This window comes from Dendropsophus ebraccatus, chromosome 6 (assembly GCF_027789765.1).
Source record: "Dendropsophus ebraccatus isolate aDenEbr1 chromosome 6, aDenEbr1.pat, whole genome shotgun sequence".
NCBI lineage: Eukaryota > Metazoa > Chordata > Amphibia > Anura > Hylidae > Dendropsophus > Dendropsophus ebraccatus.
This window is the reverse complement of record NC_091459.1, coordinates 41,763,985-42,047,639: the sequence shown is the minus strand read 5'-3', so window position 1 is coordinate 42,047,639 and position 283,655 is coordinate 41,763,985. Positions and strand designations below refer to the sequence as shown.

Sequence of the window (283,655 nt, the reverse complement as noted above, 5' to 3'; positions counted from 1 at the left end):
GTAGGCAAAAAAAGCAATGAGGTGAAGTTTTCATCATTTAAAATCCATCGGATTCTTTTTCTTCTCTAGAACACAGTAATGACTTCTGAAAACTATAGTTTGTAGTACACATCTGCTTTTTCACCTCTGCAGTCCTCCCCAGCATTTATAGCAAATAGAGATAAGCAAACTTTTCAAAATTTTGGTTTGGCGGGTTGGCGAAAGTTTGGAACACATTTTTGGTTTGGCCACATTAAAACAGCTAACCCATTGCAGCTACAAGAGTGGGACTATTGGGGCTCTCCTGCAAAAAAAAAAACCCACCTACAAAATGCAAATCAGGCAGATATCTCGCCCTGTAAGAGAACCAGTGATCAGCTGATTCCAACAAAAGAAAGTCACAGCGCCTGCACAGATGCACTATAGTGAAGTGGGAGTGTGGAGTATAGACAGGACTGGCGTGGTGGATCAGGGGGTCGTGGGGCTGCTCACAGTAGCCATAGACGTCTGATAGAAGCGCCAGCTAGGCGCGAAGCAGCTGTCACGTCTTCAGTGATTTGAGTGTTCTGGCGTTCCTACCACCCGATGTACACATGGATGGCTTTTAATCTTTGATGCAAGAATAAAGAAGTATTCGATTTTACGGGGTGAGTGCGCTCCTTTTCTTCTTACTATGGTAGTGATCAGCTGATGAATGAGCAAACACTTACTGATTACTGACTTTAAACATGTCAAAAGATAATCTGTCATCAGCCACACATTTCTCTGCATAATAGGAGATGCTTGGCAGACTGGATATTACTAGCGGTGTTCATGCATCCATGGTCACATGATTATTGAGCCATTTAATAGGCTGTGTAAGGCTATGTTTACACAACATCAAAAACAGAGAAAAGGTGGCCGTTTCTGAAATAAATAAAAAATGTCCGTTAATGCGATTTAACTGAATGCAATGCATTGCAGTCAATGGGAAGAAGGACGTCCAATGCACACAATGTACTCAGTGTCGGACTGGCCCACCAGAGGATCGGAGAATCCTCCAGTGGGCCCCCAGCTTTAGAACCTGCACAAACAATGACTGACAGTTTGTTTCTCACTGGTTCTTTATTGGTGGGCCCCAGGATCATTTCCTCTGATCGGCCCCAGACACCCCTTTACGACACTGAATGTACTGAATAACGGATGTTATTTCCGCAGACGTCAAAATAATGATCATGACAAATTTTTTTGGACGTCTTTTGCAAACAGCGGACTTTTTTATTAGTTGTTTACACACTTTTTTTTTTGCACCGTTCTTTCTGTTTTTACTAGTAAATTCAATGGACTTTTCAATTAAGCCACACCCAAAGGCCAATTAGTAACCCAAACTAGAATAATGTACCAGCAGCCGACAATGCACTAAGGGGAGGCCAGACAGATAAATGATGGACATCATTTTAAATGGAGCTTAAAAAACGTTGTGTGAACATAGCCTAAGCCGATCTAGCAGATCAGTGCTCGCTTACATGGTAGGTCTACAATGGCCTTTAAAGCCATCTGAACTTAAGGCCTCCTTTCAATATCCTGTTCTGACCTGGAATTTAGCAGTCGTTCTAAAGCTGACCTAAAACTGCCCTCCTCGTAGCTAGCTTCAGACGCTAACTTTCTGAGCGTTTAGACCCATACCGATCGTCAGAATGAGTGGGGAGAGGACAGCACTGCATTGCGTCCGCTCCCCATCCCGTGTCAGCATAATCAGTTGGGTTCCATAGACTTACATCATGAGCCCAACTGATTATGTGACATGGTCTTCTCCAGATCAGTACGGGTCTAAACACGCGGGGGGGGTGTCTTATATAGGGCCCCGCCCGAATCTGTGCTCAGCACACCAAATCTGCACCTGCATCCAGCAGGTGTAGATTTGCGTCATGATTTGCGCCTGGAGATGTATGCCAGGGAGGTGTATGCCAGGGAGAAGGGGCGAATCTGCACCTTCTACCTGGCATACGCCAATAGCGTAGTCTTCATAAATCCCTGACTCAGACTAATCAGACCGTTTAAGACTTTTGACATGTCTGTGTGACATGTCAAAAATGTTCTATGATGACCAGTGATGACTGGTGTCACAACATTAACACCACTGGCTGAGCTGACACCTGGGATATATATATATATATATATATATATATATATATATATATATATATATATATATATACTGTATATATCCAGCCTGCCACAGAATTGGTGTCACGAACAGGATTCCAACCTTGCTGCTGCCTTTTTTTGAGAATTGTGTGTGGTGCATTTTTACGTGCTTTTGGTGCGTTTTTCACAACAGTGAACTTTTTCCCGCCAAAGCAGATATGCAACTTTCTGACCACCCAAGCTATTATTGCCCTGAAGATAATTGCCCCAAACATAACTGCCCTAGCAAGGGATCTAAAAGTGGGGGAACACCCCTTTATTGTAACAGGGGATTGTGTTTTTGCTGCGTAACCATTTTAAAAAAGCCTGCCCACAGAAGTGTGGTAAAGCCAGTAAAAGCCAGCCAAAGTTACAGCACTGCCCTCAGACGGAACCAAAAGTGTGCACTAGTGTTTCCGGCCGGAAGGGAAGTTCCGGCTCCGCCATCTTACTACTCCATTCCACCGCTTCCCAGCCACACAGCGATGCAACACAAGTCCCATACAGCTCAGAATTCTTACATTCTCCACCAGAGCTTCTCCTCAGCATCTTCCAACAGCAGCATAGGACTCAACGGATACCATGTCCACCCTGGACAGCAACAGCCAGCAAGCCGTTGGCGCTTCCGCTTCAGCACCATTGTCTCCGGATCCACTGGCATTCTGTGATGCAGCTTCATCATCAGCTCCGTCCAAAGCAGCTCACCCCGCTTCCATCTTCCTACACCCGGCTAACCTGAGATATATATCTAGCCTACCACAGATGTCATTATGTAAAACTGGGATAATTTATAAAAAGTTTGAATCTTGGACTAGGAGCATCGTAAACAAATGGGAAAGGTGTCAAACATTCAGTGGGGGGAGTGGTAAATGCACCTATATGCTTTTTTAAATTTTTTTATGGGATCGTTGGAGTTCCTCCTTAATAATTAATACATGACCAATTGAATTCTGTCCTATAGGGTTGGTGCTTTGTGATTTCCCTTTTTATGATTGTCCTTTATTACTCATAAACTTTTTAAAAGCACAATAAACTGTCCCTAAAATTGCCCCTGGGCACACCTTACATAGCTATAGGTGGTTCAGTGGTTGTGATTATGTTCATGTCCTGGCACCTGAATGGGTTAACTTTAAGAGGTTCTGAAATTATAAATGATGTTTTTATAAGTACACTAGTTGTTGTTATACCTCATCTGAAAGGTGGAAGACTGTGGTAAATGTCCAATAGTCCATTTCAGTTCAAAGGTGATTAATAATTAATAGATTTCTCCTCAACGAACCTGCAAATTTATATGAAAAGAACAAAACACCATGAGATTGTTCCAAGATCTGCAAGTTTAAAGGTTAAATCAGTTTCATATAAACGCACATGATCTGAACTTTTCTGCTTATTATTACCACTTCATCTAATCAGAGACACTGCGGTATCTCTAAAAGGTAATACAAATAATGTTTTTATTCCTCTTGTTACCACATTTACTAGCAAATATATACAATTTATGCTTTTTTAGGTTTGAAGAAGCAATAATGGAAGAGGATACATTTGAGAAAGCCCTGGATGCTATATCTTTCAAACATAAAGGCATATACTTTGAGGTTGGTTTAACATCACCTGAAATCATAGACGCTATAGAACACATGGAAATTAGGGACAGTGATGTGTTTCTTGTCACCTACCCAAAATCTGGTAAGTTCATAGGTTAACATTTTTTATTAAATAGCTGTATATTCATAAAAGAAGATTAAAAGAAAAAAGAGTATTAAAAGAAAATTATAATGTTGACATCAGTACTAATGTGTTCATTATTATATAAACCAGTGCTTCTCAAACTGTTCTCAAACCAGTGAGGCGCCCCCTAGTTGTTGGAGAGGCCCAGCTGGGGAGACAGTTTTCACAGAATTGACTATGATCTGCACAGTCCTTTTGCTGCTTGCAAAAATCTCCATTTTAGCAACATTATTAATTTATTTTATACTTGCTTTATTAGTATATAGAGCTTGGGAGTCAAGTGGAAGGTAGCCCTAGCAGTATTTTCAGCTTTTAAATGGACTTTCACCACAGATGGTGAGGCCCAGGAACCCTCTTGGTCAGTCTGGTGAGGCCCAGGCATTGCCTTGGACTGTTGGGTGAGGCTCCAGTAGAAAAAGTTTGAGAAGCACTGATATAAACCGATGTAATTTTTGCTCTAAACCAATTTAATGATTGGTAAAAAAATAAAATTAAATAAATATTATTAAAAGTGATTGGTTGGCCATAAACTGGCAGATGTGATATGTGGCTAAGTACTGTATTTTTCCCTTTATAAGATGCACCTAGGTTTTAGAGGGGGAAAATAGGAAAAAGCTGTTCAGTGCCGTACCACAAAGTAAACAGAGTTTGTCTCCATTCATTGTGTAGCGGTGGCTGGTGAGTGAGTAGTAGCAGAGCTGCAGTTACAGGTTGCCATCTCAACACAATAAATAGACACAAACTATGCAGTGTAAAACCGAAAAACTGATTGGCGCAGGTGGCGGTAGGTGGCAGTTTATCAGTGACTGATAACATTTCCTATAGATAGCTCATCAGTGGGTTTTGCCTGGAAGAACACTTTTATAGTGATATTGTCACCCCCCTTACTGCATATGTGGTGAGCCCCCGTGAGGTGTTATATCGGAGGACGGCCGGTCACTTTCCTAGGTGTTGTAGTGCGACACCACTCCAATGGTGGATGGCCGAGATACAGCCGGACCTTATTATGTTGTCACGTGACGCTAGTGCCAGGTGAGCACACAGGTGTGATGGCAAGCCTGCTTTTAAGGTGTGAGGGTGCGTTCACACGTACAGGATCCGCAGCAGATCTGCAGAAAATCCGCTGCAGATCCTGTACGTGTGAACGCACCTTAAGGCCTTGTTGTACCCTTTTCCCCTGTGGTCAGTGTCCCGCCAGGTTGCTACCGGGTCCCTTGGATAAATGTCACAGATGATGTAGTCAGGAATGGCCAGAGCGGTGTAATGACCCTCACTGATAGTAGGACCCGCCACCCACAGAAAGTGGAAGTGTCCCAAAGATGTATATGTATGTGGTGTATATGCTGTGTAGGTGGTGATGAATGATCACAGACTCTGAGATAATGTTGAGATGGTTTACTGCTTGTAAATGTGCAGCAGATAATACAGAAGAGCTTTTGACAAAGTTCCAATACAGACTTGAACATAAGACAACCAGATCTGTGCGATAAGTGCTGAGTAGGAGATAGTTGTGTTGACAGAGTTGTGATGAGGTAGAGTAGCAGAGAGGAGGATGCTGTGAGAGTCTCAACCCATATGTGATCTGCTGGGATGTTGGAGGACATAGAAGAATACTTATAGAAGAAGAAGAACACCTGTGCCTGTGTATTGACCTTGACTTTAGTCTTGACACCGCCTTATGCACACTAGCGTTGGCCAAACCGTACCAATGGGTGACACAGGTCCCTGGGCTGAGCGGAGTGTTGAGGGTTCCCTGCTGACACCCGCGCTGCGAGATGGAGTTCATAGGCTTACTGCAACTTTGCTCTACTCGGATCAGTTCCTGGCTCTGTGGCTCTTTAGTGGATACTGTCCTGCACTTCTCCTAATTCATGGCGTGGGTTGAGGTTATCTGTTGGCTAGTCCTCTCCTAAAAGGTTTAACACTGCATAGTGCTTTGTGTGGGTACTTGAGAGAAAGTTGGTCACAGTGTGCTGTCTTGCATCCGACTCATGAGGGGCACTGGCTAAGACTGAACTTCGGGGACCTGGCAGAGGGCCAGGGCCCGGACAAGACTGCTGTGGAGAGCTATCTAGCTTGCGTCCTTTCTGCACACCGTCCCGAACAGAAAGCTCCTCCTCCACCCAAGGGACTAACTTTCTCTACAGCGTGTAGGGTGCGCTGTGATTGGGTGAAAAGAGTGCAATAGAAGAATAGAGAGAAGAGGTGATAGAAAAGAAGAAAGCATATTCTGGTACACATAAACACAATAACCCTTTGTGATCCTTCAGCTGTGCAGCTTCCAAACATCAATACATAATACAGCGACATCTAGTGGTTAACTCTTAATACTATTTTTACCATTGGGGTGTCTTCACACGTACCGGATCCGCAGCGGATCTTCACGCTGCGAGTTTGCAGCGAAATCCGCTGCGGATCCTGTAGTGTGAAGTTCTATGGGTCCCATACACGCAGCGGGTCCATGGATGCATGGGACCCGGCCCCTTTAACCCCTGCGCCACCACCGGCCGCCCGCAGCTTACAGCCCCGGCCCCCTCAACCACCCCCCGCACCGCCCGCACGCCCGATCGCAGCCTCGCCCCCCCCCCCCCCCCCGGCAGGCCCGATTGCAGCCTCGGCCCCCCGCACGCCTGATCACAGCCTCGGCCCCCCCGCACGTCCGATCAGGGGGGCTTCAATCGGGTGTGCGGGGGGGCTGGGGCGGCGATCGGGCCGGTCGGGGTGGTGGTTAATGGGGCCGGGGCTGTAAGCTGCGGGCAGCCAGCGGCGGTGCAGGGGTTAAAGGGGCCGGGTCCCCTGCAGGCAGCGGATGTATGGGACCTATTGAGCTTCACAGTACAGGATCTGCAGCTGATTTCGCTGCAAACTTGCAGCGTGACAATCCGCTGCGGATCCGGTACGTGTGAAGGCACTCTTAAAAGACCACAAGACCTCTGTATCGGGTTGTTCTGGGAGCAGTGGTGCCAGGGAGTTAACTCTCAAGGAGCTGTAGGAGTGTATATGTGAAGAATTAATTCTTCCAAATACCCTTCTACAGTTCATTGAGGGTTGACTTGTAGCTTGGTGGGAATTTATGTTATAAGTGATGAGCAGCAGGCATTTTCAGTCTGCGAGAGAAGAGAGAGCTGTATTCACAATCATGAGAAAAGATAAGTGACAGGCACTGAAGCAATAGCCGCCAACAGATCTCCGCAACTGCTGCAGGAGTTTGTGTGTAGATGTCCTGCAGCAGCTGCAGAGGTCTCTTGTCAGTCACTGCTTCAGTGCCTGTCACTTCTCTTCTCTCATATCTATGCACACAGCAATCTCTCCTCTCCCAGACCAGAAGACCAGAAGTGCCTGCTGCTCAGCCCGAGAATGGGCCATTGGAAAAGGGAGAAAACTGGAAGGAAAAGACTCATTGAGTTTTTCCTCCCACTTTGGGTGAAAAAAAAGGTCTTCAAGACGGTATCTGTTTATTTTTTTAAACTTTATATACTTTATAAAGAAAATCTGCTGAGCAATCAGCAAATTTTACTGTGTCAGCGTTGCCCTAGTAATATATCCCGTATGGATATGTCTGTGATTGGTCAGGCAGGACATGTGACCTTGCTGCATAATAACGGTGGTCACATTTCCTGCCACCATTTTGATGCTGAATGGAGTAGGGGCAGGGAAATATTGGCCGGGAAAAGTAACTGCCCTTTTCAGGACACAACAGTGTGATTGTCTGTGCTGAGTAGGTGGGGGTTTCCTGAATGTCCATGAGACAAAAGGAGGACGGCAAAAATGTCCATAAATTAGGAGTGCTTTGGGGGCCACAGCATCCTTGGATCAGTAGCTGGGGTCCCAGAACGTTTGTAGCTTAGGGGCTTGGGGACCAGTAACCTCAGAGTTAGCCACTAGCCACTCTGGCTGGGCCTGTAAAAAAACACTTTATGGCTTAAGTAGGTCTTGGCTCAGTTAGTCTTTAGGTTAGCCAATAACTTGTGTGGCTCAATGCCTGGGTAAACTGATAAAAGTTTGTGGCCTGTTATGCAATCTTTACCAGTTCAGGACAAAAAAAAAGTCTTTACTGCATTAACCCTGTAACCCATTTTGATGTCCGGGGACGTCATCGTGTGTTAAGGGATGTACAGAGAAGGCTCACAACGCAAAACATGCTATTAGCAGCCAGGGACGGCAGCTATTAGTGAGTGCAGCCTGATCGCTGCGCTGGCCAATACTGACAGTATTATTTATATTGAAGCTACTACCACTGGTAAGGTGATCTAGATGCAACCATCGGCGTAACTCACTAACATCACTATACACTAATTCCACTGTAGTGAAAAAGTATAGTATGTATATGGAATGTATCACAGTAATACAACAGTGGCCTACACAGGGTAGATTAGAAGGTCCGTGTACTGCAATCACGCTAATCCGTCTACCTGTGGTATCACAAGTCTCAGCTCGCCCTCTCCAGCATAGAGTTACAGTTCAGTGCTTATACCTGGGTGTTTGGTCAATTGCCGATATGGTAGATCCAGCAGAGACGATCCACAGCGATCGATGACAGCAAATGGTTCCTCAGTTCCATCTGCTGTCATCGATCGCTGTGGACCATCTCTGCTGGATCTACCATATCGGCAATTGCTCCAAACACCCAGGTATGAGCACTGAACTGTAACTCTATGCTGGAGAGGGCGAGCTGAGACTTGTGATACCACACTTTGCACTTTATCACACTTATTTTTGCTTATACGCACTTTTTATACCTGTCACATGAAGCCCTTCACATTATTCCCCATTATATCTAGTTTTTACACATGAAATTGTATTTACATATATATTTTTATAATACACTTAGGCACACAATAAGAGAACGTATCCATATAGTGATATGAATTAATATTTTTAGATACACATATATTTTGGATTCAATTTGCACATCTATTAATTAATTCACTATTTATTACATATTTTTGTTAATAATCAATATATATTTTTTGTTCACATCAGCACATAATGCACTTTATGATCGCTACCCAGTTCTCCTTTTTTTGATTGTATTATACTTTATATATGCTTTACGAGGGGTACTGTACATCCTATCTGCACGTTTTGCTCCAATAGATGATCCGTGGCAAGTGCGCATGCCCGAAGGACTACTCTACCTGCGGTGCGCGGCGGCCCATGTGACTGGCGGCGACGTCATGACGCCAAATAATCATGTGACCGGCAATGTACTGTATGAGATTTTAGATTTTATCCCCCTGGTTTGTGATGCAAGTTGTAGGTCAAGGGATCCCAGCACATGTGATGTGGTTACAATAGAAACACCTCCAGGATAGCCGCCGTTCTCTTTTTTAATGTTTGGTTATCTCTCTTTTTTATACATATATATGAATTGTTTTAAATGTGTATTTAATAAAGATATTTTTTTGCTACGTGAAATCAGCATTTGTTTTCTTTTTTGGTCATAGTTTGTGATACCACAGGTAGACGGATTAGCGTCATTGCAGTACACGGACTTTCTAATGTACCCTGTGTAGGGGTTGTTTCCAGTGACGTGTTAAGGTCAATTTCAAAGCATTAACAAAATTCTATGAGAGCCTTAAACTTGTAGTAGTGATAGAATAACCATCCCTTACTCTAAACACATCCCTTACTCTATGTGCGCCCCGGCCCCACAGATGCCACTGTCCATCAATGAAATGCAGCAATTTTACAGCCAAAGACACAGACAAGTTTTATAAAGGTACCGTATATAATGAATGTGCAGCATCTAAGCTTGTGGTTGGTGCAAAGAACCACACATAGAGTAAGGGGGAGGGGGTGTTGACAGTATTAAAAATCTTGAAAAATCTGGTGCAGACACCCCCTAATTATTTTTTGGAAAACAAAAGTAGCTGCTGCAGTCATCCCCGCGCTAGATATCCCTTTACTGTTGCAGACAGGATTTACAATCGGGATTCACTGAGATAGGGTATATTGAAATAAGATCTAAAATCTAACTTTTAATAATCTTAATATAAAATGAATAACCAAAATTGAAAACCAGACATAAACAAAAGTGCCAAAACTAGAAAAATGTTTATCTTACCGCTCAACGGTGACTGCTGAGTCGGAAGCTGCCCCAAGACGTTCCACTGACTAGAGGAAACTCTGTCCCTGGTCAGCCCATGCTCAAGTGTAAAGACTTCTTAGCAGGATCCTATTGGGGTAGAGGGACACAAGTTAGCAGGGATCTCTGTGCTGAAAGCAGGGGATAGAAGACTGAAAATTAGCAGAAGTGAGAGGCAGGGGCTCTTTTGGAAAGGGGACACGCAATGTGAAGGTGCTGGTACATAGAACAGGAACACTAAAGCTGGGTTCATCAAACAGTCGTAGGCTATGTTCACACTACGTAAAAGTACGGCCGTTGTTGCCATCGGCAACAATGACCGTACTTTTTGCGGAGCGCAACATAACCTTATCTGATATGGGATCCTGGCCGGAGTGTATACACATCGTGTACGCTCCGGCCAGGATCCCATACGGGGCCGCAAATAACTGACATGTCAGTTTTCTGCGGCTGGAATTAAGTGAATTCCGGCCGCAGAAAGACCTGTCAGTTCACACAGTGAAGAGAGCGGCTCCGGCCGCTTGCTTCACTGTGTGCTATGGGAAGCTCTGATGCGGCCGCGTGCTGAGGCGCCCGCATCAGAGCTCTACGGCCGGAAAGATCATCTGGACGGTACTTAAGTCACGGAACGGCCGGCCTCAATACGTTGTGTGAACATAGCCTTACAGTAGAGATGTTCTTTGTTGTCTATAGCAACCAATCACAGCTCAGCTTTCACTTTACCAGAGCTTGTGAAATATTTAAAAGCTGAGCTATGATTGGTTGCTATAGGCAACAAAGAACAACTTTATTTTAAGACTGATGAATCTCCTCCAATATTTTTGTTTCTCCATAAAAAGCAATCAGAGCTCAGCTTTCATTTGACCAAAATGTATTAATGGGAAAAAATTTATATATTGCTGCAGTTATTGGGGAAATAAAAAAAGAAGCCTATTCACACATCACTGCGCTCTCCCAGTGTCCTCCTGTGGTGACTTTGGGTTCTCCTGCTGACCAATAGGCCATCATTTTCCTTTGCAGTGACAGCCCGCCTGGCCACTCAGTGTTGTTTTTTTTTTTTACTGATGTAGCTTGTTTTGTGCACGACAAATTTCCATTTTTTAGTCATGTAACTTCATGTAACTTTTTGAACTTTTATTAACACTTTTTTGTAGGGATAATAGAAAAAAGTGACATTTTCCTTTTATATTAAACTTAAACAATAAACAATAAAAAGAAATAATGCAAGAAAACTCAGTAAAAACAAAAAAAATCCTAATACTGATCTAAGTAGTGTAAGTACAATAGACTTTTAAGCACCTTTATTCAGGGGGTTAATGAGGTCTATATACACTGCTCAAAAAAATAAAGGGTAGCAGTCAAATAACACCTCCTAGATCTGAATGAATTAAATATTCCCATTGAATACTTTGTTCTGTAAAAAGTTGAATGTGCTGACAACAAAACCACACAAAATCAATAGAAATCAAATTTATTAACCAATGGAGGCCTGGATTTGGAGTCAAACACTCCAAACAAAATTAAAGTGGAAAAACACTACAGGCTGATCCAACTCTGATGTAATGTGCTTAATACAAGTCAAAATGAGGCTCAGTCAGGCCCGCATCTGCCATGAGGCGAAGCGAAGTCTTCGCCTCAGGCAGCAGGTCTTAGGACCCTGCAGGGGGCAGCACTGTCCGCCCCTGCACAGTGAGCTTTTATGCATATATTATATGCATGACCGCTCACTGACTACAGGAGCAGAGAGATCAGCCATAGACTGATGTCTCTGCTCCTCTATGCGTATTCCGGGGCGTGCTACGCTAATAGCTTACCGCCCACGGAATTTACGTGCAGAAGCAGGGACTCCCTGCTCCTGCACTATAGGAGGCCCCCTGCTGTCAGCTGTGTCTGTGTCCTTATTAGGAGGCACACACAGCTGACAGAAGGCTCAGAGCAGGGAACTAAGAGTTCTCTGCTCTGTGCCATTCACTTCTAGATCGCAGGCTGTGTTAGTGCTGCGATCTAGAAGTGATCTGGAGCAGCCAGTGATGTCTTCCTGGTCAGGCTGCTCCATGAGATCTGTGATCAGCCTGACCAGGAAGCATCCAGGAGGCCACAGGGACTGCATGGGAACCAGTGGTGAGGTGAGTAGCTGCTGGCCTGTTTTTTGTTTTACTTTTTGCTGAGATGGGGGGACACAGGAGATGGATGATACAGGGGGTGATTGTGGGGAGACACAGGAGATGGATCATACAGGGGGTAATTGTGGGGAGATGGGGGGGACACAGGAGATCAATGATACAGGGGGTGATTGTGGGGAGATGGGGGGGGACACAGGAGATGGATGATACAGGGGGTGATTGTGGGGAGATGGGGGGACACAGGAGATGGATGATACAGGGGGTGATTGTGGGGAGATGGGGGGACACAGGAGATGGATGATACAGGGGGTGATTGTAGGGAGATGGGGGACACAGGAGATGGATGATACAGGGGGTGATTGTGGGGAGATTGGGGGACACAGGAGATGGATGATACAGGGGGTGATTGTGGGGAGATGGGGGGACACAGGAGATGGATGATACAGGGGGTGATTGTAGGGAGATGGGGGACACAGGAGATGGATGATACAGGGGGTAATTGTGGGGAGACACAGGAGATAGATGATACAGGGGGTGATTGTGGGGAGACACAGGAGATGGATGATACAGGGGGTAATTGTGGGGAGATGGGGGGACACAGGAGATGGATGATACAGGGGGTAATTGTGGGGAGATGGGGGGACACAGGAGATGGATCATACAGGGGGTGATTGTGGGGAGATGGGGGGACACAGGAGATGGATGATACAGGGGGTGATTGTAGGGAGATGGGGGACACAGGAGATGGATGATACAGGGGGTAATTGTGGGGAGACACAGGAGATAGATGATACAGGGGGTGATTGTGGGGAGACACAGGAGATGGATGATACAGGGGGTTATTGTGGGGAGATGGGGGGACACAGGAGATGGATCATACAGGGGGTAATTGTGGGGAGATGGGGGACACAGGAGATGGATCATACAGGGGGTGATTGTGGGGAGATGGGGGGACACAGGAGATGGATGATACAGGGGGTGATTGTGGGGAGATGGGGGGGACACAGGAGATGGATGATACAGGGGGTGATTGTGGGGAGATGGGGGGACACAGGAGATGGATGATACAGGGGGTGATTGTGGGGAGATGGGGAGACACAGGAGATGGATGATAATGGGGGTGATTGTGGGGAGACACAGGAGATGGATGATACAGGGGGTGATTGTGGGGAGATGGGGGGACACAGGAGATGGATGATAAAGGGGGTAATTGTGGGGAGATGGGGGGACACAGGAGATGGATCATACAGGGGGTGATTGTAGGGAGATGGGGGGACACAGGAGATGGATGATACAGGGGGTGATTGTGGGGGGACACAGGAGATGGATGATACAGGGGGTGATTGTGGGGAGATGGGGGGACACAGGAGATTGATGATACAGGGGGTAATTGTGGGGAGATGGGGGGACACAGGAGATGGATGATACAGGGGGTAATTGTGGGGAGACACAGGAGATGGATGATACAGGGGGTGATTGTGGGGAGACACAGGAGATGGATGATACAGGGGGTAATTGTGGGGAGATGGGGGGACACAGGAGATGGATGATACAGGGGGTGATTGTAGGGAGATGGGGGGACACAGGAGATGGATGATACAGGGGGTGATTGTGGGGGGATGGGGGGACACAGGAGATGGATGATACAGGGGGTGATTGTAGGGAGATGGGGGGACACAGGAGATGGATGATACAGGGGGTGATTGTAGGGAGATGGGGGACACAGGAGATGGATGATACAGGGGGTGATTGTGGGGGGACACAGGAGATGGATGATACAGGGGGTGATTGTGGGGAGATGGGGGGACACAGGAGATGGATGATACAGGGGGTAATTGTGGGGAGATGGGGGGACACAGGAGATGGATGATACAGGGGGTAATTGTGGGGAGACACAGGAGATGGATGATACAGGGGGTGATTGTGGGGAGACACAGGAGATGGATGATACAGGGGGTAATTGTGGGGAGATGGGGGGGACACAGGAGATGGATCATACAGGGGGTAATTGTGGGGAGATGGGGGACACAGGAGATGGATGATACAGGGGGTGATTGTGGGGAGATGGGGGGGACACAGGAGATGGATGATACAGGGGGTGATTGTGGGGAGATGGGGGACACAGGAGATGGATGATACAGGGGGTAATTGTGGGGAGATGGGGAGACACAGGAGATGGATGATACAGGGGGTGATTGTGGGGAGATGGGGAAGACACAGGAGATGGATGATACAGGGGGTAATTGTGGGGAGATGGGGGGACATAGGAGATGGATGATACAGGGGGTGATTGTAGGGAGATGGGGGGACACAGGAGATGGATGATACAGGGGGTGATTGTAGGGAGATGGGGGGACACAGGAGATGGATGATACAGGGGGTGATTGTGGGGGGACACAGGAGATGGATGATACAGGGGGTGATTGTGGGGAGATGGGGGGACACAGGAGATGGATGATACAGGGGGTGATTGTGGGGAGATGGGGGGACACAGGAGATGGATGATACAGGGGGTAATTGTGGGGAGACACAGGAGATGGATGATACAGGGGGTGATTGTGGGGAGATACAGGAGATGGATGATACAGGGGCTAATTGTGGGGAGACACAGGAGATGGATGATACAGGGGGTGATTGTGGGGAGATGGGGGGACACAGGAGATGGATGATATAGGGGGAGATGGGGGGACACAGGAGATGGATGATACAGGGGGTGATTGTGGGGAGATGGGGGGACACAGGAGATGGATGATACAGTGGGTGATTGTGGGGAGACACAGGAGATGGATGATACAGGGGGTGATTGTGGGGAGATGGGGGGACACAGGAGATGGATGATACAGGGGGTGATTGTGGGGAGATGGGGGGACACAGGCGATGGATGATATAGGGGGAAATTGTGGGAAGACACAGGAGATGGATGATACACAGGGTAATTGTGGGGAGATGGGGGGACACAGGAGATGGATGATACAGGGGGTGATTGTGGGGAGATGGGGGGGACACAGGAGATGGATGATACAGGGGGTGATTGTGGGGAGATGGGGGGACACAGGAGATGGATGATACAGGGGGTGATTGTGGGGAGATGGGGGGGACACAGGAGATGGATGATACAGGGGGTGATTGTGGGAAGATGGGGGGACACAGGAGATGGATGATACAGGGGGTAATTGTGGGGAGATGGGGGGACACAGGAGATGGATGATACAGGGGGTAATTGTGGGAAGACACAGGAGATGGATGATACAGGGGGTAATTGTGGGGAGATGGGGGGACACAGGAGATGGATGATACAGGGGTAACTGTGGAGAGATGGGGGGACACAGGAGATGGATGATAAAGGGGGTAATTGGGAGATGGGGGGACACAGGAGATGGATGATACAGGGGGTAATTGTGGGGAGACACAGGAGATGGATGATACCCTGTTCACTATACTGTCACTGTGTGGGGGTAATGCTGGACTCTATACAGTGTTTTTTATTCAGTTGCAGTACTGGTGGTATTGATCAGTCATTAAGCAGGGGTAGTGAGTTCAGGATGTGGCGGAATTTTTCCCTTGGAGTGGTGATACACAGTCATTATGTGGTGGGATTATTTGGTGTTTATATAATGTTGATCTCAGTTGGGGGGGGCGCTATTTCAGTTCTCGCCTCAGGCAGCAGAAGAGCTAGAATCGGCCCTGGGCTCAGTATTGTGTGTGGCCTCTATGTGCCTGTATGACCTCCCTACAATGCCTGGGCATGCTCCTGATGAGGTGGCAGATGGTCTCCTGAGGGATCTCCTCCCAGACCTGGGCTAAAGCATCCGCCAACTGTCTGTGGTGTCTGTGGTGCAACTGTCTGTGGTGCAACATGACGTTGGTGAATGGAGCGAAACATGATGTCCCAGAAGTGCTCAATTGGATTCAGGTCTGGGAAACGGGCCAGTCCATAGCTTCAATGCCTTCATCTTGCAGGAACTGCTGACACACTCCAGCCACATAAGGTCTAGCATTGTCCTGCATTAGGAGGAACCCAGGGTCACCAGCATATGGTCTCACAAGGGGTCTGAGGATATACCTAATGGCAGTCAGGCTACCTCTGGTGAGCACATGGAGGGCTGTGCGGCCCTCCAAAGAAATACCACCCAATGCCAATCCTGGTGTTCTCTGGCAAATGCCAAGCATCCTGCACGGTGTTAAGCTGTGAGCACAACCCCCATCTATGGACGTTGGGCCCTCATATAATCCTCATGGAGTCGGTTTCTAACCGTTTGGGCAGACACATGCACATTTGTGGCCTGCTGGAGATTATTCTGCAGTGCTTCTCCTGTTCCTCCTTGCACAAAGGCGGAGGCAGCGGTCCTGCTGCTGGGTTGTTGCCCTTCTACCGCCTCCTCCATGTCTCCTGGTTTACTGGCCTGTCTCCTGGTAGCGTCTCCAGCCTCTGGATACTACGGTGGCAGACACAGCAAATCTTCTTGCCACAGCTCATATGAGTCAAGTCTCATGCTACCACAAGTGTGAACGCACCACCAACATTCAAGTGACCAAAACATCAGCCAGAAAGCATAGGTACTGTGAAGTGATCAGTCTGTAGTGTGTTTTCCCTCTTTAATTTTGTGTGTGTGACTCCAAATCCAGAATAACACACACCCCTCTTACAGGTGAGGTCAGGAGTTACTAAAGACGCATAAATTACCAAACCCACAGACTCAAGGACAACTCCGTCCAAAACTATTTTTTAATATGTTATTACTAATGGAAAGTTAGACAAATTTCTAATGTACATTAATTGTGGGAAATGCACATATAGGGCTATTTCCCTTAATTTAGTAGATCAGGGAGACTTCAGATTCTCTAAAAAAAAAGGTGACGTCACGAACTGGGGGTGTAATTAAAATGGAGTGTCCAGCAGGGGCGCACTATATATAGAAGTCAATGAGTACCATTGACTTCTATATATAGTGCGCCCCTGCTGGACACTCCATTGGAATTACAATGGATGTGTATGTAAGTGTAATATACAGTATGTTTCTGATTGAATACATTTATGGAATACATTGGGTAGCAAGTAATTCTTTGGAATATTTTCAAGCTATTGTATTTTTTATTTATATTATATTTTATTATAAGTTGTATTTTTTTTGAAAGTGATATTTTTTTCCTTTATTCCTATATATATGTTACAACATTTATGCAGATTATATATATATATATATATATGTTAAACATCTTAGTAAATATTTATTAATTCATTTATTACTCATTATTATCTATACAACTCACCGTAAGGAGTTTGCTAGAGAGCCTACTATTTTTACATACAAATTTCTGGTATAGAGGGGCTAACCAAGTAGTGCACTCGCAAGACACCTACACATCCCCATCTGTACTATCAGGTCGAGATCTTACTATACCCACTTAATGTTGTTATGAACTGATTAAGGCCATATTGAGACAGCATATTAACACCGGCCTTTCTGTGACCCGGTCAAGTCACAGAACAGCTGGTGTTACTGAAGATCATCCCGGCCAGTACTGCAGTACCAACCGGATGATCTTCTTTTCATTTCACAATTCACCACTGCACACAAAGGAGCGTGTGGCTGGATGGAATCCGAAATGGAATCCAATGTCAGTTTTTCGTGCGGCTGGATGGAATCGTGTGTATACGCTGTGGCCGGGATTCCATTTATTCAAATACACTGTATGTTTAGCATAAATCACGGTCGTTGTCAAGTTGCAACAACAGACGTGATTTATGATAAACATACTTTGTGTGAACATGGCCTAAGGTTGCACAGTCCCTATGTAGTGAGAATTTTACTGCCAGTAGTGTTTTTTTAATTTTTGGATTCCACTTTAGGGTAGTTTCAAAGTACCGTATCGCAGCGGATTTAACACTGCGAGTTTCACAGTGAAATCAGCTGCAATACTGGGTATGCTTTACATACTCACAGAGGATTTTTTATTCCACTGTGAGAATTTAAAGTTTCTTTCCACTTAACCTATTGCTGCTGGGCAATGTTACCTGCAGGTACTCCAGCTTGCTTTTCTGGCTCCCGACTCCCTGGTGTCCTGCTGAGAAGCAAGCAAGACCGGGGGCAGGTAACATATTAGCCCGGCAGCGGTGGGTTAAGAGGGAAAGGGATTTTACATACTTGCAGCAGATTTTTCATTCTGCTGTGAGAAAATGACAGTATTCAGTATCACAGCGGATTTTGCTGTGGAATTCACGGTGTGAAATCCACTGTGATACGGTGGGTACGTGTGAAGGCACCTTGTGTCACACGGTCGAAGTCATTGCTGGATTCTTTAGATGTCAGTGGTGTCTGTAGGTTTTCTTTTAATGGGCTTACAGAAGGTCAGTTGGCCTCTTGTGAACACGACCCAGGAGAAGATGAATTGGAGTTGGATTCATTTATAGAGTAGAGTCTAAACAGTTGCATGTCAAATTCATCTTCTTAAAATGAATTAATTAAAAACATGTTGTACAACTTCTCAATAAGAATATATAGATAATAAAACCTATAAACTCTTTTGCAGGCACAATTTGGACACAACAAATTCTAAGCCTAATATTTAATGAAGGCCATCGAAATGGAACGGAACAAATAGAGAATATAAATAGGGTGCCTTGGATTGAATATAACATTAACAATATCAACTTTAAAAGCCGCCCATCTCCTCGTCTCTTCACAACTCACCTCCCTTATTATCTAATGCCGAGAGATCTGAGGTTCAGGACGGGAAAAGTAAGTATTTTCTTACACTGTTTCTTGTTTTGTTTCTTGTTTTTTTATGTCTGCGTGGCTTTTCTTTCACAGTGCCTAATATTTGTGTAGTTTTTGAGAAACAGAAAAAGAAATATACAATACATTTGGAAAGTCACTTTTTACGCATTTTGTTATATTTAAAAGATTCTCCGGGCAAACTTAAAAAAACAGGGAGGGCAGGAGGTGGTAAGAACATAACAATAAAACTTAGGATCCTATTTGACAAAGCAATATTTAACAATAAAAGATCGCAAGTGAGAGCTACTCAGCCAATCACTGGCTGCGGCGCTGTCCTGTCTCATGCAGTCATTGATTGGCTGAATGAGCTGTCACTCTCACCTCTGAACTGACTGCCCGCTCAGCCAAACAGTGAATGACAGACGGGACAGCGCCACAGCCAATAATTGGCTGAGAAGACTGTCCCTCTTCTCCGGAGACTGACAGCCCGCTCATCCAATCACTAGCCACGGCACTGTCCTGTCTCAGTCAGTAATTTGCTGAGCGGGCTGGAGGCACTTGGACATAGAAGAGGACATCAGGGGAGCACAGACAGGTAAGTAGTGCACAAGAACTGCACCAAAACAGCTAAATAATTGCTTAGCCGTTTTATTACAGATCATTAGGTTCGGTTCGCAAGTTCACAAATTATACATCAAAAGTTTGTGAACCTGGTAAACCAAATTTTGTAAAACTTCGCTCATCTCTACCAGTGACATCATGGCCCCACTCAGAAATCCCCACTTAGCAGGACAGGGTGGGTCCTGTGGTGTCTCAATGACACAAGAAGCAAAGATTCTGTATGCAAAACATAATACTTTTTATTTATATAGCACCAACAGATTATGCAGCACTTTGCAATTCTGGGGGTACATATCCCTATGAGGCATATGACAATTGCCCCAATCACAGGGAAAAAATTCCTTCCCAACTCCAATGGCAATTAGAATAATCCCTGGATCAACGTATCACCATAAATCTAATGCCCATAACTTGTAATATTATATTTTTTAAGAAAAGCATCCAGGCCTCCCTTGAACTTATTTAACCCCTTAAAGACAGAGCCAATTTCGATTTTTGCGTTTTCGTTTTTTCCTCCTTGTGCTTAAAAGGCCATAGCAGTTGCATTTTTCCACCTAGAGACCCACATGAGCCCTTATTTTTTGCGTCACTAATTGTACTTTGCAATGACAGGCTGAATTTTCACATAAAGTACACTGCGAAACCAGAAAAAAATTGTGGTGAAATTGAAAAAAAACAAAAACGCATTTTGTTTATTTGGGGGAAATGTGTTTTTACTCCATTCGCCCTGGGGTAAAACTGACTTGTTATATATGTTCCTCAAGTCGTTACGATTACAACAATATGTAACATGTATAACTTATATTGTATCTGATGGCCTGTAATTCAAACCATTGTTAACAAATATACGTTCCTTAAAATCGCTCCATTCCCAGGCTTATAGCGCTTTTATCCTTTGGTCTATGGGGCTGTGTGAGGTGTCATTTTTTGTGCCATGATGTGTTCTTTCTATCGGTACCTTGATTGCGCATATACGACTTTTTGATCGCTTTTTATTACAATTTTCTGGGTTTGATGCGACCAAAAATGCGCAATTTAGCACTTTCGGATTTTTTTGCGCTGACGCAGTTTACCGTGCGAGATCAGGAATGTGATTAATTAATAGTTCAGGTGATTACGCACTCGGCGATACCAAACATGTTTATTTATTTATTTATTTACTTTTATTTATAACCTGGGAAAAGGGGGGTGATTCAGACTTTTATTAGGGGAGGGGGCTTTTTATTAATAATGACACTTTTTTTTTAACTTTTACACTTATACTAGAAGCCCCCCTAGGGGACTTCTAGTATAAGTGCATTGATGCATTGATCTCTCATAGAGATCTCTGCAGCATAGATATGCTGCAGAGATCCATGAGATAGGCACTCGTTTACTTTCGGCTGCTGCAGCCGGAAGTAAACGTGTGCCGAGCCGGGGACGGCGCCATCTTGGAGCGGTCCCTGGCCGGCTTCAAAAACGGAGATCGCTCCTCCGGGATAACATCCCGGGGGAGCGATCTCCTCCACTAGACACCAGGGAACGGCTGAATCCGGTAATCGGATGCAGCTGTCATGTTTGACAGCTGCATCTGATTACTGTATTAGCGGGCACGGCGATCGGACCGTGCCCGCTAATACCTGCGGTCCCGGGCTACAAGCGGCACCCGGGACCGTGGCGGTTCAGAGCGGGGTCGCCGCGCGGCCCCGCTCTGAACGTCCTTAACGGCAACAGGGCGTAAATATACGCCCTTTGTCGTTAAGGGGTTAATGAATTAGCCATGACAACATCATGTGGCAGAGAGTTCCAAAGTCTTACTGCTTGTACAGTAAAGAATCCGCGTCTACGCTGATGGTAAAAACTTCTTTCCTCTAGACGTAGAGGATGCCCCCTTGTCATGGTTACAGACCTAGGAGTAAAAAGATCACTACAAAGATCTCTGTACTGTCCATTCATATATTTGTACATTGTATTCAGATCACCCCTAAGACGTCTTTTTTCTAAACTAAAAAGCCCCAATTCTGGTACTGTAACCCACCCATTCCCTTAATGACCTTGGTCGCCCTCCTCTGCACCCGCTACAGTTCAGCCGTGTCCTTGTTTTATACTGGTGTCCAAAACTGTAGTATTCCATGTGTGGTTTGACCAGTGATTTATAAAGAGGCAAAACTATATTCTCATCTTTAGCATCTATACCTCTTCTGTTGCATCCCATGATTTTACTAGCTTTGGCAGCTGTTGACACTGATCGCTAAAGTTAAGTTTACTGTCCACCAATACCGCCAGGTCCTTTTTAGAAGCAGTTTTACCCAGTGTTTTATTGTTTAGCACATAACTATACTTATTATTTCTACATCCCAAATACATAACCTTACATTTATCCACATTAAACTCCATTTGCCATTTATCTGCCCAAGCCTACAGCTTCTCCAAATCCCTCTGTAATATGATATTATCATCCTCTGTGGTGATTACTTTACCCAGTTTACTATCATCTGCAAAAATGGAGATTCTACTCTGTAGCCCCTCTACAAGGTCATTAATAAACATGTTAAAAAGAAGTGGACCCAAGACTGAGCCCTGCGGCATCCTCATTTTATAGACCAACCTTTCATGCGGCACAGTATAAAATCCCTTTGAAAAGTCCAGATACACAACGTCCACACAATGTACCTGTCATTAAAAACATCTTTGCATATTTTACCAGAAACATCAATATCTAACAAAACATAAGTTTTGAGAATGACACAAATATTATATTTTCACATGATCTGCTGCCCCCTTGTTTTTATGTGCGTTTGTCAGATGTTTTTATCACATACAGAAATATAATTGCAATCATATTATGAGTAACAAAAGCTTATATTGACAGTTAGAATGAGTTAATGCAGCAAGTCAATATTTACAGTGTTGACCTTCAGGACCTCTGCAATTCTCCCTGGCATGCTCTCAATAAACTTCTGGACCAAATCCTGACTGATAGCAGTCCATTCTTGCACAATCAATGCTTGCATTTTGTCAGAATTTGTTGGTTTTTGTTTGTCCGCCCGTCTCTTGATGATTGACCACAAGTTCTCAATGGGATTAAGATCTGGGGAGTTTTCAGGCCATGGACCCAAAATCTCTATGTTTTGTTCCCTGAGCCATTTAGTTATTACCTTTGCTTTATGGCAAGGTGCTCCATCATACTGGAAAAGGCATTGTTGATCGCCAAACTGCTCTTGGACGGTTGGGAGAACTTGCTCTTGGAGGACATTCTGGTACCATTCTTTATTCATGGCAAGACTGTGAGAGAGCCAATTCCCTTGGCTGAGAAGCAACCCCACACATGAATGGTTTCAGGATGCTTTACAGTTGGCATGAGACAAGACTGGTGGTAGCGCTCACCTCGTCTTCTCCAAATAATCTGTGTTTCAGATGTCCCAAACAATCGGAAAGGGGATTCATCAGAGAAGATGACTTTACCCCAGTCCTCAGCAGTCCACTCCCTATGCCTTTTGCAGAATATAAGTCTGTCCTTGATGTTTTTTCTGGAGAGAAGTGGCTTCTTTGCTGCACTCCTTGAGACCAGGCCTTGCTCCAAGAGTCTCCGCCTCACAGATGCACTCATACCTGCCTGCTGCTATTCCTGAGCAAGCTCTGCACTGCTGGTAGCCCGATCCCGGTAGCCCGAAACACTTTTAAGAGACGGTCCTGTTGCTTGCTGGTCTTTCTTGGGCGCCCTGGAGCCTTTTTGGCAACAATGGAACCTCTCTCCTTGAAGTTCTTGATGATGCGATAGATTGTTGACTGAGGTGCAATCTTTCTAGCTGCGATACTCTTCCCTGTTAGGCCATTTTTGTGCAGTGCAATGATGACTACACGTGTTTCTTTAGAGATAACCATGGTTAACAGAAGACAAACAATTATGCCAAGAACCAGCCTCCTTTTAAAGTGTCCAGTGGTGTCATTCTTACTTAATCATGACAGATTAATCTCCAGCCCTGTCCTCATCAACACCCACACCTGTGTTAATGGAGCAATCACTGAAACAATGTTAGCTGGTCCTTTTAAGGCAGGGCTGCAATGATGTTGAAATGTGTTTTGGGGGATAAAGTTCATTTTCTAGTGCACCCATGACAGAGCACATAATAGAGCACCTTGTGTCCTGAGCAGAACACACTGTTTCCTGAATGTTGTTACTTTTTGTATGTTGACTGTACCTTATTTCCTCTACGCCCTCTTTCCCTCCGGTTTCCCCTCCCCTCCCTCTCCCCCCATTCTTCTCCGCCCATGTCGTCCTACCCTTTTTCTTTCTAAAGTAGGTGACATTGCAGTATTGTTAATATGGCGTATGTATTGTTGAACATATGCGCCTTCTTTGTACATATTGTATACTTGGAAAAATTATAAATAAAGTGTTCATTTTCTAGGCAAATATTGACTTTGCAAGTAATTGCTGTTAAGCTGATCACTCTTTATAACATTCTGGAGTATATGCAAATTGCCATTATAAAAACTGAAGCAGTAGACTTTGTAAAAATGTATATTTGTATCATTCTCAAAACTTTTGGCCATGACTGTACAGTAAAGTAAGCTTTGTGTGTCAAATTCAAAAGTATAACATCGGCCACTAGGTGTCACTATTTTTAGCTTCACAGACAGTCAGGGCCGCTTTAACCTGGGTATATATGGTGCACATGCACCGGGCCCCCTGATCCAGATCACATGACAGGGGCCCCCCGGCTGAGTCACCACAAATTTTCATCCCCCAACCACCTAATGAGCCGGGACGCCTGACTGCGCGTGATGTCACCCGGCCCGGCACCTGATTGGATGCGCAGCAGCGCACGGCCGGCCGCAGCGGCACCACTCTACTTTCCCGCCTCCCCTGCAATTCTGTCTGCGCAGTCAGTGAGGAGAAGGGGGAGCTGGTGGTGGTCGGGAAGGAGGAGGAGCCTGTGTGCTGTGGTGCCCGGGCTGTAGCTACTTCCTGTGAGTCCGGGTCACCCTGCACTACATGCTCTGCTGGCCCTGTTTGCGGGGGAGCCCAGGAGGCACTGCAGAAGCATCCAGCCTCTCCCCAGGCAGAGTGTGTGGAGGCGGGGGAGCAGCACCTGCACTATGAATGTAAGTAGCAGCGAGGTGGGGGTGTATGGAGAAGGGGAGGGAAGAATAGAAGCTGGGGGCCCACTGACAGAGGATTTGCCCACCGGACCTGTCCGGGGTATGTCCAGATAAGCCCCGCCCCCTGATTTTAGGCCCCGCCCCCGGAACGGACCGTGGGTAGTATTCTGACTGACTGCCATTCAGAAGTCACCCAGCTTTCCTGCATCTTATATTGTTGTGAGTATGACTGAGGCCACCCAGCTTTCCCAGGATCTTAGTATGAGGGGGGTCACTGGGAACACAAGACCTTACAGACTAGGAGGACTGAGTCAGTCCTCCTAGTCTGTAAGCTCCTGTGTCCCCCCAGTCCTCCTAGTCTGTAAAATGCTTATTAGTTCACCAATCCCTACAGTGGGAACCTGTCAAAGCTAGAAACTGTTCCAGTGGTGATATTAGGTTTGTACATGCCCCCACTAGCTTAACTCTCCATTATTCATAAAGATTTAGGGGTATTGTACCTGACATAGGAATGCTCCCCGACCATACTCCCTTTTTATAACTTGTGATAAAACCTAATGCACTAAGTATAATGCACCAGTGATAATACCTGATAAATATAATTCAGTTAACCTTTATAAGGAGAGGGGGCCCACTCTTGAGGTCTGTGCACTGGGCCCACCAGTGTATTAAAACGGCCCTGCTGACAGTTGTCAATGAATGCACGTGAACAATAACAGCGATTTTGATGGTGACAAGGAAGTGAAGGCAGGAGATTCAAAGCTCTGCTGCCATGCTGTCGATCACAGTGCTTACAGCCAACAACAGACACTGGAGCGACAGAGGGCATCAATTGAACATTAAGTAAACTCCTGAACTAATGATATATTCTTTGTTTATATGATTATGACATAAATAATTTCATTTTATTTTTACACTATAAATCAGTTTTATGCTTATATTAAAATATAGCTTTTTGTATGTTTTTTTTAATGTAATTTTTCTGTGAGTTCACTAAAATCATGGTGGAAATTATGCATTTTTTTCCTTGATTGGCACAATTCTTGCAAAAATGTGGACAGATCAGTGCAAAAGGCGCTTACGTTTAACCCCTTGCCTCTATAGCCTGTTTTGGCCTTAATGACCAGGCTCATTTTTCAAAATCTGACCTGTCTCACTTTATGCGCTTATAGCTCAGTGATGCTTTAACGTATGCTAGCGATTCTGAGATTGTTTTTTCGTCACATATGGCACTTTATATTAGTAGCAAAATTTGGTCACTACTTTGTGTATTTTTTGTGAAAAACATCAAAATATCAAGAAAAATTTGAAAATTTAGCATTTTATGAACTTCTGAAATTCTCTGCTTCTAAAAAAGGAAGTCATAGCACATAAATTAGTTACTAAATCACATTACCAATATGTCCTCTTTATTCTGGCATAATTTGGGAAACATATTTTCCTTTTTTCGGGTGTTACGGGGCTTAGAAATTTATGAGCAAATTATCACATTTTGTGAAAATTTCCAAAACTGATTTTTTTTAGGGACCAGTTCTTTTTTTAAATGGATTTAGAAGGCTTGTATACTGAAAACCCCCATAAGTGACCCCATTTTGGAAACTAGACACCTTAAAGAATTAATCTAGTGGTATAATGAGCATTTTAACCCTACAGGGGCTGGAGGAAAGTATTTACAATTAGGCCGTAAAAAAATCGAAAATTTAAATTTTCAAATAATATATACGTTTAGATTAAAGTTTCTCATTTTCAAAAGGAACATGAGAAAAAAAGCATGCCAAAATTTGTAACGCAGGTTCTCCTGAATACAACGGTACCCCAGATGTGGGCGTAAACCACTGTATGGGCACACAGCCGGGCTCAGAAGTAAAGGAGCGCCAATTAGCTTTTTTAATGCAGATTTTGCTGAAGAAGTTTCTGAGCGCCAGGTGCATTTGCAGCGCCCCTGTAGTGTCCGCAGAATAGAATCCCCCCAAAAGTCACCCCATTTTCGAAAGTACACCCCTCAAAGAAATCATCTTGGGGTAGGATGAGCATTTTGACCCCACATGTATTAGAGGAAAGTATTCAAAATTAGACAGTAAAAATGAAAAACACGAATTTTTCCAATAATATGTTTGTTTAGTTTGAAATTTCTCAATTTCACGAAAAACAAGAGAAAAAAAGTACCCCAAAATTTGTAAAGAAGGTTCTCCTGAATACAACGGTACCCCATATGTGGGTGTAAACCACTCTATGGGCACACAGCCGGGCTCAGAAGAAAAGGAGCGCCAATTAGCTTTTTCAATGCAGATTTTGCTGAAGAAGTTTCTGAGCGCCAGGTGCATTTGCAGCGCCCCTGTAGTGTCCGCAGAAGAGAAACCCCCCAAAAGTCACCCCATTTTGGAAAGTACACCCCTCAAAGAATTCATCTTGGGGTGTGGTGACCATTTTGACCCCACAGGTATTAGAGGAAAGTATTTAAAATTAGATAGTAAAAATGAAAAACTTGAATTTTTCCTATAATATGTTTGTTTAGTTTGAAATTTCTCAATTTCACGAGGAACAAGAGAAAAAAAGTACCCCCAAATTTGTAAAGAAGGTTCTCCTGAATACAACGGTACCCCATATTTGGGCATAAACCACTGCATGGCCACACAGGAGGGCTCAGAAAGAAGGGAGCGCCAATTAGCATTTTCAGTTCAGATTTTGCTGAAGAAATTTCTGAGCGCCAGGTGCGTTTGCAGCGCCCCTGTAGTGTCCGCAGAAGAGAACCCCCCCAAAAGTCCCCCCATTTTGGAAAGTACACCCCTCAAAGAATTCATCTTGGGGTGTGGTGACCATTTTGACCCCAAAGGTATTAGAGGAAAGTATTCAAAATAAGACAGTAAAATTGAAAAACTAGAATTTTTCCAATAATATGTTCGTTTAGTTTGAAATTTCTCAATTTCACTAGGAACAGGGGAGAGGCTGCATGCCCAAATCTGTAACGCAGGTTCCCCTGAGTAGAACGGTACCCCATATGTGGGCATAAACCACTGTATGGGCACACAGCCGGGCTCAGAAGGGAAGGAGCGCCAATTAGCATTTTCAGTGCAGATTTTTCCGAAGAAGTTTCTGAGTGCCAGGTGCGTTTGCAGTGCCCCTGTAGTGTCAGAAGAATAGAACCCCAGCAAAAGTCACCCCATTTAGGAAAGTACACCCCTGAAAGAATTCATCTTGGGGTGCAGTGAGCGGTTTGACCCCACAGGTATTAGAGGAAAGTATTCAAAATAAGACAGTAAAAATGAAAAACTCAAATTTTTCCAATAATATGTTCGTTTAGTTTAAAATTTCTTAATTTCACGAGGAACAGGAGAGAAAACGTACCCCAAAATCTGTAACGCAGCTTCTTCTGAGTAAAACGGTACCCCATATGTGGGCATAAACCACAGTATGGGCACACAGCCGGGCTCAGAAGGAAGGGAGCGCCAATTTGCTGGAGCAAAACCGCAGCTAGTAATAGTTATTAGAATAGCGCAGTTACTAAAATACAATAAAAAATTAGATTACAGGTAATGTGGGGTGGTCACGGGCAACCTGGGGTGGTCACAGGCAACCTGGGGTGGTCACGGGCAACCTGGGGTGGTCACAGGCAACCTGGGGTGGTCACGGGCAACCTGGGGTGGTTATGGGCAACCTGGGGTGGTTACAGAGAATCTGGGGTGGTTACAGGCAACGCGGGGTGGTTACGGGCAACGTGGGGTGGTAACGGGCAACGTGGGGTGGTTACGGATAAACTGAAGTGCTTATAGGTAATCTGGGATGGATACCTGTAATCTGGCGTGGTTATGGGCAATCTGGAGAGGGTCACTGGCAATTTGGGGTGGTTAGAGGCAACGTGCGGTGGTTAGAGGCAACGTGCGGTGGTCAGGGGCAACGTGCGGTGGTCAGGGGCAACCTGCGGTGGTCAGGGGCAACCTGCGGTGGTCAGGGGCAACGTGCGGTGGTCAGGGGCAACGTGCGGTGGTCAGGGGCAACCTGCGGTGGTCAGAGGCAACGTGCGGTGATTAGAGGCAACGTGCGGTGGTCAGAGGCAACCTGCGGTGGTCAGAGGCAACGTGCGGTGGTCAGGGGCAACGTGCGGTGGTTAGAGGCAACGTGCGGTGGTCAGAGGCAACGTGCGGTGGTCAGAGGCAGCGTGCGGTGGTTAGAGGCAACGTGCGGTGGTCAGGGGCAACGTGCGGTGGTCAGGGGCAACCTGCGGTGGTCAGAGGCAACGTGCGGTGATTAGAGGCAACGTGCGGTGGTTAGGGGCAACGTGCGATGGTTAAGGGCAACGTGCGGTGGTTAGAGGCAAAGTGCGGTGGTGAGAGGCAACCTGCGGTGGTCAGGGGCAACGTGCGGTGGTCAGGGGCAACGTGCGGTGGTCAGGGGCAACGTGCGGTGGTTAGGGGCAACGTGCGGTGGTCAGGGGCAACCTGGGGTGGTCAGGGGCAACCTGCGGTGGTCAGCTGCAACGTGCGGTGGTCAGGGGCAACGTGCCGTGGTCAGAGGCAACGTGCGGTGGTCAGCGGCAGCGTGCGGTAGTTACGGGCAATCTGGAGGGGGTCACTGGCAATTTGGGGTGGTTACGGTCAAGATGTGGTGGTTATGGGCAACGTGCGGTGGTTACATGTAATCTGGCGTGTTTACGGGCAACCTGCGGCGGTTACGGGCAAACTGGGGCGGATACGGGCAACCTGCGGTGGTTACGGGCAAACTGGGGCGGATACGGGCAACCTGCGGTGGTTATGGGTAATCTGGGAGTAAAACGCAATTATTACTATAATAAAAAGTGTGTTTTATTTTGTTTGTATGTTTTTCACATTTACACTTTTTCACTTGTACTTTTTTCACTTTCATTTTCACTGTATTACTATGATTACTGTGATATTTTCTATCACAGTAATCATAGTTTAGTGACAGAGACCAAATTGGTCTCTGTCACTTTAAATTTTCAGAGCTAACTGCTTCTGACGCGCATGCGCACATCAGAAGCAGTCAGGACGTCGAGGAGGACGGAGCTCCAGGATCAGGTAACGTATGTGGGGAAGGGGGGGTGACTGGGGGACGGGGGTGACTTGGGGGGGGCACGGTGACACTTTTTATCCCCTGTCACCAATGATTTATTGTGACAGGGGATAAAAAGTGCCGGGCAGCACTGGGAACAGGCGATCGGCGGTATATAGTATATACCGCCGATCGCCTGTTCCGGGACCCCACAGGGGGGGTCCCCGATCACTGCCCCATGCTCTCCGCTACCTCCGGTGGCGGAGAGCATGGGGTTTTCATTCATTTTTTATTTCCATCGCTGCGAACAAACATCGTTTATTCGCAGCGATGGGGGCGGCCATCTTGGATTTGATGGCCGCCCGGGGAGGGGGGGGGTAGAGATCGGCCACAAGGGGGCTGATCTGAGGTCTGATTAATACTTATTTCATCTCCCCCCACCGTGAATCCACGGTGGGGGGAGATGAAATGCAGCGGCGGCGCCAGTACTGGTGGATCGCCGCTATAACGGTAATAGCGGCGATCCGCCAGTACCGGGGGGGGGAAAGGGAACTGCTGGGGGAGGATCTGTAGTGGCGGCGGGAGGAGGCAACATGCAACAGCCCCCTCCCGCCGCCCGATCGCCTCCCAATGCAAACATATCCCCATAGACGCTGCGGTCGCATTGACCGCGGCGTCTATGGGGTTAACTGCCCGGGGGGAGCGCGGCTCCCCTCCGAGCAGAGGCAGCGGGAGGAGGCTATGTGACATAGCCTCCTCCCGCTGCCCGATCTCACCTCGGGACAGCGGGGGGAGGCAGGGAAGACATGACGTTTGGGAAACGTCATGTTGCGGGAACTACCTGCTTTACATGACGTTTCCCAAACGTCATTTTGCGGCAAGGGGTTAAAGACCCCTAATTTCCCATAGAAAATAATGGCCCATTGCAAATAATGGCCACACTCTAACCGCTAACAGCCAATCACAGCATGTATGCAAATAGCTGAAATATAGCAGCCAATAGGAACTCTAAGGTCTTGTCAGGCATGTATCACAACATCCACAGTCACATGTCCACTATTGGCCAATAGAAGATGTAATATATGGAAGGTCCTTAACGATTTTGTCTCACTGACATGAGTAAGATTGTCATGGTAACCGAGCAATGATCTTTACCATTATAAGTAGCAGAGGTCAGTCAGTAAAAAAGCAGAGCTGAGGCAGCCATGTAGCAGGGACGGTACCCAAGCTGCTCTTAAAGGGACGGTACCCAAGCCACCCGTAAAGGGACGGTACCCAAGCCGCTCTAAAAGGGACGGTACCCAAGCCGCTCTTAAAGGGACAGTACCCAAGCCGCACTTAAAGGGACGGTACACAAGCCGCTCTTAAAGGGACGGTACACAAGCCGCTCTTTAAGGGACGGTACACAAGCCGCTCTTTAAGGGACGGTACCCAAGCCGCTCTTAAAGGGACGGTATCCAAGCCGCTCTTAAAGGGATGGTACCCAAGCAGCTCTTAAAGGGACGGTAACCAAGTCGCTGTGTAAGGGGAATTACATAAGTAGCTCTTAAAGGGACCCAAGTTGCTCTAAATGGGTCCCTTTAAGAGCGAAATAGGTCCCTTTAAGAGCAGAATGGATCCCTTTAAGAGCGACATGGGTCCCTTTAAGAGCAAAATTGTTCCATTTAAGAGCGGCCTTGGTCCCTTTAAGAGCTAAATATGTCCCTTTAAGAGCAAAATGCGTCCCTTTAAGAGCAAAATGGGTTCCTTTAACCCCTTAAGGACAGAGCCTGAAATGGCCTTAATGACAGAGACAAATTTTATGAATATGACCTGTGTCACTTTATTCATTAATAACTTCGGGATGCTTTTACCTATCCGTCTGATTCTAAGATTGTTTTCTCGTGACATATTGTTCTTTACATTTCTGGAAAATTGGAGTCGATACTCATAACGAATCTTTATGAAAAAACCCCAAATAATGTGAAAAAATTTGAAAAAATGCATTTTTCCAACTTTGAAACTTTTTTGCTTATACAGAAAGTAGTTATACCACATAAATTATATATTAAATAGCATTAGCAAAATGTCTACTTTATGTTGGCGGCATTTATTAAACGATCTTTCATTTGTTTTAGACAATAGGAAGCTTTAAACATTAGCAGCAAATTTCCAAATTTTCAGTAAAATTTCAAAATCAGATATTTTTAGGGACTTGTTCAGATTTAGGCTGGGTTCACACGCTGTAACTGTGCGGCTGTATTTTTTATGCGGCTGTAAATGTGCGGGTGAAACTACTGCCGTGGGAAAAAATAGACATGCGGCTCAAAACATACGGTCATTTACTTGGAAATCTGGTTCAACTAAAAATAACAAATAAAATCTTAAGAAAGTGATGCAAACACCTCTGGATGCATCTGGGAAAGCAGGGAAACAGTTTACATGAATCGCTATTACCGGGGTTTGCGATCCTCTGCACTATAGCCGATGTCTCTCATGGTTAATATATTGAATTAATAAAACACATTTTCTTTGTAATAAAGTCCCTTTTATTGTTCAATAATTAAATGTAAACGATTCCATCATTTTGCAATTAAATATACTGTTAAAATAAATATATATATAAATAAATGTATATTTATATATATATTAATTTTTTGACAGTATATTTAATTGCACAATGATGGATTCGTTAGAATTAAATTATTGACCAACGAAACTGAATTTATTTAAACGAAAATGTGTTTTCTTAATTAAATATTAATTAGTACAGGAAACTCCATAAGCCGGTAATTCATATGCCGGCAATAGAGCATTCTGTACTAATCATCACTTAACTTTAATGAAAACATCAAATGTTTCTTCTAATTATGTTATGACAATAGCATTATTAGAAGAAACATTTAGAATTATATGTGCGCTCAGCTGATTGGCTGTTCGGCTGAGCGCACATATAATGAGCCGGTCCGCAGCACAGTGACTTCATTGTGCTGCGGACCAGCGAAGAGGACACATCGGGGTAAGTATAGAGCTCTCCCCACCCCCTCCCCGGCACTGCACCCCTCCCAGCAAGGAAGGGGGGTCACTTAACCCCTTCCTTGCTGGGATGGGTGCAGTCTGACATCAGTCTGGCCCCCAGGGGGTTAAGGGGGATGCAATACATCCTCCCTTAACCCCTTGGGGGTCAGACTGTAAGCAGCGATCTGTAAAGATGCTGCATATTGTAAGGAGCACAACACCGCTCACAATGATGGGTGTTGTGCTCCTGTTTGTGTGTTTTTTGTGTGTTTCTCCCTTTTTGTTTTTCAGATATCGGTATCCTGTGGATTACGTCGGATTCCATGGACTACGTCGATGACCAGCGTTTTTTTTATTTTTTTTTTAATAAAATGGTCAATGAGGGGTGTGGGGGTGTTTTTATTTGAATAAAAAAATTTGTAAACTTGTGTCTTGTCTTTATTTCTTTACTTTATAGACTTAGTAGTGGAAGCCGTCTAATAGACGGAATCCATTACTAAGTTGGGGCCTAGTGTTAGCCGGTATAAAATGGCTAACACTAACCCCCTATTATTACCCCAGTACCCAATGCCACCAGGGGTACTGGGAAGAGCCGGGTGCCAGTGGTCCCGGAGCGTCAAAATTGGCGCTCCTGGACCGGGCGGCAGCAGGCTGGTAAGATTTAGGCTGGGGAGGGCCTAAAACAATGGCTCTTCCCACCCTGGTGTTACCAGGCTGCTGTCGTTTGGTTTTTAACACGGCTGGTTATAAAAATAGGGGGGACCCTATGCGTTTTTTTTTTTTTAAATAAATAAATAATTTAAAAAAAACGCATAGGGTCCCCCCTATTTTTATAACCAGCCGGGTTAAAAACCAAACGACAGCAGCCTGGTAACACCAGGGTGGGAAGAGCCATTGGTTTAGGCCCTCCCCAGCCTAAATCTTACCAGCCTGCTGCCGCCCGGTCCAGGAGCGCCAATTTTGACGCTCCGGGACCACTGGCACCCGGCTCTTCCCAGTACCCCTGGTGGCATTGGGTACTGGGGTAATAATGGGGGGTTAGTGTTAGCCATTTTATACCGGCTAACACTAGGCCCCGACTTAGTAATGGATTCCGTCTATTAGACGGCTTCCACTACTAAGTCTATAAAGTAAAGAAATAAAGACAAGACACAAGTTTACAAATTTTTTTATTCAAATAAAAACACCCCCACACCCCTCATTGACCATTTTATTAAAAAAAACATTAAAAAAACGCTGGTCATCGACGTAGTCCATGGAATCCGACGTAATCCACAGGATACCGATATCTGAAAAACAAAAAGGGAGAAACACACAAAAAACACACAAACAGGAGCACAACACCCATCATTGTGAGCGGTGTTGTGCTCCTTACAGTATGCAGCATCTTTACAGATCGCTGCTTACAGTCTGACCCCCAAGGGGTTAAGGGAGGATGTATTGCATCCCCCTTAACCCCCTGAGGGCCAGACTGATGTCAGACTGCACCCATCCCAGCAAGGAAGGGGTTAAGTGACCCCCCTTCCTTGCTGGGAGGGGTGCAGTGCCGGGGAGGGGGTGGGGAGAGCTCTATACTTACCCCGATGTGTCCTCTTCGCTGGTCCGCAGCACAATGAAGTCACTGTACTGCGGACCGGCTCATTATATGTGCGCTCAGCCGAACAGCCAATCAGCTGAGCGCACATATAATTCTAAATGTTTCTTCTAATAATGCTATTGTCATAACATAATTAGAAGAAACATTTGATGTTTTCATTAAAGTAAAGTGATGATTAGTACAGAATGCTCTATTGCCGGCATATGAATTACCGGCTTATAGAGCTTCCTGTACTAATTAATATTTAATTAAGAAAACACATTTTCGTTGAAATAAATTCAGTTTCGTTGGTCAATAATTTATTTCTAACGAATCCATCATTGTGCAATTCAATATACTGTCAAAAAATAAATATATAGATAAATATACATTTATTTATATATCTATTTTTTTTAACAGTATATTTAATTGCAAAATGATGGATTCGTTAGAAATAAATTATTGATCAACGAAGGTGTCTTGATTACAAAGAAAATGTGTTTGATTAATTTAATATATTAACTATTAGAGGCATCGGCATTCGGCATCATTGCCGGCTATTTTTGAAGTACTCCGTACGGACCGCCTGTCAATCCTCAGCCGCAAACAATGGTCTTGTTCATTTTTTACGGGTCCGTTTACGATAGGGCCGTAGATTCATACATAGTGTGCACTGTGCAGCCGCATATCCTATACTTCCAAGCATACACACGAACCACCAAAAATACCGCCGCACAATTACAGCCGCAAATACAGCCGCACTCTTACAACGTGTGAACCGAGCCTTAAAGTGTATTTGAGGGGCCTGTATGTTAGAAAGCCCCACAAAGCACCCCATTTCAAAAAACTACACCCCCAAAACTCTGCAAAAGCACATGCAGAAAGTTTTTTAACCCTTTAGGGGAGTCACAGAAATAAAAGCTAAGTGTGTAAGAAATTAGAAAATTTTAAATTTCTGTGCAGAGATTTTATTGTAATCCAATATTTTTCATAATTATAAATCTATTACCAGAGAAATGCACCCCAATATTGATTTCTCCGTTTCTGCAGTTTATAGAAATACCCCATATGTGGCCCTATTGCGCTATTTGACGCAACCACAAGCCTCAGATATAAAGGAGCGCCTAGTGAATTTCAACGCCTCCATTATATTTGGTCATTTTTGACCATACCACTTCAGGTTGGCAGAGGCTCTGGGGTACCAAAACCTAAAAAACACCCCTAAAGGGACACCATTTAGAAAACTACACCCCTCAAGGAATGTAACAAGGGGTGCGGTGAGCATCTGGACCCCACAGGTGCTTCACAGATTTTCCGAACAATATGGCGTGAAAAAAGAAAAATATATTTTTTACACTAAAACGTTGTTCTAGCCTTCAATTTTTCATTTTCTTAAAGGGATAAGAGGAAAAAAAAAAGACACAAAATGTGTAGCGCAGTTTCTCCCGAGTACGGAAATACCCCACATGTGGACATAAAGTGCCAAGCGGGCGCAGGACGAGCCTCCAAAGGGAAGAAGAGCCAATTGGCTTTTGGAAGCTGAATTTCACTGGAAAGGATTTCAAGGGCCATGTCGCATTTACAGAGCCCTCGTGCTGCCAAGACACTGGAAACCCCCCACAAGTGACCCCATTCTGCAAACTACACCCCTCAAAGAATTTAACAAGAGGGGCAGTGAGCATATGGACCCCACTGGTGACGGGCACGAATGTGGAACAATGTGACGTGAAAGTGAAAATTTTCATTTTTTCACTTTCACTGTACAAATGTGGCCGTCATCAAGGGGTCCATATCCTCACTTCACCCCTTGTTAGATTCCTTAAGGGGTGTAGTTCCCAGAATGGGGTCATTTGTGGTGGGTTTCCACTGTCTTGGCAGCACGAGGGCTCTGTAAATGCGACATGGCGTTCATCATCCATTCTAGCCAAATCCAACCTCCAAAATCCAATTGGCGCTCCTTCCATTCGGAGGCTTGCCCTGCTCCCACATGGCGCTTTATGTCCACATGTGGGGTATTTACGGACTCAGGGGAAATTTCTCTAAACATTTTGGTTTTTTTTTTTTTCCTTTTAACCCCTTTTGAAAATGATAAATTGAAGGCTAGACCAACATTATAGTGTAAAAAATGTAATATTTCATTTTCACGCCACATTGTTCCACATTTGTGCCCGTCACCAGTGGGGTCCATATGCTCACTACACCCCTTGTTACATTCCTTGAGGGGTGTAGTTTCCATAATGGGGTCACTTGTCAGGGGTTTCAACTGTCTTGGAAACACAGAGGCCTTTTGAATGCAACATGGCCCCTCGAAATCCATTCCATCCAAATCCAGCCTTCAAAAACCAAATGGCACTCCTTCCCTTCGGAGGCTTACCCTGCACCCGCATGGCGCTTTATGTCCACATGTGGGGTATTTCCATACTCAGGTGAAATTGCGCTACACATTTAGTGTTTTTTTTAATCTTTTAGCCCCTTGTGAAAATGAAAAAATCATGACAAGATTAATGATTTAGAGTAAAAATTTTACAAAAAATGTTGGTCTAGCCTTGATTTTTTCCATTTCTACAAGGGGTTAAAAAAGAAAATGAACACAAAACGTGTAGGGTAGTTTCCCCTGAGTACGAAAATACCCCACATGTGGGCATAATGTGCCATAAGGGCACAGGGCAAGCCACCAAAGGGACAGAGCGCCATTTAGAGGCTGGAATGGAGGATGGAGGCCATGTCGCAATTACAAAGCTCCTGTGCTGCCAGAACAGTAGAAACCCCAACAAGTGACCCCATTCTGGAAACTACACCCCATAAGGAATCTAACAAGGGGTGCAGTGAGCATATGGACCCCACTGGTGACGGGCACTTACGTAGAACATGTGCCGAGAAAATAAAAAATAAATTTTTTTTCATTTTCACGTCCCAAATGTGGCCGTCACCAGGGGGCCATATCCCCGCTGCCCCCCTTGTTAGATTCCTTATGGGGTGTAGTTTCCAGAATGGGGTCACTTGTGGGGGGGTTTTACTGTCCTGGCCGCACAGAGGCTTTGTAATTGCATCATGGCAAGTCTCTAATGGGAATGGCGGCCATAGCTATTTAGCTGGGGAAAAGGGACAATTCTAATTTATTTGGGGTATTAGGCCAATTATTGGTTTATAAGGTTGAAAATGACAGGTGTCCATCAAACTCAATCTGTGTTGATCCAGAGGAAGGCAAAAAACCCTCGTGAGGCAGACGACAGTAGCTTTATCACATGGAAAAATTTCTTTCCGACTCCATAATGGCGATCAGAATAATCCCTGGATCAACGTGAACCCTGAAATAGGAATAAGGGACGGAATTTAGAAAATGTAGAACCCCAATGACGTGTGGTACGCCTTGAAGCGATCCAGTATGCAGAGGCCGGGGGGATCAGGACAGGTGGCACACTGGAAAATGGTGTTCTCCCTGATCTCCCTGTTACGCCACACTCTGCACTTCTTCTGGGGTCTCCTTTTCTCCAGTGTGGGGGACGTCACCTGGAAAATGTTGTCCTGGTGCGATACGGGGTCCTTCATATCCAGAAGCGCTGGGTCCGCTCCATGGCTGCTAAATATTAGGACGCTATTACTGCTTCTGATATTTTCGGATCGTGCTGCAAGCTACAGTAGCTCGGGCAGCGAGGGACCGGAAGAGGGGGTGCTGGTATAAAAGTTATCCCCGTACGGGTGGTAACCTTTATCCAGCAGTGGGAAGATCAGTTTCCGGACAATCTTCCCACTTGTTCTGGGGGCTGGATTCGGGTGTCCCTTCCTACATACACTCTAAGGGTACGTGCACACTGCGGAATGGCGAAGGATAACCCTTCGTGCATTCCACAGCTGGCACCCACCGGCGGACGGATGCAGGTGCACGTCTCCATCCGTGTCATAGACTCCATTCTATGCACGGGCGGATTCCGCTCTCCGTCCAATTCTTTGGATGGATGATGGAATCCGCCCATGCATAGATTGGAGTCTATGACACGGGTGGAGACACGCGCCCGCATTAGTCCGCCGGCGGGTGCCAGCTGCGGAATGCACAAAGGGTTATCCTTCGCCATTCTGCAATGTGCATGTACCCTAAATCTGTAAGTGTACCCTGAGGTACTCTCACAGAGTTTGTAGAATTTCACGCCATACCGCCATCTCTTATTGGGACGGTACTGGCGGAAAAGACGTGTCTGGGGGGGAGCGTACGCTACGCTACCCCCAGACACGTCACTGGATGATGATGATGAGGATGAATGGAGGAAAGAAGGATCCCCCCATTCATCCTCACTGGCTGTTTCGGTGTCGGAGGCAATAATAACGTATGCGTTTGACGCCGAAAACACCCTGGGGGCCATCTTTATACGGGGATTGGTATATGGGGTATGTAGTGGTGTAGTGTCAAACTTTATTCAATGTAGTGTGGTGTAATGTAGTGTTTTTTACGGGGTTTTTTACAGTAAGTATAAAAAAAAAACCTACGCCAACAAAGGAGTTGCTGATAAATGCCGCACTTATGAGCAGACTGTGGCAGTGGGATATAGAAAAAAAACACCCTACGCCAAAAAGGATGAGTTGCTAATTAGCAGCGCACTTTCGTGCAATGCTGATCAACACTCAGCGGCGACAGGGTGCGGAAAATAGAAAAAAATATTTGGGAAAAAAAAAAAAAAACTTTTTCTACATTCTGAACATCCCTATAGCGGCTGATAAGTGTATTACACATATCAGCCGCTAGAGGGCAGCAGAGCGCAAAATTCGGAAAAAGACGAGGCCGATGGGGACCGCCGGAAATAGCCGAAGACCCGATGGAAAGACGGAGGACACCGCGAACCCGGAAGACGCCGATCAGGACCCCGGGACAGGTGAGTAATGTACAAATACCTGCTCTTTATATAGCACTCAGGAAACACGTCTTGAAACAGGACAAAATTACCCTGTTCAAACCTTGGTTACAATGGACTCAGGATCAAAATATAACCGAGGTTATTCTGTCAGGTTGGAAGAGAGTCCGGAGCTGTGTAATAAATAAACGCTGGAGGGAAACATACTTCAGACTGGCCCATTGTGCCATCTATGGTTTCAACATTCTCCCTACTCCAACCTTCCCTGACAGAATTACCTCTTGCCCCAAATGCCAGACCCCTTTAACTAATCTGTGGCACGGGGTATGGACCTGTCCGTATACTGCGCGGTATTGGCAAGCGGTGGCTACCTATATAAACACACACTGGAAAGTTAATTTGAACTTGACCCCTCAGACAATACTGTTCCATCAGCTACGGCCCCCGGAAAGTGAGGAAGAGTCGCGCATGCCTCCACAGCTAGTCAGTGTAGTTCTATTGGTAGCGCTTAGATGCCTTCTATTTAATTGGTTGTCCTCCTCTCCCCCGGATCTTACAATGGTAGTAGTGCAATTAAAAATATTCTTTGGGGTCGACAGGTTGGATGCTGAACGTCACAAAAACAAAGCGACCAAAAAATTTTTTCAAAAATGGAAGACTTTTATTGTAACACACTACAACACACAAGAAATAGCTGACATTATGCGGCCCTTCCTGATGACAGAGTGGTATTGCAAGGCGGATTTGGCTCATTCCCTGGGACGGTTGAAAGTGACATAATCCACCTTATAACATACATTGTCTCTGTCATAGAGATTCCCGAGTATAGTATTATGTTATTACCACAGTTAGAAAAGGACAGAAGGGGATGAGCATCATCTGACTGGATTAAACCTTTGATAGATATATTTATATGATACTACTGTGATTTGTTAAACTGTGCTGTAGTAGATTCCTTCTGTTTCCTTTTGGTTAGGCTGTGATCATTTTGACATTTTGACTTTTCTTTACTTTTCCTTTTTGTATTATTGCGTTGGAAAATCAAATAAAGTATATTAAAAAAAAAACAAGGTGTTATCATCATTACTTTCTACTTTAAATTTAGTTTTCCCCCTAGTCATGGCATGAGACATCTCTGCTCAATGTAACCCCCTTGCTTATAAAGGGCCATGTTACACGGCCCAATCAGCAATGTATACAATATGCTAGATCAGTGCTCATTTACTGAGCCCAGGGCCGGACTGGGACTTAAAATCAGCCCTGGCAGTCAGACCCCAGCAGCCCACACACCATATCATGGATAGCCATGTAAAATACGAGCTGTAGCAAATTCTGCTTCATTTTGCCGTGTCCCCACTACTCCCTTAAACATGTGAACCCCACCATCAGCACCTAAAAATAATGATATAACATAATCTGCTGTGGATTTGATGCAGCATATTTATGCATTCATTTCAACTGATTAAATCAGAAGCATCAAATCCGCATTGGATTAGGTATGAACGTTCCCTTAAAGGGAACCTGTGGGGTCTATACCAGGTACACAGCTGTAGATCCCAGCGTACAGATCAGGGACTGGACCTTTAGTCCATTGTAAACCTCTATAATCATTCTTTCCATTACCAGCTGAAGTGTCACAGAGGTGGAGCCACAGCAGCACCTTCTGCCCCGCCCCTTCCTGCTCTGACTAATGGACATATAGGGTGGTGCTGCTGCGGCTGCTGTTGTGAAACTTTAGTTGGAAATGATAACGACAATTATATAAGTTTACACTGGACTAAAGTTCCTGTCAGTGATATCTCCCTCACACCTGTCTGCTGAGATCTACAGCCCTAGACCTAGATTCCCTTTAAAGGAGAAAAACATGGCCACCTTTTTCCAGAAACAGCGCCACACTCTTCTTCAGTTTGTGTGAGGTATTGCAGCTCAGTTTCATTGAAGTGAATGAAGCCAAGTTGTAATAACCATACACAGTCTGAGGACAGGGTGGTGCTGTTTTTGGAGAAAAGTTACTATATTTTTAAAATCCCTTTTATCCTGACTATGTCTGCACATCATATAATGGCGGTATAAGTAGTAAGGTTTTATTTATTAAAACGTGTCTGGTTGTAATCTCATGTGTAATCAAAGCTACATAATAAGCTGGTAGATAGACATTTCCTACTGGATATCTATCTATCTATTTATCTATCGTATAAGTAGGGCCCCAGGACAAATTTTAGGATATATAATGGTAATATAGGTAAGAATTTTCTGTGCATGATAACACTGTCATAGTTAATAACACCAGGAAGCAAATATTATCACCGCACTATACACGTTACTGCCATACTCTTACCAAGCAAACCCACCAATATTGCCAATACTACCAGTAGGTATAGCTAGGTAGCTGAGGGGTCCAGAGCAGGTATTTACTATTTTTGTGGACTCTGATCGCCGTGCCACCGGCCCGATCGCCGTGAACGGCCGGCCGTTCACGGCGATCAGGCCGGTGGCAACGTGACCACCATTACTTTTTACAGTAATGGCGGTTGGTGCCGTCCTCGGACAGCACCGACCGCCATTTTTTCCGAACGCCGCTATTGGCTGATCTGAATTGATCAGCCAATAGCGGCGATCGTAAGCACGGGGGTGTTAACCACCCCCCGTGCCGAGAAGCTAAGATGGCCTGCTATGATTTATAGCAGGCCATCTTCCCCGATCGCTGTGTGCGAACACACAGTAATCGGGGAAACATCGGGAGTAAATTTACGCCCTGATGCGTTAAGTACCAGGGCGCGAGGGCGTAAATTTACGCCCGATGTCGTTAAGGGGTTAAGAGCGACCTGGGTCCCTTTTAGATCAAAATGGGTCCCTTTAAGAGTGACCTGGGTCCCTCTAAGAGCGACATGGGGCTCTTTAAGAGCGAAATATGTACCTTTAAGAGCGAAATATGTACCTTTAAGAGCGAAATGGGTCCCTTTAAAAGCGACCTGGGTCCCTTTAAGAGCGAAATGGGGCCCTTTAAGAGCAACCTGGGGAACTTTAAGAGCGACCTGGGTCCCTCTAAGAGCGACCTGGGTCCCTCTAAGAGCGACCTGGGGCTCTTTAAGAGCGAAATATGTCCCTTTAAGAGTGGCCTGGGTCCCTCAAAGAGTGACCTGGGGCTCTTTAAGAGCGAAATATGTACCTTTAAGAGCGAAATATGTACCTTTAAGAGCAAAATGGGTCCCTTTAAGTGCGACCTGGGTCCCTTTCAGAGCCACCTGGGTCCCTTTAAATGCAACGGGGGCCCTTTAAGAGCGACCTGGGTCCCTTTAAGAGTGAAATTGGTCCCTTTAAGAGTGATCTGGGCCCCTTTAAGAGCGAAATGGGTCCCATTAAGAGCGACCTGGGTCCCTTTAAGAGCGACCTGGGCCCCTTTAAGAGCGACCTGGGCCCCTTTAAGTGCGAAATGAGTCCCTTTATGAGCGAAATGGGTCTCTTTAAGAGCGACTTGGGTCCCTTAAAGAGCGACCTGGGTTCCGTTAAGAGTGACCTGGGTCCCTTTAAGAGCGAAGGGACCCACGTCGCTCTTAAAGCGACCCAGGTCGCTCCTAAAGGGATGGGACCCAAGTCACTCTTAAAGGGACGGCACCCAGTATTAAAGTTAAATGGAAGTCACTGGTAAAGGGGCGCTCTTTTCAAGCACTATGTATTTCCCTGGAAATGCAAATCTAGTTTCATTTGTTTTACATGTTGATCAGAATAAAAAATGATTATTTTGGGACCAATTGTCTGCATTTCAATGATTTCTTATGGGAAATTTTTCTTTTGTTTAAGAGTAGATTTGGATTACAAACATGGTCCCAGAACGAATGATGCTCGTAATCCAAGGCACCACTATATAAATATATATTAGCCAATTGAGGAATGTTTGATTTTAAGTATAAAATGTATTCTAATAAAGTGCTAATTGTCCAATTGTCCTTTTTACCCCTTTAGATTATATATGTGTGTCGAAACCCAAAAGATGTCATGGTGTCCTTTTACCACTTCTATCTATTGAAGCCAAATATAAAATGTACAATACATTGGGAAACGTTTATAGACGTCTACATATCAGGGAAAGGTACCATAGTAATAAGCATACAATTGTTGTTTGACCTGATTATAACCAATGCAGCTATGGTTTTTAAGTTTTTAAGGCTCACTGTGATTTCAAGTAACATCCCTCCATGTGATCTGCCATTCCTAACATAAACAGTGGTACCTCAGTTTAAGAGTAACTTGGATTGAGAGCACTTTGTGAGAAGAGATCACAGTTTTTCAAAATTGTGACTTGGTTTAAGAGCTTACTGTACAGGGTGGTAGAGGAGCTGGAGAGGGGCATGGTATGAATAGTGGGGTCTACAGCACTTTACTCTGACCCAGGAAGTCTCCCTCCCCTTTCAAATCATGGCAAATGCATCAGGGGGCATGTCTGTGGAGGTAATTTCTTCATAGCTGTAACCCCTCTCTCCCCAGACAGAGAGTGCTGCATGTATGTGTCCACTTGTGTCCTTCTCGTTCCTTCATGCTCCCTGCAGTCTCTGTCAACCCTTGTGTTTCTCATCCTCTCCTTTCCTGCTATAATGTGCCTGCACTTACACTCAGCCATTGACACTGCCGTATAGAAAAGTTTCTGTCACTGCCCTCCTGCATAGCTCTGTGATTCTCACTTCCTGATTGGTCCATGGTAAACACACACCCCTTCTCCATTGTGGTCATGTGGCCACACAGACCTCTGACAGCAGCCCTGCTTCTCTATTCTAGCTCATTGTACACTACACTACTGCATTATGGGGATCTGTCCTGTATCTACAAAAGGCTGCTGTTTTTTTCCTTCTTATGCACATAGCATACATTATACTCCACATGGTGATTGCTAAACTGTACAGTAACTTATGACATACTCAGCTTTCTAAATGTTTTTTTTATTTGTTTTACATGTTATTCAGAATTTTTTAAAATCATTATTTTTGGGGTGTAAAACCAGTTTTCTGCATTTCAATGATTTCTTATGGAAAAATTTGCTTTGGTTTAAGAGGGATTACAAGCACAGATTACAAAATGAATTATGCTCGTAATCCGAGGCACCTCTGTACTTCTTACCTTAGAAAAACAAATCAAAAGTCTTGGCCACCAGGTGTCTCTCTCACATGCAATAAGCTGCCCCTTGTTAGAGGAAATTTGTATCCAGTAAAAACTTCAGCAAGATGAGGACGAGGGACATTCATGTGTCTGGGTCAGGAGAAGGGGAGCATAAGAGAGAGAAAACTTAAGAGCCTTGGCTGTGTACCTTCAACCTGTGAGCATCCAGGCAATTTGCACTGTCCATACAAGAAAAAAGGTCTACGTGACATCCCAGCAGCAACAGGGATGATATTAAATATTTGCTTGCTTGGCTGCTTCTGCGAGTTTGATTTCTGCCCTTCTTCTCCATATTCCATCTACAGTAGTGCGCTGTATAAATAATCCCCAAGCACAAGTCACCCCTTTCCCCTCACACACCATCTATTGTAGTGTATTTTAACTTAATTTTTAGAATATTTCTATAATAGGATAGTTCCTATAATAATTGATGTGAGTAGGCCATTCCCCCACACCAAATGCGCCGCCCTCTAACATATTAAACAGCTGCTCCCATCTGAGAACCCAGCAAAGCTCTAAGTTTTGCCAGTTGAGCACCCATAAAATACATTCTAAAGTGGTCAATGCGACTCTCCCCCCCCCCCCCCCCTTCCGATGGCAGGCAGAAATAATGTTGTTTCAATCTAACTTTTCCTGCCTCATGTAGGTTGGTTAATAATTCTCTCTATTTCCTTGAAGAATTTATCCTCAATTTAAATAAGAGAGGCTCTCATATAGTATAGGAGATGGGGGAGAACCACCATTTTGGTAGTGCAATGAAAAGAGGAAGTCTACTGCATAGCTTAGTCTTTTTCCTAATCTTTTCCATTGCAGATTCGAGATTTAGCTTAGTATATTCCTTAACCACACCTAATACTTTAATCCCTAGATATCCCATATTTTCCTTACTGTTGGAATGATTAGACTGGGGAGGGCCACAATAAATAGTCCTTCCCACCCGGGTACTACTAGGCTGCTGCTGTTTGTTTTTTTAACCTGGCTGTTTATAGAAATAGGGGGAACCATGTAGGGTTTCCCCCATTTTCACAACCAGCTATTTATTTTGGCCCTCCCCAGCCTTATAATACCAGCCTGCTACTGCCCAGTCCAGGAGCGCCAATTGTGACACTCCAGAACTACTGGTACCTGGCTCTTCCCAGTATCCCTGGTGTGGTACTGGGGTAATAATGTGGTGGTGGTGGGGGGGGCAGTGTTAGCCATTTTATACCATCTAACACTGAGCCCCGACTTAGTAATGGGTGGCGTCCACAAGACACAATTGATAAGAGTCCTTTATTAAAGCAAAAATAAAAGGGAAGAGAGATAGAAAAAAGGCAGAAGAACATCCATCATCCATCAATGTAGCATCTTGCCAGGTGCTGTCTACAGTCTGGCACACAAGGGGTTAAGTGAGTATGCATTGCATGTCTGATTCCTGCCTTAGAGCATAGATGGAGAGGGCAGGTGGTGTCATTGTGGAAAGGCTGCAGTGCAGTGTCAGAGCCAGAAATGTGTCTTTGGGGTCATGAGGAGGGCAATGGATAGAGACTGTCCACCATCCAGCCTGAACCTCTCTACCTTAACTCCTTCACTGCTGAATTAAATGTTTACAAACAACACATTAACCCTACTCTGCAGTCCACTTTTCACCTCCCCAGTAAATACACAAATAAGGAGCAGTGTAACTTCTGAAGTTAACCTCTAATCTCACTAATATTTTCCAGAGAGTTCATACAAGTCTGGTCTTATGTCCTTAGCAACCAAATGTTACAATTGCTGTAATAATATATTACCCTTACCATGTGGCTCTGCAGCCTCTGCCGTGAGTATGAGTTATGCACAAGATTGGAAACACTGACTCAATTAATCTGAAGCAACTTTGCAAGAAGCCCTCATAAGATTTTCCTTACTGTATTGTGTATGCATCACCAATGTGTCTCCATGGTAACCGCCTGATGCTGTCTGCATAGACAGTCTACCTGTTTTTTCTGGGTCTGGGTTTTCTGCTGTAAAAAATACTGTCACGACAGGGGTAGTGGATCCTCTGCACCGTCACCAGCGATGGCATAAACCGCACCAGGGAGCGGAGTCTAAGGGGCCACTGGTTTTCAACAGAGCCCGCCGCAAGGCGGGATGGGCTTGCTGCGGCAGGCAACCCCCAGGTCGCTACCCCTGGCTTGGTTTGCAAGGTGAGCAGGAGCAGTAGGCAGGTGGTAGTGCAGATGGTGGTCTTAGGCGTAACCGCAGGTGGCAGAAGCAATGGACAGGAACAGCGGGCAGGGACAACGGACACGGGCAGCGAACAGGAACAACAGGGAGCTGGACCAAAACATTAAGGGAAGCATGTAGAGGCTCCAACACAAGGGACAGGGCATGCTGGGATTTATAGGGAATGATTGTGTGCATACACCAATTAGGAGCGTGCTGGCCCTTTAAATCTGAGACAGACGGAGACAGGAGCAGGGCGAGGTGAGACGCCCCCGGGGGCCGAACTAGCAGCAGCATCGGGTCCCTGCAGCGGGACACCGGCGGCTGCATAGGACAGAGAGGGTGTGCGGTGGCGGCCCGGAGCACAGGACGCCGCTGCAGCCCTGACAGTACCCCCCCCCCCTTTGGCCTCCCCCTCTTTCTTGCCTGCAAGAATCTCTTGATAAGATCTTGGTCCAGGATGTTAGACTCGAGTTCCCAGGATCTTTCCTCAGGAACAAAACCTCTCCAGTCCACCAGAAAGAATTGTCTTCCTCTGACAGTCTTCATTGCCAGTATATCTTTAACAATATAAACATTGTCTGAGATGGCTTGTGGAGAAGTGAACGGAGACTTACTGGAGAATCGGTTGAGGACCACCGGCTTTAAGAGGGAGACATGGAAGGAGTTCGGGATCCACATAGTAGGGGGTAGACGACCGGTAGGTGACCGGGTTAATGCGTCTTAGCACTGTAAAAGGCCCAAGGAATCGGGGTCCCAACTTGTAGCTGGGAATCTTGAGTTGAACATATTTGGCTGAGAGCCAAACTTTGTCACCAGGAGAAAAGTTTATGGCAGGTCTTCTCCTCTTATCCGCCTGGACCTTCATGCGGCCGGAAGCATTGAGCAAGGACTGTCGAGTCTGTTCCCAGAAAGACTGAAGATCTGATACCAGTTCTTGGACGGCTAGCATCTCGGAAGATGAAGAGAGAGGCAGAGGAGGACGAGGGTGACGACCATAGACAATATAGAAAGGTGACTTGCCTGTGGAACTTGAGTCCAGATGGTTGTATGAGAACTCCGCCCACGGAAGAAGACTGGACCAGTTGTCCTGGTGTGCAGAGACAAAGTGCCGTAGATAATTTCCCAGGATCTGATTGACCCTTTCTACTTGTCCGTTGGTCTGGGGATGGTAGGCCGAAGAGAAATCCAGCTTCACTTGGAGTTGAGAACATAGAGCACCCCAGAACTTGGAAACGAATTGCGATCCTCTATCAGAGACGATATATAGACGAAGTCCATGTAAACGGAAGATGTGTTGAAAAAACAACTGGGCCAGGCGTGGAGCAGATGGCAGTCCAGAAAGCGCCACAAAATGAGACATCTTCGAAAATCGGTCTGTGACCACCCAAACGACTGTGTTACCCGCAGAAGGAGGCAGGTCTGTGACAAAGTCCATGCCAATGTGGGATCAGGGACGGTCTCGAACTGGCAAAGGTTGTAAGAAGCCAGCTGGTCTGAGACGAGAGGACTTTGTGGTACAGGAAGCCACAAAGTCCTTGATGTCTTGGGGTAGGCTTGGCCACCAGTAGTGGCGGGAGATCAGTTGCCCGGTCTTGTGGATGCCTGGGTGCCCGGCAATCAAGGAAGAATGTCCCCATTTCAAAATTCTTCTCCGGAGTGCAGGGCGTACATAAGTTTTCCCAGGAGGAACCTTTTGAAGGACCAAAGTGGCGACTGGCATTAAGCAATTAGGAAGGATGATGTGGCGAGGAGATTCTTTTTGTCCCAGGACATAAGACGCTCGAGAGAGCGCATCGGCTTTCACGTTCTTCTCAGCCGGGCGAAAATGGAAGATAAAGTTGAAGCGAGAGAAGAAGAGCGACCACCTGGCCTGCCTGGGATTGCGGCGCTGAGGCGGCTGGAGGTAGAGGAGATTTTTGGGGTCCGTATAGATATTAACCGGATCCCTAGCTCCCTCTAGGAGATGACGCCACTCCTCCAGAGCCAACTTAATCGCCAGAAGTTCTCTGTCTCCTATGGTATAGTTTCTCTCCGCAGGGGAGAAGTCTTTGAGTAAAACCCACAGGTTCGGGTCTTACCAGAAGCATCTTTCTGTGAGAGCACAGCCCCAGCGCCAACCGAAGATGCATCGACCTCTACTTAAAATGACCTGGTGGGGTCTGGACGGGCTAGGACGGGTGCTGAAGTGATGGCTGACTTCAATCTGGAGAAGGCTTGCTAAGCTTTGGATGGCCACTGCTTGGGATCCGCCTTTTTCTTGGTGAGTGCCATGATCGGCGCAACCAGGGTGGAGAAGTGCGGGATGAACTGCCGATAGTAGTTGGCAAATCCCAGAAAGCGTTGGATAGCCCTGAGTCCAACGGGACGTGGCCACTGAAGGACAGCAGAGAGCTTCGCTGGATCAATCTGTAGACCTTGATTGGAGACTATATACCCAAAGAAGGGAAGGCTAGATTGATGGAAGACACACTTCTCTAGCTTGGCGTACAGACGGTTGGCCCGCAGTAGTCGTAGGACCTGGCGCACTTGGGTCATGTGAGTCTGCAAATCAGAGGAGAAGACCAGACCAGAATATCATCCAGATAGACGATGACGCAGGTGTAGAGAAGGTCACGAAATATATTGTTGACGAATTCCTGGAAGACCGCTGGGACATTGCATAGGCCGAATGGCATGACCAGAAATTCAAAGTGCCCATCTCTGGTGTTAAGGGCGGTCTTCCATTCGTCACCTTCACGGATTCTGATCACATTGTATGCTCCTCTGAGATCCAACTTGGTGAAAACACGGGCTCCGCGGAGACGATTGAACGATTCGAAGATGAGCGGGAGAGGAGATCGGTTCTTTACCGTCACCTTATTTAGGCCCCGATAATCGATGCATGGTCAGAGAGAACCGTCCTTCTTCTGCACGAAAAAGAATCCCGTGCCGGCAGGAGACGTGGACTTGCGGATGAAGCACTTCAGCAAATTCTCCTTGATGTAGGAGGACATAGCCTCAGTCTCGGGACTGGAGAGAGGGTACACTCGAACACGAGGGGGAGAAGTCCCGGGAAGGAGATCAATGGGACAATCATATGGCCGGTGACGAGGTAACGAGTCAGCTTCTTTGGCAGAAAACACGTCAGCCAGGTCTTGGTATTCTGCCAGTAAGCCGGGTAGAGACTTGACGGGGTCAGGTGACGCCATAGAACACCTGAGTAAGGGGGACTTCAGACACTGGTTAGAACAGTCCGGACCCCAACTTAGAACCTCCCCGGTTCTCCAGTCCAGCTTAGGGGAATGTAATTGCAGCCAAGGGAGTCCCAGCAGGATGGCGGAAGAGGAATGGGGTAAGACGTAGAAGGAGATCTTCTCCTGATGCAAAGCGCCCACCTGGAGGATAAGTGGTGCACAACCTCAGTAAGAGTCTTGCCAGTGACCGAGGAGATGGTCAAGGATCTAGCAAGCCGGGTCACGGGTAGCCGCCATCTTTGGACCAGCGTTGCTGCAATGAAACTGCCTGCAGATCCCGAGTCGAGAAAAGCAGTGGTCTGGTGACTCTGTCCAAAGGGTGTCAAGATGGAGACAGGCATAACCAACCTTGGAGAGGAGGTATTAACACCTAGGGAGGCCTCTCCTACCGAACCTAGGTGCGAGCGTTTCCAGGATGCTGTGGACGTTGGGGACAGTTCAATCGGAAGTGATCAGAGCCACCGCAGTAGAGACAGAGATTCAGCTCCCGACAGCGTGTTCTCTCATCGGGGGTCAGGCGAGCTTGTTCCACCTGCATGGGCACCTCAGCAGTCGGCTGGGACGAAGGGGTAACCGGATTCTGGAAGACCAGTGCCAGCCGGTGATGGCGACGGGGAAGGCTTAGTCGCCGTTCTTTCCGAACCTCCTCCTCTCTCTCGGAGAACCGGATATCGACCCTAGTAGCCAGTAGAATGAGCTCGTTCAAGGAGGTCGGAAGATCTCGGGCGGAGAGTACATCTTTCACCCGACTGGACAGGCCCTTCTTGAAGGTGGCTACCAGAGCGGCCTCATTCCAGTCTAGTTCCGCTGCCAGCGTGCGGAATTGGATGGCGTACTCGCCTACGGAGGTGGTCCCCTGGAAGAGGTTAAGGATAGCATTCTCTGCCGATAAAGCACGGGCTGGTTCCTCTAAGACTGAGCGAAATTCAGCCAGGAAGGTCTGAAGATTGGCAGCAACCGGGTCATCTTGGTCCCACAGTGGCGTGGCCCAGGCCAGGGCCTTACCCTCCAAGAGGCTGATGATTTAGAGCGCTCGGTAGTGAACTGGTTGCTTAGGAGTTCAATCTGCATAGTGCACTGGGTGAGCAATCCTCTGCACATCTTGGGCTCTCCACCATATTTATTCGGAAGTGCAAGCCGTAGGTTCGGACCAAGAGGAGACGGACCAGGCGCAGGAGGTGGTGCTGCCGGAGGCGACTGTTGTACTGCAGTATGCTGCTGTCAGGCGGCAGTCAGTTGTTGGATCTGCAGGGACTGCTGCTGGATCTGCTGAGCCTGCTGGGCGACCACTCTGGCGATGTCATGGATATTGGGCACCTTGCCGGGATCCATGTTTGGAGCCTACTGTCACGACTGGGGTAGTGGATCCTCTGTACAGTCACCAGCGATGGCATGAACCGTACCAGGGAGCGGAGTCTAAAGGGCCGCTGGTTTTCACCAGGGACGGGCTTGCTGCGGCAGGCGACCCCCAGGTCGCTACCCCTGGCTTGGATTGCTGGTGATGGCGGGCAAGGTGAGCAGGAGCAGTAGGCAGGTGGTAGTGCAGATGGTGGTCTTAGGCGTAACTGCAGGTGGCAGAGGCAATGGACAGGAACAACGGACAAGGGCAGCGGACAGGGACGACGGACACGGGCAGCGAACAGGAACAACAGGAAGCTGGGCCAAAACACTAAGGGAAGCATGTAGAGGCTCCAACATGAGGAACAGGGCATGCTGGGATTTATAGGGAGTGATTGTGTGCATACACCAATTAGGAGCGTGCTAGGCCTTTAAACCTGAGACAGCCAGCGTGCGCGCGCCCTAGGAGGCGGGGACGGCGCGCCGGCCGAGGCAGACGGAGACAGGAGCGGGGCGAGGTGAGACACCCCCGGGGGCCGAACTAGCAGCAGCGCCGGGTCCCTGCAGCAGGACACTGGCAGCTGCATAGGACAGAGAGGGGGTGCAGCGGCGGCCCGGAGCACTGGACGCCGCTGCAGCCCTGACAAATACATGGAGAAAAAAATCTGAAAATTCGAGCATTTTTTATGCCATTTAGTCTCCTGCAAGTGTTTTTTTTCCCCTTAGATGTTTGCAATTTGCAGGCCAGCTACCTTTATAGACTTGTGAGCAGCTGTGAAAGTGTGAACAAACAGTAAAACAAAATAAGGGCCAAAATAATCACCAATCACAGTACAGTCACCATCCTATGCCTGCAGTGTTATCATTCCTGCACCATCACTCCCCCACCCCGACCTCATCAGCAGGAGGGATGGCACATTTGTTTTAGATTTTAGTGACAGCTAGAGAGAGCGAGGGACCACTGACTGCATTGGTTCACGGGGGGAGCGTGGAGAGTTAAGCATTACATCTTTGTGATATTGTGAAGTTATGATTTTTTGAATGTGAGGAGTTACAAATTTGCCAAAAATCTTATACAGGGTAAGAGGTTAAACTACAAATTTCACAAAAATGCAGCTGATGATCAAGGTTAAAAAAAATAAAAAATGAACCTTCATCTTCAGGGCCCCATGCACTATAGGGACATATTAGCATGTTAGATGCTTCTAACTTGCTGTTAGTTTCCCTTTAAAACCATGCAGTCAGTATCGGACTGGGCCACCGGGCCAGAGGAGAAATCTCAGTCTTTCCTTTATTACCTGTTCGCTGTGTATAGTCCATTCCTGGCTTTGGCTCCAAAAAATCTGTCAGATAATCTGTTGATGTAATAGGGCCCTAACAGTATGGTGATAATATGTATGGTGATAATATTTATTTCCTATATACTGGTATTATTGGTAATATCGGTCTTGCTATATATCAATAGCATCGCTTGGTCATTAGTAACTGCACTGTTATCACTTACATAGTGTGCAGAGCATGTGTACCATTGGTGTCTAAATGGTTCAGTGTATGGCAGTCCTGTGGTCACTTCAGTACACTAGTGCCATCATAATTGTAACGACTGGAGTCATGGATCCACTGAACCGTCACCAGCGATGACGTAAGCCGCACCAGGGAGCGGAGTCTAAGGGGCTGCTGGTCTTCACCAGAGCCCACCGCAAGCCGGGATGGACTTGCTGCGGCAGGCGACCCCCAGGTCGCTACACCTGGCTTGGCTTGCTAGTGACGGCGGACGAGGTGTAGCAGGAACAGTAGGCAAGCAGGCAGGCAGGTGGTCACACGGAAACCAGAGGAGACAGAGACTACGGGCAGGAACAAGGGCTGGAACAATGGACAGGAACAATAGAGAGCTGGGCCACACACTAATGGGAAGCATGCAGAGGCTTCAACACCTGTGGTGGGGCAGGGCTGCAATTTATAGGAGAGCCTCAGAGCAGCAGCCAATTAAAGGCACAGTGACCCTTTAAATTACAGCAGAGCCAGCGCGCGCGCTCCCTAGGAGACAGGGACGCGCCCGGCGAGCTGACAGGGAGCTGGAGGAGGAGGAGCCCCGGCACAGAGCAGAAGATGGGGCAGCAGCAGCGCGGAGAGAGGTATGTGCTGCGGATGTGACAGTACCCCCCCCCCTTTGGCCTCCCCCTCTTTCTTGTCTGCAAGAATTTCTTTATGAGGTCCCAATCCAGAATGTTGGCTTCGGCTCCCAAGATCTCTCTTCTAGACCAAAACCCTTCCAGTGAACCAGGAAGAACCGCCTCCCCCTGACCATCTTCATATCCAGGATGTCCTTGACAGCATAAATGTTGGAGGATGCTGCTTGCTGTGGAGGAGAGAGATTGCCTTCCTAGAGAAACGGTTGAGGACCACAGTTTTCAGGAGAGACACATGGAAGGAGTTGGGAATTCTCATGGTGGCAGGTAGGCGAAGCTTGTAGGTTACCGGATTGATGCGCTTCAGCACCATGAATGGTCCAAGGAACCGTGGGCCCAACTTGTAACTTGGGATCTTAAGGCTGCATTCCCACGTTCCGTGATCCTGACGGATCACGGACGTGGAATGCATGTACCAGAATCCCCCTCGCCCGGACAGCATCTGTAATTAGATGCTGGGAGCGGGGGAGATTGTATTCATAAGCGCCGCGCTGTAGTAACAGCACTGTGCGGCGCGGCGCTTATGAATACAGTCTCCCCCGCTCCCAGCATCTAATTACAGATGCTGTCCGGGCGCAGGGGGACTCCAGAACATGCATTTCACGTCCGTGATCCGTTAGGATCACGGAACGTGGGAATGCAGCCTAAGGCTGGGTTCACACTACGTATATTTGAGGCTGTATTTTTGAGGCTGTATAGCAACCAAAACCAGGAGTGGATTGAAAACACAGAAAGGCTCTGTTCACACAATGTTGAAATTGAGTGGATCGCCGCCATTTAATGGCAAATATTTGCTGTTATTTTAAAACAACGGCTGTTATACTGAAATAATGGACGTTATTTACTGTTTTATGGCGGCCATCCACTCAATTTCAACATTGTGTGAACAGATCCTTTCTGGGTTTTCAATCCACTCCTGGTTTTGGTTGCTATGAGGACCTGACATGAGGACCAAATACAGCCTGAAATATACATAGTGTGAACCCAGCCTTAAGACGTATAGATTTGGCGGAAAGCCAAGCCTTGTCGCCAGGAGCATAGGCTATGGCAGGTCTCCTCTTCTTGTCTGCCTGGACCTTCATCCGACCTGTTGCACGAATCAGAGATTGCCTTGTCTGCTCCCAGATGGACTTAAAGTCAGTCACCAGTTCGTCCACAGCTGGTACCTCAGAGGATGCAGATACCGGTAAAGGAGGACGTGGGTGTCAACCATAGACAATGAAAAATGGTGAGTTGCCAGTGGAACTGAAGTCCTGATGATTATAAGCAAACTCTACCCAGGGAAGTAGGTCTGACCAGTTATCCTGACGAGCTGAGACAAAATGCTGGAGATAGTTTCCCAAAATCTGGTTAACTCTTTTGACCTGCCCATTGGACTCCAGATGGTAGGCAGAAGAGAAGTCCAACTTCACCTGGAGCCGGGAACAGAGGGCTCGCCAGAATCTAGAAACAAACTGAGGTCCTCTGTCCGAGACGATTGAGGAAGACCATGCAGTCTGAAGACATGCTGTAAGAAAAAGCTTGCCAAACAAGGAGAAGAAGGCAGCTTGGGAAGTGGTACAAAATGGGACATCTTGGAGAACTGGTCTGTGACCATCCACACAACTGTGTTACCAGTAGAAGGAGGTAGATCAGTAACAAAGTCCATTGCGATATGTGTCCATGGCTGCTCAGGGATAGGCAAATGCTGGAGAAGACCGGCTGGCCTTTGATGAAGGATCTTGTTCTGGGCACAGGTAGAACAAGACGCCACAAAGTCCTTGACATCTTGAGGATAACTGGGCCACCAATAGTAACGAGATATTAATTTTCTGGTTTTGTGGATACCAGGGTGGCAAGCAACCAAGGAGGAATGACCCCAGTTCAGGATTTTCTTCCTGAGAGAAGCTCTAACAAAAGTTTTGCCAGGGGGAAGACTCTGTAGGACAGAAGTAGCCACAGGAACCAGGCGTTCGGGAGGAATAATGTGACGAGGTACATCTTCTTGTCCCAGGACATCGGATGCTCGTGAGAGAGCGTCAGTTCTTTTGTTCTTGTCTGCTGGACGAAAATGAATGAGGAAGTCAAACCTGTAGAAAAAGAGCGACCACCTGGCCTGTCAAAGGTTAACGCGTTGAGCAGTCTGAAGGTACAGAAGATTTTTATGGTCCGTGTAGATGGTAACCGGCTCCCTCCAGGAGATGGCGCCACTCCTCTAGAGCCAACTTAATGGCCAGAAGTTCTCGATCCCCGATAGTATAATTACGCTCTGCAGGGGAGAAGGTCTTGGAGAAGAACCCGCAGGTCCTCGTCTTTCCTGAGGCATTCTTCTGAGTGAGTACAGCCCCTGCACCCACCGAGGAAGCATCCACTTCCAAGAAGAACTGTTTAGCAGAATCTGGGTGCAGCTAAATGGGAGCGGAAGTGAAAGCAGACTTCAACCGAGAAAAGGCTTGCTCAGCTTCAGCTTACCATAGTCTGGGATCAGCTCCCTTTTTGGTAAGGGCCACAATTGGTGCCACCAGGGTGGAAAAATGGGGTATAAATTGCCGATAGTAATTTGTGAACCCCAGAAACCTTTGTATAGCTTTAAGTCCAACGTGGCGTGGCCATTGTAGTACTGCTGACATTTTGGCTGGATCCATTTGTAAACCGTGGCCAGAAACTATGTACCCCAAGAACGCAAGACTGGATTGGTGGAACAGGCACTTCTCCAACTTGGCATATAGGTGGTTGGCCCTTAACCGTCGCAGTACTTGGCGAACTTGTCTCATGTGGGTCCGTGAATCAGGGGAGTAGATCAGGATGTTGTCTAGGTATACGACGACACAGACATAAAGCAGGTCCCGGAATATGTCGTTAACAAACTCCTGGAAAACTGCCGGGGCATTGCACAGACCAAAAGGCATGACTAAATACTCGAAGTGCCCGTCCCTGGTGTTGAAGGCGATTTTCCATTCGTCCCCCTCACGAATCCTGATCAGATTATAAACTCCCCTGCAATTCAGCTTGGTGAAGATCCAGGCTCCGCGGAGACGGTCAAACAATTCTGGGATTAGTGGAAGAGGGTACCGATTCTTCACTGTCACCTTATTAAGGCCCCGATAGTCAATACATGGACGGAGGGAACCGTCCTTTTTCTGGACGAAGAACAAGCCTGCACCCGCTGGAGATGTGGACTTGCGGATAAAGCCCTTCTGGAGATTCTCCTTGATGTATGTCGACATGGCCTCTGTCTCCGGAACTGAAAGTGGGTACACTTGGCTACGAGGAGGCGTCGCACCCGGGAGGAGGCCAATGGGGCAATCGTAAGGTCGATGAGGTAGGGTGTCAGCCTCCTTTGCGGAAAATACATCCGCCAGGTCCTTGTATTCAGCCGGGAGGCCAGGCAGTGATCTGAGCAAGTCTGGTGATAACGCCGGAGGCTGGATCGTAAGGATCTTCAGGCAGCGGTTGGGGCAGTCAGGACCCCAACGCAAGGTCTCCCCGGTTTTCCAATCTATGCTGGGGACATGGAGCTGCAACCAGGGGAGCCCCAGCAGGATGTCTGATGAGGAGCTGGACAAGACAAAGGAGACAATCTTCTCAGAGTGCAACGCCCCTGGTGCAACGGTCTGGTATCGGATGACCACGTTGAGCGACTCTCCGGTTACCGAGGAGATGGAAAGTGGCTTAGAAAGTTGACGCACTGGGAGTTGCTGAAGCTGCCAGCAGAACCCGAGTCAAGGAACGCAGAGGACTGGTAACTCTGTCCCGAAGGTGCCAAGATAGTAACTGGCACAGACAATCTTGGAGAGGAAGCATTCACACCTAGGGAGGCCTCTCCAACCGGACCTAGGTGCGGGTGTTTCCCTGACACCGCGGATGCTGGGGACAGTTCAAATGGAAATGGCCGGAACTACCGCAGTAAAAACAGAGGTTCAACTCCCGACGGCGAGTTCTCTCCTCGGGAGTCAGGCGAACTCGTTCCACCTGCATGGGTTCTTCAGATGCAGACTGGGGTGCAGGAGTAACTGGGTTCTGGAAGGCTGGTGCCAACCGGAAAGCGCGACGGGGACGGCATTGTTCATGCTCTTGCCAGACCTCCTCCTCTCTTTCGGAGAATCGGACATCGATCCGGGTAGACAGGTGGATGAGGTCAGAAGGTCTCGGGCAGAGAGCACATCCTTCACCCGACTGGACAGACCCTTCTTGAAGGTGGCAACCAGGGCAGCCTCATTCCAGTCAAGTTCAGCAGCCAAAGTACGGAACTGGATGGCGTACTCGCCCATGGAGGAGTTCCCCTGTCGCAGCGAAACTCTGCCAGAAAGGCCCGGAGATAAGCAGTCACTGGGTCGTCACGGTCCCACAATGGTGTAGCCCAGGCCATAGCCCTTCCCTCCAAGAGGCTGATAACAAATGCCAGTTTGGACCGCTCGGTGGTGAACTGGTTAGAGAGCAGTTCAATTTGCATAGCGCGCTGGGTAACGAATCCTCTGCACTGCTTGGGATCTCCACCATATTTAGACGGGAGTGCAAGCCGTAGATTAGGACCAAGAGGAGATGGCCCAGGCGCAGAAGGCGGTGATGCTGGGGTGACCGCTGAACTGCGGTACACTGCTGAAAGGCAGCAGTCAGCTGTTGGATTTGCTGAGACTGCTGCTGGATTTGCTGAGCCTGCTGGGCGACCACTCTGGTGATGTCACGGATGTCAGGCACCTCGCCGGGATCCATGGTTGGAGCCTACTGTAAAGACTGGAGTCATGGATCCGCTGGACCGTCACCAGCGATGACGTAAGCCACACCAGGGAGCGGCGTCTAAGGGGCCGCTGGTCTTCACCAGAGCCCACCGCAAGGCGGGATGGACTTGCTGCGGCGGACGAGGTGTAGCAGGAACAGTAGGCAAGCAGGCAGGCAGGCGGTCACATGGATAGCAGGCACGAGTGAAACCGAAGGAGACAGAGACTACGGGCAGGAACAAGGGCTGGAACAATGGACAGGAACAATAGAGAGCTGGGCCACACACTAATGGGAAGCATGCAGAGGCTCCAACACCTGTGGTGGGGCAGGGCTGCAATTTATAGGAGAGCCTCAGAGCATCATCCAATTAAAGGCACAGTGACCCTTTAAATTGTAGCAGAGGCGGCACGCGCTCCCTAGGAGACAGGGACGCGCCCGGCGAGCTGACAGGGAGCTGGAGGAGGAGGAGCCCCGGCACAGAGCAGAAGATGGGGCAGCAGCGGCGCGGCGAGAGGTATGTGCCGCGGATGTGACAATAATTAATCCTGATGCTGGGAACTCCCAGGTCCAGTCCGCAGAACAGTGTGACAGTATGGTCAATATGGTAACAGTGTGACAGTATGGTGACAATATGGTAACAGCAGTAGCAGATTATAATATGGGCGTTTCGGGCGGCAGCCCGGGGCCCTGAACTCCTGGGGGGCCCATGACCACCCAAAAAGACTTATACTTTTAATGGTGTACTGTCTCCTGGCTACACTTCTGCCATGATTTGCAAAAAATCACTGTTTTTTTATGGCAACTTTGCACAATTCAGGACATCATGACATTATCTATCCTGTACTATGAACGCCAGGCTAGTGCTGCCATAGTTACAGTGGGGTGGGGGGGCCCAGGCTTGGTGAACAGCCCGGGGCCCATGGTAAAGTTAATCCGCCCCTGGGTAACAGTGTGACAGTATGGTGACAATATGGTAGGGGTAGATGTTTTTGTTCCATCCCCTATTAGTGATGTTCTGGGGTCACTTCCCTACACTGAGCCCCCAGATCTACTGTATATATTCTGATCTTCCACAAAGCATCCAGTGTATAATGCACCTAGGACCCAACTACAACAGCTGCAGGCACTACAACTCCCAGCATTTACTGATAGTCTACAGCCCTCAGGATATGCTGGGAGTTGTAGTACAGTGTAGAGAGATGTATTGCTGGACCTTCAGAGCTGATGATTGTCCCCCAGAGATTGCAGCCACCAGAAGACTCTGCACACAGTGATTTATTAAAGGGTTGTCCACTCAGAAACTACAACTCCCAGGGTTCTGAGATTTGTTACAGATACAGATGAATCCAGGAAAGGACAGTGTCAGCCTGTCGTGTCTCACTGGTTCTATATTGGTGGGCTCCAAGGATCATTTCCTCTGGTGCACACTGCATGCAGTACTATAAAGCGATAGCTATTTACCATGTTTTCAACTTTCTATATATTTAAAAATTGTAAGATAAACGTAATTTTATTTTACAGTTGAAAGCAGCTCGTGGTTTGATCATGTGAGGGGCTGGTACACGCACAAAGAAGATTTCAACATACTTTTTGTGACATATGAGGAAATGATAAAGGTAATAAATGTTTTATTTGATGATAAAAGAGATGTGCATAATGTAATAGTAGCTGACATGTATGGAACCCAGTTGTACTTTACATCTGTGTACAGATTTTATGGCCAAAAGAATTATTGGGTTGAATTTGCTAAGTTCAGTGTTTATACACCAGTGTTCAGTAAAATTTTAAAGCCATTGGATTCGACTGATTCATTAAACAGGTTATCCGTTATTACACATCTTTGTAATTTGACTTTGCAAACTGTTAGTTTTCTGTATGCTAGCTTTGCATAGATGTGATCCCTGTGTATGCTAATTGCTTTCTAACTCCCCCCCCCCACACACACACACACTTGTTTTGTATATATTTACTTATCACAGCATGTTTTCTTTCCACTATTGCTGTCATTAGTAAATATTCACAAAACAAGCAGACAGTGTAGAAAGCAATCAGCATACACAGGGATCACATTTATTGGTTTCTACCCTGCCAGCTTGTTTTGAGTATATTTACTTATCACAGCATGTTTTCATTTTAGTGTTGCCGTTTTTTTAATCCAACAACAACACTGGAATGAAAAAATGCTGTGATAAGTAAATATATATAAATAAAAAAAAAAACAGCAGGGGACACTGGAGACCTGTAGAAGGACATGAGGGGACCGCAGACAGGTAAGCATAGGCTCTTTTCTATTTTTTAAGTGTATTAAATTGTGCAGCCGTCATTTTTAGAAACTAGTCTCAAACTTTTCACAAATTTCTGTTCAGTAACAAACCAAATTTTTTGCAAAGTTCATAGCGAATCTCAGTTTGTGAAGTTGGGTTCACTCATCTCTAATATCCACCCTTGAACCTAGTCTACAACTGAAATATAGATTTAATCAATACTTTTATTAATGTCTTCATAAATTAAATTTTTTAGATTTATCGTAGTGTTCTAGCACAGAGCTGCTTTCACAATTATGCAGTTGGCAAGCTAAAATATTAGTTGGTCTTCTATAGCACAGTACCGTCAAGGTGCCCATACACCTGCATTAACTGATAGCTGAACAATCATCTGTCAGCTATCTCTCCCGCCTGCCACCTGTCCTCTCCCCATACATAAGAGCGTTCAGCATGGCCGAGTGATCCTGTTTCCATTATGGGGAAGGGAGGGGTGAGCCGCAGGGAAAGCAACACTTCTTATCTCTCTGAACACAGGGCCATGATTGTTGGCCTTACCCAGCCTGTGAGTGGCTGAATCAGTTGACAATAATCTAAAGTCTGAGACCTTAAAGGACAAGTGCCATGAAAAACTTTTTCCCAGTAATTGAAGCACATTACAAAGTTATATAACTCTGTAATGTGCTTCAATCACCTATCTGCCTCCCTTCCCTGTCTTTTCCCCCCTCCACCCCCCACCAGGAAGTGTCCTGACTCACACAGACCTGATTACTGTCGTCACCGTCACCAGGCAGCTCCTTCTTGTGAGGATGAGTCATCAGCAGGAGGGCTGCTCTAGGTCCTGTTACACCAGCCTCCCCCTCCCCAGTTCAAGTGATGGCTTGCAGTTGTTCAGCCAATGGGAGCTGAGTAAGCTGAGTCACCTGACAAGGCAGGGGAGGGGGGAGGGGGGAGGCTGGTGTAACAGGAGAAGGAGCTGAGAGAAGAGCTTGGTGACGGTGACGACAGTAATCAGGTCTGTGTGAGTCAGGACACTTCCTGGTGGGGGGTGGAGGGGGGAAAAGACAGGGAAGGGAGGCAGATAGGTGATTGTAATGTGCTTCAATTACTGGGAGAAAGTTTTTCATGGCACTTGTCCTTTCACTTTTACCTTTATCAAATTACTCTACACAGTGGTGTAAATACTTCAACTCCGAGAATGCAAATCACTGTGTGGGCATTAAAGGGGTTGTCTGAGGCTCAGAACATGTCTTACCCTTTCTGCTCCCCGGCGAGCTCTTGTACCCTGTATATCTGGAAGTATATCTGCCAAGATAAAAGGGATGGGTGTCAGTTGCGATCACTACGTGCAGGCAAAACCATGTCATCACAACATTGTGCATACATATTGGGCATGGCTCTTCACAATAATCACGACTTCAACTCACCCCTCTCATCTCAGAAGATGGGAGTGTGGTGTGTCACTTGCTAGATGTGTGACGCCACTTTTGTGGTGGTTGGTCGGAGTTGTTAGTTTGTCGTGACGCCAGTGCCGGTTGGGCACACACGTATGGGGGCACACCTGTTTTTAGTTTAGAGTGGCTAGCTATACCCTTTCCCCTGTGGTCAGTGACCTGCCGGGCTGTGAGGGGGTCCCTTGGGCGCTTATCACGGTGGTCCGGAGTGGAGTTGTGACCCACCCGGACTATCGGTACAGCCACTCACAAAAAAGGGAGATGACTCAAGGAAGGTGCAATTGCTGTATAGAGGTGTATAGGTGAGTAATAATCACTGAGTCCTGTTACCATAAATAAGCTCATCTTTACTTCAGGAATGCTTATTACAATAGTAGACAATAGACTTCTCACTTGATAATATACTTTGGACTTGACTGACAAAACTTGTGCTGAGAGCTTGAAAGGTAGTATAACTGTGCTGGCTTAGTTGCGTGCTGAGAAGTAGAGTAAGTTCAGAGAAGTGGAGAGGAGGATGTCATGAGAGTCCCAACTCAAGTAGTAATGTGCTCTGCCAGAACTTTTAGAGATAGGAGAAGTAGAATACTTGAGAATAGAGAGAATACTTGTGCCCGTGTTTTGACGTTTGTCTTTGCATCACCTATTGCCCTACAGTGTCGGGTGACCCATCCTCCTAGGATGACACAAGCCTCAGACCCTGTTACCTGGGTTGAGCAGAGTGGTCAGAATTTTCTGGTTACACCCGCACTGCGTGTAGTTCGTAGGCTTCTAGCAACTTTGCTCTATCTGGACCAGTTAATCTTGCTTTAGGATACTGTCCTGAACCTTAAGATATGTTCACGGCACCCCCGGGCGTATCATGCGTACTCTTCCACGAAGAGAGCGGGTGTAGCCGTTTTGCTGGGGAGCTCTTGTCCCTTTCAAATCACTAAAGACTTTATAGACCCTCAGGGTCGGTATGTTGTCCTGCATGGCTCCTTCTCGGGGGTTACTCTCACCCTCTGCAACATCTATGCCCCCAATGTTAAGCAGGTCGCCTTTCTGCGTAAAGTGTGTAAACTCCTTGAGCCATTTCGAAATTCTACTCTGATTATAGGTGGTGATTTTAACCTTGTGTTTTCTCCCACTGCAGATAGAGATGCTCCCTTCTCCTCCACCCTCCCTCCTCGGCTCTCCCAACAGTCCCGAAGCTTCCGTCAGATAGTTCGCACCTTCCAACTCTTTGATCTTTGGCGCATTCACAACCCTTCTGCTCGCCAATACACTTTCTACTCCCATCCTCACCAGACGCACACCCGGCTGGACCACGTGTTTGGTAACGTACTATCCTTGCGCACCCTCACATCTGCCCACATTGAACCCATCACGTAGTCGGACCACGCACCTTGCTCCTGGACTTTGCTTTGTCCCGATGTGCACCTCGTAGATGCCATTGGCGACTTAATGAAAAACTCCTTAAGATCCCGGAGCACAGGGACGTCCTGAAACAACACTTGTCCTCCTACTTTTCCCTCAATGCTCCCTCGGTTTCCTCTATCGCATCGCTCTGGGAGGCCCATAAGGCCGTGATGCGTGGTCATTGCATATCACTAGCGTCCCACTTGAAAAAGAATAGGCTAGAACAAATATCGCAGTGGAAGACTCGTCTTGCGGCTCTTGAATCTCGTATGCTTCAGCGCCCTACGGTCCCCACGTTGCGTAAGATTGTGGAAGCTCGGGCTAAGCTTAAAGACCTAGCCATGGCGTAGGTTGAGAAACTTATGCATTATTCTAGACGCCTGTATTATGAGCGGAGTAATAAAGCCCACACTCTCCTTGAGAAACAACTGCGGGACCATCAGGCTCAGACAACGCCTTTCTGTATTCGCTCCCTGGCTGGAGCCCCTGTGTATGACCCAGAGGGGATAGCGAATATGTTCCGTGACTACTACACATCCCTCTATTCCCTGTCTTCATCCCTGCCTGATGACCCAACTGCCCGCCAATCCCTCATCTCTTCTTTCCTTTCCACCCTACCCCTTCCCAAGCTCCTTCCGGAGGCCCTGGATCATTTAAACGCCCCTATCACTTCAGAGGAGCTGGAGGAGGTCATTAAAGCTCTACCGAACTCCCGGGGGCGGACGGTTTCCCATACTTGTACTATAAGACATTTGGGGATGTCCTTAATCCGCATCTCCTAACGCTCTTTGCCTCTTTTCTTCATGGGGACCCCATCCCGAGCACCATGTTGTATTCACACATTGTAGTGATTCCCAAACCGGGAAAAGACGGCTCGGTATGTGCAAACTATAGACCCATCACTCTCCTCAAATCCGACCTGAAAATTTTTGCTAAAACGCTGGCTAACCGCCTTAATACTTGGCTCCCCCAACTGATACACCATGATCAGGTCGGTTTTGTCCCATTCCGACAAGCGGGGGATAACACCCGTCGGACAATTGACCTGATTGATGCGGTCCATAAACAACACTCCTCCATGCTCCTCCTGAGTCTCGACGCTGAGAAGGCGTTTGATCGCCTTCTATGGCCTTTCCTGTTTGCTACCTTAGAACACCTGGGCTTTCGGGGGGAATTTATCACAGCCCTTCATGCTATGTATTCCACACCAATGTCCGCAGTCCGGCTCCCTCACGCCACCTCCTCTTCCTTCCCTGTGTGTAATGGCACGCGCCAGGGATGTCCGTTATCACCTTTAATCTTTGCCCTATGCATTGAGCCTTTAGCAGCTGCTATTCGGGCCCATCCGGACATCCATGACGTACGCCTGCACGACAGGGAATTTAAAATTGCCCTATACGCGGACGACGTCCTTCTCACTCTCACTCAACCTTTACTTTCCCTGCCCACATTACATGACCTTATTCTCTCCTTCGGTAAATTATCCGGTTATAAAATAAACACTTCTAAGACGGAGGCTCTCCCTATAAACATCCCGAGCTCCCTTCTGGTCTCCCTGCAGAACTCTTACGCATACACGTGGCAGCCCTCCTCCCTTGTATATCTCGGAATCAAACTCACTACATCTTATGCCCATCTTTATCAAGCCAATTTCTCCCCACTGATCGCTGAGGTCTCTAAATTGTTGAACTCCTGGACTCACTTACCTATCTCCCTCATAGGTCGCATTAACACGATCAAAATGGCGATCCTCCCTAAATTCTTTTACCTCTTCGAGACTCTTCCTGTAGCGGTCCCCCGGCCCACCCTCTGGAGCATCCAGGCACTCTTCCTCAGGTTTCTTTGGAGACAGGGACGCCACAGGATTCCCCTTTCTGTCCTCACCTCACCCCTCCATAGAGGTGGACTGGCGTTTCCGGAGATCCCCAGATATTATCTGGCGGCGCATCTCCGTACAATCCCTTCCTGGGTGTCCCTACGCTCCTTTAAGAAATTTGTGGAGATTGAAAAGCTTTGGATTGCCCCTATTCACCCCTGCGCCCTTCTCTGGGCACCTAAACGCGCCGTCTCAGACTCTGAACTGTTAGCCCCAATGGCGTTCATAGCAAACATATGGTCCCAATGTCGCGCCAAATTCAGCCTTTCTGCCTCCTCTTCCCCCCTGGAACCCTTCCTATTTACACCTGACTTCCTGGTTAGCATATCTCCGGCTGTGACCCAGCCCTGGTCGGCGGCGGGATTGTTCAGGTTTTATGACCTGGTCAATCCGGTCACTAGACTCTTCCCAGATTTCTCTGCCCTCCGTGAGAAATATGGTTTTTCCCAGCCTATTTTTTTTTCATACCTGCAGATTCGTGACCTCTTCCGTTCCCGGTTGGGCTCGTTGACCTGTCCTCGTCCAAACCCGTTTGAGCTTTGCTGCCTAAGGGGTGCGTCCTCTAAAGGACTAATTTCTGACATCTATCGCCTGCTTTTTCCAGCAGACCCCCCCAGACATGATTACATGCACAAGTGGGAACGGGACCTGGGTATCGCGATCTCGGGCCCTATGTGGCAGATAATATGGAGCAAGGCGGCCAAATTCTTTATGTACCCAATACAAAGAAACCCAGTATAAATTACTTATGCGCTGGTATCATACTCCTTCCCTCCTCCACAAGTTTAACCCGGCCTGTTCTAACGCCTGCTGGAGATGCCAGTCTGCTCCGGGTACTCTCTTCCACATTTTCCTGACATGTCCTCTGATCAACACATTCTGGGTGGTGGTCCAATCCACCATACAGGAAGTATTGGATATACAACTCCCTATGACTCCCTTACACTTCCTTTTCAATGTCCCCCTTAAGTCCGTCGGGAGTCGCGCTGCCAAGATGCTCCTCCATATCCTTACGGCTGCCAAATGCCTTATCACCCTTCATTGGAAGAGCACCTCCCCTCCATCTTCGATGGACTTATTGACACGAATCAGGGACGTACGTAGCATGGAATCGCTTACGGCGACTCTGAACAACACGGTTGACAAATTTTATTCGATTTGGGAGCCATGGGATATGTTCTGGGACAGGCGTCCGAGATAACCTCCCCCCCTCTTCTCCCCCCCTCTTCTCCCCCCCCTTCAGTACCCCTCCCACACCCTTCTTTCTTCTCACTCTCTTGTGATTTCTCTTCTTCTCTTCTTTTCTGGAAACAGAGGCGAATCTATGTTACCATTATACTAGGTTACCTCTCTGGGCTTGAGTGACTTGTCTGTTTTCCTATGTTGCTTCTCCATTCCGGGCCCGGAACGATATTTCTGACCTGGGATTCATACTCGCCCTCCCCTTGGCTATGTTTGGCTCCTATCTCCCCCTATCCCGATTCGTACAGATCTTCTTCGCAATATCTCCTTCTTTTACGAACGGGCATTTGTGCTCTTGTCATGTGGCAGTTTGCTACTTGTGGATACGCATATCCTCTGTTTCCTTTATATATTTCTGTTTTCTTTTGTTTATATTGAAAACTTTAATAAAAAGACAATTTATGAAAAAAAAAAGATATGTTCACGGCTTGGGCTGGGATGATCCCTGACTTTGTCCTCTCTGTAAGCGTTTAGCACTGCATAGTGTGTACAAGTACTGCTTTCAAGAAACAGGTGCCTGTTCTTTCCGTGTGTGTCTGTCCACTACCTCGCTTCAGACTACACTGGACTTGTCCTCTCTCAGGGGACCTGGCATAAACCAACTTGACTGCTGTAGGGGACCGTTCTGGCTTGTGTCCTCTCTGTACGAGAACCAGACTAAGACTGACTAAATAAGTGTCTACACTTCCTCTCCCCATGTGACAACTTCCTACAGGGTATGTAATACCTGCTGTGAGTGGGTGAGAAGAGAGTGCAAAAGGAGAAAGAGAACAGAGATAGGTTAGGAAGAGAAAAGAGCTCTCATTGGTGCACAAATAACAAAGAACAATAACCCCTTGAGTACTACAGCCGTGCAACACTTGAGTACAAGATATACATACTAGCAACATTTAGTGGCAAAACTTAGGTACAACTTCATTACCACTTTGACTTTGCGTACAGGCTTTTGCTAGGGGTGTAAAAGCTTGTAACACCCGTGGTGGGACACCACAGGAGCTAGTGTTGGGCAGCATACCAGGTAAGACCTTTTCAGCTTCCCAGACAATCTCTTTAAGCTCTGTGGAATCGCAGAGAGTTCAGTTGAAGACGAGGGGAGACAATTATAAACCACATTTCCTATTCCCATCCTTGTGGGTTTTGTATTTATTGTTTTATTCCTGTCTCAGGACCTTCGATCTGCTGTGAAGAAGATATGCAAATTTGTGGGCATAAACCTGGATGAGAAAGCAATAGACACCGTGGTGGAAAAAGCAACTTTTACAAACATGAAACACGATCCTGTTGCTAATTATAAATTTATTCCAAGCGACCTTTTAGATCATAGTAAAGGAGATTTCCTACGTAAAGGTAAGGTAAAATTAAAGGGCTCGTCTGAAGGTTAGTAGAATTAAAAACATATACTTTAAAAAAATTTCAAGGGTTTACCCCTTCAATCCTCTACATCTATACCCCTTATGGTGCGTTTACACAGAGAGATTTATCTGACAGATTTTTATAGCCAAAGTTAGTGTTTGCCAGTCACTCATGGTAGGTGCCAGCTGCAGCTCGTGCCACTCCACTCCATACATACACACTTGATATGTTATATACCTATACATCATTAAATTAAATAATAGCATATTGTAATAACATTTATTGGGAACAACTAGAAATAGAGGTAAATGCACAATGGAAACAATCTCATGAAATGTTGACAATGATGCATACTCTGATTTTCTTTCTGTATTCTTAACAGCACTGTTCACTGAACATAAATACAATGGCTCAGCTTTTCTCTATATTCTTTACCAGGGACTGTTGGTGACTGGAAAAACCACATGACAGTAGCACAAAATGAGATGTTTGATAAAGTTTACAAAGAGAAGATGGGAGATCTGCCAATCAAGTTTTTATGGGACCTTAATGAAGAAAATGCATCCTAGAGTTCTGTTGGGCTGTCTAGGGTTGGGCTGACTCTGATAAAAAAGGGCCCCTGTACAGGAAATGCACCTACGCCCTCCTTGCCTGCAATAGCAACAAAGCTACAGAAAGATATACAGTATATATAGATATATACATGTGTTAATAAAAGGAAAAATTCCTGAATTCCTCCTTTGTATATATCTTTATCATGGTCACACAGCATTCAAACATCTGATTAGTGATGATCCATCTATTACAAGAAGGGGGTCCTGTGTCTACCTGTTTGAATGGAACTGCTAGACATAGCTGAGCACTGTAGTCACCTATCCTTGCCAGTCCATAGACTATGAATAAATAGAGATGAGTGAACGTGCTCATGCGAGCTTGGTACTCGATCGAGTATTAGGGTACTCGTTGGTACTCGTTACGCGGACGAGCATCTCGCGATACTCGAGGAAATCTCATCATCCGTTTCCTGTAAGTTTGTGCGCTTTTTCGCAGCCAATAAACATGCAGGAGACTCTTTGGTACATCCTGCGATCACGTGGGACCCATACATGTCGATAGCAGCGATTGGTTGGCCAGATCAGATGACCCTGCCATATAAAACTTGGCGCCGGCAGTGCTCGCTTCAGACGCATGCTGTGAGAGATCAGGGACAGAGCTGCTGCTGGTCAGGGAGAGTGTCAGTGTAGGATTTAGCGTTCCAGTAGGCAGGGTATATACTAGCAATATAAACAAACAGCCCTTTTCAGGGCTTAAAAGCTTTTATTAATACTATTACTACAGACTGCTGGCTGGGAGTTGCAGTGCTGCTACCGTGATTTAACCAGCACACTGTGGTGACCGGCTGCTGGCAGAAAGGGGGCATTAGGTGTTGCATACACACCCCTAAGACGTGCTCAGTGTACTCCTTTTTGATTTTGGGGCTGGTGGTCCTGGTGTACTGCACTGTATAGCTGGTATTTGTAGTGCATCCTGCATAGAACTTACTTCACCGCTCATTGTATTGGGGTGACAAAGTCTGTACAGTTGGTGCCCATACCAGATAGCACCGTCAAGCCCTCCTAAACTAGTGTGTACTGCACTGTATAGCTGGTATTTGTAGTGCATCCTGCATAGAACTTACTTCACTGCTCATTGTATTGGGGTGACAAAGTGTGTACAGTTGGTGCCCATACCAGATAGCACCGTCAAGCCCCCCCTAAACTAGTATGTAGTGCACTGTATCGCTGGGATTTGTAGTGCATCCTGCATAGAACTTACTTCACTGCTCATTGTATTGGGGGGACAAAGTGTGTACAGTTGTTGCCCATACCAGATAGCACCGTAGAGCCCCACCAAACCATTGGTTACTACAAGTATTTTTCAAGATATCTGTATTTCATACGCAAGGCCTATCTCAGTTCCATACTGTGCAGTGTCCATAAAATGGTGAACCCCAGGGGTAAGGGTCGAGGGCGTGGGCGTGGGGTTCCAAGTGATGTGGTTGCTTGAGGGCATGTTTCAGGGCAGGGTGACACAGCAGCACCTATTGAGGAGGTAGCAGTGGCACACCGCAGACGTCCACTCCCTAGCTTCTTTGACCAACTTACGGGGTCTCAAGGTAGACCATTATTGAAACCTCAGCAGTGTGAACAGGTGATCACGTTGATAGCGGATAATGTGTCCAGTAACTTATCCACCACCCAGTCTTCAACGCAGTCTGCCCACGCTACCCAAGGGAGTGGAACCCTTCCTCATTAGCTCAGCCTCCTTCCCCACAGCCTGGCCCCTCCAGGGAAAGAAGGGATTCAGATCCACCACCATGCTCCCAGGAACTGTTTTCTGGACCCTTCCCTGAGTCAGAGCAACCGGAGCAGTCGATCTGTCCTGATGCCCAAACTATGCAGCTCACGCAGTCAGTGGGTGATGAGAGTGGGGACTTGCAAGTGGGGTTGGAAGAGGTGTCTTATGACGATGAGACCCGGTTGTCAGACAGTGAGGTTGTTGTCATGGATGTAACTCAAAGTGAGGAGGAGAGTGAGGAGCTGGTGGATGAGGACGAGGTGACTGACCCGAGCTGGGTGGATAAGCCTAGTGAAGACCGTGCTTCTGAGGGGGAGGCAAGTTCACCCGCAGGACCGGTTGGAAGAGGAAGAGGGGTGGGCAGAGGGAGAGGCAGGGGCAGAGCGAGTAGATCAGCAACTGTTTCACTGAGTCAAACTCCCGAGGCCAGGGCTAGATGTTCTGAAGTCTGGAGGTTTTATAAAGAAACTGCGGATGACCGAAGGACTGTAGTGTGTAACATGTGCCATGCCAGGATCAGCAGTGCAGCCACCACTACTAGCATGCGCAGGCATATGAGTGCTAAACACCCCACTCATTGGAACCAAGGCCGTTCAGTGACTGCAAGTCGCACCCCTGCTCCTTCCCCTGTGTCACATTCTGGCTCTGTCAGTCCCCCCGCTCAGGCCCCAGGCACGAGCGCCTCCCACCCTACACGCACCCCTTCACCTCCACTATGCTCCACACCCTCCAGCAAGGTGTCCAAGCGCAGCGTTCAACTGTCCCTGCAGCAGACCTTTGCACAGAAGCGCAAGTACACTGCCACTCACTCGCATGCACAAGCCCTAAATGTGCACATAGTCAAACTGCTGAACTTGGAGTTGCTGCCCTATCGGCTGGTAGAGACAGAGGCTTTTAGGAACCTCATGGCGGTGGCTTTCCCTCGGTACTCTATCCCTAGCTGCCACTACTTTTCACGGTGTGCCGTCCCAGCCCTACACCAGCACGTGTCGGAAAACATCATCCGTGCCCTGACCAACGCGGTCAGCGACAAGGTCCACCTAACCACGGACACATGGATAAGTGCTGGCGGGCAGGGACACTATATCTCCCTGACGGCACATTGGGCGAACTCTTCTTCTTCCTCCTCTCTATTACCCTCCACGAGCACATCGCCTCCATCTCGTAGCATCAGCAGTGTGGTGGGTAAGCGCCAACAGGTGGTGTTGAAACTGCTGAGCTTAGGCGACAAGAGGCACACGGCCCAGGAGCTGTTGCAGGGCATCACGGCACAGTCAGATTTTTGGCTGGCTCCACGGAGCCTCAAACCAGGCATGGTTGTGTGTGACAACGGGCAAAACCTGGTGGCGGCTTTGCAACTCGGTAGCCTCACACATGTACCATGCCTGGCCCACGTGTTCAACCTAGTGGCGCAGCGGTTTCTTAAGACCTACTCCAATTTGGCTGACTTGCTCACCAAGGTGCGGCGCATCTATGCGCATTTCCGCAAGTCAACCACGGATGCTGCCACCCTTAGGGCAGTGAAAAGGCGCTTGAAACTGCCGGCTCACAGACTGCTGTGCGACGTGCCCACGAGGTGGAATTCCACCTTCCAGATGGTAGCCAGGGTTTACCAGCAATGCAGAGCCATTGTGGAATGCCAGATGTCAACCTCGGTGCGAAGCGGTAGTCAGGTCAGTCAGCTTCCTCAAACCTACAATGAGGAGTGGACGTGGATATCTGCTATCTGTCAGGTACTGGGCCCCTTTGAGGAGTCAACACAGATGGTCAGCGGAGATGACGCCATCATCAGCCTCACTATCCCGCTGCTGTGTCTGCTTAAAACCTCCCTGCTCAGCCTGAAGTCTGACACTTTGCCTTCGTCTCAGGAGATGGGTTAAGAACAGCCACGGCTAGATAGCCAGACCACCCTGACGGCAGTTTCTCAACACCGAGTAGAGGATGAGGAGGATGAAGAAGAGGAGGAAGAGGAGCAGACTGGTGCCGCCACTGAAGAGGGTACCCATGCTCAATCCTTACTTGTTGAGAGTGTATGGCCTGAAGAGGGTGAATTGGTGGAGGAGGAGGAAATTGAGGCTAGTCAGGAGAGGGAGTTCTTGCGTGATGGGACCTTGGCGCACATGGCTGACTTTGTTAGGCTGTCTTTCACGTGACCCTCGGGTTAAAAATTTTTTTAACAACACAGATTACTGGGTGTTTACCCTCCTGGACCCTCAGTACAAACAGAACTTTCCCACTGTCATTCCTGCCGAGGAACGCAGTATGAGAGTGAATCAATATCAACAGGCCCTGGTGCAGAAGCTGAAAATATACTTCCCATCTGACACCACTAGTGCCAGAGGACGTAGTTCTGTGGGCCAAAGAGCGGGGGAGAGGAGCGGTGGAGCAGGCAGCTTGTCAAGGGGCAGGGGAACACTCTCCAAGGCCTTTGACAGTTTCATGGCACCCAAGCAAGACTATGTCAACCGTCCCCAGTCTAGACAGAGTAGGGGGGAAGCCTTCAGGAAGATGGTGAGGGAGTACCTTGCTGACCATACCACCCCCCTTCCCGATCACTCTGCTAAATACAACTACTGGGTTTCAAAGCTGGATACGTGGCCCCAACTGGCGCTTTACGCCTTCAAGGTGCTGGCCTGCCCTGCCGCTAGCGTGTTGTCAGAGCGGGTCTTCAGTGCAGCTGGTGCCATCATCACTGATAAGCGCACCCGCCTGTCCGCTGACAGGCTGACGTTTATAAAAATGAACAAAGCCTGGATTTCACCTGAATTCAACTGTCCACCCGGGGAAAGCTGCTGAACATAAAGATTCTTGGTATCTCCTCTCCTCCTCCTCTTCCTGCAATTCTCAGCCAACTGCCAAGTCTTCTTCCTCCAAGCAGGGTCTGGCCTAATTATTGGGAGGCTCAATTGCTTCCTCACTCCTAATGGTTCTCTGTGTCCTCACTGCCATGCTCTGACGTCACACTACGTCTGCGGAGGAGCTGGACTGGTTGCCGGGGGCCCGCCGATCGCGCCCCCGCCAACCAGCCTGCCGTTTTATTTTATTTTTTTTGTGTAGCCGTGGCCGGGGCCTCACCACCCCCGGTCGAGAGGCATCAAGTGTACCCTTGATAGTGAGTGCTGACTGACAACTGGCCCAGCCAGTTAGCTGTCAGCACCCGGGTTCATGTTCACTACATATCCCAGCCCCTGGACTCACTCCAATTTTTGGGAGGCTCACTTGCTTCCTCACTGACTTGTAATGGTTATCTGGGTGCTCAATGCCATGCTGCTTGTGGCCTAATTTTTGGGAGGCTCACTTGCTTCCTCACTGACTTGTTATGGTTATCTGTGTGTTAAAGGCCCTGCTGTGTCTGGCCTAACTTTTGGGAGGCTCACTTGCTTCCTCACTGACTTGTAATGGTTATCTGTGTGTTCAAGGCCCTGCTGTATCTGGCCTAATTTTTGGGAGGCTCACTTGCTTCCTCATTGACTTGTAATGGTTCTCTGGGTGCTCAATGCCATGCTGCTTCTGGCCTAATTTTTGGGAGGCTCACTTGCTGCCTCACTGACTTGAAATGGTTCTCTGGGTGCTCAATGCCATGCTGCTTCTGGCCTAATTTTTGTGAGGCTCACTTGCTTCCTCACTGACTTGTAATGGTTATCTCTATGTTCAAGGCCCTGCTGTGTCTGGCCTAATTTTTGGGAGGATCACTTGCTTCCTCCCTGACTTGTAATGGTTATCTGTGTGTTCAAGGCCCTGCTGTGTCTGGCCTAATTTTTGGGAGGCTCACTTGCTTCCTCACTGACTTGTAATGGTTATCTGGGTGCTCAATGCCATGCTGCTTCTGCCCTAAATTTTGGGAGGCTCACGTGCTTCCTCACTCACTCTCTGTGTGCTCAATGCCATGCTAGGTCTGGTATAATTTTTGGAAAGCGAACTGGCAACCACTTCTACCTTGTTCGCTCTGTTCTCACCGCCATGTTGTGACAGGCTGAATTTTTGGGTGGTTCATGATATGCTACCTCTGTTTTAATGGTTCCCCGTGTTCTCAAATTCCAGGGCATCTTAAGAAGACTGTATTGTTCTATGTGTCCTCACTGCCTGACATCACACTACATCTGCAGAGGAGCGGGACTGGTTGCCGGGGGCCCGCCGATCGCGCCCCTGCCAACCAGCCAGCTGTTTTTTCTTTTGTCTAGCCATGGCTGGGGCCTCACCCCTGGTCGAGAGGCATCAAGTGTACTCTTGATGGTGAGTAAAAGCAGGCCTAGCCGGTTAGCTGTCAGCACCCGGGTTCATGTCCACTACATATCCCAGCCCCTGGACTCACTCCAATTTTTGGGTCGGCTCACTTGATTCCTCACTCACTTGTAATGGCTCTCTGTGTACTGAATGCCATGCAGTGTCTGGCCTAATTTTTGGGAGGCTCACTAGCTTCCTCACTCACTTGTAATGGCTCTCTGTGTGTTTAAGGCCCTGCAGTGTCTGGCCTAGTTTTGGGGAGCCTCACTAGGTGTGCTTGCCCTTGCCTCCTTTTTGCTGGCCCTTAACTGGCATCAATGTTGACTACTGCTGGGCCTTTACTGGCATCCATGTTGGCTACTGCTGGGCCTTTACTGGCATCCATGTTGACTACTGCTGGGCCTTTACTTGCATCCATGTTGACTACTGCTGGGCCTTTACTGGCATCCATGTAGACTACTGCTGGGCCTTTACTGGCATCCATGTTGACTACTGCTGGGCCTTTACTGGCATCCATGTTGACTACTGCTGGGCCTGCCCTTGCCTCCTTTTTGCTGGGCCTTAACTGGCATCCATGTTAACTATTGCTGGGCCTTTACTGGCATCCATGTTGACTACTGCTGGGCCTTTACTGGCATCCATGTTGACTACTGCTGGGCCTTAACTGGCATCCATGTTGACTACTGCTCTGCCTGCCCTTTTTTATTATTATTATTATTATTATTATTATTTGTATAGAGCACACAGATTCCGCAGCGCTTCACCTATCTGTATGTTTTTGGTTGTGGGAGGAAACTGGAGTACACGGAGGAAACCCACGCAAACATGGAGAGAACATACAAACTTTTTGCAGATGTTGTCCTTGGTCATCTTTGAACCCAGGACTCCAGCGCTGCAAGGCTACAGTGCTAACCACTGAGCCACCATGCTGCCCTTGCCTCCATGTTGGCTACTGCTGGGCCTTTACTGGCATCCATGTTGACTACTGTTGTGCCTGCCCTTGCCTCCATGTTGGCTACTGCTGGGCCTTAACTGGCACCCATGTTGACTACTGCTGACTACTGGTGTGCCTGCCCTTGCCTCCATGTTGGCTACTGCTGGACCTTAACTGGCATCCATGTAGACTACTGCTAGGCCTTTACTGGCATCCATGTTGACTACTGCTGACTACTGTGGTGCCTGCCCTTGCCTCCATGTTGGCTACTGCTGGGCCTTAACTGGCATCCATGTTGACTACTGCTGATCCTGCCTGGCCTCCATGTTAACTACTGTTGCTCCTGCCTGGCCTCCATGTTGGTTACTGTTGCTCCTGCCTGGCCTCCATGTTGGTTACTGTTGCTCCTGCCTGGCCTCCATGTTGGCTATTGCTGATCCCGGCAGTTCTCTGTGTGCTCAATGCCATGCAATGTTTGGCCTTATTTCGGGGAGGCTCACTTTCTTCCTCACTCACTTACAATGGTTCTCTGTGAGCTCACTGCCATGCTAGGTCTGGTATAATTTATGGAAGGCTGACTGGCTACCGCTTCTACCTTGTTCACTCTGTCCTCACCGCTATGCTGTGTCAGGCTGAATTTTTGGGTGGTTCATGATAAGCTACCTCTGTTTTAATGGTTCCCTGTGTTCTCAATGCCATGCAGTGTCAGGCTGAGTTTTTGGGTGGTCCCTATGCCTACCTCTGTTCTAACCAGGCTGTTGCACAGAATTAGGCATAATGGTGCCATTAGGCAGCCTCAGAGGCATGCATACATGCTGCCCCTGCTTTTTCCTGTCCATTTACGTTGTGTTTCCATCAATTTCTGAGGTTGACAGGTTTTCACACAACCTTCCCTCTACCGAACTTGGGTCCCCTCAAAAAATGCTCGAGTCTCCCATTGACTTCAATGGGGTTCGTTACTCGAAACGAGCACTCGAGTATTGGGAAATACTTGGCTCGAGTAACGAGCACCCGAGCATTTTAGTACTCGCTCATCACTATGAATAAAGCTGCAGTGTGCATACTTGAAATCCGCTTCATAAAAATGGAAGAAGACAGGACCCTTATTTATGTGACCCCACCGATTAGAAGTATCTAACTAAGTATCTAACTAACTAAGTATCTAACTATATCTAAGTATCTAACTAAGTATCTGGTAGACTAAAAGGATACATGCCATAAGCGCACACTGCCAATATATCACACAACACGCTGTTTATACATAATTGTACACTACCACCAATATAACCAGAAATACGGTCATGGCCAAAAGTTTTGAGAATAATACAAATATTAATTTTTACAAAGTCTACTGCTTCAGTTTTTAAAATGGCAATTTGCATATGCTCCAGAATGTTATAAAGAGTGATCAGCTTAACAGCAATTACTTGCAGTCAATATTTGCCTAGAAAATGAACTTTATCCCCCAAAACACATTTCAACATCATTGCAGCCCTGCCTTAAAGTGACTCGCAATCTGACCCCCCAAACCACTTGTACCTTCGGATAGCTGCTTTTAATCCAAGATCTGTCCTGCGGTCCGTTTGGCAGATGATGCAGCTATTGTCCAAAAAACAACTTTTAAACTTACAACCCCGTGCCCTACGGGCATATCTGTGCCCTAACTTTGCACCACCCCTCTGTCCCTCCTCCCCACCCTCCTCATCATTAGGAATGCCACTGGAACATTCTCTCCATGATGAACATTGCACGGGTCCTTAACGATCCAGCCCATGTGCCGTGCTAACACAGGTGAGGAATAGGAGGCAATCTGCCTGGAGCATTCCTAATGAGGAGGAGGGCGGGGAGGAGGGATAGAGAGGTTGTGCCAGCCTAATGCATACACAATCTAGGCCACACCCGTAGGGCACAGGGCTGCCAGTTTAAAAGTACATTTTTAGCACAATAACTGCATCACCTGCCAATCGGACCGCAGGACAGATCTTGGATTAAACAGAAAAAGAAATATCAACTGCACACATTTAGATTGCCATCATTTTTTTTGGGGGGGGGGGGGGGGGGGGGGTTATTTTTGCATTTAAAGTTTTAGACAGTTATCAACACAGGTAGTATAGCGCTCAAAGCATGTTTTCAGTATACCATAATATTGCTGGACGTTTCGGTCAACATGACCTTTGTCAACAAGGTATACAAGTTCTATGTACAGAGAATAAACCGTGTTGTAACGTGAGTATGAGTGAGGATGGCAACTCTCTGGCAGCCATCCTCACTCATACTCAACACGGTTTATTCTTTGTACATAGAACTTGTATACCTTGTTGACAAAGGTCATGTTGACCGAAATGTCCAGCAATATTATGGTATACTGAAAACATGCTTTGAGCACTATACTATCTGTGTTGATGTCTAAAGCTTTAAATGCAAAAATAAAACCCCCAAAAATGATGGCAATCTAAATGTGTGCAGTTGATATTTCTTTTTCTATGACAATTTTGGTCAACTGGCACCACCCTTAAGAGTGTGAGCAGACATATTGGTACCTTGGAGATCTTGGATTAAAAACAGCTATCTGAAGGTACAAGCGGTTTGGGGGGGGGGGGGGGGGGGGGGGGGGTCAGATTGCGGGTACAGAGTCGCTTTAAAAGGACCAGCTAACATCGTTTCAGTAATTGCTCCATTAACACAGGTGTGGGTGTTTATGAGGACAGGGCTGGAGATCAATCTGTCATGATTAAGTAAGAATGACACCACTGGACACTTTAAAAGGAGGCTGGTGCTTGGCATCATTGTTTCTCTTCTGTTAACCATGGTTATCTCTAAAGAAACACGTGCAGTCATCATTGCACTGCACAAAAATGGCCTAACAGGGAAGAGTATCGCAGCTAGAAAGATTGCACCTCAGGCAACAATCTATCGCATCATCAAGAAGGAGAGAGGTTCCATTGTTGCCGAAAAGGCTCCAGGGCGCCCAAGAAAGATAAGCAAGCGCCAGGACTGTCTCTTTAAAGTGTTTTAGAGCACCTTGCCATAAAGCAAAGGTGATAACTAAATGGCTCAGGGAACAAAACATAGAGATTTTGGGTCCATGGCCTTGAAATTCCCCAGATCTTAATCCCATTGAGAACTTGTGGTCAATCACCAAGAGACGCGTGGACAAACAAAAACCAACAAATTCTGACAAAATGCAAGCATTGATTGTGCAAGAATAGACTGCTAACAGTCAGGATTTGGTCCAGAAGTTGATTAAGAGCATGCCAGGGAGAATTGCAGAGGTCCTGAAAAAGAAGGGGCAACACTGCAAATATTGACTTGCTGCATTAACTCATTCTAACTGTCAATATAAGCTTTTGTTACTCATATGATTGCAATTATGTTTCTGTATGTGATAAAAACATCTGACAAACACACATGAAATCCAGAGGGCAGCAGATCATGTGAAAATATAATATTTGTGTCATTCTCAAAACTTTTGGCCATGACTGTACTTCCATACAGCGACTAAGTAGTAGGTCTGCAGAGTGCTAATGCAGTCTATTCAAAAAGATGCAGTCTCATGCTACGTTTACACGGAACGATTATCATTCAAACTTTCACAATAATAATCGCATTTGAGCGATAATCTTTCCGTGTAAACACAAACGATCAAGCGACGAGCGAGAAATCATTCATTTTGATCTTTCAACATGTTCTCAAATTGTCGTTTGTCTTTCACTAAAAATTCGCAGATCGCTTCGTGTAAACAGTCTTTCAAAGTTTCACCCTATGTGAAAGATGGGCTTAAGGGATCTTAAAAACGATCGCAATAACGATTTTTCTTACGAATTTTCTAACGATTTATTCATCTAAACGCTGATTATTATAAAAACCAAATTGTTGATTCAAAATAATTAAATGATCGATTGGGCGAATTATCGCTTTGTGTAAACACAGCATCAGAGTACACAATAAAAACCAATGATAGGTGTCATTTTCTTCATTTAAAGTCCTTCTAATTCTTTCTCTTCTCTAGAACACCTTAATGACTTCTAAAAACTATAGTTTTAGTACACATCTGCTTTTTCACCTCTGCAGTTATCCCCAGCATTTATCCCCTTAAGGACAGAGCCTGAAATGGCCTTAATGACAGAGACAAATGTTATGAATATGACCTGTGTCATTTTAGTCATTAATAACTTCGGGATGCTTTTACCTATCCGGCTGATTCTGAGATTGTTTTCTCGTGAGATATTGTACTTTACATTTCTGGTAAATTGGAGTCGATACTCATAACAAATCTTTATGAAAAAATCCCAAATAATGTGAAAAAATGTGAAAAAATGCATTTTTCCAACTTTGAAACTTTTTTGCGTATACAGAAAGTGGTTATACCACATAAATTATATATTAAATAGCATTAGCAACATGTCTACTTTATGTTGGCGGCATTTATTAAACTATCTTTCATTTTTTTTAGACAATAGGGAGCTTAAAACATTAGCAGCAAATTTCCACATTTTCAGTAAAATTTCAAAATCAGATATTTTTAGGGACCTGTTCAGGTATAAAGTGTATTTGAGGGGCCTGTATGTTAGAAAGCCCCACAAAGCACCCCATTTCAGAAACTGCACCCCCCAAACTCTGCAAAAGCATATCCAGAAAGTGTTTTAACCCTTTAGGGGAGTCACAGAAATAAAAGCTAAGTGTGTAAGGAATTTGAAAATTTTAATTTTCTGTGCAGAGGTTTTATTGTAATCCAATATTTTTCATAATTATAAACCTATTACCAGAGAAATGCACCCCAATAATTATTGTCCCGTTTCTGCAGTTTATAGAAATACCCCATATGTGACCCTATTGCGCTATTTGATGCAACCACAAGCCTCAGATATAAGGGAGCGCCTAGTGATTTTCAATGCCTCCGTTATATTTGGTCATTTCTGACTACCACTTCAGGTTGGCAGAGGCTCTGGGGTACCAAAACCTAAAAAAACACCCCTAAAGGGACACCATTTAGAAAACTACACCCCTCAAGGAATGTAACAAGGGGTGCAGTGAGCATCTGGACCCCATAGGTGCTTCACAGATTTTCCGAACAATATGGCGTGAAAAAAGAAAAATTTATTTTTTACACTAAAACATTGTTCTAGCCTTCAATTTTTCATTTTCTTAAAGGGATAAGAGGCAAAAAAAGACACAAAATGTGTAGCGCAGTTTCTCCCGAGTACGGAAATACCCCACATGTGGCGATAAAGTGCCAAGGGGGCTCAGGACGAGCCTCCAAAGGGAAGGAGCGCCAATTGGCTTTTGGAAGCTGAATTTCACTGAAAAGGATTTCAAGCGCCATGTCGCATTTACAGAGCCCTCGTGCTGCCAAGACACTGGAAACCCCCCACAAGTGACCCCATTCTGGAAACTACACCCCTCAAGGAATCTAACAAGGGGGGCAGTGAGCATATGGACCCCACTGGTGACGGGCACAAATGTGGAACAATGTGACGTAAAAGTAAAAAATTTCATTTTTTCACTTTCATGGCACAAATGTGCCCTTCATCAAGGGGTCCATATCCTCACTGCACCCCTTGTTAGATTCCCTGAGGGGTGCAGTTTCCAGAATGGGGTCACTTGTGGGGGGTTTCCAGTGTTTTGGCAGCATGAGGGCTCTGTAAATGCGACATGGCTTTCATCATCCATTCTAGCCAAATCCAACCTCCAAAATCCAAATGGCGCTCCTTCCCTTGGGAGGCTTGCCCTGCGCCCACATGGCGCTTTATGTCCACATGTGGGGTATTTACGGACTCGGGGGAAATTGCTCTACACATTTTGTTTTTTTTCCCTCTTTTAACCCCTTGTGAAAATGATAAATTCAAGGCTAAACCAACATTATAGTGTAAAAAATGTAATATTTCATTTTCACGCCACATTGTTCCACATTTGTGCCCGTCACCAGTGGGGTCCATATGCTCACTACCCCCCTTGTTACATTCCCTGAGGGGTGCAGTTTCCATAATGGGGTCACTTGTGGGGGGTTTCAACTGTCTTGGCAACACAGGGGCCTTTTGAATGCAACATGGCCCCTCGAAATCCATTCCATCCAAATCCAGCCTTCAAAAACCAAATGGCGCTCCGTCCCTTCAGAGGCTTACCCTGCACCCGAATGGCGCTTTATGTACACATGTGGGGTATTTCCGTACTCAGGGGAAATTGCGCTACACATTAAATGTTTTTTTTTATCTTTCAACCCCTTGTGAAAATGAAAAAATCATGACAAGATTAATGATTTAGAGTAAAAATTTTACAAAAATTACACTAAATGTTGGTCTAGCCTTGATTTTTTTCCATTTCCACAAGGGGTTAAAAAAGAAAATGAACACAAAACGTGTAGGGTAGTTTCCCCTGAGTACGAAAATACCCCACATGTGGGCATAATGTGCCATATGGGCACAGGGCAAGCCACCAAAGGGACAGAGCGCCATTTAGAGGCTGGAATGGAGGATAGAGGCCATGTCGCAATTACAAAGCTCCTGTGCTGCCAGGACAGTAGAAACCCCCGACAAGTGACTCCATTCTGGGAACTACACCCCATAAGGAATCTAACAAGGGGTGCAGTGAGGATATGGACCCCACTGGTGACGGGCACTTACGTAGAACATGTGCTGAGAAAATAAAAAATACAATTTTTTTCATTTTCACGTCCCAAATATGGCCGTCACCAGGGGGCCATATCCCCGCTGCCCCCCTTTTTAGATTCCTTATCGGGTGTAGTTTCCAGAATGGGGTCACTTGTGGGGGGTTTCTACTGTCCTGGCCGCACAGAGGCTTTGTAATTGCATCATGGCATCCTCTAATGGGAATTGCGGCCATACCTACTTAGCTGGGGAAAAGGGACAATTATAATTTATTTGGGGGTATTAGGCCAATTATTAGTTTATAAGGTTGGAAATGACAGGTGTCCATCAAATTCAACCTGTGTTGATCCAGAGGAAGGCAAAAACCCCTCGTGAGGCAGACGACAGTAGCCTCATCACTGGGAAAAAAATTCCTTCCCGACTCCATATTGGCGATCAGAATAACCCTGGATCAACGTGACCCCTAAAATAGAAATAAGGGACAGAATTTAGATAATGTAGAACCCCAGTGACGTGTGGTGCGCCTTGGAGCGATCCAGTATGCAGAGGCCGGGGTGATCAGGACAGGTGTCACACGGGAAAATGGTGTCCTTCCTGATCCCCCTGTTACACCACACTCTGCACTTCTTCTAGGGTCTCCTGTTTTCCAGTGTGGGGGACGTCACCTGGAAAATATTGTCCTGGTGCGATACGGGGTCCTTCATATCCAGAAGCGCTGGGTCCGCTCCATGGCTGCTAAATATTAGGGCACTATTACGGCTTCTGATATTTTCGTATTGTGCCGCAAGCTACAGTAGCTCAGGCAGCGAGGGACCAGAAGAGGGGGTGCTGGTATAAAAGTTATCCCTGTACAGGTGGTGACCTTTATCCAGCAGTGGGAAGATCAGTTCCGGGACGATCTTCCCACTTGTTCCGAGGATGGGGGGGGAGGGGGCATCTGGGGCTGGATTCGGGTGTCCCTTCCTACATACACTCTAAGGGTACGTGCACACTGCGGAATCGCGACAGATAACCCTTCGTGCATTCCGCAGTTGGCACCCGCCGGCAGACTGATGCAGGCGCACGTCTCCGTCCGTGTCATAGACTCCATTCTATGCACGGGCGGATTCCGCTCTTCGTCCAACGTGTTCATTCTTTGGACGGACGATGGAATCCGCCCATGCATAACATGGAGTCTATGACACGGGTAGAGACATGCGCCCACATCAGTCCGCCGGCGGGTGCCAGCTGCGGAATGCACGAAGGGTTATCCTTTGCCATTCCGCAGTGTGCACGTACCCTAAATCTGTAAGACTACCCAGAGGTACTCTCACAGAGTTTGTAGAATTTCACACCATACCGTGATCTCTTATTGGGACGGTACTGGCAGAAAAGACGTGTCTGGGGGGCAGCGTACGCTACGCTACCCCCAGACACGTCACTGGATGATGAGGATGAATGGAGGAAAGAAGGATCCCCCCATTCATCCTCACTGGCTGTTTCGGTGTCGGAGGCAATAATAACGTATGCGTCCGACAACGAAAACACCCTGGGGGCCATCTTTATATGGGGACTAGTATATGGGGTATGTAGTGGTGTAGTGTCAAACTTTATTCAATGTAGTGTGGTGTAATGTAGTGTTTTTTACGTGTTTTTTTACAGTAAGTATAAAAAAAAAACCTACGCCAACAAAGGAGTTGCTGATAAATGCCGCACTTATGTGCGGCACTTATAAGCAGACCGTGGCAGTAGAATATAGAAAAAAAACACCCTACGCCAAAAAGGAGGAGTTGCTGATTAGCAGCGCACTTTCGTGCGATGCTGATCAACACTCAGCGGCGATAGGGTGCGGAAAATAGAAAAAAAAAAATTTGAAAAAAAAAACAAAAAAAAAATTTTTCTACATTCTGAACATCCCTGTAGCTGCTGATAAGTGTATTACACATATCAGCTGCTAGAGGGCAGCAGAGCGCAAAATACGGAAAAAGCCGACGCTGGAGCCGAAAATAGCCGAGAGAAGCCGAACGTGACGTCACGGAAGAAGCCGAAGACCTGAACGAAGACGAGGACGCCGCGAACCCGGAAGACGCCGATCAGGAGCCCGGGACAGGTGAGTAATGTACAAATACCTGCTCTGGACCCCTCGGCTACCTAGCTGAGGGGTCCAGGGCAGGTATTTACTATATTGTGGGACTCTGATCGCCGTGCCACCGGCCCGATCGCCGTGAACGGCCGGCCGGCCGTTCACGGCGATCGGGCCGGTGGCACGGTGACCACCATTACTTTTTACAGTAATGGCGGTCGGTGCCGTCCTCGGACAGCACCGACCGCCATTTTTTTCCGGGTCATCGGGTCACCGATGACCCGGAAAGGTTCCGATCGCCGCTATTGGCTGATCTGAATTGATCAGCCTATAGCGGCGATCGTAAGCACGGGGGGTGTTAACCACCCCCGTGCCGTGAAGCTAAGATGGCCTGCTATGATTTATAGCAGGCCATCTTCCCCGACCGCTGTGTGTGAACACACAGCAATCGGGGAAACATCGGGCGTACCTATACGCCCGTTTGCGTTAAAGCCCACCCTGCGGGGGCGTATGGGTACGCCCGATGTCGTTAAGGGGTTATAGCAAATAGACATTCGGGTTTGGCCACATTAAAACAGCAACCCCATTGCATCCAACCCCATTTATGTCAATAAGAGAAGAGGCAAAACGCAACTTTTAAAATTGCGCTTAAAATAAAGTGACATGTTACCTATTAGTAGTGTTTCTGTATGTTCCAGGCATTAGAAAAAAATTTTATAATAAACTGTGCTTTTTTAAATAATCATGTGGACAAACCTTTAGAGTATTACTATGGGAGGCAGTCAGTAGTGGTAACAGCAATCTCAGTGACCTCACAGGGCCAAAACCAGACAGGCATTAGATTTATTTAGCCCTTACTTGCCCGATTAGAGATTTGGCCGCAGTAGCCACAGTGTAAGTGACTAGAGATGAGCGAACTGGTTCGCCCGGTATGGGATCCGGTTTGGATTTTTCCAAAAGTCTGAGTCCGGTCAGATTCGGATTTTTGGAAGTCTGCTCCGAATTTTGTTTTCTTGCTTTCTAAAATGGCAGCCACCATTTTAGAAAGCAGGAAGTGTTGCGGGCGGGAAAAATGCTTTCCCTTGATGCCCGGAATACATCCAATCAGCATGGATCTTGCACTAGCCCACCCTCTGTGTGACGTCGGTATTGCTTTAAGAGGAGTGGTCACATGACCGCACAGCGCAGTCTGCACAGAGAGAGGAAGGAGACTGTTAGCAGTGCACAGAGCTCGTCAGTGACAAAACGCTGCTGCTGCTGTGCACTGCTGTACTGACTACTGAGAAGATATTGTACAAAAGCAAAGACCAAAAGATTATTAGGAAAGCGGAGAGGAGAAACATATAGTGATTGAGAGAGAAAAATAGAGAGGGCGAAAGATAGATAGATTAGGCATAGGAGATCAAAGGGTGCACAGAACAAAAACGTGTTATACAGATATATAAGTACTATACTGTCACCCTTGCGAGAGTGTATATGACATAGGTGTTTTCCTGAGACACAAATATACCTCGTGCATGTATGTAGAATAAAACTCTAAAAAAAAGTGCTATACAGATATCCATTCCAAGTACAATAGTTGGATCCTTGTGAGAGTGTATATGACATACGTGTTATCCTAAGACACAAATATACCTTGTGCATGTGTGTAGTATAAAACTCTACATAAAAGTGCTAAACAGATATACAAGTACTATAGTTGGATAGTTGCATAGACCCTGTAATGGTGAATTTCCTGCATAGACCCTGTAATGGTGAATTTCCTGCATAGACCCTGTAATGATGAATATTGAAGTGTAAAAAAAATTGATTTATTAAACTATCTTTCATTTTTTTTAAACAATAGAAAGCTTAAAACATTAGCAGCAAATTTCCAAATTTTTGGTAAAATTTCAAAATCAGATATTTTTAGGGACCTGTTCAGGTTTAAGCTGGGTTCACACTACGTATATTTCAGTCAGTATATGTATATTTCAGTCAGTATATTTCAGTCAGTATTGCAACCAAAACCAGGAGTGGATTAAAAACACAGAAAGGATCTGGTCACACAATGTTGAAATTGAGTGGATGGCCGCCATTTAATGGCAAATATTTGCTGTTATTTTAAAACAATGGCTGTTATATTGAAATAATGGCAGTTATTTACTGTTATATGGCGGCCATCCACTCAATTTCACCATTGTGTGAACAGATCCTTTCTGTGTTTTCCATCCACTCCTGGTTTTGGTTTCAATATGAGGACCACAATACTGACTGAAATATATGTAGTGTGAACACAGCCTTAAAGTGTATTTGAGGGGACTGTGTGTTAGAAAGCCCCACAAAGCACCCCATTTCAGAAACTGCACCCCTCAAACTCTGCAAAAGCACATCCAGAAAGTTTTTTAACCCTTTAGGGGAGTCACAGAAATAAAAGCTAAGTGTGTAAGAAATTTGAAAATTTTAATTTTCTGTGCAGAGATTTTATTGTAATCCAATATTTTTCATAATTATGACCCTATTACCAGAGAAATGCGCCCCAATAATTATTGCCCCGTTTCTGCAGTTTATAGAAATACCCCATATGTGGCCCTATTGCGCTATTTGACGCAACCACAAGCCTCAGATACAAAGGAGCGCCTAGTGAATTTTAATGGCTCCATTATATTTGGTCATTTCTGACTGTACCACTTCAGGTTGGCAGAGGCTCTGGGGTGCCAAAACATAAGAAACACCCCTAAAGGGACACCATTTAAAAAATTAAACCCCTCAAGGAATGTAACAAGGGGTGCGGTGAGCATTTGCACCCCACAGGTGCTTCACAGATTTTCCGAACAATGTGGCGTGAAAAAAGACAAAAGTATTTTTTACACTAAAACGTTGTTCTAGCCTTCATTTTTTCATTTTCACAAAGGGATAAAAAGAAAAAAAAGACACAAAAAGTGTAGCGCAGTTTCTCCCGAGTACAGAAATACCCCACATGTGGCCATAAACTGCCAAGGGGGCGCAGGACGAGCCTCCAAAGGGAAGGAGCGTTTGGAAGCTGGATTTCACTGGAATGGATTTCAAGGGCCACATCGCATTTACAGAGCCCTCGTGCTGCCAAAACACTGGAAACCCCCCACAAGTGACCCCATTCTGGAAACTTCACCCCTCAAGGAATCTAACAAGGGGGGCAGTGAGCATATGGACCCCACTGGTGACGGGCACAAATGTGGAACAATGTGACGTGAAAGTGAAAAATTTCATTTTTTCACTTTCACGGCACAAATGTGCCCGTCATCAAGGGTCCATTTGCTCACTACACCCCTTGTTAGATTCCTTGAGGGGTGTAGTTTCCAGAATGGGGTCACTTGTGGGGGGTTTCCACTGTCTTGGCAGCACAAGGGCTCTGTAAATGCAACATGGCGTTCATAATCCATTCTAGCCAAATCTAACCTCCGAAATCCAAATGGCGCTTCTTCCCTTCGGAGGCTTGCCCTGCGCCCACATGGCGCTTTATGTCCACATGTGGGGTATTTACGGACTCGGGGGAAATTGCTCTACACATTTTGTGTTTTTTTTTCTCTTTTAACCCCTTGTGAAAATGATAAATTCAAGGCTAGACCAACATTATAGTGTAAAAAATGTAATATTTCATTTTCACGCCACATTGTTCCACATTTGTGCCCGTCACCAGTGGGGTCCATATGCTCACTACACCCCTTGTTACATTCCTTGAGGGGTGTAGTTTCCATAATGGGGTCACTTGTGGGGGGTTTCAACTGTCTTGGCAACACAATGGCCTTTTAAATGCAACATGGCCCCTCGAAATCCAATCCAGCCAAATCCAGCCTCAAAAAACCAAATGGCGCTCCTTCCCTTTGGAGGCTTACCCTGCACCCGCATGGCGCTTTATGTCCACATGTGGGGTATTTCCGTACTCAGGAGAAATTGCGCTACACATTTAGTGTTTTTTTTTACCTTTTAGCCCCTTGTGAAAATGAAAAAATCATGACAAGATTAATGATTTAGAGTAAAAATTTTAAAAAAATTACACTAAATGTTGGTCTAGCCTTGATTTTTTTTCCATTTCCACAAGGGGTTAAAAAAGAAAATGAACACAAAACGTGTAGGGTAATTTCCCCTGAGTACGAAAATACCCCACATGTGGACATAATGTGCCATATGGGCACAGGGCAAGCCACCAAAGGGACAGAGCGCCATTTAGAGGCTTGAATGGAGGATGGAGGCCATGTCGCAATTACAAAGCTCCTGTGCTGCCAGGACAGTAGAAACCCCCGACAAGTGACCCCATTCTGGAAATTACACCCAATAAGGAATCTAACGAGGGGTGCAGTGAGCATATGGACCCCACTGGTGACGGGCACATGTGTAGAACATGTGCCGTGAAAATAAAAAATACCATTTTTTTCATTTTCACGTCCCAAATGTGGCCGTCACCAGGGGGCCATATACCCGCTGCCCCCCTTGTTAGATTCCATATGGGGTGTAATTTCCAGAATGGGGTCACTTGTGGGGGGTTTCTACTGCCCTGGCAGCACAGAGGGTTTATAATTGCATCATGGCCTCCTCTAATGGGAATGGCGGCCATACCTACTTAGCTGGGGAAAAGGGACAATTCTAATTTATTTGGGGGTATTAGGCCAATTATTAGTTTATAAGGTTGGAAATGACAGGTGTCCATCAAACTCAACCTGTGTTGATCCAGAGGAAGGCAAAAAACCCTCGTGAGGCACACGACAGTAGCCTCATCACAGGGAAAAAATTCCTTCCAGACTCCATATTGGCGAACAGAATAATCCCTGGATCAACGTGACCCCTGAAATAGGAATAAGGGACAGAATTTAGATAATGTAGAACCCCAATGACGTGTAGTACGCCTTGAAGCGATCCATTATGCAGAGGCCGGGGTGATCAGGACAGGTGTCACACTGGAAAATGGTGTCCTTCCTGATCCCCCTGTTACACCACACTCTGCACTTCTTCTGGGGTCTCCCGTTCGCCAGTGTGCGGGACGTCATTTGGAAAACGTTGCCCTGGTGCGATCTGGGGTCCTTCATATCCAGAAGCGCTGGGTCCGCTCCATGGCTGCTAAATATTAGGGCCCTATTACTACTTCTGATATGTTCGGATCGTGCCGCAAGCTACAGTAGCTCAGGCAGCGAGGGAGCGGAAGAAGGGGGTGCTGGTATAAAAGTTATCCCCGTACAGGTGGTAACCTTTATCCAGCAGTGGGAAGATCAGTTCCCGGACGATCTTCCCACTTGTTCCGAGGATGGGGGGGGGGCATCTGGGGGCTGGATTCGGGTGTCCCTTCCTTCATACACTCTAAGGGTACGTGCACACTGCGGAATGGCGAAGGATAACCCTTCGTGCATTCCGCAGTTGGCACCCACCGGCGGACTGATGCGGGCGCGCGTCTCCGTCCGTGTCATAGACTCCATTCTATGCACCGGCGGATTCCGCTCTCTGTCCAACGTATTCATTCTTTGGACGGACGATGGAATCCACCTGTGCATAACATGGAGTCTATGACACGGGTGGAGACGCGCGCCTGCATCAGTCCACCGGTGGGTGCCAGCTGCGGAATGCACAAAATGCACTAAATCTGTAAGAGTACCCTGAGGTACGCTCACAGAGTTAGTAGAATTTAACACCATACCGTCATCTCTTATTGGGACGGTACTGGCGGAAAAGACGTGTCTGGGAGGCAGCATACACTACGCTATCCCCCAGACACGTCATTGGAGGATGAGGATGAATGGAGGAACGAAGGATCCCCCCATTTATCCTCACTGGCTGTTTCGGTGTCGGAGGCAAGAACGTATCCCTCTGACGCCGAAAACACCCTGGGGGTCATCTTTATACGGGGACTAGTATATGGGGTATGTAGTGGTGTAGTGTCAAACTTTATTCAATGTAGTGTAGTGTGGTGTAATGTAGTGTTTTTTTACAGTAAGTATAAAAAAAAAAAAACTACGCCAAAAATGGTGTTGCTGATAAATGCCGCACTTATGTGCGGCACTTATCAGCAGACCGTGGCAGTAGGATAGAGAAAAAAAACACCCTCCGCCAAAAAGGAGTTGCTGATTAGCAGCGCACTTTCGTGCGATGCTGATCAACACTCAGCGGCGATAGGGTGCGGAAAATAGAGAAAAAAAAAATTGGAAAAAAAAAAAAAACTTTATTACATACTGAACATCCCTGTAGCTTCTGATAAGTGTATTACACATATCAGCCGCTAGAGGGCAGCAGAGCGGAAAATCCCGAAAACCCGACGCTGGAGCCGAAAATAGCCGAACGTGACGTCACGGAAGAAGCCGAAGACCCGAACAAGACCACGAGGACGCCGCGAACCCGGAAGACGCCGATCAGGACCCCGGGACAGGTGAGTAATGTACGAATACCTGCTCTGGACCCCTCAGCTACCTAGCTGAGGGGTCCAGAGCAGGTATTTATAACTTTTGGGGACTTTGATCGCCGTGAACGGCCGGCCGGTAGCTGCCGGCCGTTCACGGCGATCGGGCCGGTGGCACCTGGCCACCATTACTTTTTACAGTAATGGCGATCGGTGCCGTCCTCGGACAGCACCGACCGCCATTTTTTCCCGGTCATCGGGTCACCGATGACCCGGAAAGGTTCCGATCGCCGCTATTGGCTGATCTGAACTGATCAGCCAATAGCGGCGATCGTCGGCATGGGGGGGGGTTAACAACCCCCCATGCCGACAGGGAGAGATGGCCTGCAGTGTATTTCTGCAGGCCATCTCTCCCGATCGCATGCGGCTGGTCCGCGGCGCCCTCTTAAAGGACCCGCGTACCGGTACATCATGGGTCCTTAAGTGACAGTGATCCATGACGTCCCGGTACGACATGGGTCCTTAAGAGGTTAAAGCGTAACTGTCATGTTTTTTTTTTTTATTGAAGAAATCAGTAGTATAAGCGATTTTAAGAAACTCTGTAATAGGTTTTATCAGCCAAAAAAGCCTCCTTCTGTACTCAAGAAGCAATCTCCCAGCCTCCCCCCCTGACTTCTTATCTGTGCATTATCAGGCAAACACATCTTCATTACAGAGAAGCCAGTGAAGACGGGTTCTGCTCTCTCCATTGTAAGCCTATGAAGGGGGGAGGGGCTGAGGGAGATGAGGGAGCAGGAAGAGGTGACATGAAGGTCAGCTGTTTGTAGACTATCTGGGCACCTAAACCGCAGGATTCAGGTGTCAGAAAGGTCAGTGCTTATCTATGAACTTATCTATGAAATCTTCTTATGAAGATTTCAGGGTGTTGTGCTGTGCAGGACTGCTCCGTGCTCAGTCACTCCTCTCAGCCCCTCCCCTCTCCATAGCCACATAATGGACACAGAAATCCTGCTGCTTCTGTAGTGAGGGGGGAGGCTGAGAGATTGCTTTTTCAGTACAGAAGGAAACTCTTTTGGTTTATAAAACCTATTACAGAGTTTCTTAAAATCGCTTGTACTGTTGATATTTAATGTTTTCAGAAAAATGACCCTGAAATGACAGTTACGCTTTAAGCTATGAAATCCGAAGAAATCCGAAATTCGGTCTAACCGAACTTTTAAAAAAAAAATCCGGAAGTCCGGTCGGAACGAACTTTTGAAAAGTTCGCTCATCTCTATAAGTGACCCAACAGGGCCTAGGACAGCACTTTTTTCAGCACTCTTTTTGACCCAATAGGGTCAAGAATAGCCAGTTGAAGGTGGACGCATTAGCAGCACTTTCCCTTTGCACCATCTTAAAAAAGCAAAGCCACAAAGAAAAAAAGCTGAGCTGAGATGAAGGGGACAGTAAACTAAAAAAATAAAGAAAAAAAGAAAAAGTGACACGTAATCAAGTAGGATACGGATAAATACACAGGCAACCTCACCCACAAAAGATCCTTGAGGTGTTAAGGAAACTGGAAAATGCCCAGATATAAGAAGGCCTAATGCCTGTTTTCTGATCTAAAAAAGTGGCAGTTTTAGAGAAGAATTTTCTACTTTACTGACACTTGGCTTAAAAATTGTCAGAAGTATTTAGGTGTGATTCTTCTGCAGCAGGTGATTTATTAAACAATGATGGCAGATTACAAACAACAGACAGCAGACCGGAAGTATCTAGAAAACTCTAGAAACTCCCTGCAATGCAAGCAGCACCCCCTATACCATGGGTCTCCAAACTGCGGCCCTCCAGCTGTTGCAAAACTACAACTCCCATCATGCCTGGACAGCTAAAGCTTTGGATTTGGCTGTCCAGGCATGATGGGAAATGTAGTTTTGCAACAGCTGGAGGGCCGCAGTTTGGAGATTCATGCCCTCTACAGTCCTGTGAAGACAGCTCCAGTATTACAGCTCAGGCTGCTCAGCCTGGTAGGTCCACTCACAGCTGCTCCAGTCTGTCCTCCCCCCAGTCTCCCAGGATGGTCTCCTCCTCTCCAGGCACAGACATGTAAGGGGGGGAGGGGCACGGATCCTGCACTGTGTACTGAGGACTGCTGAGCTGTGGCTACCGTGCAAGCGCATGAGCACTCAGGTAACCTTCTCACTTCTATTAACCTTCTCACTGCACCATTGCTGCTTAGCTGTCATGAACCTGAAAAGTTGGTTGACAATGAGAGCTGCACTTTGCATCATAACAAGTGTAACCCAGCTTTCTCAGGATCCTGTATGGCAGCAAGCAGTATGCAACCTATTGCTCCCCAGCTGTGATGAGATTACAACTCCTGCAGCTCTCAGGGCATCCTGGGAGTTTCACCACAACTCTGGGGTCAAAAGTTGTAGACTTCAACTTTATAGTTCTAATAGTTATTAGATAAGAGGCACACAGCTTTCCCAGACTCCTGAACACTATATTTGCTTGGTTGTGCAGTGGTAAAAACCCCTTACTCCAATGAACTTGTCATAAACTACCATTCAGGAGTCTGGAAAGTTTGGCGAGACACTAGATCAAAGCTATACTGTGATCATTACAGGTGGGATACAGCTTTACCAGAGTCCTGAACAATATATTTGGTTAGGTATGCAATAGGAAACCCCTCACCCCCTGCCACCCCTGGTGTATACTGTATGTTATGTGGAGTCTACAAGGTGTTAAAGTATAGTAAGGTACATATTGATTTGTTACATACAGTACAGTCATGGCTAAACGTTTTGAGAATGACAGAAATATTATATTTTCACATGATCTGCTGCCCTCTGGTTTTTATGTGTGTTTGTCAGATGTTTTTATCACATACAGAAATATAATTGCAATCATATTATGAGTAACAAAAGCTTATATTGACAGTTAGAATGAGTTAAAGGGGTTATCCAGTGCTACAAAAACATGGCCACTTTTCCCCCTACTATTGTCTCCAGTTCAGGTGTGGTTTGCAATTAATTGCTCTCACAAGAGGAAGAAAATCGGCGCTACTGCTCTCGTGTAACCCACTATCGTTGCTTACACTAGACACATATAAAACATCCTGTACGGGGGTGCTCTATTATGAAAACATCCAAGTCCAACTCAGTCTATGAGAGATAAAGGAATAGGCACTCACCCCATGTAAGCTCTTCTTTATTGCAGATAATCTTCATTAAAAACCACAAGGAGAGGGAGCATGGCAATCAGGTCACAGTGACGCATGTTTCGTGTTCAACTGAACACTTCCTCTAGCTGGTGATTGACCTGGTCAACTGATCAAAATGGAGGCACACAAACGCTTCCTTTTTTTTCATCCATTTTGCAAAAAACAGGGGGAAAAAACAGACTGCAAAAACGCAGTGTGAACCCAGCCTAAACCAGCTTGGCTAAACAGCTACGCTAAAGGAGGATTTTGCGCAAAAAAACGAAAATTTGCACATGATAAATCTAATTAATAAAAAGCAGCGGCGCCGCCACAAACAGTCTCCACCTGCCGGTATCTCCTCCTGGACGCTGCGGTAAGAGCCCCAGCCCCGATCCAGCGTGCACCCGCCTCGCCAACCTCCGGTGGACGCGCCGGCACAGACGCAGCACAGCCCTCCAATCAGTGCCTGAATAGGCCTCCAGCTGTTGTTACGGAACTGGACCCCACCGGTTCCCGCCTCCGCCATACGGCATCCCCCGGTCCCCCTCCCAGGGCAATGGTGCCCCCCGGCCTCCACCTCGGGGCGGCAGTGTCTCCCAGCCCCCACCTGGGGTAAAAGGGCTCCTCTGGTCCTCACCTCTTGGGAGCAATGTCCCCTTGCCCCCATCCTGGTGTGGCAGTGTTCCCAGACCTCAGCCCCAGCACAGCATCATCCCCTAGCCTCAGTCAGAGGGAAGCTGTGGGACTCCCATATCTTGCTCCCTGCAGAGACGAAGCCTGTTCCCCTGCCACAAGCTCAGCATTGACAGGCAATATGTCTTCCCTATCCCCTGCTGCACCTCCTTTCTCCACCACTAGGGGCAGTGATGTGCAACACACCAGCTCTGCTGCATCTGTTAACCCTATGCAGGATGGTGCAGAGTGGGACTGGAGAGAATATATGGAACTGCTGCCTACGCGCTCAGACATGGAAAAGCTTGTGGAGCGCTTGGAAACTTCATACAAACAAGAATTAAGTTCCCTCAAATCTGATGTGCATACTTTGGAGGCGAAAGTTTCTGATATTGCCGCGGAACATGACTCTCTAGTTACCACGGTGGATGATGTCCAGGCTACACTTGCTACTCAAGAGAGGCAAATTCGTCATCTTTACAGGCTTCATGATGACGCAGAGAACCGCAGTAGACGGAACAACATCCGTTTTAGAGGGCTTCCTGAGGCGACCAGAGCTGCTGATCTCATTTCGTCTCTCCAGGACTTGTTCGCTACTATTCTACGTCGACCGCCGGGGGCTGAGTTTGAGATTAACACAGCCCATCGTACCCTGGGAGCAGTCTCTGATGATGTGAACTGGCTCGAGATGTCATCTGTAGGCTGCACCACTACCGAATAAAAGACAAAATCATGAAGGCGGTGCGCGGCATGGAGTTTGTCGATTTTGATGGAGCTCAGCTGATCTTTCTTCAGGACCTTTCCAGAGCTACCCTTTCTCAACGACGGGCTCTTAAACCCCTGTTGGAACTGCTAAGAGAGCGTGAAATCCAGTACTCCTGGGGCTTCCTGTTTCAGTTGGTGGTTCGTAAGGGTGGCAAACGATTGGAGCTGCATACACCGGAGGATTTGCCTGCCTTTCTATCCTCACTGGATCTGCCTCAGCTGACTTTACCGGATTGGGATCCAGTTCCGCCGATAACCCTGGGCAGATCTTCCCGCCCCTCTGGTCTGGCGGCATCGGGTGACTGAGGACGCTCCGAGGGGCGGGTTCCATGCTGCTTTAAAGGGCCTTAATCTAATAGGCTGTATCTTTTTCAGTTTTTGATTGTTTTCTTATGCCTTTTGCTGCTTGTTGGGCATATCCCCGGGTTCATATTGCTGTAGTGTTCTGGATAAGTGATTGTAATAGTTTATGTGTTTCAGGATGTGGGAGAGGGGGGCGTTGGGACCTTTTGTATGCCTACTTAGCTAGTTTTTTAAGGGGTGCCTAATTTAGAATGTTGCATCTACGTATAGAGTGTGCTCAAGTTACATATTTAGCTCTCATTTCTGGTGTCCTGTCACAGATTTGCAGACCTTCATCTGTTAGTCCGTCCTTCTATTGTTTAGACCCCTAGAGCGTTGCTGTACCCGTTTGGGTCATTCCTGGTGGTATTGTACTGCCCGGTTACAGGGGTTACCTCTCTTGGTAATCCTCCTTTTTCTGACTGCAGGTTCAGTCTTTTTTTCTCCTTGTACTCTTTATTTTTCCTTCTTTCCCATCTTCCTTTTTCTTTCTCCCTCTACTCCCTCCCTTTTTTCCTGCCCCCCTTTCTTTCCTTTCTTTTTCCTACGTGGCGGGTGGAAGGGGAGACATGGCAGGGGCGGCCATCAAGCTTGCCTCTATCAATGTTAGGGGGCTGAATGTCCCACAAAAACGGTCTCAGGTCCTATACTCCATGCATAGACAAAGAGTGCATATCTTACTCTTACAGGAAACACTTTCAGACTGCTCATGCCCCTTGTATGCGGCTTAACTATTATAGTGTATGGACACATAGCACTAACCCTGATGCCAAATCTAACGGGGTCTCCATAGCGCTGCATAAGTTGCTGTCACACACAATGCTCGATACCCTAATCTGCCCTAAGGGGCGATAGGCCTTCATCAAGATAGATATTCAGGCCTGGATTTATACCATTGGTAACATCTATCTTCCTAATTCCCGTCAAGGCAGTACCCTGAAGACCATACTCAGAGCGGCCTCTACATTTATAGAGGGCGTGCTGATTCTGGGGGGGGGGGGGATTTCAATTTGGTCATGGACCCTTCCCTGGATACCTCCTCCGGCAAAACTGCTGTGCCACGCTCCGAATATGCTATGGCGTGGTCGATCCTTGGTCTCCATGGCCTGGTAGATGTTTGGCGCATCATTCATCCTGGGGACAGGGACTTTACCCACTATTCAGATGCACATCGCACCTATGGTAGGCTGGACATGTTTTTTATTGCTCAGTATGCTCTAACGTTTACTCCCATGGCCACGATAGGTAATGCTCTGTGGTCTGATCATTCCCCTGCCTTCTTGTCATTGACTTTGCCGGAGGCGGTACCCAGGGAATGGACGTGGAGGCTGAACGAGTCGTTCCTTAAAGATACAGCATGTAAGGCGGCTGTTACCCAGACAATCACTAACTTCATCAGTGACCACAACGATGATGTTACTTCTCTGCCTCTGCAATGGGAGGCGTTGAAGTCTTTTGTTAGGGGGACCCTGATTCAGCAAGGAGCTAGGATTAAGAAGGACAGGAGTGCCAAAATTGTCCAACTAGCAGGTACAGTTGATGCTCTTTCCAAAGCACACATGCAAAATGCCACTGATGAGGCTCTGGCCGCATTGACGCTAGCTAGGGAACAGCTAAAAGACCTCCTTAATAAGGCGTCATCCTCCCAGCAAGAGCGGTACCGCGGCTATGTGTGGCAGAACGTTAGCTAGACTGATTCATCCGAGGACACAGGTTACGCACATTCCTAGCCTCCTTGACCGAACTGGAAACGCTATACACAATCCTAGGGAGATCTCAGATCTGTTCCGATCTTACTTCTCGTCTTTGTATAACATCCCATCTCACTTATTAACTGTGAACTCTATTCCAAAATGCTGGCCACTCGTTTGAATGGTTATATCCCTCACCTCATTCATACCGACCAGGTGGGATTGGTCCCTGGCAGGGAGGCAAGGGACAACACGCTGAGGGCTGATTTCATGGGCTGGCCGCTCGGGATCCCCTTTGTGGCTGCTTTCCATTGATGCGGAGAAAGCCTTCGATCGAGTGCATTGGGGATTCTTGCGGCTGGTCCTGCGAGGAGTGAGACTTGGTCCGCTTATAGTGGACAGAATAATGGCGCTGTATTCTTGTCCTTCAGCGCGTGTACGTGCTAATGGCTTGCTGTCCAGCTCTTTTGACATTCACAATGGTACGCGCCAAGGCTGTCCCTTGTCCCCCATGCTTTACATCTTAACAATGGAACACCTGGCGGTTGCCCTTAGACGAAATACTGCAATCCAGGGCGTCGTGATTGGACAGGACCACCACAGGCTTGCATTGTATGCAGATGATCTCCTGCTCTATCTCTCATCCCACAACACGTCGCTTCCTTCTATACTGCAGGAGTTTTAACGGTTTGGGGACCTTAGTAATTTTAAGGTCAACTTGACAAAAACCAAGGGGCTTAACGTTTTAGTTCCACAGGCTGTGTTTAATGCGGTCAGAGCTTCCTTTCCATTCCAGTGGCATACGGATTTCATTGTCTACCTGGGAATTAAACTCCCGCCTGCTCTTAGCTCTCTTTTTGTTCTGAACTATACCCCTATGCTGAACAGGGTCCTCACAGACATGACCTCTTACTCTCTGAAACCGACTTCATGGTTTGGCAGGATGGCCATTATAAAGATGGACATCCTCCCTAAACTATTGTACATCTTTCAAACTGTTCCCATAGTAGTCCCCGTTGCCTTCTTCAGGACTCTGCGCAGGGCTATCTCAAAATTCATCTGGGGAAATGGTAAACCCAGGACTGCATACTCTACCCTGACCCAATTTAATTCCATGGGAGGTATGGGGTTACCTGACCACCGTCTCTATCATGAGGCAGCTGTCCTGCACAGGGTTTTGGACTGGGTACATTTGTCGGGGCTCTAAGAGGTGGGTGGATTTGGAATTTTCGCTTTGTCCGACTGCACCCTCTCTCTTGCCCTGGATTCCCCCCGGGATCCGCCAATCATTTTCTGGTCTCCCCTTCTTTGTCCCACACACGTTATGCGTTTGGGACAAGTGGGTTGCTAAACACGGACTGTCTGTGGTACCGGGTCTGCTTTCTCCGATACTCCAGACTCCATCATTCCAGCCTGGCCTGCAGACGCGCAGATTCCTCCTGTGGGAAAGATCTGATTGCCCTAGAGTCAGGGACTGCATGAATGGCGACGCTGTTTCTTCTATGTTGTCGCTCCAGGCCCAGTCCCCAGACCGTCGGTTGTCCTGGCTGGAGTATGGGCAACTAACCTCGTTCCTGCGGGCCCTTTTTCCTAGGGGCACGGACGCCTGGTTGTTTCCACCTCTGCTGTCCCACATTGTATATCTGTATTGTACCAGATTCTGGTTGGTCTCACAAACCCTGACAGAGCTCCCTTCCTTGATAAGTGGGAACGCGACCTGGATGTGTCTTTTAATGGTCAGTCCTTCCAGAAGATCTGCGAACTCACCCACGGTATCTCCATGGCTGCTAAGGCAAAGGAGAAAAATTACAAGATTCTTTCACGATGTTATTATTGCCCAGTTTCTTGCATAAAATGTTTCCTGAGGTCTCCGACCGCTGTTGGCGGTGCCTCACGGAGCCTGGGGATATGTTACATATTTGGTGGGCATGTCCGGGCATCCGAGAGTTCTGGGACAAAATTTTAACCATCTATACCGCGTATTCTGGAAGGACCGTCGTCAACTCCCCACAACTGACCCTGTTGTCGCAGATTCCAGGTTCCCTTGCCACCATCAAGAAGGGGATGTTGAGACACTTTCTAACTGCGGCACGTATGGTTATCTCCCGACACTGGAAAACGCCCGCAGTACCTACAATGGCAGAGTGGCTTAGTGAACTCAGGGTCTTGGGTAGAATGGAAGAACTGGTGGCTGAGGCTCACGATCAGTCTACTAAATATGAAAAAGTGTGGTTTTCTTGGCGTCTGTTTATGGACTCAGAGGCCTTCCCTGCTCTCATTCGTTAGGTATGGGACCTTCATTATCCCAAAACACTATAACCAGTGCAGTGTTTGATTTCAGGGTCTGCTCCCTGCTTGCCTCCTCTCCCCTTGTCCTCCTGCTCTCAACTCTAGTCTTTCCTTTTCTTCTTTTCTTATTCTCTTTCTTATAACCTGCATGACATTTATTATGCCTTCTGTTTTGAATTGTATGTCACTGCCACGATGGTGGTGTGGCTGTTTGGAACTGTTGACTTTATACTGTTCTTTTTCCTGTTTTCTATGCTATATATTTAAAAAGTGACGCCTTGCGACTTGCAGGTCGCTATTTACCACTGCCTTACTGTTGAGGTATTTTCTGTTTTGCGCTTGGTTGTCAATAAAATCAGAATACACAAAAACACACATGATCTGAACTCTTCTGCTTATTATTACCACTTCATCCAATCAGAGACACTGCGTTATCTCTAAAAGGTAATAAAAAAACTATGTTTTTATCTCTGTTGTTATGACCTTTATTAACAAATATATACAATTTATGCTTTTTTAGGTTTGAAGAAGCAATAATGGAAGAGGACACATTTGAGAAAGCCCTGGATGCTATATCTTTCAAACATAAAGGCATATACTTTGAAGTTGGTTTAACATCACCTGAAATCATAGATGCTATAGAACACATGGAAATTAGGGACAGTGATGTGTTTCTTGTCACCTACCCAAAATCTGGTAAGTTTTTATTTTAATTTTTTTTATTATTAAATAGCTGAATATTCATAAAAGAAAAGAGTAATAGAAGAAAATTATATTTTTGACATCAATATTAATGTATATATTAATACCAAATACCCTTCTACAGTTCATTGAGGGTTGACTTGTAGCTTGGGTGGAAGGGAGGGTAGGAGGGATTCCCCAGACCAGTAGATGTTATGAGTGATCAACAGCAGGCATTTTCTGTCTGTGAGAGGAAAGAGAGCTGTGTGCACAGATATGAGAGAAGATGTGGTGGTAGCCTCCGGTGTAGAGTTGCGGCCGGTCACTTGCCAGATGGTTAGGTGTGACATCACTCCGGGGGTGGTTGGCCAAGGTATAGCCCTGCCCGGTTGTAATTTGTTGTGACGCCAGTGCCGGATGGGCACACAGGTATGCTGGCACAACTGCTTTTATTTTAGTGGGCTGGCTATACCTTTTTCTCCTATGGACAGTAGCCTGCCCGGCTGTTTGGGGGTCCCTTGGGCAATTGTCATGATGGTCCGGAGTGTAGGGACCCACCCGGACTATAGGCACTGCCACCCACAGAAGGGGGAGATGACCCAAGAAATGTTTATTCACTGTGTAGGTGCTCTGAAGAACCACAGAGTACCGTTATAATAAATAAAATCTGTTTACATGATGTAGGAAGCAGGTAATACAGCTTTGCCTTGATATGGTACTTTATACTTGATATCTAGATCTGTACTGAGAGGAGGATGTCGAGAGAGTCCCAACCCAAGTAGTACTGTGCTCTGCCGCAACTTCAGAGGTAGAAGAAGTAGAACACTTAAAAGTAGAGAGACTACTTGTGCCTGTGTTTTGAATCTTTGGTCTTTTCACCACCTATTGCCCACCAGTGTTGGGTGACACAAGCCCCAGACCTTGTTACCTGGGATTACTTTTTATGAAGACTTCCTGCCCTGTGTTCCTCTTGTCTACGGCGTGGGTTGAGATGATCCCAGACTTGTCCTCTCTAGTAGCGACTTAACATTGCATAGTGTTTAGTAGTGTTGCTTGAGGGAAACTGTGTCTGGGTCTAGCATGTGCATGTGCTCTGCCCAACGTCTGGACCCCAATTCCCTTGAGTGGGGGACCTGGCAGGAGCCAGGGCTCAACTTAGCTGCTGTAGGGAGCGTTCTGGCTTGCGTCCTTCCTCTACAGAATCCAAAGTAGAAAGACCCTTCACTTCCTCTACCCATGTGACTTCCTTCCTACAGCGCATGTAAGGTGTGCTGTGAGTGGGTGAGGAGTGCATGTAAAAGATGCAAAGAGAAAGGTGATAGGAAAGAAGAAGAAAGAACTCTCATTGCTGTACAGATCCATGTGACACAAAAAACAATAACCCTTTAACTTCTACAGCTGTGCAATATCTAGGCATACATACTTGCGATAACGACATCTAGTGGTAAAACTTTGGCACTGCTACATTACCACTTACACACATGAGTAAAGACTTTTGCGAAGGGTGTAACCAATTGCAACACCCAACAAGACAAGTGACAGGCACTGAAGCAGTAGCCACCAACAGATCTCCACAACTGCTACAGAAGTTTGTGTGTAGATGTCCTGCAGCAGCTGCGGAGATCTGCCTGCTCAGTCTGAGAACGGTCCATAGTAAAAGGGAGGAAAACGTAGAGGAAAAGACTCATTGAGTTTTTCCTCCCACTTTGGGGGGGTGGGGGAACATGTCTTATAAAGCAAAAAAGACGGTATCTGTTTGTTTTTTAAAACTTTATAGGCCTCCAGTAAGAGTTGCAGTTACTGATAAGTGGAAAATTTGGGTCCGTGCCCAAATCCACATGTTCGTTGTCAAAATCCTAATTATAGACAGTGACGAGACTGTCCGTGAACGGGTTCGTAGTTCGAATAATAGAGTTTGTAGAAGGGCTGCTGACACTTTACTGTGTCAGCGTTGTCTTAGTAATATGTCCCGTAGGGACGTGGCTGTGACTGGTCAGGCGGGATATTTATAATAGCAATGGTCACATTTCCTGCCTCCATTCTGCTGCTGAAAAGGGAGTAGGGGAAGGTTTCTGCTGCAGGCAGGGAAATATAGGCAGGACACAATAGTGCAATCATCTGTGCTGAGAAGCTGGGGGGTCCTTAATGTCTGTGAGATGAGGCGAGTGGCAAAAACGCTTGTAAATTAGTAGTGCTTTGGGGGCCATAACGTCTGTGGACCAGCAGCTGGGGGGCCCAGAATGTTTGTGGATTAGGGGCTTGGGGACCAGTAGCCTGTGAGTTAGCCATTAGGTGGTATGGATGGGCCTGCAAAAAAACACTTTATGGCTACAGTGGGTATCGGTCTAGTTAGTCCTAAGTAAGGCAATAACTGGTGTGGCTCAGTGTGTGGGTAAACTGGTAAAAGTACTGGGCCTGTTGCACAATCTTTCTCTATTCAGGACAGAAAAAAAAGTCTTTACTGCATTGACTCCTTAAGGACTGAGCCAGTTTTCATTTTTGCGCTTTCGTTTTTCTCCTCCACTGCGCTTGCATATTTCCCCCTACAGACCCACATGAGCCCTTTCTGCAACACCAATTATACTTTGCAAATACAGACTTAATTTTTCTATAAAATATGATGGAAAAAACTGAAAAAAATTATATGTGCAGTGAAATTTAAAAAAAAAGGTGCAATTCCTTTTATTTCGAGGGTTTTCGAATTTACGCTGTTCGCCCTATGGTAAAACTGACATGTTATCTATGTTCCTTAAGTCAGTATGATTACAACGATATGCAACTTGTATAACTTTTATATTATCTGATTTAAACCTTTTAAAAAAACGAAATGTGTTTAAATTCCCATCCTTATAACGCTTTTATCCTTTGGTCATTTTTTGCGCCACGATCTGTTATTTCTTCTGGTACCTTGTTTGCGTATATGCAACTTTTTGATCACTTTTTATTACATTTTTCTGGATTTAATGTAAACGAAAATGCGCAATTTCGCATTTTGGCGGGTTTTTGCGCTTACGCCGTTTACCGTGCGAGATTAGGAATGTAATAATTTAATAGTTCAGACGATTACGCATGCGGCAATACCAAATATGTTTGTTTATTTATTTATTAGGGGAGGGGATTTTTTTTATTAATAAAAACACTTTTTTTTTTATTTTCACATACAGTAATTAGAAGTCCCCTAGGGAACTTCTATATACACAGCACTGATCTCTTGAGATGAGCGAACGTGCTCGTCCGAACTTGATACTCGATCGGGTATTAGGGTACTCGTTACTCGGACGAGCATCTCACGATATTCAAGGAAATCTCATCATCCGTTTCCTGTAAGTTTGCGCGCTTTTTCGCAGCCAATAAACATGCAGGAGACTCTTTGGTACATCCTGCGATCACGTGGGACCCATACATGTCGATAGCAGCGATTGGTTGGCCAGATCAGATGACCCTGCCATATAAAACTCGGCGCCGGCAGTGCTCGCTTCAGACGCATGCTGTGAGAGATCAGGGACAGAGCTGCTGCTGGTCAGGGAGAGTGTCAGTGTAGGATTTAGCGTTCCAGTAGGCAGGGAATATACTAGCAATACAAACAAACAGCCCTTTTCAGGGCTTAAAAGCTTTTATTAATACTATTACTACAGACTGCTGGCTGGGAGTTGCAGTGCTGCTACCATGATTTCACCAGCACACTGTGGTTACCGGCTGCTGGCAGAAAGGTGACATTAGTTGTTGCATATACACCCCTAAGAAGTGCTCAGTGTACTCCTTTTTGATTTTGGGGCTGGTGGTCCTGGTGTACTGCACTGTATAGCTGGGATTTGTAGTGCATTCTGCATAGAACTTACTTCACTGCTCATTGTATTGGGGTGACAAAATGTGTACATTTTTGGCCCATACCAGATAGCACCGTCAAGCCCCCCCCCTAAACTAGTGTGTACTGCACTGTTTAGCTGGGATATGTAGTGCATCCTGCATAGAACTTACTTCACTGCTCATTGTATTGGGGTGACAAAATGTGTACAGTTGTTGCCCATACCAGATAGCACCGTCAAGCCCCCCCTAAACGTGTGTACTGCACTGTATAGCTGGGATATGTAGTGCATCCTGCATAGAACTTACTTCACTGCTCATTGTATTGGGGTGACAAAATGTGTACAGTTGTTGCCCATACCAGATAGCACCGTCAAGCCCTCCCGAAACTAGTGGGCACTACAATGTATTACTTCTGTATCACTTCTAATGGTTCTGTGTCCTCACTGCCATGCTCTGACGTCACACTACGTCTGCGGAGGAGTGGGACTGGTAGCCGGGGGCCCGCCGATTGCGCCCCCGCCAACCAGGCAGCTGTTTTATTTTATTTTTTTGGTCTAACCGTGGCCTCACCACCCCCGATCGACAGGCATGAAGTGTACTCTTGATGGTGAGTGGTGAGTGAAAGCAGGCCTAGCCAGTTAGCTGTCAGCACCCGGGTTCATGTCCACTACATATCCCAGCCCCTGGACTCACTCCAATTTTTGGGTGGGCTTACTTGCTTCCTCACTCACTTGTAATGTCTCTCTGTGTACTGAGGGCCATGCAGTGTCTGGCCTAGTTTTGGGAGCCTAACTTGCTTCCTCACTCACTTGTAATGGTGAGACAATTGCCAGATTCTCAAGGATCAAAGTCAATTTCAAAATAAAAAAAAAGCGGTGGGGGGAGAGGTGGTGAGTCGCATTATGCAGGGAAAATTACCCCAACTGCTACATTCAAATTGAAAATCGAAAGGGTGGTGGGGGTAGGAGTGGGGAGTCACGTGATACAGGGTATGTTACCCCAACTGCTACAGGAGCGGGACTGGTTGCCGGGGGGCCCGCCGATTGCGCCCCCGCCAACCAGCCAGCTGTTTTATTTTATTTTTTCTTGTCTAGCCATGGCCGGGCCTCACCACCCCCGGTCAAGAGGCATCAAGTGTACCCTTGATGGTGACTGACAGCTGGCCTAGCCGGATTGTACCGTACAGCCCCCCCAAAACTAGTGGGTACTACACTGTATTGCTAGTACATCCTGCATAGAACTTCACTGCTGGCTCACAAGTTCAACCTAGTGTTGCAGCTGTTTCTTAAGACCTACCCCAATTTGGCTGACTTGCTCACCAAGGTGCGGCGCATCTGTGCGCATTTCCGCAAGTCAACCACGGATGCTGCCACCCTTAGGGCACTGCAAAGGCGCTTGCAACTGCCGGCTCACAGACTGCTGTGCGAGGTGCCCATGAGGTGGAATTCCACCTTCCAGATGGTAGCCAGGGTTTACCAGCAACGCAGAGCCATTGTGGAATGCCAGACGTCAACCTCGGTTTTGTCCATTTTGTACTAAATGATTTGTGGTCCATAAGCCTACCTCTGGCATCCATGTAGACTACTGGTGTGCCTGCCCTTGCCTCGTTGTTGCTGGGCCTTAACTGGCATCCGTGTAGACTACTGGTGTGCCTGCCCTTGCCTCGTTGTTTATTTTCTAACCTTCAATTTAAATTTTAAAATCAAATCGACTTCAATTCAAGTGCAATTTTGCAGGGCTGTCTGTATCTCCAAGATACACGCCACTGTTCAAAGGAACAGACCGTGATAATGGTGGATCTTAATTTAGCATCCTTGTGTTATCTATTTCAAACCATATAATCTGTGGATGTCAACTTGCAGGGGTTCTGCCGTTCTTTCATTTTTTAGCTCAGGGCCTCTTAAGAAGACTGTATTGTTATTCTTCGTCCCTACCTCCAAAGAGATGCCTTTCAAGCACAACTGCATGAGGGTGTGAGGCTAAATCTAGCCATAATCCGACTTTTTTAGTTTTAGGCGCAGCAGCACTGCCGTGGGTAAGCGCCAACAGGCGGTGCTCAAACTGCTGAACAGCCCCTTCTACCTTCCTTGGATGTTTTAGCTGTTTTGAAGGCAGGATTGACCAGGCCTTTTACCAGTAGCTTCTTTCCTTCCTTGGATGTTGTAGTAGCCTTTTTGAAGGCAGGATTGACCAGGTCTTTTTAATACACAGGCTACCGCACTTGCCGTCTCTTAGAAACTCTTTAAAGGATTGAAAGTGTATTTGCGGAGGAGCAGGACTGGTTGACAGGGGCCCGCTGATCGCGCCCGCCAACCAGCCAGCTGTTTTATTTTAGTTTTTTTGGTCTAGCCGTCGTCGGGGCCTCACCACCCCCGGTCGAGAGGCATCAGGTGTACCCTTGATGGTAACTGACAGCTGGCCTAGCCAGTTAGCTGTCAGCACCCGGGTTCGTGTGTGATTAGCAGTGAGCTTGGTTGTGTGTGACAAGGGGCGGAACCTGGTGGCGGCTCTGCAACTCGGCAGCCTCACACATGTACCATGCCTGGCTCACGTCTTCAACCTAATATTGCTGCGGTTCCTTAAAACTTACCCCAATGTGGCTGACTTGCTCAACAAGGTGCACCGCATCTGTGCCCATTTCCACAAGTCAACTGGCATCCATTTTGACTACTGCTGACTACTGTTGTGCCTGCCCTTGCCTCCATGTTGGCCACTGCTTGGCCTTAACTGGCATCCCTGTTGACTACTGCTGGGCCTTAACTGGCATCCATGTTGACTACTGCTGGGCTTTTAACTGGCATCCATGTTGACTACTGCTGGGCCTTAACTGACATCCATGTTGGCTACTGCTGGGCCTTAACTGGCATCCATGTTGACTACTGCTGGGCCTTAACTGACATCCATGTTGGCTACTGCTAAGCCTTAACTGGCATCCATGTTGACTACTGCTGTGCCTTAACTGGCATCCATGTTGACTACTGCTGGGCCTTAACTGACATCCATGTTGGCTACTGCTGGGCCTTAACTGACATCCATGTTGGCTACTGCTGGGCCTTAACTGACAGCCATGTTGGCTACTGCTGGGCCTTAACTGACATCCATGTTGGCTACTGCTGGGCCTTAACTGGCATCCATGTTGACTACTGCTGGGCCTTAACTGACATCCATGTTGGCTACTGCTGGGCCTTAACTGGCATCCATGTTGGCTACCGCTGGGCCTTAACAGGCATCCATGTTGACTACTAGTTTTGGACAACACAGATTACTGGGTGTTCACTCTCCTGGACCCTTGGTAGAAACCGAACTTTTCAACTGTCATTCCTGCCGAGGAACGCAGTATGAGAGTGAATCAATATCAACAGGCCCTGGTACAGAAGCTGAAAATGTACTTCCCATCTGACACCACTAGCGCCAGAGGACTTAGTTCTGTGGGCCAAAGAGCGGGGGAGAGGAGTGGTAGAGCGGGGGAGAGGAGCGGTGGAGCAGGCAGCTTGTAAAGGGGCAGGGGAACACTCTCCAAGGCCTTTGACAGTTTCATGGCACCCCAGCAAGACTATGTCAGCCGTCCCCAGTCTAGACAGAGTAGGGGGGAAGCCTTCAGGAAGATGGTGAGGGAGTACCTTGCTGACCATACCACCATCCTTCCCGATCACTCTGCTACCTACAACTACTGGGTTTCAAAGCTGGATACGTGGCCCCAACTGGCGCTTTACGCCCTGGAGGTGCTGGCCTGCTCTGCCGCTAGCGTGTTTTCAGAGCGGGTCTTCAGTGCAGCTGGTACTATCATCACTGATAAGTGCACTCACCTGTCCACTGACAGCGCTGACAGGCTGATGTTTATAAAAATGAACAAAGCCTGGATTTCACCTGAATTCAACTGTCCACCCGGGGAAAGCTGCTGAACATGAAGATTCTTGGTATCTCCTCTCCTCCTCCTCCTCCTACAATTCTCAGCCAACTGCCAAGTCTTCTTCCGCCATGCAGGGTCTGGCCTAGTTATTGGAAGGCTCAATTGCTTCCTCACTCCTAATGGTTCTCTGTGTCCTCACTGCCATGCTCTGACGTCACACTACGTCTGCGGAGGAGCTGGACTGGTTGCCGGGGGCCCACCGATCGCGCCCCCGACAACCAGCCTGCTGTTGTTGTGGGGTTTTTTTGTGTAGCCGTGGCCGGGGCCTCACCACCCCCGGTCGAGAGGCATCAAGTGTACCCTTGATGGTGAGTGCTGACTGACAACTGGCCTAGCCAGTTAGCTGTCAGCACCCGGGTTCATGTCCACTACATATCCCAGCCCCTGGACTCACTCCCATTTTTGGGAGGCTCACTTGCTTCCTCACTGACTTGTAATGGTTATCTGTGTGTTCAAAGCCCTGCTGTGTCTGGCCTAATTTTTGGGAGGCTCTCTTACTTCCTCACTCACTTGTAATTGTTCTCTGTGTGCTCAATGCCATGCTGCTTGTGCCCTAATTTTTGGGAGGCTCACATGCTTCCTCACTCACTTTTAAGGATTCTCTGTGTGCTCAATGCCATGCTAGGTCTGGTATAATTTTTGGAAGGCTAACTGGCTACCGCTTCTACCTTGTTCGCTCTGTTCTCACCGCCATGCTGTGTCAGGCTGAATTTTTGAGTGGTTCATGATATGCTACCTCTGTTTTAATGGTTCTCTGTGTTCTCACTGCAATGCTGTGTCAGGCTGAGTTTTTGGGTATGCCTACCTCTGTTTTAACCAGGCTGTTGCACAGAATTAGGCATAATGGTGTCATTAGGCAGCCTCAGAGGCATGCATACATGCTGCCCCTGCTGTTTCCTGTACATTTCTGTTGTGTTTCCATCAATTTCTGAGGTTGACAGGTTTTCACACGACCTTCCCTCTACCGAACTTGGGTCCCCTCAAAAAATGCTCGAGTCTCCCATTGACTTCAATGGGGTTCGTTACTCGAAACGAGCACTCGAGTATCGGGAAATACTCTGCTTGAGTAACGAGCACCCGAGCATTTTAGTACTCGCTCATCACTACTGATCTCTCATTGAGATCAATGCTGTGAATATAATAGAGTAATGATCCATCAGATCGGTGCTTTATTATAATGGTCTGCTGCAGACCAGCTACATGGATTGCAGAGCTGGGATCAGTGTCATTCCAACGCTGAACCCCGGCCGGCTCAGTACAAGGGATCTCCATCGCGGGGGGTGGGGGGGGGGCATAAAAACTAGAGATCATGGCGCAAAAAATGACAGCCCATACAACCTCATAGGGGAAAAACTAGGAGTCACAATAGAGCCATTTTATTAATAATTAATTGCAAAAAAAATTGAAAAGAAAAAAATTGAAAATCAGTGTAAACCTTCATATGGTTGTGTTTGGACTGACCTATAGAATAATGGTATCATGTCACTTTTTATAGTGCATTGTGTAGACACGGGAACCCCCCAAAGGTTACCATTTTGCTTTCTTTTTACCAATTTCATCAATTTATATTTTCAGTAGTAATATTTTTGGATTTCCATCATACATGTTATGGTAAAATGAAAGTGCTAGAGCTAATAGAAGGGGAAGAGGAAAAAATGAAAGCGCAAAAATGAAAATTGACGCAGTCTACGGGGTCATTTTGGGCTTGATCCTGAAAGGGTTAAAAACATGTTGTACAACCTTTCAATAAGAATATATAGATAATAAAAGCTATAAACTCTTTTGCAGGCACAATTTGGACACAACAAATTCTAAGCCTAATATTCAATGAAGGCCATCGAAATGGAACAGAACAAGTAAAGAATATAGATAGAATGCCATGGATTGAATATAACCTTGAGGAAATTGACTTTAACAGCCGTCCATCTCCTCGTCTCTTCACAACTCACCTGCCTTATTATCTAATGCCGAGAGATCTGAGGTTCAGGACGGGAAAAGTAAATCAATCATAGAAGTATTTTCTTATAACAATGAAACTTTAGGTCCTATTAGACAAAGCAATTTTTAACTATTAACGATAAAAGATCGCAAACAAGAGCTACTTGAATTCGATCACCATATTATGCAGAAAGATGCTAGTTAGGGTCCATTTACACAGAAAGATTATCTGACAGATTATCTGCCAAAGCCAGAAACAGATTATAAACAGAGATCAGGTCATAAAGGAAAGACTAAGATTTCTCCTCTTTTTAAATCCATTCCTGGCTTTGGCTTCAAATCTTTGGCAGATAATTTTTCTGTGTAAATGGACCCTTACACTGAACGATTAACGAACAACTAGTAAACGGCTAGCGATGATTTTGATGTCAGTACAAAGTCAACAATCGACAACACTGGAACGATTTCTCATTGGTCATTTGATTGTCGCATAATAATCGTTCCCTGTAGTAGGGTCCTTACCCATCTCATTGCCCCGGCAGTGCAGCACCACTGCTCAGGGTCAGCTACTGATCTCCTATATTTCCTAGTCCTGTGACTAAGGACTTTGCTGTGAACGTTGAAAAATTTGCACAGTTGATAAGCAAATGTTCGCATTTTTAATTTAAAAAATTGTTAAAAAAAAAAGATATGCCCATCTGTCCATGCTCCCCTGGTGTCGTCTTCTGTGTCCCCACGTGCTCAGCCAATTACTGACTGAGACGGGACAGTGCCCCAGCCAATGTTTGGCTGAGCGGGTTGTCATTCTCCAGACATGAGTGACAGCCTGCTCAGCCAATCACTGGCTACGGCGCTGTCCCGTCTCAGGCAGTCATTGATTGGCTGAGCAGGTTGTCACTCTCACCTCTGGATCGAGTGCCCTCTCAGCCAACCAGTGACTGACTGAGGTGGGACAGAGCCGCAGACAATAATTGGCCGAGCAGCCTGTCTCTCTTATCTGGAGAGTGACAGCCCATTCAACCAGTCACTGGCCACGGTGCTGTCCTGTCTCAGTCAGTAATTGGCTTTGTGGGCTGGAGACATGTGGACACAGGAGAGGATATCGGGGGGGGGGGGGGGGGTTGGGGAGGGACAGACAAGTTAGTAGTGCACAAGAACTGCACCAAAAGTAATTAATTGTAAATAATTGTTTAGCTGTTTTTGTGCCAATCAAAAGGTTCATAAAGTGCTAATTTTCCTTTTTTTTTCAGATTATATATGTGTTTCGAAACCCAAAAGATGTCCTGGTTTCCTTATACCACTTCTATCAATTGAGGCCAAATATAAAAAGTACAATAAACTGGGAAACATTCATAGACCTCTACATATCAGGGAAAGGTACTATAGTAATAAGCATACAATTGTTGTTTGACCTAATTATAATTTCTGCTCAGACAGCACTGTACAAAGCCCTGCCTGAGTGTGCCATAGCTTGTGTATGGGAGAGTACGCGCTCCTCTACAGCCGTCGCTCTCCGATCCGCTAAAATCAGCAGCCCAGCTCATTGTAATGCCCCTATTCCACGGGCCGTTTTAGAGGAGCAATCGAGCGCTATTAGCGCTCGTTTGCTCCTCGTTCGCCGCTCGCTGCCGCCGCTATTCAACGCGGCTGCAGCGAGCGGGTGAGTGCGGGAGGGGCGGCGGGGAGCTGCGGGGGGGCTGCTCGGAGGATCGCTGATCGTCCGGGCAGCCCATAGGATATAGCAGCGCCTGCTGCCGATGCTCCTATTCAGCGGAGCGACGGCAGCAGATCGCTGCTATATCAGTCGCTTGTTTTTCAACATGTTGAAAAACAAGCGACTGCAACGATCAGCCGACATGAACGATGTCGGCTGATCGTTGCACTCTATTCCACGGAACGATTATCGTCCGTAGCGGTCGATATCGTCCGAAAATGAACGATAATCGTTCCGTGGAATAGGGCCATAAGCCTGTTCAGTGTTCACCAGCACTACATCATGGAAGAATATGCAATGTTTTCAGACTTGGACACGCCCACGGGAACCGATGAAACCCTCAGTGGACCCCCCTCCGAAGAAACACAAGCAGAGTCTGAGTATGTGCTGTCAGCACAGGGTGTGGCAGGCCAGGGCCCTCCTGCTCCTGGGGAAGGGGGGAGTTGGCTACTGGATGCTGCACCAAACCCCTTTGTTTTTTAGTTTTCAAAATTTTATTAACTTTTTCTTTACATGTATATAAAAAGAAAAAATTAACAAAATGGAACACCACAGTAATCTTTTGCATTAAATTGTTGTGCTATGTTAGAGCTGGTCACCAGCTGCAACGGGGTCCCACCTTGGCCACTGGCTGACTGAGCAGTCCTGACACATCATAACCTGGTAAAACCAAATGGTGCCAAAAATGACAAAAAAATGACCTGGAGATTGCGCTCACCACCAAACAACGTAGTAGAAACCGATGTTCACATAAAACACGATTTATTCAGTCCAGGACTGAATAAATCGTGTTTTATGTGAACATCGGTTTCTACTACGTTGTTTGGTGGTGAGCGCAATCTCCAGGTCACTTTTTTGTCATTTTTGGAACCATTTGGTTTTACCTGACTCCACGGGTCCTTGCATAAGGATCCCGGTTTATACCTGTTGTGAAGACTGCTGCTACCCCAATCCCTGGGAGGTGTGTTGGACACACCATTACATGTGCTGCTGGGTGTTGTGGCTCTGTTTCCACAACCCCAAAAGGTGAGCAGTGATTTTTTACATGTGTTAGATCATTATTTCAATCCTGAGGTACTACTCTATGAGGCGCTCTGCCTTTCTTTTTGTTCTTTGTTTCTACATCATAACCTGGGTCCCCTCTCTAACCAGGAAGTGGTCAGCGACCCTGGGGACCGGAATGATGGTACGTGGTATCATTGCTGGAACCGTGGATTTGAGAGAGAGTTATTTCTTTCAGCCTCCCGCTCCCCTCTACTTTTAGAAAAAATCACCCTGTCCAGAGTTGTCCTTTAACCCCTTAATGACTGCGGGCATACATTTACATTTATAATGTATAGCAGGCCACCCTAGCTTGTCCGCAAGGGGCGTGTTAATTCAGATCAGCCAATAGCGGCGATCTGCAGCTTTCCGGGTCATCGGTGACCCAAAAAAATGGTGGTCGGTGCTGTCCGAGGACGTCGTCTTCCTGGTCTGCAGCGTCCTCTTCTCGCGTCGTCCTCTTCGGCTATTTCCGACGGTCCCCTTCGGCTTTTTTCAGGTCCCTTGTCTAACTTCGTCTTTTTCCGGAATACTGCCCCCTAGCGGCTGATGAGTGTATATTATACACTTATCAGTAGCTACAGGGATGCTCAGCATGTAGAAAATGTTTTGTTTTTCCCACAATTTTTTTTTTCTTTAATTTTCCGCACCCTTTCGCCGCTGGGTGCTGATTAGCATCGCACGTAAGTGCGCTGCTAATCAGCGACTCCTCCTTTTTGGCGTAGGGTGTTTTTTTTTCTATATCCTACCGCCACGGTCTGCTGATAAGTACCGCACATATGTGCGGCATTTATCAGCAACGCCTTTTTTGGCGTAGGTTTTTTTTATACATAATGTTAAAAAAAAAAAACTTGTAAAAAAACACTACATTACACAAAATAAAGTTTTACACTACACCACTACACATTTACATACCCCATACACCAATCCCCATTTAAAAATGGCCCCCAGGGTGTTTTCGGCGTCCACGCATACGTTAATATTGCCTCCAACACCGAAACAGCCAGTGAGGATGAATGGGGGATCCTTTTTTCCTCCATTCATCCTCATCATCCTGATCATCCAGTGACATGTCTGGGGGTAGCGTAGCGTACGCTGCCCCCCAGACACGTCTTTTCCGCCAGTACCGTCCCAATAAGAAATGACGGTATGGCGTGAAATTCTACAAACTCTGTGAGAGTACCTCAGGGTACACTTACAGATTTAGAGTATGTGCACACTGCGGAATGGAGAAGGATAACCCTTTGTGCATTCCTCAGCTGGCACCTGCCGGCGGACTGATGCGGATGCGTGTGTCTCCGCCCGTGTCATAGACTCCATTCTATGCACGGGCGGGTTCCGTCGTCCGTCCAAAGAATGAACACGTTCATTCTTTGGACAGAGGGCGGAATCCGCCCGTGCATAGAATGGAGTGTGACACGAGTGGAGACGCGCGCCTGCATCAGTCCGCCGGCGGGTGTCAACTGTGGAATGCACAAAGGGTTATCCTTCTCCATTCCACAGTGTGCACGTACCCTTAGAGTGTATGAAGAAAGGGACACCCGAATCCAGCCCCCAGATGCCCCCCTATCCTCGGAATTAGTGGGAAGATCGTTTGGGAACTAATCTTCCCACTGCTGGATAAAGGTTACCACCTGTACAGGGATAACTTTTATACCAGCACCCCCTCTTCCGCTCCCTCGCTGCCCGAGCTACTGTACCGAAAATATCAGAAGTAGTAATTAGGGCCCTAATATTTAGCAGCCACCATGGAGCGGACGCAGCGCTTCTGGATATGAAAGACATTTTCCAGGTGACGTCCCCAACACTGGAAAACAGGAGACCCCAGAAGAAGTGCAGAATGTGGCATAACGGGGATCAGGAAGGAAACCATTTTCCAGTGTGACACCTGTCCTGATCACCCCGGCCTCTGCATACTGGATCGCTTCAAGGCGTACCACACGTCATTGGAGTTCTACATTCTCTAAATTCTGTCCCTCTTATCTATTTCAGGGGTCACGTTGATCCAGGGATTCTTCTGATTGCCATTACGGAGTCGGAAAGGAATTTTTTCCCTGTGATGAGGCTACTGTTGTCTGCCACGCAAGGGTTTTTTTGCCTTCCTCTGGATCAACACAGGTTGAATTTGATGGACACATGTCATTTTCAACCTTATAAACTAATAATTGGCCTAATACCCCCAAATAAATTAAAATTGTCCCTTTTCCCCAGCTAAATAGGTATGGCCGCCATTCCATTAGAGGATGCCATGATGCAATTACAAAACCTCTGTGCGGCCAGGACAGTAGAAACCCCCCACAAGTGACCCCATTCTGGAAACTACATCCCTTAAGGAATCTAACAAGGGGGGCAGCGGGGATATGGCCCCCTGGTGACGTAAATATAAAAAAATGGTATTTTTTATTTTCACGGCACATGTTCCACATATGTGCCCGTCACCAGTCGGGTCCATATGCTCACTCCACCTCTTGTTAGATTCCTTATGGGGTATAGTTTCCAGAATGGGGTCACTTGTGGGGGGTTCCCAGTGTCCTGGCAGCACAGGAGCTTTGTAATTGCGAAATGGCCTCCATCCTCCATTCCAGCCTCTAAATGGCCCTCTGTCCCTTTGGTGGCTTGCCCTGTGCCCATATGGCACATTATGTCCACATGTAGGGTATTTTCGTACTCATGGGAAATTACTCTACTCGTTTTGCATTCATTTTCTTTTTAACCCCTTGTGGAAATGGAAAAAATCAAGGCTAAACCAACATTTAGTGTAATTTTTTTTTTATTTTTAAATTAATTTTTACACTAAATCATTGCTCTTGTCTTGATTTTTTCATTTTCACAAGGGGTTAAAAGTAAAAAAAAAAAACACAAAATGTGTAGAGCAATTTCCCCTGAGTACGGAAATACCCCACATGTGGACATAAAGCGTCATGCGGGTGCAGGGTAAACCTCCGCATTTGGCTTTTGGAGGTTGGATTTGGCTGGAATGGATTTCAAGGGCCATGTTGCATTTAAAAGGCCTCTGTGTTGCCAAGACAGTTGAAACCCCCCACAAGTGACCCCATTATGGAAACTACACCCCTCAGGGAATGTAACAAGGGGTGTAGTGAGCAGACGGACTCCACTGGTGACGGGCACAAATGTGGAACAATGTGGTGTGAAAATAAAATATTAAATTTTTTACACTTTAATGACTAGCCTTGAATTTTTCATTTTCACAAGGGGTTAAAAGATAAAAAAAACACAGGGATGTACATCCCTGCTGCGAGTTTCTCTGCTAATGAAAAACGCAGCAAGGAGACTCGCTGCAGATCCGGCAAGTGGGTTTGTACCCTTATAGACTTAGTAGTGGAAGCCGTCTAATAGACGGAATCCATTACTAAGTCGGGGCCTAGTGTTAGCCGGTATAAAATGGCTAACACTAACCCCCCATTATTACCCCAGTACCCAATGCCACCAGGGGTACTGGGAAGAGCCGGGTGCCAGTGGTCCCGGAGCGTAAAAATTGGCGCTCTTGGACTGGGCGGCAGCAGGCTGGTAAGATTTAGTCTGGGGAGGGCCTAAACCAATGGCTCTTCCCACCCTGGTGTTACCAGGCTGCTGTCGTTTGGTTTTTAACCCGGCTGGTTATGAAAATAGGGGGGACCTTATGCGTTTTTTTAAATTATTTATTTCTTTAAAAAATAAAAAAAAACGCATAGGGTCCCCCCTATTTTCATAACCAGCCGGATTAAAAACCAAGCGACAGCAGCCTGGTAACACCAGGGTGGGAAGAGCCATTGGTTTAGGCCCTCCCCAGCCTAAATCTTACCAGCCTGCTGCCGCCCCAGTCCAGGAGCGCCAATTTTGACGCTCTGGGACCACTGGCACCCGGCTCTTCCCAGTACCCCTGGTGGCATTGGGTACTGGGGTAATAATGGGGGGTTAGTGTTAGCCATTTTATACCGGCTAACACTAGGCCCCGACTTAGTAATGGATTCCGTCTATTAGACGGCTTCCACTATTAAGTTTATAAAGTAAAGAAATAAAGACAAGACATTTTTTTTTTTTCAAATAAAAACACCCCCACACCCCTCATTGACCATTTTATAAAAAAAAAAACACCAAACAACCGCTGGTCATCGTCGTAGTCCATGGAATCCGACGTAATCCACAGGATACCGATATCTGAAAAACAAAAAGGGAGAAACACATAAAAAACACACAAACAGGAGCACAACACCCATCATTGTGAGCGGTGTTGTGCACCTTACAGTATGCAGCATCTTTACAGATCGCTGCTTACAGTCTGGCCCCCAAGGGTTTAAGGGAGGATGCATTGCATCCCCCTTAACCACTTGGGGGCCAGACTGCTGTCAGACTGCACCCATCCCAGCAAGGAAGGGGTTAAGTGACCCCCCTTCCTTACTGGGATTGGTGCAGTGCTGGGGAGGGGGTGGGGAGAGCTGTATACTCACCCCGATGTGTCCTCTTCGCTGGTCCGCAGCACAATGAAGTCACTGTACTGCGGACCGGCTCTTTATTTGTGCGCTCAGCTGAGCGCACATATAATTCTAAATGTTTCTTCTAATAATGCTATCGTGATAACATAATTAGAAGAAACATTTGATGTTTTAATTAAAGTAAAGTGTTAATTAGTACAGAATGCTCTATTGCCGGCAATATGAATTAACGGCTTAATGGAGCTTCCTGTACTAATTAATATTTAATTAATAAAACACATTTTTGTTGTAATAAAATCAGTTTCGTTGTTCAATAATTTAATTCTAACGAATCCATCATTGTGCAATTAAATATACTGTCAAAAAATAAATATATATATATATATATAAATATACATTTATTTATATATATATTTATTTTAACAGTATATTTAATTGCGCAATGATGGATTCGTTAGAAATAAATTATTGAACAACGAAAGGGACTTTATTACAAAGAAAATGTTTTATTAATTTAATATATTAACTATTAGAGGCATCGACATTCGGCATTATTGCCGGCTATTTTTTAAGTACTCCGTACGGACCGCCTGTCAATCCACGGCCGTGAATTTGCACAGTTCCAGCCGCAAACAAAGGTCTTGTTCATTTTTTACGGGTACGTTTACGATCGGGCCGTAGGCTCATACATAGTGTGCACTGTGCAGCCGTATATCGTATACTATCCAGCGTACGCATGAACCGCAAAAATACGGCCGATGATTTACAGCCCGCAATACAGCCGCACAGATACATAGTGGGAACATAGCCTAAGGCTGCGTTCACACTACGTATATTTCAGTCAGTATTGCAACCAAAACCAGGAGTGGATTAAAAACACAGAAAGGCTCTGTTCACACAATGATGAAATTGAGTGGATGGCCGCCATATAACAGTAAATAACGGCCATTATTTCAATATAACAGCCGTTGTTCTAAAATAACAGCAAATATTTGCCATTAAATGGCGGCCATCCACTCAATGTCAACATTGTGTGAACAGATCCTTTCTGTGTTTTTAATCCACTGTGGGTTTTGGTTGCAATACTGACTGAAATATACTGACTGAAATATACATATACTGACTGAAATATACATACGCTGACAAATACGTTGTGTGAATGCAGCCTTAGGCTGGGGGGGGGGGGGTGCTCACGGAAAATGATCCCCCGTCTCACTTAACACCAGAAGGGAAGGCTCAGGCGTCCTTTGAGGTGGTCCGGTTAGACTGTGACTGCAGGGAAGAGGAAAGGGCAGCGTAGCAGAGACTTCAACTCTGCTAATCATTTTCGCTTCTGCATAAACAGGCAGACGCACCGGATTAAGAGCATCTCCTTCCCTCAACCCAGCCTGGACACAGTGCAAAAGACAGATTTCCTGAACCCCCCCCAAAAAAAAAAAAAAACAAAAGACAAAAAAAAACACCAGAAATGAAGACCCAAATCCCCTTGCTCCAGAAAGGAAGGGGATTAAGGATCCCTTCCTTGCTGGAATGGGCACCAGACCTGGCACACTGTTTTTTGTGTGCCAGGTCGTTTGGAGGGGGTTATGAATGCTATAGGCTGGTCCCCAGGGGGTTGACTGAACCCCCTGAAGCCCAGACTGGGCTCCTTTTGGGGGGGGGGGGGGGGAGCTGACTTACCCTTCGGTCTTCTCCCGATTCTCTTTTACTCAGCTTCTGAGCCAGAACCCTGCTTTAGCCGCTAAATGGCTGTGCTGACACTTGTGCAGTGTCAGATCAGCAAAACAGTGTCTGAAGCAATGTCCAGGCACAGCCACTGTTTGATAGTTATGATATTTTGAACGTGAGAAATTAAAAATTTGCCAAATAATCTTATACAGCGGAAGGGGTTAAACTACAAATATCAAAAAAATGCAGCTGATGATCAAGGTGGAAAAAAAAATAACCCTTATTCTCAGTGCCACGTGCACTATAGAGACATATCAGCAGGTTAGATGCTTCTAACCTGCTGTTAGTTTCCCTTTAAAACCATGCAGTGCTATAAAGCGATAGCCATTCACAATGTTTTGAACTTTCTATATATTTAAAAATTGTAAAAAGATCAAATTCATTTTATTTTACAGTTGGCAGCTGTTCGTGGTTTGATCATGTGAGGGGCTGGTATACGCATAAAGAAGATTTCAACATACTTTTTGTGACTTATGAGGAAATGAAAAAGGTAATAATTGTTTTGGTTGATGATAAAAGAGATGTAGATAATGTAGTAGTAGATTACATGTATGGAACCCAGTTGTATTTTACATTTGTGTACAGATTTTATGGCCAAAAGAGATATTTGGTTGAATTTGTTGAGACCAAATGGTGTTTACTGGTGTCCAGTAAAACTTTACAGCCATTGGATTTGGCTGATTGCATACGGTTAGTTTTCTGAATGCTAGCTTTCCATAAATGCGATCCCCATATATGCCGATTGCTTTTTACCCCGCCTGCTTGTTTTGTGTATATTTACTTATGACAGCATGTTTTCTTTTCACTGTTGCTGTAGCAACATTGGCACAAAAATATGCTGTCATAAGTAAATATACACAAAACAAGCAGGCGGGGTAGAAAGCAATCTGCATACACCTGCAATAACTGACGGCTAAACAATCGTCTGTCAGTTATCTCTCTTGCCTGCCACCTGTCCTACACACACACACACACACACACACACACACACACACACACATACACACACACACACACACACAAGAGCCTTCAGCATGGCCAAGTGATGCTGTGTTCACTATGGGAAGGGGTAAGCCGCAGGGAGAGCAGTACTTCTTCTTATCTCTCTGAACACAGGGTCATGATGGCAAATCATCTGTAAGTGGTTGTTTGGCATGACCCTATACACATTAGATTGATGGCCTAACCCACCCTGTGAGTTGCTTATTCAGCTGACAATAGTCTAAAGTGTATAGAGACCTTTACTTTTACGCAGTGGTGTAAAGACTTCAAATCCCAGAATGCAAACCACTAAGGCGCACACTGTATGGGAATTCTACTCTGCATGTCTGAAAGTAGACTGTATCTGCCAAGATAAGAGGAGGGGATTTCAGTTACGATCCCTAGGTGCAGGTAAAACCATGTCCAATAGCTGCAAAATGTCATCACAACATTGTGCATACATAATGGAAATGGCTTTGCACAAAAATCATGACTTACACTCACCCCTCTCATCTCAGGAGAAGGAAGCTAGTGTTGGGCAGCATACCAGGTAAGACCTCTTCTGCTCCCCAGACAACCCCTTTAAGCTCTGTTGAATCCCATTCTTGTGGGTTGTGTAGTTATTGTTTTATTCCTGTCTCAGGACCTTCGATCTGCTGTGAAGAAAATATGCAAATTTGTGGCCATCAACCTGGATGAGGAAGCAATAGACACCGTGGTGGAAAGAGCAACTTTTACAAACATGAAACACGATCCTGTTGCTAATTATAAATTTCTTTCAAATGACGTTTTAGATCAAAGTAAAGGAGATTTCCTACGTAAAGGTAAGGTAAAATTAAAGGAATTGTCTGAAGGTTAGCAGAATTAAAGGGGAACTCCAGATAAGGAAAACTTGTTTTCTATTAAAAGTACATTAAAAGTTATATAGATGTGTCTTTACAATGTATTACCATATCTGTGCGGTTCTGCCACACTGGTAGCTGATCGACATCCAGGAAGTGAAGAAAAATGGCCTCTGTGCCAATCCACATTGTCTCCAGCTCCCACTGCTCTCCCACCTTAGGAGACAAATTTTCCATGCCTCTGTCTCACATTTTGTCTTGAGATGAGCGAACCTTGAGCATGCTCGAGTCCATCCGAAACCGAACGTTCGGCAAGTTGGATAAAGCCCTAAGGCTATGTGGAAAACATGGATATACATTAGTCAATGGCTGTATCCATGTTTTCCAGACAACCTTAGAGCTTTATCCAAGTTCAGCAGCCCCAGCTATTCAAATGCAGAACGTTCTGGTTCGGATGGACTCGTACCCGAACCCGGTTCGCTTATCTCTAATTGTGTCTGTATGCTAGGCACAGGCTGATGATGCAGAGAGGGGGCAGGGCGTCATTCACCATCTCTGACCGGCCAGAAGCAGGTGTTTGAACTTCGCTGTGCAAAAGTCTACAGAGAAATTAGGGCTGTGTTCACACACGTTGGAGTGTCAATGCAGTAGTGCAGTATCTGCACAAAAATGATGCAGTAACACAATTAGATAATGCTAAACAGCGGATAAGACCCGGCACTGCCAATCCCACCTGGACAAAAAACAAGGCATAAACAGTATATCCCATGGAAGATAGGATCGAATAAAGTCCTTTTTGTGGGAATCAACTTCAAAGATAAAAGATGCTTGATCATAATATGTGTGTGGAAAGGAAAAGAAAAAAAAAAGTAATTTAAAAAGTTCTTTGCTTTATTCCAATATCAGCATTACAGGTAGAGAATACTGCGCTGTGCAAGTGGGACCACAATGAAATAATAAAGTACTGCAAATAATTCAGTAAAACAATGAAACTGCAATGTGTGAACACAGCCTAGATGCAGGGCCGTATTTACCACTAGGCACCCGTGGTCCGGTGCCTAGGGCAGCACCTTTCAGGGGGGCAACACCAGGGAGCAGGAGAAAGAAAACAAACTTTTTTTTTGTTTTTATTTTTTGAATCTACCACCTCCAGTTCAGACTTGCCAGTAAATCTGGTGTCTTTTTGAGGGGGGAGGGGGGTTATGGTGGTATTGGTCAGGTCTGGTGTGGCCGTGTTACTTAGTCACAGTATGGAGGTATTGTTTAGGTCTGGTGTGGCAGTGTTAAATGTGACGTCTGGAGCTATTACCTACCTATTTACCAATCCTGTGGTGAGAATTCCCTCAAACAATATGCAGATGGCTCTAATCATTGATTCAATGTGGGAATTTGTATATGTTTCAAGCAGTTAAAAACCATGAAAAATGTGTTTCCGAAACCACTCCCCCCCCCCCCCCCCCCACGGTCCCTAAGATGGGGCGTCTTCAGGTTTAGTGCCTAGGGCAGCAGCAGCTGGTAATACGGCCCGGCCTAGATGTTCTGCAACAGCTTTGGGCGGGGAATAGGCAGGGTGGAGGACTGTGATGGAACAGCTGAGGGACAGCAATGCATTCTGGAACCTGTACTACTGAGTACATCTGCTCAACCAGGAAATACAGAAACACAGAACAAAACCCCCCAAAACAAATGGATTTTTGGTAGTTTCAAAACTGGGATAGATAGGTAAGTATTGTTATATGCTTCTGCAGAAGTTTTATTTTTTTTTACCTCTACCCGGAGTTCCCCTTTAACAGCGCTTACCCCTTTAATCCTCTACATCTATGCCCTGTAGTTCCTTATTGGTCCTTGTTTATAGGTAGAAGGTGATAACGTGTGTTAGCGTTTGCCAGCTCGTGCCACTCCACTCTATACTTTCACATTTGATATCTTATATACCTATTAGAGATGAGCGAACCTTGAGCATGCTCGTGTCGATCCGAACCCGAACTTTCGGCATTTGATTAGCCGTGGCTGCTAAACTTGGATAAAGCACTAAGGTTATGTGGAAAACATGGATATAGTGATTGGCTGTATCCATGTTTTCCAGACAACCTTAGAGCTTTATCCAAGTTCAGCAGCCACCGCTAATCAAATGCCGAACGATCAGGTTCGGATGGACTCGAACCCGAACCCGGTTCGCTCATCTCTAACACCTATATATTATTCAATTAAATAATAGAATTTTGTAATAACTTTTATTGGAAACAACTAGAAATAGATGTACATACACAATGATGCATACTCAGATTTTTTTTTACATATTCTTAACCACACTGTTCAGTGAACCTAAATACAATGGCTCAGCTTTTCTCTATATTCTTTACCAGGGATTGTTGGTGACTGGAAAAACCACATGACAGTGGCACAAAGTGAGATGCTTGATAAAGTTTACAAAGAGAAGATGGGAGATCTGCCAATCAAGTTTTTGTGGGACCTAAATGAAGAAAATGCATCATAGAGTTTTTTTTTTCCTCTTTATAATAACCTTGAAGTAAATGTCCAAGGTTGGACAGACAAAAATGGGCAATGTGCCTAAGCCCTTCTTATCTGCAATAACAACAAAGCTACAGAAAAATATACAGTATATATACAGATATATACACACGCTAATAAAAGGGGGGGGGGGAAACTAAATGCCTCCTCTGTATATATCTTTATCATGCTCACACAACATCTGATTAGTGGTGATTTATCTACTATTACAAGAAGGGGGGTCCTGTGTGAAAAGCCAATAAATGCTATATAAGTTACACATATTTTTATGGTTTTGTTATACAGTATATTCCCAAAAGAGTTATGCCGTAAGTACCAGGCTTATATAGGCTTTTTTAAAAAGGTATATCAGTGAGTATAACCAGGGGTTAATCAAGCCACTTTTGTGTGTGTATTTTATAAAGTGTAAATCCTGAAATCCTATACTACACGCAGGCAGTGTCCCCCTATACATTGACCATATATTGGATAGTAGTGGTATGCTACACATTCTTTGCAGTCAGTATAAATAATGACAGTGACTGATGTCCAGCAGGGCCGGCCTTTGGGGTGTGCAACCTGTACGGTTGCACAGGGCGCATCACTCCTGGCTAGCTGGGGGGGGGCGCTCTGGCAGACAGCTGCACATCTAATTGCTCTGGCAGATAGACGTTCTATCTGTCTGCCAGAGCGCCCCCCTAGCTATCCGCTTACCCTCCGAGTGGTTGTTTTGGGGTGATAAGCTCCACCTCCCAACGATAAGCCCCGCCCCTGGCGCCCACCACAGATACGGACTCTCTCCTTGCAGAGTGGTCAGAGTGCACTCTCCTTGAAGTGTGGCCATGGCATTATCTGGGTCCCCCTCACCATGTCATCCTCTGTGCCTCCTCCTGTCTCCTTCCAGACCCCCATCAGTATCTCCACCTTACCGACCTCCATAGTGTTATGCGGACACTGATGTGGTTGGGGATCTCAGACATTAGGAGGATTGTACAGCATTAGAGAAACATGGCTGCTTTCCTTCAGCACACAGCATGCACCCCCCTGTGCACAGGTGACACCCGATATTGCAGCTCCCTCTAGTCTCTTCTCTGGGGCTGAGCTGCAATACCACCTGGAGTGATGCTGTTTTATTTTTAAGCAAATTAAATGAAATCCTTTGATGTTTCTCACAGCTGAGGGTTTGCTATGAGTACGTGTACTCTATTCCCTGACAGACAGCAGAGATACTGGAAAGAGCTGCAACTATGAGAGAGTTCCAGAACTTTTCATACAATAATCCCTTTAATTCCCCTCTGATAGTTAATAATCGGCTCCTGTAAACACAGCAAACGACCAAGCGACGAGCGAGAAATCGTTCATCTTGGTTTTTCAACATGTTCTCAAATCATCGTTGGTCGTTTGCAGAAAATTCACAGATCGCTTCGTCCAGTTTTTTACAGATTAACTCTATGTGTGAGAGGGGCTGAAGCGATCTTAAAACAATCGCAAAAACTATTTTTTCAACGATTTTTCGCTTCATATAAACGCTGATCGTTATACAAATCAAATTGTCGCTTCAAAATCGTCAAACAATTAATTGGGCGAATAATCGCTCCGTGTAAACTGACCATTACACTGGCATAATATCCGGTAAGGGTGCCTTCACACCTACCGTATCGCAGTAGAAAATCCGCTGCAGATCCGCAGCAGATTTAACTAAATGAATGAACACAGCATTAAATATGCACTGTCAAATCCGCTGCGGATCTGCAGCGGATTTTCTACTGCGATACGATAGGTGTGAAGGCACCCTTAAGGAAGATTTATTGATGATAATCGGCCTGTGTAATCGGCTTACTATAAATCCATCACCTGCATTAAGGAGAGAGCTGCAAGAAGTGTGCTTAGCTGAGTGCTCTCTGCGCTCATTCTAGCGATTGTTGAGGATTTGAGCACACAAACCCTGACCAATCAAAACTTTTAATGTCTATATCACATGTTAAAAAATGACAGTGATTCTTTAACCTCTTCATAACCAAAAATTGATTCTTTATTCTTATTGGTATCATAGTGGTGTAAAATAAATTTTTTGATGACTTTTTATTAATGACATAATTTAAAAAAATCAGCTATCTTGCACCTTTTCTCCCCAACTTTTGTTTACACATTCACCGTGGGGACTTATATATGCAATCATTAGATTGCATATACTTTTGAATGCTATGCCATTGCATAACATTGATCAGTATTATTGGCACTCTACGCTGTGATCGCTATAGATCATGGTGTTTTAAGGTGCGTTTACATGTAACTATTATCGTGCGAATTTGCGCGATAACGATCGAATTCGAACGATAATCGTACGTGTAAACGCAGCGAACGATCAAACGACGAACGAGAAATCGTTTATTTTGATCTTTCAACATGTTATCAAATCGTCGTTCACAAAAATTCGCAGATCGTTCCGTGTGAACAGTCGTTCGCCGATTTAACCAATGTGTAAGATCGTTAATCGTTCGATCGGGCCAATTATCGTTTCGTGTAATCGCACCATTAGGGGTAAATAGCAGGCAGCTGTGTAATCACTGTTGTCTGCCATTATCACCAGCTCCTGGCACATTAATGGGTATGGGGTTGATCACACTAAATCCGCCCCTCACACAATAAAACTCCATGTCAGAAACATTTATACATTCTTTTTGCACTGGGCATTGACAGTAGGAATGTATATACATGTATAGCTGATGTAAAGGGGTTAAAGGAGCTGTCAAAGTGCAAGCGTCTCTCCTGTTGCTTGCCTGGCAACAGAAGAGACAAAAATCATGTAACCTCTGTCTGTCTCTGGGAGGGGGAGGACAGAGGATGGGACACCAGGAAGTGAGGGTTTTCTGCAGCTTCAGGGTGAGTCAGGATGTGCTGCAGACAAATGTCCTATTTCATGTAATAGAAACCTACTACAAACAAGCTTAGATTTTAGGTGGGGATTGAACAGGGTTAAATCTTTCTTAACCGGAGTTCCCTTTTAATCACACAACCATGAAAATAGACAAACAAGTACAACACACGGTGTTACTTTTGACATGTCATGGACACATAGGGGGAGATTTATCAAAGGGTGTAAAATTTAGACTAGTGCAAACTGCCCACAGCAACCAATCACAGCTCAGTTTTAGGCAGTGCTGAAAGGAAAGCTGAGCTGTGATTGGTTGCTGTGGGCAGTTTGCACCAGTCTAAATTTTACACCCTTTGATAAATCTCCCCCATAATTTACAACAACACCAAAAAATGCAACAACTCACCGCTAATGGCAAGATACAGACCCAAAACAGATATGAAAATTGCTAAAAGCAGGCCCCCAGCTGCTAAAAAAATCTCCATAAACATAATGAAGGCCATAGCATGCTGGGAGATGTTGTTTCCCAGGTGGATGTAAAACTGGGATCGTTTATAAAAAGTTAGAATCTGGGGCTAAGAGCAGCATTAAGGGTCTATTCACACGTCAGTATATTTTCCAATCCGCAATTTTGAATCCGTAAGCAATCCGCAAATTTTCATCCGTATTGCATCCGTAAAATACGGACCCCATAGAGTTGTATTGGGTGTGTCAGTTACTGTCCGTACTAGGGCCTGTCCTTTTTTTTTTGCTGAACGGATTGCAGCCCAGTACACAACACGGATGTGTGTATGGGTCCATTGAAATACATTGGTCCTATTTTTCTGCGGATCCGCAATTGCGGACAGGAACAGGATGTGTGAATAGGGCCTAACAAATGGAAGAGGTGTCAATCGATGGTTGTGTTTGTACTCATGTCCCGGTGTAGCAGGCCAGATTAACCCCCATCCAGAGTATACCCGGGTATAGTTTGACCTAGGCTGGAGTATATCACGGGGTATAAAATAGCCTAGGGCAGAGTATACCCTGGGGTATATTCTGGCCCAGAGGGGTATAGTTTGGCCGAGGCTATTTCATACCCTGGGGTATAAAATGGCCTAGGCCAGAGTATACCTCGGAGTATAAAATAGCCTAACTATAAACAATAAACTATACAAACTATACTCCCGGGTATAAAATAGCTTAGGCCATTACTCCAGAGGATAAACTTTATACCTGGGGTGTAAAACAGCCTAGGCCATACTATAGCCCTCCGGGCCATAATATTATTACTTTGCTTGTTTTCTCACCCCTGTCCCAGGCCCCAGTATACCCCAGGGGATATATTTTCATACCCAGTGGTGAAAACTAGTCTAGGCCATACTATAAACCTGGGTATGGTCTAGCCCAGGCCACAGTATACCCCGGGGGATAGACTCTATATTTGGGGGTGTAAACCAGTCTAGGCCAGACTATAACCCTCCATGTGACAGTTTTTCTCAGTTCTGGGATATATTCTATTACAGGGGGGAAAAATAGCCTAGGCCAGAATATATCTCTCCAGGTCATAATGTTATCACTTTACTGTTTTCTCACTTTATCTCTAATTTGTTGAAAAGTGCGCAGATCTTTTTTTTTTCCCCCGGATACACAGCTGTTTCCTGTTGTTGGGAAATACAGTACAGTACAGTGCTTACATTGAACTGACAGTAGATGGCACTGTCCCATCAGTGCATCATCTGCACTATTTTTTTAGCCGGAGCTGCTTTTTATGGGCTACGCAAACGTCATCATTAGACACAGGTGCCTTGATACATCTTGCATAGTTTATTGCACAATTTATGCCTAAGGCTCAGTTTACGCTGGGTTTTTTGCAGTCCGTTTTTTTTTCCATCATTTTTGTCAAACAAAAAAAAAAGGATTGAAAAACGAATCCAAACGCATCTTTTTTTAGCATAAACAAAAACGGGATCAACTAAGTTTTTTTGTGTATGCAAAAAAAAACGGATTTATTTTGATCCTTTTTTTTTATTCTTTTTTTATTATGGGGGTTAAAATGACACTGTCATCCCCTTTCTGTATGAGGACTTCTCTACACAGCCTAAATTCTGCAGTTTTCATACCTTACTAATCCGAAGAGCCACTTAGCCCCGCCCAGGTGGCACAATCTGCAGATAATAAAAGATCACTTGTTACTTGAACAAGCACCATAATGTATGATATAAAAAAAAGGTAGGAAAACTGCAAAATTTACCCTTTACACCTGTGTAGAGAAGTCATAATGCAAAAAGGGGTGACAGTGTCACTTTAATGGAAAAACTGATCAAAACAGAGGCACACAAACGCTTGTGTACAAACGCTTGTGTACAAATGCTTTTGCAAAAAATGGATAGGAAAAAAAAAACAGACTGAAAAACGCAGTGTGAACCAAACCTAAAACAGCTTGGCCAAACAGCTACGCTAAAGGAGGATTTTGCACAAAAAACTAAAATTTGCACATGATAAATCTATTGAAAAAACTATGTAGTAGAAAACAACACCCCCTTCCAGTGCAAACATTGAAAATAGGCGCAGGCGGCGGAAACTGATCTAAAATAGCGCAAAACCCTTAATAAATCCTGTACAGATATTTATGAAGTGCACAAAATCTCCTTAGTAGCCAAAAAAATGTGCCATCCTTATCAGCCACAAAAAGGATGTGTTTAGATTTTTAAGATTTACATCAGCCATTTTCTCACTTAGCTCAACAGACAAATATACCCCGGGTATAATCTAGCCTAGGCAATTTTACCCCGGGTATAGTCTGGGCTGAGGGTATACTCTGGCCTGTTACACCGACACCTGAATGGGCTAACGTCTTCTCTGCCACCTCAAAAGGTTCTGAAATTATTAATGGTGTACAGTAGTAAGTACAGTAGTTGTTGTTCTACCTCACCTGCAGTGTGTGTAAATTTCAGTTTCAGTTCAAAAGTGATTATTAATTAATAGATTTCTCCTCAACGAACCTGCACATTTATATGAAAAGAACAGAACACCATCACATTGTTCCAAGAACTGCAAGTTTAAAGGTTTAATCAGTTTCATATAAACACACACGATCTGAATTTTTCTGCTCATTATTACCACTTCATCCAATCAGAGACACTGCGGTATCTCTAACAGGTAATACAAAACAATGTTTTTATCTCTGTTGTTTATGACCTTTACTAGCAAATATATACAATTTATGCATTTTTAGGTTTGAAGAAGCAATAATGGAAGCGGATACATTACAGAAAGCCCTGGATGCCTTGTCTTTCAAACATAAAGGCATATACCTTGAGGTTGGTTTAACATCACCTGAAATCATAGATGCTATAGAACACATGGAAATTAGGGACAGCGATGTGTTTCTTGTCACCTACCCAAAATCTGGGAAGTTCATAAATTAACATTTTTTTTTATTAAATAGCTGTATATTCATAAAAGAAAAGATTAATAGAAGAAAATTATATTTTTGACATCAATATTAATGTATTTTTTTTTTATTACATTACAAATGAACAAACAATACACCAATTACAAAACCCCAAAGTACAATCATCACTTTCCCCCCATTACTCCCATAGACCTTAAGCTTCCCCGCAAGGCTCATTCCACATCTCACTCTTACGTACTCAAACCAACCCTTATGCCCTACATTAAATTCATACTGCAATCTCTCCCAACTTTTAATCCCATTCATACCCCAAATATCCCTCACACATACTATCCCAGCTTCCTTCAGAGTTTTCTGCGTCCCTATTTTTTTAACTTCACTAAGGTTGTTATTATCCCACAGGGGTGCAAACTCCAACAAACCCTCCATTCCAAACAAACTTTTCATGTTCTTCCAAACTTTTACCAACAAAACCACCATACTACATCCTTTCCATTCATTCTCTTCCAACAACCCAGATTCCAGTACGCAAAAAATATCCCTCTCCCCCTATTGTTATACCTCCCCAACCTGCTAAAAAAACACTACTCTCCCATCTTAACAACCAAAAAAATTGCGACGCATGGAAGTACAGACTGACATCCGGTACATTCAATTCCCTTCTTTCAACTGGGAGACACATCCTTTCCAACTTCATGCGGATCCTCTTCCGTCCCCAAATTAAAGAGTTAAACAATGCCCTAATCCTTTTAAAAAGCTCATTTTCTAACCAAAGCGGGGAAGCACAAAAGATATATAAAAGTTTAGGAAGAAAGACCGATCTCAGCAGAACTATTCTGTCAGCTCTGGAGATGGGGAGATTTTGCCATATATTCACCTTACTCTCTAACTCTTTAACACAACCCATTGTATTGAGGTCATGGAAATCTTCAATTCTCCTGGAAACATTTATCCCCAAATAAGAAAAACTTTCCCCCTCACCCAAAACCCGTAGTGCTGGAAAGAATAAATTACTTCCCTGTTCCAAAGGCATCAACACCGACTTTGTCCAGTTGATTTTCAACCCTGAGAATCCACCCATCTCTTGCACCAAGCTCATCACCACTGGTATGGAATTGTCCGGCTCTTTAAGGAACAGCAACAAATCATCAGTGTATAGAGAGATCTTATCTGCCCCTCCTTTTACGCCAAACCCCTCAATCCGTGAATATGCTCTGATTTTTATAGCTAGGGGCTCCACTCCCAGAGCGAAGAGGAGGGGGGACAGGGGACAACCCTTCCTCGTCCCTCTACTAAGCCCAAAAGAGGCAGACAGAACCCCGTTAACAAACACTGAGGCCCTTACCCAGACGCATGGCCAAAACCTTAGCATATAATTTAGCATCTATATTAAGCAGTAAGATCGGCCTATACGACCCAACCTCTAACCTATCCTTACCAGCTTTTGGTAGCAACACAATAGTGGCTTCCCCCATAGATCTGGGCATGCTGCCTCCCTCCTCTGCCTCCCTTTAAAACCTGCTGCAGTCCCGACAGCAATACTTCTCTATGAACCCTATATACACTCACCGGCCACTTTATTAGGTACACCATGCTAGTAACGGGTGGTCTTCTGCTGCTGTAGCCCATCTACCTCAAAGTTCGACGTACTGTGCGTTCATAGATGCTCTTCTGCCTACCTTGGTTGTAACGGTTGGCTATTTGAGTCACTGTTGCCTTTCTATCAGCTCAAACCAGTCTGCCCATTCTCCTCTGACCTCTGGCATCAACAAGGCATTTCCGCCCACAGAACTGCCGCTCACTGGATGTTTTTTCTTTTTCGGACCATTCTCTGTAAACCCTAGAGATGGTTGTGCGTGAAAGTCCCAGTAGATCAGCAGTTTCTGAAATACTCAGACCAGCCCTTCTGGCACCAACAACCATGCCAGGTTCAAAAGCACTCAAATCACCTTTCTTCCCCATACTGATGCTCGGTTTGAACTGCAGGAGATTGTCTTGACCATGTCTACATGCCTAAATGCACTGAGTTGCCGCCATGTGATTGGCTGATTAGAAATTAAGTGGTAACGTGCCGTTGGACAGGTGTACCTAATAAAGTGGCCGGTGAGTGTATTTCGTAAGGCAGACCGTCTCCCCTCGGGGCAGAATTCCCTGTAGTGGCATCCAATGCCTAACTCAACCTTCGTGATGGGAGCATCCAACTCAGCCCTCTGTGTATCATTAATTCTGGGAAAACTAATATTATCCAGGTAAATTCTCAAATCTTCAGTTGAGTGTGTAGATTCTGTTGTGTATAAATTAGCATAGTAAACCCAAAATCCTCCAAAATTAAATCCGTCTGATTGGTAACCCTTCCATCCCTACACCTAATAGCAGCTATGTCTCTCTTCTCCTGTTGATTCTTAATAGTTATTAGTCAATAATACTTAATTCTTATTAGTCAATTCTCTTTCTAATTTGCAGAACCCTCTCTTCATCCCACAAATTATCCCAAAGTACCTCCCCCTTATAACAGCTTTTATCGTGTCCCAAACTACCCTTTTTGATGAAGTGCCACAATTGATTTCCCAAATAAACTTAATGTCCTCTTTAACTTTATCTTTCTCGTGAATTAAACTAACCCAATGTGCATTAATACGTGTTATATTCCCTTTTTTCCCTCTAGGGGCGTGCATTTCTAACAAAACCGGTGCGTGATCTGACAAACATCTCTTCAGATACTTAATGTCTTTAACCAACAGAACCATTAGATTGTTCATCAACGCCATGTCAATTCCAATAGGAGAAGGATCTCTTATCTGAATACATTTCCCTGCACAAATCCCTCAACCCCAATTCCCTAAAAACTCCGGAAGGGGGGAACCCCCATGGGGTCCCCCACCTCCGGAAGCCCTCAGCCTGTCCCTACTCTCATCCATTACCGCATTAAGATCTCCCATCACTAGTAGAGGACACTCCGCTTTATCTTGACTATAAGCAAAAAGTAACTTAAGAACATCCGTGTTGAAACGGGGGGAATATATATAAATGCCAGAATACACTTAGTAAATCCCAGTCTACCATAAAGAAACACAAAACGCCCCTCACTGTCAATTTTCTGCTCAAAAGGTTCCCATTCCACACTCTTATGTATTAATACTGAAACCCCACGTGCATAACCTGAAAAAACAGAATGGTATTGACTAGACTACCAACTCTTGCTCAGAAAATTGACCGTGTCTTTAACTAAGTGAGTTTCCACCAAACACACCAAACAAGGGAGGTGTTTTTTAAAAATATTCATCACTGCCAACCTTTTCACTTTATCAGCTACTCCTCGGACATTCCACACCAGTAGTTTTACCTGCATTAAGGGGGGGGGGGAATTACATGCCACCCATAGTAATTTAAGCTTTGGAACAGGGAAGAAAAAAGAAAATACTCAAAAAGAACAAAAACCCTCGGATCCCCTACCCTCCACCTCCTATCCCTCCCGCCCCTCCCCCCATTCTCCCCCCCCCCCCCCCCTCACTATTACATTTGTTAATCCCTGCTAGGATATCACCCAACCAGGCCGGTGGTTCCTGGCCATCTTTCTCAGTAACCATAGATTTCTCTACTCCCTCTAACCCGCTTTCATTTCCACTTTTTCCACACGCTTTGCCCTTGGTGCCAGCCACCGGTGACCCAAACATTTTTTCCATTCGGGCTGCCGTTTCTTTGTTCACTTTTTCTGGCATTTTTATTGCTAATAAGTCAGCAACCTTACAAACTTGCCACAGTAAATTACAAGTTAATGTAGCCCTTTACCAATAAACGGTGTACTTCAGAACACACACAAGGTATTAGTCAATTCATAAACAAAAAGCCTTAAGCAAACATGAAAGTAGCTTGCAAGTTAATGCAGCGAGTCACTGATAAACTTTAGAATCCGGATCACACCATGTGTTAGTCAATGAAAAAGAAAAAAAGTGTTGTGTTGTGTTTGGTGCACATTTTTTTTTTTCCCTTTTTTTTACTTTTACACTAGTGTACATTACTGTACACTAGTGTAAAATACTTAGATCACTGATACAATACATTGTAGTACCTGATGTACTGCAATGTATTGTATCATGCCTCATGCTGACAGGCAATAGCCACAGCCACCCCTGTCAGCAGGAGGCATCTCCATGGTGACCCCGGGGACCTTCATTAGGACCCCGGGATCACCATGGAGACATCGGAGGACCGGACGGCGCCGCGGGACATCGCGATCTTGTAAGTGACCCACACGCCGACCGGAACCCGTTAGATGCCGCTGTCATGGTTTGACAGCGGCATTTAACGGGTTAAACTGCCCGGAGCGGAGAATCCTCAGCTCCGGGCAGTTTCAGGGGGGGGTCAGGGGTCACTCAGATACACAGCTGTTTCCTCTTGTTGGGAAATACAGTACGGCGCTTACATTAAACTGACAGTAGATGGCGCTGTCCCATCAGTGCATTCTGCACTATTTTTTGGGGGCAGGAAGAGCTTTTTATGGCATACACAAAAATCATCATTAGACACAGGTGCCTTGATACATCTTGCATAATTTATTGCACAATTTATGCCTAAGGCTCGGTTCACATTGGGTTTTTTGCAGTCCGTTTTTCTTTTTCATCATTTTCAAAAAAATGGATTGAAAAACAAATCAAAACGCATCTTTTTTCAGCGTACACAAAAAAACGATCAACTAAGTTTTTTTGTGTATGCTAAAAAAAAAACGGATTTATTTTGATCCGTTTTTTGATTCTTTTTTGATTAAAGAGTTAAAATGACAATGTCATCCCCTTTCTGTATGAGGACTTCCCTACACAGCTGTAAAGCATAAATTCTGCAGTTTTCATACCTTACTTTATTATAAATTTTTTGGTACTTGGTCCAGTAAAAACTGCTTTTTATCACTGAATGATGGTGCCACCTGGGTGAAGCTTCAAGACCACAACGCCACTTAGCCCCGCCCACATCGCCACCACTGGCCTCGCTCCTCCACGACTTAATCGGTGCATAGGCCCCATCCCCTCGGCAGTCATTTGTATGAGCCCACCTAGAGGTGGTGGGGCCTAGACCTCTGGGCTGGCCCATTGCCATGGCCATCGAGGGGGTGGGGCCTAGACAGCAATGACGTCACAGGGGCGGTGCCTACGGTGCCATTCTCATCCGAAGAGCCACTTAGCTCCGCCCAGGTGGCACAATCTGCAGATAATAAAAGATCACTTGTTACTTGAACAAGCACCATAATGTATGATATAAAAAAAAGGTAAGAAAACTGAAAAATTTACCCTTTACACCTGTGTAGAGATGTCATAATGCAAAAAGGGGGTGACAGTGTCACTTTAATGGAAAAACTGATCAAAATGGAGGCGCACAAACACTTGTGTACAAACGCTTTTGCACAAAATGGATAGGAAAAAAAAAACAGACTGAAAAACGCAGTGTGAACCAAACCTAAAACAGCTTGGCCAAAAAGCTACGCTAAAGGAGGATTTTGCACAAAAAACTAAAATTTGCACATGATAAATCTATTGAAAAAAGTATTTAATAGAAAACCACATCCCCTTCCAGTGCAAACATTGAAAATAGGCGCAGGCGGCGGAAACTGATGTAAAATAGCGCAAAACCCTTAATAAATCCTGTACAGATATTTATGAAGTGCACAAAATCTCCTTATTAGCCAAAAAAATGTGCCATCCTTATCAGCCACAAAAAGGATGTGTTTAGATTTTTAAGATTTACATCAGCCATTTTCTCACTTAGCTCAACAGACAAATATACCCCGGGTATAATCTAGCCTAGGCAATTTTAACCCCGGGTATAGTCTGGGCTGGGGGTATACTCTGGCCTGTTACACCGGCACCTGAATGGGCTAACGTCTTCTCTGCCACCTCAAAAGGTTCTGAAATTATTATGGTGTACAGTAGTAAGTACGGTAGTTTTTGTTCTACCTCACCTGCAATGATGGAGATTTTCAGTTCAAAAGTGATTATTAATTAATAGATTTCTCCTCAACGAACCTGCACATTTATATGAAAAGAACAGAACACCATCACATTGTTCCAAGAACTGCAAGTTTAAAGGTTAAATCTGTTTCATATAAACACACATGATCTGAATTTTTCTGCTCATTATTACCACTTCATCCAATCAGAGACACTGCGTTATCTCTAACAGGTAATACAAAAAATGTTTTTATCTCTGTTGTTTATGACCTTTACTAACAAATATATACAATTTATGCATTTTTAGGTTTGAAGAAGCAATAATGGAAGCGGATACATTACAGAAAGCCCTGGATGCCTTGTCTTTTAAACATAAAGGCATATACCTTGAGGTTGGTTTAACATCACCTGAAATCATAGATGCTATAGAACACATGGAAATTAGGGACAGCGATGTGTTTCTTGTCACCTACCCAAAATCTGGTAAGTACATAGGTTAACATTTTTTTTTATTAAATAGCTGTATATTCATAAAAGAAAGGATTAATAGAAGAAAATTATATTTTTGACATCAATATTAATGTATTTATTAATACCAAATACCCTTCTACAGTTCATTTTTTTTCACTCTTTATTTTCCATTTTTAAACCATATAAAAGAATCCTTCTACAGTTCATTGAGGGAGGGGAGGAGGGATTCCACAGACCAGTAGATGTTATGAGTAATGAGCAGCAGGCATTTTCAGTCTGCGAGAGGAAAGAGAGCTGTTTGCACAGATACGAGAGAAGAGAGAAGACAAGTGACAGGCACTGAAACAGTAGCCACCAACAGATCTCCACAACTGCTGCAGGAGTTTGTGTGTAGATGTCCTGCAGCAGCTGCGGAGATCTGTCGGCGGCCACTGCTTTAGTGCCCGTCACTTGTCTTCTGTCATACAATCTCTCCTCTCCCAGACCAGAAGTGCCTGCTGCTCAATCTGAGAACAGACCGTAGTAAAAGGGAGGAAAACTTGGAGAAAAAGAATCATTGAGTTTTTCCACCCACTTTTGGGGGAAAAATATGTCTTATTGTGGTGTCCTACTATGGGTGTTACAGTTAGATACACCCTTCGCAAAAGTCTGTACTTATTGTACTTGTGTGGTCATGAAAGTATTACTAAAGTTCACCACTAGATGTTGTATGTGTGTATTTGGAAGCCACACAGCTGAAAGATGTAAAGGGCTATTGTTTCTTCATGTGTCACCTGAATATGTAGACCAGTAGGGTTCTTGTTTTCTTCTGTCCTATTATCTCTCCCCTTATTTCTTCTGTTGCACTCTTCACCCACTCACAGCGGACCTTACATGCTGGAAGGTAGTAAGTCACATGGGTGGAGAAGAAGGGTCTTTTCCATGTTGGGCATTGTGGAGGAAGGACACAAGCTAGATAGCTCTCCACAGTGGTCCTATCTGGGCTTTGTCCCTCTACCAGGTCCCTGTACCTTAAGTCAGTCTTAGTCAGAACCTCGTATGCGAAGGACGCAAGAAAGTACACTGCTAACAACTTTCTTACAAGTAACGCTATACAGCTATAAGGAGAGTACAAGCCAGAGACAACCTCAGCCCACGCCGTAGACAAGGAGACGTAACAGAGCAAGACAGTACCCACCACAAAAGCCAAAGATCTAGGAACTGATCCAGATAGAGCAAAGTTGCAGTAAGCCTAGGAACTCTTATCTCACAGCGCGGGTGTCAGCAGGGAACCCTCAGCATTCCACTCATCACAGGGAACAAGGTCCGGGGCCTGTGTAACCCTCTTGGAAGGTTCAGCCAAGTCTAGTGGGCATAAGGTGGTGTGAATACTAACTCAAAGCCAATACACGGGCACAGGTGTTCTTCTTCTTCTTCTTCTAAGTATTCTACCTCAGCCTCCAACATCCCGGCAGAGCACAGTACTACATGGGTTGGGACTCTCACAGCATTCTTCTCTCTGCTAATCTGTTTTCTTCGTATTACTCAGCACTACTCAGTCAACACAACTATATCCTACCTTGCACCTTTACTACGGACCAGGTTGCTGTATTGTCAAGTATTTATTCAGAACTATTGTTAGTGTGTGATCCAGTGCTTTATCCAGAGAAACCTCATATAACTGACTCTGTATTACCTGATGCACATTTGCAATTAGTTAACCAGCCTTCCTTACGTGAAAGAGACTCTGTGATTTTTCCCGTTAAACACCGACACAGCACACACCGCAGCCTTGGGACACTTCCCCTTTCTGTGGGAGGCGGTTCCTATAATCTGGGAGGGTCACTACACCACTCTGGCCATCCGTGAACACTTTAACCCAAGGGACCCAGTAGCAACCTGGCAGGACACTGACCACAGGAGAAAAGGGTACAACCTGCCTTCACTGGCACTGGCTGTGTGCCTCACTGGCACTGGCATCACGAGAGAACACTCCAAGGTCCAGCTCTATGTCAGCCAACCACCTCCGGCGTGGCGTCAAACCTAAACACCTAGCAAGTGACCGGCCGCTCCTCCGACATAACATAACACCGGGGGTTACCATACACCACATTATAAAGCGAAAAAGATGGTATCTGTTTTTTTTTGGAAACTTCATAGGTCTCCAGTCAAAGTTGCATTTACCGATGAGTGGAAAATTTGGGTCCGTGCCCAAATCCACAAGTTTGCTGTCATAATTCTAATTATAGACAGTGACGAGACTGTCCGTGAACGGGTTAGTAGTTCAAACAATAGAGTTTGTAGAAGGGCTGCTGAGCAGTCAGCAAACTTTACTGTGTCAGCGTTGCCCTAGTAATATATCCGTAGGGACGTGGCTGTGATTGGTCAGGCGGGATATTTATAATAGCAATGGCCACATTTCCCGCCTCCATTCTGCTGGGAAGTAGGGGACGTTTGCTGCTGCAGGCAGGGAAATATAGGCAGGAAACAATAGTGCAATCATCTGTGCTGAGAATCTGGGGGGGTCCTGAATGTCTGTGAGATGAGGCGAGTGGCAAAAACGCTTGTAAATTAAGAGTGCTTTGTGGGCCATAATGTCTGTGGACCAGCAGCTGGGGGGCCCAGCAGCTGGGGGGCCCAGAATGTTTGTGGATTAGGGGCTTGGGGACCAGTAGCCTGTGAGTTAGCCATTAGGCGGTATGGATGGGCCTGCATAAAAACACTTTATGGCTTAGTCCTAAGTAAGGCAATAACTAGTGTGGCTCAGTGTGTGGGTAAACTGGTAAAAGTACTGAGCCTGTTACGCAATCTTTCCCTATTCAGGACAAAAAAAAAAGTATTTACCGCATTAAGGAAACCAGATCAGACGTGGGAGATCTGTCCCTGCTACGCTAGAAAATAGAACACCTTCTTCTATTCAAAGCTGTCTCTATAATCTTGAGATCAAAGCTTTGCTGGGGCCATATTATCACTTCCAGGACTCTTTTTCATACTGAAAATATCTTTTTTTATCACTTTTTTTTTTTTTTACTTTATTTTTCAGTGTATTGTAAGTTTGTGTTTATTTTCCAAAAAAGAACAGACAGACATATACATTTGGCTATACCAATGTCACATGTCTGGTACAGTAACATAACTAACAGTATACACAAATGAAAAGTCCTAATATTATATCTAAAAGAATCAATGAGGCAGATCGTCACACTGGGGGGCGGCGGTGGCCAGTCCTTTATGCCCGGCTGGTGCTCAGTAATAGACCAGGGAGAATTGTGTGGCAGCTCAAAAAAAGGACTGCGGCGCATTCACTTTAAAAACATTGCAGATCCTTTATTGTATGGATGGTACCTCTATGGTAAATCAGGATTTTATTTGGAAGTCCCCAGCGGTAAGGAGTCCCAAACTTGCGTAGAAGTTGAGTAACAAGGCTCAGTTCCCATCCTGCTTGAATGGCAGCAGTGGAGAGTTTATTTTGTGTGTAAGGTGCTGGCAAGGGTTGTACCTGTCTAGATATTTGTATCAGTTGATCTTTGATGTGAAAGAAGGTAATTTGGAAAGTATGTCTCACAGAAGTTTGTTAGGAAGGTTTAGACACTCTTAAGACTTTAGCCGTAACATCAATTAATTAACCCATAGACGACCTAGGACGTACCTGTACCTGTACCTGTCACCAGACGACCCTGGGTGTACGGTACATCCTGTGTTATGAAGCGTGCTCTGGAGCGGAGTGCGCGTCATAGCAGGTGGGGGCCGGGTGCAGTCAGCAGCCCGGCCCCCACAGTTAATGACAGGCTGTCCGATCACACTGCAGCCTGTCATTAACCCCCTTTAACGCATAGATCACAGCAGCTCCTGTCACTTACCGATCGGAACCCCCGCAGTGTCGCTGTGTCAGACTGCTGGAGGTCTGTTGCGGTGCGGTCCGTGTGGTCCGATCGCATAGTACACTGGCATAGCAATTATCAGTGTATGCAATTTATTGATTGCATGTAAAAGTCTCCCAAGGGACTGTAAAAAAATAATAATAATAATACCCCAAAGCCCCTCCCCCAATAAAAGTAAAAATCACCCCTCTTTCCCATAATTTAAATAAAACATATAAAAATAATTAAATAAACATAAAAAATACTGTAGAGTCCGTAATTTTCAGATTTTTTAAAATATAACAATCGCCATCCTGTATGGTGAATGGCTAAAACAAAAAGAGGGGAAAAAGCGCCAGAATTACCGATTTTTTTTGTAACATTATATATATATAAAAAAAAAATTAATAAAAAGCGCTCAAAACGTCCAAGCTACACAAATATGGTATTAATAAAAACTAGAGATCATGGCTCAAAAATTGACAGCCCATACAGCCCCGTAGGTGAAAAACTAAAACAGTTATAGGAGTCACAGTATAGCCAGTATAGACAGTATAGCAAAAAAAAAAAAAAAAAAAAAAAAGGATTTCATAAAAAAAAATAAAACATAAAATCTGTGCAAACCTGCATATGGTTGTATTTGGACTGAACTATAGAATAATGGTATCATGTCACTTTTCCCGTATAGTGCATTGCGTAGACACAGGAACCCCCCAAAGGTTACCATATTGCATTCTTTTTCCCAATTTCACCAATTTATATGTTCATAAATAATATTTTTAGGGTTCCATCATACATGTTTATGGTAAAATGAAAGTGCTAGAGCTTTTAGATGAGGAGGAGGGAAAACTGAAAGCGCAAAAATGAAAATTGGTGCTGTCCACTGGGTCATTTTGGGCCTGGTCCTCAAAGGGTTAAAAACATGTTATACAACTTCTCAATATGAATATATAGATAACTAGAAATGTACCCGGCGCTTCCCGGGTATAAAGTGTCAGTGTGTTAATTAGATTTGTTCTAAGGTGCCCAGGAGGCCAAGCTAAAGGTATTGTTTCATCTGAGTTAATCAGTGGAATTAGTGTATACCTGTAGTGCATAGTTGGAGGGGTTCTGTATACCCACAATGTATAGTTTTTAGGGGTCTCGCATATCTGTAGTGCATAGTTGGGGGGGCTGTATACCTATAGTGTATAGTTGAGGGAGGTCCTGTATACCTGCAGTGTACAGTTGGTGAAGGTCCTGTATACCTATACTGTATAGTTCGGGGGTCCTGTATACCTGTAGTATATAGTTGGTGCTGTATACCTGTAATGTATAGTTGGTGGAGGTCTTGTATACCTGTAGTTTATAGTTTGAGGGTCCTGGATACCTGTAGTGTATAATTGGTGGAGGTCTTGTATACCTGTAGTATATAGTTCAGGGGTCCTGTATACCTGTAGTAAATAGTTTGAGGGTCCTGTATAACTATAGTATAGATTGGTGGAGGTCCTGTATACCTGTAGTGTATAGTTTGGGGTCCGATATACCTGTAGTATATAGCTGGTGGAGTTCCTGTATACCTATAGTATATTTGGGGTCCTGTATACTTGTAGTATAGAGTTGGTGAAGGTGCTGTATACCTGTATTATAGAGTTGGTGTAGGTCCTGTATACCTGTAGTGTATGGTTTTGAGGTCCTGTATACCTGTAGTGTATAGTTTGGGGTCCTATATACCTGTAGTATATAGTTGGTGGAGTTCCTGTATACCTGAAGTGTATAGTTTTGGGGTCCTGTATACCTGTAGTGTATAGTTTGGGGTCCTGTATACCTGTAGTATATAGTTGGTGGAGGTCCTGTATACCTGAAGAATATAGTTGGTGGAGGTCCTGTATACCTGTAGTATATAGTTTTGGGGTCCTGTATACCTGTAGTGTAAAGTTTGGGGTCCTGTATACCTGTAGTATATAGTTTTGTGGCGGTCCCGTGCACTTGTAGTGTATAGTTTTGGGGTCCTGTATACCTGTAGTGTCCTGTGTACCTGCAGGGTTGTATTTACCCGTATGGCGGTGTTATTCAGTCACAGAGTGTCGGTATTGGTCATGTCTGGTATGGGGGTGTTATCCAGTCACAGTATGGCGGTATTGGTCAGGTCTAGTGTGGCGGTGTTATCCAGTCACGGTATGGTGGTATTGGTCAGGTCTGGTATAGCAGTGTTATCCAGTCACAGTATGGCAGTATCGGTCAGGTCTGATATGATGGTGTTATCCAGTCACAGTATGGTGGTATTGGTCAGGACTGGTGTGGCGGTGTTACCCAGTCACAGTTTGCCGGTATTGGTCAGGTCTGGTATGGCAGTGTTATCCAGTCACAGTATGGCGGTATTGGTCAGGTCTGGTATGACAGTGTTATCCAGCACAGTATGGCGGTATTGGTCAGGTCTGGTATGGCAGTGTTATCCAGTCACAGTATGGCGGTATTGGTCAGGTCTTATATGACAGTGTTATCCAGTCACAGTATGGCGGTATTGGTCAGGTCTGGTATGACAGTGTTATCCAGTCACAGTATGGCGGTATTGGTCAGTCCAATGTACAGGTATCCCACAACACCATATAGTGTTCTGCAGTGAGTGTGCGATATAAAGAAAAAGTACACTCACATAGTATATAGTTTTGTGGAGGTCCCGTGCACTTGTAGTGTATAGTTTTGGGGTCCTGTATACCTGTAGTGTCCTGTGTACCTGCAGGGTTGTATTTACCCGTATGGCAGTGTTATTCAGTCACAGAGTGTCGGTATTGGTCATGTCTGGTATGGGGGTGTTATCCAGTCACAGTATGGCGGTATTGGTCAGGTCTGGTGTGGCAGTGTTATCCAGTCACAGTATGGCGGTATTGGTCAGGTCTGGTGTGGCAGTGTTATCCAGTCACAGTATGGCGGTATTGGTCAGGTCTGGTGTGGCAGTGTTATCCAGTCACAGTATGGCGGTATTGGTCAGGTCTGGTGTGGCGGTGTAATCCAGTCACAGTATGGCGGTATTGGTCAGGTCTGGCAGTGTTATCCAGTCACAGTATGGCGGTATTGGTCAGGTCTGGTATGACAGTGTTATCCAGCACAGTATGGCGGTATTGGTCAGGTCTGGTGTAGCAGTGTTACCCAGTCACAGTTTGGTATATCTGTTGTGCCCTGTATATACATGTACTGTATGGATGGAGTAGGGGGTCCTGTATATACATGTTCTGTATAGATGGAGTAGGGGGTCCTGTATATTCATGTACTGTATAGATGGAGTAGGGGGCCCTGTATATACATGTCCTGTATAGATGGAGTAGGGGGTCCTGTATATACATGTCCTGTATAGATGGAGTAGGGGGTCCTGTATATACATGTACTGTATGGATGGAGTAGGGGGTCCTGTATATACATGTACTGTATAGATGGAGTAGGGGGTCCTGTATATACATGTACTGTATAGATGGAGTAGGGGGCCCTGTATATACATGTACTGTATAGATGGAGTAGGGGGTCCTGTATATACATGTACTGTATAGATGGAGTAGGGGGTCCTGTATATACATGTACTGTATAGATGGAGTAGGGGGTCTTGTATACATGTACTGTATAGATGGAGTAGGGGGTCTACCAGTTATTACTGTGGATGTTGTGAGGCAGCTTCCCTAGCAACCATTGCTCCCTGTGAAAATGAAAGCAGTAATCCTATTGGTTGCTAAGGCTCCAACTGCCGTGTCTGCTGCAGCTAATTATATCACCTGTGTTTGCAGTGAGGAGATTTTCCCATTCATCTCTATGAGGCGCCTCTCTTTCCCCTCCCCCTCCCCTCCTGTACATCTGGCGAGGACGGGACCTTCGCAATAACCTTCCCGGGCACCCAATGTATCTGTGTGCCAAATTTGGGGTCAAACGGTTCAGGCGTTTGGAAGTCTATAGAGGACAGACAGACAGACAGACAGAAGGACAGACAGACAGACTTTGATTTTTATGATATAGATAAAAGCTGTAAACTCTCTTGCAGGCACAATTTGGACACAACAAATTCTAAGCCTAATATTCCATGAAGGCCATCGAAATGGAACAGAACAAGTAAAGAATATAAATAGAATGCCATGGATTGAATATCACCTTGAGAAAATTGACTTTAACATCCGTCCATCTCCTCGTCTCTTCACAACTCACCTGCCTTATTATCTAATGCCGAGAGATCTGAGGTTCAGGACGGGAAAAGTAAATCATATATATAGTATTATCATATATATATATATATATATATATATATATATATATAGTATTTTCTTACAACAATGAAATTTAGGTCCAATTAGACAAAGCAATTTTTAATGATTAACGATAAAAGATCGCAAACGAGAGCCACCTGAATTCGATCACCATATTAAGCAGAACAATATTAGTTAATTACGATCATTACTATGATTGTTACTACGATTATTTACTCCATCTGATCCTAGCAAAAGAGTGAACGATGTGGAACTACATTGAACGATTAGCGAACGATTAGCAAACGGCTAGCGATCATTTTGATGTCAGCACAAAGTCAACGATCAACAACACAGGAACGATTTCTCAGTGGTCGTTTGATTGTCGCATGATAATCGTTAAAACTGGCAGTGTAGTATCACTGCTCAGGGTCACCTGCTAATCTCCTGTGTCTCCTAGTCCTGTGACTAGGGACTTTGGTGTGAACGTTGCAAAAATTTGCATAGTTAATAAGCAAATTTTTGCATTTTTCATTTGAAAAATTTGTTAAAACAAGATATGCCCATCTTTCCGCGCTCCCATGGTGTCCTCTTCTGTGTCCCCATGCGCTCAGCCAATTACTGTATGAGACAGGACAGTGCCCCAGCCAGCAATTGGCTGAGCGAGTTGTCACTCTCCAGACATGAGTGACAGCCTGCTCAGCCAATCACTGGCTGGGGCGCTGTTCTGTCTCAGGCAGTCATTAATGGGCTGAGTGGGCTGTCACTCTCGCCTCGGGACTGACTGCCCTCTCAGCCAATCAGTGACTGACTGAGGCAGGAGAGAGCCACAGCCAATAATTGGCTGAGCAGGCTGTCACTCTTATCTGGAGAGTGACAGCCCACTCCTCCTGTCACTTGCCGCGGTGCTGTCCTGTCAGTAATTGGCTGAGTGGGCTGGACACAGAAGAGGACAATAAGGGAGCACAGACAGGTAAGGTTCATATAGTGCTAATTTTCCTTTTTTTTTTCCAGATTATATATGTGTGTCGAAACCCAAAAGATGTCCTGGTGTCCCTTTACCTCTTTTGTAAATTGAGGCCAAATATAAAAAGTACAATAAATTGGGAAACATTCACAGACCTCTACATATCTGGGAAAGGTACAATAGTAATAAGCATACAATTGTTGTTTGACCTAATTATAGTTTCTGCTCAGACAGCACTGTACAAAGCCCTGTCTCAGTGTGCCATAGCCTGTCTATGGGAGAGCACGTGCTCCTCTGCTGCCGATGCTCTCCGCTCCGCTAAAATCATCAGCCCAGCTCATTGCAAGCCTGTTCATTGCACTTTCACGAGCACTACGTCATGGAAGAATATGCAATGTTTTCAGACTTGGACACGCCCACTGGAACCGATGAAACCCTCAATGGACCCCACCCCCCAGAAGAAACACAAGCAGAGTCTGAATATGGGCCATCAGTTCTGCAAATCAGTAGAACTTATACACTATATACAGCAGACACTTATACTGTCTATTTTTGCGGAACAATGGCTCCAAATGGTTCATTTTAAACAGACAATATATTGATGCACCATCCGTGTACCCTTAATTTTTAATGAAGCATTGCCTGGTAAACCCTAGGCAGGCTTTTCCCACTGGCCATTTATTACTCTCCTAACTGTTTTTACAGATCTGCAATAGCTGGTGAAAACAAATACATCACTGATTAGAGTTCAGCGAGAAGTAAAATACTTTAGTCCTCATTACACAAGTCATTTATCAATGCTCGACTCAATAGGAGACGTGAGCATTTTACCAGGTTCCTGCTACTACAGAGCGGTCAGTGACTGGTTAACATAAGAAATTTTAACTCAAGGCTATAGATCATTCAGAGTTTAATTTCCCTTTTTTGCTATAATTTTTGTATATTTTGTTACTATAGGGGATATTTAAATGAAATATATAAAAATGAAAACAAAAAATGGAATAGCTAAACAACATTGCAAAGGAGGCGGGAATTGGATTCTGTTAAAATCTCTGTCTATTTCAACAATGTAACATCATGATCGGAAATAGTTGTGGGGAGCAGCAATTAATTTTGCCACATTGCTTTGCTAATGTGATGTTATTGTCAAGATCACAAGTGGTTTTTTTTTTTGTTTTTCTTTTTTATTAACCAGATACCCTGTTTCTTAGGTTTTGACTACTTAATCACAGTAATTGATTTTGCCTCAGCAGGGTCATTTTTAGCACCATGTGGGCAAACAACCACACAGGGCACTGACAGCTGGGGGGGAGGGGTGCTCACAGAAAATGACCCCCGTCATACTTAACACCAGATATGCAAAAGAACACTACAGAGACACCATCACATGTCTCGACGTCAGTGAACTAGCCAGACCTTCCTCCGGGAAGGAACAACCAAGCCAAGGAATGTCTCAAATTAAGGAAACCACCTAAGCAAGGTATCCATCCACAGACAGCTGTTTTGGGGGTTTTACCCCTCATCAGTGTGGAGTAGGTTTCTGGCTAGTGGGAGCAATGACTAGTTAAGTGCATGCAAAAGGACGCTGGTTGACCTCAGGGAGATCAACCAAAACACCGCAGAGACACCATCACGTGTCTCAACGTCAGTGTATTCTAGAACATTGCCCTCTGGGAAATCAAATATGCAAAAGAACACTGCAGAGACATCATCACATGTCTCGACATCCGTGAACTAGCCAGACCTTCCTCCGGGAAGGAACAACCAGGCCAAGGAATGTCTCCACTTAAGGAAACCACCTAAGCAAGGTATCCATCCACAGACAGCTGTTTCGGGGTTTTTGCCCCTCATCAGTTGAGACATGTGATAGTGTCTCTGCAGTGTTCTTTTGCATATTTGATTTCCCAGGGGGCAATGTTCTAGAATACACTGACGTTGAGACACGTGATGGTCAACCAGCGTCCTTTTGCATGCACTTACTAGTCATTGCTCCCACTAGCCAGAAACCTACTCCACACTGATGAGGGGCAAAAACCCTGAAACAGCTGTCTGTGGATGGATACCTTGCTTAGGTGGTTTCCTTAATTGGAGACATTCCTTGGCTTGGTTGTTCCTTCCCGGAGGAAGGTCTGGCTAGTTCACTGACGTCGAGACATGTGATGGTGTCTCTGCAGTGTTCTTTTGCATATCTGGTGTTAAGTATGACGGGGGTCATTTTCTGTGAGCACCCCTCCCCCCCAGTGTTCTTTTGCATATTTGATTTCCCAGGGGGCAATGTTCTAGAATACACTGACGTTGAGACACGTGATGGTGTCTCTGCAGTGTTTTGGTTGATCTCCCTGAGGTCAACCAGCGTCCTTTTGCATACTTAACACCAGAACAGCAGGCTCAGACATCCTTTGAGGTGGTCAGGTTAGCCTGTGACTGCAGGGAAGAGGAGAGGGCAGCGTAGCAGAGACTTCTACTCTGCTTATCATCTTCGGTCCTGCATAAACAGGCAGACGCACCGGATAAAGAGCATCTCCTCCCCCAACCCGGCCTGGACACAGTGGAAAAGAGCATCTGTTCCTCCTCTCTTTTATCTCATAAGGGTGCCCTCACACACACTTTGTTTGGCAGATTTTCTGCCCCCCCCCCCCTCCCCCCAAAAGAAATAAATAAAAATAAGTTAAAAAAAACACCAGAAATGCAGACCCAAATGCCCGCGCTCCAGAAAGGAAGGGGATTAATGAACCCCTCCTTGCTGGAATGGGCGCCAGACCTGGCACACAGTGTTTTCTGTGTGCCAGGTCATTAGGGCGGAAGGGTTTTGAATGCTATAGGCTGGTCCCCAGGGGGTTGTCTGAACCCTCTGAAGGCCATACTGGGCTCCTTTTGGGGGGGGGGGGGGAGTTGACTTACCCTCCAGTCTTCTCCCGATTTTCTCTCACTTAGCTTCTGAGCCAGAACCCTGCTTTAGCCGCTGAATGGCTGTGCTGACACTTGTGCAGTATCAGATCAGCCAAATAGTGGCTGCAACAATGTCCAGGCACAGCCACTATTTGGTAGATGTCAGCTTTGAAGTTCAGTGTGCTAGGCTCTGGTGAAGAAGAAAAATGTCAAAGGGGGCATTTAAATCCCTTCCTTACTGGTATGGGTACAGTGGGAGATCAATCAGGCCCCCAAGGGGTTAAGTGTGGATACAATGCATCCTCGCTTAACCCCCTGAAGGTCACATTGTTCAGTATGGCACCCAAAGGTGTATTTAGATGTAAATGTGATGCATCCTCACTTAACCCCTTGCGTGCCAGACTGTGCACAGCATCTGGCAAGAGGCTGCATACTGTAAAGAGCAAAACACCCGTCAAAATGATGGGTGTTTTGCTCCTGCCTTTTTTTTTCCGTCTTCTCTTTTGTTTTACAGATATTGGTATCCAGAGGATTGCATCGGATTCTGTTGACTACGTCGATGATAAGCATTTTTTTTTTAAGAAAATGGCCAAGGGGGGGGGGATTTTTTTTATTTTTATAAAACACCTAAATCAACTGTGTCTTGTGTTTATTTCTTTAACTTACAGGCTTAGTAGTAGAAGCCGTATGATAGACAGCATCCATTATTTAGTCGAGGCTTAGTGTTGGCACTGCAGTGCAGTGTCAGAGCCAGAAATGCGTGTTTGGGGTCTGGAGGGGGCAATGGGCAACTCTGAAGCAACTAAAGCATCTGAAGCAACTTTGCAAGAAGTCGTGATAAGATTTGCCTTACCAGTTTATGTATGCAGCACCAATGTGTCTCCATGGTAACCGTCTGATGCTGTCTGGATAGACAGGCTGTATGTTATTTATGGGTCTAGGCTTTCAGCTGTAAAAAATATAAGGAGAAAAAAATCTGAACAATCGAGCATTTTTTATGCCATTTGGTCTCCTGTGTTTTTTCCTTCAGAAGTTTGCAATTTGCAGGCCAGCTACCTTTATAAAGATGTGAGCTGCTGTGAAAGTGTGCACAAACAGTAAAACAAAAAGAGTCAGTATAATGTACATTCACCATAAGTATTCCTGCAGTGTCATCATTCCTGCACCATCGCTCCCCCACCCGACCTTATCAGCGTGGGGGGGGGCTTGTTGTTTTTTATATTCACCCTGTTGTCAGAATAAGTCTGCTCCTTAGCAAGAAACTTTAAATTGTCCCCACATTAGTAGTATAATTTAATGATACAGTGGGTAGGGTTACTTATCATGTAAGAATTGTCAATAGTGAATATGCACCTGAATCAAGCTTGGATCGGGGTAAGAGCCCACTCAGCTAATCCCAAGCTTGTCTCAAAAGTAATGGCGGCTACAGACAGCGGGGGACCAGCGACTGCATCGGGACACTAGCTAACATCAGGCTAGAAGCTTTTATGTCCCTAGAGTGCACGGTACCAGAAGTAGAGAGAAAAATTACAGCTATTACAGCTCCTGGTGCTGCCCAAAAATTCTCTGGAGTGAAGAGATCATTACAAAGCAGAGGATGGCTTTATTTTGTCCCGTGAAAAATAAGCCCTCATATGGAAAAATATACAAGTTATGATATTTTATTTTGAACGTGGGAAACTACAAATTTGCCAAATAATGTTATACAGGGGAAGGGGTTAAACTACAAATATCACAAAAATGCAGCTGATGATTAAGGTGAAAAAAAATATTAACCCTTATTCTCAGGGCCACGTGCACTATAGAGACATATCAGCAGGTTAGATGCTTCTAACCTGCTGTTAGTTTCCCTTTAAAACCATGCAGTACCATAAAGCGATAGCCATTCTCAATGTTTTGAACTTTCTTTCTAAAAATTGTAAAAAGATCAAATTCATTTTATTTTACAGTTGGCAGCTGTTCGTGGTTCGATCATGTGAGGGGCTGGTATACGCATAAAGAAGATTTCAACATCCTTTTTGTGACTTATGAGGAAATGAAAAAGGTAATAATTGTTTTAGTTGATGATAAAAGAGATGTAAATAATGTAGTAGTAGATGACATGTATAGCATCCAGTTGTACTTTACATCTGTGTACAGATTTTATGGCCAAAAGAGATATTGGGTTGAATTTGTTGAGACCAAATGGTGTTCACTGGTGTCCAGTAAAACTTTACAGCCATTGGATTTGGCTGATTGCATATGGTTAGTTTTCTGAATGCTAGCTTTCCATAAATGCGATCGCCATATATGCCGATTGCTTTCTACCCCGCCTGCTTGTTTCGTGTATATTTACTTATGACGGCATGTTTTCTTTCCACTGTTGCTGTAGCAACATTAGCACAAAAACATGCTGTCATAAGTAAATATACACAAAACAAGCAGGCGGGGTAGAAAGCAATCTGCATACACCTGCAATAACTGACGGCTAAACAATCGTCTGTCAGTTATCTCACTTGCCTGCCACCTGTCTTCCGCACACACACAAGAGCATTCAGCATGGCCAAGTGATGCTGTGTTTCCTATGGGAAGGGGTAAGCCGCAGGGAGAGCAGTACTTCTTCTTATCTCTCTGAACACAGGGTCATGATGGCAAATCATCTGTCAGTGGTTGTTTGGCATGACCCTATACACATTAGATTAATGGCCTAACCCACCCTGTGAGTGGTGTAAAGACTTCAAATCCCAAAATGCAAATCACTAAGGCACACACTGTATGGGAATTCTACTCTGCATGTCTGAAACTAGACTGTTTCTGCCAAAATAAGAGGAGTGGATTTCAGTTGCGATCCCTACGTGCAGGTAAAACCATGTCCAATAGCTGCAAAATGTCATCACAACATTGTGCATATATATTGGGCATGGCTTTGCACAATAATCATGACTTACACTCTCATCTCAGGAGAAGGAAGCTAGTGTTGGGCAGCATACCAGGTAAGACCTCTTCTGCTCCCCAGACAACCCCTTTAAGCTCTGTCGAATCCCATTCTTGTGGGTTTTGTAGTTATTGTTTTATTCCTGTCTCAGGACCTTCGATCTGCTGTGAAGAAAATATGCAAATTTGTGGCCATAAACCTGGATGAGGAAGCAATAGACACCGTGGTGGAAAGAGCAACTTTTACGAACATGAAACCCGATCCTGTTGCTAATTATAAATTTCTTTCAAATGACGTTTTAGATCAAACTAAAGGAGATTTCCTACGTAAAGGTAAGGTAAAATTAAAGGAATTGTCTGAAGGTTAGCAGAATTAACAGCGCTTACCCCTTCAATCCTCTACATCTATACCCTGTAGTTCCTTACACTTGATATGTTAAATACCTATATATGATTCAATTAAATAATAGCATTTTGTAATAACTTTTATTGGGAACAACTAGAAATAGATGTACATACACAATGATGCATACTCAGATTTTTTTTTTTACATATTCTTAACCACACTGTTCAGTGAACCTAAATACAATGGCTCAGCTTTTCTCTATATTCTTTACCAGGGACTGTTGGTGACTGGAAAAACCACATGACAGTGGCACAAAGTGAGATGCTTGATAAAGTTTACAAAGAGAAGATGGGAGATCTGCCAATCAAGTTTTTGTGGGACCTCAATAAAGAAAATGCATCCTAGAGGTTTTTTTTCCTCTTTATAATAACCTTGAAGTAAATGGCCAAGGTTGGGCAGACTCTGACAAAAACGGACAATGTGCCTAAGCCCTCCTTGCCTGCAATAGCAACAAAGCTACAGAAAAATATACAGTATATATACACACGCTAATAAAAGGGGGGAAAAAAACTAAATTCCTCCTCTGTATATATCTTTATCATGCTCACACAACATCTGATAAGTGGTGATTTATCTACTATTACAAGAAGGGGGGTCCTGTGTGAAAAGCCAATAAATGCTAAACACATTACACATATTTTTATGGTTTTGTTATATATTCCCAAAAGAGTTACGCCGTAAGTACCAGGCTTATATATGCTTTTTTACAAAGGTATATCAGTGAGTATAACCAGGGGTGAATCAAGCCACTTTTGTGTGTGTATTTTATAAAGCCTAAATCCTGAAATCCTATACTACACACAGGCAGTGTCCCCCTATATTGGTGGATAGTAGTGCTATGCTACACATTCTTTGCAGTCAGTATAAATAATGACAGTGACTGATGTCCAGTGACTCTCAGGTTCTTTGATCACAGTCGCTCTCATCTGGCCCAAGCCACAACTCATCAGAATCAGAGAAACAGTTTTGGTTCCATAGTTGGCAACATTTGAATTCTTTTTCCAGGGACACTTTAGCTTTGACAAGAAGAGGTGTGGCTTATTGTGGGTGTGGTCTCTGTGGGGTGTGGCCTACCATGGGTGTGGTTTGCGAAGTGTGGCTTGTTAGCAGTTTTTCCACCTAGAATTTTCTAGTTAGAATTTTACAGTCAGAACAACACAAAAGGAGCATTACATACCCCAGTATTAGGTCTCCAGTATATTACGCACCCCCTATTAGGTCCCTAGTATATTACACACCCCAGTGTCAGGTCCCTAGTATATTACACACCCCACCTCAGAGCAGCATGCAGGCTGTGGCCCAGAGCTAACACTCGACATTACCTTTCTTGTTACCATAGACAAATAGAGGATTATAACAGGTCCTTTTTGGGCGGTAGCCAAAAAGACTTATACTTTCAGTGGTGTATTGTCTCCTAGCTACAGTTCTGCTATGATTTGCAAAAAATCGCAGTTTTTTTTACCGCAATTTTGCACAAAATCTGGCATCATGACATTATCTATCCTGTACTATGGACACTACGCTAGTACTGTCAAAGTTACAGTGGAGTGGGGGGGGCCCAGCTTGGTCAACAGCTTGGGGCCTATGGTAAAGTTAATCCGCCCCTGCCATAGACGCAGGGTTTTTAGTTACTGGCATGTGTGACAAGGAATAGTAGCATTCATGTTCCATTTTTATGGACACGCATTGTGACTGATAAATGTTCTTGGAGATTTTACAATATCACCATGATAATTAGATGTGTCCACAATGGCTCAACAAAGGGTACTTATTGTGTGAGTTTCTTAAGTGATATAAGGCTATAGAATTGTTTTGTCATGGGGTATATATCTCGGATGATGATGTCCTTTAACTGTGATAGAATAACTTTCTAGAGCTACTACCAGCCGCAATTTGAGGGGGCTAAATAAATTAAGAGGGAGCCAAATAAGTTATTTATATGGCCCATTGGTGCCTCAAAAGATGGGACAGGCCACGGATGTAACCTAATTGGGGGGGAGGCGCTGGGAATAGAAGGGGTTGAATACTTCATTGTACAGAGGTTTGATGGGGATTTGAATGTGTTTATTTAGTATTTTTTTCATGTGTGTTTTTAAAGACAGTACAGAAAAGATTTACATAAACTGACTATCCAGTAATCCAACTAAGCAGGAACTCCACTGAGCAGGAACACTGGGTTAACTTCAAGCACCACACCCCCGATTAATAATGGACACTAGCTTCACAATACCCACTGACTGATAACAGGAAATGTTTCACAGCAACCACTGATTAATAATACAACATATTTTTTACAAGACCCAGTGGCTTGATATAATGGACCCTGTCTTCACAGCACCCAGTGACTTGGTATTGTGTACACACAGCGACTTAGTATAATGCAAGAACAACACTCAGTCACTTTGTATACTGGACAGTGGCTGCACAGCTATGAGTTTAATGCGCCCACTGAGTCAATTATATGGATTTGGTCTTCACTGGTCCCAGTGACTTTGTTTAATGTGCAACTGGCACCCAGTTACTTGGTAAACTTGCTACTGACTTAACAGCTTCCATAGAAAATCACCCACAATCTACCCACAATCCACCCTCCTTTCCTCAGTTATTCTCTCCTGCTCTGCTCTAACTGCCTGCTGCTATGCTGCTCTCCACTACACACACAGCCAACTGCCTGCCTTCTGGAAGCGAATCAACTTATATTGAGGGTGAGGCTGACATCACAGAGGGGCCTGCAGCTGATTGGACGGGCGCAAGAGATTATGGTTATGGTTCTCCTATCACAGTACTGTAAGCTAACAGTTGGAGCCGCCATTGCGGCCACAATGTTTTGCAAAGTGGTTAACAAATCCCGTGAATCCACTTCACTGAACAAAGCAAATTGACAGCGCGATTCTTATATACAATGCGATTCACTTTGCTGATCTCTAGTCCTCACAGTTATCTGACACTGGCATGAATCAACTTCTATTATGTGACTATTATGTGAAAAGGGGAGGGAGGGGGGGGGGGGGGGAGTCTGAAGCAATATTAACCTTTTTTTCTTTTTTTTTAATGTCAATTCAAATTTAAATTTTGCTATAGTATTTAAAATTGGTTTAGCCTAGTAACTTTTGGTATTGTAATGGATGATGCTTCCACAGTTCCTCTGCACTTCCAACAAGCTTTGTATACATTTTTAGTATGAGCAGACTTGAACAGGCCCATAAAGTAACTACTTCAGTGGGGATCTGAGCTACAGTAACTCCTGTGTCTAGTTATAACAAATACACGTTCTCTCTGCCTCTGCGGCTGTGACAATGTCAAGTTTCTAAAAATATGACTTCCCCATTCCAAAAAATTCAAATATCCACTTATACCATTTTGAACATGAAAAAGTAAAAGCAGACACCAAAAAAGACATTCGGTACTGCCACTTGCAGAAATTTTTGTTATCATCAAAAACGATGTAAATTAAAGTTTCGTAAGAGTAAGCAGAAGTAGGCGGCACTACTAATAGCAGTTCGTGATATATGGCTGGCTCCCAGTATAACGAGAGGCAAGAGACTGGTGGCGCTAACTTGGAAAAACAGTCATATGAATCATATCATGGAGAAAAGAAGGAAAAAGTTGCACTCATCATCTCAGTCTCTACTGCGCTTCTACAGACCTCAGTCGAGACAGAGCTCGACTGCTGTAAAAGAGTCGAGATTTCCTGATAATGAGCAGTGAATGAGAGAGAGGAGGGGGGGGTACCTGGGAAAAGTCATTTTGAATGCAGATAATGGCATATTTGCCTAATAAACCCTATTACAAAGTTTCCTAAAATCGCCTGGACTACTGATTTCTGCAAAAATAAATAAATGACTGACACTTTAAGGCTGGCTTCCCACTTTTTTTGCAATCTATTTTGCCATTGACTTACATTATTTAAAAAACGGATCAAAATGGATCTATTTTTTTTTTACATACACAAAAACGTAGTATACCTCACTTTTTGTGTCTGTTAAAAAAAACAGATCCTTTTTTTTATAATGGAAGTCAATAGAAAAACGGATCAAAACGAATGCATCGAATGCATCGGATTAAAAAACAGGTTGCAAAAACGTAGTGTGAACCCAACCTAAAAGAAATATACCCACTTAGAGGTCTTAGAGGCTCACAGGCTGCAGGTATGAACTGCATGCAGCCTGTGAGAGTAAATGGTGGAGCAGCTCTGTATTTGCATCCTAGGGATGTAGTTGCGTTGAAGGGAGGCAGCAGTCACCCAGAGATCTGGGCACCATACTAAAAGTAGACGGTTTGTACGTGACACCCATGTCAGAGGCTTCGCTGCGCACAGGCTCCATATGGCAGCCTGAGGAGCCGCATGTTTAAAATCCCTGAACTAAAGCAAGCCATTTATAAATACAGAGCATACATGTTAATAGGGTTAGAAAAGGTAATATAAGGCTACCTATTGTGTACTGCCCTCTCATACATAAGACAAGATGTTCTGTACATGTTGATTTGTGAGGCATAAGACAAGATGCACATAATAATGTAAATATCAGCCTGCATGGTTCTGTTAATAGAATATCCCCTGGCACTTTGTATCAATATAAAAGTAAGAAGTTCCCCTGTCTCTGTTTTATAAACTCTTTTCGATTCCTCTTACACCTGGAAATAACGCTATTTTGGAAAAGTGTAAGTACAAGTTTTTGATCTATATTTCTTACTGTGTATTATAGAAACTTTTTTTCACATATATTTTGATGGTATTGTTATATAGTTTAAAAATAGGGTTCATACGCAAACAGTTGGTTCAGGGATATTACGTTCAATGGAGGAGAAACATAACACGCTTGGCCTCTCTGTGTATAATTGTTATGGTGTTCTTGCAGATCTAGATAGGGATGTTGTTACTGATAAAGACATGGCTGCTCAGGCGCATGATGGTGGGATTCCCAATGGGGAACGTTTTAGATGGAGCATTGAGTGGTAGCAAAACGTTAGGGGCAGAAGATAGAATTGGTAAGAGAGAAGACAACTTCTTGGGGGTAATTAAACTCTTAGAGGTGTTGTTTTAGGGTAGAATGAGGATGTCTTGAAGGTGGTGGTGAGCAAGGATAGTGACATTGATCTGGTCGTTCATCTTGGAACAAATGACTTGTCCCAGAAAGATGCAATAAGAGTAATATAAAGCATAGTAATGCTCTTCGTATAATTTGTACAAGTGTTCACAACTTAGGAAACAAGATCTGTGCACTGACGGCCATTATGTCTAGGGATGATTCGGACCTAGTTGCGGTAACAGACCTGGTTCAAAGGCTTGAAGGATTGAGAAATAGCCACACTGGGGTATGTTTTGTACAGGAAAGACAGATTAGAGAGTAGGGGAGGCGGGAAGCCATTTGTGTTAGGGATAGTGTAAAATCAGCAGTCATCCAAAATACATATAAAGATCTGGAGATTCTCTGGGTTTGCATGCAGTCTAAAGAGGGATGTGTTATTAGGACAGGGGTTATCTGTAGGCCCCTAGGGAAAACTGAGGACTATGATAACATGTTGATGGTCAAAATTATCAAAATGTCATTAAAGGGGATCATTCTAGTTCAACTTCAACAAGCGGGATGTGGATTGGAAAATCTCTTGTGCACTTGTAAAAGCAAGAATGTAATAGAGGCCCTTACTGTGGCATCTCTAAAACAGTATGTAAGGTCACCAACCAGAGGAGAGAACATTCTAGATTTAGGATTTACTAATAGGGATCGGGTATCTCAAGCTAAAGTGGAAGAAAATTTAGGTTCCTGTGACCACCAGTGTTTATGGTCTGACATACAAACGGACCAAATTTTAGGGAAATGGGTGAGTATCGATATCATGAGTTAAAAAGTAGAGATGAGAAAACTAAGAGCATGCTCGAGTCGATCCGAACCCGAACGTTTGGCATTTGATAAGCGGGGGCTGCTGAACTTTGATAAAGCTCTAAGGTTGTCTGGAAAACATGGATACAGCCAATGACTATATCCATGTTTTCCACATAGCCTTAGGGCTTTATCCAAGTTCAGCAGCCACCGCTAATCAAATGCCGAAAGTTCGGGTTCGGATGGACTCGAGCATGCTCCAGGTTCGCTCATCTCTAGTTAAAAGGGTTCAGTCGGCAGTACTTAAAAATGCCATATTAAGGACAACAAGACTATGGGGGAGATTTATTAAACTAGTGTAAAGTAGAATTGTCTTAGTTGCCCCTAGCTACCAATCAGATTACTCCTTTCATTTTTTAAAGGATCTGTGAGGAATGGAGAGTGGAATCTGATTGGTTGCTAGGGGCAACTAAGACATTTCTACTTTACAACAGTTTGATAAATCTCCCCCTATATATACAAGAAATTATTAAACTAAAAAAGAAGAAGAAACCATTATAGTTTACTAGAGATGTTAAGGCTATAGTGAAGAAAAGAGTGTGCATGCACTTCAGGGTTTTCCCCCTGCACAGAGGATCCTGGGCACGTACAGCAGTTGTGCAGGTAATTTCAGCAGAAGCCCATGTAACTAGAATTTGCAGCTATGTATCACCTCATTGTTAATTTCTATATCCACCTATATGAAAAACATGACCAACATGTCCAGTGCTAAGGCTGGGTTCACACTGCATTTTTGCAATCCGTGTAACATATACGTTTTATGAAAATGGACGCAAAAAACGAATGCAATTCTGTCTCATCCGTTTGCATCCATTTTTCTCTTGACTTCCCTTATTAAAAAAAAAGGATCAAAACGGATGCGTTTTTTTTTTTTAAACGGACACAAAAGTTAACTACATTTTTCTGTCCATTAAAAGTAAACAATTAAAAACGGATATGTTGAATGCATTGCAAAAATGCAGTGTGAACCCAGCCTTAGCTGGTCTAAATCTTTCAATAAAATCCTTTGTTTAATACATCTTTTAGCAAAAGTTTAAATTTTTATCTTTTTAGGTTTTGGGAAGCAGAAATGGCCAAAGATGTATCTGAAGAAGTGATAAATAATATACTGTTTAATTATAAAGGCACCTACTTTGCATCTTGGGTTACATCACTTCAAGTTGTCAAAGATTTAGAGCATATGGAAGTTAGAGAGAGTGATGTGTTTCTTGTCACCTACCCAAAATCTGGTGAGTTGTACAAATATGTGACTAAAATAGCCATGAATGCAGGAGTAAAATCACACCTAACCTCCAAATCTGCTAGGATTTTCACTTTATGGCTATGTTCTAAAAGAAAAGAAAAAGTCATGTCATAAACACATGGGTGGCACGTCCAAAAATCAATCCACTGTATCCTCAGATAATAAATAATCTTTTTTTTTTTTCTTTTTTTTTGTTAAATTTTTTTTAAATTAACATAACTATCCATAGTCAATAGCAATAACCCCGCCCCCCCATCCCTCCCAGCCCCCGATGCATATATAACTAAAAGAGAGAAAAAAAAAATACAAAGTTGCCTTCCCTTTTTTTTATCCCCCTACTCCCCCCCCCCCCCCCCTCCCAATCGTTGACCCATTGGCCATTTCCCCCAAATCTTCTTAAACATTGGAATGTTGTTATTTTTTTTTTTGCTTTTATATAATCCATTGCTATTACATTGTTTACATCTTTTTTCCACATATAAATTTCTGGGGCCGACATCTTAATCCATAACCTCAGAATACAACTCCTGGCAGCGAAAAGGGTTCTAGCAAGCATTATCTTTGTATAAGACGAACACTTTAGATCTACAAAAATACCCAGTATAAAGAGTAATGGATCAGGATGTATTGTAAGCTTTGTGATTTTTTCTATCTCTTACCTCTTCCCAATATCTGAAGAGTTTTGGGCATCTCCATAGCATGTGAATTAGATCTCCTTTCGCCTTTTGACATCTAATACACCTATCTGAGTTATCGCTTCTTATCTTAGCTAATTTGGAGGGAGTATAATATGCTCTATATAGTATAAACAATTGTGACACATTATGATTAGGGCGGGGACTAGTCATATTTACAGCCTCAAAAGCTCTAGACGAATCTATGTTATCCCTCCCAAGATCATCTTCCCACTTTTTTTTATAGTGTGCTTTATCTATATGTTTAACTTTCAGTGACAGTAATTTATATATTTTCCCTATGAAACCTCTTTTAGCATTAGTTATTTGTGACTGAAAAAGTATGTGCTCCTGTACCCCAAATATTTTTTTATCCTGTGTCGCCCCAAAGGCGTGACAAATTTGCATATAACAAGTGCTCCCTAATACTCAATCCAAACTCCTGTATCAATAGATCAAAAGTTTTGATAATTCCCCCCACCTCAACTAAGTGCTCAACTTTATATATCCCTTATCTCACCCAAAATCTTGGATCATCTATTTTAGTGAACTCAATAATTTGTGGATTATCCCAAAGGGGAGTAAATTGATTTGAACCCTCAATGTGTAATATTTTTTTTGTCTTGACCCATACCTTTTTCAACATATAATCTATGGGAGTCTTTTTACTAACCAACATATCGGCCTCAAGCATAGAAGGCATATCAGGATGGTATTGATTACAATAATTCGTCCATCTGCCTGTAAAATCATACTGTATCCACTTAACTATATATACCATCTGAGCAGCTAGGTAATATAACTCGTAATCTGGAAGCTTATACCCGCCTTTATTTTTGCTTTGAGTGAGCGTATCATAGCTGATCCTAACGTTTTTATTTTTCCAAATGAGCTCATTGCATATAGATGTAATCTGTCGGAAGGTCTTCTTTGCAAACCATATGGGGCTATTAGCAAGAATATATAGGATTTGCGGCAATATGACCATTTTAATAATACTCATACGCTCCGCACCCAGATATCTTATGGTTTCTCTGGGGCTACATATTCTCAGTTGTCCAAAATCACACCGATCTTCTTCGTGGAACAACAACAGAGATGACTTAACCCAGTTTACTGCAAACCCTGAGTAGTGGCTAAATTCGTTTATAAGCTGGAATAACCTGGGAACCGATACTTTCATATCAGAGAGAAATAGCATAAGGTCATCGGCAAAGAGTGATATTTTCTCAACCCTGTCAGAATACACAAAGCCCCTTATATCCTCATCACTTCTAATCATACATGCCAGAGGCTCTATTGCTAAGTTGAACAGAAGAGGAGACAGGGGACAACCCTGCCTCGTTCCTCTTGATAGGGGAAAGGCCTCAGACAAAGCAGAGCTAACCAGTATACGAGCCTTTGGAGCAGAGTATAGAATCTGTAGCCAACGCATAAAGTTAGGTCCAAAGCCCATCCGCTCCAGCACCACCCACAAATAGTTCCACTCGATGCGGTCAAAAGCTTTGACCGCATCTAGTGAAACCAACGCCCTGCCTCTGGTGTCACCCCCAGTCTCCTGAATATTTGAATATACTCTTCTGATATTGATATATGCCCCCCTACCCTGCATAAATCCAGACTGGTCTCTATGAACCAATGACTCCATAACTGAGGCTAGCTGTTTTGCAAGAATTGATTATAAGATCTTTATATCTGAATTAATTAATGATATAGGCCTATAAGAATCTGGCCTCAGGGGGTCTTTACCCTCTTTAAGTATTACGACTATTACCGCCTCATTCATGGAGTCAGGCAATATTTTATCAGAATGAGAGGAGTTTAGTAGATCCAGAAACTCAATACAAAAGGGCTCCCCCATTTGTTTATATATCTACAGGTAATCCATCAGAGCCTGCAGCCTTGCCCTCCCGCATCCTCACTAAGGCTGTTCTTAACTCAGATAGAGAAATGGGCTCCTCTAAGTATTGTGCCTGGGCATCTGTAAGTCTAGGAGTAGAAACATTCTTTAAAAATTCAACTATACTATTGTGCCCAAGGCACAATTCCGACGTATACAACCCCCTATAATAATCATGGAAGACTTCCAATATTCCCTTTGTAGATGTAATTATCTTATCCCCTTTTTTAATAGCCACTATGCCATTTCTACTCTGTTGGTAATTAATTAACCGAGATAGATATTTTCCCGATCCCTCTCCCTCTATTCCCACTCTAGACTTCAGGAATTGTTCTCTAATCTCTGCTCTAGCTTTTCTCTTTCTTGCATCCATAAATTCCAGTTCTCCTCTGAAGCTGCATTTTTATAACTTGTTTCACAGCTATTTACACTCTCATACAGTTTTTCCTCCTTTTTCTTTGCCTCTTTTCTACACCAAGAGATTTTATAGTGAAGTATCCCTCTCAAGGTAGCCTTGAAAGCATCCCAAGTAGTCCTTATATTTGCAGTTCCTTTATTTATTTAAAAAAAATCCCTTTGCCTCCCCCTCTAAGTCTATCTGAATCAAACTCAGCCAGAAAGGGCTGATTCTAATAATAAATAGTCTTTATTATTACAAAAAACTACAAGTGCAAAACATACACATTAAAAAAAACACACAAAACATAGACATTTAAAATCACACAAAAAAATCCATGTGGGACCATGTCTGATAAGCAAGGTGCCACAACATACCGACAAGTAATAGTATATTGACCAGTATATAGTAATAGTATATAGCCCAAAATAAATATAAATAATAAGTTACTACGTGGGTGTATAATTGTGTATGCAAACCTAGATACAAATGTGCACAAAACAAGAAGTAACAGAGGCAAATGAGGCCAAAAATAAGGGCCAAAGAAAGAAAATGATATCACCATAGGAGGGAGTCCATGTCGGGGTCCAGAAAACCAGAGTTCCGTCTCTGTCACAAGACTTTCTCAAGGGTGCTAATATGATAGCATGTTCAACATATAAAGCACTTGTAATCAAGGTAAATGATCTCCATACCTACAATTTATCTCCCATTGGTTAGATCCCAGTCTGTACTCCGGAGCATGGCCATGCCTTCCACATAAACCAGTGCGTATGCGCACCCCCCGGACTGCCTCCAGAGTAATGTAGTAGATCACATGTGCAACCAACTTTATTGATACTGTGTTGGCACTATCAGATTAACCCTACAGGGGCCGGACTGGATTGTAATTGACATTCCAGCGTGAGTTCCCATAGCTCATTTAATTAGATCATCCTGCCTACATCACCTGGACTTCACCACATCATTCAACATCACAATGTGAATATGGTACCAAGCTTTCATCGGTATAACTAGTTGGTATATTGAAAGCGCTGTTATAAACCAGGTGCTACAAAGCCGTACAAATAGCGGACAGTATGTCTATATAAACTAACAGAAAACAACAAAGAACACGTAACAAAACATATAAGGTGATATAAGGTAATATAAGGTAACGTATATTCCCAGATACAGATCTACAAATTAGAAGGTGATATATAACAAACACCATTAAATATTTTTGTTATAAATGTAATAAAATGATCAATATAGAAATATATAAGATTAGACGCCTAAAGGAAAAGCATATTTTGAGATATATATATATATATACACACACACACACTCACAAATAATCTCATATGGTGAGTCCCAGGCAATAGTCACACGTTGAACTGTGTTTGATATAAACATACATATACACATGCATACATGCACACATACATACACATACAGGCACACCTACACACGCATACATCTATACATATATACATACAAGGAGATATCTTTTCTTATTACTGTGCTCATACTCACTCAAAGTACAGACCGAGATCAGAGGGAGATATATCAGTACAATACCTGTATGGAGATCCTAAATAACACATAACTGAGAAATACAGAATACACATAAAGATCCAAATATAAGTATCAAAAGATGTCTACTTATTAATTGAAGGTCAGTACTAAGGACAACTGTGCGCAGCAGTCAGTACAATGTACCGGGTGCTGACCTAATCTTAGGTCAAATAACGAAAAAAATCACAAAATATCAAAAGATATTTATCAAAGATGTGTCTGTTCATAGACTCTCAAAAAAAGAGTTTGCACATCCATCCTCCCAAAAGACAACACTGGTCCAATGGGAGATAGATTGCTCTAAAATTGTAGGTATGGAGATCATTTACCTTGATTACAAGTGCTATATATGGTGAACATGCTATCATATTAGCACCCTTGAGAAAGTCTCGTGACAGAGACGGAACGAGTGGGCTTTTCTGGACCCCGACATGGACTCCCTCCTATGGTGATATCATTTTCTTTCTTTGGCCCTTATTTTTGGCCTCATTTGCCTCTGTTACTTCTTGTTTTGTGTACATTTGTATCTAGGTTTGCATACACATTTATACAGCCACGTAGGAACTTATTATTTATATTTATTTTGGGCTATATACTATTACTATATACTGGTCAATATACTATTTTCACTTTTTCTTGTTTTTCTGCTACACACAGCTTAATAAATGTCATTAGACCTGATGAAGAGGGAGATTCCTTAAATCGCGTTGTCTGGTAAAAAAACATTTTTTAAACTTCACTGCCGGCTTAATGATCCTTTTGATGCTGCAGTTACTTTTGATGCCGATCAGCGCCCGATTTTTCCATCTTACTGTCGTATTTTGCTTTATTTGTCACAATGTGTGAACATAGCCTTACTAAGGACACTATTTTGTGGGACTTTGATGAGGATTGGTGTATATTTTGGTCCAATATGTTGTGACCGATTAATTAAAATGTAGCACTGCTATAGTGAATGTATCTAAGTAAAAAGGCACAAAAAAGGTGCAATAATGCAAAAATTGTGCAAACATATTCACCTGGTACTGACCAGACGTAGGCTTGCACCTGTTTTTGCGACTTTTAAAAAAGCCGCAAATGATAAATTGGGTGCTAATCCCGAATTATCCGAACTTTTGGGTGAATACTAAAAACAGGCAGATTTTTTAAAAAGCGCAACTAAAACCTATTCACCCATCAAATACTGGTTCATAAATAGAACTTATGGTGCGTTTACACGAAACGATAATTGGCCCGATCGTACGATTAACGATGTCGGAGTAACAAATTTTTTTCATAACGATCAGCATTTAGACGGTACGATATATTGTACGGAAAAATCGTTTTGCGATCGCGCGCCCGCAGCCCGGCCCCCGCTCGCAGCCCGGCCCTCCGCTCGCAGCCCGGTCCCCCGCTCATCCGCAGCCCGGCCCCACGGTCAACCGCAGCCCCCTGCGCCGCCCTGATCGCCACCTCCGTCGCCACTCTGATCGTCACCCCCGCCACCCCGGGGTCGCGATCGGGGCGGCGGGGGTGGTGATCAGAGCGGCGGCGGGGGTTGCGATTGAGCCGATGCAGGGCGCTGCGGATGAGCGGGGGGCCGGGATGCGAGCGGGGAGGCGGGCGGCCGGACTTTCGCGCGACGACTGTTTACAGGGAACGATCGGCAAAGTTTTTTGCAAACGACGAACGACCTTATCGTTAGAATTCGATCGTTATCGTGCAAATGCGCACTATAATCGTTTCGTGTAAACGCAGCATTAGACCAAAAATTGGTGAGAAATCCAATTAATCACCTAAAAATAGGCGAAAAGCCCTTGATAAATTTCCCCCTATGTTTTATAATCAATTAATTAAAAACTTGTATAACTTCTCAATAACAATAAATGGTGTAAATAATAAAAGCTGTAAACTCTCTTGCAGGCACAGTATGGACACAGCAAATTCTAAGCCTAATATTCAATGAAGGCCATCGAAATGGAACAGAAAAAATAGAGAATGTAAATAGAATGCCATGGATTGAATATAACCCTAACAATATAGACTTTAACAGCCGTCCATCTCCTCGTCTCTTCACAACTCACCTGCCTTATTATCTAATGCCGAGAGATCTGAAGTCGAAGATGCCAAAAGTAAATCATATAAGTATTTTCTTACACTGTTTTTAGTTTTAATGAATGATTTAATAATATATGCATGGCTTTTTGTTTCAGCCATTTTTACAAAAATAAATATATTTTCATTTTTTAACATTAAATTTAAATCATCTTAACCAGAGAAGTCATAAAAATAATTCCAGTTTTTATAAAATTACAAATTTATAAACCTGGAAGATGTAGAAAACACATAGTGGAACCAGATTGTCACAAGGAATCAGTAGCGGAGATGAGTTCTTATGGAAAAGGGGTATACACAAAGAAGGACCTCATTCACACGTCCGTAGTGCTGTCCGTAGCTGCAGACCCGTAGCTACAGACAGCACTATGGGTGTGCATCCGTAGTTGCACAGACCCATTCGTAGATGAATGGTGATCCATGCTGTAATTGTGGTCTGTACCAAGGTTGACCAGTATTTTTTGCAGCACGGATCATGGCCCCCTAACATGTACAGGGCCATGTGAACGGGCCATTCAAATGAATGGGTCTGTAATCTGTCTGCAATTGTGGACAAGTTTTACAGCCATGTGAATGAGGCCTAAGGTTACAAAGTTATTCCCAAACCCCCTATACATCCAAGGTGACATTGTCAGAGGCAGCTTGTATCAACTGTGTCTGTACTACAATATAGGACACTGAGCAGGAACAAACACCTCTGTGTGGCTGGCAGCGCCTCCTGATGTCTGTATGGCAGTATTATTTGGCCACTAAATGATAGTATTATGATAGTACACCCCTAAACTATTTAAAAAGATTTAACCAATAAAGCTCCAGCAACACAGGTTGAGGTTGAGATGTTAAAGTGACTCTGTACCAACAATCTGTCCCCCCCAAACCACTTGTACCTTCAGATAGCTGCTTTTAATCCAAGATTTGTCCTGGGGTCCGTTCGGCAGGTGATGCAGCTATTGTCCTAAAAAACAACTTTTAAACTTGCAGCCCTGTGCCCAACGGCCGGGGCTTGGAGTATCTGTGCCCTAACTTTGCACCACCCCTCCGTCCCTCCTCACCGCCCTCGTCACCATTTTTCCTATTCCTCTGCAGTGAAAACTACACAGGTGCCTTAACAATCCAGCCCATGTGTCGTGCTGACACAGGTGATGAATAATAGAGAATGTGCCTGGAGCATTACTAATGATGATGAGGGCGGTAAGGAGGGACAGAGAGGATGTGCCAGCCTAATGCATATACAATCTAGGCCACGGCTGTTTGGTACAGGGCTGCAAGTTAAAAAGTTGTCTTTTAGGACAATAACTGCATCACCTGCCGAACGGACCCCAGGACAGTCACTTCAAATTCTGTTATTAATTAGGAAATGAACACATTATTTTGAAATATTTGTTAATCAAAACTGTATTGTAATAAACTGCTCATTTCTCCCTTTTTTCAGATTATATATGTGTGTCGAAACCCAAAAGATGTCCTGGTGTCCTTTTATCACTTCTACAAAATGATTCCACCCTTAAAAGAACCATTCGATTGGGAAACATTCTTTAATCTCTACATATCAGGGAGAGGTATTATCGTAACAAGCCTAAAATAACTTTTTGATCTGATTATAAGCATCTGAACTGTAGTTTCTTTTTCCATTTTTAAATAAAGTAGCCATAAGAAAAGAGCCTTAAAGGGGTTGTCTGTCAGGGACCATTTTTTAGGCAATTCCGGGGATGGAAGTGGTTGAAAACACTGACATCCACTTACTTCCCTGGCTCCAGTTCTGTCACCTGCATTCTGCTGCTCGGGTCCTCCTGTAGTGTCCCAGTACAGGTGGTCCACTAAGTTTTATACCATCTAGATAAACTATCTCTGTCAGGTGCCACGCTAAGGGATGAAGCTGTACTTAGGACTCCCGCCACTTGGTGTCCCACTTTCCTTTGTTATGTTAGGTGCACATCTGCAGGATTGTACAAGGTCGTATTTGTGGATATTGTTGTCCAATCACTGGTGCAGACTTTCTATCCCTAATCCGCTCTCTATCTTTCTTTCTCTGACACAGCCCTATAGGAGGGAAAGAGGTTTACCGTTCAGGGCAATCTATTTCTGTTCTCATCTGGGAAGAGTCCAGTTCAGTGTTTGGTGAAAGAGACCAAAGCCAAGAGTTACTGCTGCAATAACTTAGCGGGCCTGGTCAGGAACAAGAGAGAGATTTCTTTATGAGAGACCGCTAGTATGCAGTGTTAAAACCTAAAGGTGGGGTAACCATGTCCAGGTCACCCTTGTTTATGCTGGGATCCTTCTTTCAAGTTAGGACAGTCACCACAGGGAGAAAAGACTGATCCCCGGTAGGACAAAGTTGTTAAAGGCCAAAGTATCCTACTGAGAACGCTCTACTACCTTGGAAAATCTTGAGGAGTTGGCTACGCCCAGAGACAAAGTCCTGGGGCTTGTACTACCCAACCTGGCCCTCTCTGAACTGGCTGGGGAGAAGGCGGTCATATATAACAAAAGATATATATGTATATAAACGTGAGTTTGAGGATCTTCTATATCTACCTATTCTACAGTAATCCCAGCAGATTGCTGCATTAATTAGACAAGGGCCCCTAAATGGCCCCTACACCTCCCTTGGAGGAGTCTCCTTCTTCTAACTGCTATTCTTCTTCATCGCCACTGTCTCGAGCTCTTACTATTTTTTTTGCACTTGCACCTGTGAGCAGTTCTGTTGAATATTTTTGCGTTGCACTGAAGTTTTTCTTAGCAAAAAACAACCTGTTTAAGTGCTGAACCCTCACACTACACTACCTCTTCTTAAAGGTCTGGTGCCCATGTGTCCAGAGGTGGGTATCACCACTCCTGGCCACCATGATAAGAGAGCTTCAGCCCCAAAACACCAGAGCCCACCTGCTGCCTCAACACCTTACTCAGCGCCCTGGGCCACAGCATTCTGATGTCCAGCTGCTCACGCGGTTCTGAGATGTGACATGGCAGGCCAGTTTAGCCAGACAGTGCCTGCAGCGGTTTCCCAGATCTGCCAATGACTGGCTGAGTGGGCCTGCCACGGCACGTCTCAGAACCACGGAAGTGAGAAGACATCAGAGAACCAGAGCAGTGGAATGCGGGCAACAGTGTTGGAGCCAGGGAGGTAAGTGGATGTAATTGTTTTTACCCACCCCCTCCCCAGGTATTGCCTAAAAAGGGGACCCGGACAGACAACCTCTTTAACCAGTTCAGGTTCAGAGTAAATTAATCATACAGTGTTACTCCAAAACAATCTTTTATTTGCATGTCCACATTTAGGTTAAGGTGGCACAATTAGGGGGGGGTTTCCGGCCATAACATACTGATGAGCTATCAACAGAATAGCCCATCAGTAACTGATTAACACCCAGTCCCCTACTGTTCAGCTATTCAGTGCCTGCACTACACAGTGAATGGCTCTGGAAGCATTTGACTCTGTTCACTGTGTAGTGGCCAGACCTGGTCACTACAACTCAGCAGCTGTACACTTGAATGGGGAGGGGGCTGCAGTTATGCGTCACCACTGCTACACAGGAAACCTCTAATTAGTCTGTTTTGCCCGGAAAACCCCTTAAACAGTCAACACACTGTTTATGAAATAGAACTTGCCAGGTGCAACATTTTATTAATCCCTGATGAAACAAATCACTGTGCTGTATTACTCTTGCAGTAGGCAGTCAGGAATCTGCAGATGGTGATGGTTGAGCTAGCTGGGACTTGTCATTCTTGAGGTTTTGAGAATGAGTAGCCCAGCACCAGTGGGATCATTGGCTTTGGGGCACTTCTCTGAGTTCCACAGCAGTATGACGAGGGAGTGCACTCATGGAGGAAGTATCTGTTCTCTGGGGCACATCTTATATAACATGTCAGAGAGATGGTAAATGGGTTAATAATAATGTCCAGTGTGCAATGACATAGCTATGCACAGTTCTTTATATGAATAAACCTGGCAGTAGAATGTCTTTACAGGCTTGTTCACAGCAAGGCAATGGTACATGTGAAGAGGTACCCCTTCCTAGCAGTAGTGCAGACAGGCATATGAGGAAGATATTAGAAAATTCACTCCTTTAGCCTTTTGTTAGGAAAACAGTCCTGAAATATAGGTATTTTCTCTGGTTGGTTGAAGTATGTAAGGAAGTAGTAGTATTCACGCAGGTTGAGCTGCAATTGCCGGGATACAGGATATACCTTATAGATTGTAAGCCCTCGCGGGCAGGGTCCTCTTCCTCCATGTACCAGTCTGCCTTTTGCCTTCGTGTAATGTGTTTTTGATCTTGTAATGTTCCTGTTTGTTACCACTATTGCTTGTATAGCTCTCTGGAATTAAGGGCGCTTTATAAATAAAAAATAATAATAATAATAATAACAGGTCTCTATAGAGACATGACATGATAGCCACACGTATTGGTACCAGAAAAGAAACAACTTATGAAGGTGGACAATCACCCCCTCTCGGGAGTGACAACATATATGACTCCTGGAGGTGATTAGCTTGTATCCTCTTAGCATAGACTGAAAGATTTACCAGGAATCTGTAAATGAACCCCATGCACTCCCAGGTTAGGATTTGTGAAGCTGTTCCCATGGCATAGTGGCAGCAGGGTGAAGCTTTTCCTCCCTGGTGAACAGGCAACATACTAGACAAACTCGGGTAATGCTGCGTTTACACGTAACGATTATCGTGCGAATTTGCGCGATAACGGTCGAATTAGAACGATAATCGTACGTGTAAACGCAGCGAACAATCGAACAACGCACGATAAATCGTACATTTTGATCTTTCATCAGGTCATCAAATCGTCGTTCATTGTATGCAAAAAATTCGCAAATCGTTCAGTGTGAACAGTCGTTCGCCGATTTAACCAATGTGTGAGATAGGCTTAAACGATCGCAAAATGATCGCAGTGCGAATTTTCGTACAATATATCGTACCATCTAAACGCTGATCGTTATAAAAAAAAAATCGTAAATCCGACATTGCTAATCGTACGATCGGGCCAATAATCGTTATGTGTAAACGCAGCATAAATCAACCCACTTTCAGAACTACTGATGTTTATATAAAATGGTATTTAAAGCGATTCTGTACCCATAATCTGACCCCCCCCAAACCGCTTGTACCTTCAGATAGCTGCTTTTAATCCAAGATCTGTCCGGAGGTCCGTTCGGCAGGTGATGCAGTTATTGTCCCAAAAAAAAATACTTTTAGGCTATGTTCACACTAAGTAAAACTACAGCCGTAGTTTTGCGGAGTTGAACATAGCCTTGTGTGCAATGGGATCCCGGCCGGAGCGTACACACATCGTATACGCTCCGGCCAGGATTTGTGCGGCGCCGGAAAAAACTGACAGGTCAGTTTTCTGCGTCCGGAATTCAGTTGACACAGTTCACACAGTGAAGCGAGCGGCTCCGGCCGCTTGCTTCACTGTGGGCTATGGGAAGCTCTGATGCGGGTGCACACTGATGCGCCCACATCAGAGCTCCGCGGCCGGAAAGATCACCCGGACGGTACTTAAGTACCAGAGACCGGTTGTTCTGTGACCCGGCCGGGGTCACGGAACGGCCGGTCTCATACGTAGTGTGAACATAGCCTTAAACTTGAAGCCCATGCCAAACAGAAGTATCTGTGCCCTAACTTTGCACAACCTCTCTGTCCCTCCTCCCCACCCTCTTCATCATTGGGAATGCTCCAGGCAGATTGCCTCCTATTCCCCACCTGTGGAAGCCTGGCACATGGGCTGGATCGTTAAGTACATGTGCAATGTTCAGCATGGAGAAAATGTTTCAGTGGCATTCCTAATGCTGAAGAGGGTGGGGAGGAGGGACAGAGGGGTGGTGCAAAGTTAGGGCACAGATACTCCTGTTGGGCACAGGCTTCAAGTTTAAAAGTATTTTTTTGGGGACAATAACTGCATCACCTGCCAAACGCAGCTCAGGACAGATCTTGGATTAAAAGCAGCATCCGAAGGTACAAGTGGTTTGGGGGGGTCAGATTGTGGGTACAGAGTCACTTTAAAACCTGTTGAGATCATATACCATACGTAGCAATTAGCCCCCCACACACACACACACACATTGTTGTCCTTTATATTAATTTGTCCCCTTCTGTACTTCCAAGTGAACTTGCACTAAAAAGAAGAGTGATTCCCAAGATTTGAAAAATTTTTATGCATTTAAAATCCTACAAGGATATATCTTTTCTTATTTTACAGTTATGGGTGGCTCGTGGTTTGATCATGTTAGTGGCTGGTACACACACAAAGATGATTTCAACATACTTTTTATGACATACGAGGAAATGAAAAAGGTAATTAGTGTTTTATTTGATAATATGAAAATAAAACCTGCGGACAATCTGTTCTGTAATTTAAACCATTTTGAAATACTAACAGAACCATGGAACTATGAGTACAGTATGTAAGGCTCTTAAAACTCATTAGATGTTAGGTGTATATTACTGATAGTGTCTGTCTTTGTGGGCACTGCCATTAAAAAAAGCTTTTTGAGTGTTCAGACCCTGACCAATCAGGAGAACAAGCCGGGAGAAGTTCACGCAGAGTTAAATTACTCAGGGTGATTCTGCCATGAGGCTACTTGAGTTGTGGTCTCAGGTGGAACCCTCTGGGGTTGGTAGTGGGACAGCAAGACCAGTGGTAGCGCCTGTCGAACCGGGGTCCAACCGGCCACCACTTGCTATGCCTGGCTCTTTAACTCCGAAAGCTTACAGTTAAAGGCTGCGTTCACACTACGTATATTTCAGTCAGTATTGCAACCAAAACCAGGAGTGGATTAAAAACACAGAAAGGATCTGTTCACACAATGTTGAAATTGAGTGGTTGGCCGCCATATAACAGTAAATAACTGCCATTATTTCAATATATCAGCCGTTGTTCTAAAATAACAGCAAATATTTGCCATTAAATGGCGGCCATCCACTCAATTTCAACAGTGTGTGAACACTGTGCACACAGGCACGTCTGTTACAACATACCCCTGACAGCTGACATCACTTCCCGGATGTATACCATAGAGAAGCCAGGAGGGGACAAAGATCAGTGGGGTGGCACTGTAGCAAGAAACTCCGAGGCAGGCAGCATCAGGCTGCCTGCACTGGAAGCTCTCCGAATAGCACTGGGGACATAACAATATACAATATAAATATCACAACAAAAACAATATAAATATCACAACATTTATAAAACATGCCTGTGGCTGAACACAACTCAACCACAGGCCTGGCAGGGATCCAGTAGGACATTAGCGCGCGCCCGCATCAGAGCTTTCCCCTGCACACTATGGAGCAAGCGGCCGGAGCCGCTCGCTTCATAGTGTGAACTGACAGGGTTTCCTACGGCCGCAATTCATTGAATTACGGCCACAGAAAACTGACATATCAGTTATTTGCGGGGCCGCACGGGATCCCGGCCGGAGAGTATACGATGTGCATACGCTAAGGCTGGGAACCCATTGAAAGTAAGGCATGGTTCCACCCCGCAAAAACTACGGCTGTTGTTGCCATCAGCAACAATGGCCGTAGCTTTACGTAGTGTGAACATAGCCTTAGGCTATGTTCACACGGCGTCAGAAACCAGCCGTTCCGTGACCCCCAGCCGGGTCACGGAACGGCCGGTCTCTGGCCAGATCATCTCGGCCGTTAATTAAGTACTGGCCGGATGATCTTTCCGGCCGCAGAGTTCTGATGCGGGCGCATCGACGCGTGCCCGCATCAGAGCTTCCCGTAGCACACAGTGAAGCGAGCAGCCGGAGCCGCTCGCTTCACTGTGGAAACTGACAGGTCTTTCTGCAGCCGGAATTCACTGAATTCCGGCCGCAGAAAACTGACATGTCAGTTATTTGCGGCCCCGTATGGGATCCCGGCCAGAGCGTATACGATGTGTATACGCTCCGGCTGGGATCCCATAAAGAAACAGGCATTGTTCCACCGCGTCAAAAGTACGGCTGTTGTTGCCAGTGGCAACAACGGACGTACTTTTATGTAGTGTGAAGCTAAAATTATTATGTTAATTTGTTTTCCCTAAGACCCATTGGCATCACAACATATGGGGTAAATTCGCCCCTGCGAGCCCCTGGGACGAAGGAATATTTAATGAAAAAATAACAATTAAATTTTAATCCCCTCCTCCATGAGGTATAAATAGGCTCCACCTCCCCCTAGACCTCAGTCTAATTATAAAGAAACATAAAACACATGGAGGGAGTCTTGTGATGCCAATGGGTCTTAAGGAAAACAAATTAACATAATAATTTTAGCTTCCCTTACGTCCCATTGGCATCACAACATATGGGGAATTAGCAAGCATTATCCCCAATGGGCGGGTTATTTATTACGTCCGCATTAAGAACAGATCTTGCAAAGGTTGTTCTTGACAAGAAAGAAGTATCCAGCCTGAAAAATCTCACAAAGGTAGTCAAAGAAGACCAGGTAGCTGCCTGGCATATGTCCTCAAGTGGCACAGCGGCACGCTCTGCCCAAGTGGAGGCCACACCTCTAGTAGAGTGAGCCCTGGTAAATTCTGGTGGATCCAGATCAGCAGAGGAGTAACATAAGGCAATGGAGTCACAGATCCATCTGGATATTGAAGGTTTTGAAGCCTTCCTCCCCTTGTTCTTTCCTGTGAAAGGGATAAAGAAATTCTTGTCTTTACGAAAATCACCTACTCTATGTAGATAGATCTTGATAGCTCTGAATACGTCCAATAAAGAAAGATCCAAGTCTTCTTCAGATGATCCAGTAGGAGAAAATACAGGCAATACTATAGGCTGGTTGATGTTTGCAAATGAAGCCACCATAGGCAGGAATCCTGGAAGGAACCTAAGGATAACCTTGTCTTGGGAAAAAATCACGTATGGAGGTGCGGAGCCAAGGGCTTGAAGATCTCCAACTCTCTTAGCAGAGGTAATGGCTAGTAAAAGAGAAACTTTCAATGTTAACTTGAAGTCTACTTCCTCCCAAGGCTCAAAGGGAGGAAGACACAGGCGTCTCAACACAAAGGATAAGTCCCATGGGTCTACCTGCTTTACCAGGTTAGGCCTAGTCTAGCCTTAACAAAATTCTTTACCTCCAAGATCTGAAAAAAACGTGAGTTTAGGTGTGCAGAGAGGGCTGCTATCTGCACCTTGATGGAACTAGGTTTTAATCCTTTATAGAAGCCTTCCTGTAAAAACTCCAATGACTGTGGAGTAGAAGGTTTAAGTCCATCAATACTCCTGCTTGCACACCAATCTTGAAAAATCTTCCAAATACGTGCATAAGATTTATTTGTAGTGCTACTACGAGCGTGAGAAAGGGTATACTATACCTTCTCAGAAAAACTAGAGTCCAATACGGTCCTCTCAGTCTCCAAGCTGTCAAGCTGAGGCTGGAAAGATTCCTGCACAGATGTTGACCCTGGAATATTAGATCCGGATGCAGAGGTAACCATATTTATGGGCAGGGTGAACCATGACCCCTTCGGCCAGAAGGGAGTTATTATTATTACTGACAACTGATTTTCGTCAAACTCTGGGAATCATGGCTATGGGAGGAAAGATATACGCCAGCTGGTATGTCCATGGTATTGTCATTGAGTCCACTACCATGGGATTGTCTGCCCTGTAAAGGGAACAGAAATTCCTCAGTTTGGCATTGCTTGCTGATGCCATGAGGTCTCTCTGAGGAAGCCCCCACCTCTGGGTTATTTGAATGAACACTCTCCTTGAGAGAGACCATTCCCCCGGTAATGTCAGGCCTCGACTCAGTCGATCCGCCAATGTATTGTAGACACCCCTGATATGAATCGCAGAGAGTCCGGTTATTCTGGTTTCTGCCCAACAGAAAATCTTCTCTACTTCCCTGAGGAGAGAAGGGGATCTGGTACCTCCCTGTTTAGGTACGCCACGCAGGCCATGTCGTTCATCCGGATTCTGACTGCTCTCTGTAAAATAAGAGAAGAAAAATGAAGAAGAGCTGGGTAAATTGCTCTGAGCTCCCTCACGTAGGAGGGCAGAGCAGATTCCTGTTGACTCCAAGATCCTGCAGTCGTGATGACTGTCAGATGAGCTTCCCAACCTGTTCCTGAAGCATCTGTCGTGATGGTTACCCAGTGTGGTTCTGAAATTAAAACTCCATGTTTGACTTGTCTCCACCATATTAGAGAATGTCTTATTTGAGTCGATAGAACATGCATCGCATCCAAATCCTTCAGGCCTCGATTCCATACTGTTAGTGCTTCTTTCTGATGAAATCTCATGTGCCATAACGCCCATGCCACCGCGTTCGCAGCTGAGGCAAGGAGCCCTAGAAAGCGCATTTATGTTCTTATGGATACCTGACGAGGAGGAATTAGGAATTAAGTCTGATTTCTCTATGTTGATGAGCCAACCTAATTGTTGAAGTATATCCTGGACATAGGATCTTCTGAGAAAGTTCAGTTGAACGAAGTCTGAGTCATAATCAACCAATCGTCCAGGTAAGGGATAACTTTATCCCCTGTAATGGAAGCAAACCATCATGGTGACACTACCTTTGTGAAAACAAAGGGTGCGGAGGTATTCCGGATGGAAGGACTTTGAATTGTAAGTGTCTTACCTTCCCCTGGATTTGGATGGCGATTCTTAAAAAACTCCTGTGCGCCTTCAGAATCGGTACATGAAGATATGCATCCTGTAGATCTATGGTGACCATAAAATCTCCCTCCTGGAGGATAGATTTTACTGATCTTATGTTGTTCTCCATGTGGAACGTCTTCTTTACGATGCACCTGTTGAGATATTGCAAATCTATAATAAGCCTTCACTTTCCGGATGGCTTCAGCACTAGAAACACTGGGGAGTAAACTCCCTGACCGATCTCGGATAGAGGAACATCCTCTAGAGCCTCAATGGAAAAGGAGGTGAAGAATTTCTGTCTCTAGGACTAAGTGTCGTTCTGGCTTAAGATTTCTTGACAGAAGAAATCTTGGAGGAGGAAGAGATAATAAATGAAGGACATAACCATTTTGAATAATATTTAACACCCAGTGATCTTTCCTTAATTCTTCCCAGGCAGGGAGAAACAAACTCAGACATCCCCCACTGGACTGCTTCTGGCGTCAGAGGTCTGGTTTCTTGTTGGTGTCCTTATTCTGCTGCTTCCCGGAACCTCTTCTGGAATAGTTTCTTCCTCGACCTCTGTACTGGTGTCTCCCTTTGCCTCACTGAGGAGATTTTGCTCTGCGAAAGGAATCACGGCTTTTATAGGACAATGGTAGTGATTTCCCCTCCTTGTCAGACAATTCCTCCATTAATTTATCCAGCTCAGAGCCAAACAGCCTACCTGGCTGGAACTCCATATTACAGAGCTGAATTTTGGAGTTAGCATCTCCAACCCAGGGTTTTAACCATAGCGCCCTTTGGCAGCGGTCGAGAGCGTACTAGTTTTTATACGCTAACCTGGTTCCCTGAGATGCAGCATCGCAGAGGAAGTCAATGGCCATAATGACCTTTTTTAAGGAGCGTAGGACCTTGTCCCTGCTAGCTCTACCTTCCAAATTTTCCTGGACCTTGGTCAGCCATCTTCTTAGGCTTCTAGAAACCTCAAAAGAAGATATGGAGACTGCCCCTGTGGCTGCAGCTGCCGTATATGATCTCTTGAGGGCTACCTCCACCCTTCTATCCATCGGATCCTTAAGATTGGATCCGTGCTCTGCAGGCAGCACAGTACATTTCGACAGTTTGGCTATGGCCGGGTCCACCTTTGGAGGCTCAATCCAGTCCTTACATTGTTCTTCCTTGAGAACATATAAGGTCTTAAACCTCTTGCTCAAACCCGGAGCCTTTTCCGGTTCCTTCCATTCCGCCTGTAACATAGACAATGAAGTCTTTCCCACAGAAAAAGCCCTAGGCTTTTTTTTTTTTTTGAGGAGGACGAATCCTTATCCTCTTCTATTTCCACAGGGTGTATTTCAGCTTGCACAGCTTGGCAGAGCTTGTGAATTCTATCAGCTGTGAAATACCCCTTGAATAATTCTTTCTCATCTTCAGAAGTAGAAGAGGTTTCAGAAGAAGAGGATGACTTAACTTCATCAATCACAGTAAAACTAAAAAAATGAACATAATCCTACAGCCATAAAGTAATATACTCACAGGCTGGGAGTAGAGAGAGAAATACTCCGTTTGGTCTTTATCTTAAGACACGGGCGGCGATTCTCATTAGCCGCTAAAGTCTTTTGCACATAGTCCTTGAACCATACTACTACATCCTGCACATCAGGCTCCTCATAGGTTTAGGTCTGCATGAAGGACAGCGTACTGAAACACATAGGCATTCATAAATATTTTTATGAAAGAAAGGATGAATCTTATCTGGAAAAAATGATCCTCCTACGGTATCCATAGCCGTCAGGTAGAGGAGTCTGACACTCGGCACATGAAGTGCTTCCTTAGAAGGTCTTTTGCCAGCAGCAGGACTGGTCTCCATTTCAGACATCTGCAAATAATCAATGGATTACAATACATATAAACCACTAGCCTGGCTAGAGTGATACCGGAAAGAGACACTAGGTGGCAGCAACACTTACTTTTAAGTATATAGAAGAGAGATCACAGCACTTTGCAGATGATTTCTATTAGACCCAGATGAGCCACAGAAAATCCTTCCAGAGGAAGACAGCCAGACCTAGAGGTAGTAAAGCTTACCTTCTGCCTTGGACACACAGCTAATCCGGCGTGCAGAGAGCGTGCGCGCCGCTGCCGCCCCCCGGAAGTGATATCACGCCGACACCGCAGTGCTGAGACGCACGCAGCGGCGATGCGTTCCACAGTCGAACGCGACTGGAAGAAAAGCCAGCGGCTTGGGTGACACGCAGAGTGCGTTCCAAGACTCACTAGGTAAGAAAAACTTAAAAGCTAAGACCTGCAGAAGCAAATATCAGGATACTACCTGGACACCGGCTCCAGCGGCATCCCAGCAATCATTACCTGGAGAGAAAACCTGAATGCAACAGGTAAACAAAGCATAAAAACAGAGGAGGGACAAAGTCCCCTAGGGCTAACAGCAACGAAGTAAAAAAAGACTGAGGTCTAGGGGGAGGTGAAGCCTATTTATACCTCATGGAGGAGGGGATTAAAATTTAATTATTTTTTCATTAAATATTCCTTCGTCCCAGGGGCTCGCAGGGGCGAATTTACCCCATATTGTGATGCCAATGGGACGTAAGGGAACATAGCCTCAATATGAAAAATGAAGGTGGAAAATACAGGCTAGCAGGTGTTGCAGTACCACTGCCATTACAGAGCTTGACTGGTACGTTAGCTTCCCAGATCCCAATACACACTTCAAAAGGGGATTAGGACCATAGCCGCTCTGCTCTGAACCTCAAATATGAAATTACAGATTTTTGTGCTTTGAGTGAAACTATTTGCCAGATGGCTGAAACGTTATGATATCACATTGATGTGTTCCTATTCCCTTGCTTGTGGGTTTTATAGTTATTATTTCGTTCCTATTTTAGGACCTTAAACCTGCTGTGAAGAAAATATGTAAATTTGTGGACATAAACCTGGATGAGGAAGCAATAGACCTTGTGGTAGAAAAAGCGACCTTTAAGGAAATGAAACAAGATCCTCTTGCTAATTATATATTTCTGTCAAATGACATTGCAGACAAACAAAGAGGAGTTTTTCTACGTAAAGGTATTTAAAAATTTAAGGAGTTTTTCGAGGGTTAAAAAATTTAAAGCAGCAACATTACAACAAAAAGAACCTTTATATACTATATAATCTTATTGGTGTGAGGAATGACATGCCATATAAGCTGGTGATCACTGCAGCCAATCTCTGCTATAAGGAGTGTCATAACCACTAGCATCACTGCTTGTGTGTGTGTTTATAATTAGGGATGGTCCGAACCTGACGAGGTTCGGGTTTGTATGAACCCGGACTCTCGGCAATGATTCCCGCTGTCTTAAACCTCCGTGGAGCGGGTGGATAAAGCGGGAAGACCGCCTGGAAAACTGGGATACAGCCTATGGCTGTGGATGTATCCCGGTTTTCCAGGCAGTCCTCCAGCTATATCCACCCTCTGCACGGAGGTTTAAGACAGCGGGAATCATTGCCGAAGGTCCGGGGTCATACGAACCCGAACCTCGGCAGGTTCGGACCATCCCTATTTATAATCGAAAAAGGGTCTGACAGCTTACTTGCCAAAAGTTCATCCAAACCTAAACATTCAGCATTTTACTCCCGGTGGCTAACGAACTTGGATGAAGCCCTAGGGAGTCCTGGAAAACACGGATACAGCCTATGGTTTGCCTGGCATCCCTAGGGCTGCATCCAACTTCTCCAGATTCTGGGAGTGAAATATTGAGTTTTCGAGTTTGAGCGAATGTGTCTGAACCCCAACTTTTTGCAAGTTGGCTCAGCACTAAACAGAATTCTTTCCAAATTCTAAATTCCTTATCTTTGCCAGTGTGAATCGTATATAAGGGTACAAACACACACGGTATATACGCTGCGTATTTACTGCTGCAATACGCAGCAGATACGCAGCAGATTAGATCTAAATAACTGAACACAGCGTCAAATCTGCACCATCAAATCTGCTGCGTATCTGCTGTGTATACGCTGTGTGTTTGTACCCTTATACAGATTTACTAATTTAGGGTACTAACTTCCTTTAACAATTAAACATGGCATTCTAAAGGCGCCCACACATCCTAGGCTACAGTCATCTGAACCGGCCCTACTCGCCTGTCTGTTGTTTTCCTTATTTAGTCCAGCTTAGTCACCATTGAATGTTTATTAAATAAATACTGGATAGTCCCTTTAACAATCGCCTTTTGGTATTTTTCATAGGATTCATTATAGGTTACCTATCACTCAGTTATAGCAATGATGTATTTTTTGATTTTCTTTCTTTATTCATAACCTCACTGTCCACTGAACCTAAATACACTGGCTCAGCTTTTCTCTATATTCTTTGCCAGGGACTGTTGGTGACTGGAAAAACATCATGACAGTGGCCCAAAATGAGATGTTTGATAAAGTTTACAAAGAGAAGATGGGAGATCTGCCAATCAAGTTTTTATGGGACCTTAATGAAGAAAATACATCCTAGAGTTCTGTTATCTTCATAAATTAACCCCTTAAGGACCGGGCCTGATATGGCCTTAAGGACTGGAGCAAATTTAAGAATATGACCTGTGTCACTTTATTCATTAATAACTTCGGGATGCTTTTACCTATCCGGCTGATTCTGAGATTGTTTTCTCGTGACATATTGTACTTCACATTTCTTGTAAATTGGAGTCGATACTTATAACGAATCTTTATGAAAAAACCCAAAATAACATGAAAAATTGTGAAAAAATGCATTTTTCCAACTTTAAAACTTTTCTGCTTATACAGAAAATGGTTATACCACATGAATTATATATTAAATAGCAAGAGCAACATGTCTACTTTATGTTGGCGGCATTTATTAAACTATATTTAATTTTTTTTAGACAATAGAAAGCGTAAAACATTAGCAGCAAATTTCCAAATTTTCAGTCAAATTTCAAAATCAGATTTTTAGGGACCTGTTCAGGTTTAAAGTGTATTTGAGGGGACTGTATGTTAGAAAGCCCCACAAGCACCCCATTTCAGAAACTGCACCCCCAAAACTCTGCAAAAGCACATCCAGAAAGTTTTTTAACGCTTTAGGGGAGTCACAGAAATAAAAGCTGAGTGTGTAAGAAATTTGTAAATTTTAATTTTCTGTGCAGAGATTTTATTGTAATCCAATATTTTTCATAATTATAAACCTATTACCAGAGAAATGCACCCCAATATTTATTGCCCCGTTTCTGCAGTTTATAGAAATACCCCATATGTGGCCCTATTGCGCTATTTGACACAACCACAAACCTCAGATATAAAGGAGCGCCCAGGGAATTTCAATGGCTCCATTATATTTGGTCATTTCTGACTGTACCACTTCAGGTTGGCAGAGGCTCTGGGGTGCCAAAACCTAAAAAACACCCCTAAAGGGACACCATTTCGAAAACTACACCCCTCAAGGAATGTAAGAAGGGGTGCAGTGAGCATCTAGACCTCACAGGTGCTTCACAGATTTTCCAAACAATATGGCGTGAAAAAAGACAAAAGTAATTTTTACACTAAAACGTTGTTCTAGCCTTCAATTTTTCATTTTCACAAAGGGATAAAAGGAAAAAAAAAACACAAAACATATAGCGCAGTTTCTCCCGAGTACGGAAATACCCCTAATGTGGACATAAAGTGCCAAGCGGGCGCAGCACGAGCGTCCAAAGGAAAGGAGCGCCAATTGGCTTTTGGAAGCTGGATTTCACTGGAATGGATTTCAAGGGCCACGTCGCATTTACAGAGCCCTTGTGCTGCCAAAACACTGGAAACCCCCCACAAGTGACCCCATTCTGGAAACTACACCCCTTAATTAATCTAACAAGGGGTGCAGTAAGCATATGGACCCCACTGGTGACGGGCACAAATGTGGAAATATGTGACGTGAAAGTGAAAATTTTAATTTTTTCACTTTCACAGCACAAATGTGCCCGTCATCAAGGGGTCCATATCCTCATTGCACCCCTTGTTAGATTCCTTGAGGGGTGTAGTTTCCAGATGGGGGTCACTTGTGGGGGGTTTCCAGTGTTTTGGCAGCACGAGGGCTCTGTAAATGCGACATGGCGTTCATCATCCATTCTAGCCAAATCCAACCTCCAAAATCCAAATGGCTCTCCTTACCTTCGGAGGCTTGCCCTGCACCCACATGGCGCTTTATGTGCACATGTGGGGTGTTTACGGACTCGGGGGAAATAGCTCTACACATTTTTTTTTCTCTTTTAACCCCTTGTGAAAATGATAAATTCAAGGCTAGACCAACATTATAGTGTAAAAAATGTAATATTTCATTTTCACGCCACATTGTTCCACATTTGTGCCCGTCACCAGTGGGGTCCATATGCTCACTACACCCCTTGTTACATTCCTTGAGGGGCGTAGTTTCCATAATGGGGTCACTTGTGGGGGGTTTCAACTGTCTTGGCAACACAGGGATCTTTTAAATGCAACATGGCCCCTCGAAATCCATTCCAGCCAAATCCAGCCTCAAAAAACCAAGTGGCGCTCCTTCCCTTTGGAGGCTTAACCTGCACCCGCATGGCGCTTTATGTCCACATGTGGGGTATTTCCGTACTCAGGGGAAATTGCTCTACACATTTTGTGTTTTTTTTTATCTTTTAGCCCCTTGTGAAAATGAAAAAAATCAAGACAAGATCAATGATTTAGAGTAAAAATTTATAAAAAATTACACTAAATGTTGGTCTAGCCTTGATTTTTTTCCATTTCCACAAGTGGTTAAAAAAGAAAACAAATGCAAAAAGTGTAGGGTAATTTCCCCTCAGTACGAAAATACCCCACATGTGGACATAATGTGCCATATGGGCACAGGGCAAGACACCAAAGGGACAGAGCGCCATTTAGAGGCTGGAATGGAGGATGGAGGCCATGTCGCAATTACAAAGCTCCTGTGCTGCCAGGACAGTAGAAACCCCCCACAATGGACCCAATTTTGGAAATTTCACCCAATAAGGAATCTAACAAGCAGTGAGCATATGGACCCCACTGGTAACAGGCAAATATGTGGAACATGTTCCGTGAAAATAAAAAATACCATTTTTTCATTTTCACGTCCCAAATGTGGCCGTCACCAGGGGGCCATAGCCTCATTGCACCCCTTGTTAGATTCTTTATGGGGTGAAGTTTCCAGAATGGGGTCACTTGTGGGGGGTTTCTATTGTTCTGGCCGCACAGAGGCTTTTAAATGCAACATGGCAAGTCTCTAATGGGAATGACGGCCATACCTATTTAGCTGGGGAAAAGGGACAATTCTAATTTATTTGGGGGTATTAGGCCAATTATTAGTTTATAAGGTTGAAATGGCAGGTGTCCATCAAATTCAACCTGTGTTGATCCAGAGAAAGGCAAAAAAAAACCCTCGTAAGGCAGACGACAGTAGCCTCATCACTGGGAAAAAATTCCTTCCCGACTCCATAATGGCGATCAGAATAATCCCCGGATCAACGTGACCCTGAAATAGGAATAAGGGGAAGAATTAGGAAAATGTAAAACTCCGATGACGTGTGGTACGCCTTGAAGCGATCCAGTATGCAGAGGTCGGGGTGATCAGGACAGGTGTCACACTGGAAAATGGCGTCCTTCCTGATCCCCCTGTTACGCCACACTCTGCACTTCTTCTGGGGTCTCCTGTTCTCCAGTGTGGGGGACGTCACCTGGAGAATGTTGCCCTGGTGTGATCCGGGGTCCTTCATATCCAGAAGCGCTGGGTCCGCTGCATGGCTGCTAAATATTAGGGCTCTATTACGGCTTCTGATATGTTCGGATCGTGCCGCAAGCTACAGTAGCTCGGGCAGCAAGGGACCGGAAGAGGGGGTTCTGGTATAAAAGTTATCCCCATACGGGTGGTAACCTTTATCCAGCAGTGGGAAGATCAGTTCCCAAACGATCTTCCCACTAACTCGGAAGATGGGGGGGGGGGCATCTGGAGGCTGGATTTGGGTGTCCCTTCCTTCATACACTCTGAGGGTACGTGCACACTTCGGAATGGCGAAGGATAACCCTTTGTGCATTCCGTAGCTGGCACCCACCGGCGGACTGATGCGGGCGCGCGTCTCCATCCGTGTCATAGACTCCATTCTGTGCACGAACGGATTCCGCTCTCCGTCTAATGTGTTCACTCTTTGGACGGACGATGGAATCCGACCATGCATAGGATGGAGTCTATGACATGGGTGGAGACACATGCCTGCATCAGTCCGTCGGTGAGTGCCAGCTGCGGAATGCACAAAGGATTATCCTTCGCCATTTCGCAGTGTGCACGTACCCTAAATCTGTAAGTGTACCCTGAGGTACTCTCACAGAGTTTGTAGAATTTCACGCCATACCGTCATCTCTTATTGGGACGGTACTGGCGGAAAAGACGTGTCTGGGGGTCAGCGTACGCTACGCTACCCCCCAGACACATCACTGGATGATGAGGATGAGGATGAATGGAGGAAAAAAGGATCCCCTATTCATCCTCACTGGCTGTTTCGGTGTTGGAGGCAATAATAGCGTATGTGTCCGACACTGAAAACGCCCTGGGGGCCATTTTTATATAGGGATTGGTATATGGGGTATGTAGTGGTGTAGTGTAAAAATTTATTCAATGTAGTGTAGTGTAATGTAGTGTTTTTATTTTATTTTTTTGGTTTTTTTAAACATTCAGTATTAAAAAAAAAATCTACGCCAAAAATGGTGTGCAGCACTTATCAGCAGACCGTGGCAGTAGGATATCGAAAAAAAACACCCTACGCCAAAAAGGAGGAGTTGCTGATTAGCAGCGCACTTACGTGCGATGCAGATCAACACTCAGCGGTGTAAGGGTGCGGAAAATGGAAAAAAAAAAAATGGAAAAAAAAAAAAATAAACATTTACTACATGCTGAACACCCCTATAGCTGCTGATAAGTGTATTACCCTTTTCAGCCGCTAGAGGGCAGCAGAGCGCCGAAAAAAGTCGAGGACATCCGAGGGGCCAACGGAAAAGGTGACGTCACGGAACCCGGAAGACACCGATCGGGACCCCGGGATCTAGTGAGTATGGCCAAATACCTGCTCTGGACCCCTCAGTTACCTAGCTGAGGGGTCCAGAGCAGGTATTTATCATTTTTGGGGACTTTGATCGCCGTGATCACGGCGATCGGGATGCGACACCGTGGCCACCATTACTTTTAACAGTAATGGCGGTCGGTGCTGTCTCGGACAGCACCGGCCGCCATTATTTTCCGGGTCATCGGGTCACCGATGGCCCGGAAAGGTTCCGATCGCCGCTATTGGCTGATATCAACTGATCAGCCAATAGCAGAGATCGTCGGCATGGGGGGGTTAACAACCCCCCATGCCGACAGGGAGAGATGGCCTAGAGTGTATTTCAGCAGGCCATCTCTCCCGATCGCATACGGCCGGTTCGCGGCGCCTTCTTAAAGGACCCGCGTACCGGTATATTTAAGCCCTGATGCCGTCAGGGACGTTCAGAGTGGGGCCGCCCGGTGGCCGCGATCTGAGCCGCGGCGGTCCCGGGTGGCGCTTGTAGCCCGGGACAGCAGGTATTAGCGACGATCGGACCGTGCCCGCTAATACAGTAATTACATGCAGCTGTCAAAGTTGACAGCTGCATCTGATTACCGGACGCAGCGTCATCCCTGGTGTCTAGTGGGGAGATCGCTCCTCCGGGATGTTATCCCGGAGGAGCGATCTCCGTTACTGAAGCCGGCCGGGGACTGCTCCAAGAAGGCGCTGTCCCCGGCTTGGCGCTCGTTTACTTCCGGCTGCAGCAGCCGGAAGTAAACGAGTGCCTATCTCATGGATCTCTGCAGCATATCTATGCTGCAGAGATCTCTATGAGAGATTAAAGCACTTATACTAGAAGTCCCCCAGGGGGGCTTCTAGTATAAGTGTAAAAGTAAAAAAAAAAGTGTTGGTAATAGTAAAAAGCCCCCTCCCCTAATAAAAGTCTGAATCACCCCCCTTTTCCCAGGTTATTAATAAAAGTAAACAAATAAATAAATAAACATGTTTGCTATCGCCGCGTGCGTAATCGCCTGAACTATTAATTTATCACATTCTTGATCTCGCACGGTAAACGGCATCAGCCAAAAAAATCCCAAAGTGCAAAATTGCGCATTTTTGGTTGCATCAAATCCAGAAAAATTGTAATAAAAAGCGATCAAAAAGTCTTATATGCGCAATCAAGGTACCGATAGAAAGAACACATCATGGCGCAAAAAATGACACCTCACACAGCCCCATAGACCAAAGGATAAAAGCGCTATAAGCCTGGGAATGGAGCGATTTTAAGTGACGTATATTTGTTGACAATGGTTTGAATTTTTTACAGGCCATCAGATACAATATAAGTTATACATGTTATATATTGTTGTAATCGTAACGACTTGAGGAACATGCATAACAAGTCAGTTTTACCCCAGGGCGAATGGCGTAAAAACACATTCCCCCCAAATAAACAAAATGCTTTTTTGCTTTTTTCAATTTCACCACACTTTGAATTTTTTTCTGGTTTCGCAGTGTACTTTATGCAAAAATTCAGCCTGTCATTGCAAAGTACAATTAGTGACGCAAAAAATAAGCACACAGCATCAGTAAAGTTGCAGCACATGCCTCGTTCTTCCTGTTGTGTTTTTGCTGTGATTTTCCTATTTTTCTGCAAATTAAGTTTATACATTTAGTATTTTTGCTCAGTATTTTGCAACCAAAACCAGGAGTGGATTGCAAACACAGAAAGGCTCTGTTTACACACTGTTGAAATTAAGTAGATTGCCATCATCCTAGGGGCAACTAAGACAATTCTACTTTACACCAGTTTGATAAATCTCCCCCATAGTGTATACACACACAGTGTATATACAGTACATTGTATACACTCCGGCCGGGATCCCTAGCAGCGCCTCAATAAACAGACATGTCAGTTTTTTTGCGTCCGCTAGTCAATGAATAGTGGCCGCAGAAAACTCTGTTAGTCCACATAATGGAGAGTGCGGCTCCGGCCACATGCTCAATATTGTACAGTGGGGAGTTCTGATGCAGATGCACACGGATGCGCCCGCATCAGAACTCAGCAGCGCTTAAGATTATCTGGCCGGTTCTGCAGTACCGACCACGATGATCTTTTCTAAGGGCGGCCGTTCTGCGACCCCACCGGGTCACGGAACGGCTGGTCTCATACAATGTGTGAATATGGCTTTATGGTGTGTTTACACAGAGAGATTTATCTGACAAATTTTTGAAGCCAAAGCCAGGAATGGATTTAAGAAGAGGAGAAATCTCAGTCTTTCCATTATGACCTGTTCTCTTTTTATAGTCTGTTCCTGCTTTGGCTTCAAAAATCTGTCACATAAATCTGTTTAAAAACACACACAGTATTTTTGCTCAGTATTTTGAAACTAAAACCAGGAGTGGATTGAAAGCAAATAATGGCCGTTTTAAAATAATAGTAATTATTTTACAATAAATGGCAGCCATCCACTCTATTCACTCTAAAGTGTGTGGGCATAGCCTTTCTGTGCTTTCAATCCACTCCTGGTTTTGGGTTCAAAATACTGAGCAAAAATACTGTGTGTGTTTTTAAACAGATTTATGTGACAGATTTTTGAAGCCAAAGCAGGAACAGACTTCTTAAATCCATTCCTGGCTTTGGCTTCAAAAATTTGTCAGATAAATCTCTCTGTGTAAACACACTATAAAGCCATATTCACACATTGTATGAGACCAGCCGTTCCGTGACCCGGCCGGGTCACAGAACGGCCGCCCTTAGAAAAGATCATTGCGGCCGGTACTGCAGTACCGGCCAGATAATCTTAAGCGCTGCTGAGTTCTGATGCGGGCGCATCCGTGTGCATCTGCATCAGAACTCCCCACTGTACAATATTGAGCGTGCGGCCGGAGCCGCACTCTCCATTATGTGGACTAACAGAGTTTTCTGCGGCCACTATTCATTGACTAGCGGACGCAAAAAAACGTGTGTGTATACAATGTGTATACAATGTTTATACACTGTGGGGGACATGTATCAAGCAGTGTACCTTGTGCTCCTTAGTATTTTTTGGCGTAAGTGTGATGTGCACAGCCCTTCGTCAGATTTACTAAACAGTGTAGCTCGGTGTATGTGTGAATATGACAGCTTACTCCAGTTTTTTGCCTTCTTGACATTTGTGGGCGTGGTTGCCGTAAGAATATTCTCAGCCGGGATTTATCATGTGAGAATTTTGAAATTTTCGCATTTTCGTTCGCATCTGTACTCCAGTCCCAGGGTAGCGGAACTTTTTTAACCAGGGTCAATTCATGAATACCTGCAGTAAAATGCACAGCGCCAGGGAAGCTATAGCAGGTGATTTATGAACCAACATGTGAATGTTCATAAATACCTTACTAGGCTGCAAACATATAAGCCAGTGCACAGTGCTAAAAATATTCGCAAAAAAAGGTGCAAATGATAAATGTCCCCCTGTGTGTGTATACACTATGGGGGAGATTTATCAAACTGGTGTAAAGTAAAATTGTCTTAGTTGCCCCTAGCAACCAATCAGATTCCACCTTTCATTCCTCACGGATACTTTGAAAAATGAAAGGTGGATCTGATTGGTTGCTAGGGGCAACTAAGACAATTCTACTTTACACCTGTTTGATAAATCTCCCCCTTTGTGTATACACTCCGGCCGGGATTCCCTCAGCCTTCAGCAAAACATAAGTTCCATACTAATCACTGCCGTGGCACTAACGGCCATGATTACTGCGGAACTTACGTTGTATTAACATGGCCTAACATGTCAGATTTATCTGACAGATTTTTGAAGCCAAAGCCAGAAATAGACTATAAACAGAGAACAGGTCATAAAGGAAAGACTGAGATTTCTCCTCTTTTCAAATCCATTCCTGGCTTTGGCTTAAAAAAAAAATCTGTCATATAAATTTATGTGTGTGTAAACACTCCCTAAGTTGAATCTGGTCCATAGACAAAGGAATAACCATGGCAGTTGTGACCACTACAGGAGCCCTTTGTGAGCATTGTTGGGGCAACTCTGGTGGGCACCAGCTTGTGGATAAAAACAAAGGGCTGCACTTACCAGTGGCAGATATAGGGTTTGTGCAGAAGTAGCCGCAGGGGACACCATTAGGACAGGTGAAGCATCAGACTCCACTGTTGGTTGTCTCTAACCAGCAAACTACTGAACTGAAGGGTAGAGTTCCAATTTCATTGGGGCAAATGTAATGGTGAGAGTCACAGCATTACACAGTCCTGGATGCCGAACATCTTTAGAGATACTCAACCCTGTCCTGGAGTTGTAAGAGAAGATGAGGACAAGGTATACTGTGAGTTTGGCCTTGCTACTCCTCTGGGCAGCTGAGGGGAGAGGATCAGGTGTAACCATATAAACCATGTGGGTTGTTCAAAAACTGTCTATTTCAGGGATGGGGAACCTTCGGTCCTCCAGCTGTTGCAAAACGAAAATTTCCATCATGCCTGGACAGCCAAAGCAAAGCATATAACCACTGCAGCCCACTTGCCCCTGAGACCTATTAAAGAGGTAAACACCACCACTTCTCCCTCAAACAAGCTATGCAATGCTCCAGTGCACATATAAACATTACACATATACGTTTGAACCAGAGAACTGCCAACCCCGCATTTGGGCTCAAGGTCCTGCCCCTCACCCTACTACTGTAGGTGAGTCCCGATTTCCAGTTCCTTGTAAGTGTGTATAGAGTCCTATGCGTGACGCCAAGAAAAATTATCATGTCCCTTTGGTGGTATTATGGTAATATGCTGAGGGTATTGTGTTGTTGGGTGGTGTAGTGCAACCTTAGGGCTCACCTTCTGAAACCCTCCTGTCACGGTGGGGTCCGAGGGTGCTGGGGCCCTTGTCTTCTTCAGCATACACACAGGGACAGATAATTTTTAATAAAAGTCTTCACACAATAGCGGTGAAAGTATATCAAGACTTTACTTGAAGGATAACTATATACAATCCAATACAGGGGCATCTGATGATGGCAAACTGTTGGCTTGATCAGAGTTTTTTGCTTCAGGGGGAGGGTTACCTTTGCCCGGTATGGGATTTCCCAAAAATCCGAGTCCAATCGGATTTGGATTTTTGGAAATCCGCTCCGATTTTTTTTTTTCCCCTTGCAGCCGCCATTCTAGAAAGCAGGAAGTGTTCCCTTTCCCATGATGCCTGGAACACATCCAATCAGTAGGGATTTTGTACTAGCCCACCCCCTGTGTGACGTCGGTATTGCTTTAAGAGGAGCGGTCACATGACTGCACCACGCAGTGTGTAGAGGGAGAGAGAGAGAGGGAGGAAGCAAGCTGCTGTTGTGTACTACAGACTACTGAGAAGATATTGTGGGAAAGGAAAGATTAGGAAAGTGTATAGGAGAAACATCAAGTGATTGAGAGAGAAATATAGAGAGGGCGAAAGATAGATAGATTAGGCACTGGACAGAAAAGGGTGCACGAAACCAAAACGTGCAGTACAGATATACAAGTCCTATGCTTCTGTATATCACATCTGTCTTATCCTGAGAGACAAAAATACCTGGTTCAGGTGTATAGCATTGTATCTTAAAAAAAGTGCTATATATCCAATTTCTATACTTGAACCCTTCTGATTGAAAGTGTGTATATCACATCCGTCTTATCCTGAGAGACTAAAATACCTGGTTCAGGTGTATAGCATTGTATCTTAAAAAAGTGCTATATATATACCCAATTTCCATACTTGGACCCTTCTGATTGAAAGTGTGTATATCACATCCGTCTTATCCTGAGAGACTAAAATACCTGGTTCAGGTGTATAGCATTATATCTTAAAAAATTGCTATATATATATATATATATATATATATATATATATATATATAGACAATTTCTATAGTTGTCCTATATATTACAAGTCCTATATATTACAGAAAATACTGTTCTCATCTACCAAGTATAGAAATCATAATTTGAATATAAAGTCATGGCACAGTGGCAACAGGAAACCTCACAAAGCATTTCAGGCAGAGGGCAGGGCAGAGAGTCTGCCTTAAGGGGCATAAGAGGAAGTAGCGCAGGAAGAGGGTCCAGTGGCAGGCCTGAGCTTCCTTTGTCACACCAGGGTTGTGTTCACACATCTAATTCCACAGTCCTGGAGTGGCTGGCTCACACTTCCACGTCCACAAGGATGAGTAGTGAGACAGACAGCCAGGTATCTGTGGGTACCTCGGACACGACCCTGACTTGGCACGGGCACGCAGCAATTCCCCCACGTCCTCCATGTGACATCCTCAGCAACATCCCGCTAACTTTTGACCCGCGCCTGCAAGGGAACTGTTGACGTCTATGAGCAGCGAACAGCTCTTTGATGACGTTGAGCATGTGGGGGAAGACACAGGGGACAATCAAGTGCAGGGCATAGCTGTGTCGGAGGCGATATCAGAGCAGGCCCATGTTAGGCCTGGCAGGAGAGCAATAGGCAATAGACAAGAGAGGGCTGGGCAGGAGCCTGATGAGGATGATAGCATCATTCTGGAACAGGATGATGCTACATCGGATGTTACATGGGATCCACGGCAGGATTTGGCTTATTTGACGGATTCGTCAACCGGGAATCCATCCGCCAGCAGGCCCCCCACAACTAAAAAGCAGACAGGTAGCAGTAGTCAACTAACAAGTCGGAAGCGTAGCCAGGACAAGCAGATGAACACTGGGGAAACCTCCTCCACTGCAGGTCCTAGTATCGTCAGCACCCGCCCATCCTCGCAGCCTGTCGGTACTAGACTCTACACCTCGCCTGTGTGGCAGTTTTTTAAAAAGTGCCCGGAGGATACCCATGTAGTCATCTGTCACCTGTGCGACAGGCGCATTAAAAGAGGCAAGAGTTGCCATCCTGGCACCAGCGCCATGGCTGCTTATATAAAGCGCCACCACCTTTCCACCTGGGAGAAACGGGGTGATAATGGGTCACAGCAGGCCCAGGCAGAGCTGCGGTCAACAGCAGCAGGAAGCAGCAGTAGTCAGGGGGGCCTTTCACAGAGTCAGACCTCCTCTGTGGAAGGGTGTGTGGCTTCACTCCCTTCTTCGGCTGGTGGCCCCTGTATTGCTAGCAGTAGGCAATCTGTCATCATGGAGTCCCTATACCGGAGGCAGACATGTGCACCCAGCAATACCGCAGCAGTCAAGCTGAACGCCCATCTGGCCAAGTTGCTGGTGCTCCAGGCTCTGCCGTTTAAAGTTGTCGACTTGGCACCTTTCCGTGAACTGTCGTGTGCGGAGCCACGGTGGAAGGTGCAGAGTCGACACTACTTTTCAAACACAGCTATCCCGGCCATGTATAGCTATGGATAAAAGAAACGTATTTCAGCAGTCCAATAAAATCCGGTATTTATTGTATAGATTCCATAAAATCGTTACATACAAAAAACATAGAAAATGCTAGACGCGTTTCGGCCCGCTCTCAGCCTTGATCAGAGCATATGCTGTGATCAAGGCTCAGAGCGGGCCGAAACGCGTCTAGAATTTTCTACGTTTTTTGTATGTAACGATTTTATGGAATCTATACAATAAATACCAGATTTTATTGGACTGCTGGAATACGTTTCTTTTATCCATGTTGCAACGTCTGATCACCCACAGGTGAGGTCCTTTGCAGTCCTATTCCGGGAAAGAGAATAGCCAGCTATATTGCAGCAAGTAAAGCATACACGGAGTAGCAGCGGAAAAAACTTTTGCTTTTACCATGTATAGCTATGTTCGCGAAAAGGTTGCCGACTCGTTGAGCCATTCAGTGAGCAGACATGTACATTTAACCACAGACATCTGGAGCTGTAATTACAGGCAAGGGCAGTATATGTCCATTACTGCTCAGTGGGTAAATGTAATATGGCCGGCGGACCCCCAGCAACTTGGCCAGGGAAGGGCGATGACATCACCCCGTTATCACAGCAGGGTTCCTGTGTCGCGGTCCTCCTCCACCTCCTCCAGTAGGTCCAAAACCTCCTCAACCGCCAGTGTTCCTGCCTTGTAACACTTGGGTGTAGCCCGGATGTGTCACGCTGTGCTGCATCTAGCCTGCCTGGGTGAAAGGAGACACACAGAGGAAGAGCTGCACCGCCTGCTCGAGACGGAAATCCTCTTGTGGCTGACTCCACGCCATCTTAAATTTGGGACGGTGGTGAGTGTCAATGGGAGCAACACTCTCTCTGCGCTGCATCGAGGAGGTATGAGGCACGCCTCGTGTATGGCACATGTTTTAAACCTCATAGTTACACACTTTCTAAAGTCTTCATCACATTTACAGACTGTGCTGTCAATGGCTCGAAAGCTGTGTAACCATTTCAGCCATTCAAGTCGCTCTCACCACATCCTCCTCGACCTGCAGTGGAGGAATGGTCTTCCCAACCATCGTCTCATTTGCGATGTAGCCATGCGGTGGAACTCCACCCTCCACATGCTGGACCGGCTCTATGAGCGGAAGGCCTTGACTGATTTCCTCTTGATGCAGGCGGACACGGCGACTCCCCTGTGTAACCTGGAGCTCGGCCAGTGGCAGCTCATGCGTGACACCTGCCGCTTGCTACGACCCTTTGAGGAGGCCACCTTTCTGGTTAGTGGGCAAGACACAGGACTGAGCGCCATCATACCCATGCTTCATGTACTGGAGCTGATGCTGATGTGACTCAGTGGCGAGGGGGAAGAGGTCTTGCCACTGTCACAGCCTGGGTCGCTGGAGGAAGGCTTGGCGGAAGAGGAGGGAGAAGAAGTTGAGGAGGAGGAGGAGGACATGGCGGTGCCTTTTGTCATTATCATGCATTTATTTGCATATGTGCTATCATTGGCTGTTAGCGGTTAGAGTGTGGCCATTATTTCCAATGGACCATTATTTTCTATGGGAAATTAGGGGTCTTTAAATGTAAATTTCTTAAAAACGACAAATCCGAAACGAAAAATAGATAGCACACCTCACACCGCCGAGGGCTTCGAAACGCAGTTTGAACGGAGTCTGTGCGCAAAGCGGTTCGGGCTGTATTACACGCAGAAAAATGGCTGGAAGAAACGGAAGAAGAAGAATACGGATTACAATATAGTGCTTTTCAAGCACTATAATTAGATGTGTCGCACGATGGTTCAACAAAGGATACTTATTGTGTGAGTTTCTTGAGTGGTATAAGGCTATAGAATTGTTTCATCATGGAGTATATATCTCAGAGGATGATGTCCTTTAACTGTGATAGAATAACTTTCTAGAGCTACTACCAGCAGCAATTTGAGGGGGCTAAATAAATTAAGAGGGAGCCAAATAAGTTATTGTTATGGCCCACTGGTGCCTCAATAGATGGGACAGGCCACGGATGTAACCTAATTGGGGGGGGGGGGGACTAGGAATAGAAGGGGTTGAATACTTCATTGTACAGAGATTTGAATGGGTTTGATGGGGATTTGAATGTGTTTATTTAGTATTTTTTTCATGTGTGTTTTAAAAGACAGTACAGAAAAGATTTACATAAACTGACTATCCAGTAATCCAACTAAGCAGGAACTCCACTGAGCAGGAACACTGGGTTAACTTCAAGCACCACACCCCCGATTAATAATGGACACTAGCTTCACAATATCCACTGACTGATAATAGGAAATGTTTCACAGCAACCACTGATTAATAATACAACATATTTTTTACAAGACCCAGTGGCTTGATATAATGGACCCTGTCTTCACAGCACCCAGTGACTTGGTATAGTGTACACACAGCGACTTAGTATAATGCAAGAACAACACTCAGTCACTTTGTATACTGGACAGTGGCTGCACAGCTATGAGTTTAATGCGCCCACTGAGTCAATTATATGGACTTGGTCTTCACTGGTCCCAGTGATTTTGTTTAATGTGCAACTGGCACCAAGTTACTTGGTAAACTTGCTACTGACTTAACAGCTTCCATAGAAAATCACCCACAATCTACCCACAATCCACCCTCCTTTCCTCAGTTATTCTCTCCTGCTTTGCTCTAACTGCCTGCTGCTATGCTGCTCTCCACTACACACACAGCCAACTGCCTGCCTTCTGGAAGCGAATCAACTTATATTGAGGGTGAAGCTGACATCACAGAGGGGCCTGCAGCTGATTGGACGGGCGCAAGGGATTATGGTTATGGTTCTCCTATACAATGCGATTCACTTTGCTGATCTCTAGTCCTCACAGTTATCTGACACTGGCATGAATCAACTTCTATTATGTGACTATTATGTGAAAAGGGGGGGTCTGAAGCAATATTAACCTTTTTTTAATGTCAATTAAAAAATTTATTTTGCTATTGTATTTAAAATTGGTTTAGCCTAGTAACCTTTGGTATTGTAATGGATGATGCTTCCACAGTTCCTCTGCACTTTGTATACATTTTTAGTACGCGCAGACTTAAACAAGCCCATAAAGTAACTACTTCAGTGGGGATCTGAGCTACAGTAACTCCTGTGTCTAGTTATAACAAATACACGTTCTCTCTGCCTCTGCGGCTGTGACAAGATGTCAAGTTTCTAAAAATATGACTTCCCCATTCCAAAAAATTCAAATATCCACTTTGAACCATTTTGAACATGAAAAAGTAAAAGTAGACACCAAAAAAGACATTCGGTACTGCCACTTGCAGAAATTTTTGTTATCATCGTAAACAATGTAAATTAAAGTTTCGTAAGAATAAGCAGAAGTAGGCGGCACTACTAATAGCAGTTCGTGATATATGGCTGGCTCCCAGTATAACGAGAGGCAAGAGACTGGTGGCGCTAACTTGAAAAAACAGTCATATGAATCATATCATGGAGAAAAGAAGGAAAAAGTTGCACTCACCATCTCAGTCTTCTTAAATAATCATTTCTTGCATAAAAAAGCAAAAATAAACAGTGCAGACATACCAGTGAGCAGACGCTAAAAGCAGAGTGGTGATAGCTTGTTTCACGCTCTACGGCGCTTCTACAGACCTCAGTCGAGACAGAGCTCAACTGATGTAAAAGAGTTGAGATTTCCTGATAATGAGCAGTGAATGAGAGAGAGGAGGGGGGTGGACCTGGGGAAAGTCTTTTTGAATGCAGATAATGGCATATTTGCCTAATAAACCCTATTAAAAAGTTTCTTAAAATAGCCTGGACTACTGATTTCTGCAAAAAAAAAAAAAAATAAACATCTGTGACACTTTAAGGCTTGCTTCCCACTGTTTTTGCAATCTATTTTTCTATTGACTGCCAATATTTAAAAAAACGGATCAAAATGGATCAATTTTTTTACATACACAAAAACATACTATACCTCATTTTTGTGTCTGTTAAAAAAAACTGATGTGTTTTGATCCTTTTTTTTTATAATGGAAGTCAATAGAAAAACGGATCAAAACGGATGCATCAGTATTTTATCAGTTTTTCATCAGTTTTTTGCTAAATAACAGATTAAAAAACAGGTTGCAAAAACGGAAAAACGGACCAAAACGGATGCATCAGTTTTTTTATCCGTTTTTCATCAGTTTTTTGCAAAATAACGGATTAAAAAATAGGTTGCAAAAACGTAGTGTGAACCCAGCCTAAAAGAAATATACCCAGTGCCAGAATTGCTAATATTTGGCCACATCACATCCCAGAAAAAAAAAACATAAACAGCGACCAAAAAGTCCCATCAACAAATTATCAACGCACCAAGAACAGACTTGGTAGAGCTGCAATGATAGTCAGGGAAGGGATCACGTCTTAGAGGCTCACAGGCTGCAGGTATGAACTGCATGCAGCCTGTGAGAGTAAATGGTGGAGCAGCTCTGTATTTGCATCCTAGGGATGTAGTTGCGTTGAAGGGAGGCAGCAGTCACATAGATATCTGGGCACCATACTAAAAGTAGACGGTTTGTACGTGACACCCATGTCAGAGGCTCCGCTGCGCACAAGCTCCAGATGGCAGCCTGAGGAGCCGCATGTTTAAATCCCTGAACTAAAGCAAGCCATTTGTAAATACAGAGCATACATGTTAATAGGGTTAGAAAAGGTAATATAAGGCTACCTATTGTGTACTGCCCTCTCATACATAAGACAGGATGTTCTGTACATGTTGATTTGTGAGGCATAAGACAGGATGCACATAATAATGTAAATATCAGCCTGCACTATCACATGGTTCTGTTAATAGAATATCCCCTGGCACTTTGTATCAATATAAAAGTAAGAAGTTCCCCTGTCTCTGTTTTATAAACTCTTTTCGATTTCTCTTACACCTGGAAATAACGCTATTTTGGAAAAGTGTAAGTACAGGTTTTTGATCTATATTTCTTACTGCAAGTGTATTATAGAAAACTTCTTTTCACATATATTTTGATGGTATTGTTTAGAGATGAGTGAACCGGTTTCGGGTTCGAGTCTATCCGAACCCGAACGTTCGGCATTTGATTAGCGGTGGCTGCTGAACTTGGATAAAGCTCTGAGGTTGTCTGGAAAACATGGATACAGCCAATGACTATATCCATGATTTCCACATAGCCTTAGGGCTTTATCCAACTTCAGCAGCTACCGCTAATCAAATGGCGAAAGTTCGGGTTCGGATGGACTCGAGCATGCTCCAGGTTCGCTCATCTCTAGTATTGTTATATAGTTACATACGGGGTTCATACGCAAACAGTTGGTTCAGGGATATTACGTTCAATGGAGGAGAAACATAACACGTTTGGCCTCTCTGTGTATAATTGTTATGGTGTTCTTGCAGATCTAGATAGGGATGTTGTTACTGATAAAGACATGGCTGCTCAGGCACATGATGGTGGGATTCCCAATGGGGAACGTTTTGAATAGAGCATTGAGTGGTAGCAAAACATTAGGGGTAGAAGATAGAATTGGTAAGAGAGAAGACATCTTCTTTGGGGGTAATTAAACTCTTAGAGGTGATATTTTAGGGTAGAATGAGGATGTCTTGAAGGTGGTGGTGAGCAAGGATAGTGACATTGATCTGGTCGTTCATCTTGGAACAAATGACTTGTCCCAGAAAGTTGCAATAAGAGTAATATAAAGCATAGTAATGCTCTACATATAATGTAGGCGGGTAGCCATTTATGTTAGGGATAGTCTAAAATCAGCAGTCATCCAAAATACATATAAAGATCTGGAGACTCTTTGGGTTTGCATGCAGTCTAAGGCCAGGTTCAGACTATGTAACTGTGCGGCTGTATTTGCGGCTGTAATTGTGCGGCGGTATTTTTGGTGGTTCATGCGTACGCTGGAAAGTATAGGATATATACGGCTGCACAGTGCACACTATGTATGAATCTACGGCCCAATCGTAAACGGACCCGTAAAAAATTAACAAGACCATTGTTTGCGGCTGGACATGCGGCCGAGAATTGACAGGCGGTCCGTACGAAGTACTTCAAAAATAGCCGGCAATGATGCCGAATGACGATGACTCTAATAGTTAATATATTAAATTAATAAAACACATTTTCTTTGTAATAAAGTCCCTTTCGTTGGTCAATAATTTAATTCTAACGAATCCATAATTTGGCAATTAAATATACTGTTAAAATAAATAGATATATAAATAAATGTATATTTATATATATATTTATTTTTTGACAGTATATTTAATTGCACAATGATGGATTCGTTAGAATTAAATTATTGACCAACGAAACTGAATTTATTTCATCGAAAATGTGTTTTATTAATTAAATATTAATTAGTACAGGAAGCTCCATAAGCCGTTAATTCATATGCCGGCAATAGAGCTTTCTGTACTAATCATCACTTTACTTTAATGAAAACATCAAATGTTTCTTCTAATTATGTTATCACAATAGCATTATTAGAAGAAACATTTAGAATTATATGTGCGCTCAGCTGATTGGCTGATCGGCTGAGCGCACATATAATGAGCCGGTCCGCAGTACAGTGACTTTATTGTGCTGCGGACCAGCGAAGAGGACACATCGGGGTGAGTATAGAGCTCTCCCCACCCCCTCCCCAGCACTGCACCCCTCCCAGCAAGGAAGGGGGGGTCAGTTAACCCCTTCCTTGCTGGGATGGGTGCAGTCTGACATCAGTCTGGCCCCCAAGGGGTTAAGGGGGATGCAATACATCCTCCCTTAACCCCTTGGGGGCCAGACTGTAAGCAGCGATCTGTAAAGATGCTGCATACTGTAAGGTGCACAACACCGCTCACAATGATGGGTGTTGTGCTCCTGTTTGTGTGTTTCTCCCTTTTTGTTTTTCAGATATCGGTATCCTGTGGATTACGTCGGATTACGTGGACTACGTCGATGACCAGCGTTTTTTTAATGTTTTTTTTTAATAAAATGGTCAATGAGGGGTGTGGGGGTGTTTTTATTTGAATAAAAAATTTTTTTAACTTGTGTCTTGACTTTATTTCTTTACTTTATAGACTTAGTAGTGGAAGCCGTCTAATAGACGGAATCCATTACTAAGTTGGGGCCTAGTGTTAGCCGGTATAAAATGGCTAACACTAACCCCCCATTATTACCCCAGTACCCAATGCCACCAGGGGTACTGGGAAGAGCCGGGTGCCAGTGGTCCCGGAGCGTCAAAATTGGCGCTCCTGGACCGGGTGGCAGCAGGCTGGTAAGATTTAGGCTGGGGAGGGCCTAAACCAATGGCTCTTCCCACCCTGGTGTTACCAGGCTGCTGTTGTTTGGTTTTTAACCCGGCTGGTTATAAAAATAGGGGGGACCCTATGCGGTTTTTTTTTAAATAAATAAATAATAAAAAAAAAAACGCATAGGGTCCCCCCTATTTTTTTTACCAGCCGGGTTAAAAACCAAACGACAGCAGCCTGGTAACACCAGGGTGGGAAGAGCCATTGGTTTAGGCCCTCCCCAGCCTAAATCTTACCAGCCTGCTGCCGCCCGGTCCAGGAGCGCCAATTTTGACGCTCCGGGACCACTGGCACCCGGCTCTTCCCAGTACCCCTGGTGGCATTGGGTACTGGGGTAATAATAGGGGGTTAGTGTTAGCCATTTTATACCGGCTAACACTAGGCCCCAACTTAGTAATGGATTCCGTCTATTAGACGGCTTCCACTACTAAGTCTATAAAGTAAAGAAATAAAGACAAGACACAAGTTAAAAAAAATTTTTATTCAAATAAAAACACCCCCACACCCCTCATTGACCATTTTATTAAAAAAAAACATAAAAAAAACGCTGGTCATCGACGTAGTCCATGGAATCCGACGTAATCCACAGGATACCGATATCTGAAAAACAAAAAGGGAGAAACACACAAAAAACACACAAACAGGAGCACAACACCCATCATTGTGAGCGGTGTTGTGCACCTTACAGTATGCAGCATCTTTACAGATCGCTGCTTACAGTCTGGCCCCCAAGGGGCTAAGGGAGGATGTATTGCATCCCCCTTAACCCCTTGGGGGCCAGACTGATGTCAGACTGCACCCATCCCAGCAAGGAAGGGGTTAACTGACCCCCCCTTCCTTGCTGGGAGGGATGCAGTGCTGGGGAGTGGGTGGGGAGAGCTCTATACTCACCCCGATGTGTCCTCTTCGCTGGTCCGCAGCACAATGAAGTCACTGTGCTGCGGATCGGCTCATTATATGTGCGCTCAGCCGATCAGCCAATCAGCTGAGCGCACATATAATTCTAAATGTTTCTTCTAATAATGCTATTGTGATAACATAATTAGAAGAAACATTTGATGTTTTCATTAAAGTAAAGTGATGATTAGTACAGAATGCTCTTTTTCCGGCAATATGAATTAACGGCTTATGGAGCTTCCTGTACTAATTAATATTTAATTAAGAAAACACATTTTCGATGAAATAAATTCAGTTTTGTTGGTCAATAATTTAATTCTAACGAATCCATCATTGTGCAATTAAATATACTGTCAAAAAATAAATATATATATAAATATACATTTATTTATATATATATCTATTTATTTTAACAGCATATTTAATTGCAAAATGATGGATTAGTTTAAATTTAATTATTGAACAACGAAAGGCACTTTATTACAACGAAAATGTGTTTTATTATTTTAATAGATTAACCATGAGAGACATCGGCATTAGTGCAGAGGATCGCAAACCCCGGTAATAGCAATTCATGTAAACTGTGTTCCCTGCTTTCCCAAATGCATCCAGAGGTGTTTGCATCACTTTCTTAAGATTTTATTTGTTATTTTTAGTTGAACCAGATTTCCAAGTAAATGACCGTATGTTTTGAGCCGCATGTCTATTTTTTCCCACGGCCGGAGTTTCATCCGCACATTTACAGCCGCATAAAAAATACAGCCGCACAGTTACATAGTGTGAACCTAGCCTAAAGAGGGATGTGTTATTAGGACAGGGGTTATCTGTAGGCCCCTGGGGAAAACTGAGGACTATGATAACATGTTGATGGTCAAAATTATCAAAATGTAATTAAGGGAATCATTCTAGTTCAACTTCAACATGCCGGATTTGGATTGGAAAATCTCTTGTGCACTTGTAAAAGCAAGAATGTAATAGAGGCCCTTACAGTGGCATCTCTAAAACAGTATGTAAGGTCACCAACCAGAGGAGAGAACATTCTAGATTTAGTATTTACTAATAGGGATCAAGTGTCTTAAGTGGAAGAAAATTTAGGTTCCTGTGACCACCAGTGTTTATGGTCTGACACAGGGCCGCTTTAAGCTAGGTGCATATGGTGCACGTGCACCGGACCCCTAGTTCAGATCACGTGACAGGGGCCCCCCGGCTGAGGAGAGCAGTGAAGGGTAAGGAGCTGAAGACACAAGTGTCGGCGCTCTGTGACAACTGTGGCAGTGCGGGGCTGGTGGTGGTCGGGAAGGAGGAGGACTGTAGCTGCTTCCTGTGAGACATGTGAGCCTGTAGCTGTAGCTGCTTCCTGTAAGACCTGGTCACTGTGCACTGTGCACTGTCTCACAGGTCTCACAGGAAGCAGCTACAGTCCTCCTCCTTCCCGACCACCACCAGCCCCGCACTGCCACAGGTGTCACAGAGCGCCGACACTTGTGTCTTCAGCTCCTTACCCTTCACTGCTCTCCTCAGCCGGGGGGGAGCCCAGGAGGCAGTGCCGACTTCACAAGCATCCAGCCTCTCCCCAGGGAGCAGCACCTGCACAAAGGATGTAAGTAGTAGCCAGGTGGGGGGTGTGGAGGGGGAAAATTAAAGCTGGGGGCCCACTGACAGAGGATTTGCCCACCGGACCTGTCCGGAGTATGTCCCGATAAGGCCCGCCCCCTGGTCTCAAGCCCCGCCCCCGGCACAGACCACAGGTGGTATTTTAACACTTACTGCTATTCAGAAGTCACCCAGCTTTCCTGCATCTTATATTGTTGTATGACTGAGGCCACCCAGCTTTCCCAGAATCTTAGTCTTAGTATGATGAGGGGTCACAAGATCTTACAGACTAGAAGGTCTGAGTCCTCCTCCTAGTCTGTAAGCTCCTGTGTCCCCCCCCCCCCAGTCCTCCTAGTCTGTAAGCTCCTGTGTCCCCCCAGTCCTCCTCCTAGTCTGTAAGCTCCTGTGTCCCCCAGTCCTCCTAGTCTGTAAGCTCCTGTGTCCCCCCAGTCCTCCTAGTCTGTAAGCTCCTGTGTCCCCCAGTCCTCCTCCTAGTCTTTAAGCTCCTATGTCCCCCCAGTCCTCCTAGTCTGTAAGCTCCTGTGCCCCCCCAGTCCTCCTAGTCTGTAAGCTCCTGTGCCCCCCCAGTCATCCTCCTAGTCTGTAAGCTCCTATGTCCCCCCCTAGTCCTCCTTCTAGTCTGTAAGCTCCTGTGCCCCCCCAGTCCTCCTCCTAGTCTGTAAGCTCCTATGTCCCCCCAGTCCTCCTCCTAGTCTGTAAGCTCCTATGTCCCCCCAGTCCTCCTCCTAGTCTGTAAGATCCTGTGTCCCCCCAGTCCTCCTCCTAGTCTGTAAGCTCCTGTCCCCCCCCCAGTCCTCCTAGTCTGTAAGCTCCTGTGTCCCCCCCCAGTCCTCCTCCTAGTCTGTAAGCTCCTATGTCCCCCAGTCCTCCTCCTAGTCTGTAAGCTCCTGGGTCCCCCCCCAGTCCTCCTAGTCTGTAAGCTCCTGTCCCCCCCCCCCAGTCCTCCTCCTAGTCTGTAAGCTCCTGTGTCCCCCCCAGTCCTCCTAGTCTGTAAGCTCCTGTGTCCCCCCAGTCCTCCTCCGAGTCTGGAAGCCCCTGTGTCCCCCCAGTCCTCCTAGTCTGTAAGCTCCTGTGTCCCCCCAGTCCTCCTAGTCTGTAAGCTCCTGTGTCCCCCAGTCCTCCTCCTAGTCTGTAAACTCCTGTGTCCCCCCCAGTCCTCCTAGTCTGTAAGCTCCTGTGTCCCCCCCAGTCCTCCTCCTAGTCTGTAAGCTCTTGTATCCCCCCCCCAGTCCTCCTCCTAGTCTGTAAGCTCCTGTGTCCCCCAGTCCTCCTCCTAGTCTGTAAACTTCTATGTCCTCCCAGTCCTCCTAGTCTGTAAGCTCCTGTGTCCCCCCCAGTCCTCCTCCTAGTCTGTGAGCTCCTATGTTCCCCCAGTCCTCCTAGTCTGTAAGCTCCTCTGACCCCAGTCCTCCTAGTCTGTAAGCTCCTGTTTCCCCCCAGTCCTCCTCCTAGTCTGTAAGCTCCTGTGTCCCCCCAGTCCTCCTAGTCTGTAAGCTCCTGTGTCCCCCAGTCCTCCTAGTCTGTAAGCTCCTGTGTCCCCCCAGTCCTCCTAGTCTGTAAGCTCCTGTGTCCCCCCCAGTCCTCCTAGTCTGTAAGCTCCTTTGTCCCCCCAGTCCTCCTCCTAGTCTGTAAGCTCCTGTGTCCCCCAGTCCTCCTCCTAGTCTGTAAGCTCTTGTCCCCCAGTCCTCCTAGTCTGTAAGCTCCTGTGTCCCCCCAGTCCTCCTAGTCTGTAAGCTTCTGTGTCCCCCCAGTCCTCCTCCTAGTCTGTGAGCTCCTGTGTCCCCCCAGTCCTCCTAGTGTGTAAGCTCCTGTGTCCCCCAGTCCTCCTAGTCTGTAAGCTCCTGTGTCCCCCCAGTCCTCCTCCTAGTCTGTAAGCTCCTATGTCCCCCAGTCCTCCTAGTGTGTAAGCTCTCGTGTCCCCCCAGTCCTCCTCCTAGTCTGTGAGCTCCTATGTCCCCCCAGTCCTCCTCCTAGTCTGTGAGCTCCTATGTCCTCCCAGTCCTCCTAGTGTGTAAGCTCTCGTGTCCCCCCAGTCCTCCTCCTAGTCTGTGAGCTCCTATGTCCCCCCAGTCCTCCTAGTCTGTAAGCTCCTATGTCCCCCCCAGTCCTCCTAGTCTGTAAGCTCCTGTGTCCCCCCAGTCCTCCTAGTCTGTAAACTCCTGTGTCCCCCCAGTCCTCCTCCTAGTCTGAAAGCTCCTGTCTCTCCCAGTCCTCCTAGTCTGTAAACTCCAATGTCCCCCCAGTCCTCCTCCGAGTGTGTAAACTCCTTTGTCCTCCCAGTCCTCCTCCTAGTCTGTAAGCTCTTGTGTCCCCCCAGTCCTCCTAGTCTGTAAGCTCCTGTGTCCCCCCAGTCCTCCTAGTCTGTAAGCTCCTGTGTCCCCCAGTCCTCCTAGTCTGTAAGCTCCTGTGTCCCCCCCAGTCCTCCTAGTCTGTAAGCTCCTGTGTCCCCCCAGTCCTGCTAGTCTGTAAGCTCCTGTGTCCCCCAGTCCTCCTAGTCTGTAAGCTCCTGTGTCCTCCAGTCCTCCTAGTCTGTAAGCTTCTGTGTCCCCCCCAGTCCTCCTCCTAGTCTGTAAGCTCCTGTGCCCCCCAGTCCTACTAGTCTGTAAGCTCCTATACCCCCCAGTCCTCCTAGTCTGTAAGCTCCTGTGTCCCCCCAGTCCTCCTAGTCTGTAAGCTCCTGTGTCCCCCCAGTCCTCCTAGTCTGTAAGCTCCTGTGTCCCCCCCAGTCCTCCTAGTCTGTAAGCTCCTGTGTCCCCCCAGTCCTCCTAGTCTGTAAGCTCCTGTGTCCCCCAGTCCTCCTAGTCTGTAAGCTCCTGTGTCCTCCAGTCCTCCTAGTCTGTAAGCTTCTGTGTCCCCCCCAGTCCTCCTCCTAGTCTGTAAGCTCCTGTGCCCCCCAGTCCTACTAGTCTGTAAGCTCCTATACCCCCCAGTCCTCCTAGTCTGTAAGCTCCTGTGCCCCCCAGTCCTCCTAGTCTGTAAGCTCCTGTATCCCCCCCCAGTCCTCCTCCTAGTCTGTAAGCTCCTGTGTCCCCCCAGTCCTCCTAGTCTGTAAGCTCCTGTGTCCCCCCAGTCCTCCTAGTCTGTAAGCTCCTATACCCCCCCAGTCCTCCTCCTAGTCTGTAAGCTCCTGTGTCCCCCCAGTCCTCCTAGTCTGTAAGCTCCTGTATCCCCCCCCAGTCCTCCTCCTAGTCTGTAAGCTCCTATACCCCCCCAGTCCTCCTCCTAGTCTGTAAGCTCCTGTGTCCCCCTGTCCTCCTCCTAGTCTGTAAGCTCCTGTGTCCCCCCAGTCCTCCTAGTCTGTAAGCTCCTGTCCCCCCAGTCCTCCTCCTAGTCTGTAAACTCCTGTGCCCCCAGTCCTCCTAGTCTGTAAGCTCCTGTGTCCCCCCAGTCCTCCTCCTAGTCTGTAAGCTGCTGTGTCCCCAGTCTTCCTCCTAGTCTGTAAGCTCCTGTGTCCCCAGTCCTCCTCCTAGTCTGTAAGCTCCTGTGCCCCCAGTCCTCCTCCTACAGACTAGGAGGAGGACTGGGGGGACACAAGAGCTTACACACCCATACTCCCTACAGTGGGAACCTGTTATAGCCAGAAACTGTTCCAGTGGTGATATTAGGTCTGTACGTGCCCCCACTAGCTTCACTCTCCATTATTCATAAAGATTTAGGGGTATTGTACCTGACATAGGAATGCTCCCCGACCATACTCCCTTTTTATAACTTGTGATAAAACCTGATGCACTGAGTATAATGCACCAGTGATAATACCTGATAAATATAATTCAGTTAAGCTTTATAAGGAGAGGGGGCCCACTCTTGAGGTCTGTGCACTGGGCCCACCAGTGTATTAAAACGGCCCTGGTCTGACATACAAACGGACCAAATTTTAGGGAAATGGGTGAGTATTTATATAATGAGTTAAAAAGTAGAGATGAGCAAACCCATCCGAGTCCATCCGAACCCGAACGTTTGGCATTTGATTAGCGGGGGCTGCTGAACTTGGATAGAGCTCTAAGGTTGTCTGGAAAACATGGATACAGCCAATGACTATATCCATGATTTCCACATAGCCTTAGGGCTTTATCCAAGTTCAGCAGCCACCGCTAATCAAATGCCGAACGTTCGGGTTCGGATGGACTCGAGCATGCTCCAGGTTCGCTCATCTCAAGTAAAAAGGGTTCAGTCGGCAGTACTTAAAAATGCCATATTAAGGACAGCTAGACTATGGGGGAGATTTATTAAACTAGTGTAAAGTAGAAATGTCTTAGTTGCCCCTAGCAACCAATCAGATTACACCTTTCATTTTTTAAAGGATCTGTGAGGAATGGAGAGTGGAATCTGATTGGTTGCTAGGGGAAACTGGGACATTTCTACTTTACACCAGTTTGATAAATCCCCCCCTATATGTACAAGAAATTAATAAACTAAAAAAGAAGAAGAAACCATTATAGTTTACTAGAGATGTTAAGGCTATAGTGAAGAAAAGAGTGTGCATGCACTTCAGGGTTTTCCCCCTGCACAGAGGATCCTGGGCACGTACAGCAGTTGTGCAGGTAATTTCAGCAGAAGCCCATGTAACTAGAATTTGCAGCTATGTATCACCTCATTGTTAATTTCTATATCCACCTATATGAAAAACATGACCAACATGTCCAGTGCTAAGGCTGGGTTCACACTGCATTTTTGCAATCCGTGTAACATATACCTTTTATGAAAATGGACGCAAAAAACGAATGCAATTCTGTGTCATCCGTTTGCATCCGTTTTTCTCTTGACTTCCCTTTATTTAAAAAAAAAAAAACGGATCAAAACGGATGTTTTTTTTTTTAAACAGACACAAAAGTTAACTACATTTTTCTGTCCGTTAAAAGTAACCAATTAAATACGGATAAGTTGAATGGATTGCAAAAATGCAGTGTTAACCCAGCCTTAGCTGGTCTAAATCTTTCAATAAAATGAAAGATAATAAAGCAAAAGTTTTAAATATTTATCTTTTTAGGTTTCGGGAAGCAGAAATGGCCAAAGATGTACCTGAAGAAGTGATAAATAATATACTGTTTAATTATAAAGGCACCTACTTTGCATCTTGGGTGACATCACTTCAAGTTGTCAAAGATTTAGAGCATATGGAAATTAGAGAGAGTGATGTGTTTCTTGTCACCTACCCAAAATCTGGTGAGTTGTACAGATATGTTGGGAGATTTATCAAACATGGTTTAAAGTGAAACTGGCTCAGTTGCCCCTAGCAACCAATCCCATTCGACCTTTCATTCCTCACAGACTCTTTGGAAAATGAAAGGTGGAATCTGATTGGTTGCTAGGGGCAACTGGGCCAGTTTCACTTTACATTATATTTGAAAAATCTCCCCCAATGTGACTAAAATAGCCATGAATGCAGGAGTAAAATCACACCTAACCTCCAAATCTGCTAGGATTTTAACTTTATGGCTATGTTCTAAAAGAAAAGAAAAAGTCATGTCATATACACATGGGTGGCACGTCCAAAAATAAATCCATTGTATCCTCAGATAATAAATAGAAGATCTTTATTATTACAAAAAACTACAAGTGCAAAAACATACACATTTAAAAACACACAAAACAATCCATGTGGGACCATGTCTGATAAGCAAGGTGCCACAACATACCGACATGTAATAGTATATTGACCCCTCCTGCAGAGTGTACTAATAGCCCAAAATAAATATAAATAATAAGTTACTACGTGGGTGTATAATTGTGTATGTAAACCTAGATACAAATGTGCACAAAACAAGAAGTAACAGAGGCAAATAAGGCCAAAAATAAGGGCCAAAGAAAGAAAATTATATCACCATAGGAGGGAGTCCATGTCGGGGTCTAGAAAACCCCACGCGTTCCGTCTCTGTCACGAGACTTTCTCAAGGGTGCTAATATGATAGCATGTTCAACATATATAGCATTTGTAATCAAGGTAAATGATCTCCATACCTACAATTTCAGAGCAATTTATCTCCCATTGGTTAGATCCCAGTACTCCGGAGCATGGCCGCGGCGTTCCACATAAACCAGTGCGCATGCGCACCCCCCGGACTGCCCCCAGAGTAACGTAGTAGATCACATTTGCAACCAACTTTATTGATACTGTGTCGGCTTAACCCTACAGGGGCCAGACTGGATTGTAATAACATAATTACTCCACATTCCAGCGTGAGTTCCCATAGCTCATTTAAAGCGACTCCGTACCGACAATCTGTCCCCCCAAAACCACTTGTACCTTCAGATAGCTGCTTTTAATCCAAGATCTGTCCTGGGGTCCGTTTGGCAGGGGATGCAGTTATTGTCATAAAAACAACTTTTAATCCTGCATCGCTGTGTCTAACGGCCGGGGCTTACATTTGTGTATGCAATAGGCTGGCACCACCTCTATGTCCTTACTCCCCACCCTCCTCATTATTAGGAATGATCCAGGAACATTTACTGCTGTTTGAGCTTTGCACAGGTGTATTAACGATCCAGCCCATGTGCCGGGCTGCCACAGGTGGGGAATAGAAAGCAATCTGCCTGGAGTATTCCTAATGATGAGGAGGGTGGGGAGGAAGGACAGAGAGGTTGTGCCAGCCTAATGCATATACAAATGTAAGCCCCAGCCGTTAGACACAGCGCTACCGGATTAAAAGTTGTTTTTATCACTATAACTGCATCCCCTGCCGAACGGACCCCAGGACAGATCTTGGATTAAAAGCAGCTATGTGAAGGTAAAAGTGGTTTGGGGGGGGGTCAGATTGTGGGTACGGAGTCGCTTTAATTAGATCATCCCTGCCTATATCACCTGGACACCACATCATTCAACATCACAATGGGTCATCTGCTAAAACTTGAAGCCTGCCGCATTATTGCGGCGCCTAACACACTATATCGCTAATTAATCTAATGTGAATATGGTACCAAGCATTCATCGGTATAACTAGTTGGTATATTGTAAGCGCTGTTATAAACCAGGTGCTACAAAGCCGTACAAATAGCGGACAGTATGTCTATATAAACTAACAGAAAACAACAAACGAAGAACACGTAACAAAACACATGGTGTAATATAAGGTGACGTGTATTCCCAGATCTACAAATTAGAAGGTGATATATAACAAACACCATTAAATATTATTGTTAAATGTAAATGTAATAAAATGATCAATATAGAAATTTATAAGATTAGACGCATAAAGGAAAAGCATATTTTGATATATATATATATATATATATATATATATATATACACTCACAAATAATCTCATCTGACAATTAGTGCAAATGTGTCATAAATCCAAGAGTGCTAAATTGCATCTAAATATGCAAAAATATATAATCTGTAATCTCACACCTAATTAACTAAATTAACCCAGAAGTGCAAATATATACTAGATCAAATAATACTAATAATGAGACTGGCGAAAAAAAAATATAAAATATATACCATATATACCAAGGCGATATGCTAGTACAAACGGCGCTTATGTACTGTATACTCATGAAGCGAGGAAAGCTCAGTTGTAAACTAAGTACTCATGGGATCATAGACACGATCCAGAGGCACATGCACAGGTCACTGTAAATGTACTACACAGGCGACCCTATCCAAATATGGTGAGTCCCAGGCAATAGTCACACGTTGATCTGTGTTGGATATAAACATACATATACACATACAGGCACACCTACACACGCATACATCTATACATATATACATACAAGGAGATATCTTTTCTTATTACTGTGCTCATACTCACTCAAAGTACAGACCGAGATCAGAGGGAGATATATCAGTACAATACCTGTATGGAGATCCTAAATAACACATAACTGAAAAATACAGAATACACATAAAGATCCAAATATAAGTATCAAAAGATGTCTACTTATTAATTGAAGGTCAGTACTAAGGACAACTGTGCGCAGCAGTCAGTACAATGTACCGGGTGCTGACCTAATCTTAGGTCAAATAACGAAAAAATCACAAAAAATCAAAAGATATATATCAAAGATGTGTCTGTTCATAGACTCTCAAAAAAAGAGTTCATACATCCATCCTCCCAAAAGACAACACTGGTCGGGTAAGTTCTTGATGTATATAACAATATATGTATGTAGACTCAATCACATGTGAGAGTTCCAAAGTACATACAAATAGCATCTCCAAAATACGGGTGCATATTCCAAATGAGCTATGGGAACTCACGCTGGAATGTGGTGTAATTATGTTATTATTACAATCCAGTCCGGCCCCTGTAGGGTTAATCTGATAGTACCGACACAGTATCAATAAAGTTAGTTGCACATGTGATCTACTACGTTACTCTGGGGGCAGCCGGGGAGGGTGCGCATGCGCACCGGTTTATGTGGAACGCCGCGGCCATGCTCCGGAGTACAGACTGGGATCTAACCAATGGGAGATAGATTGCTCTGAAATTGTAGGTATGGAGATCAATTACCTTACATGTGCTATATATGTTGAACATGCTATCATACTAGCACCCTTGAGAAAGTCTTGTGACAGAGACGGAACACGTGGGGTTTTCTGGACCCCGACATGGACTCCCTCCTATGGTCATATCATTTTCTATTTTTGGCCCTTATTTTTGGCCTCATTTGCCTCTGTTACTTCTTGTTTTGTGCACATTTGTATCTAGGTTTGCATACACATTTATACACCCATTTAGTAACTTATTATTTATATTTATTTTGGGCTATTAGTACACCCTGCAGGAGGGGTCAATATACTATTACATGTCGGTATGTTGTGGCACCTTTTTTTCCATAATGCAGCCTGTAAAGGACCTGTGGTGACATCATTGTCACATGAAAACGTCCTTCAGTATGTTCTCTAATGTTACTGCATTGTCTCCTGGCTGCAGTTTTGCCCTGATTTGTGCGAAAAAACGGTAAAAAGCAGCAAATCATGGCAAAACTGTAGCCTGGATATAATACACCACTGAAGGTATAAGTCTGTTTGGGGGCCCGTAACGGACCTATTAAAATCCGCTACTGGGCACCTTGCTTATCAGACATGGACCCACATGGATTTTTTTGTGTGTTTTTAAATGATTTTAATGTGTATGTTTTGCACTTGTAGTTTTTTGTAATAATAAAGATCTTCTATTTATTATCTAAGTATACAGTGGATTTATTTTTGGACGTGCCACCCATGTGTATATGACATGACTTTTTCTTTTCTTTTGGTGTTATATTTATTTTCATGTCATTTTGGGTTGAGCACCCTGCGTCTCTCTTGCCATCATTATTATATGCTTGTTAAGTAGTGCCTTGTCTCTCTTCTTTATATATACTTTATGGCTATGTTCACACATCTTTTTCAGGGCGTTATTTGATACCCTTTTGGCACATTGTTTTGGTGCATTGTGTGTTATTATAGTCAATGCCCCTTTCTACCCAGGCCATGCCTCTTTCCCTGTAGGCCACGCCCCCTTGTAGAACAAGGCACTTTTTCATGTTTTTCTGCTACACACAGCTTAATAAATGTCATTAGACCTGATAAAGAGGGAGATCCCTCAAAACGCGTTGTGTGGTGAATAACATTTTTTAAACTTCACTGCCGGCTTAATGATCCTTTTGATGCTGCAGTTACTTTTGATGCCGATCAGCGCCCGAATTTTCCATCTTATTCCTGCTATATTTCTATTTTACTGTAGTATTTTGCTTTTTTTCACAATGTGTAAACATAGCCTTACTAAGGACACTAATTTGTGGGACTCTTCTGATGAGGATTGGTGTATATTTTGGTCCAATATTTTGAGACCAATTAATTAAAATGTAGCACTGCTATAGTGAATGTATCTAAGTAAAAAGGCACAAAAAAGGCGCAATAATGCAAAAATTGTGCAAACATATTCACCTGGTACTGACCAGACGTAGGCTTGCACCTGTTTTTGCGACTTTTAAAAAAGTCGCAAATGATAAATTGGGTGCTAATCCCGGATTATCCGAACTTTTGGGTGAATACTCAAAACAGGCATATTTTGTTAAAAATCACAACTAAAAACTAACCATCGAATACTGGTTCATAAATAGAACTTAGACCAAAAATTGGTGAAAAATCCAATTATTCACCTAAAAATAGGCGAAAAGCCCTTGATATATTTCCCCCTATGTTTTATAATCAATTAATTAAAAACTTGTATAACTTCTCAATAACAATAAATGCTGTAAATAATAAAAGCTATAAACTCTTTTGCAGGCACAGTATGGACACAGCAAATTCTAAGCTTAATATTCAATGAAGGCCAACGAAATGGAACAGAACAAACAGAGAATATAAATAGAATGCCATGGATTGAATATAACGTTAACAATATAGACTTTAACATCCGTCCATCTCCTCGTCTCTTCACAACTCACCTGCCTTATTATCTAATGCCGAGAGATCTGAGGTCGAAGATGCCAAAAGTAAAACATATAAGTATTTTCTTACACTGTTTTTAGTTTTAATTAATGATTTAATAATATATGCATGGCTTTTTGTTTCAGCCATTTTTACAAAAATAAATATATTTTCATTTTTTAACATTAAATTTAAATTATTTTAACCAGAGAAGTCATAAAAATAATTCCAGTTTTTATAAAATTACAAATTTATAAACCTGGAAGGAGTCAAAATAATGTAGTAAACACATAGTGGAACCAGATTGTCACAAGGAATCAGTAGAGGAGATGAGTTCTTATGGAAAAGGGGTATACACAAAGAAGGACCTTATTCACACGTCCGTAGTGCTGTCCGTAGTCACAGACCCGTAGCTACAGACAGCACTATGGGTGTGCATCCGTAGTTGACCCATTCGTAGATGAATGGTGATCCATGCTGTAATTGTGGTCTGTACCAAGGTTGACCAGTATTTTTTGCAGCACAGATCATGGCCTGTAACATGTACGGGGCCATGTGAACGGGCCATTCAAATGAATGGGTCAGTAATCTGTCTGCAATTGTGGACAAGTTTTACAGTCGTGTGAATGAGACCTAAGGTTACAAAGTTATTCCCAAACCCCCTATACATCCAAGGTGACATTGTCAGAAGCAGCTTGTATCAACTGTGTCTGTACTACAATATAGGACACTGAGCAGGAACAAACACCTCTGTGTGGCTGGCAGCGCCTCCTGATGTCTGTATGGCAGTATTATTTGGCCACTAAATGATAGTATTATGATAGTACACCCCTAAACCATTTAAAAAGATTTAACCAATAAAGGTCCAGCAACACAGGTTGAGGTTGAGATGTTAAAGCGACTCTGTACCCACAATCTGCCCCCTCCAAACCACTTGTACCTTCGGATAGCTGCTTTTAATCCAAGATTTGTCCTTGGGTCTGTTCAGCAGGTGATGCAGTTATTGTCCTAAAAAAAAACTTTTAAACTTGCAGCCCTGTGCCCAACGGCCGTGGCTTGGAGTATCTGTGCCCTAACTTTGCACCACCCCTCCGTCCCTCCTCCCCGCCCTCGTCACCATTTTTCCTATTCCTCTGCAGTGAAAAGTACACAGGTGCCTTAACAATCCAGCCCATGTGTCGTGCTGACACAGGTGATGAATAATAGAAAATCTGCCTGGAGCATTACTAATGATGAGGAGGGCGGTAAGGAGGGACAGAGAGGGTGTGCCAGCCTAATGCATATACAATCTAGGCCACGGCTGTTTGGTACAGGGATGCAAGTTAAAAAGTTGTCTTTTAGGACAATAACTGCATCACCTGCCGAACGGACCCCAGGACAGTCGCTTCAAATTCTGTTATTAATTTGGAAATGAACACATTATTTTGAAATATTTGTTAATCAAAACTGTATTGTAATAAACTGCTCATTTCTCCCTTTTTTCAGATTATATATGTGTGTCGAAACCCAAAAGATGTCCTGGTGTCCTTTTATCACTTCTACAAAATGATTCCACACTTAAAAGAACCATTCGATTGGGAAACCTTCTTTAATCTCTACATATCAGGGAGAGGTATTATCGTAACAAGTCTAAAATAATTTTTTGATCTGATTATAAGCATCTGAACTGTAGTTTCTTTTTCCATTTTTAAATAAAGTTGCCATAAGAAAAGAGCCTTAAAGGGGTTGTCTTTTAGGGACCATTTTTTAGGCAATTCCGGGGATGGAAGTGGTTGAAAACACTGACATCCACTTACTTCCCTGGCTCCAGTTCTGTCACCTGCATTCTGCTGCTCGGGTCCTCCTGTAGTGTCCCAAAACAGGTGGTCCACTAAGTTTTATACCATCTAGGTAAAGTATCTGTCAGGTGCCACGCTAAGGGATGAAGCTGTACTTAGGACTCCCGCCACTTGGTGTCCCACTTTCCTTTCTTATGTTAGGTGCACATCTGCAGGATTATACAAGGTCGTATTTGTGTATATTGTTGTCCAATCAAAGGTGCAGACTTTCTATCCCTGATCCGCTCTCTATCTTTCTCCCTGTGACACCCCCCTAGGGATACACTCCTAGGAATAGAGGTTTGCTGTTTAGGGCAGTCTATTTCTAGTCTGGGAAGAGTCCAGTTTAGTTTTTGGTGAAAGAGACCTAAGCCAAGAGTTACTGCTGCAATAACTTAGAGGGCCTGGTCAGGAACAAGAGAGAGATTTCTTTATGAGAGTCACCACAGGAACAAAGACTGATCCCCAGTAGGACAAAGTTGATAAAGGCCGAAGTATCTTACTAAGAACACTTGACTACCTTGGAAAATCTTGAGGAGTTGGCTACGCCCAGAGACAAAAACCTGGGGCTTGTACTACCCAACCTAGCACTCGCTGAACTGGCTGGGCAGAAGGCGGTCATATATAACAAAATATATATAAATGTGAGTATGAGGATCTTCTACATCTACCTATTCTACAGTAATCCCAGCAGAGTGCTGCATTAATTAGACAAGGGCCCCAAAATGGCCCCTACACCTCCCTTGGAGGAGTCTCCTTCTAACTGCTATTTTTCTTCATCGCCACTGTCTCAAGCTCTTACTATTTTTTTTGCACTTGCACCTGTGAGCAGTTCTGTTGAATATTTTTGCATTGCACTGAAGTTTTTCTTAGCAAAAACCAACCTGTTTAAGTTCTGAACCCTCACACTACACTACCTCTTCTTAAAGGTCTGGTGCCCATGTGTCCAGAGGTGGGTATCGCCACTCCTGGCCACCATGATAAGAGAGCTCCAGCCCCAAAACACCAGAGCCCACCTGCTGCCTCAACACCTTACTCAGCGCCCTGGGCCACAGCATTCTGATGTCCAGCTGCTCACGCGGTTCTGAGATGTGACATGGCAGGCCAGTTTAGCCAGACAGTGCCTGCAGCGGTTTCCCAGATCTGCCAATGACTGGCTGAGTGGGCCTGCCATGGCACGTCTCAGAACCACGGAAGTGAGAAGACATCAGAGAACCAGAGCAGTGGAATGCGGGCAACAGTGTTGGAGCCAGGGAGGTAAGTGGATGTAATTGTTTTCACCCACCTCCTCCCCAGGTATTGCCTAAAAAGGGGACGCGGACAGACAACTTCTTTAACCAGTTCAGGTTCAGAGTAAATTAATCATACAGTGTTACTCCAAAACAATCTTTTATTTGCATGTCCACATGTCCATTTGACTCTGTTCACTGTTTAGTGGCCAGACCTGGTCACTGCAACTCAGCAGCTGTACACTTGAATGGGGAGGGGGCTGCAGTTATGCGTCACCACTGCTACACAGGGAACCTCCGATTAGTTTGTTTTGCCCGGAAAAACCCTTAAACACTCAACACACTGTTTTGAAATAGAACTTGCCAGGTGCAACATTTTATTAATCCCTGATGAAACAAATCACTGTGCTGTATTACTCTTGCAGTAGGCAGTCAGGAATCTGCAGATGGTGATGGTTGAGCTAGCTGGGACTTGTCATTCTTGAGGTTATTTTCTCCCATACAGTAGTTAGGTCCTCTCTATGCTCCCATGTAGTAAGGTCCCCTCTATGCTCCCACGTAGTAATTAGCCTCCCCACACACACACACACACATTGTTTTCCTATATATTAATTTGCCCCCTTCTGTACTTCCAAGTGAACTTGCACTAAAAAGAAGAGTGATTCCCAAGATTTGAAAAATTTTTATGCATTTAAAATCCTACAAGGATTTATCTTTTCTTATTTTACAGTTATGGGTGGCTCGTGGTTTGATCATGTTAGTGGCTGGTACACACACAAAGATGATTTCAACATACTTTTTATGACATACGAGGAAATGAAAAAGGTAATTAGTGTTTTATTTGATAATATGAAAATAAAATCTGCCAACAATCTGTTTTGTAATTCAGACCATTTTGAAATACTAACAGAACCATGGAACTAAGAGTACAGTATGTAAAGCTCTTACAAACTCATTAGATGTTAGGTGTAGATCACTGATAGTGTCTGTCTTTAAATGGGCCATCACAGAGCTTGACTGGTACGCTAGCTTCCCAGATCCCAATATACACTTCAAATATTGTTCCTATTAACCCCTTTCCACAATGGGGATTAGGACCGTAGCCGCTCTGCTCTGAACCTCAAATATGGAATTACAGATTTTGTGTTAACGCTATAGATTATGAACCTATTTGCCAGATGGCTTAAACGTTATGATATCACATTGATGTGTTCCTATTCCCTTGCTTGTGGGTTTTATAGTTATTATTTCGTTCCTATTTCAGGACCTTAAACCTGCTGTGAAGAAAATATGTAAATTTGTGGACATAAACCTGGATGAGGAAGCAATAGACCTTGTGGTAGAAAAAGCGACCTTTAAGAAAATGAAACAAGATCCTTTTGCTAATTATGTATTTCTGCCAGATGAATTTGCAGACAAACAAAGAGGAGTTTTTCTACGTAAAGGTAATTGAAAATTAAAGGAGTTTTTTGAGGGTTAAAAAATTAAAAGCAGCAACATTACAAAAAAAAACAAAACCTTTATATACTATATATTCTTATTGGTCTTTGCTTATAGAGTGTGAGCGATGACATGATCAGCGGTGATCACTGCAGCCAATCTCTGCTTTAAGCAGTGTCATAACCACTAGCATCACTGCTTAATCCCTTCAGGACCAGGCTGATTTTGGCCTTCAGGACCAAACATGACAGTCTCACTCTATATGGTTAAAGCTCCATGATGCTATAACTTATCCAATGCGATTCTGAGACTGTTTTCTCGTGACATATTGTACTTTGGGATAGTAGTCGATTTTAGGCAATATCCGTACAATTTTTTGTGAAAAACGCTAATTTTTCATGAAAAAAAATTACAAAACATTTTTCTCATTTAGAATAAGCTGATGTCCCCTATGTCTGCCCCCTCTCCGCTGTTCCCTGCCGCTTTTACTATCTTGTAACAGCAGCAGGGGAGAGAGGGGAGGGCGTCCAGCCTTCTCTCCCGACCCCCGCCGGCTTCCGCAGCCAGAAAACTGGAAGCCTAAGGCTTCCGGTTCCCATGGCTACCATCAGGGTTCACAGAGCCCTGATGGTCACCGGAGAGAGAATTCTTCCTCTGTAGAGGGAGAATTCTCTCTATGGAGTTCTATAGATGCTGCGGTCGTGCTGACCGCAGTATCTATAGGGTTAAAGTTGTGGCGGGTCTCCGGCTATCACTGATAGCGAGGACCCGCCGTGGATGACACAGGTGTAGCTCCTGAGCCTGTGTCATCCTACAGCGTTAATTAACGTCGCTGCAGCATCGGACATAGACTGCAGCAACGTTAATTAACAGTTCGGCGGCGGGAGGGGGTTAAGCATGTGTGTTTAAAAGGGAAAAAGGGTCTGACAGCTTACTTGCCGAAAGAACAGGTTCGGCAACGTTCATCCAAACTGGAACATTCAGCATTTTACTCCTGGTGGCTAGAGAACTTGGATGAAGTCCTAGGGAGTCCTGGAAAACACGGTTACAGCCTATGGTTTTTCTGACATCCCTAGGGCTGCATCCAACTTCTCTAGATGCTGGGAGTGAAATATTGAGTGTTCGAGTTTGAGCGAATGTTGCTGAACCCCAACTTTTTGCAAGTTGGCTCAGCACTAAACAGAATTCTTTCCAAATTCTAAATTCCTTACCTTTGCCAGTGTGAACCGTATATTTTACAGATCTACTAATTTAGGGTACTAACTTCCTTTAACAATTAAACATGGCGTTCTAAAGGCGCCCACACATCCTAGGCTACAGTCATCTGAACCGGCCCTACTCGCCTGCTTGTTTTCCTTATTTAGTCCAGCATAGTCACCATTAAATGTTTATAAAATAAATACTGGATAGTCCCTTTAACAATCGCCTTTTGGTATTTTTCATAGAATTCATTAAAGGTTACCTATCACTCAGTTATAGCAATGATGTATTTTTTTATTTTCTTTCTTTATTCATAACCTCACTGTCCACTGAACATAAATACAATAGCTCAGCTTTTCTCTATATTCTTTACCAGGGACTGTTGGTGACTGGAAAAACATCATGACAGTGGCCCAAAATGAGATGTTTGATAAAGTTTACAAAGAGAAGATGGGAGATCTGCCAATCAAGTTTTTATGGGACCTTAATGAAGAAAATGCATCCTAGAGTTCTGTTATCTTCATAAATTAAAAGTAAAGTTCAACCATGGTACAGGATAGGGCCCCTGTGCAGAAAGTGTGTCTTGGCCTCTTCCCTTATAATATCCAAATATGTTCATTTAATAAAGGGGGTATTCTGACTTATAGGGGTACTCTGACATCAGGTAAATAAATAAATAAACATGCTGAAGAAGCATAAAGCTTACCTGTCAAAATCTATTAGTTTTGGGGGTTCTGTATTTTATAGTTCTGTATTTCGTGGCTGTACTTACTGGTTGAGCAGTGGTCCGGGACTAAAAGTCCATCACAATCCTCTCATTCTGCCTACACCCTTTCCCCAGCCTGCCAGTTCCCACCCAAAACATCTAATTTTACTTTCACCATTGCACACAGCATCAGTAAAGTTGCAGCACATGCCTCGCTCTTCTTGTTGTGTTTATGCTGCGATTTTCCTATTTTTCTGCAAATTAAGTTTACACATACAGTATTTTGCAACCAAAACCAGGAGTGGAGTGAAAACACAGAAAGGCTATGTTCACACACTGTAGAAGTTGAGTGGATGGCCGTCATTTAACGGCAAATAATGGCCATTATTTCAAAACAACGGCCATTGTTTTAAAATAATGGCAATTATTTGACATTAAATGACGGCCATCCACTCAACTTCTACAGTGTGTGAACATAGCCTTTCTGTGTTTTCAATACACTCTTGGTTTTGGTTGCAAAATACTGAGCAAAAATACTGTGTGTGTGTTTAAACAGATAGAGATTTATCTGACAGATTTTTGAAGCCAAAGCAGGAACAGACTATAAACAGAGAACAGGTCATAATGGAAAGACTGAGATTTCTCCTCTTCTTAAATCCATTCCTGGCTTTGGCTTCAAAAATCTGTCAGATAAATCTCTCTGTGTAAATACACCATAAGGCCATGTTCACACGTTATATGAGACCGGCCGTTTCATGACCTGGCTGGGTGACGGAACAGCCAGTCTCAGAAAAGATCATCCCGACGGGTACTGCATCACTGGCCGGATGATCTTTAGCACCACTGAGTTCTGATGTGGGTGCATTTGTGCGCGCCAGCATCAGAATTCCACACTGCACACTATGGAGTGTGGGCCGGAGCCACACACTCCATTGTGTGAGCTGACAGGGTTTTCTGTGGCTGCTATCCATTGCATAGCAGCCACAGAAAACTGACATGTCAGTTTCTTGCGGCGCCGCTAGGGATCCTGGCTGGAGTGTATACTATGTATACTATGGGGGACATTTATTAAGTCCGACGTTTTTTACGCCGGACTTAAAAATGTCCCTGCATCTCCGGCACTACAGAAATTTATTTAGAGGCGGACTGCCTCTACATAAATCCTGTGCGCACGGCAGAAAACCTACGCCACCTGAAAGGTTTTTGGCATATTTTGCCGGAGCAAAAGATAAATTGCGCGGACTCTGAGTCCAGCCACACCCCCACCCGCCCCCCCCCGGCGGAAAGTGCCAATATGCGAATATTTTATTCGCAAATCGGCCACTTGCGAATAAAATAATACGCAAATCGGCACTTTCCGCCGATACGCACCTTAATACATGTCCCCCTATGTGTATACACTCCAGCCAGGATTCCCTTTAGCAACTTTCGTTTATGCACACAGATTTTTTAAGCCAAAGCCAGGAACAGACTATAAACAGAGAACAGGTCATAAAGGAAAGACTGACATCTGTCATATAAATTTATGTGTGTGTGTAAACACTCCCTAAGTTGCATCTGGTCCATAGACAAAGGAATAACCATGGCAGTTGTGACCACTACAGGAGCCCTTTGTGAGCATTGTTGGGGCAACTCTGGTGGGCACCAGCTTGTGGATAAAAACAAAGGGCTGCACTTACCAGTGGCAGATATAGGGTTTGTGCAGAAGTAGCCGCAGGGGACACCATTAGGACAGGTGAAGCATCAGACTCTACTGTTGGTTGTCTCTAACCAGCAAACTACTGAACTGAAGGGTAGAGTTACAATTTCATTGGGGCAAATGTAATGGTGAGAGTCACAGCATTACACAGTCCTGGATGCCGAACATCTTTAGAGATACTCAACCCTGTCCTGGAGTTGTAAGAGAAGATGAGGACAAGGTATACTGTGAGTTTGGCCTTGCTACTCCTCTGGGCAGCTGAGGGGAGAGGATCAGGTGTAACCATATAAACCATGTGGGTTGTTCAATAACTGTCTAGTCCAGGGATGGGGAACCTTCGGTCCTCCAGCTGTTGCAAAACGAAAATTTCCATCATGCCTGGACAGCCAAAGCAAAGCATATAACCACTGCAGCCCACTTGCCCCTGAGACCTATTAAAGAGGTAAACACCACCACTTCTCCCTCAAACAAGTTATGCAATGCTCCAGTGCACATATAAACATTACACATATATGTTTGAACCAGAGAACTGCCAACCCCATATGGGCTAAAGGTCCTGCCCCTCACCCTACTACTGTAGGTGAGTCCCGATTTCCAGTTCCTGGTAAGTGTGCTCTTTCTAGTTTGTGGATGAGGACTGTCTTGTGGGATTCCTGGACAGATAGCTTGACCCATTGCCAATATAAAAATACTCCTTTAAAAAAAAACAAAAAAACAGGCCTACAACAGCCACACCTGCACATGCCAACTCTCCCCCAGTTTCCTGATGCACAAGTGACAACCGTGAAAGAGTTAATACAACAACATATTTATACTGTAACACTAAAGATCTGTATCAATTTTAACCTCTTTATAAACCCAACCCAATGGGTACGTCTGGGGTTGTTGCGCTGCTGCAAAACAAATTTAGAGCAAATCAGAGGCTACCCTGATGGTATTGCATGATGGTTAGGTACCTGCCTGTATTTCTCAGCATTGAGGACCCCATTAATTCTGACCAAATCCTCATCTCCATTTGCTGACATGCAGCTCCAAGTCCACAAAGAACGTCCACTACGTGTTTTATACCACTTTACAGCCCTTTGGCAAACAACCCGCCTTCTGTTACAACCAAATATTTCACATTTTCTCCAGAGCATCTGCTGACATTTTTCCGCACCCCAGTTCTTATGTTTCTATGCATAGTTGAGTCGCTTAACCTTGTTTTCACGTTAAAGGTTTGAGGTTTAGCCATTTCTGGCCAGACTTCTCCGAGCAGTAGATGAGTATAACTGGGTCCCACTGTCTTATGCCAGTTCTGAGATGATGGAATTGCTGGACTTCCTCAAAGTCCTCATGGATTTGAAAAGAGGAGAAATCTCAGTCTCTCCTTTATTACCTAAATCTGTCAGATAATCTGTTGGTGTAATAGGGCCCTTAGGGTGCCTTTACACAGTGAGATTTATCTGACAGATTCTTGAAGCCAAAGCCAGGAATGGATCTGAAAAGTGGAGAAATCTCAGTCTTTCCTTTATGACCTGTTCCCTGTTTATAGTCTGTTCCTGGCTTTGGCTTCAAAAATCTGCCCGAAAAACAAGCATGATGTGTCTTTCATCGGCTTGAACAGCATGTCTTGAAATCCCGTTCTACTTAAAAATCTTTTCCTTCGTATTAATATAATTATGTATATAAATATATGCATGTGTATCCTGTCAAGCCGACCGAGTTTAATTTTTTCTTTTTAATGACAGTCAGCTGATGATGGAGTCATCCATGTCTTCAGAAGCCTGCAGGGTAACAGAGCATATATGATATATTTGCTATCACGCACAGCGGTTTCTTGCCACTGCAGTTTGTTAGCCAAAGCTAAAAGTGGATTTTAAAAAATGGGAAATATAAAGGAAGGACCTATACTTCTGCTTCCTGCTGGATGCACTTCTGGCTTTGGCTTAAAGCGACTCTGTACCCACAATCTGCCCCCTCCAAACCACTTGTACCTTCAGATAGCTGCTTTTAATCCAAGATCTGTCCTGCGGTCCGTTCAGCAGATGATGCAGTTATTGTCCTAAAAACAACTTTTAAACTTGCAGCCCCGTGCCCAACAGCCGGGGCTTAGAGTATCTGTTCCCTAACTTTGCACCACCCCTTCGTCCCTCCTCCCCACCCTCTTCATCAATAGGAAAGCCACTGGAACATTTTTTTCTGTCTCCTGACCCCAAGACAGATCTTGGATTAAAAGCAGCTATCCAAAGGTACAAGCGGTTTGGGGGGGTCAGATTGTGGGTACAAAGTCGCTTTAAAAACTGCACCAAGGAGAGCATTTTGCATACCACAATGATTAACCCCTAGATAAATCAAGTAGCTTTTGGTAGATTTTTTTTTTTACTTTATTTTTTTTTTTAATGTTCCTGGATTTTCGGAGAACACGTTTAAATGCACTTCTGGGACAGTGAACACTGAAAAAAATACCCAAGTGATCCATGAATCTGGTGCACGCTTACTAAGGGCTGCTATAGTAATCGAGCGCCGAACCAGGATCAGCATCATTATGTTGCTGACGCCTAGCTCGGCAAATAGGAAGGGGGCAATCCTGCCACTAGACCACCATAGATTGCGTTTTAAAGCCGGTGTCAGTTTTTGCCATTTTAATGTTTAATTAGCTGATATCATAGAAAAGAATTTCTATTTTAAAAATATAAAAATTTCTCCATTTGACCATTTGAATCCCGCTACCCGGAGAAGGTAGGTACAGTCGAGGACTGCCTGGAAAATATGGATAAAGCTATAGGTCGTAGTCATCTCTAGTCATATACAAAAACTCTCAGAATTACTTGGATAAGTTACAGTTTCACAAAGTTCTTACCATGTCTCCCAAATTGTTTTTTTTGTGATCGTTTGGGGTCTGATCAAAACTTTTTATATGTTTGTAAGACATGTCAACTTTTTACTTTTTTAAAAGACAGGTATGCTTTAAAGCAAATATTGGCTGCATTGTTCAGATGATGTCACATTTCATTTTATAGCCTTTTTTTTACCACTAAAACATTGTCAGCCAAGTCATTTACAAAAAAAAAACAGTTTTACAAGGTTAAAGTAGAACACAGTGATGGATGAAAAAATGATAAATGAGATCTGTAACTTCTACTTATAAAGACACATACTTTTATAAAAGTTACACTACACCTAAAATCTTTGATGCTATTGAACACATGAATATCAGAGATGATGATGTTTTTGTTGCCACTTATCAAAAGTCAGGTATTTTTTTTTATTTATTAATTACGGTGTAAAGAGGTTGTATCAAAAATTTGTTGTGTATATAATGCTTTATTGTGCTTGACCCTGTTAAAATGTGTTTTAGGGTGGGTTTACACATACCGTATCCGCAGCGGATTTCACGCTGCGGGTTCGCTGCAAAATCAGCTGCGGATTCCTTCACAATCAGATCAATGAGATTCCATACTCGCAGCGGGATTGTCATCCCGTTTCGAGTATGTAAAAGTAAGCCCACTTCACCCCACAGCCCAGTCCATTTCTGTGAATGTGTAACTTTGCTTTATTTTCTGCAAACCACCTAAATGTTTAACAAAATTCCTAGTAGGGCTGGGCGATATGGCCAAAAAATAAAATCTCGATTTTTTTTTTTTTTTTTAAATTTTGGGCGATTCTTGATTTACACTACCGTTCAAAAGTTTGGGGTCACCCAAACAACTTTGTATTTTCCATGAAAAGTCACACTTATTCACCACCATACATTGTGAAATGAATAGAAAATAGAGTCAAGACATTGACAAGGTTAAAAATAATGATTTGTATTTGAAATAACATTGTTTTTACATCAAACTTTGCTTTCGTCAAAGAATCCACCTTTTGCAGCAATTCCAGCATTGCACACCTTCGGCATTCTATGTGTTAATCTGTTGAGGTAAGCTGAAGAAATTGCACCCCACGCTTCTAGAAGCAGCTCCCACAAGTTGGATTGGTTGGATGGGCACTTCTGGCGTACCATACGGTCAAGCTGCTCCCACAACAGCTCAATGGGGTTCAGATCTGGTGACTGCGCTGGCCACTCCATTACCGATAGAATACCAGATGCCTGCTTCTGCTGTAAATAGTTCTTGCACAATTTGGAGGTGTGTTTAGGGTCATTGTCCTGTTGTAGGATGAAATTGGCTCCAATCAAGCGCTGTCCACTGGGTATGGCATGACGTTGCAAAATTGAGTGATAGCCTTCCTTATTCAGAATCCCTTTTACCCTGTACAAATCTCCCACCTTACCAGCACCAAAGCAACCCCAGACCATCACATTACCTCCACCATGCTTAACAGATGGCGTCAGGCATTCTTCCAGCATCTTTTCATTTGTTCTGCGTCTCACAAACGTTCTTCTTTCTGATCCAAACACCTCAAACTTGGATTCATCCGTCCACAACACTTTTTTCCAGTCTTCCTCTGCCCAATGTCTGTGTTCTTTTGCCCATCTTAATCTTTTATTGGCCAGTCTCAGATATGGCTTTTTCTTTGCCACTCTGCCCTGAAGCCCAAAATCCCGCAGCCGCCTCTTCACTGTAGATGGTGACACTGGTGTTTTGCGGGTACTATTTAATGAAGATGCCAGTTGGGGACCTGTGAGGCGTCTGTTTCTCAAACTAGAGACTCTAATGTGCTTATCTTCTTGCTTAGTTGTGCAACGCGGCCTCCCACTTCTTTTTCTACTCTGGTTAGAGCCTGTTTGTGCTGTCCTCTGAAGGGAGTAGTGCACACTGTTGTAGGAAATCTTCAATTTCTTAGCAATTTCTCGCATGGAATAGCCTTCATTTCTAAGCACAAGAATAGACTGTCGAGTTTCAGGTGAAAGTTCTCTTTTTCTGGCCATTTTGAGCGTTTAATTGACCCCACAATCCCCCAGAAACACAATCTGCTCAAAGGAAGGTCAGTTTTGTAGCTTCTGTAACGAGCTAGACTGTTTTCAGATGTGTGAACATGATTGCACAAGGGTTTTCTAATCATCCATTAGCCTTCTGAGCCAATGAGCAAACACATTGTACCATTAGAACACTGGAGTGATCGTTGCTGGAAATGAGCCTTTATACACCTATGTAGATATTGCACCAAAAACCAGACATTTGCAGCTAGAATAGTCATTTACCACATTAGCAATGTATAGAGTATTTCTTTTAAGTTAGGACTAGTTTAAAGTTATCTTCATTGAAAAGTACTGTGCTTTTCCTTCAAAAATAAGGACATCTTTCTCCTTGCAGTGTCAGATACTATTTTAATAACGTTTGAGACAACTGTATAGCTTCCCACTGTAACAGTGCTCCCCCTGTGCCCTCAGTATAGTATAGGAGTATAGTATAGGAGATCTTCTTTGAGCCTCCATATAGGTAGAGTGTAGTAGTGGAGGTTTAGTGGATAAGGGTTGTAGTAGTACAGGTATAGATGAGGGGTGTAGTAGTAGTACAGGTAGAGATGAAGGGTGTAGTAGTAGTACAGGTACTGATGAGGGGTGTAGTAGTAGATGTATAGAAGAGGGGAGTACTAGTAGTACAGGTAGGGATGAGGAAAGGCTGTGGGTGACTGGGGCACACAGGGGGTAGGAGGGCACATACCCAGTATTCCCCTCCTCCTGTCACCCCGGGCACACACGTTATCCTCCTGACAGCACACGGAGGTCCCTCGTCTCTTAAGGAAGAGGAGGCCGCAGGGACAACAGAGTTTGGGAGACTAGGGCAGAGGAGATAGCGAGGTTGCGGTTACTGGAGCTGTACAGTAGGATTGATCCAGCTGTACAGCTCCAGTAACTGCAGCGACACTTATCACCTCTGCCCCAGTCTCCCGAACTCAGTTGTCCCTGCGGCCTCCTCCTCCGCCTTAAGAGACCGGGGAACCACATGTGCTGTCAGGTGGGGAGCTCGTCTGGCACCTCGCTACGCCGCACCCCCAGGCCCGTACCTCCGCCACGCTGCCAAAGATGAAGGCCTAGCTCTGCTGCAATCTAATTCCGGTGTCTCTTCTTTTAGTAATACTGGTCATAGAAACAATTGCTAACACTTAAATGTTTCTTTAAAGTGAACAGTGGCTTGTGGTCTAACCACATCAAAAGGTTGGTACTGCCATAAAGAAGTACCATGTAGTCGTCATACATGTTATGGTACATTTTTTTTTTACAAACTTACATGGCCCTGTAAGATAGAAAAATTAAAGTGCTTTAGCTTTTAGAAGGGAAGGGGGGGGGGGAGGGGAACAAAAATCCAAAATTAAAAATTGTTGCGGTCAAATGGGTCATTTTGGGCTGGGTTAAGAGGTTAAAGACATGTCAAAACTTTTCATTGATCAGGGTCTGAGTGTCCAGACCCCCACCAATTTTCAGATAAAGATGGGCAGGATGCTCAACTAAGCTCGTTCCTGCCTATTCCCTCTTGCTGCAGGAGACAGTCTTCATTGAAGGCCTATGGAGAATGTCCCATGCGGTGAGACCAGGGAGTGGCTCAGACCAAGCGTGGCATTTGTCTATGCAAAATACAAAGCTACTTATAAACATTCGAGTTTGAATAATGTTGCCGAACCCAAACGTTTTGACAGGCCTTCCCAACACTACATTGCGGTATTTGTTTTATTCACTTTAAGGCAAAACAGAAATGAAAAAAAATAAAATAATTGCCAATGATCTGATTTTAAGTCACTTTATTCAGTGTGATCTTTAACGCGCTCAGAAGCAGAATCTCCTGATAATTAAAATATGACTTAAAAAAAATGAACAGCAGTGGATGTGCACTTAGTAGTCACAGATACTGTGACTTTTTCGGACTCTTGAAGAGCAATAACTGCAAGGGGGATCAGTCACTTTCCAGATCTATAGGATTGTAATCTAAATCATCTTCATCATCCAATTCTAAATCATCCAACTCTTGGAATAGAGATTCATCCACTTCAACGCTGTTACCAGCTGAAACGTAAAGAAAAAAAATTATGTTTTAACAACAAATAGCATAGCACACAGTGCAGGACATTTCTTTATGTATGTACGCCACCTAGTGGCGATACAAGGATATACAGCAGAACATTTTTAGCCTAATAAGTTGGCAGTTCCTGTCTTCAAATGCAAAGTTACAATACATTATTACTTTAGATTAATATTTTAATGCTCCATAACAATAGGTTTATTACCATAAATGTACACTTTGGTAGACAAAGTACAGCAACAACATTACAGAAGATGCTGCTAATCAACATAATCATAAACAGCTTCCTATTAAGCCATCTAACAGAACCTAATCGGTTCTGTCTCCAGCTATGGGATCATTATAATAATTATTATTTTAGGATTTGGTTTATTTAAAAAAAAAAAAAAAAAAAAACTGTTATAGAAGAATTTTTTTTTTTTTTTTTTTTCCATTTATTTATTTTTTTGCTTGTAAGGCTGTCTGTGTCATTATGGTTTTGGCACCATGGTGTGCTGGGGTTGGCAGAAGACACTGCCACCTTGACAATAACTAGCTGGGGTGGCAATGTTTCGTGCCAACGACAGCACCAGGTGGTGGATCACAATGCAGACCTGGCACTGTGAGAATAGAGGCTGCAGGAAGGTTTTTTCCCCCCTTAAAGTGTTTATCCAGGATTAAAAAACAAAATAGCTATACATTTTTTTTATGTATTTTTTTTCCTGCAATATATTATTGCATCCCACTAGAGTTATATCGTGTCTTGCAGAAAACTATTAGTTATTTTTTTTATTCGAATTTTTGTATTATTTTTTTTTTTTTAAACATCTCTGTTGAGCATTGAGCTTGATCGAGCACTATGCTTGACCAAGCATGCTTGCTCAGAACGAATGCCTAGCTATAGATGGAGCCGACATGGGCATAATTTGTAACATTTATATCTTACTTTCTTCCAGAAACTTGATGTCAGAAGTGTCCAGGTTATGATCTGTTTCAAATAGCTGCTTTCCTGTAAAATAAAAAACAAACACACAAACACATTTTTGATAAACAAAGTGTTATAAATAAGTAGTCTGTGAACAGAGTATATGTAGTCCTTAACTGATAAGACTTTAAAGGATTTATACTTAGGAAGTTGGAATCTATTAATAGTGTTATCGAAGGGTCCATGTACACAAAAAGATTATCTGACAAAGATTTGAAGCCAAAGCCACTCCTGGCTTTGGCTTCAAATCTTAGGCAGATAATCTTTCTGTGTAAATGGACCCTTAGGGATGGACTGTAGTTTCCTATTCCACTTTTTTCCAGGCACATCAAATGGCCATTGATTTCCCCACAGGCTTCAGGTTTTTCGTTTGTTTGCCCTAACCTGGTCTTGATCATGCCTGTGTCTAAGGGCTTATTTCTACATCCCGTATTACACAGATCCTATGGATGGGGAAACCCTGCAGTGTACTCTATCTCCACTCTGCATCATGTATCAATATGATGCCAGGAGAGGGGAAAGTGTTTAAATCTTCGCAGCACTGTAAAGACACAGCCATTCAGCAGTGTCATTACAGTGCAGCGAAGATTCAAACACTTTTCCTACTCTCTACATCATATTGATACATGATGCAGAGTGGGGAAAGTGTTATAAGAAATGGCAGTGTTACAAGAAATGCAAGTGACAAGACATACCAGTTAATTTACTTTTGCCCGATTGCTCCTCTTCCTTTTGCCTTTTTCTCCTCAGCTCTGCCATATCTGTATCAAATTTGGCTTTCCAATTGAGGAAGTTTTCGATTGTTACAGGAGTTCCATGGAAACGTTTCTAAGAGAATAGTTACAGAATAATAATCAGCTTTTGTATATAGTGTTATTTAAGAGACTCTGTTAGTAGGTTTATGCATCAGAAAAGGGTTTCAGCACTCACTATTTTAGTGCAATCAAGTGTAGTTTATTCACATTGCATCACATCACATTACAAGCATGGAGTTGTGTTTCAGCTACTCGCATTAATCAAATAGCAGATGATAAAGGCGAGCAGCCGAAACGCTGATTCCATTCTTGTAATGTGATGTGAATAAACTAGACTTGACTGCACTAAAAAGGTGAGTGTCGGGACCCCTTTCCAATACTTAGTCTCAAAGCGCTGCCTTTGCACACTGTATGCTGATCTGCCTATACCAGTGTTTCTTAACCTTTTCAAGTCAAGTACCCCCGTGTGATGAGATGCTTCAGCCGAGCACCCCCAAGGTACCCCAATTAGAAATGTTGCCTCAATAAAACCATGATCACACTGCCACCGTAGGCTCTGTATAAAGTCTCTGCCAGCAAATGATTCCCAAATCTGATCCCACCCCCATACGTATGTGACTGATCTGTAGGATCCAGTAATAATGTTCAATTAATAATGTCAAATTATGCTTTTCGTTGTCAGTAATAATGTCTCCATCCCTAATAATAATGCCCCCTTCCCAATAACAGACCCTGGATATTCCCCTACCTAGGTATGCTTCATGCAGACATATGTTCCCCACTGAAACTGAATATGCCTCTTGCAGACAGGTATGCCCCATTGAGCTGAATAATGATATATAAGTAGATATAGGAGCCCAGCTATCATGCTATCCCATTAAACGCAGCAGCCTCAGGACTGAGCTGGTATAGATTTTAACCATTGTAAATCAGTGATAAGATGAAAGCCATGTACCCCACCCCCCCTGCACATACGGTGAGTAGGGCGCACATTGGCAAAAGTATCTCAGATTTTTGTGCAAACTGGCTGGTACTGCTACTTTCTGCCAGGCTTGTGGTAGTACACTGGGAACACACACAAGGGTTGAAGAGGTTCACAAATATAAACCTTGTAACCTGTACTTACAGTGGGGGAGGGTTGGTCTTGCCTGAACTGGTTATGCAGATACATGGCACCTTGTAGGTAGACACATGTCCTCTCGCAGCTATATACCTCCTTCCTGTAGCCAAATAATATCTCCCCTTTGTAGGACCCCCGCAGTCAGGGTTACACAGCAGGCGCTGAAGTAGGAAGGACAAAGCCAGTGGGAGGAGCTAGGTGAGGGCAACCAATCAGTGATGCTCCTGAGGCCATGTGTCTGCTCTCCTTCTATTCCCTAGCAGCATCACCAAGCCCCGCCCCCCTGTACAGAACACTGCAGCTGGGGAAAAGAAGGAGGGTGGAGTCAAGAGCAGTGATGATTGGAGTCAGGACATTGCTGAATGATAGCAATGTCCCGGCATCAAAAGTTTTTTTTTTTTTTTTTTTTTGCACTTGCCAAGCACTTCACAACCTTTGCCGTGTACCCCCTGTGGTATACATACCGCAGGTTGAGAAACACTAGCTTATACTGTGTATTAGTAGTAGTTAGTATGACTTACTTTTTCTGCTTCTTCTGCCTCCTTTTCCTTCTTCAAATGTTCCTCTTCTCTCCTAGTTTTTATTTGGTCTACAATTTCATTCAGTTTTTCTTGGACAGCAGACACTAAGGTAAAAATCATCACCATTCCCAGGTTCTCCTGAGCCTAAAAGAATATTAATTCAAGGTAATTTATTTTGGTATATACAAGACAAGCTATGGATGCACAAATGCTGATCAGTTTGTAATTCAACGAAAGAACAGAATGTATCCTGGGAGGAAATAAAACAAATATCAGGAGTAGAGATTACAGCTGTAGGAGCAGTGCCGTAAACTCTATGAAACAACGTTCTCGAATGCATTTATTACCTTTTTAAGGTTATTAAAAGGGAAGCTATGGCAAAAAAAAAAAATCTTTAAATTCAAATGGAAAGTTCTATAGATTTGTAATTTTTAATTTAAATCTTAAGTCTTCCAGTACTTATCAGATGATGCATGTCCTGCAGAAGTGGTGTATTCTTTCCAGTCTGACACAGTGCTCTCTGCTGCCACCTCTGTCTGACAGGAACTGTCTAGAGCAGGAAAGGTTTTCTATGGGGATTTACTACTGCTCTACACCTTTCCTGTGGCAGCAGAGAGCACTGTGTCAGACAGGAAAGAATACATCAATTCCTGCAGGATATAAAGCAGCTGATAAGTACTGGAAGATTTGAGATTTTTAAAGAGAAGTAAATTACTAGTCTGTATAACTTTCTGACACCAGTTGATTTAAAGGACAACTCCGGCGGGACCCCCCCCCAAAAAAAAAAAAAAAAAAAAAAAAAAACACAGACACACAGACACCATACTCACCATCCCTCCGGTGACGATCGCCACTCCATTCGCCCGCCGTCCGCCTCACCGTCACCTGCCTCCGCCGTCCAGCGATGTCTCTTGCTTCCGGGTCCATGAGAGAGAAAAGGCTGCGAGTGCGCTTGCGCACCGGCAGCCTTTTCATTGGCTGGAGCGAATCACATGGCTTCCAGCAAGCTCAGCCAATCAGGGCTGAGCAAGCTGGAAGCCATGTGATGCGCTCCAGCCAATGAAAAGGCTGCTGGTGCGCATGTGCACCAGCAGCCTTTTCTCTCCCATTCACTCTCAATGAAGACGCCGAAGAGGAAGAAGACCCGGACCGCCCCCCAGCTCTGACGTCACCCGTCACCAGATGCCGCCCGGGAGAATAGGACCGTGACGACCGTAATAGGTAATGTATACATTCTTTAACTTCCGGGGTGGGGGAAGGGGGCCAGACCGGGTATGTAACCACATTACAAAGTTATATAACTTTGTAATGTGTGTTAAATAAGCCCAAAAAATTTTTCCCCGGAGTTGTTCTTTAAATACTTAGGGGGGATTTATTAAAGTAGTTCTAAATGTGTTTGTGTCTAGCTTATGCCTTTCCCAGTGCAATCGTCTCTTCTGTGCATGAACCGTCATAAATTTGGCACAACGGCATGAGACATTTCCCACAACTGACCAGCCTTTGCCGTTATTATGTAAGTGTGATCCGGAATGGAGTGGCTTTGCACTTTGTAAAAAAAAAAAAAAAAAGTCTAGTTGTTAAACATGCTGTAAGTTGTCTAGGCAGTGACAGCCCGCTCAGCCAATCACTGGCTGTGGTGCTGTCCTATCTCAGTCAGTCACTGGCTGTCACTGCATTTTGGATGTGGAGCCTGTTTGTTTGTTCTTCCCCAGGGCAGCAACATAATAAAAGTTTAAATTCCGCGGAATACCTCTTTAACACATCTTTATTTGAAATAGAAGAATGCTGCTGTAGAAACGTGGAGAACTTACCAACTCCTCTAATAAGGCCAAAACAACGGAAGCATCGCTATCTTCAAGGTTCTCCTGGGAAACTATTTCATAGAGAGGAGCTGCATCTGGATATGTCTCCACATAAGTAAACTTCAGAGTTACCGTGACATCTGTAAAACAAGGTATACTATAACATCATGGCCAGCTTGGCACACGAGATATAAAATTTTATCTGAGTAGATATCCAGCGTAAAGACTGACTACATGTAATCTTTACTGTCTCTCACATGACAATGGCTACCATGCCAGGGCTCCAGATACCGACTGGTCCTAAATGATGCCCACTATTATTTCAGCATGGAGACAAGCATACAGGGGATGAACGTGCACTCATACAGCAGGTGTGCTTACTTCCAGGATAATAAAGCCCATTACAGCGGGAAGCAACCTGCACACCTAGTCCCTCCAAAGATACAGTACACTGGAATACTGGTGTATTTACCAGGACAGATCCCATTAACTAGAGATCCCATCCCATCTACTCGAGAGCTTAAAGGGGTAGTGCAGTGTGAAGCATTATTTCACTAAATAACACACATTACAAAGTTATACAACATTGTAATGTGTGTTATTTAAGTGAATGCCCCCCTTCCCCATGTAACCCCCCCCCCCCCCCCCACTAGACCCGGAAATGTGTTGCTGTATACTTACGGAATCACTGTTGACCCCGGCCAACATCTTGGGACGATCAGGTCATCTTCAGGAGGCCAGCCGGACCGCTCCACCCTCGCTTATGCTGGCCCCCCTCCAGCGCGTCATCAGCTGCTCAGCCGCAATTGGCTGAGCATAACTATGAGGGAGGGCTGGAGCGGTCCGGCCGGCCTCCTGATGATGTCATGATCGTGCCAAGATGGCCGCCGGGGTAGACAGTGATTCTGTAAGCATACAGCAACAGATTTCTGGGTCTAGCATGGGAGGGGGGGGGGGGGGAGGGGGCCATTCACTTAAATAACACATATTACAATGTTGTATAACTTTGTAATGTGTGTTATTTAGTGAAATAATGCTTCACACCGCACTACCCCTTTAAGATGACTAAGGGCCAATGGAAGGAAGTAACGAGTCACAGCAGAACACAGAGTTTGTTTGCCATCTGTAACCACTGAGATACATAGGTGCAGTGGACACAAAATATCAGATTTATGTAAGACTTGTAAAGCAAAAGATACACCCACGCCACATCAAGATGGAAATCCAATAGTTGCAAGAATGAGCTTGTGATGCCTGTCATGTCACACTTAAAGGGAACCATTCACCCCGTGGCCCCCGGCAGAAACTGACATACAGTGACATAAAGGTCAATATACTTACCACATCGCTCCCGGTCCCGTCCCGGATCCCGTTGTTGACACGGAGAAATCGACGATTCTTCTTCTCGCGCCCATTATGGTAATGAGCGCCGAAGGGTCCGAAGTCCAGCCTCCTCCCCGCCTCAGACACTTGATTGACGCCGGGTCCTCTTCCTCCTCGTCTTCTTTCTTCTTGCCGAATCCCGCGCAGGCGCCGTGACAGTCGTTTTCGGCGCATGCGCAGTTCACAATTGAAGCCGCTCCGCAGCTTCACTGTTTACTGCGCGTGCGCCGATTGGCTCAAACACGTATACTGTTTACCGCGCAGAAGAGGTGATGAGACCATCGCAACGGCGTCTGCGCGGGAATTCGTCAGAAGACTGAAGACGTCAATCAAGTTCCAGAAGGCGAGGATGGGCGACGACGAGAAGAGGACCTCATGAATAAGTTGGACGCGTCCGTCGTTTCCTATGGACGTTGGACTCATCTCAGTTCATTACCATAATGGTCGGGAGAAGAAGAATCGCCAATTTCTCCGTGTCAACAACGGGATCCGGGACGGGACCGGGAGCGATGTGGTAAGTATATTGACCTTTATGTCACTGTGTGTCAGTTTCTGCCAGGGGCCACGGGATAAATGGTTCCCTTTAATAGTAATAACGCAATAAATCAACAAGACAGCGCGGACCTGGCTGATAATAGCAGCCGCTCCCCACGCTCAGCTCCTGAACTCCCCTCGCAGAGCCTCCGGACTTATTGGTGTACCAGTACATCATGGGTCTTTAATGGGTTAAAGCTTTAAAACATTGCTGCTGATTTATATATATATATATATATATATAAGCTTATGCTTACCTCTCCATGCTCCTCCGGTGTTCTATAGGTCTCTGATGTACCCCCAATTATCACAACCATCTCGGGAGTGACAGCTCGTTCAGCCAATCACTGAGTGAGACACTGAGACTGGACAGCACCACAGTCAGTGACTGGCTGAGCAGTTTGTCTTGGAAGTAGGTAGGTGCGATCTGTGGGGGACACCGGAGACCTTTGTGGTATCAAAACTTATAATAAAACAAAGAAAACTGGAACGTTTTGCATCTACAACTTCACAAGAAACGATACAAATACAAAATGTGCAAACTGTAAGCTTACTTTCTTCCTCCTCTCCGGCTTCTGATGACACAGTGATGGAGAAACTTTGCGGAGATGTAGAAAAGACTGCAAGAAAAGGAGAGAAAATGACAGAAAATTCCTATGTTGATAGCACAGTAACTGGAAGTGGCCAGAGGTCACTGATATCCCTACCACAATGACAGATTCAGGGCGGGTTCACTCCATTTCATGGATTCCATCGGTTTTATATTAAATGGTAACTATCACTACAGGCGCTGCCGGAGCAGCTGGGATTTTCTCTCATAATCCCAGGTTTGATGAAATGAACAGGACCTCTATTCTGATGTGATGGAGGTTGTGCGCATTTCCGTCACTGCTTGCTTCATTGTCATTGGGATCAGAACATCCGGATTATGAGAGAAATTCACCACTGATGCGGCGGCAGTGGCTGTAGTGACTGGTTAAATCCAGTTAAACTCCAATAAAGGGGTATTCCGTTCACACATTACTTCTCATATGTTGGTGCCCATGGTGAGACTAACAATTTCTTACACACTTCTCAATTTTTTAAAATTTCTAAAATAAAATCTTAATATTTTTTTTTGCCAAATATGATGGGTGTAGTAGTAGAGTAGTATAGGCTTGGTGGATGAGGGGTGTAATAATAGTACAGAAGACGAGGGGTCTAGTTGTAGATAGAGGGAGTAGTAGTAGCCATAGTAGTGGGAGTACTAGTATCTGGAGTGGGAGTAGTAGTGGCATTATGGGGGCACTCTTCTTTATGTTATGGGGTCTCCTCACTATGTTATGGGGGCCCTCTTCAGTAAGGTGGCAATTATATTATGGGGGAACTCTTCATGATGGGGGCTCCTCTCTATATTATGGTGTCTCTCTTCAGTATGGGGGCTACTATAATGGATTGGTTTATGCTGTGCCCCCTACAGGCCACAGACACACGGTGCTGTAACCTCAGCACTGCCCCTCACACCTGTCACCTGAGCCCTCCTCACTCATACCACACCATGGCAGCACTACTCCCAGCCTGACCCCCTTCCCCTACCTCTCACCATCTAACTGCGGACCGCCTCTCTCCCCGGCCTATCACGTTTCAGTGTCCGAACCCGGTGCCTCCTCCCCTTGGTGCCCCCTCACGGCTGTGGGCAGGCAACCCAGCAGGTGGCACTCTGACTTGCAGGAGGAGCAGCTTGCCACCCCAGGCCCTGTTTGAGCTGGAGTCAGCTAATAACCGCACGCCCAGAATCTGCACGCCAATGCCCCGCCAGAGCGCATACATTTTTTCTTTAAAAATCGAATTTACAATTTTCAAAGAAATTCAAATGAAATCTAAAATTCTAGGCAAATTAATTGAAATAATTTGATTAATGGCCCTCCCTTTCCTCTAAGATATCTAATATAAAAAAGTCCCTATCTGCAACTTTGTATTAACCCCCCCCCCCCCCCCCCCCCCCCCCCTAACATTACAAAGAAGCTACAAAGCTGCAGATAAAGCCTGCCAGGTACTTGTTTATATCAGCCATCTTGAAAGGGAGGGGAGAGGAGGAAGAGACAGACAGAAAAGCTCACACAGATTTTTGTGTCTTCAGCAGCAACTCAACTGAAAGAAGGAGACCGAATAGATGATAACAAGCCTCCCTCTTCTCCCTGCATGTCTTCAGGCACTGATGGTGGAGGGCAGCACTGGGAGCTGACAGATCAGCACGTCCTATGCTGCTGGATCACGCTCTGCATTCTAGAACTTTTTCTATATAACTCTATGGGCTGTATGTGCTTAGTGACCCGCCCGGCTCCATGACCTGCCCCGCAGCGCTCACCTGTGAACGAGTCAGCATAGATGGACTCCAGAGCCTCCAGCTCGTTGCGCTGTTCCTCGGCGTAGTCCGTCATGGCTATTGGTCCATGGAGGCGAGCGGCGGCAGGACGGGCAGTTACGGGGTCTCCGCCAGTGTGTAACGCTCAGCCGGCCACGCTCAGAGACTGATCGATAGCTCGGCACATCGATTGCTCATGCCTGGGCCCGTGCACTGTCCTGTTCACTATTTAGCTCCTGGGTGTAAGCTCACGACCCGGGAGATGACTCATTCACTTATACACACACCCTCATTCGGTCTGTATCCAGACCGGACCTTTATTTCATGGGTTATTTTGGCGTTACTGTAATCTTGACAGAGGTGATGGATTGATCTCCCAGGTTATCGATTGGCTGAGCCTGAAACGTCGCGGTATATGACGTCATAGACATGCGCTCCCTCAGCACAGACACGGGACGTGCATGCGTGTTTTGGCGATGATGTGCTCTGTGCTGTGTAGCGAGCTGTGCCAGCACCAGGAATGGCTGAGCCCTATAGCCAATACATAGAAAGCCATTGCTTAGCCTTCTAACCACAGAACATGACACGTTGAAAAAGCAGGCGTCTGCTACTGGCACAGCTACTTGTTTGCTGTATATTATTTTTTTATTATAACTTTAATAAAAAAAAATAAGAAAAAAAAAATAAATTAAAAAAAAAATATATATATATATATATATATATATATATATGTGGTGCCTTGGATTACGAGCATGATTCGTTCCAGGACCGCGCTTGTAATCCAAATCACTCTTAAACGAAAGCAAATTTTGCCATAAGAAATCATTGAAATTGGTTCCACACCCCAAAAAATATATTTTTTTTATTCTGAATAACATGTAAAACAAATGAAACAATAAGAAACGTCTGGATATGTGATATTATAAGTTACTGTACAGTATAGTAATAAGCATGTGGTGTATAATGTATAGTAACTGCATACACCTGAAGAAACAGCAGCAGTTTGTAGATACAGGATGGAACTGCAGATCCCCCATAATGCAGTAGCGTAGTACAACAGGCTAGAATAGAGAAGCAGGGCTGCTGTCAGAGGTCTGTGTGGTCACATGACAGCAATGGGGAAGGGGTGTGTGTCCAGCATGGACCAATCAGGAAGTTAGAATTAAAGTGCTGTGCAGGAGGACAGTGACAGAAACCTTATATACAGCAGTGTGTATAGCTGAGTGTAAATGCAGGCACATTATAGCAGCAGTGTGTATAGCTGAGTGTAAGTGCAGGCACATAGCAGCAGTGTGTATAGCTGAGTGTAAGTGCAGGCGCATTATAGCAGGAATGGAGGGGATGAGAGACTGCAGGAAGTGTAGATGAATGAGCAGGGCACATATATGCAGCACTCTCTGTCCGGGGAGAGAATTGTTACAGCTATGAAGAGATTACCTCCAAAGTCCTGTCCCCTGATGTAAGCCCCAGCCTGAGGTGGATCTGCTATGATTTGGAAGGTGAGGGAGACTTCCTAAGTCAGAGTACAGTGCTGTAGACCCCGCTATGCAGGCCATGCCCCTCCCCCACTCCCCTCCCCCACTCCCCTCCAACCCACTACAGGGAGCCCTTAAACCAAAGCAATGCTCTTAATCCAAGTTACAATTTTGAAAAACTGAGCTCTTCTTCCAAAACGCTTTTAATCCAAGTTACTCTTAAACCAAGGTACCACTGTGTATATATATATATATATAGACTGTTCACACTTGATGGAAAAATGAACGCACATACTTTTGAGAGTCCTTCAGTGAATATTTTTGTATACTATGGGGGAGATTTATCAAACTTGATGTAAGTAGAACGGGCTCAGCTGCCCCTAGCAACCAATCAGATTCCACTTTTCAGTCCTCACAGATTCTTTGGAAAATGAGAGGTGGAATCTGATTGGTTGCTAGGGGCAACTGAGCCAGTTTCACTTTACACCGTGTTTGATAAATCTCCCCCTTCATGTAGATATTACTGATGAGCATGCTCATGTCCAATCATTCCGCATTTGAATACCATTGGATGCAGCCCTACGGGTGTCTATGTCTGTGTTCATGTTTTCTTGGACTCAATAGGGCTGCATCTAGTTTCTTCACGCACCAGAGCCGAACCATTAGACTCGAGCATGGTCAAGTTGCGCTCATCTCTAGTAGCCTTTTTTTTTAACCTTTTCATTGTGTAGCAGCTTAAAGGGGTACTCTGGTGAAAATCTTTTTCTTTCAAATTCACTGGTTTCAGAAGGTTATATAGATTTGTACTTTACCTCTAATTAAAAATCTCCAGTCTTCCAGTATCTATTAGCTGCTGTATGTCCTGCCGGAAGTGGTGTATTCTTTCCTGTCTGACACAGTGCTCTCTGCTGCCACCTCTGTCCCTGACAGGAACTGTCCAGAGTAGGAAAGGTTTTCTATGGCAGTGCTTCTCAATTCCAGTCCTCAGGCCTCACCAAGAGGTCGTGTTTTGAGGATTTCTTTAGTATTTGACAGGTGATATAATTATACTCAGTGCATCAGGTGTTATCACAGCTGTTCTTTGTATGGGAAATCCTCAAAACATGACCTGTTGGTGAGGCCTGAGGACTGGATTTGAGAAGCACTGTTCTATGGGGATTTGCCACTGCTCTGGACAGTTCCTGACATGGACAGAGGTGGCAGCAGAGATCACTGTGTCAGACTGGAATGAATACACTACTTCCTGCAAGATATACAGCAGCTGATAAGTACTAGAGATTTTTAAATAGAAGTAAATTAAATTAATGAAAAATATTTTCGCCAGAGTACCCCTTTAAATGAGCAACACAGTCCCTCTGCTGCCACCAATGACTGTGTCAGGTACTGCAGGGCTTCTCAAGCTCTGGGCCCAGCATAGTTATCTATAACTCCTGCATGTAGAACTAGTAATGCTAGGCCTCTCTAAAGTCTGTTCTAATGTGTGTTAGCTAGAGAGGAGCTAACCTCATTCAGACAAACTCGAGTGTGTGATATTTGATTACCGGTGGCTGAAGAAGTTGGATGTAGTCCTAGGAAGTCCTGGAAAACTTGGATACAGCCTATAGCTTTATTCTGGCCTTTAGGCAGCCTTAGGGTTGCATCCAATGTCTTAAGCCACTGGTAATCAAATGCCGCACACTCGAGTTCATCTGAACCAGGATTGGATCCAGCCTCTCCGGAAAGCCTAGGAGGAGTGGCAGGGAGCGGAGCAGTGCTGGCAGGCCGGCAGCTTGATGAGTGGAGCGCAGATCAAACAAGCGCTTTGCTTTGTTTACAACTGCAATTCGCTCCTCTCTATGCTTAAAGTTATCCAATAGCCAAACTCTCAGAGGCTGCCTGGGTGCGGAGCCAGGATTCCAGGTGAAGGTAATACAGAGGGGTGTGGGGATCCAAGGCAGTAGCTGTACATCAGCGGAGAGTATGGTGATCTAGGCTATGGCTATATACTCCTTTGGAAGCTAAATGTTGAGGACACCATTTTTTTTATTTTACTATGTACTTATGGTTCAGCAAAGCACTTCCTCCATATGTCTTTATTTAAAAATGTTTACCTTGTGCTCAACAGCTTCTGGTATCGGTAAAGGCAGTGGGAGAAGCAAATCTCTGGTGGACTATTTATCAGCTGTTCTCTTCTCTCCTGTGCCAGCTTGTGACAGGTCCTCTTTAAAGGATACAGAAAATACCTTAGTTATTGCATTCATGTGGAATGATGCACTTTTACACCCCTGTGCTGTAATTCATCACCCTCTCGCTCCTTGACTGACAGCCCAGACTGGCTTACTCCTCTGAGCCCTGTTCAAATCCCGCTCATGCACCATCGATTCACATTGCGGCATAGCATGGTAAGTATGCCAGCTTCGCCAGTAGCCTCACTCATTGTGGCTATGCTACAGTGCAGGATGTAAATAGGGTTTTGCATTCTAAGCCGAACCCGGGATGTCAGGTAAAGGGGTACCCCAGAGAAAAATAAATTGTTTTCAAATCAACTGGTGTTATACAGATTTGTAGATTACTTCTATATAAAAAAAAAAATTTAAGACTTCCAGTAATTATCAGCTGCTGTATGTCCTGCAGGAAGTAGAGTATTTTGTCAGGTGTGACACAACACTCTCTGCTGCCACCTCTGTCCATGCCAGGAATTGTCCAGAGCAGGAAAGGTTTTCAATGGGGATTTGCTACTGCTCTGGACAATTCCTGTGACGGACAGAGGTGGCAGCAGAGAGCACTGTGTCAGACTGGAAAGAATACAGTGTTAGGCCAGTGTTAGGTGTAAGACAGCTGGTACTGCAGTACCGGACGGATAATCTTTGCTGTTGCTGAATTCGGATGCGGGCGCACCAGTGTGCGCCCGCATCCGAATTCACTGCTGCACACAATGGGACAGATTCAGTTTTTTGCGGCGCTGCTAGCAATTCCGGCCGGAGTGTATACAGTGTATTATAGTGTATACATTCCGGCCGGAATTCCCTCAGCTGCAGCACAATGTAAGTAATCACAGCCGTGATTACTACGTTACGTTGTGTGAACATAGCCTTAGGGTATATGCACACTGAGTAATTCTGGCTGAAAACTCTGTGCGGAATCCGCCACTCGTCGCGGCGCGCTCCCACTTTCCTCTTCACAGGCTCCATAGACTCCATTATATCCTCGGGCGGATTCAGCTGTCCGCACAAAGAATTTACATGTCAAATCTTTGGGCAGACGACGGATTTTGTACAGAGTTTAATGCCAGGACAGGACTCCGCTACGGCCGCTGATTGGCAGAGCTGCCTTGAGATGTCACGTCTCATGCATCAGCTCCGACCAGGAAATGGCCACGGGACGGGAGTCCCAGGCGGCGCGATCCGGGCACCGGCGCTGGAACGGGGGAGGTAAGTGACCTCCGGCTTCAATTTCCACCCCCTCCCCAGCGATCCACCAAAATACCCCCCCCGGCCCGGAGTACCCCTTTAATCCATGTGCATATACCCATACCTGTGTTCTCAAACCTTATTGGTTCAGGAAGCCAGTTTGAGAACTGAGCGCCCAGCAATAATTAAAGGGGTATTCCAGGTTATTTTAACATTTACCCTACATATTTGTCTTGTAATAAAATTACTATGTCTCATTGGTTTCTATTACAAATTTTTTCTCTTTTCTTTCTATTTTTACTTTTGTCAAGTGCTTCCGTGATGTCACCGGACCGGAAGTGTGGGGACTTCCCCAACTCAGCCGGCCGCTAGTTAGTTATGCACTTTCAAGCTATTAGAGCCATACAAATGGCCCTCCCTGAGCACGGGACGTCACATGACGCCCCATTCCAGAGCGGGCCTGTCAGTGTGGAGGAGGTCGCAGCCACCCCCTGTGTAATCATGCCGATCCCCCCGGCCCCCTCTCTGCATAATGACTTTGATACACAGATCACTCACCCTCCGGTGTACTCCTGCTGCGGCGCTGGCCCCGGTCTCCGCATCTTCTGCAAGCAGCCACACTCAGCTGACAGGCGCTCTGTGTGAGTGCAGAAGAGATTTGCCTGCTCCGTACAGAGCGCCTGTCAGCTGAGTTTTATCGGGGCGATTGACAGGCGCTCTGTACGGGGCAGGCAAATCTCTCCTGCCGGGGGGATCGGAGTGAATACACAGGGAGGGGGCCGAGGAGATCGGAGTGAATACTCAGGGAGGGGGGCCGGGGGGATCGGAGTGAATACACAGGGAGGGGGGCCGGGGGGATCGGAGTGAATACACAGGGAGGGGGGCCGGGGGGATCGGAGTGAATACACAGGGAGGGGGGCCGGGGGGATCGGAGTGAATACACAGGGAGGGGGGCCGGGGGGATCGGCATGATTATGCAGGGAGGGGGGCCGGGGGGATCGGCATGATTACGCAGGGAGGGGGGCCGGGGGATCGGCGTGATTATGCAGAGAGGGGGCCGGAGGGATCGGCATGATTACACAGGAGGTGGCTGCGACCTCCTCCACACTGACAGGCCCGCTCTGGAATGAGGCGTCATGTGACGTCCCGTGCTCAGGGAGAGCCATTTGTATGGCTCTAATAGCTTGAAAGTACATAACTAACTAGCGGCCGGCTGAGTCGGGGAAGTCCCCACACTTCCGGTCCGGTGACGTCATGGAAGCATGTACTGGATCCGCAGCGGATTTCACGCTGTGAGTTTGCAGCGAAATCCGCTGCGGATCTGGTATGGGAATCTGAATGGGTCCCCGGATCTGCTGCCTGTATGGGACCCAGCACCTTTAACCCCACGCCGCCTGCAGCCCCAGAGGGGGGCTGGAAGTGTCGCACACAGCCGCGGCGCCGAGCAGGTAATGTATGCTCTGGGCTGCGGGCGGGTACAATACACACAGCGGATTTCGCTGGAAACTCACAGCATGAAATCCGGTACGTGTGAAGCTACCCTAAAACACCATTCCCAATCACTATTGACTCCATTAACACTGCAAACTTAACAATAAATTTCTGTAGTGTTTTTGACCTAGGAAAAAATGCAGTAAAGATACACTAAAAACAAACGCCTTTTTAATTGCTGCAAAATACTGGAGAAATAATCAAAACTTTTTTTTACAAGAAAAACTGCCCAGCTTTCACTCCTCCAACTACTCCCAGTGCCCAGGAATTAATGAGGAATTATTTCCGCTTGAAATTCTTATTTCAGCTTGAAATTCCTCCCATAAAATATGAACAGAGCAATGTCTATTGTGTTCTCCTATTCTACCAGAGCTGAATAGACAAGGAATTTCAAGCAGAAAACTTTGCTCCTCAATTCTTCTCTGAATACTCGCCTATTCCTCAGTGTGAAAACAAGCTGGGAGGAGTGTCCCTGTGACATTTTTTTCTTTAAGGATTGGTGTGCTTTAAATCGGAGAACCCCTTTAATAAAAGCTGTAGCTCATAGGTGTGACTATGACTACGCTGTAGGAAATGCATGAAGCCAATCAGATTTTTGTACACTAAAAATGATATGATGTACAGAGGGGTTGTGACAGATGCCTACCCTATGTGCAATTTATAATACTGGTGTTTTCTTATGGGACAGAGGTGCCTTGGGGCACCTCTTAGTGTTACACCCCTGGATTTTAAACCTATTTTAATGTGAATTTGTAATATACTATTGGCTAGACATTCATATAATACAAATGACATCTGTTATCAATTTTTATTGGTTAAAAGCCAATCATTTCCATCCATTCTGTGTTTTCAAGTGGGAAATGATTCAACTATAACTACACCCCCATCAGTGCAAATGTCCAAGAACCTATATAATTTTATAATTCTAACTCCCTGAGCCAGTATTTGACAAGTGAAGTATACAAATATTATGAAGACCCCGGTGGGGGCGCCGTATCCACAGTGACTTGTCCTCCGTCAATATGAACAACTTTTCCATCTGTCGGATCCTCATCTGCCCATGCATGAAGAAGACTGTAATGGCAATATTCCTGATTGACCACCTTTAACAGGTCAAGGCCAGAGACTGCCCTCCAATCTGTACTTGATGGGACGCGAATTTCAGAAACGTTTTTATCCCCAGGTGAAAACCCAAAAAACTTCTTGATGTTTTGCATGGCATAAACTTTTGAGTGCTGATCTGTTGCTTTCTCAAACAGAGTTTGTTCATTGTTGACGTAGCTGGTCCAGTAATTCAACTGAAGATAAGTAAGAGGAGAACAACATCTCGCAACGCATAGAATTATGAAGAAAAGGACTGCCACACACGCTATCAAGAGCCATCCACTGACCTATAAGAAAAAAAAAAGTAAAAAAATTTTGATATGGAAAATGCAATTTTTAGACAGCCTGTAACATTACTTGAGATAGAAAAGTCATGGACAAAACTGTAGTGAAATGCACGTAAAATGGCTTTTTCATAGCTTTTATACTGAACAATGTGAGTTCTACAGGGTGGGGAAAACTTTTGTATGGTTGTTTAACAGTAATTGTGAATCTTTGCACTTTGGCTACGTACATATATTTGTTGTCCTCTATAATTTCCTTTAAAGGAGAAGTCTGGCGAAAATTTTTATTAAAGTATTGTGTTACCCCCCAAAAGTTATACAAATCCCCGATATACACGTAATACGGGAAATGTACATAAAGTGTTTTTTCCTTGCACTTACTACTGCATCAAGGTTTCACTTCCTGGATAACATGGTGATGTCACAACCCGACTCCCAGAGCTGTGCGGGCTGTGGCTGCTGGAGAGGATGATGGCAGGGGGACACTGAGGGACACAGGACACTGGAGGGACACTGAGCATCCCTCTGCCATCATCCTCTCCAGCAGCCACAGCCCGCACAGCTCTGGGAGTCAGATCATGAGATCACCATTTTATCCAGGAAGTGACATCACCATTTTATCCAGGAAGTGAAGCCTTGATGCAGTAGTAAGTGCAAGGAAAAAAGCACTTTATGTACATTTCCCATAATAAGTGTATATTGGTGACTTGTATAACTTTTGGGGGACCATACAATACCTTAATAAAAAATTTTGCTGGACTTCTACTTTAATATTACCTGTATGGTCAGATTTAGGCCCCTTTCACACATCCCTTTATTCTGTCCGCATTTGCAGACAGAATGCCAGAAGCACCTGTTCTGAATGAAGATGTCCTTGCAAATGCAGACGGTTGTGGATGCACATCCGTCTTCCTGTCTGTAGCTGCAGGTATGTGGTTACAGAGAGGGCTACAGGTGTGTGCATGAGGCCTTATGGTGCGTTTACACAGACAGATTTATCTGACAGATCTTTGAAGCCAAAACCAAGAACAGACTGTAAACAGGGATCCGTTCATAAAGGAAAGACTGGGATCTATCCTCTTTTCAAATCCATTCCTGGCTTTGGCTTCCAAAATCCGTCAGATAAATCTTTTTGTGTAAACGCACCCTAACGCTGCGTTCACACTACGTATATTTCAGTCAGTATATGTATATTTCAGTCAGTATATTTCAGTCAGTATTGCAACCAAAACCAGGAGTGGATTAAAAACACAGAAAGTGTCTGTTCACACAATGTTGAAATTGAGTGGATGGCCGCCATTTAATGGCAAATATTTGTTGTTATTTTAGAACAACGGCTGTTATATTGAAATAATGGCAGTTATTTACTGTTATATGGCGGCCATCCACTCAATTTCAACATTGTGTGAACAGATCCTTTCTTTGTTTTTAATCCACTCCTGGTTTTGGTTGCAATACTGACTGAACTATACTGACTAAAATATACGTAGTGTGAACGCAGCCTAAGGCTACACCAGGATGTTACCGAGCGTTCTGGTGCTACTAGGGGAGTTCAGAGGGGGGTCGCGCGGCAACCCGCTCTGAACTGCCGCGATCCCGGGTGCTATATGTAGCTCAGGATCGCGGCTATTAGCGGGCGCAGTCCGATCGCCCTGCCTGCTAATTAAGTATTTAGATGCAGCTGTCAAAGTTAACAGCTGCATCTAAATGCTTGCTGTCACCCTTCCCTGGTGGTCTAGTGGGGGGATCGCCCTCACCCCGTGATGCAATCGCGGAAGGGCACCCCCGCATCTGCTCCAGGCTGGGGTCTGCACCATAATGGCGCTGATCCCAGTGCGGCATTCTATTGCTTTTGGCTGCAGTAGCCGAAAGCAATAGAACATAGATCTCATTGATCTATGCAGTATATCTATACTGCATAGATCTCAATGTGAGATCAGAGCAGTCATACTAGAAGTCTCCCAGGGGGACTTCTAGTATGTGTGTAAAAAAAAAATAAAAATGTTTTTTTAATTAATAAAAAAATACCCTCCCCTAATAAAAGAATCACCCCCCTTTCCCCATTTTATAAATAACAAATAAATAAATATGGTAAATGTTTAGTATCGCCGCGTATCGTGCGTAATCACCTGAACTTATAAATGATCAAATTCCTGTTCTCTCACAGTAAATGGTGTAAGCGTAAAAAAATTCCAAAGTGCAAAATTCGCATCAAATCCAGAAAAATTGTAATAAAAAGCGATCAAAAAGTCGCATATGCTCAATCAAGATACAAATATAAGAATAAAGCAATTTTATGAACTTTTTTTTAAAAGGTTTTCATATTTTAAAAGTCATCAAATAAAATAAAAGTTATACAAGTTACATATCGTTGTAATCGTACTAACTCGAAGAAAATGTATAGCAAGTCAGTTTTACCCTAGGGCGAATGGCATTAAAACAACTCCCCCCCCCCCCCCAAAAAAAAAAAAAAAAAAAAAAACAAATTTCGTTCCCCCCTCTTCAGTTTTTTCCCGGTTTCACAGCATATTTTAGGCAAGAATTACGTCTGCCATTGCAAAGTACAATTAGTGGCGCAAAAAATAAGGGCTCATGTGGGTCTCTAGTTTTAAAAATGCAAGTGCTATGGCCTTATATACACAAGGAGGAAAAAATGAAAGCGCAAAAATGAAAACTGGCAGTGTCCTCTAAGGGTTAATTGGAAAACCTCTTTAACAATTTGAACCAGCAAAAAAAACCAAAAAGCTCATCCCCTGTGCCACTACTGATTCGGTGTGGCCTGCAGCAGTAATAAAATGATATGGGTCCTTTTTCTTTCCACATTTGCATAAAAATGGGGTTTAACTGTGAGCACTCACAGTTAAAGGGCCAGGTGCAGTACCTGGTGGCTAAGTGGGCTCTGCATCACCGAGTGCTGACAGCCCCCCTGCCTCTCCTTTCATACAGCAGCTGGTGCCACCTAGGGCAGACATGGCATGGCAGAAGCACCCCAGATGGACGGTCATTAAAGGGTTAAAGTGGTTGTCTCTAAACAAGACAGCATGTTTTTATGTATGGACATCATGAAGGGGGTCCTCAACTAAAATACAGCCAAAAACAGTGTGTGTGTGTGTGTGTGTGTGTGTGTGTGTGTGTGTGTGTATCCAGCCTATAATACTACAATTTCCCTGTAGCATAGGTGGAAGAGGAAATGTACATTGTGCCAAGCTTCCCTTTTGATATTAGTTAATCGTCGGGATTTTCAGAAGCTGTACGTATGGAGATGAACCAAGATGGTTTTAGTGGTTTTCTTTTTATTAGATAGTACTATTTTCTGCAAATAAAAGGGATAGGACCAAGTTCAATCTGAGATGACATAGGGAAATTCCTATGGCTTTATCTAACCTTCCTTGCACATACTTCACTGGGATCTGATAAGCTGAGGGCTCAATAGTTTGAGATTTGATAATTCAAGGTATGGAGTTCCACTTAGTTATCACCCCCGAATACAGTAATAGTCACACAGCTGTCAGTCACCATAAAGAGCTGGGTAGCCTTTTTCTTCATGAATACAGTCTGTTATATTCTTTGACCTCTCTTAGTCCAATAGCCTAGAAATGCTTTTTTGGCAAATAATCAACCGACAGATTTTGGAAGCCAAAGCCAGGAATGGATTTAAAAAGAGGAGAAATCTCAGTTTTTTCTTTATGACCTGTTCTCTGTTTATAGTCTGTTCCTGGCTTTGGCTTAAAAAATCTGTCAGTTAAATCTTTTTGAAAACGCACCCTAAGGCTGGGTTCACACTACCGGGTTCACACTACCTCAATTTTACTGTCACAAAGATCCAATCAGCCGCTATGGCTATGTTCACACTACGTAAAAACACAACCGTATTTATTACGAACGGCCGTAGTTGTGCAAACAGCGGCCGTTGTTTGCGCAACTAAGGCCGTTAGTATGAAATACGGCCATGTTTTTACGTAGTGTGAACATAGCCTAAAAGTGCAAGCGATCAGCTGCTTAGCTGCTGATTGGATCTTTGTGACAGTAAAATTTATTGTATCAGCTAGGTTGTGATGTGTCAGCACCGGAAATCCCGGAACCCAGCAGGGGTCCTGAGGCCGGTCCCGCCGCTCACTGCAGGCATGGGGAGAGATAAGTCCGTACTTGTAATCAATACTTGTAATTTCGCTCTGCCGGCTGCTGGATTTTATACCGCTGGCCACACAAACATAACAGTGATCATTCGTGCGGCCCAGTCATGCGTTTTGTCAAGCCTTATGAAGGCACTGCAAACCAGTGCCGTTCTTGTTGCTCGCCACTTGTGTGCCATAGGCTGTATCCATGTTTTCCAGGACTCCTTATGGCTGCATCCAACGTCTTCAGACATCGGTAATCATAATTAAATTTTGGAAGGACCCCAACCTTCTCGAGGTTCGCTTGTCTCTAATGGCTATAGCTAACTGAAAATCTATCATTACTTGTTCCAGCATGTACACATACGGTCAGACCTAAGCTGTGTCCATTTAAGGTACAAACACACACAGCAGATATGCAGCAGATACGCAGCAGATTTGATGCAGTGTTCAGTTATTTAGATCTAATCTGCTGCGTATTTGCTGCGTATTTGCTGTGTATCGCAGCAGTAAATACGCTGCGTATACGGTGTGTGTGTTTGTACCCTTAAGGGCTCGTTCCCACTGAGCAAAAGCAGCTGAATTTCTGCGCTGAATCAGCGCTGAAATTTCAGCCGTTAAAATAGGTGCAGAGCTAATTTCCATTGTGTTGAATGGAAATTCTGCTCTGCAGTTCACACAGTGGAATTTCCGCACTGAACTAATCCGCTTTCCGCCAGAAGAATGAACATGTTCATTCTTCCGCTAGCGGAAGCCTATACAAATCAATGGGGCTCTGATTTTCTGTTTCAGCGCGGATTCAGCGCGGATTCAGCGCGGAATACAAGCGGAAATTACTCGCTGAATCAGCGCGGAAATGGGGAAAAGGGGGGGGAGGAGGATTCTAGTATATGTTCTGGTATAGTCTAGTTTACTCACCAAATACTCGCTGAATTTCAGCGCTGAATGCATGCGGATTCAGCGCGGATTCCTCGAGTATTCCGCGCTGAATTTGTCAAGAGCTGATTACGAGCTGAACACTTTCCTAGCAGAATACGCAGGGATTCTGCTTGCATTCTGCTTATATTCTGCTCGGAATTCAGTGTCAGTTGATTTCAGGCGGAAATATTTCCTTGCGTAATCCGCTCCTTTTGCTCTGTGTGAACGTAGCCTTAGGGTACAAACCCACTTGACGTATTTGCTGCGTGAATGAGTCTTAAAAATAAGCAGGCAAAACGCAGGTTGGCTTTATACAATTGTTCTGCGTTAAAATACGCAATTGCGTATTTTTGAAGCGTGAAGCTACATGCGTTTTTCACACAGGTTGTTAACAACTGATGCTTTGCTAACAACAAGCTTCACGCTTTAAAAATACGCAATTGCGTATTTTAACGCAGAACAATTGTATAAAGCCAACCTGCGTTTTGCCTGCTTATTTTTAAGACTGATTCACGCAGCAAATACGTCAAGTGGGTTTGTACCCTGAGTTTGTATTATCAGCCTGAATCGTAACTTTGATGTAATGTTTGAGTAACTACTTGTCTTAAATCCAGGGCCTGGGATGGGTTCATACATACCTGTTTTTCCTGGCTTCTGAAGTAAGAACAGTGACTCATCAAGGAGGTACACCACCTCAGGTATTCAATATGGCAATATGTGACGTATCTTGTATACAAATCAGTAGAAGGATAAACATTAAGTCAGTGTTACAATGCAAATGGCTGAAGAGTCCTCAGGACACAAATATAGGTAAATCCTATGGCAAGGCAGGGAAGCATGGACTGTGCTGCCATACTCTCTGTAAGCCACAGGCTCCATTAGGCACTCAGCGACTGCTGCTCAAGATTGCTGAGGATTCTGGCGTTCAGGCCCCCGGCGATCACATGTTTATCACCCATGTTTGGATTGTGGGGGGGGACCTCAGGCACAGCAGTGTAACAGTGCTAACCACTTAGGTACCATGCCATTCAATTTAAAGGGGTATTCTTATCTCTGCTAATATAGTTATACCTGTAGGGGACCTCAAGTTAAATATTTTTTGCAAATACATTTATTTAGCACACTTGCCTCCTTTTTCTCACATTGTTAATAATTTGTTGTCTAAAAAAAGTGGTCTGGCTGGTGTATATATAGCAATAATATGATGTAAACACTATAAATTATGTATGCACTGAGATTGAATTTATGTGCTTTATGTATATACACATACTATCAGCCTGTAGTACTACACACCTGCACGGTAATGCACTGAGATTAACACTTGTGATTGACACATAGAATAACCAATGAGTGTGCTGTGTTTAATCATACACCTGTATTTAAGGAAATGGATTGTTCACTTGTTTTGGCTTGAAAATGGTGGCGAGAAACCACAGAAACGTTGCCACTTGATTATGTTTGCTGTGCTGATTAATTTGGAATAAATTCACTTTTTTTGCTACACCACATTTGGAGTGCCGTGAAAACTACTTTGCATATGTGTGTATAGAGATATAAGAGGAGATTTATCAAACATGGTGTAAAGTGAAACTGGCTCAGTTGCCCCTAGCAACCAATCAGATTCCACCTTACATTCCTCACAGACTCTTTGGAAAATGAAAGGTGGAATCTGATTGGTTGCTAGAGGCAACTGACCCAGTTTCACTTTACACCATGTTTGATAAATCTCCCCCATAGTGTGTGTGTGTTTGTATAATAATATTGGCTGACGGCAGTGGGAGGGATAGAGCAGCATATTAGGAGAAGGAGGCAAGTTTGCTAAACAAATGTATTTGTAAAACTATTTAACTTGAAGAGTCCTACAAGTATAATTATATAAGTTGAGATGGCAATAATTATAGGGCACAGGACACAGTAGCAGGATGTGCCAAATTATTAAAGGGGTACTCTGGAGAAAAAAAAATAAATCAAGTGATGTAAAAAAAAAAAAGTTAAACAGATTTGTAAATTAATTCTATTTTTTTAATAGAAGTATTTTACAAACCTTCCAGTACTCATCAGCTGTTGTATGTCCTGCAGGAAGTGGTGTATTATTTCCAGTCAGCCACAGTGCTCTCTGCTGCCACCTCTGGCCGTGACAGGAACTGTTCAGAGCAGTAGCAAATCCCCATCAAAAACCTTTTGCTGCTCTGGACAATGTCTGTCGGGGACCAAGGTGGCAGCAGAGAGCACTGTGTGTCCGACTGGAAATAATACACCACTTGCTGCAGGACGTACTGGAGATTTTAGAATAGAAGTAACTTACAAATCTGTATAACCAGTTGATTTGAATTTTTTTTTCTCCAGAGTACACCTTTAAGAGATGCAGGCCACTTATTTTCGCACACCTGTGAACTACCCGCAAAAATATATTAAATATTCCACCCATAAAAGCCATGTGCAGAAAACTGGAGTATACACAGTACTATAATAAATCCCCCCACTCCCCTTTAGGGTTGCCAAATGCATTGTGCACAGCTGCAGTTACAAACACACAACGTCTTCCTTATGTCCCAACTTGTAACTTCTTAGGTTATGTAACCCTGAGCTCGCTTGCTGCTGTTATTCCCTGTCTGCACTCTATGGCATATAACTATTCACACACTGAAGCTTGCCCCCAAAACCTGCCACCCATGTACGTATACCTGCGATTGGTACTTGAGCTCCAGTAATACCTCCTCTCTGACCCTGGAGAAATTGCTTGGGACCAGCTGGGCACAGGGGAATTGTGCCAGGGTAAACTTCCGGGCATCAGCACTCAGATTCTTAAAGATATCATAGCGTTCCACATTGGCGAATTCACTGGCAGCACAAGAATAGTAAGATCCATTTAGCAAGGTGACTGCCAGCCAAGTGACTGGCGCTACCAGCGCTCTGCCAGCTACACTGCCCAGCACAAAGCAGATCAGCTTATACTTCATCAGGAGGCTCTGCCTGCTTCTCTCTTGGATATTGTAGTCATAGGTTGAGCCAGTAAATAATCTCCATGTATTGTCATTGAACACAAAGCCCACAATGAGCAGGATCAAGGCTGGTACTCCCAGGAATGCCAGTCCATACCTCAGATTTTCTGTGGGGCTACATGGGCAGCTGAAAGCGAAGAAAGAGAAGAGCTGCTGCCCTCCCACAGTTAGCAATGCCACTATAGCATTGAAGATGATGGACTCCTTGCTTTTGAGGAAAGATATAAGAGAAGATAAAGACATGTCTGCGGCTTCCTGTGCACTCTTGTGCAGTGTGTCCCGGTGTTATGTGATCTTTCTGGCTTCTCTGGGTGTGCCCTGCACACGTCCTGCCTCACAAACCACCCCTAATTCCTGTATGTATTGTGTGCGGGGACTGTGGAATAGTATACTGCTGGTGTCACCACTCCTACCCCATCCACTAAATACACCCCCTATGAATACTAGGCAAGCCCTCCTCCCCTATATACACTGAACTCCTCTAAGCCCAGTCACTAAATCTTCAGAGAGAGAATGAGCCTAGATAGAGCCCTGGCGTCTCCAAACTTTGTTGAAGAGCCTGGTTATCGCCTATCCAAGTGTTTTAGGCTTTAGGAAAGGGGTGGATGCTTTCTTATTTGTCCTGGGCTATATGACGGATATTAATGTAACCCAACAACAGGTCATGTTTTGAGGATTTCACAGGTGATATAATTGTAGTCAGTGCACCAGTAACTGCCGCAGCTGTTCGTTGTATGGGATATCCGCAAAACATGACCTGTTGGTGGGTCTTGAGGACTGGAGTTGAGAAACACTGCTGTAACTGAACAGATGAAACTGGCAGTTGCCCGGGTGGCTATATATGTGGCCAATAAGCTCAACACTAGAGATGAGCGAGTACTAAAATGCTCGGGTGCTCGATACTTGAGACAAATATTTCTCGATGCACTGCTGCTCATTTCGAGTAACAAACCCCATAGAAGTCAATGGGAAACTCAAGCATTTTTGCAGGGGACTAGAGCTCTGCACAGGGAAGGTTGCAAGAAAAGCTGGAAACCTCAGAAAATGATGGAAACAACACGGAAATGGACAGAAAACTGCAGGGGGCAGCATGCATGGATGCCTCTGAGGCTGCCTAATCGCAACATTATGCCAAATTATGGGCAACAGATGGGTGGTGGCCCTCAATATAATTTTGCTGACCCAGACCAAGATAGACAAGGCACATGTGCTGGCACATGTTAGGAAAGCACACAACTAGGACACTTTGCAACTAAGTGCAACTGGGAGGACTTTTGGTGTAGTCTATGGAGTCTGTGTGTACCAGGTGCTGTTTGTTTTAGAGCACCCGTTACACTGCACAGCCAGGATAGGTGTAGCTGCACTACAGATCTCAGCAAGCCAATGTACAGCAGCAGCAAAAATGAGTACTGAGAGGACTTTGGGCAATTTCTTTGGGGTCTATGTGGACCACTTGCTGTCCCCTTTCTGGCACAAGTCGCTCTGCACAGTGTGCAGCCAAGATGGTGGTAGCTGCACTACAAGTCCCAACCAGCAGCCAAGAGGAGGCCAAAAAAAACTTAGTTGTAGCCCTTAGAAGGACTGTTGGGTTCTTTGTGGACGATTCCTGCAAAACAGACACTATTTTCCCCGCCCTAACACTCTCCCTGACAGACAGCAGCTCTCTCTCTAATTTCTTCCAGCCTGCGTCTGACGCGAGCATCACAGGACCTGATTCTTATATGCATAGGTCATCTGATCTGGCCAGCCAATCACTGCTATCAACATGTAGGGGTCCTACATGATGCTACGAGCCAAACATGCAGGAAGAGGAAGATGCCATTGTCTCAAGTATCGCGAGATGCTCGTCCGAGTAATGAGTACCATCGAGTACCCTAATGGTGCGTTAACACAGAGACAGTGGCGTAGCTACCATGAAGGCAGGGAAGGCAGTTGCTATGGGGCCCTGCACTGCAGGGGGCCCGGGGGCCCGCCTGGCCTGTCTTCAAGGTAGCTACGCTACTGATGGTTAAGCACCCTGCCAGAGACGCAGAAGGGAGCGTCTGCAATCCCCTCTGAAACACCTCTGCACCTCCCCCTGACACAGGCTCAGAGCGTCCTGCACCAGTGTCCCCCTCTCCACAAGTGGAACAGTCCCGATGTGTTCCGCTAAGCCCCGCCCCCATCGCGGCAAGCCACGCCCCCCAACTCCCACCGCGGGTGGGATATTCGCTCATCGCACATGGCCTGAGGAGGAGACACAGCAGGAAGATGGTAACTATCACTGCCAGCTGGAAGTCACTAGCTTCCCTGGCATCCTGTATAATGGGGGTCACTCAGGCTCAGCTTCCCTGGCATCCTGTATAATGGGGGTCACTCAGGCTCAGCTTCCCTGGCATCCTGTATAATGGGGGTCACTCAGGCTCAGCTTCCCTGGCATCCTGTATAATGGGGGTCACTCAGGCCCAGCTTCCTTGGCATCCTGTATAATGGGGGTCACTCAGGCTCAGCTTCCCTGGCATCCTGTATAATGGGGTCACTCAGCTTCCCTGGCATCCTGTATAATGGGGGTCACTCAGGCTTAGCTTCCCTGGCATCCTGTATAATGGGGGTCACTCAGGCTCAGCTTCCCTGGCATCCTGTATAATGGGGGTCACTCAGGCTCAGCTTCCCTGGCATCCTGTATAATGGGGGTCACTCAGGCTCAGCTTCCCTGGCATCCTGTATAATGGGGGTCACTCAGGCTCAGCTTCCCTGGCATCCTGTATAATGGGAGTCACTCAGGCTCAGCTTCCCTGGCATCCTGTATAATGGGGGTCACTCAGGCTCAGCTTCCCTGGCATCCTGTATAATGGGGGTCACTCAGGCTCAGCTTCCCTGGCATCCTGTATAATGGGGGTCACTCAGGCTCAGCTTCCCTGGCATCCTGTATAATGGGGGACACTCAGGCTCAGCTTCCCTGGCATCCTGTATAATGGGGGTCACACAGGCTCAGCTTCCCTGGCATCCTGTATAATGGGGGTCACTCAGGCTCAGCTTCCCTGGCATCCTGTATAATGGGGGTCACTCAGGCTGAGCTTCCCTGGCATCCTGTATAATGGGGGTCACCAGCTTCCCTGGCATCCTGTATAATGGGGGTCACTCAGGCTCAGCTTCCCTGGCATCCTGTATAATGGGGGTCACTCAGGCTCAGCTTCCCTGGTATCCTGTATAATGGGGTCAGTCAGTCTCCCTGGTATCCTGTATAATGGGGTCAGTCAGCCTCCCTGGTATCCTGTATAATGGTGTCATCCCGCTTCCCTAGCATCTTGTATAGTAGTCAGTATAATGGAGGTCACCCCCTGGACTCAGAGCTGCCCCAACCAGCAGGGACTCTAAACGGCCTGGTACCACTCACCACCCCCACCCCAGGGCACAGCGTCTCACTCAGCTTCCCTGGCATCCTGTATAATGGGGGTCACTCAGGCTCAGCTTCCCTGGCATCCTGTATAATGGGGGTCACCAGCTTCCCTGGCATCCTGTATAATGGGGGTCACTCAGGCTCAGCTTCCCTGGCATCCTGTATAATGGGGGTCACTCAGGCTCAGCTTCCCTGGCATCCTGTATAATGGGGGTCGCTCAGCCTCCCTGACATCCTGTATAATGGGGTCACCAGCTTCCCTGGCATCCTGTATAATGGGGTCACTCAGCTTCCCTGGCATCCTGTATAATGGGGGTCACCAGCTTCCCTGGCATCCTGTATAATGGGGTCACCAGCTTCCCTGGCATCCTGTATAATGGGGTCACTCAGCTTCCCTGGCATACTGTATAATGGGGGTCACCAGCTTCCCTGGCATCCTGTACAATGGGGTCACCAGCTTCCCTGGTATCCTGTATAATGGGATCACTCAGCTTTCCTGGCATCCTGTATAATGGGGTCAGTCAGTCTCCCTGGTATCCTGTATAATGGGGTCAGTCAGCCTCCCTGGTATCCTGTATAATGGGGTCACTCAGCTTTCCTGGCATCCTGTATAATGGGGTCAGTCAGTCTCCCTGGTATCCTGTATAATGGGGTCAGTCAGCCTCCCTGGTATCCTGTATAATGGGGTCACTCAGCTTTCCTGGCATCCTGTATAATGGGGTCAGTCAGTCTCCCTGGTATCCTGTATAATGGGGTCACTCAGCTTCCCTGGTATCCTGTATAATGGGGTCAGTCAGTCTCCCTGGTATCCTGTATAATGGGGTCAGTCAGCCTCCCTGGTATCCTGTATAATGGGGTCATCCCGCTTCCCTAGCATCTTGTATAGTAGTCAGTATAATGGAGGTCACCCCCTGGACTCAGAGCTGCCCCAACCAGCAGGGACTCCAAACGGCCTGGTACCACTCACCACCCCCCCCCCCCCCCCCCACCCCAGGGCACAGCGTCTCAGAGCTGCCAAATGCAGGGGGACAGCTCCATATCGCTGGTACAGGTAATATGTTGGGGGGCCCCATACACTTTTTTGCTATGGGGCCCCATGAATCCTAGTTACGCCCCTGCACAGAGAGATTTATCTGACAGATTTTGGAAGCCAAACCAGCCCTGGATTTGAAAAGTGGAGAAATCTCAGTCTTTCCTTTATGACCTGTTCCCTGGTTATAGTCTGTTCCTGGTTTTGGCTTTCAAAATCTGTCAGATAAATCTCTCTGTGTAAACGCACCAAAATACTCGAACGAGTACCTAGCCCGGACGAGCATGCTCGCTTATCTCTACTCTACACTGATTGGATGAGACTTCACTCTAAAATAAACTGATTAATTGCTGTTAAGATGCAGGTTTATACTAAAAGGTGTACTCTTACTAAGGCTGGGTTTGCACTAGATGGAAAAACGAATGCAAGGTCAAGTACGTTTTTGTGTACATTAATGAAAAAAAAAATTAGTTTTGGTCATCAGTTTTTTAATCCATTTTTTTGCAAAAACGAATTGTAAAAACGTAGTGTGAACCCAGCCTAAGTATGAAGGCTGGAAATGAGCACACTCGAGCATGCTGGAGTCCAGTCATTTGACATTTGAATACTGGTGGCTAAAACTGACTGTACCCATGTTTGCCAGGACTTCCTAGGCTGTATCCAACTTCGTCAGCCTCTGGTAGAGCTGAGCGAATTTACAGTATTCAGTTTACAGTATTACAGTTTCCTAGGACTGGATCCAGCTTTTCCAGGCACCCAGGAAGGAGCTGCACAGACTTCAAAGGCAGCAGGCTGATAAGCCGAGTGCCGAGCTGATGATGCTCTCCACTTCATTAATACTGTAAATTCGCTCACCTCTAGGCACTGTTGCACTGTTATTCATATGCTGAATGATTGGATTCCAGCATGAGTTTGCTCATGTCTAATAAAGACCTACTGTATGTGCTAGACTGGGATTGTTGCTGTATTCTGTTTAATCATATTACATTGCTCGACTGTATGTTACATTGTAATTATTAATTTTAAACAGACAAATACTTTTTGATAGAGATGAGCGAATTTACAGTACAAAAGAAGCAAAGCGCTTTCTAAGCTCGCCAGTTGGCCAATCAGCTGGCTGCCTTTGAACTCCCTGCCGCTCCTCCCCAGATGCCTGGAAAAGCTGGATCCAGACCTATAAAACATCTCCCAGTTTCCGAGGACTGGATTCAGCCTTTTTTGGCACCCGGAGTTTAAAGAGGATGTACCATCATCTTTAATGTGACCCATGGATAGAACGGCGCCATCACGGGGAAGCCGGTGCCGCGGTCCATTTTTTGAACCGCGGCCCGGTTCCCATGTACGGCGCCGTTCTATCCACGGGTACCAGGGCGAGGCTGAAGCACAGGAGGCGGGCCGGCCCGCCCCCTGTGGGAGGGAGTTCCCTCCCCTCTATGACGCGTCTCCAATTGTGGGCGGGCCGGCCCGCCTCCTGTGCTTCAGCTCCGGCCCGATGCCCGTGGATAGAACGGCGCCGTACACTGGAACCAGGCTGCGGTTCAAAAAACGGACCATGGCGCTGGCTTCCCTGTGACTGCGCCATTCTATCCCTGGGTCACATTAAAGAAAATGTACCTGATGGTACATTCAGGTATTCAGTGAATAGCGGCCGCAGAAAACCATGTCTTTGCACTCTATGGAGCGAGCAGCTCCGGCACGGATGAACTGCATCAGAACTCTGCGGCTGCAAGGATCATCTGGCCGGTACTGCAGTATCGGCCAGGATGATTTTTTTAGAGACCGGACAATCCGTGACTGGTGTGTGTGAACATAGCCTTATACTGTAAATTCACTCATCTCTACTTTTTCATAATATATTGGACATCATTAACTCTCCTGTAATTTATTTTTTTCTTATTCAACGGTTTTTATTTAGAAGAAAACGATGTCACACATGGGAAATCAAGTACAGAACAAAACATAGTGGATCGACACGCGGGCGAATACAGTTTAAACCTGAGCCTAAATGCATGTCGGCTGGAGCCAGCTTACAAGTATCTAAACACTTCAACTAGCGTACTTCAAACATCTTAGTCTGATACTGAGGTCCACTAAGGTAGCGCGAACCAGCGCTGTCCCAATGGGCCCGTCAGATAACACTATGTCACAGGTGTGTAAACCAAAATAACTAAAAGTGCAAACACAGGTACGAGGAAATAGGATAATAAAAAAAAAGACAACCAAGAAGAACAGAAAGAAGAGAAGAAGAGAGGGGGAATGCCAGTGTGATCCGTCCAAGCCCAAAGAGGACCCAAGGCTGCACAAAAAACTCGAATCTCAAATCAAGGGCGGGGGGGCGCCATCATATCTACAGTATTTGGGGGAGTCTACAAAGGTAGACCACGGCATCCACCGCACCGTGGCAGTCCGGGAACCGCTGGAAAGCTCAGCTCTCAGTTCCTCCATTCGGTGTATTGCCATTACTTCAGTCAACCATTCTAGTACCGTGGGTGCCTCCGTCTCCTTCCAGTGTCGCGGGATGACCACATGGTAGGAAAGGTATCCCAAAAAGGTAGGAGAGGTATCCCCAGAAGGGAAATCGGGGTTATGGGTGAGCGGGGTTAACGGACCCCCTACAGTAAACAGGGGGGCTTTGCGAAACTGTGTGTGGAAGGCAGATACCGTGGTGGAGGAAACCCAGGGCAGGGAGGCCACCCGTGTACGCAGCCATCTGGAGGGATACATCCACAAGATAGACGAGAGAGGAGTACCCGCCACCTCCGACTCCACCACCACCCACAGCTTCGCAGCGCAGTTATGAAACCAGTCCAAAACCCTTGTTGCCACTGTGGCCAAATAATAGAGGAACAGGTCAGGCAACGCCAGCCTACCCGCAGATTTGGGCCTAGTCAGGGTGGATTTCGCGATCCGTGGTCATGTACGGTTCCATACAAATCTAGAAAAAATTCTGGTCAGGTCAGCAAAAAACTTTTTGGGGAGCGGGGCAGGAATTGTCTGGAACAAGTAGAGTAAACGAGGGAGCATGTTCATTTTTATTATATTTATTCGCCCTATCCAGGAAAATTCCTTCCTGTCCCATTTGGAGAGGTCACCCTTGAAGCGCTCCAATAGGGGTGCGAAATTGAGCGAGAACGTCTGCGACAACGTGGCGGGTATATGTACACCTAGGTATTTAAACACCCTATCCTTCCAAGTAAAAGGGAAGGAGGCCTGCAGAGTATTCAGGTCGCGCCTGTTTATATTAAGATTTAGAGCAACACTTTTGGTCAGATTAATCTTGTAATTGCTAAGGTCACTAAAATGCTGCAAAGTGGACATCAGAGCGGGGATGGAGGAGGACGGGTCTGTGAGATACAGGAGCAGATCATCGGCAAAAGCCGAGCACTTAAGGTGATGGGAGCCAATACGGACTCCTTTAATGTCCTCATTAGCCCGTATAGCTTGCATAAGATGCTCCATTACTAGAACATATAATAACGGGGACAAGGGGCATCCCTGTCGGGTACCATTTTTAATCAGAAAGGGATCCGAGAGAGAGCCATTGATCCTGATCTGCGCCCTAGGACAATCGTATAGGGCCGTTATACGCGAGAGCATAGAAGGGCCGATGCCAACCCCGGTCAGGACCCCACGTAAGAAGCCCCAGTCCACTCGATCAAAAGCCTTTTTGGCATCTAGGGATAACAAAACAGTCGGGATATTGTGGGCTTGGACATGGTGTATAACCGAGAATGTCTTCAGGGTATTATCCCTGGCCTCCCGCGAGGGGACAAACCCAACTTGATCGAGATGGACTAAGGCCCCCAGGCGGGGCGCCAACCTTAACGCTATCAGTTTCGCAAACAGCTTGGCATCCGTATTGAGCAAAGAGATCGGACGATAACTAGGGCACAGATTAGGATCCTTCCCCTCCTTGGGGATCACAGCAATATATGCCAGTTGAGATGTGGGAGGGAGGGGGGAATCTACTGACACAGCGTTAAAGACCTCTAGGAGTCTAGGTGACAATTCCGTTTGGAGGGTTTTGTTAAACGCGGCCGTGTACCCATCAGGGCCCGGGCATTTCCCGGTCGGGAGACCACTAATTGCAGCATTCAGCTCCTCAGATGTAAAAGGACGGTCCAGGTCCTCTAAGACCTCGAGGGGCAGTTGCGGGAGCGCAGTCTGCCCAAGAAATGCAGCCACCGAGGCTGCCGTGGCCCCTGGAGGCCGGGGCAGAGAGTACAGACCCGTGTAATACTCCCTAAACGTGGCCAGGATATCAGATGTTAGGTGCGTTAACTCCCCATTGGAGCGCTTCACGGATGCTATATACCTAGCCGCCCTCTTATCCCGTAAAGCCCTAGCCAGCATCCGCCCGGATTTATTACCCCATTCATAAAACATGCTTGAACAGACCTGGCGGTATCTGTTTTGTTTGCGGTCTAATAAGGTCCGTATATCTTGTCTTGTTTTCACAAGAGCCCTAAGAGTGTCCTCGTCCAAGGATACCTTGTGCTTGAGTTCCAGATCATGCAACTCGGTTAATAGCTTCTTCAGCTTAGATGTGGCATCCCTTTTCAGCCGCGCCCCATGTTTAATCAGGACTCCTCTCAGCACACACTTCAGCGCCTCCCATTGAATTTGTGGAGAACAAGTATCAGCGGCATGGTCAGCGCCGAAGTGCTGTACAGAGGACTTGAGATCAGCTAGACATGCAACATCACGCAATAGCGACTCATTGAGCCGGCAGGTGAAGGTTCGGGGAGCGTCGGCTGGAAAAGCGATGGCACAGTGTACCGGAGCATGATCAGAGGATACTATATTTCCAATCGACGAGGACACAACACGCGGGAGAATGTGATGACCCGTAAAAATATAGTCTAAGCGACTATAGACCTTATGGACATGAGAATAAAACGAATAGTCACGCTCCCCCGCATGCATTAGGCGCCACGTGTCAGACAACTGCATAGAATGAAGGGACCTACGAATTTTGTTCAGTTTGTGATAAGACAGCGACGAGTGTCCCGAGGAGGTATCAAGCAGAGGGTTCAATGCGACATTGAAGTCGCCACAAAGTATGATGTGGCCTTGGGCAAAGGCCGTCAGTTCGTCAATGATTTTTGCTAGACAGGTATGCTGACCCTGATTAGGAAGATATATTGTGGCAACTGTGAACAATTGACCCATAATAGTGCAAAGGACAAACAAATACCGAGCTTCAGCATCCACTCGAGTGTCCAACACCTCGCATGCAAGTGATTTATGAAAGAAAATTGCAACACCCTTTGTTTTCACCTCAGGATTACTGCTATGATACCAGGTGGGGTAATACCTGTTGCGAAAAGCAGGGATTTTGGAATGCAGAAAATGAGTCTCCTGGAGACATAATATCTGCGCCCTCAACTTGTGCATGGTGTACAAAATCTGGGACCTCTTTTCAGGCTTAATGAGTCCCTGAACGTTCAGGGATGTTACTCTAAGTGACGCCATCACGATATCTCATGCACAAGAGAAGGGCGTCAGACCATACAGGAGGGACCACACCGGCAGGAAGAGCGGGAAGAAAAGAAAAAAGGAAAAAGAAACATAACCAGCATCGCCAAGACAGAGGCTGCAACCAATCTAAAGATGCAATCCCTGATTGCAAGAAACCAATGGTGAGCAAACAACCATTTCCTATTGGGGGGTAGAGAAACATATCAGTGATAACAACACCAACGGTGAGGGGATCCGCCAGCCGGACCATTAACCATATTATCTTAATAACACGAAATATGGAGGGGAAAACTAGAGAGAGAACATATGAATGCGAAGAAATGCATGGGGCACAGTAGAGAACACATTATGTAACTCAAAGATAAAGACTAGGGGGCCAGTTCGGCCCTCTGGAACGAGCAGATCAAACTCTTCAAATAACTGCTCAGTGTTCCGTGTCTGATCTGGAGTCCTGTCTGGGACGTCGTCTGGAGCGTTGCGGGCGCGGGGACATACGGGACCGAGCTCTGGAGGGACCACTAGGAGCAGAGGTGGCCCCAGGGAATGTATAGGGATCACACAAAATGGCCTCCCATTCCGGTAATTCAATAGTGGGCAGATCCAGGGCTCGTAGAAAGTTGGGCAGATCAGAAGCATGTCTGAGAGTTACAGTCTTACCGTCTTGGACTACAATAAGCGCAAAAGGGAAACCCCAGCGATAGGGCATGTTTCTAAACTGTAACATTCCCAGTAACGGCTTTAGAGAAGTGCGAAGGCGCAGGGTTCGTCTGGACAGATCCGGGAACAGCTTCAGTTTTGCACCATCAAAGTCAATTTCTGGCACGGATCTCGCCTTCTGCATAATGCTTTCTTTGACCGCGTAGTAGTGCACCCGGCAAATCACATCCCTTGGTCTGGCAGGGTCGGTGCTCGGGGGGCGCAAGGCTCGATGAGCTCGGTTTATTTCGATATGGGATTGCGGCGGTTTCCCCAAGAGAGAATTGAAAATATCCATTAGAGATGGTATAAGGTCAGGAGTGCGCGTGGCTTCCGGCAGCCCCCGGATTCGTATATTATTGCACCTGTTTCTGTTCTCTAGGTCATCCAGGTGAGATGACAGGTTCTGCTGCTGCAGTGTTTGGGAAGTGAACTCTCCTGTAATTTTAATAAGACTGGCCACTGTATTGTAAGCGTTGGTGATTTTCACAGTCTATATTTACACTGGTCTATATTTGAAAAAAAAAAAAATTCTGTTGACCTAAATATTTTTGCTGATTTTATCCAAATGAAAGGTGCTGATTCCATATTTGGAGGCATAAAATATGCAATAAGTCAAATTTTAAATTTAATTTTTGTGCTTTCATTTTGTCTTCCTTGTGTCTTAAAAGGCCATAGCGCTTGCATTTTTTCACCTACAGACTCACATGACCCCTTATTTTTTGCGACACCAATTATACTTTGCAATAAAAAAAAAAGGAAAAAATTGGTCAGCTCTCCTAGAACACTGTTCACACTAGGCAGGAGCACGTTGCCATGGCTGAAATTGCAAACACACAAAAACACAGAAAAATGCAACAGCTCACCGCAACAGCAAGATACAGACCCACCATAGACATGAAAATAATTAAAAGCAGCCCCCCCAACTGCCCAAAAAATTCCCACAAAAATAATGAGTCTCTTGGTTACTATTTGCTGCCTCGATATGAGTCCACCTTATCGTGGTGAGGCAGTTTACGCTGTTTGCAAATAGTAACCAAGAGACTCATTATTTTTGTGGGAATTTTTTGGGCAGTTGGGGGGGCTGCTTTTAATTATTTTCATGTCTATGGTGGGTCTGTATCTTGCTGTTGCGGTGAGCTGTTGCATTTTTCTGTGTTTTTGTGTGTTTGCAATTTCAGCCATGGCAACGTGCTCCTGCCTAGTGTGAACAGTGTTCTAGGAGAGCTGACCAATTTTTTCCTTTTTTTTTTTCTGTTTTCCAGTTGGGGGAGTGGCTGCCTCTATTTGGTCGTGCACTCCACCTGTCTCACCCAGGTGATGCAATTATTTTTGCAGGTATTAGACGGATCTTGCATGCCCAGAGCATAGGCGTATTATACGCCATGGAGAGGCCATAGTGTACATACAGTGTAGGGTCTGCCTCGATATGAGTCCACCTTATCGTGGTGAGGCAGTTTACGCTGTTTGCAAATAGTAACCAAGAGACTCATTATTTTTGTGGGAATTTTTGGGGCAGTTGGGGGGGCTGCTTTTAATTATTTTCATGTCTATGGTGGGTCTGTATCTTGCTGTTGCGGTGAGCTGTTGCATTTTTCTGTGTTTTTGTGTGTTTATACTTTGCAATGACAGACTTTTGCATAAAATATACTGTGAAACCAGAAAAAAATATTTGTGCACTGAAATTGAAAAAAGGTCCAATTCTTTTTATCTTGAGGGGTTTTGTGTTTACACTATTCACCCTATGGTGTAACTGACATGTTGCTCAAGTCGGTATGATTACAGTCATATGTAACTTGAGTAACTTTTATTTTATTTGATGGCTTTAAAAAAAATGAAAACTTAAATAAATAAAACTAAAAATTCTTCAAATTGCCCTATTCCCAACACTCTTATTTTTTGGTGTATGTGGCTGTGTGAGGTGTCAATTTTATGTGTAATCTGATTTTATTGACAACCAAACGCAAAACAGCATATACAAAATCAATGCAATCTCAGTACATGGCGACCTGCAAGTCGCCTGGTGTCACATTTTAAACTATTTAAAGAGCAAGAAAAAGAGCAGTGCAATGTCAACACTTCCAAACATCAGCACTACCAACACGGCAGTGCACTACAATGCAAACCGCAAGCATAATAAAAGTCCTGCAGGTTGCAGGGGAGAGAAGGGAAAAAAAAAAAAAAGGGGGGGGGGGGGGAAGAAAAGGAGGCTGAGGAAGGAAACGGAAACTCAAGGAGAGGGGAGAGAAGGCAGGCAGGGGGCAGACCACTGAGCCAAGCACCACAACAAGTACAGCGCTATAAGAGCATGATGCACCCCTACCTAACAGGTGAGGGCAAGGAAAGCCTCTGAGTCCATGAACAGGCGCCAGGGGAACCACACCTTATCAAATTTAGTAGACTGCCCATGAGCCCCCGCAATCAGCTCTTCCATTCTACCCAGTTTCCTGAGTTCACTAAGCCACTCCATTAGTGTAGGCACCCTGGGTGTTTTCCAGTGTCGGGGGATAACCATGCGTGCCGCAGTCAAAAAATGTCGCAACATCCCTTTCTTAATGGTAGCAAGGGAACCCTGGATCTGTGACAGAAGGGTCAGCTGCGGGGAGTTGACGATGGTCCTTCCAGAATATGCGGTATAGATGGTCAAGATCTTATCCCAAAACTCTCGAATGCTCGGACATGCCCACCAAATATGTAACATGTCACCAGCTTCCGTGAGGCATCTCCAGCAGCGGTCAGAGACCTCAGGGAACATTGCATGCAAGGAGACTGGGCAAAAATACCACCGCGAAAGGATCTTGTAATTTTTCTCCTTTGCCTTAACGGCCATAGAAGCACCATGAGTGAATTCGCTAATTTTCTGGAGGGACTGACCATCAAGAGACACATTCAAATCGCGTTCCCACTTGTCAAAGAAGGAAGGTCTGTCAGGGTTTTCAATACCAACCAGAATCTGGTATAGTACAGATATGCAATGTGGGATAGCTGAGGTGGAAACGACTAGGTTGTCAAAATCTGTGAGTGCAGCAACGTACGTGCCCCTCGGGAAGAGAGTTCGTAAGAATGAAGCTAACTGCCCGTATTCCAGCCAGGACAACCGACGGTCCGGGGACTGAGCCTGAAGTGTCACCACAGATGAGATGGCGTCACCCGTCATGCAGTCCCTAACCCTAGGGCAGTGTGAGGTGTCAATTTTTACGGTATGATCTGTTTTTTTCTATCAGTACTTTGCTTGCATATATGTGACTTTTTGATCAATTTTTATTACAATTTTTCTGCATTTGATGTGAGCAAAAATCTGCAATTTTGCACTTTGGCAGGTTTTTGTGCTTACACCATTTAGGCTGTTTTCACACTACGTATATTTCAGTCAATATTGTGGTCCTCATATTGCAACCAAAACCAGGAGTGGATTGAAAACACAGAAAGGCTCTGTCCACACAATGTTGAAATTGAGTGGATGGCCGCCATTTAATGGCAAATGTCTGCTGTTATTTTAAAACAACGGCTGTTATATTGAAATAATGGCAGTTATTTACTGTTATATGGCGGCCATCCACTCAATTTCAACATTGTGTGAACAGATCCTTTCTGTGTTTTTAATCCACTCCTGGTTTTGGTTGCAATATGAGGACCACAATACTGACTGAAATATACGTAGTGTGAACCCAGCCTCACTGTGTAAGATCAGGAATGTGATCATTGAATCCTTCAGACTATATGCACATGGCGATACCAAATATTTTTATTTATTTTTGTTAAATAGGAAAAGGGGGGTGATTTAAACTTTTACTAGGGCATGGGATTTTATATTAATAAAAAAATACAACTGCACTGATCTATCATAGAGATCACTGCAGTATACATAATATAGCACTGATTGATTAGATCAGAGCTGTATTACTCTGGGCTGCTGCAGCCCAGATCTACAGATTGCCGGGATCAGTGTCAGTGCGACTCTGAGGCCCGGCCAAGTAAGATGAAGGGATCTCCCCGCCGCAATTCTTTTTTTTTGGATGCCCTGGAATAGTTATGATCAGTTATGACCGTGGAAATAATTGACATGTCAATTATTTCTGGCTGTTCTGCATTGGTTTCAATGCTATTTTCAATGTAACAACAGACGGTGTTTTTGACTGCCAAGCAACGGCCATTGCCCATACCATGTGTGAACATAGCCTCAGTGTGCTTTTGTATGCTTCACCCCTGACAGGAAATAGGACTGCAAAATGAGTATTGTCTACAGCTGCTCCAAACTGTTGCTATCTTACCACAATTGCACAATTCAAGTCAAAAAAGTGGGAAAACTGCAAAATGAAACTAAAACTCCATAAGTGAACACAACTATAGGCCATGTTCACACTATCTAAAAACAACTGCAGTATTCCATAACAGGCCTGACGAAGCGGGGGACCCTACGAAACAACTGTAGTCGCCCTCTACAGCGATCAAACTCTGGGATGGATGCCATCAGGGCCCAGCGATTTGTGGATTTTTAATTTCTAAGGTGGCGACGCACTCTTTGAGTTAGGCAGGCGAGATTTACAGGAGGATTTGCATTATCCCTACTCAGGTCATAACACTGCAAGTTAAGGTGGAGTTCTGTTACGGGTTTTGCATCACTGTCCAGGAATGTCAAGTTATTATCAGACAAGATAATATGCAACATTCCTTGTTTTTCCCAACAGCTGACATAAGGAAGGGGGGGGGGACAATGGAGTTGCCTTCATACACAATAGATTGTTGACTTAACCATAATTTGCTAAACTAATGTGTATGTGCGGCCTTACCCCTTAATGCCCCATGATGCATGTCATGGCTTTAAGGAGGTATGAAGAGGGCTTGGTAGCTTTCTCCACACCCAATAGAAAGATAAGCCACAGACAGTAATTGAAGCTAGTTACCGTGCCTGTATGCAATGGTGCTGGGACAATCGATTGTCATGGGGCAGCCTGTACTCATAGATTATATTGCAGTGACCTGCGATAAAATGATCATTAAACCGTAAAGACTAAAAAAGGTTTAAAAAGTATACATAAAAAGCCCACATACAAAATGAAAAAATATATAATCTCCCAAAAAATAGAATGTGATGATTTTTTGTTACATTACTACAAAAAAATGTTGGCATAATTTTGGCTGGGGGCAGTAGTAGTTGCGTGTATGGCTGGGGGGGAGTAGTAGTTGCGTGTATGGCTGGGGGAGTAGTAGTCGCGTGCATGGCTGGGGGAGTAGTAGTTGAGTGTATAGCTTGGGGAAGTAGTAGTTGTGTGTATGGCTGGGGGGAATAGTGGTTGTGTGTATGGATGGGGGTGTAGTAGTTGCGTGTTTGGCTGGGGAAGTAGTAGTTGCGTGTATGGCTGGGGGAGTAGTAGTTGCGTGTTTGGCTGGGGAAGTAGTAGTTTTTGTGTATGGCTGGGGGAGTAGAAGTTGCATGTATGGCTGGGGGAGAAGTGGTTGTGTGTATGGCTGGGGGAAGTAGTAGTTGTGTGTATTGCTGGGGGAGTAGTAGTTGCATGTATGGCTGGGGGGAGTAGTAGTTGCGTGTATGGCTGGGGGGAGTAGTAGTTGCATGAATGGCTGGGGGTTTGGGTGATGGGTTTGTCGTTGGGAGGGGGGGGTGTCAAAAAGAGGTTTCGCACAGGGCGCCATTTACCTTAAAGCCGGCCCTGATGACCACCAATTTCTTTGCCAAGTTAATGTTTTTTATGTTCCCACAACGTCTTTTTATGCAAAATAACGGTTGTTTTAATTTTTATTTTTTAAAACTATGCCTAAACTTTTTTGCCTAAAAAAAGCTGCGTGTGAACATAGCCTTAACCTGTATGTAGAGACCTTTTACAGCAATTCTAAAGATGATTGTGATTGTAGAGGCTAAAATTGCCATAATTGCCATTATTATCATCAGCAGCAGCATCATGGTCCTTTTTTAAATTTATTTCAGGATCCATTAAGGCCTTTTGGTTTGTAATAATATATCATAAAATCGCTGCAGGGAACTGAATGCTTAGAGGTAATTTAGTATTTTCTTTTCCCTTTTACCTAAATGGAAGAGCCACATTATTTAATCTGAGTCAGACTATTGTGCTTTCAAACCTTCTTGCTGGCGATCAATTTTGCTTTCCAGTGCTAAATGCATGCACACTGTAGGCGGAGCAACAAAGTGTACAACATCACTAGAGACAAGACGGAACACAGGATCAATACAATGAACAAAAAACAAGCTGAGGATACAGACAAACAAAGTACCGCTGAGACCAGTTATCACCATTATCCTCCTCTTCTCAGAAACCTAAGATGGCAAGGTCATCAAACCGAAAGCAAGAAATCTTCAAAATAGTAAGACTATGTACAGCTAGTATTTTATTTATTCTGATGCTATAACACAAATTACCTTTACATCTTTGTTTCGTTGGTTTTAGCATTGTGTTTGCATGAATTAAGGGCAACTGTGTGCATTTTCCTTTATATGTTAGATTTGTCATACAAACCATGTAAATGGATCTTATTGGTCTTGTATGTAGCGGTATGTAATGTGATTTGCATCTTTTTTTTTATCCATTGCTTATTATATAAGTTGAAACTTAGCTGAAAAGGAAATATTATAGTGTGGTCTCTTTCTGCCGATCAGGATAAACTCACCAACAGTACAGACCTGGTGCTAAGAAATTTCCCACTGTTCATATTGCACCAATATATTTTTTATCAAGTTACAGAGAAGGTGTCCACTCATCGGACCATTTTCCACTGGGGTCCACTATCCTGTTTTCCTGTCTTACCCCAATTTATACATGGGGGGGGGGGACACCAGGACACCAGCATCACTAATGAGGGGTGAATAGTGAGTAATTTAGTTAATCTGTCTGTTTGTCTATGTATCTCTACCTCTGCTGGGCAGCAAAGCTTTGTCACTGTCCACGTTTCTACCGACAAACTGACTCATTATCCCCACCAACACACAGCTTTCCCTGCTTCTTGGCTGCCGGTGATTTCCTTCCTTTGATATAATTCAGTGATGTGCATAACAATTGTAAGCTCTATTTTTGATGGTTGGTGGTTTATGTATATTATTTATTACTCAAATGCATATAGTAATAATGTCCCCTGCTGTACTCACCATAGTAATAAAGTTCATCCCTCTGCCGGCAATTAACTTGACCCCCCCACACACACACACACTACCCCACCTGACCCCCCCCCCCCACACACACACACACACACACACACTACCCCACCTGACCCCCCCCCCCCACACACACACACACACACACCACACCACCTGACCCCCCCCCCCCCACACACACACACTACCACACCTGACCCCCCCCACACACACACACTACCACACCTGACCCCCCTACACACACACACACTACCCCACCTGACCCCCCCCCCACACACACACTACCACACCTGACCCCCACACGCACACACTACCCCACCTGACCCCCCCCACACACACACACACTACCCCACCTGAACACACACGCACACACTACCCCACCTGAACCCCCCCACACACACACACTACCCCACCTGAACCCCCCCACACACACACTACCCCACCTGACCCCCCCCCACACACACTACCACACCTGACCACCCCCCCACACACACTACCACACCTGACCTCCACACACACACACACACTACCACACCTGACACCCCCACACACACTCTCCCATCTGACACTCTCCACACACATACTACCCCACCTGAACCCCCCCCCCCCCACACACACACACACACACACACATACGTACATATAGACACAACCAGGCATGCTGGGAGTAGTAGTGCTCTGCTTGTCAGCCTGGATTATTACACTGTCTCCATAGTCAGTGGTCAGTGCCAGGTCCAGGGCTCCAGCCTAGAAGACGCACATATGTGTGCTGAGTATGGGCCAGTGAGGTAGTGCCAGTTCCCCGAGGTACCCAGGGGAAGATTCTGGCTACACAGTGCCCACTGTCCCGATGCCTGGAGCTGGGGAGCAATAAGGGGGGAGCCTGGGGGTGTGGGGCCGATACCTGTCACACGCGTCACTGAAGATTATCAACAGTCATGGGAACCGGGGGCAGGAGAGAGGCTGGGCAGGATCTGGGCACCGCTGAGGCAGACCGCGGCGCACTCATCCGATGACATCATCTGGCACTTGTTCATTGGATGCGTGCGCCGCGGCAGTACGTGGGGGCAGGCAATGCACAGTCCGAGTAGGCCAGGGATCCCAATTAGAGGCCATGGCTGCTGTTTTACAGCACTGGTGAGCCGTGGGTGGTGGAGGGGGAAAAAAACTTTCGGGGCTAGGCTAAATTTATTCCGGGCCTTGTGCCCCAAATACTTATGCCTAGCGACGCCACTGATAACACCTATACAAGAAAGTAAAATAGTTAATTCTTGATAAGAAAAATTCTGGTCATTCTTTAGGGTATGTTAAAGGAGAAGTCTGGAGAAAATGGTAATCTCAAGCAGGCAGGGAGGAACACAATAAAAAAGCTCTACTTACCTCTCCCCGTGCCTCTGGAGCACTGCCTTACCGCCCCCGGACTCCCACCAGGGCTTCTGAATCTCCAGTGATAAATCGGCTGATGGATTGCCCGCTCAGCCAGTGACTGGTATAGGACACCACTCCAGTCACTGATTAGCTGAGCGGTCAAATCGTGACGACATCAGGGGAGGGGGGTGGAATAAGTGATGGCAGGGGTCCCGAAACCTGTGACACAGCTCTATGGGGGCAAGAGTAGAGTTATGTAGCACATGTTTGTTATCTTCCCCCGTGCACCTGCCGGCTGGCAAATTATCTCTCTGGACTTATCCTTTAAATAATGTTCTGCCTTTCGAGTTTATTTATGATCAAAACACATTAACCATAATGCATAATGCCCCAAGAAAGGAAAATCTTCTAAGGAAATTCTGTCTCAAGAGGGCATTGATTTTTAAGAGTTAAATATAATAATATAACCATTGGCTATTACTGTTGTCTCTGTGTTGCTGGAAACATTGATGTTCAATGAGAAATCCCAACAGATTGCACCTTTCACTTATAGTACCCCCTTTCCCGTAAACTTCTTCCATGTACACCGGTAATCCATTTGCTGCAGAGCTTGCGCAATAGTTTTCCCAGGAGATATTCCTTGAATAACTTTAGCTAAACCTGAGGAAATAGTAGCAAAAATAAAATAAGTATATCTACATGAATAGAATGTATAGTTATAAAGCATAATCGGATAGACATTGATCAAAGCATATGTTGTCAGTTGTTGTTTAGATATTCTGTAAGAAAAAGCTCAGAAGAGCTTGAAATGCGTATAGCGAGAACACAGTATATATGTTTTATGACCCGTAACCCCCTAAAGGAAAAGTCCAAAAGATTGGGAAAAAAATAAAATGACGTTTTGGCAAAGGATCTTATCCCACTGAACCGTTTGACCTTATAATCGCCGCTCTCCGTGATCCACAGACCTCATTTTCATATTTCAGCAGTTAGTTCCACTTCCGGTCTAGGCAGTGAGCCACGCGACGCTCACTGCCTACAGATCCCATCATCCACAGCGTCCCTTCCCAAGTGTCATCATCTCTAGCGTCAGCGCTGTTTCTAGGTTATTTTGACTACAGGGCGAATCTTGCCCCCCCCCTCCTTTGAGTGATGTCAAAGGGGGGCGGGGGGGGGGCGGTTGTTGCTATGGAGAAGCAGTGTGTGTATTATGGCATAGAGCCGTGTTATTCAACCTTTTTTTTAAACTTGAGGCAAAAAAAGTAATTCAGTGACTTACAGGTGACGTCTTCTTTGATCTGAGGCGTCACTTTTTCTCCCCTTCTGGCCCGGACCATCATGATGATTTCTTGCAGCAATAATTTATCTGTTCTGAACTTGTCAGACAAACATTTTAGGCTCTGAACGTTTACAACAACTTCCACTTCTTTGTGTCATGTGCAGGAAAGTCAGTAGGTATGTCGGTTGCCCCCTGTTTGTATGATCGCCTGCTGTTCTCCCATATAGCAATAATGCTCCCTGCTTTGCCTCTATATAGTAATAATGCTCACTGTACAGTACCCAAATAGTAATCCCCCCTGTGCTGTCCCCATAGTAACAATCTCCCCAGTGCTCCTCCTTATAGTAATAATCCCCCCAGTGCTCCCCTTATAGTATTAATTCCCCCAGTGCTCCCCCTTATAGTAATAATCCCACCAGTGCTTCCCTTATAGTAATAATCCCCCAGTGCTCCCCCTTATAGTAATAATCCCCCCAGTGCTCTCCCCATAGTAATAATCCCCCCAGTGCTCCCCCTTATAGTAATAATCCCCCCAGTGCTCCCCCTTATAGTAATAATCCCCCCAGTGCTTCCCCTTATAGTTATAATCCCCCAGTGCTCCCCCTTATAGTAATAATCCCCCAGTGCTCCCCTTATAGTAATAATCCCCCCAGTGCTCCCTTTATAGTAATAATCCCCTCAGTGCTCCCCCTTATAGAAATAATCCCCCAGTGCTCTCCCCATAGTAATAATCCACCCAGTGCTCCCCTTTATAGTAATAATCCCCCCAGTGCTCCCCCTTATAGTAATAATCCCCCCAGTCCTCCTCCTTATAGTAATAATCCCCCCAGTGCTCCCCCTTATAGTAATAATCCCCCCAGTGCTCCCCTTATAGTAATAATCCCCTCAGTGCTCTCCCCATAGTAATAATCCACTCAGTGCTCCCCTTTATAGCAATAATCCCCCCAGTGCTCCCCCTTTATTGTAATAATCCCCCCCAGTGCTCCCCTTTATAGTAATAATTCCCCTGTGGTTTTCCCCTATAGTAACACTGGCCCCCGCATTCCCAAATATACACACACAAAAGAAAAAAAACGTATACTCACCTTATCCCGACATACTGCGGGTCCTTTTCTCTTCTCATCTTCTCCTCAAGCCTGCGAGGAACAGGATGAATCCTCCAGCAGAGAAGATGCGGGGGCGGCGGCCTGGCGGGTGAGCGCGGTCCGGGGGGAGCTGCGGCCAGTGATCTGAGCGGGTGATGGGGCGGCGCGCAAGCCACTGAGTAAGGTGCCACCAGCGCGGTCCGGGGGGAGGTGAGCTGCGGGGGATCTGCCAGGGAGCTGCAGGCGGTCATTTGGGCAGGTGATGGGCCGAGCGCAGGGGCAGTTGATGGGGCGGGCGGCACGCACAGCGTAGAGTGAGGTCCGGAGGGTGCCACCAGCGCCCCGTAGCTGTCAGCGCCCCATGCAGTTGCCCGGCCCGCCCGCCGCTAGAAACGGCCTTGCCTAGTGTCATATGTTAATATAGGTGTAGAAGCGGTCATGCGGTTTTACAGGATACAAGCGCTGTAATACATGTTACTAGTGATGCCTGTAAGATCATGTGACTGCCCCCCATATGGACTCTAGTATTCAGAATACTACTCTGTTCCTGCTCATCACTAGTGGGGGACTGGCCGTCCCTGAAGAAGACCTGCCCTGATCCGGCCAAGACCCAAAATGGTGCTGATGAGTGGACCCCAAAAATTAGGAATTAGAAGAACTACAAGACTCCCGGTGGCCATAGCAAGGTGAGAGGTACAGGAAGGGCCAATTTACACTGAGCAAAACTGGCGGAAATTCTAAGCGGAACTGCAGTCAGTGCGACCGCAGCATGCAGCAGGGTTACGGAATAAGAAGTATCCCTCTGTTCCCTATTAATGCTCTGCAAAGATATTACACAGTGCCAATGGAAGCCAGACCAACCAGAGCCCTCTCTGAGGCCACTGCAGCAAGAAAGTATTCTCCTAGCTCATTCTACTGATCGGTAATACCCTGACCAATAAAAACTTTGATACGTCTGTCTGACAATTTTTGATTTACAGGTACTCTTTAACAAATCTCCCCCAATGTGCAACTTTCTGAAAAGCACTTTGGGGGTGGGGGGTAATATACAGCGGATGATTAGACTGATATTGTACCATGTCCAATTTATAGTTTTTTATTTTCTGAATGTCCTTTGTCTAAATCCTTGTCACAATAACAATAAAGAATATATTTTCAGCCTACATTTGATATGCATTATTTATTAAGTGGCGGACCTCAAGGACATTTAACTTTAGACTTTAGAAGAACACTGCGTTTTCACACTGGATTCTATTGATCACTTTTTTTTAAGGTGACAGCAAAGTGAGTGTGAAAGCATGCCTGTCTTTAGAGTTTTCAATGTTGTATACTGAATTACACTTTACTCCAGCTAATCAATATGTTTGTTGTGCATTGATTAAAATATATACATTATATAGCGGCCATGGTATTGTACAATTCAGTATACTTGAAGGGGTTATCTGAAAAAATATATATGTGCTACGGCAAATGGTAAATGGTAAACACAGCTTACATTCCCCACTCCCCTGCCATTGTCTGAGGCTGAGGTGGGACACTGCCTTTCATAAGCTGAGCAGTGCTTTCAAACCTGGTGCTATGGATCAGAACTGGGGCTCGCAGACAGCAACGGCAAAGGAGCAAGTAAGGTAGCTTCCCTATTAAGCTCTATTTATAAAATAAATAAACCACCACCCCACCCCCAAAACAAAAATCCCCGACATCCCCACAACATAGAAAAAGTTCAAAATATGTAACCAGTTTTCTTCTTTCTTATTTGCTATCATTATTATTATTTAAGCTGACAAACATATTAAATTCAAAAATATTTTCTTGCAAGAGCACACACAAATGTTGCTTCTCCATCTTTTTTTCCTAGTCAAGTGTCTGCAGCAGGTGGCTCCTTCTGCCCTAACTGCATTAGGACCCTAAGGCCACCTTCACATATATCTGGTGGTCCGGCTTAGTTTCCATCTGGCACAGTTGCAAAGCATCTTAGGGAAACTGATCCTGTTCATTTGAATGGCCTTCATTTTTGGGAGGGGGAGATGCCTTACATGGGAGATGATATCTTCTGGGGGTTAGGGATGATCAGGGTGATCACCTACATGGTATCCTACTATATTTGTGGATACTACATATTGGGGGGAGGTAACTGCCAGGGGAATTACCTACAGGAGGATTCCTAATAGAGAGAGGGGTGCTAACTACCAAGGGGGGGGGGGCATACCTACAGGGGCATTCATACATGGGAAATACTACATACTGGGGCTTTCTACTGGGGATTTACCTACAGGGGGATGTCTGTCTACCAGGGAGACTATACCTATGGGGTTGCCCTGAGCAACAGGACTGGGTATACAATACTACTTTAAAGAGGTTGCATTTTCATAATAGCTTTTTTTTGCAATTTCCCATCAGAAAAATTAAGGTGATGGGAAAAGCATTTGGCAAATGCATTGCATTGCCAAAATTTCTTTCTTTTTGAGTTTGGTACCTCTTGCCCTGGATCTGCAGCGACCCGGGGTGGGGGGGAGGGTTCAGCTGCTATGTGGCTGGGCTGGTGTTATGTGGCTTGGTACTTGTCATGGTGGCCAAGGGTGGTAGGTTTGCCCACCCCTTGGGTACACTGACACGACACCTCTTGTTTTAGTTAGGGGTGGTGTTATACAAAGTGTCACTTGCTAGTGAGCACAGAGTCAATATATATTTATTTTGAAAGGTTGTGTACGGACTTGCTAAGACAATAGACAGTTTATTCACAGTTCAAGAATCTTGGTAAAACAATAAACACAGCTGGCTTTCTGGCAGGCCAAGGGAGATAAGAGTTGATACTTTTCAAGCACAATGTGGATGCTGGTAGAGGTAGAGAGAAAAGTTGACACAGCCTTTGTATACTATAGACACATGAGGTGGATTAGATTTTGATGAGAATAACTTAGAATAGCTTTTTAGTGTAGTAGTTGTAGCTTTGGGAAGTGTGCAAGCTACAGACCGTGGGACCTATTCAAACAGGAAGTACTCAGCTGGGGCCATTAGAAAAGTCCTGTATCCACAGGAATGAACATCCACCTGAGATATCCTTTAGGCATGGAGCGACACATGATCAGGGTTTACAGGCCCACCTAGTGTGAGAGCTAGCCGTTGGGGGTACCCCTTAGGAACCTAGCGAGTGTCAGTAGAGACTCGGCCTTTGCACTTAGCTTAACTACTGGCTTGTTCAATACTTATGGTAAACTCAGTAACTTGAGGATCAATCAGAGGTAGAAGATCAGACTCCCAGCGTGAATAGATTTACTACTGATTTTCCCCACAGTCCTTCCTCGGAGTGCTCTAGCTGGACATAGTGATAGTGTCAATCATCAGGAGAAATTATGATAGTAGACCCGCAGATGGGCAGCAAAAAGCGCTGTGTTAGACTGGAAAGAAAACGCCACTTCCTGCAGTGTATATAGCAGCTGATAAGTACTGGAACTTGACTAGAGATTTTTTTAAATAGAAGTAAACTACAAATCTATATAACTTTATGACATTAGTTGATTTGAAAAAAAAATTTTAGCCAAATTTTAACTTTTAAGATGCGAAAATTTTAATGTGAGCTTGTAGCAGATCTTATAATACTAAATATTGTTAGGCTGCCAGAAATACAACTTCCACGTGGAGATCTGGCTGCAAAAAGGTTAAAATCAAATCTAAAATAGGATCATGCTTCAAGCTGACCAGAAGCTTAATAACAAAGATGTGGTATCTCCGTAGAAAATTAATTCTTAGAGATAGACAAGCCACTGCCATATATCTTTAGTAGAGTACTCCAAACCAAGGTCTGCAATATGACTGCAGCCGAGGAGCCATAAAATAGTGTGTAAATGCTGATAAGTTCATTAGTGCAGTAAATACGGACATACAGCATTCACATAATGACGGAATTAAGTTTGGTAAAGTCTGCTTGTGTACTCAAAGTGCCGCACACTGTCTTGCCTTTTTCTTGCCTTAAATTTCTGTTTCCAACAGTTTCTAAGTGGTTATTAGTGCCCAAAAAATGCACCAAAACTTCATCACTTTTGTTTAATACAAACAGGTAATTTTGCTTGGTATTTGGGTATTTCCAATGAAATCTCGGGTTTCTGTTTTTTTGGCGCAAAGTGCCATGTGTAACAAAATGGATGTAAAGCCTGACAAAATGTATGTGAAAAGTTTAATTATCCCCCATCCCCTCTCTTACCTGTAAGGGCTTTGTAGCAAACATTGGTAGATTTATTAGACATAGTTAAGTCCACTGACTAAACTAAATAAAGCCCACTTACCTCCCTGGCTCCAGCCCAATCACTGTTATCTTGCCGCTTCATCCTGTTGTTTAACCATTTCCTGGTTCTGGGACCATGACTTTGCAGGCCCGCACAGCCAATCAGCAACTGCTGTGTTGTTCCAAGTCGCTGATTGGCTGCAACTTCACAGCCCCAGGACCTGGAAGTGGCTGAACAGTGGGACAGAGGGGCAAGTTAGTGGCAGGGAGGTAAGTATGCCTTTTTATTTTAAAACAACTCATCCCCAAGCATATGGTATAAAATGTCCCTTGACCGGAATATCTTTTTAACTGTTGGGATCAGAGCGTGTTTCCAGTCCTGACAGTTGTGGCAAGTGCCCGGCGAATGGCACGGGCAATGCTTCTGTGTTGATCTAATAAACGTGCACAGCCATTTGTGGAAACAGGGGTTAAAACTGGATTCACAGCATATCCATAGGCGAGAAGGGGTTAAAGACTTTTATATCTCCTTGAACTTTTCAGCACGTGTCTTATTTTGGATTATATTCACGTCCTGTAGCTAAAAAGAATCATAGTATTGCTGCTAAAATTGCTGTGTCACATCCAGATGCTTTTAGTTGTACATTGTTAAATATTGATGCTTCCTTTGCATACCCATAGATAGCATTACTATGAGTACAAGTGCTTTATAAGCACTGGCAAGAAATGCTGTTAGCTTTGACATTTTCATACTTTGGGGGACATTTATCAATCTGCTCCCCTGGTGTACCCCTCAAAAAAAGGGGCAGATTTTACCCTTTTCCTTGGCGTACTCCAATAGTAAGCCCTACTTGTCTCATGGGTGGGCAGGAGAATACACCACTTCCTGCAGGGCATACAGCAGCTGCTGCACAAATCTACAGGACCTGCACCTGCCGCAGAAATCTACACCTGCCCCGGAGCTGGTATAGTTTTGTGCTGCAGGAGGTCCTGTCGGATTTACTAAGGCTATCTTCACACATGACATTTAATTAGTGCTAATTTACACTATTTTGCCACTTATTGCACAATTATAGTAAAATATAGCTATTTTTGGTGTGATTTTGGCAAAATTGAGGCAAAAATCTTGCTATTTTACTGTGAATTGCATAATTTGTGGCAAAATAGTGCTAATTAAATGCTGTGTGTACATAGCCTAAGAGGCTTATGGGCCTTTTACAAGGAGCGATAATTAGCCCAATCGAGCGATTAACGATTTTGAAGTAACAATGTGTTTTTTTATAACCACCAGCATTTAGATGGAACGATATATCGTTTGAAAAAATTGTTATTGCAATCGTTTTCTGACACATAGGGTGAATCGGTGAAAGACTGTTCACACGAAGTGATCTGCAAATTTTCAGTGAGCGGCCAATGATGATTTGAGAACTTGTTGAAAGATCACAATGAACGATTTATCGTTCGTTGCTTGATTTTTCGCTGTGTTTACACGAGCCGATGTGATCGTTATTGTGAAAATTTGAACGATCGCTCCGTGTAAACCATAAGTAAATCTGAGCAAGGAAAATAGGGGCAGAGCTTTATTAAGGACTGGTATACAAGACCTCCGGTCTTAATAAATCTCCCCCTTTGTTTTGTCTGTAAATTTTAGACTAATTCCAAACAAATATTTAGTTGCTTGTCCACATTATATATAAATCTATAAATGACTTAGTTATGTGTGCATATCCCATAGTCTGTCCACAGCAGAGAAACATTGAAAGTATTACTTGTCATACAATATAAATTGCACAATTTATATTACAAAATGTTCTTTACCAAGTATGATATGTCCTTATAGGTCTTAATTATAGGATGCCACTTTTTATATGGCCAGTGGCATGGGAGGCAGCTTAGGGTTGTAATAATATCCTTCTCATTTGGAAAAAAAAAAAACTACATGTGTGCTAACCAAGAGTAGAACTGAGCACAGGGTGTCTGACTGTGCAGGACACCGTGGATGTACTAACTAGTGATCGCTGCTTTTTTCAGGCAGTGCCCCCAGTGTAACAGCTGTGTGTCCACTGACCTCCTCCTTTCAACCAACTGTAAAAGTGACAGCATACAGTACATTGTCACTGATTGTCACGGCCGTCTGTGGCCGTCTTTGGATGGATGCCTGCCTTGGTAAACCCTTGTCATGTCGCAATACTCCCCACTGAGTTAGACTTTGATGCAAAAGGGGCCACCCTGGTATTTCACTATTTATGTTCCAATACTCGCAATTGAGTGGGACTTAAGGGGCTATGTATCAGGGTGGTTTGGTGATCTCCACACTGGGAGTCACCCCCTTGGCAATAGGCTTCCTTCCCCTGGAGGGATATCTGGCTATTCCCGTGTTTTGAGACTCGTAACTGAGGCTCCACAGACCCCTCTTTTGCATATTTAAATTTATAGGTGGCAATGTATCAGTGGAGACTCTTCAGTAAGTACTCCATTTGATTTTTTTGTTGCTGGTCTCCCTGAGCTCAGTGATTGCTGTGTTTTGTTGCTATGGGCAAGTTAGGCTCTCTAAGTTGCACATGGCAACCAATCACAGTTCAGCTTTTATTTTACCAGAGTAATCTGACTCCTGAGAAAGGAAAGCTGAGCTGTGATTGGTTGCTATGGGCCACATCAAACCATATTATTTAGTGTTCTTAGTGTGGCCTAACCATAAGCTGTTTCCTTGGTTACAAGTGTGTTTAGTGACCTCTGCAGTAAAGAGCATCGCCAGTCATAAATGGGTTAATGCTTCAGATGTGTTTACCTGCAGTAACAATGGCAACCGTGCACTGTGATGACAAGTGCTTATATCATAAAGAAGGTTCCATAAAGCAATGCACCGCGCCCTGATCAGTGCCATCTTGGAGGCACCAGAGGACCTTGAGCTTGACTACTTTACTGCCACCTACCTTTGATATAATTTGGAGGTTCTAGCAGGGGAAAAGGGATGTCTGCTTTAGACTGTGGACCTTGATCTGTGAGGGAGAAGAGATACATCCGCCTAGCCATCAAGAAGGTGACAGATATTGCATCCACATTTCTCTCATATCCAGCTTATTATATTTATAGTAGGGTATTACCCTCTAAACCCAGGGGAGGGGCATCTCTCCAGCCATGGCTCCCTTGAGGTTTCCCCCACAGAGGGTTTTTCCTCGCCTGAGTGCTGGAGGGTGACTCTCCGTGAGTCGGGGGTCTGCCATCTTTGGTGTCATGTAATTTTAAATAAACTTGGGACCCTTTGACACCTGATTACAATGTGTTGTGTCTTTATTTTGCGTTCTTTGGTGTAAGTTATGATGTTTGCGAGTTGGGGATCCATTACATATTGCAGTCATAAAGCTGGACATCTGCCTGCTACACAGATCTATCACCTGCACAATGAGAGGAAGTAGGATGGAGCAGTGGCTAGTAGAAGTCCTGCATGTATGTGCACACAAATCATTGCAGCATGGACACCACCATAAATACACATCATATATATGTTGCAGGGAAATTATAAAATCAGGGATTGCCTGCTCAGCCAGTCAGTGACTGCAGGGGTGTCCCAACCCAGTCACTGAATGACTGAGTGGGTGATCCATCAGCCGAGTATGTGACATTGCAGCTGGAAGAGCTAAAGGAGGCATGCGTATGTCGGATATCGTTAAGGAAGCGATATGAGGGCACGGGGACAGGTGAGTATACTTTCGTTATTATGTTCCCGCACCTCCCTGGCTGCCTGAGATTTGTTAGTTTCATGACACTTCTACTTTCAGGCTGCGTTCACACTACGTATATTTCAGTCAGTATATTTCAGTCAGTATTGCAATCAAAACCAGGAGTGGATAAAAAACACAGAAAGGATCTGTTCACATAATGTTGAAATTGAGTGGATGGCCGCCATTGAATGGCAAAAATTTGCTGTTATTTTAAAACAACGGCTGTTATATTGAAAAAATGGTAGTTATTTACTGTTATATGGCGGCCATCCACTCAATTTCAACATTGTGTGAACAGATCCTTTCTGTGTTTTTAATCCACTCCTGGTTTTAGTTGCAATACTGACTGAAATATACGTAGTGTGAACATAGCCTCAAGATGTATGTATCGCTGGTTATGTCTGGTATATGTAGGGTGGGGCCCTAGAATTAAATTCCCTGGTGGGGCCAAGGTACCCCAGTCCGACACTGCAAACAATCACTCATTTTGTGTCAGGAAGTGTGTTCGTGTGTGTGTGTGTTTGGGGGGGGGGGGGTTAACGCTGGATTACTGGACCCTGATATGCAATGTGTCTTTTCAGATGGCTGACCTGCCAAACTGTTCAAGTTCAACAACGTTCTCCAAACCTGAACGCTCGGCCTTAGATTCCCAACGGCTGCCTGGGTGATCGCTAGATCGTCCGGGCAACCCATGAAAGATAGCAGCGGTCTGCTGCCACCGCTCCTATTCCATGCGGCCAGAAGATCGTTGCTATCTTAATCGTTTGTCTTTCAACATGTTGAAAGACAACGATCCGCCGACATCGTTCATGTCAGCTGATTTTTGTCTTCTATTACACGAGACGATTCGACCGATAATTGTTTTGTGTAATAGGGCCTTTACGTGTTTTTAGGGAAGGTTGTTTTTGTGTCCAGATCACACACAGCACTGCTTCTCTCTGTCTGTCTGTCTCTCTCTATTCTCCACACTTCCTGTCTCCCATCTAAAGGGGCTAATACGCCTGCTGCCTGAGATCAGGTTAGTGTACTATGAAAAAGCTAAGGGTCCTATTAGAGGAAGCGATTTTTCGTTTTTTTCAAATTAACGATTGCAAACAAGCACTTTTGCAAACGACCTAAAATCTGTCAGCCGGGTCGTGACGTAGCAGAAGGATAGATATGAAGACTGGCTGCGGGGGTGCAGGAGTAGGCGCATCGCATCGCTGCACAGGCACTGGGACAGGTAAGTATATCTTTTTTATTATGTTCCCCCCACCCTCCGAACGAAATGATTTTTTCCCCCCTACCAGACTTCTCCTTAAAATTTATTATAAGTTCTGTGTTTTATAAGTTTGATAGCTCAAAAGTAGATGACAGCCACCACAAGTATATATACTAAGGAGTAGGCACTTGGGGCTGCCATAACCTGTAGGTAGACAGTAGTATTCTGCTAAAAATTTTCCCTTAGAAACCCATAGAAGCTTGTACTGTAGGTTGCAATACAAAAGTGTCTAGGCATGAACAAACTAGGTGCAGACTCCAACAGTGATCAAGATCTCTTAAACCTCATAAACACTACAAGGGTCAATTTCTTTGACCCAAAAGTTTTATTTCCAAGTGTTAACAGGGTCTGAACTCATTACAGAGTCATGTGAAACTTCCATGTGACAGACTGATGATAAAAGATATAGGGGGAAAAGAATATGTGCCATTAAAGCAGTCATGTGACAAAAGTATGCGTAGCAGGAATCCAATGTACTGCAAAGTGATTGATGATAACTATATAATTTTATAATTTGTTTTGTGCTATGAGTTCCATACTTGTATATTTTTTAGTTGTTTTTTTTTTAGTCACAAAAACATTATACTAATTTGAAATTTTCCTATGACATAAACACATATTTCAGGGTCATTAAAGCTTCAGGAGATTCAGACAGTTCATTATCAACACTTTGAGATATCTCAAAGCTCTCATTGAGGATGCTTATATGTATAGGAGTCCCATGTCAGTCATGTGATCTGTCCAGAGTGCACACCAGCTTAATAGAATACTATGGAAGGCTTAACAGAACAAAAGTGTGATTGTTTTTATATTTCATGGGTATTGTATTGCTATAATACAGATGTATTTCTTTATGTTGTAATTCCACATTAGTCAGGGTGTTTTGTGTTCCTCAGAACATTGCATCGTTCGTATATAAATTAACACATTTCATACCAAATAATTATATACAATCATTGGGAAAAATAAGGTACTCTTTAAATTGTTTGCTTTTATATGTCAGGGCCTAAACTTGATCCTAACTTCTATAAACAGACAGTTTACCTCAGCAGACAACAAAAAACACAAAGGCCCAGATTTATTAAAGGGTATAAAATATCCACTGGTGTGAACTGTCCACAGTGACCAATCACAGCTCGGCTTTCATTTTATCAGAGCTGAGAGATGTGCTGTGATTGGTTGCTATGGGCAGTTTACACCCTTTGATAAAGCCCCCCCCCCCCCTCAAAAAAAAAAAGTGTTCTTTGTAGGAGTTTTTTTTTTTTTTTTTTTCACATTGTCTTGGTGATTGTTTTCCTCTATGGCTGTTTGTAATGCCATGTACTTAGCATATTTTTAGATCAGAATTGTATTTTTATCTTGTAATGTACTATAACCCCCTTGTTGTAGGCGATTGTATACCTCAAGTTTTTACAATTATAAATCATCTCTAAACATTTACTTGGAAAACGGTACTAAGATATTACATCCACAGGGCAATGCCATGATTGGCTGGTATGGTCCTCTGCAGGGGCTTAGCTAGGATTCATGGGGCCCCAAAGGAAGAAACTGTATGGGCCCCATGAATCTTGTACAGCCCCCCTTCATCCTTGCCCCATCCTCATACTTCCATTCTCCTGGGTCCCTGGTACACGAGTGACGTCATCTGGAAGCTGGGAGAAT

General features: G+C 44.9%; 6 protein-coding genes across 11 annotated transcripts; 4 read left to right on the top strand and 2 right to left on the bottom strand.

The window, feature by feature from the left end:
• Positions 1 to 3,477: 3,477 nt before the first annotated feature.
• Positions 3,478 to 68,048, top strand: LOC138795586 (amine sulfotransferase-like). Its single transcript, XM_069974881.1, has 7 exons — positions 3,478 to 3,581; positions 3,656 to 3,831; positions 18,616 to 18,824; positions 42,897 to 43,023; positions 59,254 to 59,348; positions 67,130 to 67,310; positions 67,755 to 68,048. Exons 2-7 carry the CDS (start codon positions 3,672 to 3,674, stop codon positions 67,883 to 67,885), a joined length of 903 nt encoding a protein of 300 aa, XP_069830982.1. The 5' UTR covers positions 3,478 to 3,581; positions 3,656 to 3,671; the 3' UTR covers positions 67,886 to 68,048.
• A 23,794-nt stretch (positions 68,049 to 91,842) lies between these two features.
• Positions 91,843 to 122,491, top strand: LOC138795585 (amine sulfotransferase-like). 3 transcript variants are annotated; one of them, XM_069974878.1, is made up of 7 exons: positions 91,843 to 91,987; positions 99,282 to 99,457; positions 108,948 to 109,156; positions 110,348 to 110,474; positions 118,409 to 118,503; positions 119,638 to 119,818; positions 122,203 to 122,491. In XM_069974878.1, the coding sequence occupies exons 2-7, from the start codon at positions 99,298 to 99,300 to the stop codon at positions 122,331 to 122,333; spliced, it is 903 nt and encodes a 300-aa protein (XP_069830979.1). In that variant the 5' UTR covers positions 91,843 to 91,987; positions 99,282 to 99,297; the 3' UTR covers positions 122,334 to 122,491. The 3 variants fall into 3 exon arrangements, with proteins under 3 accessions (XP_069830979.1, XP_069830981.1, XP_069830980.1); XM_069974880.1 differs by lacking the exon at positions 91,843 to 91,987 and adding an exon at positions 92,450 to 92,471; XM_069974879.1 differs by lacking the exon at positions 91,843 to 91,987 and adding an exon at positions 99,182 to 99,205.
• A 10,316-nt stretch (positions 122,492 to 132,807) lies between these two features.
• Positions 132,808 to 217,511, top strand: LOC138795583 (amine sulfotransferase-like). Of its 4 annotated transcripts, XM_069974874.1 has the most exons (8): positions 132,808 to 132,858; positions 134,866 to 135,041; positions 142,875 to 143,083; positions 144,088 to 144,214; positions 148,879 to 148,973; positions 149,995 to 150,175; positions 150,463 to 150,595; positions 205,736 to 205,796. In XM_069974874.1, the coding sequence occupies exons 1-7, from the start codon at positions 132,812 to 132,814 to the stop codon at positions 150,591 to 150,593; spliced, it is 966 nt and encodes a 321-aa protein (XP_069830975.1). In that variant the 5' UTR covers positions 132,808 to 132,811; the 3' UTR covers positions 150,594 to 150,595; positions 205,736 to 205,796. The 4 variants fall into 4 exon arrangements, with proteins under 4 accessions (XP_069830975.1, XP_069830978.1, XP_069830977.1 ...); XM_069974877.1 differs by lacking the exons at positions 132,808 to 132,858; positions 134,866 to 135,041; positions 142,875 to 143,083; ... (1 more) ...; positions 148,879 to 148,973; positions 149,995 to 150,175 and adding exons at positions 210,968 to 211,176; positions 212,597 to 212,723; positions 214,888 to 214,982; positions 215,422 to 215,602; positions 217,174 to 217,511 and having other exon boundaries at positions 150,522 to 150,595; positions 205,736 to 205,911; XM_069974876.1 differs by lacking the exons at positions 132,808 to 132,858; positions 134,866 to 135,041; positions 142,875 to 143,083; ... (2 more) ...; positions 149,995 to 150,175; positions 150,463 to 150,595 and adding exons at positions 154,870 to 154,910; positions 210,968 to 211,176; positions 212,597 to 212,723; ... (1 more) ...; positions 215,422 to 215,602; positions 217,174 to 217,511 and having other exon boundaries at positions 205,736 to 205,911.
• On the top strand, positions 157,190 to 179,417 carry LOC138794783 (amine sulfotransferase-like). Its single transcript, XM_069973649.1, has 6 exons — positions 157,190 to 157,359; positions 163,804 to 164,012; positions 165,428 to 165,554; positions 170,208 to 170,302; positions 177,486 to 177,666; positions 178,959 to 179,417. The coding sequence occupies exons 1-6, from the start codon at positions 157,200 to 157,202 to the stop codon at positions 179,087 to 179,089; spliced, it is 903 nt and encodes a 300-aa protein (XP_069829750.1). The 5' UTR covers positions 157,190 to 157,199; the 3' UTR covers positions 179,090 to 179,417.
• Positions 217,512 to 225,851: 8,340 nt separating the features above from the next.
• On the bottom strand, positions 225,852 to 235,794 carry RWDD1 (RWD domain containing 1). Its single transcript, XM_069973648.1, has 7 exons — positions 235,573 to 235,794; positions 233,780 to 233,845; positions 231,318 to 231,448; positions 229,507 to 229,650; positions 227,806 to 227,938; positions 227,072 to 227,134; positions 225,852 to 226,130 (listed from the first exon to the last, which is right to left on the bottom strand). Exons 1-7 carry the CDS (start codon positions 235,643 to 235,645, stop codon positions 226,021 to 226,023), a joined length of 720 nt encoding a protein of 239 aa, XP_069829749.1. The 5' UTR covers positions 235,646 to 235,794; the 3' UTR covers positions 225,852 to 226,020.
• A 6,924-nt stretch (positions 235,795 to 242,718) lies between these two features.
• Positions 242,719 to 252,151, bottom strand: CALHM4 (calcium homeostasis modulator family member 4). The gene is made up of 2 exons (XM_069973646.1): positions 251,030 to 252,151; positions 242,719 to 243,315 (listed from the first exon to the last, which is right to left on the bottom strand). The coding sequence occupies exons 1-2, from the start codon at positions 251,588 to 251,590 to the stop codon at positions 242,893 to 242,895; spliced, it is 984 nt and encodes a 327-aa protein (XP_069829747.1). The 5' UTR covers positions 251,591 to 252,151; the 3' UTR covers positions 242,719 to 242,892.
• Positions 252,152 to 283,655: the final 31,504 nt, after the last annotated feature.

Bases quoted from the DNA above. Each gene is read 5' to 3' on its own strand.
- LOC138795586 (XM_069974881.1), top strand. From the start codon at position 3,672: ATGGAAGAGGATACATTTGAGAAAGCCCTGGATGCTATATCTTTCAAA. The intron at 3,832-18,615 runs GTAAGTTCATAG...ACTCTTTTGCAG, and splicing joins TGTCACCTACCCAAAATCTG to GCACAATTTGGACACAACAA. The intron at 18,825-42,896 runs GTAAGTATTTTC...TTACCCCTTTAG, and splicing joins TGAGGTTCAGGACGGGAAAA to ATTATATATGTGTGTCGAAA.
- LOC138795585 (XM_069974878.1), top strand. From the start codon at position 99,298: ATGGAAGAGGACACATTTGAGAAAGCCCTGGATGCTATATCTTTCAAA. The intron at 99,458-108,947 runs GTAAGTTTTTAT...ACTCTTTTGCAG, and splicing joins TGTCACCTACCCAAAATCTG to GCACAATTTGGACACAACAA. The intron at 119,819-122,202 runs GTAAGGTAAAAT...ATTCTTTACCAG, and splicing joins AGGAGATTTCCTACGTAAAG to GGATTGTTGGTGACTGGAAA.
- LOC138795583 (XM_069974874.1), top strand. From the start codon at position 132,812: ATGGAGACATCGGAGGACCGGACGGCGCCGCGGGACATCGCGATCTT. The intron at 135,042-142,874 runs GTAAGTACATAG...ACTCTCTTGCAG, and splicing joins TGTCACCTACCCAAAATCTG to GCACAATTTGGACACAACAA. The intron at 150,176-150,462 runs GTAAGGTAAAAT...ATTCTTTACCAG, and splicing joins AGGAGATTTCCTACGTAAAG to GGACTGTTGGTGACTGGAAA.
- LOC138794783 (XM_069973649.1), top strand. From the start codon at position 157,200: ATGGCCAAAGATGTATCTGAAGAAGTGATAAATAATATACTGTTTAAT. The intron at 157,360-163,803 runs GTGAGTTGTACA...ACTCTCTTGCAG, and splicing joins TGTCACCTACCCAAAATCTG to GCACAGTATGGACACAGCAA. The intron at 165,555-170,207 runs GTATTATCGTAA...CTTATTTTACAG, and splicing joins TCTCTACATATCAGGGAGAG to TTATGGGTGGCTCGTGGTTT.
- RWDD1 (XM_069973648.1), bottom strand. From the start codon at position 235,645: ATGACGGACTACGCCGAGGAACAGCGCAACGAGCTGGAGGCTCTGGAG. The intron at 233,846-235,572 runs GTGAGCGCTGCG...CTTTTCTTGCAG, and splicing joins CTATGCTGACTCGTTCACAG to TCTTTTCTACATCTCCGCAA. The intron at 227,939-229,506 runs GTAAGTCATACT...CTATTCTCTTAG, and splicing joins AGGCAGAAGAAGCAGAAAAA to AAACGTTTCCATGGAACTCC.
- CALHM4 (XM_069973646.1), bottom strand. From the start codon at position 251,590: ATGTCTTTATCTTCTCTTATATCTTTCCTCAAAAGCAAGGAGTCCATC. The intron at 243,316-251,029 runs GTATACGTACAT...TTTTTCTTATAG, and splicing joins AGCTCAAGTACCAATCGCAG to GTCAGTGGATGGCTCTTGAT.